Source organism: Tripterygium wilfordii, chromosome 2 (assembly GCF_013401445.1).
Source record: "Tripterygium wilfordii isolate XIE 37 chromosome 2, ASM1340144v1, whole genome shotgun sequence".
NCBI classification, from domain to species: Eukaryota; Viridiplantae; Streptophyta; class Magnoliopsida; order Celastrales; family Celastraceae; genus Tripterygium; species Tripterygium wilfordii.
In genome coordinates this window covers 6,882,006-7,151,549 of record NC_052233.1, presented here as the reverse complement: position 1 = coordinate 7,151,549, position 269,544 = coordinate 6,882,006, and the positions used below count along the sequence as shown (strand labels likewise).

Here is a 269,544-nt window from a genome sequence, read left to right as displayed (position 1 = left end):
CTATATATTCATGTTTCATATTTATATTCATTCATTCACACTTTCATCCTTCTAAGAGCCTTACTACATATATATATGTGTGTGTGTGTATGTAGATACCCGAATCTACAATCGTTGAATAGTCAACGTAATTTCTATGCAGGCCTTCTACAGCGGGATCCTGAGAAACAAAGCAAGGTTGAGATCGAAGGACTTGGGCACCAGTGGGGTACCTGCCAAAGAACCTCCGACGCTCAAGTCAGTAAATTGGAATTGGGTCGGTCAAAGCAAAGATATACGAATCATAAAATGTGAATGCTGATATGGAAATGATGGATGCAAAAAATGCCAGGTAGCTGTGAATGAACTGAGGGCTTAAGGAAGTGAAAGAGGGCGAGGGGTTTGAGTCTCTGAGAAAAAATGCGTCTCCTTGCTCCCGAGGGGGAGGGGGCCTTTTATAGTTGGGTAGTCAACCGACCAATACTGACATATTGGGTACAGTTCGCAGGCAGGTACGGGGAGGTGGTGTCGAGTGTCAGGACACGCGGCCTATTTTGGTTGGTTGAAGTCCGGAGTGTACAGTGGTCAGGCGGCTCGATGTCAGAAGGTGGCTGAAGGCCGTCTGATACGACATGCTAGGCTGTATGATTTGTCGGGGCCAGGTTCGACAGAGATCTCAGACGACCGTTACCTCAGGGGGCGGGGGTACGATAGAAGATAATGGTTTAGGTGCATGATCAACATGGTACGGGGTATATGCGTATGCAAATACATGTGAATATGATGCAAGACGCGTACCTGAGGTGTGAGTGGTTTTTGTCTCTTGACGATTAGTTACGTTAGACGTCTCCGGTTGAGGCGCTCCTTACTGAGCCGCTTAGGGCGCTCCTTACTGGGCCGCCTAGGGCGTTCCTTAATGGGCCGCCTGGGAAGCTCCTTAATGGACCGCCTGGGAAGCTTAATGTAGATGGGCTTGCGCGCCCTTTCATGGGCTGCCGAGGGCTCTGGATGTAGATGGGTGTTGACCGACCCACATTGCGTTGACCGTCGCCCAATATCGCTGGTTGAATCATCTGACGGTTTTTTGCCACTACAGTTTGTCCCCCACTCTCGGAGTTAGACGAAGTCTGACTGCGAGAGTAGTTCGCTGTTACTATTACGAGGTTTGTTCGAGTGGTTTTGCTAACATGGAATGTTGCTCAAGTGGTCATATTGGCCGACTTTCTTTGCTCAAGTGATCATGTTGACCGACTTGGATTGCTCAAGTGGTCGTGTTTGACCGACTTGGGTTTGCTCAAGTGATTGTATTAATCAACTTGGATTGCTCAAGTGGTCACGTTGACCGACTTGGATTGCTCAAGTGGTCGTGTTTGACCGACTCGGGTTGCTCAAGTGATTGTATTAATCAACTTGGATTGCTCAAGTGGTCTCGTTGACCGACTTGGATCGCTCAAGTGGTCGTGTTTGACCGACTTGGGTTTGCTCAAGTGATTGTATTAATCAACTTGGATTGCTCAAGTGGTCACGTTGACCGACTTGGATTGTTCAAGTGGCCTTGTGGACCGACTTGGTTTGTTCAAGTGGCGATGTCGACCGACTCGGTTGCTCAAGTGGCACTCTTGACCGACTTGGTTTGCTCAAGTGGCGCTGTTGACCGACTTGGTAACGGTATGTATCGAATGGTGTACGTTATGAAAGGATAGGCATTTAATGCATCGAGGGATCGTCTCTCGCGAATTGTCTGACGTGGCAAGCTGAGATTCGTGGTTTGTTGAAACGACGGGCTGGAAGAGGCGAGGATTTCGGGGGACGTGATTAATGGGCGCCGTTTCGTGAAACGGCGTGCCCCATCATGGGTTTTGTTTAAGACCGTTCTGCCCCTAGCTTTTTTAGTATAAATAGTGGGGTCCTCCTTAGTTTTACTTCATTCGTTTTAACCTTCACCTTTCCAGAGAGAGAAGGAGAGCGTTTTTAGAGAGAGAGGAAGTGTCTTTCCTTCGACTATCGCCAGCCGTAGTTTCCTTTGTTTTCCATGAAGACGAAGATGTTGGGGCACAAGAAGGGTTCGTCTGTCAAAGTTCGTGCGTCTTCAAAGGAGGGCGGTCAAGTTGAGGCGGGATCTACCGCCGAAGAAGTGGATATACTAGAGTCTCTAAGGATTCTTCCTTCGATCCTCAATCCTGAGTCGTCGGTGGATGCGGAGTTTCTATCGAATTTAAGATCGGCGGCCAAGATACCGGACACCATAAGGCTTCGAGCGCCCAAATCATATGAGAAAGTTGACACTGATCGTGGGACGGAGGTGTCCCTTTACGGGATAATGTTCAGGATCGGTTTTAATTTCCCAGTTCCGCCGTTGTTGGGGGGAATTCTAAGCGAGTTAGGCATATCGCTTGGTCAATTCATGCCAAATTCTCTGAGAGTGATCTTGGGCGTTCAACATCTGAGTAGGAAGTTTAGCATCGAATTTCGTGTAGGAGATTTCCTCTCGATATACGGTTTCAAAGAGCACAAGGACGAGAAGGGGCGGTGCATGGTCGTTACGCGGAGGAACGTTCCTCCTATCATATTGGACTATACTTCAAACGATCACGATACTTGGAAGACCGAGTACTTTTTTGCCCAAGGGGCGGCCATGTTCGGCGCCGAGAGTTTCCCGATGCGTTGGGTAAAACCTTCAAGTAAGTATGTTTATTTCGACGTCCAATGACCAAGTTTTACAGTATCCGACTCACATTTTGTTCGTTCTGTAGTCCCAAAGGATCCGCCGAGGAAGAAGGGTCAAGAGGATCGTCCTACTATGGCGGCCGAGAAGATGAGGAATCTTCCTGACCATGAGAGGAGTTTAAAGAATATCATGGCGGAGCTCGTGCCTGATGTTGAAAAGTTTCCCAAGATCGTTGGTAAGGGTCACGTCGAAATTAAATATGCGTTGCACATGTTTTGACTGTCCCTAAAATCGTGTTGTCTGTCAGGAGTCAAGAAGGCGTCGAAGGAAAGGGTGTTGAAGGCCAAAGTTACCGTCAATCAAGGGGCGCCACCACCTTGGGCGGCCGAGGTCGTCCCAGTACCAGGAGCTGACGAAGTGGTCGAGGTGGTTGATCTTCCTGAGCCGGTCGGGGCAACCAAGGTTGCTGAGCGAGTTACGGGTGAACGGGCGTCTAAGATAGATGAGGCGACCGAGGGGGAGATTTCGGTTGGGGAAGACGACGTCTACTTAACGGAGGGTTCTGCGCCACGAATAACTGTTGTAGCGTTGGAAGCGTCGAAGCATCCCCCACAGAAGTCGAAGAAGAAATCTGACGTCGGCAGAGGCCAAGCGTTGACTTCCCCCAAGGTGTTTAAGCCGTTCTATTCATTCAAGGAGTTAGCAAGGATGGCTCGATCGGAGGAGAGTGCGACGCAAGAAGGGATAGATTCAATTCCGGTTTATGAGGAGACTCCTGTGGCGGAGGACGTTGAGGGTATGGCCGCGTGGGCGGCCAAGATGAGGGCAGAGGCGATGGTTAGTGAGGAGGAGGAAGCGGCAATGAAGCGGAACATTTCGATGAGCGGTCCCGAGTTAGAGATTACGGAAGCGGATGCGGACGTGGACGAACAAGATGTTGATGAAAGGATTAAGCGGGCGATGGGGGAAGAGGACGAAAAGAGGAGAAAAGAAAGTCGGACGAAGAAAGGGTTAGATAGGGAAAAGGGTATAGTGGAGGATCAAGAGAAGGAAGCGAAGAAGAAGCGGAAGCGGGGATCCGAGGGTTATGTTAGGGCGAGCAAGAGGGCTCCCATTTTCAGAAGAATCGAATGCTCGTTTCCTGCGCTGGCATCGGCGCACGATCATCCCCCGATGCTTCCTACTGACACACGCCGCCTTCTTTTTCCCAGAGATAGGCAAATTTTTGAGCGAAAGGGCTTGGCTAGGGTGGTTCGTGAGTCAGTTCATGATTCTTTTAAGCTTCTGCAAAGTAGCCTCTTCGTCGAGGACGAAATAGCGCGGTTGCGGGCTGAGTTGGGCAAGTCTAGGGAAGAGGCGGAAGAATTGAAGATATCGGTCGATCAAGCCAATAGTCGGGCGGAAACAGCGGAGGCCACTCTTGCTTCGACCGCCACTAGCGTCGCACTGGAAATGGAGATGTTAAGAGCGGAGGTTGAGCGAGTTAGGGCGGACGAACAAAGCGCGAGGGTGAGTGAAGCCAGGATCGTAGAAGAATTGAAAATTGCTGATGAACAAATCCTTGCTTTAAAAAAGTATAAGTCTGAGATGGACGTTGCTCTAGAAGAGTACCAGGCGGCGAAAGACTTAGCAGATGAGATGCGGAAAAAGCTGACGAATCAGCTCTCGATTTCTGAAAGGGAGAGAATAGACGCCTTAGCAAATGTTCAGCGGGCAGAATCTGACTTAGCGGCTCTTAAGAGCAAAATGGCCAAGAAAACCAAGAAATGGCACAAGCGAAAGGCTAAACTTGACAGCAAACTTAAGGCGGCGGAGGCAGAAAGGTTGACGATCGAAGCTGATCATACTGAGAAGGTGAAGATTGTCGGGGGTGTGGCAGGTGCCTTGGCTCGTCTTGAAATGCTCAAGGATTATAGGGATGGACGGGAAGCAACTTGGGATTTGGCGGGCGAGATAGCTGATTTTGAAATTGTACTAAAGAAGTTCGGCCACTTGTACAAGCCCATTGGAGACGGCGAGGGGCTCAGCGAGGAGCCTGGAGAAGGTGCTGAAGAGGAAGAGGACGAGGTTGGTGTAGACGGAGGCGATGAAGGTGCTGATGACGGTAGGGATGATGAAAGAGTGGGCGATCAAGGCAAGCGCGGAGTTGGGGATCGGGATGATCCTAAGTAAATTTGTACTTTGCAATACTTCGATCCCTTGTACCTAGTAATTTTGATTGGCTCTCGGTTTCTATTACCAACTCTGCCAATTTCGTCGTGCGCCGTTGTTTGTTTTTGTTGAGCGTCGTTATCCCATATCTCCGTCATTTTCACGCCGCTGCCGCTTCTGTTGTGCGTTCTTCCGTGATTTTTATTGAGCGCCATTATCTTTTTATCGTACTGGCGGACGTCGTCGCCTTTAAACTTCGTTATTTTTGCGTTGGTGAGTGTCACTGTCTTTGAGCCTTGTTGCTTTCGTACCTGCGTTTCACATATAAAAGTGAGGGTTGGTCGACGGCGAACCGTCGACCCTCCGACGCTCAAGTCAGTACAATATTCAAAATGAAATTGGAAAGAATAAATAAAAAAAAAGAAATTTTGAGGAGAGTATTGATGAACGCCATCATCTTTGAGCTTTGTTACTTTCGTATTGATGAGCGCCGTTGTCTTTGAGCCTTGTTACTCTCGTCCCTGTGTTTCAAAGATAAACGTGAGGGTTGGTCGACGGCGAACCGTCGACCCTCCGACGCTCAAGTCAGTACAACGTTCAAAATGAAATTGGAATAAAAAATAAGCTAAGTTTGAGGAAGATAAATGTATATGTATTTTGAGGAGAGTACTGATGAACGCCATCATCTTTGAGCTTTGTTACTTTCGTATTGATGAGCGCCGTTGTCTTTGAGCCTTGTTACTCTCGTCCCTGTGTTTCAAAGATAAACGTGAGGGTTGGTCGACGGCGAACCGTCGACCCTCCGACGCTCAAGTCAGTACAACGTTCAAAATGAAATTGGAATAAAAAATAAGCTAAGTTTGAGGAAGATAAATGTATATGTACTATCCCCCCTTTTTTTTTTTTTTTTTTTTTTTTTTTTTTTTGGGCGTAAAACTTAAGAATGATAAAATTTCAGGTGGATGGCGTTCCAGCTGTTGGGAATGTTTCGGCCGTCCCTGTCTTGAAGTTTATAGGCACCGTGCCCTACAACTTTAGTAATCTGATATGGACCTTCCCAGTTTGGTCCCAATTTTCCGGCTCCAACTTCTTTTGTATTCTGAAACACTTTCCGAAGGACTCGATCCCCAACCTTGAACTCTCTGGTGCGGACGTGTTTGTTGAAGTGTTGGGCAACTCTGGTCTGATAAGCCGCCGTTCTGGTAAGCGCCGTTTCCCTTAATTCATCGATGGTGTCAAGTTGGCCATTCAATTGTTCCCAGTTAGTTTCTTCGTTCACCCATTGATATCTAGCGGAGGGCAATCCCGCTTCGACGGGAATGACTGCTTCGGAACCGTAAGCTAATGAGAAAGGGGTTTCTCCTGTCGGGGTCCTAGCCGTTGTTCTATACGACCACAGAACTCCGGGTAGTTCGTCCGCCCAAGCTCCCTTTGCTTGTTCTAGTCGTTTCTTCAAAGTGTTGATCAAAGTTTTGTTGGAGGCTTCAGCTTGCCCGTTTGACAGAGGGTGACGAGGTGTGGAGAAGAACAACTTAATCTTTAAGTTGGTGCAGAACCTCTTGAAGCCGTAACTGATAAATTGGGATCCGTTGTCGCATATTATCTCTTTTGGAATTCCGAACCTGCAGATTATGTTTTTCCACACGAATTGCTTGACTTCTGTATCTCTAACTCGTCTGAAGGCTTCGGCCTCTATCCATTTGGTGAAGTAATCAGTGAGTGCTAGGAAATATATGCGTTGACCAGATGCCGCTGGAAGGGGTCCGACGATGTCCATTCCCCATTTCATGAAAGGCCATGCAGACAAAGTTGGTGTGAGCTTTTCCGGCGGTTGATGCTGTATTTGAGCGAACCTTTGGCATTTATCACATTTTCGGACGTAATTTGTGGCGTCGGCTCTCATCGTTGGCCAATAGTAGCCCGCCGAGAGCGTGCGGTGTGTGAGGCTTCGACCACCGGAATGATTCCCACATTCTCCTTCATGTAGCTCGGCCAACACGTACTGAGCTTGCCTCGACGTCACGCACCTAAGTAATGGACCGGAATAAGATCGTTTGTAGAGCAACCCTCCGAACAAGGTGAATCTCGCGGCTTTCGACTTGAGACGTCGTGCTTCACTTCGGTCGTCAGGCAAAATCCCCCCTTGTATGTATCTAGCAATGGATATCATCCAATCATCACCGTTTTTGTTGGCCTCTGGTATGGCGGATTCTATCGCCATTGTCTCCTCAGGAGTCGAGTACTGCTTCCAAACTGACGGCCACTTCAAGTATACCACCGGGATTGGTTGGGGTTCCGTCGCCTGAATCGAGGACCCTAACTTTGCGAGTGCGTCTGCATGAGCGTTGTTCGCTCTTGGAATGAGCGTTAGCGAAAATTCGTCGAACTGCTTCTGTAATTCCTTGACTGCTTCGAGGTAGCTTGCCATCTTTGGATCCTTTGCTTGGTAGGATCCTTGCAACTGATTGACAATCAGCTGAGAATCCGAATGGACTGCTAGGTTCTTGATCCTCATGTCCTCTGCAAGTTGAAGGCCGGCGATCAAAGCTTCATACTCGGCTTCGTTGTTCGTCGCTCTAAATCCGCATCGTACGGATCTTTGGATGATACTCCCTTCCGGTGAAAGCAAGACTAAACCCAATCCGCTGCCTTTGACGCTGCTCGATCCGTCTACGTAGAGGGTCCACTTTCCCAAGATTGGCATGGCGATGCAGAGCAACTCCTTTTCAGCTTGATCTTGGATGGGCGGAGTGAAATCGGCGACGAAGTCCGCCAACACCTGAGATTTGATTGCTGTGCGAGGTTGATAAGTGATGTCGTGCTCGCTTAATTCGACCGCCCACTTCGTTAATCGTCCGGATAATTCGGGCTTGTGTAGTATACTCCTCATAGGGAATGTGGTTACTACCACGATGCTGTGGCTTTGGAAGTACGGTCTCAGCTTCCGGGCGGCTGTTACGAGGGCTAGCGCGAGCTTTTCCATCTGGCTGTATCTGGTCTCGGCGTCCAAGAGGCTTTTGCTCACGTAATATACGGGAAGTTGCCTCGATTCCTCTTCTCTGATTAACACTGCGCTGACGGCTGTTTCGGACACTGCGAGATAAACGTACAGCTGTTCGTTTTCTTTAGGCTTGGACAATAGTGGTGGTGAAGTCAAGTATTCTTTCAGCTGCTGCAGAGCCTTCTCGCAGTCGGCGGTCCATGCGAAGTCATTTGTTTTGCGAAGCGTTGTGAAGAACTGGTGGCATTTTTCGGATGACCTAGATACGAATCTGTTGAGCGCCGCCACCCTCCCCGTCAATTTCTGCACCTCTTTTACGCATTTTGGCGAAGGGAGGTCGAGGATTGCTCTGATTTGGTCGGGATTTGCTTCGATGCCTCGTTGAGTTACGATATAGCCCAGGAACTTCCCAGCGGTTACTCCGAATGAGCACTTGGTGGGATTCAGTTTCATGCCATATTTGATCAATAAGTCGAACGCCTGCTGTAAATGGTGCAAGTGTTGCTCAGCGACCAATGATTTGACTAACATGTCATCAATATATACTTCCATTGTGTCTCCTAGTAATCCGGCGAACATTCGGTTGACAAGTCGTTGGTATGTCGCGCCAGCATTTTTTAATCCGAAGGGCATTACTTTGTAACAAAAAATGCCCCTTTCTGTGACGAACGCGGTTTTTTCTTGATCATCGGGATGCATGAGGATCTGGTTATATCCGGAGAAGGCGTCCATGAAACTCAACAGTTCGTGGCCAGCCGTGGCGTCGACCATCATATCAATGTGAGGTAGGGGGAACGGATCTTTTGGGCAAGCTTTGTTGAGATCGGTAAAGTCTATGCAGACTCGCCATTTGCCGTTCTTCTTCTTCACTACCACCACGTTCGCCAACCAATCGGGATAATTCACTTCTCTGACGAAACCATTATCAATCAGGTGCTGAACTTCTTCGTTAATGATTCGATTTCTTTCAGGGGCGAACTTCCTCCGTTTCTGTTTGACCGGCGAGTGATCGGGGTCTACTCTTAAACGGTGCATGGCCACGTTTGGGTCGACTCCCGTCATATCAGCATGAGACCAAGCGAAGCAGTGTCGGTGCTGGGACAGAAAGGTGATCAATTTTCCTCGCAACTCGGGAGGCAAGCGGGCTCCAATTTGAACCTTCTGTTCGGGGAACTCCGGAGAGATCGAAACTTCGTCTAACTCCTCCACTTCGGGCGTATTTTGCCCGCCGGAGTCGGACGATTGCTGTAATTGCTATAACTGCTCTTTCTTCTTTTTGAGGCCATTCTGGTAACATTCTCTAGATGCCAATTGTTCACCGTAGATTTCTTTGATTCCGGCGGCCGTTGGGAATTTGACGACTTGATGATAAGTTGACGGGACTGCTTTCATCTCATGAATCCACGGACGCCCAAGGATTATGTTGAATGGTGAGTGACAATCAAGGACGAGGAACTTCGTTTGGCAATTGACCCCACCGGCATATACGGGCAATGCTATTTCGCCTTCGGTGAACTTTTGTTCTCCGCCGAATCTGATTAGGATCGTCGATCGTCGTACAACGTGATTTTCATCAATGTTCATCTTTTTAAGGGTGCTCAGCATCAAGACGTTCGCCGAACTGCCGTTGTCGATTAACACCCGTTTAATTATGCAATTTGCTACCTGAATGGAGATGACAAGGGCGTCGTGGTGTGGATCTAACAGATCGGTGGCTTCACTATCGGTAAACATGATCACCTGATCGGAAGGAGTCTTCGTCAGCCGTCCCTTCCTTGCGTCGGGATTAATGGCGGCTCTTGCACTTCTTTTGGCGGCCGAGTGAGAAATTCCACTAATCTCTGAACCCCCAATGATGACCGCAATAGTTTCAGTGGGCTCCGGTATACCGTCCTCTGCGGCCTTTTCCTTTCTTTTTGCTAAGAGAGCTTTTCCTCTTTCGGTCAGCAAGTCGTGCAAATGGCCGCGATTGACCAAATCGTTTACTTCGTAAAGTAAGGCCTTGCATTCGGTGGTTTTGTGCCCATGGACTTGATGAAAGCCGCACCATTTAGTGGTGTCTTTTTCTCTTCCGTCGGTGTTCTTTAACGGCCATTTCACTTTCTCTCCCATTTTTTTGAGTACAAGTACTGTCTCGTCATGTGCGATACTTAAGTTGTATTCGGGCGCATTTTCATAGTATTCTCGTCTGTTGAATCCCCTGTTGAACGGTCGGGAGTGGGCAGTGTTTCTTGGCGGTGGAGGCGCTGGTTGTTCTTCTCTTTTGCCGCGCTTCTCTCTATCATTGTTCGGTGGGGTCGGTCGCCGTCGGGCATCCTCTTCCCATCTGATTTGGATTGTTGCGCGGGCTAGAGCATCTTCCATGTTCTGACAATCATACTTCGCTATTTCTTCATACAATCCTCTGTCGACAAGTAGTCCATTTTTGAAGGCTCTAAACGCGGTCTCAGGATTACATCGAGGAATTGAGACTCTCTCTTTGTTGAAACGAGCTACGAAGTCTCTGGTTGATTCCTCACGGCGTTGGACGACTCTGAACAAGTCTTCTGAACATTTTTGAATTTTCTTGCTACTGGAGAAGTGCACAAGGAAGGTGTCCACTAACTGGGCGAATGAAGAGATATTGCCGTTGGGGAGACTAATGTACCATTGAAGAGCTGGCCCGGTCAATGTTGATCCGAATCCTTTGCACATGCACGCCTCTCGTAGATCTAATGGTATCGAAGTGGCGAACATTTTCTGTTTGTAGTGTGCCACGTGCTCCTCGGGATCTTCGGTTCCATCGTATAACTTCATAATTGGCGCGGCGAACCTTGGTGGAGCCTCCGTCATAGCAATCGAGGGAGAGAAAGGGGAGTCTGCAAAGCTACTTTGTGGCGTCTTTTCCGGCGATGCCACTACTCCTGGGACTTTGTTCATCCTGGATTCTAGTGTGGCGAGCCTTTGCGTCCATTCCTCAAGTGGTGCTCCCATACTCGAGGGATTGGAAGAGGGTGGAATGTAGGAAAATGCTGGGAACAATGGTGGCGTTCGTGGCCAGTTATGACCTTCGGGTTGGGCGCCGGTCGTCGGACTGGGATGGCCACCGATGGTATGCGTAGGTGGGTCATTTTGCCTTGAACTTTGTCCGGGGGTGAAATACCTGCTCAGGCCGGCGCTCAATGAGCGAGCATATTGGTTGGAGGTTCTTTCTGGTGTGCCTTGTTCGAGGGGTGGCATGGAGCGCACAGCACTCCTATCACGGATGGTCTGTTCGTTCAACTCCAAGAGCTTCGCATTTTCGGCCCTGACGGCGTTGTTTTCGGCTTCCAAGGCGGCCATCTTTATAGAATTTTCCCGGAGTTCCTCTCTGATGGACGTTAGTTGGGCCAGCACGTCGACCATAGGGTCCGATTCCGAGTGAGACATGGTGTTTCAAGATGGGTACGGTTGTGGTTTTCGGCTTTGCCAGGCGAAGAGCTGTAGAGGCCCCACGGTGGGCGCCAAATTGTAGATACCCGAATCTACAATCGTTGAATAGTCAACGTAATTTCTATGCAGGCCTTCTACAGCGGGATCCTGAGAAACAAAGCAAGGTTGAGATCGAAGGACTTGGGCACCAGTGGGGTACCTGCCAAAGAACCTCCGACGCTCAAGTCAGTAAATTGGAATTGGGTCGGTCAAAGCAAAGATATACGAATCATAAAATGTGAATGCTGATATGGAAATGATGGATGCAAAAAATGCCAGGTAGCTGTGAATGAACTGAGGGCTTAAGGAAGTGAAAGAGGGCGAGGGGTTTGAGTCTCTGAGAAAAAATGCGTCCCCTTGCTCCCGAGGGGGAGGGGGCCTTTTATAGTTGGGTAGTCAACCGACCAATACTGACATATTGGGTACAGTTCGCAGGCAGGTACGGGGTGGTGGTGTCGAGTGTCAGGACACGCGGCCTATTTTGGTTGGTTGAAGTCCGGAGTGTACAGTGGTCAGGCGGCTCGGTGTCAGAAGGTGGCTGAAGGCCGTCTGATACGACGTGCTAGGCTGTATGATTTGTCGGGGCCAGGTTCGACAGAGATCTCAGACGACCGTTACCTCAGGGGGCGGGGGTACGATGGAAGATAATGGTTTAGGTGCATGATCAACATGGTACGGGGTATATGCGTATGCAAATACATGTGAATATGATGCAAGACGCGTACCTGAGGTGTGAGTGGTTTTTGTCTCTTGACGATTAGTTACGTTAGACGTCTCCGGTTGAGGCGCTCCTTACTGAGCCGCTTAGGGCGCTCCTTACTGGGCCGCCTAGGGCGTTCCTTAATGGGCCGCCTGGGAAGCTCCTTAATGGACCGCCTGGGAAGCTTAATGTAGATGGGCTTGCGCGCCCTTTCATGGGCTGCCGAGGGCTCTGGATGTAGATGGGTGTTGACCGACCCACATTGCGTTGACCGTCGCCCAATATCGCTGGTTGAATCATCTGACGGTTTTTTGCCACTACAGTATATATATATATATATATATATATATATATATATAATATAGTTTTTACATCAATTTATCTCTACCGCCACTTCAATAGCCTGCACCGCCTGATAATGACTGAAGTAAAGACTGCAAATGTAGCAGCAGACAAAATGGTCACAATTGGCCAACATCTCATAGTTTTAAACCAATGACCTATTTTGAAACTCATTAAGGACCTTCGTAATACTAGACTGACCTAACCCACAAGGCTTCACATGTGTCTAACCTCGTGCCAGCACCTTTTCACCTTAACTAATTCTTCCACTCTGCAATTCTTGTTGCTTTTAATGACTTTTCATGCTTCACGTATTCCTTGTTTTGTTAACTGATTTTTTTCTTAATATCAATATTAATTATTTTTATCTTTCTGTATAATACTTTCAAATCAGTCATCTGCTATCTGATGTGTAAGATGTATGGTAAAAGGGTATTATGCTTCAGTAAAATAAACTTTTGTAATGGGCTAATGTGACAACTACCTGAAAATTTGGAATGATAAGCGATTTAATTATTACAGTATTAATGTTATGTAAAATTAGTATTTTCTAATTCAATATATAAAATGACAGTGCCTCAAGTAGTATGCTCCATCAAAACCCAATCAAAATTTCATTGACCCTCTACCTCAGCACTGGTCTGTTACAGCTTCCACAGCCCCAGATGCCTCTTTCTCCACCGTAAAAAGCCATTCATGTCATTGTTGCATGCGGAAGAATCCCATTCTAAGAATTTTATTGGTCTTGTAATGAAAAATATATATAGGGTTTTACATGTCACCTCTCCAACAAGCTCACCATTAGGTAGATTTTATTAGCCCAAGCACTTAATTATTTGTTGAGAGCTTTTTCTCTCTATGTTTTCGTTGGTTCCCATTCCGTGGATCATTTTTGACCCAGATAGTCAAGTGCTAGCCATCCGGCGAGGAAAAATTAGACCGCCGACGGAGATGTTTCGAAGGGTACTACTGTGTCCATAGCGGGAGCAATACTTGTAGAATTAATTAAGATGAACATTATTTGCATCCCGTTTTTTACTAAGTACACCCCATTATCCCTTTAAAAACACACTAGAGTAGGCTGATAGAAGATGTTGGACCATGAATTGGGATATAACACGTGTCCACCTCATGAACCTACAGCTCAGATTTAAAGATTAAACTAATGCAATGCCCGACAAATTTTTTAATTATTTGTCTCTACATATTTTAAGCTTTAAAGAAGATGTTGATAGAAAATCTTTCAATTACTTACTGACATGTATGTCCAATCTTTTTAGCATACAAAAGATTAACAACTTGCCATGAGTTATCAAAATTGTAATTGTAATATGAAATCTAGTTTGCTCAAAAACCTTTGTTCATCTTAACCTTTTACTATCCTATCCTAATATAAAATAAAGATAAAAACTTATCTTATTGTTTTCAGTAGCAGGAAATTAAGATAAAAATTCTTATTGTTTTCAGTAGCAGGAAATTAAGATAAAAATGATTTAGCTGGATGTATTATATTCTCCAATTCTTTGGAGGAATCATTAAACCGTCATGACTATATATATTGAATAAAACATTTACCAGTGATGTAGTAAGGAAGTCTTTAATATGTTGTGACATCAGGTATAATTGTATTTATATAATTTATTTGAAAATTTATTACCGTTCCACAACCATTTGTTAGAAATCATAAAAATGATACCATTTATCAGAAATGTCAACCATAATTATATATGCTAAATGAAGAAATGTTAAGTCAAATTAATGAAATATTAATTGATTCCAACATAACATATAGAAGTTAAAAAGAATATGATTTCCTCTTGCTCCACATTCTCCTCCCCTTGGCTGGAAACGAACAATCATCTTTCCTTTTCTGTCTCCTAACAAACATGGGTTAAGAGCTTTTAATTGTGATAATCTTTGATGATTAGGGATGGAGATACTTCAGCAGCATCTGCTGCTAGGGCTGCTTCTCCTACTGCAGCAAATAATCTTAGCCAAGCTAATGTTGTGTTTGGGACTTCTGAATCTCCTACGAGCTAGAAAGTTGAGGCATTCGATGAATTTGATCCACGTGGCCCTGTTATAGGTATTGAAAGTCCTCTATATGTGTGCATGGGTATACCACTCTGGGAATTGCACCATTCTATGGTCTTCTCATACTTTAATGACTGCACATCGTTTCTCTTCATTATATTTTACTTGTTGGATATGTCAGGATGTGCTTAAAAGAACTAGAATAAATTCTGAAAGATTATTTTGTCGGTATACATAGTGTTCTGAATTTCAACTACAATTTTATAGTTTCTAAATTTTGACTACTTAGTTGCTGTATGGGGGTTGGGGATGTGTATTCCCCTCTTTATTTTTTTATATTATATTTTCCTATTATGTAATTTTCTTTTTGGAGTCCATTAAATTAGGTGGGGGCTAGTTGCACCCCTAATTTTCCCATACACACCATTAAAAACACAAAAACCCTAGATTGCAAAACACCCCAAGTGCCAACCTCTTCTCATCCCCCCTTCCCCCCCTTTTCTTCCCTCTCCCTCTCCTATGACGCGAAGAGCACCATAACCCAATTCAAAGATAAAATCTTTTCACCGCTGCTGCACACGAAACTCCCTCACCAACCACCTCTGTATCTTCTTCTTCTATATCTCTATATACCAGAGCCCTTGTATGTTCTTGATTTAGGTGGTGTCCTCTCTTTAATGGAGAAATGGGCTCATAGCCTTCCCATGGTCCAACCCTTTTATGCCGTCAAGTGTAAACAATTGTCAAAAACTTCTGTGATTGGAGCAAATAAGTTGGATTTGAAGCAGCAGAAGCAAAATCTCTCTCTTTATGTGAGGCAGAGTTGCTTCAGGAACAACTAGTATAGAGATTCAGAGAGGGAGGATAAGCAGAGTGTGTTTACAAGAGAAGTTTGTGAGTGCAGTCTTCAACAGAGAGCTTTTAATTCATAGATTTAATCTACCAAGAGAGAACCTTTTGGCAAGAATTATACTTGGGGCGTTTTTGGTTTTTTTAGAAAAAACATGAAAAAGGGGTGTACTTAGAATCATGTGATTTTTATATGGGGTTTTCTAGAAAAGGGGTGGTGGATGGTGTGGTTGAAATAGTAAGGCAAAAAGCTTTTTTTCCTTTTAATGGGGAAGAACCTAATTCTATATATGTTCTTAGAGTTTGGGTTTCATCAGTTTCGTGCTCCAAAGTAACGTGGTATATGTGACATCTAAAGATTCCCGAGTCCTGGTATCTTTTTGATGTAGTGATTTTGTAATGGATGACCTTTGGTAATCAAATTCAGATTGTGCTTTCCAGATGTTGATAAATAGTCTGACATTGTTACTAGTCAATAATAACAAATGTGAACTCTTTACACGAATATAAATAGCTAATCCTGCTCCTTATTCCTCAAACAGCGCTGCTACTCCTATTGGCACAAACATTGCAGAAGTTGACTTACTTTGGTTCCCTTTCAGATTCATTCCCTCCAAACCCATTGACCATCTTGCCAGCTTCATTTATAGCCACTGAGAGAACTTCCAGTGCAGGGTGGGGCAGCGTCACTAGTCTTTTTGTTTCAATTTCAAACTTGAAGAGAAGGAATGATGGTGCAAAAAGCCAAAAACAACAAAGAAGGGTTGATTAGACACACCTTGTGTGGATTCGTGTCTCATTTTTGTCTTGCTTTTCTTAAAGAGTGTTCGGGCCAACAAAATTTATGAAGGTAAAAACGTTTGGGTGGAGACTGGAGACTCCTCCAATAAGGATCAAGGGTCCAACAATTTTCCCCAATTTCCCGAATTGGGGAAGGCTGTTATTTCTTAAATCTGGTCCGTCCAATTGATCTAAAGACCAAAATTAATGACACATCAACCATTTTCTCCCCATTTCCTTCCTCGTTGTCAATGACAACGGCGGCTGCCAAGTAACTCTTGCACCCATAATCTCAATGGCAAGTTCAAATAGGAGACCAAAATGTGTCATGGACCCATACACTTCCACTAAAAGAATCTATTAATGAAGCGAAAGGGTATCCATTATATAGTGTTTTACTAGGCATGTGGGATGCGTGACAAACCACCACGCTTCTGCATAGACATCCTCTCCGGCTACTTCCTACTTGAGGCTTTCACACAGTTAGGCCTTCCCCCCTTAGTACCCGTTTTCATGAGATGGGTAGATAGCCTTTTACGCAGTTCGGCCCGTAATATGATGAGCCAACACACATCCCCATGTGCAAAGATGGGCTTTTGCTAATGGGTCCATACACCTCCACTAAAAGAATATATTAGTGGAAGTAGAAGGTACCCATTTTACATTGTTTCACTAGGCCACATCTAAGCGATGGGGGATGCGTGAAAATATGCTATCACAAACCTAGATCGGCCGCTAAAGGCACTATGCCTCATTAAGATCTCAAATAGAAGGTAGCCAATATACTTAGCTTTTTTAGCTCATGTTTCTCTAATACCGGATTTTTGGGTTGTGCCTCCTCCATCTTCATAGTCGATGATGGTGGTGTGGACCCCTGGTTTGTTGCTGGTGTTGTGGGTGTCCAGTTTCTAGGATCGATCATTTTAGGGCAAGTTTTTTTTATTTGATTTGGAATTGAAAGGAAGATGATGTGGAATTATTGACTCGTTTTTGCATTTGTTGTATCTAATATCTTCTAATTTTTTTGTTATCGTCCAGACGGGTTCAGGTATCATCTGGACAGCTTGATCCGTCCAAACAAGCCTAGATGCTATCCAGAAAATTTGGACCGAGAAGAGTCAGAGGCATCTCTGTTTGGATAGCTATCTGGACACCTATCGGGATTCTACAATTGGCCTAGACTTGTTTCAATAGAAAATTTGTAGGGTTTTGTGAACCCAGACTACATAGGCATCGAAAATAGGGAGAACAAGAGAGAGAACTACACAAGGAAAAACACTTGAGAGAGAGTGAGGGGATGCAAGAGATATGGGAGAGAGCAGTTATTGGGATTCCAATTAGCTTGTGTGCGTTTGGGTTTGGGTTTGGGTTCTTATCTTTGTTGTTTTCTCCACTTGGATTCTTGTAGAAAGAACAAGATAACATTTAGAGTGAGTTTGTTCTCATTGTATTTGTGAGTCTCTTGATTTGTAACTTCTCCATATAATGAAATTGGTTCGCTGCTGTTAGTGGACGTATGCCTTTGTGTGCTGAACAACGTATATTCGGGGACATAGTTAGGATTTGGGTAAGAGGGGGCACTACGGGGTTTCGGGGGTAGTGCCCTCGAAATTTTTTTTACGCTATTTGTATGTCTTTTTTAATATCTAGTCCAATAAATATAACTTGATTTATAATATTATAGTCATTTTCATTGAATTATATATTATTTTATATTACCAAACGAATAAAAAAATTAAAAACATATTTTTAATCACTAATTTTAATAATTATGGGTTATCGTATCTCATCCAACATAGAATAATTATTCCAGTCATCCATTAGGGCTTGCTTGGATTGAAAAATGAAGAGTATGTTATAGTTAATGGAGGAAGAGTTAAGTGAGAGGGATTACCTTGACTTACCCTTACTTGGATTGAAGTTAGAGTGAATAAGAGTTAATAAGAGGTAAGAGATGTAAGTTACAAAAATACCCTTATTGAAGTTGAAATAAGTGAAAAAAAATATTATGAATGATTTAGGAAATAATAAACAAAGTTTTTTCTTACCTCACAAAACCCCGAAATTGAAGGATTACAAAATGTTGAGTTGAAGAGTTAAGTGAGAGGGAATTTCCCCCTTCTTTCACCCTACTTAACTCTCCCTCCTCCAATCTAAGCAAGGTGAAGTTAACCAGTTCCTCCTTAATTCTCTTCACTTAACTCTCCAAAACATTAATCGAAACAAATCCTTAAAGAGAATATATTATAAACAGACAACTATTAGAAATGGGACGCCCACACTTCAAATATATATCAACGAAACATCCCATGTCCAAACCTATATTCTTTATTTTGTTGTTTTTGTTCTGTTCTATATATTCAAATTTGATTCTTTTTTTAATAATTTGATATGTATTTCTATTCTAGAATATTAGAATTCTATAAATCAAAAATATATATTAAATAATCTTAAGTATAAAATATAAGAAATGAAAAACGAAAACTAAAATTTGACTACCTAATTAAGATATTCTTTATTCATAAAGAGAGAATTTTTTTAAAAATGCTAAATAATTTTAAATTTTCATTTTCGTCCATTTTTAAAAATTCTCAATTATATGGAAAAAAACAAAACAATAAGGCTGAGGAGGTTCAAACTCGGACCAAAGTAACAGATTAAAGACTTCTTACCACCAGACCATGTTTGAACGAAGTGTAGACTATTATATATAGTAAAATATTTTGAAAATCCAGGGGTTACGTGCCCCCTGAAGGACCTCCGTCCTTGCATATATCGTTTATGTCTTCAAGGGTAGAACTACAGAGGGACAAGGGGCTTGTGTCTCTTGGATTTTGAATTTTTTTTAAAAAAAATAAATTATATATATATATATATATGAATTCTCCTATAAATACACAAAGTAAGGATATAAAATAAATACATATGTTTTCATCATTGATTTAAGTGAAATGAATAGTGAAGTCCACTGTTTTGGATTCCACTTATTTTATATCCTTACTTTGTATATTTATAAGAGAATTCCTATATATATATATATATATATTAGTCTACATGAATTTTAGAAAAGTGCTTGATGGCATAGAGGTAGTGGAACTTTAAATTCTTCTTTTGCCTAAGTTTGTGAATTCCAGGAAGCAGCAACTCTGTTTTTGGTTCTTTTTATAATTATTTTGTTTTTTTTTTAAATCTCTCTTATCAATAAATTAATAATGTCTCTTGCCTAAGTTCGAATTTCAACAATTCTGTTTCTCTGTTTTTGGTTTTTTTATAATTATTTTGTTTTGGTTTTTTAAATCTCTCTTATCAATAAAGAATATCTCTTGCCTGAGTTCGAATCTCAACAATTCTGTTTTTGGTTTTTAATAATTATTTTGTTTTTTTAATCAAAATTCTCTGTTACCAATAAAGAATATTTTAATTAGGTATTCAAATTTCTTATATCTTATCCTTAAGACGATTTAATAAATATTTTATTAATACAAAGTATATCATATATTAAGTCCACACCATCTCGATCACAAAATGCTTTTGTTATTCACCTTTAGGCCACCATCCTCATATGAATTTCTAGCCACCATTCCCATATGAATTTCTGGCTTCGCTTCTATATGTCGTCTCTTTATTGTTTGGATTATTTGTTTTAGTCAATCAATTTGTTGTTTTGTCTTATAATAATGCCAAAATATGGACCTTACCATATGGGGTTCAAAGATGGTAGACCAAGATATTGACCTTATAACCAAAACATTCACATAGATGAAAATGGGGAAAACTCATAGTTGAACAACAAAGAGATTTTTTTTTCTTCTATTCATTGCACGTGAACTGAGCCCGTTTGGGGTAGGGTGGGGGTGGGGGGCGATTTTTTTCATTGCAATCTGTGCTAAAAAGTCAAAAGTAAAAAAGTAAAATAAATTATTTCCAAATCGTCAGATTAATCTGAAGCGTAGGGCCAATCTTTCATTTTTTTAATAATTTTTTTAAAAATGCGGGGCCCACTTGAGTATTAAAGTTTTAAATTTAGACTCATGTCGAATGTCTAAAAAACACCTTTGTTTAGGATAATATTCTGAACAAACATGTTTATAGGAGGTATAGACATTGAGATTGTAACGTAGGTTTTTAATCTTAAATATGTAAACAATATTAATTTGTGATATTTAAATTGAACTATGACCATTTGCATTTATTTATATTAAGTCATTTATTTGTTAATTTATCAAACAATACACAATTTATTTAATAACTTATAAACTATTAATAGTTTTTAGTTCACCCCCAACACTTCATATGTTATTACATAATTTTTTTTTTCTACAACTTTTAAATTAATATTAAAAATCAATGTAATCGCTCTATGAAATGTAGTCTTTGGTGAAGTATCATTAGTGGAGAGAGAAAGTGCGGGAGGGCACATGGGTGATGGGGCCTAACGCTAACATACTCAGCTTAGACTTTAGATTTTTTAAAAATCAGTTGGACATACCAGATTTAAAAAATACAAGGGACTGTTATTTTTAAGGAACCCATCTTTTGTCGGTAAAATGTCGCAGTTCATTGGCTAAGGGGAAAAGGTATGCACGTGTCCTCGTATGGTGGGCTCTTCATGGGAAGACCAAGACATTTCTACATCGCATCGCACTATCAGACCAATCACAATGATAATTTTTTATTTGGGATAACAAAATGGGTTGAAAGATCTGCTTTGTTGATGTGATAAGAACGATAAAATATATTGATATAATCATATAAATTTATTGACTTGATTTTTGTGTAATAAATATGAGATACAATATTGATTTAAAGTTAAAAATGTGAATGTGTGTGAGATATGGATTCCATTTTGGATCAACATGTGAACATTGCATGCTTCATGCAATCATGCCTTTCTGTTTAAACAATTAAAAAGAAGCCAATAAATATACTTTTGTTGGAGCATAAAATTTTTTTGATGAACCAAGAAAGTCACTTTTTTCTGCCATGCAAACAAATACATACCATTGTGAGCGTTCTCAGTCTCTCTCCATCGATAAAAGCTTTCACACGACGTGCTCTCTACTAACTCCGGACATCTGACTCCTCCTGCCCCAATGAAATCAAGCGGGTCAATCGGCGAGCACATGGTCGCTCGCTTATGTCTTCACTTGGCCACTTGACTAGGGCTCTCATTCTCATATTCTCGCTAGCCGCAGAGCCAACAGCGGCCGTGGTCTGCAAGCCCTAAACACCTCTACCCAGCTTCATTTTACCTCTCTTTTCACTACCAGGTACGCATACCTCGTTGTTGTTCGTCTTTTTATAGGATAAAATATCTTGTAATACCTTTTCTTTTCCTCCACTCATCGATTCTTAGGTCTAGTATATAATACTTGATTTATTGGTGACGACTGTTCCTCGGATTAAAATTCCGTGCTTTGATTGTCCAGATGCCGGAGTTGCTAACTTTTTTGGTTCGATTGATTTGGGTTTGAGGTTTTAAAAGTCTTCAATCAAGGATAGTAGGTGATATGGATTCGGGTTTCAATGGATTCCCCAATTCCATAAATGGCTTCAAATTCACTAATGGCGATATGGGTTCCCCCGATTCAGATCGGTACTCGAATCTTGTGAATGGGTTCAGTTTGAATTACCTTCCTTCTTTGGATCACAAGTTCATTTATGTCCCCATGATTTCGCCAGATAGCAATCCTGTTCCATCATTGAGCATGGAGGGAGAGTCTTCCTCTGATGACGGTGACTTCTCTGAAACCGTGTTTAAGTACATAAGCCAGATGCTTATGGAAGAGGACATGGAAGACAAGCCCCCCATGTTTCATGACCCGATAGCACTACAAGCTGCAGAGGAATGCCTCTATGATGTTCTTGTTGACAAGCACCCCCATTCCCAGGATAAATCCTTTTTTGATAATAAACAAATTGCTGAGAGCCCTTATGCTGGGCTTTACAATAGTTCCAGTGACTATAGTAGCAATACCAATTATAGTTCCTCTACTGGTGATCTGGTTTATCATCGTTGGAATGGGGATTTTTCTGGGGTATCCGAACCATCTTTGTTGCAAAAGCCACTGCTTCCTTCTGAATATGTTCCACAGTCTGCTGCTATGTCAAATCCACAACCAGGAGTCAACTCTTCCAGTAGACTTTCTAGTAATGGTGATGGGCTGGTATGCTGTTCTACGAATTTGCCTTTGGTTCCAAATTTGTTTGGCGAGGATGAATCAGTGTTGCAGTTTAAGAGAGGCATAGAGGAAGCTAGTAAGTTCCTTCCTAGAGGAAATAAACTGGTAATTGATATGGAGAATCCAAAATCGAGGGAAAATGCTCAGAATACTCTAATCAAGGTGGAGAGGGATGACACAGAGCATTCCCCCAATGGGTTCATAGGAAAGAAGAGTCATGAGCGGGAAGGTGAAGATTTTGAGGGAATAATAAGTTACAAGCAGTCTGCAGCCTCCTTGGATGAGGGTGAGCTGATTGAGATGTTTGACAAGGTATTGCTTGGTGTTTGTGAAAGAAAAGAGCCTTCTGTGTGTGTACATGATGAGGTCTCACAGAAGGGGGAAAGCAAGAACCTGCAGCAGAATGGGCGTACAAATGGATCTACTGGTGTGAAGACTAAGGCTAAGAAACAAGGTAAAAAAAAGGAAGTGGTGGATTTGAGGGCTCTCTTGATTCTATGTGCACAGGCTGTCTCTGCCAATGATCGTAGGACTGCTGGTGAACTCTTGAAACAGATAAGGCAGCACTCTTCTCCGTTTGGTGATGGCTCTCAAAGATTGGCTCATTGCTTTGCTAATGGCCTGGAAGCACGTTTGGATGGGATTGGAACACAGATGTATACTGCTCTGTCCTCAAAGAGAATGCCGGCTTCTGACATGCTGAATGCCTACAAACATTATATTTCAGTCTGCCCATTTAAAAAGATTGCAATTATTTTTGCCAACCATACTTTTATAAAATTAGCTGAGAAGGCCAATACACTTCATATTATAGATTTTGGCATCTTTTGTGGTTTCCAATGGCCTCCTCTTATCTATCGTCTCTCTAACAGACCTGGTGGGCCTCCCAAGCTACGCATCACAGGTATAGATCTTCCCCAGCCTGGATTTAGGCCAGCAGAAAGGGTTCAGGAAACAGGGAGACGTCTGGCTAAGTATTGTGAGCATTTCAAGGTACCATTTGAATACAATGCCATAGCACAGAAATGGGAGACTATTCGAGTTAATGATCTCAAGATTAGAAGTGGTGAGGTTCTTGCTGTAAATTGTCTGTTTAAATTCAGGACCCTACTTGATGAGACAGTTATAGTGAACAGTCCGAGAAATGCTGTTCTGAACTTAATTAGGAAGATAAATCCGGATATGTATATCCAGGCTATTGTCAATGGATGTTATAATGCCCCTTTCTTTGTAACTCGGTTCCGGGAGGCACTCTTTCATTTTTCATCGCTTTTTGATATGTTGGATAGAGTTAGCATTCCCAAAGACAATCAGATGAGGTTAATGTTCGAGAAAGAATTCTATGGGAAGGAGGTTATGAATGTCGTTGCATGTGAGGGCATGGAGAGGGTTGAGAGACCCGAGACTTACAAGCAGTGGCAAGTCCGAAACCTGAGAGCTGGATTCAAGCCATTGCCGCTTCAGTCTTATCTAAAGAATAAATTGAGGGGTAAGCTGGGGGAAGGCGGCTACCACAAAGATTTTATGGTTGATGAAGATGGTCACTGGGTGTTGCAGGGGTGGAAGGGCAGGATCATTTGTGCTTCCTCTGCTTGGGTCCCTGCATAGAACTGGAAAAGCTTGTTTCCCAGATTCACATCAAGAAGTGGGCAGGCATCACCTAGTTTCAATTAAGGTGGAGCCATTTATCTTAACAAGGTGGAAGTAGAATCACAGTAGTATATGCGGATGAGGCATCCTGACAGGCTGGCACTCTGGAACCTTTTTCCTTCATGACATGTTGAATATGATTATGCAAATTCCAAGCCATCTATCTCCATGATTTGAAGTACGAAATCTGGAGACGAACTAGCAGAAGGACGTCATTGGCAAGTTTCTTTTGCACCATCAGTTGTTTTTGAGGAGTGTACGTTGAGTCTGATATATATGTGATCTTTGGCCAGCTGGGACGTTTTATATGATGAACGTTCCCTGCCAAATATCTCATGTAAGCTAATCTATTGCAGTTTGTAGCTTCTTTTGATTAGTTTGTGCTTGTTGCCCTTAACTAGTTGATTATAACAACACCCCCGATGGTGCAGTGTCTGTATAGTGCTGTTGTGTTGCTTACCTTCTTGTTATTCCTGTTTCTTTCTTGTCACTGTATTGACAATGGTATGGTAGTGAAACACTCTCTGATCAACAGTTAATGTTCAGCTTATCTATATCTATTCATTAGTCAATTAGCAGTGGTCGTTGTTGAAAGTCAAAAGGGAAATGGAAATGTTGGATGAAAAGGTAAATAATACGACCTTGCAATAAGAGAGGAAGATTGAAGATGCAATATGCCAACAAATGTCAATTAGTCCAGTAATGGAGGTTCTTCAGAAAGTCAGTAATGGAGGTTGAATATCAGGAACAATCCATTGGTCTGTCATTTCTTTATGCATAATAGACATCATTAAGTTCCTAATTTATTCGAAGAAATCGCTAAAACATATCTCTTAATAATATAAAATGAAGAGGTGATGGTACTGTGATGCTTCCTGATTGTGTTACTTTACTTCTTTCCCAAAATTAGTTAAATAATTGGGGTTGTATGTCACTAGTGACAATGGCAATATTATCTAGGATTATGTTCAACAATTAAATATGTTGAGCTGTTGAGGTGGTGCAATAACATGTCTGAAGAAAAAAGTAAGCACTTTGCTGCATCATTTGCCAACAAAAACTAGCATAAATATTCTTATTATCAAAAGAAATGATATCAATCACTTATATATATATATATACACACACACAATATATATATATATATATATATATATATATATATATATATAAATAAATTTCTTGGGTAGAAGATTCTCTGAGTTGATGATGTTGATTCATGAATGGGAGATAATACTGATGATAAAGAACAGCTAGCCTGGCCATTAAATATTTCATTTGATTATAATAAGACGAGAGTCAAGAATTCAAGAACAGGTAACGACAATTGAAATTTAATTTGGCTAATTTAGTTTGGGGAGGCTTGCTTCCCAAGTTTCAATGAAGAAAGAAACACAGATATTGACAAAAACAGGAAGGAAGGAAGAAATGTCAAATGTAGACCAGAAAGGCTGGCTTGGTTCCAAATCCAGTTTAATACCATGAAATTAATCAACGTAAGAGGCTTGTCTTATCTGGGACCAACAACCACTCTCTAAGATTTGTACGAATCATTGTTTCTGCCTTAATTGCAAAAACAAACTAACAAACCCCATTCTCTAGCAATTCACATGAGGTTACCGCTGAGTCGTGGTTTCTGACTTTCTTCAGATATTGGACGAGTCACTTTTTTGACTCGGGATCCCACCGGGCGAGTCAAAAGGAACGATTGGTTTGGTGGATAGGATATAATTGAATGGTGTTGACAATAGTGCTCTCAGAGGATTAACAGCAGCCGTTGCAGTTTCTCAACAAGTCAAAGACCCATTTTTGTCCCTTAAAATCTTTCTGTGTTTCACTGCAGCTGAACCCTCTTCCAAGAAATTTCTCTCCAAAGTATCGGCGATATATATAAGAGACGTTGCCCACTCTTCACAAGCTTCAATCTTTGCTTTCATCTTCTCCGGTCAATAAAAGGGTACGCTTTATCTCTTACTGTTTCAACATCTCGACCTTCCTCCTCTGAGCTCTCCTTTCATGCTTACTTTGCCTTGTACTTCGATTCTTAATCTGTCTTTCAGGCTCAGCCATGTATGTGTAATAATCATGACCCTGTTGTCCATGTAGTTTGGATCTTCATATGTCATCTTCAATTCTGTAAATGGTCTTTTGTTTCAGTTGGGCATCTATCTGTTTGTTTCTGTAATCGTGTTTGGGGTTCCTGGGTCTGTGAACATGGCAATTTTAGCTTGAAAAGTACAGAGAACTCTGTTCTATTGTAACTTTCTGGAGTTTGTTTCGTTAGCCTTAGTTTCATAGATTACCATGGATCAAAGTTACACCGGATTTACAGATTCAATAGACCCTTTCAAAGCAGAAGACCAACCCAGCTTGGCCAATTCAGATCAATACTTGAATCTTGAAAATGGGTTTAAATTCACTGCTCCTTCGCCAGATTTCAGCTTTTTTGATGAAATCCCTTTCCCATCTCCAACCGACCTGGACCCTCATGATCCATCTATGTACTTTTCCGCCAATCAAGAGGGAGAATCTTCTCCTCCCCCTGCAAGCGCCGATGAAATCTTCCTTGATCTGTCAACTGGCTGGAGCCCAGAGGGAGAGTCTTCATCGCCTAGCGATGATAGCGACTCCTCAGATCCGGTTCTCAGGTATATAAGCCAGATGCTTATGGAAGAAAACATGGAGAAGAAGCCCTGCATGTTCTATGACCCATTGGCTCTACAAGCCACAGAGAAATCATTGTATGAAATGATTGGTGAACAATATCCCGCTTCACCCCATCAACCCCAAATTCATGCTGAGAGTCCAGATAGTAGTTCTTTTGGAAGTCTCAGTAATAGTTCTATCACTAGCCCATCCAATTTGTTTAGTTCTCAGTTGGTTGGTGAAATTGGAGAGTATAAACAGTCTTCTTTAGAAGCCTCTCTTCCTGGTGACTACTATTTACAGTCTGGTTCACAGCCCACTTCACAAATCTCTGTCAACATTCCGAATGACCTGACCAATGACAATGGACTCTCGACGTCTGAGTTGGTAGGAAGTATATTTGGTGATACAGAATCTATCCGGCAGTTTAACAAAGGGCTGGAGGAAGCCAGGAAGTTTCTTCCAATTCCTAACCAACTGGTTATTGATTTGGAGCGCAACAATTTGTCTACACTGCACAAGGAGGTGGTTCCAGGGGAGGTAGTTAAAGAAGAGAGAATTGAGAGGGGGGGCTCTCCTGATCGATGGAGAACTAGAAAGAACCATGGCCACGAGGATTTAGATTTAGATTTAGATGAGTGGAGGAGCAACAAGCAGTCGGCAGTCTATGTGGAAGAGACTGAATTGTCTGACTTGTTTGATAAGGTTTTGCTTGTTCCTATAGGAAGCAGTCAGCAAGAATGTTGTGAAGAATCACCTGTGCAGAACGAGACAAACAGGATATCGCAGACAAACAAGGAATTGAATGGATCTAGTGGCGGAAAATCTACTCGTGGTCGTGGTAGAAAAAACAGCAAGAAGAAGGAAACAGCAGATTTGAGGACTCTCCTGATTCTATGTGCTCAGGCTGTTTCCGTAAATGACTGCAGGACTGCTAATGAGCTTCTGAAGCAGATTAGGGAGAATTCTTCTCCTTCTGGTGATGGAACTCAAAGGTTGGCCCATTACTTTGCCAATGGCCTTGAGGCACGTATGCTGGGAAGCGACACTGGAGTTCACAATTTTTATGCTTCCCTAGTTTTCAATAAGAAGTTTACCGCTGCTGATATGTTGAAAGCTTACAAAACTTATCTTTCAGCAGTTCCGTTCAAGAAGCTTTCAATTGCTTTTGCGAACAAAATGATTTTGAAGGTGGCCAAGGATGCAACAACACTTCATATTGTAGATTTTGGGATCCTATATGGATTCCAGTGGCCGATGCTTATACAATTACTTTCAATGAGACCTGATGGGCCTCCCAAGCTACGGATTACCGGGATAGAGCTCCCTCAAGCTGGTTTCCGGCCAGCTGAAAGGATTGAGGAGACAGGACGTCGCTTGGCAAAGTACTGTGAACGGTTTAAAGTCCCATTTGAGTACAATCCCATAGCTTTGAAGAACTGGGAAACTATCCGAATTGAGGACCTTAATATTAAGAGCAATGAGGTGCTTGCTGTCAACTGTCTGTTTAGGTTTAAGAACCTATTTGATGAGACTGTGGAAGTAAATTGCCCTAGGGATGCTGTTTTGAATTTGATCAGGAAGATGAACCCGTGTATATTTGTCCATGGAATTGTCAATGGATCCTACAATGCTCCATTCTTTGTCACACGATTCCGTGAGGCCGTGTTCAACTTCTCTGCCCTGTTTGATATGTTTGATGCATGCTTACCCCGTGATGATCAACAGCGGTTTCTGTTGGAGAGAGAGTTTTATGGGCGGGAGGCTATGAACGTTATAGCACGTGAGGGCTTGGAGAGGGTGGAGAGACCTGAAACATACAAGCAATGGCATGTCCGGAATTCAAGGGCTGGGTTCAAGCCAATGCCGTTGGATCAGGAGCTGATGAAGAAACTTAGGAAAAAGTTGGAAGTGTATCACAAAGATTTTGTAATTGATGAAGACAGTCATTGGCTGCTGGAGGGATGGAAGGGCAGGATTGTCTATGCTGTTTCTTGCTGGGAAGCTGCATAGAATTCTTGATCTATGAGTTGGAATTGATAACTCCAACATCCATCTTGATGGGAGCGAGTATAACTTCAAAATCAGGTGAAGGTTTTGTTTCCTTTCGAATTTCATTTTTTTTTTCTCTGTTCACTCTCCAAAACTCACCGTTTATCCATGCTTCTTGTTGTTGGTTTACCCGAGTGACCTTGACTGCGTGAAGTGGCTAACTTTGGGAGTTTATTTTCAGATACTTTGCAAGAGGACATGCCTTCGGCTGAAGAACATGTCGATGTTAGAAAACATGGTTGTATGGAGTTGCTTTGCCAGAGTATATGTATGGTACAAGCTATAAGCCTTCTTATGTTGTAGAGGATGGAATCGCTTAGTTTTTTTATTTATTGTTTATTAGTTTCTTGCTGGTGGCATTGATAGAGTAATCCTTGCTCCTTAGATTTCATTGTAAATATGTCAATCCGATGCACCATTTTGTTAATATGTTGGATGACATATCTATAGAAATAAAATTTTGCAATTTCTAGTTTTAACACCCTTGTTTGATGGTTGATGATTATCTTTATTGGTCCCTTCTGTCCTTTTGTTCTGAGAGCAACTCCAATGACAAATATGTTTCAAACACTTCAAAAATTACCCATTTCCCTGTCTTAAAAAAATGAATTTGAATTATTCTCTCACATAAATAACACATGACAAGTATTTATTGAATGTATGGATTACTATTCATCCACTAAAAGCCTCTCCTTCCATCAAGTGTTCCTAAATACTTGTTTGGCGTGCCGGTGAGCTCAAATTCTGGGTCGCCACTGTGGTCAGGTCGGTTGGTGCTTTTCCGCCTTCGTTGATTTTTGTGATGTGGTGGTGTCTTTTATGGTTCTGTGATGCAGCCACTGTGACCGTCTGACCGATGCCATGCACAAGCATACACATAAAGCGCACATGCACAACAAACAGAGCACACAATCCTCACGCACAAAACAAGTGCTGGCTTGGAATTTGGTATAATTTTAAGATCAAGTAATGGAATTTATAATACTACAAACCTTTGAAGAAAAAAAAAACCTATTTTCTATTTTCCACATTTACAGTTCAAAATGAAATATCAACGTAGATGACGACGTCTCTCTCTCTAGCTTACACATAATGTGATAATGGAGTTATGACTGGTGTAGTAAGGAACTGGAAACTTATTAAATTACTGTAATTAAATTCCAGAAAGAGTTCAAGGAATGGTGAGGTCCTTTTCCTTTTGACTGGTGGTGTGAGGGAAACATCAGGTTGATCAAGGAGGGATGAATCTAATCATTCACAACATTGTGTTTTCTAATATTAGTGGGTCCTTTTGACTGATGAAAAGGATCAGCCTGGTAATTAATGCTAATGAATTAATATCTAAATCATGATTAGTTATAGCCCCCGTTTGGTGCACAATATTGGGCAACAATATATGCTACCTTTACAATTTTGAGACCATATATTGTGGTGGTCTACCAAACTACTGTTTTCGGATGCATATTCCTAGGCAATTTTAGAACCATATTATTGCCTTCCCAAAATTGTCCAATTTTAAACAATTTTGAGACCATTTTCTGTCAACATTATCGAAATACCCTTGTTTTTCAATGTTAAGTCAAAAACACCCTTTCATTCAGGATTTCGTGTTTGATTTCTCACGAACAAGTTTGGTTCTTGGGAATTTTGGTTATGGGGTCGCACTTGGAAGAGGAGTTGGAGTATGATAGTGATCCGAAGATGCAAAGCGTTCACTAGTCATCGTCAACCATGATCGTCGATGGCCTTCTCCGAGATGCTACGGTTCAATTCCCTCATCGGAGTCTACCCTCCTTGACACCCAAATCACTCTCATTGATACTTGTACTGAAGGAAAAACGTGGATGAGGTCAAGATGGCCCGTGCATTGAGTGGCGGGGTTTATTCATTTGATCCCAGCCCCTTGCAGGTTCTGGACAAGGTGGAGGGTTCGATAAATGGGTTTGGAGATGGTGTGGAGGTGGTGGCTGGAGGAGGTGATTATACAAATAAATGTATATTTTTTAAATATTAAGTTTCACATTAATAAACATATATTCCTTTTATTTTATTTTAATTTATTAAAATGTTTTTATAAATATTATAAATTTGTTTCAAATTTATTTTACTATTTATTTTAATATGGCACACCTTAAATGTATAATACCCTTGTACGTAATTTCCGTAACAATTTTAACAGTATATATGCTACCAGTAAAAGTACAACCAAACACCTACCAGCATTTCAACAACCATATATGCTACCATTTTTTACCAGCATAAATTGTGTACAATATATGCTACAATATATGCTACTGTCAAAATTGTCTACCAAACGGACCCATAGTAGGATGCTGTCTTTCTTGTTGGGAGCTACAAACAGATAATTTATTACGGCAAAAAGACACATTTCGTTCTTGAATTATTGATTGAGTTTTATTTTCGTCCCTTAACTCCTTTTTTTCTCTTTTTGATCCCCCAATTATGATAAAATACCCCAAACATCCTTGAATCATATCCGGCCACTGAAAAAGCTGATGTGGGATCCTAATTGACGTAAATTGTACAGAGTGGAATATATTTAGGAAGACACTAAGGAGAGAGAATACACGTGGACATATAAGAACAAAAAATCCTAAAATCCCTAAAATCTTTTCCACCTTCCCACTTCATCTCCATGGCAGTCGAAGCTCTCGTTGCATTGCAGACCTTCTCACAGAGCTCCTTCATCCCTTCATGACCACCTCCTCCTTCTCTGACCTCCTTGCATAACCCCTTTCTGGCGTTGACACTATCGACAATGATAAACAACATGCATTATCAAATCGTATTGCAGAAAAAGCTGGATCTATTGTTCCAAAATGAAGTCTATTCTTCCTCCTTCTCTGCCCCTCTCTCCACAAGCCTCTCTACTTCCTCTTACTTCGCTACTCGTCCTGGGTTAAGCCCAACTATGTTGTTGAATAGCTCAAATGTAAGATTTGGTTAATTTTCTATGATTGCTTTTGATGAGTTTAAAGATATTTATTAATATATTTCTCATTAATTGTGCTTTTTGTGCAGATTTCAACAGTTCATGATATGCAAGTGAATAAACAACATTCTTCTTGAAATTTCAGATTCTTGTTCCTTAAATTTACAGCTGAAAAGTAGTAGTTTGTGTGGAAATTAGAGTGGAGCCTGAATTTTGGTGAAAATTAGGGTTCTTGAGTTCAATTTGGGGGTTTGGGACTAAAAGCCTCAAATTTAAATACATTAGGAATATATCGTTCAAATTATGAATAGTTTGTCATATTGAATTTTTCCGATGTGCCACGTATGTATTTTTCAACGTCAATCTCATTTGAAGAGCGAAAGGGGTACTTTCCCATAGTTGGAGGATGAAAAAGGGAAAAATAAATAGTTTAGGCTTTAGGGACAAAAATGAAACCCGACTCATAATTGAGGGATAAAAAGTACCTTCTGCCTAATTTATTACCGGTAACTAATTACAATACATGCAGAAGAAATATGTAAGTCTTTTGAGAAACAGACAAAGAAGATATGGGAGTCAATGTCCAGGATTTAGCTAGCTCTTCTACAAGTTCTCTGGCTATGGCATATCATGTATGTAGTTCGAGAATGTTCAGTAAATTTGATGATTGATTTTCGATCTTTCCCAGCCGAAGAACTTTGAAAATCCAATCGCACATTACATTCTTCTCTTAACAGTGCAAGACCCCAAGTTTGAATACTGTAAAACAAGAGTAATTGTGATATCAAAATATTCATACTATTAGTCAGATGGAACAAAACAATGTAAATTCGCTGAACCCCTCCTCAATTCATCGTGGTTCGCCACAGGATTCAAACCGTGCACCGTGGGGAGAAATACACGAATGGTTGTGTTACAGCTTTCATGATAGACCAATTTTCTTGCATTCCCCCACACAGAGATAGAGACCAGACACAGACAGCACCTTTTCAAACATGGGACCAGTCATTTTGAGCAGTAGTCAGATGATGACAGGTAAAACCAGGGGAAAATCTGGGAAACTAGTGACTCTGCATGAATGCGTGCTATAGTTACTGTGCAACTAGTGGGAACACACAACCAATCATGATGAATATGCTATGACAGGTGACCCTACATACCACAAAAGACAAACAATAATCCAGATATTTGGATGAATTAGATTGGGTAGCCTGGATTGATGACATATTTCCACAAAAGTTTTTAATTTGGTCAATTTCTTGGGCATCAAGATTGTGGACAGGTCTCATCTACAACCAATGCATTCTCCAAAATCAAAAAGCAATATTAGTTTTTCTTCTTTGACTTCAAACCATTCTCAAACATATTATCATGTCTATGACTCTGAAATCTGAATATATTATTATATCAGTATAAGCAAGGGTTGTGTCATGGCGGCTCATTTTGGCTCTCTTTACTACTACTTTCTCTGAAGGTTCCTTACACAGTTACAGCGACTAAACTCCTGTATTTAACGAGGACCTCACCCCCTCACTGATTCTTCAATCTTCATGCTTGCTCTGTAATAAAACTTCAAAGAAAAAAAAATCACTGCTGCTTGTGAAAGACTGACTGAAGGTACTCTGTTTGCTTCTCTTCTTCCTTTTCTTTTCAGTATCTTGAATTACTTATTCGATCTGATTCTGTACTTCTGTCGAGCCCCTCCTTTTCAGTTATTGCCTTGTTTGACTCATCATCTTTGATTTAATTTCGCTTCTTTAGATCCTCTGCAACAACTTTAGGGTTTTGTCTTCAGGATCTGATTTCAGTAATATATGGGTTCCATTAACAATTTCATATTTGATCAAAGCTCAGTTCCCATGTGTTCAAGTCGTAATCTTGTTAATGGGTTCAAGTTCAAGAATGATGTCGTCGATCCTTATAATCTGCCTTCGATTCCGACCAATCCACTCAGTCCTAGTTCTGAATTAACGTCATTTTCCGATTCCATCTTGGAGGGAGATTCTTCGGACAACAGTGATGTCTCTAATAATGTTGTTATCAAGTACATAAGCGAGATTCTTCTGGAAGAAGATTTACAGGGGAAGACCTGTATGTTGCAGGATTGTTTGGCGCTTCAAGCTACTGAAAAATCTTTCTACGATGCCCTTGGACAGCAATACCCTCATTCTGTGACTCAATTTACTTCTCGTTGCAGTGACAATCTTGACAGCCCAGATGGGAATTCAAGCAGTATTGAAAGCAGTATCAGCTATGCTATTGCAAACAAATTTGAATCCTCTAATGTTCTATCTTCTCTCACTGACTCTCCTGAGAGCACTTTTATGAGGCCAGACATATTTAGTGAGGTGAAGTCCTTTGGTGATTCTTTCACTTTTGCTTCAAAGAGTAACTCATGGAAGCCTTTGATGGCCAACGAAGCAGTGATTCCGAGTGGAAGCAACATTTCTGAATCAAGGCGAAAAAATAATCATGACCGCGAGGACAGTGATTATTTAGAACAGGAGAGGAGTCACAAGCAGTCTGCGGTGTCTCTTGAAGAATCTGAACTAACTGATATATTTGATAAGGTATTGCTGTGTCAGAGTGAACCCAACAGGTCTGCACCCTCCGTTCTTCAAAGCTTATCTCAAGATGATGAAGGAAAAGGGAAGTTGCAGCAAACAAAAGGGTCTAGTGGTCGAACAAGGCGCTCGAAGAAACAAGGCAATGGCAAGGGAGTGGTGGACCTGTGGACTCTTCTCAACCAGTGTGCACAAGCTGTGGCTAGTTATGACCAAAGGAATGCAGCTGAGTTAATAAAGCAGATAAGGCAACATTCTTCTCATATAGGTGACGGAACCCAGAGAATGGCTCGTTACTTTGTCGACGGCCTTGAGGCACGCCTTTCGTTCACTGGTACACCATTGTATTCCCCCTTGTTGGGGAATAGAGTATCAGCCGCTGAAATCCTAAAAGCTTATAAGGTGTATGTGGAGGCTTGCCCCTTCCTAAGAATGTCGGATCTTTACGCTAACAGAGTGATTAAGAAACTGGCAGAGAGAGCATCAAAGCTACACATCATAGTTTTTGGCGTTGGCTATGGTTTTCAATGGCCTTGCCTTATCCAAGGTCTCTCAAAGAGGCATGGTGGACCTCCTAAGCTCTGCATTACCGGAATTGAGCTTCCCCAACCAGGTTTTAGGCCAGCAGAGAGGGTTGAAGAAACCGGGCGCCGCTTGAAGAAATACTGTGAGAGATTCAATGTCCCATTTGAATACAAGGTCATAGCACAGAAATGGGAGACGATCAAATACGAGGATCTAGAGATTGACAGCGATGAGATGATTGTTGTCAACTGTTTGTACCGGTTAAAGAACATACCTGATGACACCGTAGCAATGAATAGCCCGAGAGAGACTGTTCTGAAGTTGATTAAGAGAATTAATCCTGATATTTTCATCCATGGTGTTGCTAATGGGACATATAATTCTCCCTTCTTCATCACAAGGTTCCGCGAAGCACTCTTCCATTACTCTGCACTGTTTGATATGTTTGATGCCACCACACCTCAGGACAATCGTCAGAGAATGTTGTTTGAGAAAGAAATGTGGGGAAGGGATATCATGAATGTCATAGCATGTGAAGGCACTGAGAGAGTTGAAAGGCCAGAGACATACAAGCAGTGGCAAGTGAAGAATCTTAAGGCTGGCTTCAGACAGGTTCCATTAGATCAGGAGATCATGAAGGTAGTGAGGTCTAGGGTGAAATCAGAATATAACGAGGATTTTGTCGTCGACGAGGATGGTCAATGGATGCTGCAGGGATGGAAAGGGAGAATAATCTTTGCTCTTTCATGCTGGAAACCTGTTCAGGATTAACAGAACCACTACTTGGTTAACTATTAGTTATTGTGCTAGGAAGGCTTCTTTGTTTATTGTTTATGTATGGCAATATTAATGTAGTTTCTGGTTTGAGTATCACTTTTGCTTGACTGCATACATAGGTTTGATAATGGCTGTTACATTGCTGAAGGTCACACAAAAGCAATCATCTGAAACATGCATATGCAAAGAGCAAATGCACGGTGACACAGCATCTAAACCTCAAAACACTTGGCTGTTAGGCAAGCTTTCTTTAGACAACCAGGAAAGAGCTAATGCACAGTGACACAGCATCTAAACCTCAAATCACTTGTAACAAACATGAACAAAAACGCAGGCGATTACTCCAAAATTGTCGTTTGAATATAACAATGCACTATTGAACATAATGTACACGTTTCATTTGTCATGGGGAATTTGTCCAGTTTTGAAACAAATTTATTACTTCCAACATACAAACACACACCCTCAACAAAAACTAAGCAGGGATAACTTGTGGTTCAAGAGGTGAGGACCCATCGTCCTCCGCAGATCCACTCTCGGGGATCTGTAGACTCTCTTGATCTTCCTCATGAAACCCTTTCTTAAATCTATCGTAATTAGTGACTTCACTTGATTTAAATGGCCGCTCACCCAGTACTTTAACCAAGTCATCTTGATGAAGGACTTCCTTCTCAAGCAACAACTCAGCAATCTGAGCCACTTGCTCTTTGTGTTCCTCTACAAGCTGAACTGTACATTCATATGCCTTGCTTACCCATTCCCGTACTTCACTGTCAATGATCGCCCCAGTCTTACTGCTGTAGGGCTTAGACATTTCAAATGAGTCCTCCCTTTGAGGAAAAGAGAGGAGACCTACCTTTTCGCTAAACCCATACACTGCAACTTGGGCATATGTCATCTTTGTCACCTTCTCCAAGTCATTTTGGGCTCCGGTAGAGATTTTTCCCAGCAAAACCTGTAGACAGAAGATCCTGTGTCACTATAATTGTAGAGAATAAAAAGACCTGAAATTAGTTAACAAAATTTTTTTTCCTTCAAATTCCCTTTTTTGCTTTCCATTTCCAGTTCTGCCGGACCAAAGATGGTGGGGGAATGCTTACATTGATCTAATATTTTGGCTAAAACTTAAAGCACACCAACAACCGCCCAGCCCCCAACACAATATATATGTGCCAAGGACAACTTTTCTATTGATCTAAAGCAAGGAAGAACTAATAACTACCTGTTCAGCTGCTCGCCCACCAAGGGTCATGCAAGTCATATCAAATAACTGTTCCTTGGTCAAGAGAAGGTTTTCATTCGGAACATACTGAGCAAAGCCCAGAGCTGCGGTACCACGAGGAACAATTGTCACTTTCAACAGGGGCTCTGCATGTTCCAAAAACCAGCCGGTAACAGCATGACCAGATTCATGATAAGCAACAGTTTTGCGTTCCAGCTTGCTTATTACCTGCTTCACAAACAAATCATAAATTGCTTGTACGGGTCACTCGGATAAATAATTGAAGTGAAATAAAATATTCGATAATGACTCTTGTAAGGTTTGAAGGGAGAGCCTATTGCTCAGTAGTGGGGTTGTCTCACAACCACCTAGAGGTCAAGGGCTCAAAACTTGGAAAACAGCCTCTTGCATTAATGACCACGCACCATCTCTGACCAAGCGTCCACCACCAAAGCCTTGTGCCCAAGAGTTGTTTACCCTCTTTCTCTTCTTCCATTGTTTCAGAGCTTCAACTTTATGACACAATGAGTATGATTGGACACCAATTTGCGAGCTATCAATAAAATTACAGATATTTCAATAAATTACCTTGTTTTTCTTTTCCAGACCACCAATGATTCTATCTATAGCAGCCTCAAAGTGTTCCATTGTCACCTGTGATCCTTCACCCCTTGCAGCAATTAAAGCAGCTTCATTACAAACATTTGCAATGTCTGCTCCAGCAAATCCAGGAGTCAGCGCAGCAAGTCTTTGTGAGTAATGTGATGGCTCATGATCAAGTTTGAGCTTCTTCAAGTAGATCTGAAGTATCTGTTCACGGCCTTTAATGTCAGGTTTATCAATGGAGATTTGTCGATCAAAACGCCCAGGCCTCAACAAAGCTTTATCTAAAATGTCAGGCCTATTAGTGCCAGCAAGCACAATCACTCCTGAAGTTGTGCCAAAACCATCCATTTCTACCAGTAACTGATTAAGGGTACTCTCACGCTCATCATTCGCACCTGAGAACCCTCCACGGCCCCTCGCACGACCAATCGCATCAATCTCATCAATGAAAACTATACTGGGAGCACACTGTCTTGCTTCTTGAAACAAGTTCCTCACCCTAGATGGTCCAACACCAACAAACATCTCCATGAAATCTGAACCAGATATAGATAGAAAAGGCACACCAGACTCTCCAGCAGTCGCTTTTGCTAAAAGAGTCTTTCCTGTGCCAGGTGGCCCTACCAGTAAGGCACCTTTTGGAATCTTTGCTCCTAAGTCCTCATACTTCTTAGGGTGCTTGAGGAAATGCACGAACTCCATGATTTCTTGCTTTGCCTCATCACAGCCAGCAACATCCTTGAAATACACCTGGATTAATCAAAACAATTCCGTGGTTGTTGGTAAGGGACAAAACACAGAGAGAGGTAGAAAGAGAGGAGGAAAAGGGGGGATAGAATGGTGCAAGCAAGATTAGAAGGAAAAAAAAAGAAAAAAACAAAAAAAACAAAACAACCGGAACTGACCTTATTTTTAGAATTTTTATCCACTTTTGTTACATTGGCTTTTCCTATGTTGAATATTCCGCGGCCGCCCTTTACTCCACCGCCACCAACTCCTAATCCACCCTGCATTTTCCGCCCCATGAACATAAGAGCCCCCAAAAGCATGACAGTTGGTGCAAACCTCATTAGTTCCCGATACCAAAGCAATTCAGAGACATATGTGACAGGAACATAGTCATGAGGGTCTGTCCCTAATGCTTCCTGGGCATCCTCCAACTTCTCCTCAAAAGATTCAACACTTCCAATATTGAAGTAGCATTTATACTGAGCACCATGTCCCTTTGCTGAAGCACCAGTAGCAGGACCTTGGACCATGTCGTCACTTGTTTGATTGTGTGGACTACTCTTCACATACACTTTCGCAACTGATTTATTGGACACAACGATATGGTCCACTAAACCAGGTTCCAGAAGCTTATTTTTGAACTCCTGGAAGCTAATCTGTGAAGACATAGCAAACAGAAACTTTGAGAATGAAAACATATATTGCATAATTTTCTTAAAACAAATGCAGAAGGCAAAAAGATAAGAAACCATGCATCAACACTTGTACAGATTCCATTAGGATCAGTGTTGATTGTGTTCAGATGCCAGTCATTAATCTGATCAGTAATCAGTAATGCTATCAAGCAAAAGAAAAAATCACCAGTTAAAAGACTTAACGCATCAACCAGTGAAAACTCAAATAATTAGGCAAACAGTGAAACACTTTTATTCTTAAGCATTCCATAAAACGACAGGAAAGGCAGTAACACTCAACAAACTGAACCAGCACAAAAGGCCTACACTTTCAATGGATATCATCTACCACTTTATGTAATGGAGCTGGGCCTCTAGGGTCAAAGAAACTAAGCACACAAACAAAGTAATATCCTGAAACTATTAACAGTGATACACTTACCTGTTGTTCTTCACTTGGACCAAAAGGAGAGGAAGAGAAAAGCAGCAAAATGGCTAGTACTGGGAAGAGCAGGTTTTGAAGTTTCATGAAAACCTCCTGGAAATTGTTACGATCATCTGCATTTGAATCCTTCTCTGAAATTGGGATGAGAATTAACAATTAGAACAGTGAAAATTTTCAAGCATCATTTTCATTTTCTTTTTGAGGACTTGGCTGTTTCCTATCATAAATCCAAAAAGCACGCACAAGCGACCCCCAAAGAAAGAAAAGAAGAAAGGGAACAGGAAGTAAATTATCCAACGCCCATTGACTAGATATTTTCTCTTTACAACCAAAAATACTTATAGTACACATGAGTATTATGGGAAAGACTATAGAAACTCATGTATTTCACTTTGTCAGATTATAGACTTGGCATTCTCTGCCAAGTGCCAAGTTTTATTGGAATATACCTAAAAATGATGCAAGAACAGTTTTTTTTTACGTACTTTTTTCCATCACTCTGCTATAACAACATCTTCCAGTACTGGAAGAAATTATACTCCTTTGTCCACACATTGGAAGAGAGTATATATTCCGGGATAAGAACGCAATTCCAATTATTAAACCCTTGATTTTGCTCGATGATTCTCACTATCTCAGCAGTATCTCGTACCTTCAATGCCAACTTCAAGTAGTTTGTGTCCACCAAATACAACTCTATGATTCTGGCATTACCCTTTTTCCAATATGATAAAGCAAAAATGCAGCCAGGGTAGCCGCAACACAACATCCGAACAAGAGGTTTTCCATGAGGGTGGTTGGAAACCCATACATCCAAACTATAGGCAGAAATTTATGCTCTAAAGAGCACGAGAAAAAACTCCATAAAATTGGATTTAAAACTCTTACACATTGACCTTAAAACCATCAGACACATTTAACTTTCAGCCCTTACCGCATATATAATGCATTTACAACAATCAAGATAAATACCAACATGGCTGTTTCCCCCAATGGAAAAAGCGCTCTACAAAGGTTCCTTAGATCACCCATTTCTAGACACTCTAGGTTACTTGAAGCATCAAGAAAACTTTATGATTCTATATTTAACCAGAAGAATAAAAGTTGGAGAAAAATATAAAGAGATGTGAAGCAGCTATGAGAGCACTGACCTTTGGACTCAGACTTCTCCTCACTCCCCTTTGGGATTTCCTTTTTCTCCTTGGGATAGAAGTTTTCATAATCTGCAACCAGAAGCAAGAATGCATAAAGAAGAATCCAAATATTCAAATCACCCCCCTAAAGTGTCAACTAATCAAACGACCCAGTCTCAAAAATAATTGACAAATGCTTCCCATGCGACGCGTTGCATCCCAGTAGCTATTGCATTAAATTAGCCATTTCTTAGTCTACATATCGTTGGAAATTTTATAGCTTGCAAATTTTACTAATGAAAATATATGGTTCAAAACCATAAAGAAGCAGGTCTTAGCCTCTAAGGAGAGGTACAAGAAGGAAAACCCTCAAAAACTTGAAAAATGAACTTACTTTTCTTCTTGGGGGCCTCATTGGAGAAAAACCTGCGAATCCCGGGATGGGCAAGAACATAACGTAAATCCCATAAATTGGTTTTAGGAACAAACTCCCGGTGAGCTCCAATTGCGGCTATATATCCCCTCAGAAAACCTAATCGGCCACCAGGTGGATGATGAATTGCCCCAATAAGTGGCACTCCTGTAGCCGCGTCGCTAGATGCCGCCGATCTCACAACACCAACACCACGCAATACATTCTATCATCAAACACCATAAATCAGCCGAAAAAATAAAAGAAGATACAGCAGATATAATATCAGTCATTAAATAAAAACCCAAAATAAAAATTTATACCCTAGAACGAGAAGATCGCGAAACTGAATGGCCAATCCTGGAAAATATCACCATCTATCGATATATTAAATACATAAAACGTTGAAAAAAAAAAACAAAACACAGGTAGAGATGAAAACGAGGTAGAAGACGAGAGAGGGGGTAAACCGGGTTTTTGGATTAACGATTAGCAGTAGAGTAATACTAGGATGTGAGTTATCTCAGGTACGATTGCGAATACAGAGAGAGTCCATCTTAAGACGAAATGTCGCGCAAGATATTTCGGATTTTGTTGTTGTTGGGGGGGCGTGGACCGAATATTAACTTTGATTTATGATAAAAAAAAAAAACCTTGATTTACAAAATAAGGCCAGCAAAGACGAAGGGTTGGTGAGTTATAATCGTTAGATGATATGCTCTGTTTGGGTGGAGAGGTAGCTGTGATTTTCAACGTTATCTCAACAGTTCTGAAAAATAAGTTGTTTCAAAAATTGTGAAATAAGGCATTTGATGAAATCTGTACATGATGCTAGTTCATAAATTGAGATCATTATTCAATTTAATCTACACATACACTTATATACATAGAAATCATAAATTAATTATGCTACTGATTTTAAATTTTTTTCAACCAAGTGCTTAAGAGGCTAAGAGCACCTCCAGCAGATCTTCTTAACAGATTCCCTAAAATATAGTAAAATAAGTCAGTTTACAGTTTTACAGAATCACAATTCAACGGCACTCCACATCAGCTCCTCTAAGACAAGAATCTATTGGCATCATCTTAGCTATCCTTCAATTTGGTCTTGGTTTCAACCACATAGCTGGTTACAGGTACGCTACTGCATTTCAAGCAACGACTAACCACCAAAATCTTCCAGCAAGAAGGACAAGAGGAGTGAGACCCTAGTCAAGTGTCGATGCATTAGAGGTGGAAGGCGTGGCCTTATTGCGCCAGGAAGGTGAGCTTAGGTAAGACCACAATGGGCGTTGCACTGATGATGACCTGGTCAGTTCTACAACATTTGCAGTGGTTGGGGTTGTCAGCACTCCCAAATAAGCTTGATTTCAAATATTATTTTTGGTAGCGGTTAAGAGGGCGTTACCACTACCTTATTCGTGATGTTTGGTGAAGTGGTGCCGCAAAGCGAGATCACTCGGGGAACAAGAAACATAGCCCCATAATTGCCTAATTTAGTGTGTGGAAGGTGATGGCCCAAAGTATTTCGTCAAGTCATTAAAAAAAGTATTTCATCAAGTCTTAAAAAAAATGAACAGTCAAAAAGCTTTTAAGACCCAGGTGGTGCTAGCCAAAGAGATTCCACCGATCAAGTTAATAAAAAAGATTGCAAGATGTGTGCTAAGAATGCATGTGTGAAGGTTTTGACCGTAGTGGAAGGCTCGGTGAAGGATAGTGTTTGGGGATTGAAAGTCTGATTTGGACTAGGTATATAACCATTGTTTCAATGTGGGTTGCGAGAATTGGAGTTTAGGGTATTTGCAATAGTAATGGACTTACTTTCTTGAGGAAGAAGGCATGTATTTATAGGCAAGTAAAAAACGTTTAGGAGGTGACGCCAGTCATGTGAGAGAGAGTTTCGAGGCTGATTTGGGAGAAAGATGATTAACATAAAGTGTTTGTCAAGTGAAAGGTTCGATATGATTAGTTGGTAAATAGAGTATAATCTTGGAATTGGCCCTCATCCTCATAGATTGTATGGATGCAAATCTCAATGTAGGCTCAAGATACAGAGTGGGTTCAGGAGTCTTGGCTAAAAGGCCAATGGGTGATTGGTTAGCAAAAGGGATGTCCAAAAGTGTGGCTTAAAAAGAAATATGGACACAAGTTACAAGGTCGGCCTGAGATAGGACAATGTTGCCTAATGAATTAGGCGTAAGGCTTAAGGTTTGCCAGCAATTGATTTGTACACGAGGTCGAGCTGCAAGTATAGGTGACTACGAGGTCGGGGCAAAGATAATAGGTCAAGTTGTGATGTGAAAGGTGTGAGCTGTCTTAGGGCAATGGGCACATGCACGTGCATGTGTCATGATTCAAAAGAGAGGAAATCAAGCTATCATACCTGGCATGAGCATTGGGTTAGGGATGACAATTCTCACCCGACCCGATGAGAACCGCCCTGACTTGGGCGAGTTTTCTCCAATCCGACTTTAAGACGAGCGTGGATTGGGCAAAGAAACCCAATCCACATGAGGGGCGGGGCCGGATCTTCTTCCCACTCTATCCCGTAACCTGCGTCGACCAAAAATGTTTTTAAATTTACATATACATATACCTAAATTTTCTAGATTTCTTTTATAATATAGAGGCATATTTATACATAAAAGTATATATTAACTTGATATTGTTATTAAAGCCTAAGTCAAATTGAGTGAAAACACATTTATTAATTTAAGCATATAAAATTGGCTTTATGTTAAACCTTAAATCTTAAATCAAATTAATAATCACTCTTAAGTTTTTTGAAAGTTTAATTTTAATCAATATTAATAATCACCCTTAAGTTATTTAATTCTTGTAGAACATATTTATATGTAAAAGAGTATAATATGACCCTCTACTCGTAATTCAATTGAATTAATGCGGTTAAAAACTTATATAAAACCCTTAGTTAAATTGACTTAAATCAGTTTAATAATGATGAATGTAGGATCTCATATTGAATCCGAACTAGGGAAAATCGTTGTGTTACTCTTCTTCTCTTATTTTCTTTTTTGCTGCTGCTATACTTACTTGGATTCTTGATTTGCTTGATATTGATAACTTAGATAAATCATATACTACTAGTTTGCTTGAGTTGAGGAACTGAGGATCCCCTTCCATTACGAGAACAGTGTATGAAACAACCACATACAAATGTAACATTATAACTTGTATAAAAGTAATTGTCTGTCCTATCTTTTATTAACAGCACTAGGAGAGAAGAAATTCTCATCAGGCTTAACGTCGTCTTCTTTCTTGGTTTTCTCGTCTATCTGATCAGCTCTTTCCATCGTCCTTGGCAGATCCCCGACTCTCCTGATCTTCCTCATGAAACCCTAGCCTAAATCTATCGTAATTAGTGACTTCACTTGATTTAAATGGCCGTTCACCCAAAACTCTAACCAGGTCATCTTGATGAAGGACTTCCTTCTCCAGCAACAACTCAGCAATCTGAGCCACTTGCTCTTTGTGTTCCTTTACAAGCTGAACTGTACGTTCATATGCCTTGCTTACCCACTCTCGTACTTCACTATCAATGATCGCCCCAGTCTCACTACTGTAAGGCTTAGACGTTTCAAATGAGTCCTCCCTTTGAGGAAAAGAGAGAAGGCCTACCTTTTCGCTAAATCCATACAATGCAACTTGGGCATAAGTCATCTTTGTCACCTTCTCCAGGTCGTTTTGGGCTCCTGTAGAGATTTTCCCCAACAAAACCTGTAGGCAGAAGATCCTGCGTCACTATCATTATAGGAAATAAAAGACTTGAAATTAGTTAACCATTTTTTCCTTCAAATTCCCAGTTTGCTTTCCATTTCCAATTCTGCTGGATCAAAGATGGAGGGGAAAAGCTTATATTGATATAATATTTAGGCTAAAACTTAAAGCAAACCAACAACGGCCCTCAACACAATATACAAATATCAAGGACAACTTCTATTGATCAAAAGCAAGGAAGAACTAATAACTACCTGTTCAGCTGCTCGCCCACCAAGGGTCATGCAAGTCATATCAAATAGCTGTTCCTTGGTCAAGAGAAGATTTTCATTCGGAACATATTGAGCAAAGCCAAGAGCTGCGGTACCACGAGGAACAATTGTCACTTTCAACAGGGGTTCCGCATGTTCCAATAACCAGCCAGTAACAGCATGACCAGATTCATGATAAGTCACAGTCTTGCGTTCCAGCTTGCTTACTACCTGCGCCACAAACATATAAATTGCTTGCACGGGTCACTGGAATAAATAACTGAAGTGAAATAAAAATGTTTGCTAATGACTCTCTTGTAAGGTTGAAGGGAGAGCCGACTGCTCAGTAGTGGGGTTGTCTCACAACGAGGTCAAAGGCTCAAAACTTGGACAACAGCCTCTTCGCATTAATGCGAGGGTATAGAGTCCACCGCTGAAGCCTTGTGCCAGAGAGTTGTTTATCCTCTTTCTCATCTTCCACGGTTTCTGAGCTTCAACTTTATGACATAATGAGTATGACTGGACAGTGGACACCAATTTGCGGAAGTGACCATGGACCTATCAATAAAATTACAGATATATTTCAATGAATTACCTTGTTCTTCTTTTCCAGACCACCAATGATTCTATCTATAGCTGCTTCAAAGTGTTCCATTGTCACCTGTGATCCTTCACTCCTTGCGGCAATTAAAGCAGCTTCATTACAAACATTTGCAATGTCTGCACCAGCAAATCCAGGAGTCAGCGCTGCAAGTCTTTGTGAGTAATGCGATGGCTCATGATCAAGTTTGAGCTTCTTCGAGTAGACCTGAAGTATCTTTTCACGGCCTTTAATGTCAGGTTTATCAATGGAGATTAGGCGGTCAAAACGCCCAGGCCTCAACAGAGCTTTATCTAAAGTGTCAGGCCTATTAGTGCCAGCCAGCACAACTACTCCAGAAGTTGTACCAAAACCATCCATTTCTACCAGTAACTGATTAAGGGTACTCTCACGGTCATCATTCGCACCTGAGAAGCCTCCATGGCCCCTTGCACGACCAATTGCATCAATCTCGTCAATGAAAACCATACTGGGAGCACACTTTCTTGCTTCCTGAAACAAGTTCCTTACCCTTGATGGTCCAACACCAACAAAAATCTCCATGAAATCTGAACCAGATATAGATATAGAAAAGGCACACCAGACTCTCCAGCAGTTGCTTTTGCTAAAAGAGTCTTTCCTGTGCCAGGTGGCCCTACCAATAAGGCACTTTTGGAATCTTTGCTCCTAAGTCCTCATACTTCTTAGGGTTCTTTAGGAAATGCACGAACTCCATGATTTCTTGCTTCGCCTCATCACAGCCAGCAACATCCTTGAAATACACCTGGATTAATCCAAACAATTTCGTGGTCATTGGTAAGGGTCAAAATACTGACTGAGGAGAGAGAGAAAGGAGGGAGGGAGGGATAGAAAGGCGCAAGCAAGATAAGAAAAACAGGGAACTGACCTTATTTTTAGAATTTTTATCCACTTTTGTTACATGGGCTTTTCCTATGTTGAATATTCCGTGGCCACTCTTTCCTCCACCGCCACCAACTTGTAATCGATCCAGCATTCTCCAGAACACAGCCAGAAAGATCGATAAAATCGATAAAAATATTACGATCCACATCATTCCATTATACGAAAACAATTCAGAAACATATATAACCGGAACATAGTCATGAGGGTCTATCCCTAATGCTTTTTGGGTATCCTCCAACTTTTCCTCGAAAGATTCAACACTTCCAATATTGAAGGAGCATTTACACTCGGCTCCATGTCCCCTTGCAGAAGCATCAGTAGCAAGATCTTGGACCAAGTCATCACTTGTTTGATTATGTGGACTGCTCTTCACATACACTCATGCAACTGATTTATTGGAAACAAGGATATGGGCCACTAAACCAGGTTCCAGAAGCTTATTTTTGAACTCCTGGAAGCTCATCTGTGAAGACATAGCAAACAGAAACTTTGATAATTGAAAACCAATATTGTATAATTATTTTTAAAACAAATGCATAAGGCAAAAAAAAAAAGAAAACAATGCATCAACATTTGTACAGATTACATTAGGATTAGTGTTGATTGCGTTCAGATGCCAGTCATTAATCTGCTCAGTAATGCCATCAAGTGGAAGAAAAAATCACTAGTAAAAGACTTAGCGCATCAACCAGTGAAAATTCCAATAATTAGGTGAACGGTGGAACACTTTATTCTTAATCATTCCATAAAACGATAGAAAGGCAGCAACACTCAACAAACTGAACCAGCACAACAGGTCTACACGTGCAATGGATTTCATCTACCACTTTTTGTAATGGAGCTGATCCTCTATGGTCAAAGAAACTAAGCACACAAACACAGTGATATCCTGAAACTATTAACAGAGATACAGTGACACACTTACCAGTTCTTGTTGACGTTGACCAACATGAACGGTGAGAGCAAGCATAACGAGTAGTGCTGCAAGGAGCCATTCACAAAAGATAAGAACTGCCTTTGGATCCTTTTCTGAAATTGGGATGAGAATTAGTGATTAGAACACTGAAAAATTTCAAACCTCATTTCTATTTTCTTCTCCAGGACACGGCTGTTTCCTATCATAAATCCAAAAGGCATGCGCGAGCGATCACCAAAGAAAGAAAAAAAAAAAACAAAAGAGAACATGAAGTAAATCATGCATCCCTCATTGACCAGATATTTTCTCTTTCAAACCAAAAATACTTATAGAGTTATAGTACATGAGTATTATGGGGAAGACTATAGAAACTCATGGGTTTCACTAGGTAAGATTATAGACTTGGCATTCTCTGTTGAAATGTACCTAAAAATGGTGCAAGAAGAGTTTGTTTTTTCCATACTTTTTTTCCACCACTCTGCTATAACAATATCTTCCAGTACTGAAAGAAATTATACTCCTTTGTCAACACATAGGAAGAGAGTATATATTCCGGGATAAGAACGCACTGCCAATTGTTAAACCTTTCTTTATGCTCCATGATTCTCACTATCTCAGCAGTATCTTTGTACCTTCAATGCCAACTTCAACTAGTTTGTGTCCACGAAATACAACTCTATGATTCCGGCATTACCTCTCCCAATATAATAAAGCAAAATGCAGCCAGGGTAGCTGCAACACAACATCTGAACAAGAGGAATTCCATGAGGGTGGTTGGAAACCTACCACATCCAAACTATAGGTAGCAATTTATGCTCTCTAAAAGCACAGAAAAGACTCCAAAAAACCCTATTTAAAACTCTTCCACATAGAACTTTAAGCCATCAGAAACATTTAACTTCCAGCCATTATCACATATACAATGCATTTACAACAATCAAGACCAACATGACTGTTTTCCCCCAATGAAAAAAAATAGAGCTCTACAAAGGTTCCTTAGATCATCCATTTCTATATACTATGGGTTACTTGAAGCATCAAGAAAACTTCATGTTTCTATATTAAAACCCAGAAGAATAAAAGCTGGAGAAAAATATAAATCATGTGCAGCAGCTGTGAGAACACTGACCATTGGACTCAGACTTCTCCTCACTCCCCTTTGGAATTTCCTTCTTCTCCTTGGGATAGAAGTTTTCATCATCTGCAACCAGAAGCAAGAATGCATGAAGAAGAATCCAAATATTCAAATCAACAACCCCCCCCCCCCTAAAGTGTCAACTAATCATTCACAACAGACCCTAACTTTGAAACCACTTATCTTAATTGCTTACAAAACACAATATCACAGTAAAAAAAAAAGTTTCAACAAAAAATGGAACGTCAATAAACCTTCATCAAACGATCCAGTCTCAAAATTAATAGATAAATGCTTCCAAAGCCACGCATTGCATCCCAGTAGCTATTGCATTAAAGTAGCCATTTGTTAGTCTTCATATCATTAATAATTTTATAGCTTTCAAATTTTACGAACGAAAATATATGGTCCAAAACCATAAACAAGCCGCTCTTAACTTACTTTTCTTCTTGGGGGCTTCATTGGAGAAAAACCTTCTAATCCTGGGATGGGCAAGAACATAATGTAAATCCGATAAATTAGTTTTAGAAACAAACTCCCGGTGAGCTCCAATTGCAGCTATATATCCCCTCAGAAAACCTAACCCGCCACCGGGTGGATGATTAATTGTCCCAATAAGTGGCACTCCTGCAGCCGCGTCACTAGATGCCGCCGATCTTACACCACCAACACCACGTAATACATTCTACCATCAAACCCCATAAATCAACCGGCAAAATGACGAGAAGAGACAGTAGATAAAATATCAGTCATTAAATAAACCAAAAATAAAAATAAAAATAATATAAATTATACCATCGAACGAGAATATCGCGAAAATGAATGGTCAGTCCTGGAAAATATCATCATCTATCGATTTATCGAACACAAAGAGATTTTTTTTAAAGTTAATTACAATCTTAAATACATAAAAACGTTGGGAAAAAAAACACACACACAAGGGTAGAGATGAATGCGAGGTAGAACGTAGAAGACGAGAGAGCGGATAAACTGGCATGGGTTTTTGGATTAACCTCGCAGTACGCCAGTACAGTAGTAGGATGTTACTTCAGGTACGATTGCAGAGAGAGATTCCATCTTTAGATAAAATCATGCACTACTGCTTGTAAAAGAATCAAGTTTGAAGGATCACACAAATGCTTGATAAAGATCTCAAGAACATCCCAACAGACATCATAACAAAGGTCTCATTGAAAATCACACACATTCAATGAGTGCTACACACTGTTGAAATGCCTTTGAGATGATAAGTGATGGGATGTGTAGCAATTCTCATCATCCAATGGTTTGAGCTATTACTCGTAGCAATTGCAACCACAAAATGGAATGTAATTTGCTGATGAACCTATTTTTGTGGATGTATTTTAGTTGAACTTGGCTGTTTTGGCCATGGTGTTTGGAAACTATGGCGGCTTATATTGTTTTTGCAATTTATATTATGACCATCTTGTCATATTCGTAGTTCTGTTATTTTTGTTATTGATGTGTGTTGGTTTGGGCTTTTTATTTCCAGGCCATCATTATGGGCTGTGATAGTTGAAAGGGAACAATCTTAGGTCCTTAGTTACGCGAAGTGACAAAATATTCCAAAGTTAATGTTCGCTAATTTGTTTTTTTTTAAAATAGGAGAAGGTGATTCTAACACTGATCATCATAGTGATACACATTGTGCTTAGGGTCAGTTTGATAAGACCTTTTTAGTAGCATTTATACTACTTACCTCCCATCCAAACAGGTATTTTCGACACATAATTCAAGACAATTTTTAGCAGTATTTTCTACTACCTTTCACATGCTACTCTTGCTGGAACCATTTCAATAGCATTTCAGTAACCAAAGACGATATTATCCCCATGACTTTGATTTATTCCGATTATACCCTCAAATGTACACTTAAGTCATTATATAACATATCTATCATTTAATAAATCAAGGAATAGTGTTATATAAAATATCTCTCATTTAATAAATAAATTAAATGTTATTAAAACTTTAATAATTTATTAATTTATAATTGATTGAGTATCTTGAATTTATTTTAATTCATTATATAAATTATATATATTAATTTTTACAATTGAATACATGTATATTTGTCAATTACAACTAATATGCATAATACCCCTGCACGTAATTTATCATAATATGTTACACAGCAAAAATGTTACCAGTAAAAGTTCAATCAAACACTACACAGCATTCAAGCAGCATATCTGCTACTAAAATTGTCCTGCATTTCTGCTGCCACAATTTCTGCTGACATATCTGCTACTTCGCAAATGTTTTACCAAACTGACCCTTACGTCCAGCATTTCTGTTACCACTATTTCTACTGGCATATCTGCTACATTTAAAAAAGTTTGCCAAACTGGGCCTTATTATTACAATTAGTGGCTTGAGTGTTATTATTCGCTAATTGGTTGATTGGGAGCTAAGCTATTATTAATAATTTAATAATATGGTGATCTCCAACATAAGCAAGTGCGGGAACTAGTATTTTAGTCTCTAGCTAATCAACACAGTTCCCACTTTAATTAAATTATTATCCTTAATTAATTGATTGATTATCAGCTCGATTATTCCCTCGATCGCATTACGCCGATTGATCGGATTCCTTAGTAGTAAAATAATGTTTTAGCAAAAAGCAGGGCGCTTTCTGATGTGTCAATGCTTTACACGTATGGCACACGCGTTACGATGCTAATAATTATTGCTCCAATTCTTTGCTACAATCTTGATTACAATTTCATTTCCAAACAATGTTTATCATGTTTTATAATGTGTTATTATTTTGGTGTTTATAATTTTATAATATAGTAGATTTAAAAAAATAATTCTAAATTTTAAATCTCAAACCTTAAATATTAAAACCTAAATCCAATATCTTAAACTCTAAATTCTAAATGTAAGCGCTAATTCTTAAGTCTTAAACTCTATTATGTCATTTTTTTAAAAAAATCATAATTTAACATGATTTATGAGAGAATTATATCTAAAATTGGAACTAAGAATAGGAGCCCCTCACACCCGAGCCATTAGTTAGAATAGTAATGATTGTGTATATCACCCTAGTAACCATGTTCGAATCCTCCCTCTCCGTTGGAAAAAAAAAAGAAGAAGAAGAGAATAGGAGTCTTTCCTAACTCAATAATTACAATATCAATTGTTCCCCCATTGCTCCAAAAATGAAATTATGGTCTATTTGCGAGATTAATCTGAGAGAGAAATAAAGTGAAAAATTCCAAATCTTAACAAACTTCGATGGACATTTGTTGTTTTTTAAAACTAGTTAATATTGATAGATGATAGATAGACGGATAGATGGATTGCTACTTTGCTAGTTGCCACAAAGTGGACCACAAGACCCACTAAGTGAACTTGTTGACTAGCTTTCGTAATCACTACCAGGCTGACTTCAGCCAGCCCAACTGGCTGGGACTTGAATCGGATTCTGATTGATGATGTTATAATACACTTAGAAATAAATTATCATTTTTAAGTCATGTTTGACAGCTTAATTTGTAGAAGATGATAAGAGAGATGTGATGACTGATATATAAAGACATAAACTATATACATGTTGAATTACCCCCTACATATATATGAATAATTAATAGAAAGTGGGATAGCATATATCATGATCCATATAGATGGGTAATAGATATCATTATTATGACAACTTGACTTAAGTACTAATGGACTGCGCGATGCGAAAGTAGAGTTAAAGAAAAATCTCTCATCTTAATTTAATTTAACAAAAGCTCCATCTTTAGTGGAGTTTACAATCTTAAATAGTATGATCAAAACGAAATTCTAAGTAAACCTTAATTTAACAAAAGAAAATCTAGTTAAATAAAAAGACATAAACAAAATTCTAAAAAAAATCATTGGCCTTCCTCGAGGAACCCTATGACTTTTCTCGTGGAACTCTGTGACCTTCCTCGAGGAAGGACAATCTGTATTCAATGTCCAATCTTCCTCTCCACCCGCGTCATGAAGAGCACTCATTGTTTCATTAGGCTATCCATATAATTAAAAAGAATGGCATTATAAATAACGTATATATAGAGATGCTAGAGTCCCCTATATTATATATAACTAGGTCAACCGAAAATTAAGGGTAAGTGGAGGTTTAGATGATGAGAATGATTAAAGTGCATACGTTTGATATTTGATATCTATGTGGAGTCGGGATCCTTTTCAATTCTCTCGCACGATCCACATCAACTTATAAAATGATCTGTCAGATCTACTTTAATTTGTTTATACAATAGTGCCCACACACACACACATATATATATAGAAACAGCAGTAGTAGCAGTTCTTGTTTAGACACCTGTACATGGAAGTGGGCTACGTATAAACTCCCCCAGAATGCGATTCTTCAAAGATTAATTACTTCCTAAAACATATATATATATATATACATATATTCATAACCAACCATCCATTGCCAACCTCTCCAAACTCTCTCTCTCTCTCTATGTATATAGACCCATCTCTTCCTTCTTCAATCCTTACATTTAACTAGGGTTTTGATGTTTTCCTCAATAACTTTCCATACCTACAATATAAGGCGTGTATATATATGTGTGTGTGTGTGTAACACTCCCACTTAGTGGGTTGTCTTGGTTCATCTATGTACTAGCTAGCTATCTCAAAGGAAACTCTGCAAATTGAATGATTGAGTACTGGAGTCGGTATTTGCGGATGCGGCATCATCAAGATTCACAGGCTTTTGTGGGCCAATTATTTGAGTGAAAGGGCCTTCCATTTCATATATGGGAATCTTGATGATGCTGCATCAGCAAATATTTGACTAACTTCGCTTTTGATTTCCAAAGATCAAGACGGACAGATTGATGCTGTTGCTTGTCCATGAAATCGAGTTAAGTTCTTCTTCCTTGGCTTCAATTACTCTTGAAGATTAATAGAAATTGTTTGACTAATTACTTTTACTTCTCTCTTCTCTTCTTTTGTTGAATTATTATAGACATGCATCATAGATTCGGGGCTCTATGGAGATAATTTGAGAGCCTGTAATTCGTGAATCCTGACTGCTCAATTAATCCGTTGTCAACAAATACGCATACACTAGTCTATTCCAAATTTAGGTTCTTTTCTTGTTACAATTTCAAATTTCAAACCCGTGTAGAAAACCATTTCTCTTCCTCTCTACTCCAAATTGCTAGCCGCCATCATATTTCCATGCACTCAACGTGTCTCGACCACCATCTTTTCCGACCGAGGCGAGGCAAGGCAAGGATTTCTCGATCTCTAGAAAAAATTTGTGTCAAAAAACTGGTAATCTAAGCCTTGCTTCTTCTTTGTGATCCGTCCAACAACATTCTTGTGCACCGGATCGACTACAAAACTGGATTGTTTGATTATATTTATAAATTTTGGACTTTTAGAACTTGCTATCTATCTTTTGCAGAGTAGGGATCTACAAATTAGGGTTGAACTACTATTTTTCCAGGTGGTTGTTCATAATTTTGAGATTTTTCCATGAGAAAATTATCTCCTAGTTGTTGTTGATAATTTTGGGATTGTTGTTATGATATATCTTTTCTTGTCTAATATTTTGCAGATTATCAACAGAATGAAAAAATGGATGGAAGGTTGGAAGGTTAAAATTCTTTGGATAATCTGATGAATTGATTCTACAGAAAAAAAAAAAAAAAAACAGAAGAAGAATGTTAATGTCATTTTTTATTTTCTATTATTTTCAATTGAGTTGAGACTAATTGTGTCAGAAGACATTGATGTTTTGGTTTGTGTTTTTTTTTTTTAATTTCATTTTTTTTCTTTATTCTCATTTTACTGTTAAAAGGGACAAAATGCTAAAAAATGATGAGATAATGTCTTGTATTTACAATTTTCAATTTATTAGGATTGCAAAAAAATTCATAATATTGTGATTATTTTGATCAAATTATTAAACTCGTGATTCAATTTAAAGAGGATGTTAGAGATAAGATTCAATCAAACTTAAATTATGTTTGATCTGTTATCTTATCAATTAGTTAAGTAAGATAAGATTAAGTTTGTTTTATATTTATTTATATATTGTAAATTGTAAATCAAGTATGTATAATGAAATCTAACCTTAGGGCATTTCAAAGTGGATGCAGCTCTTCCTAAACTGAATCGATATAAACTCTTTTAAATCTCTCCTTTTAATGTCTTTCATTATTTTATTATTTATTTTTATCATCGTCAATCGAGAAGAAGTTATATGAAAAAGTTGCAAACAAAATCAACCACCAATTGCTAGACATGATTTTGAAGCTCATAAATCTTCTAAAAAATGCGCATGGGTCAACCAAATCTAGAAAATCTTAGATATGTCGTTGAGTATGGTGGATGACGAAGATGAATCGGTTGCTTTGAAAATATGCAATCCAAAATCATTGACGAAAGGGGTTGTCAGGACCCAAAAGTGATCTTCAACATTAGGAGGGAAGAAAAAAAATGTCCATTTGCGTTATCAAAATTTGAGAGGGAAATCCTAAATTTGGAGTGCACATATATCTGTGTCTTTATCGTCGAATTAAATGAGTGGTCAGGATTGACTAACTATAAACTCTCAAATTAGCCCCGAATTTGAAAGCCCTCAAATATGGATTTGGAGCTCTACAATTCCCTTCTAATAGTGAGGAGAAATTGTCTAACAAGTAACAAGTTTAAAAATGTAAAAACAAAATTATGTGGTACATCTCTCATACTATTAGATTAAAATTGTAAATTCTTTTCTTCAAAACAAAGCACGGAGCCCCCCTTCCTGCAAGTCTTATGGGTCATAAGGTAGGTCCCACGTCGGATTCACATTGTGTTTGAGTAGCCTGTTCCGGGGTTCATTGGTTCACCCACGTATTGTCACGGATCGTAAACAGTTAGTTGAGCCCACAACCACAACAATAAGTGGGTAAAGAGAAGTGGGCCCAAGCCCCAGAGCAAGTGGAACACAACACTTTAGCCCATCTTTGTTTGTACCCAACATATTGACCCACTGTTTTCGCCCAAGATTCCCATCTTTTTTACCTATTAAACCAATATATTACTGATCCTGGTAAATTAGTCAATTTCCAATTATGAAAATTAGACACAAGCCCACGTCAGATTTTGTCCATAGCTTTATTTTATTTTACTTTTAATACGGTTAGACCGCAATCACTATCCATCGAACCAGGGGCGGAACCACCCATACTCAAGGGAGGCGACAGCGTACTATTTTTTTAAAAAAATGATAAATTATATATACATATAAATAAGATTAAGTGAGTCACTCAATAAATGTCACCCCTTAACCCAATAAAAGATTAGTTACATAATGTTGGCATACCAAAAAACCAAACTAAAGGCCCAACTTAATAAATAAATTCAAAAGATGAATAATTCAACTAATGATGATGATATATGTTCCTTAACCCAATATAAGATTAATCACAAAGATTGAACTTTTGAAAAAGTAGAAAAAGATTTTGAAAAATAACGATGCATCTGTGGGGATTCATGAGAGTGATGGTCTTGCAAAGAAAATGGTTACGTACGACAAGTTATGATTTGTTTTATTTTCTTATCTATAGACTAATAACACTAGCATCAACTTTACGTGTGGCAACTGCAATCATATAGAAGACATTTTCATCTATGAAGATTATGAAGTAATGATCGCGAAATCGAATGGAAGATGAATGACTCAATGATTGTCTAGTTACATACATTAACAAATAAGTGTTTGATCGAATTCTGAATGATGTTATTATGCAATTTTACCAACACAAATAACTCGAAAACAAAAATTGTGATCGTTTTATTAAATTTATAAACATGATTTTTTTTTAAATCTTAATATTAACAAATGATTTATATATAACAAAAAAATAATTACGAAAGGCGTTGCCCCAAGACTCATGCACAAAAAATTCACCCTCCCTAATATACAATACTGGTTCCGCTCCTGCATCGAACCCGAGTACTAACTCACAAACTATACATGCCAGCATAATTTTTATTTTATTTGATTGTTGGCATCACTGGCCTGGTCCGATTGGGTCACCTCTGCACCTGAGCAGCGCACATGTCTACATGTGGGGACTCCCAATTGCCAACTGCTTATGTTCTCCAAGGACCTCCACAGCTCCACACCACATGATCGCGCAAGTACTTCGCTCACAAGCCCCGAAAAGAAAATAAAAAGGAAAATAAAAATACATTGTATATGTATATGTATATGTATTAACCACAACATACCACGTGATTTGATTTTGACCCATTCACATTATCTCTTTGACCAATCAAATCTGCACATGGTTTTATTATAATTAAGCATGAGTTCTACATAAATCCCCATGCAGTACTGTCACTCACCATCTTCTTCTATTATTATATATACATACATATATAGATTTTTTTTTTTATAATTTTGGGGATTTAAATGACTACCTGGTGCAGTGTAGCCACATCAGTCATGGCCTGTGCCGAACACATGCATCATTATGCGGGATTTGAGGCTCCGCAATTTTTAGAGTTCATAATTTACATTTAGTGGTGGAGAAAAAATCAAACAAAGTTTAAAAATGAAAAAAAAAAAAAATATGGTGTGATGTGACACACTTCCCAAACTTTTGGAATTAAATCATAGACTCAACAATTTTAAACGAATTGCGAAGTCTCGATCCGGCCATCCCATTATGTGTATCAACCTCTATGTATGTGGTCAATTACTAAAAATAGCTGTTTCTAATTTGTGCTTTTGATTCCAATTCAAATATTCTATTGGGGTCAAAATATTCCATGAAGGCCCGACTCGTTGCCAAAGACTTTACTCAACAGTATGGGATCGACTACGAAGAACTCAACGGTCGTCTCTTAAGCAACCTTAAAATTAATAAATTGATTTAGTACATAATATACCACATAGGCAACATATATATATGCATGATGACTGACGAGTTCGCCAGCATATATATATATATATATATATATATATATATATAGTTCCCCCAAATGAAATATTTTAAATTACCCTACTTTTAATTAATTTTTCAATTCTGATTTAAGTGGTTTGCATGTGCTGATTATATGTTTGCATGTGCATGTGAAGATGGAGTTCCAACGTATAATGAAATTAAATCTACAATAAAACCCACTATTATTAGCTGCCAGACCGAATTAACCGAGAAAACGAATCCAAAGATGAGAAGAGAAAGTATCAAGGTTTGAAACAAAACCATGAATAAATAAACAAATTGGTCAAGAATTCAGAATAAATAGTCCCATTAATAATATATGATAAATATCAGTCCACAATTTGTTGAAAATTGAGACTAAACTAAATCCAGTGTTTACACGGTTATATTCAGAACAAGTGTGTGAACTAGTTAGTTAGTAGACCGTTTAATGGGAACTATATATGGCCGATATCAACGATACAATCAATTACATATTATCCCAAAACTCTAAAAAAATTACAAAATTGGATGCTCATAGAACCTCCCCAACGAATTTAAGACCAATATCAAGGATATAATCAATTACATATTATCCCCAAAACTCTAAAAAAATTACAAAATTGGATGCTTATAGACTCCTCCCTCCCCCCAAAAAAAGAATTTAAGACCAATATCAAGGATATAATCAATTACATATTATCCCAAAACTCTAAAAAATTATAAAGTTGGATGCTCATAAAACCCCCAAAGAATTTAAACACAAGAACCCAAATGGGGACCCATGGTAAGAACGGGCATATGGGTATGGAAAAACAATTTAAACAATTCTCTCTCTCTCTCTCTCTCTCTCTCTATAATACATAAAACGTACGACAACATTGTCTCCAATCAATAAATGAATGATAAAATAGAGATCTCCAATACAAACCTTGACCCATCATGACCTCATCAATCATTCCCAATTCCCACATTATCAATTTCTTTATTCATTAATCCAATTCCAAAAACTCAATGAGATCAATCAAGACACCAGAAGGATACCAGCAATTGAGATCTCAATTATTCCAATTATTGATGTGTAAGCACAAAAATTAATGTGCACACTAAATCCTGTGCATACATTTCAACAACTGGAATCTCAAAAGCTGAGATCTTTATCTTTTTTATCAAGACACTAAATAATATATCAGTTATCCCAATTGTTGAGGTGCATGCACATGATTTAATGTGTCGATGGAGTCGATCCCATACACATTAAATCCTATGCATATATCTCAATAACCGGGGGATTTTATCTTTTTCGTCAAGACACTAAATAACACACCGTTCAATATCAGTAGTCACTTAAACCATCTCTCCACTGTATATATAAACAGCAAATAGTCCCCGCAGCTTCCCTTCTTGAATCAATTAAACCAACTCTCTTTCTCTTTCCCTCTCCTGTCAGACAAATACATTGATTTAGATGGATGAGAAGTGGAAGTCATCCAAGAGCTCATCATCAAAGACTCCATTCTTCTCTCGTAGTTTCTCAACAAAGAGCGTATCATCAAAGGATCCTCTGTTGCGAAGTTCTTCCGTCAAGAGCCCTGCTTCTCCCTCAAAGTCTGCTCTTCCCAGAAGTTATTCTCAAAAGAACTCTTCAATCGGCCGCAAGTGTAGTAGCCTTGCTAAGGAACAGAAAGCCAGGTTTTATATCATGAGAAGATGTGTTGCCATGCTTGTTTGCTGGCACAAGCATGGTGACTCTTGATACATATATAACACAAATTTCCTTACTTTTTTGCTCTTCTATTTGTTGGGTCTTGTGGGTTTGGTTTCAATCCACGAATCTTCTGCAAATCAGATCAAGAATAGATTCATAGTCCCAGAGTTTTGTTCATCATCTTCTTCTCCATTCTTGGAACCAATGTAATTAAATGAATTGAGATCATTACAGTTGAAAGAGTTTTCAATCTATATAAATGTGTGTGATCGTCAGATCTCAAGATATATAATTTCCTCTGTTCTAGCTATTTTTGGTGGAAAGTTGTGGGAGTACAAAATCATGTACAATTATTGGGATTTCACATGTTTGTTTTCTTCTTCTTCTTGTCTTGATGCGCAGAGATGCGTTGGGATGTTGGAACACAGGAAAATGTGGTGGTATTGGTAATGAGACATGAGTAGTAATTGGATCTGTATTGGGAATGCAAATCATTACCTTGTTTGATAAAAAGTACTCTAGTATGGGAGCTACTCAATCCAATAATTAATCCATTCTATCCTATCTTCACTCAATGAACTTAGTATATATGAACTAGTGTAGGATTCATATTCCATCTTGAAATTTCTTCCTTTGTTTTTCCTTAAAATTCACCCAAAAAATTTTATCCTACCAAAAAAAAATAATCCAAAACCACCACTTGTTATTATTATTATTTTTTTGACTGTTCTCCCCACATTTTTGGTGCGGACGATTTGCCTTACTAGCTGATCAATTAGCATAAGTGAGGGACATACAGTGTGTTGCATATGTGACATTCTGTGGTTGTATTTGCTGTGTTTGTGATGTGGTCGAAAATGAACCATTACGACTAAACCAACCTTTAGCCAAGAACACCAATATTATAATTTTCCAGATTGAGAGAAAACCTTTCAAAGTTTTGATTAATTTCTTCAAAGCATCAAGATCATGAGCCTTAGTTGGCTACAAGTCTAAACCCTAAATGGAAGGAAAAAACGCAAAACGTTAAATTACGAAATTATCCAAAAATACTAAAATGCCCATTTGAGTTGTGCAATTCTGAGCTCATGACTTTTCGATCATACTAATCGATTTGCTTGTAACTAATTTGAAACACTAGTTCTACATCAGTTAGTTTGTAGTGTAGGATTCATATTCCATCTTGAAATTTCTTCCTCTGTTTTTCCTTAAAATTCACCCAAAAACTATAAACTGTTTTTTCCCCTCCTCCACAAGCAGTGAATGATAGAGAGAGATCAATCCTCCGAGTATATCAGTATTTATCAACCAATAAAATCCTTGAAACTATATATATATATATATATGTTGCGAATAATATGGATTTAGGGTGGCTAACAAATAAAGAAAATGAAAAACTCACAATACAAAGGATTTGATATTGGACTTCAAACCAATGGCAATCAATGCCTTTGTTTCCATACGTGTTGGTCATGGCAACACATCTCAATCAACAATGCCAAAGTGAATTTCTCTTCCCCACATTATTAGTTCTCAAGCCATTTTTTCAACAATATATATTAAAAAAAGTTCAGAACTTAAGAGAGGGAGAAAAGTAAAAAATGGTGTTCATGGAAACAAAAACAGCAGTCAACGATCAACACATTGGATAATCTGGTGGTGGAGGTGGCACCTTCTGATCAGGCAGTTCTCCATCCAAAACAATCCATACCATCATCAAACCCCAACTCGCATGGGCTTCAAAATGGCAGTGCATTAGCCAAGCTCCTGTTCCATACATTGGCAATTTGACATACATAAGTACTTTTAATTGTGTTATTAAGCATAAGAATTCAATAGAAACAAAGGAAAATCTTACTATGGATGCATACATCTAGGTATTGTCCGCTTTGGAGGTACAACACGGTTTTCCTACCCTCCCCCACTTCTGGAACTCATAACCTCATTAATTTGGGAGAGTAGTACCCAAGTTGCCATATAGTTTAGTTGGTCAATTGGGTACTCACTATGAGGTGAGATTATTTTCTTATAAAGCCGCAAGGGGCGGGTAGAAAATCCGCAAGAGTACCCAGAGCGGACAATACATAATGCAAAAATATGCGTCCACACTTTACAAAATGCTAGCTAGCTATAATGATTACCTGGATTATCCGCGATAAAACGAAGCGCCACCCAACCACCACTAGGCACCCCAGCAGTGTTCCTTGCAGGAGGATCAACAAGGTTGAAATTGAGAGGATCCGTCTTAGGATCAAAATTACCAAATCCTTGACCAACAACAAAGAAATTGTAGCCGTGGAGATGGAGAGGATGACTTTCAGGACCCAAAATGCTAATGTCCTGCACTATTAGCTCCACACTTGTGTTAAACGGTACCACTGACACTCTAGTACCACTATCCACAAGTGTGTTATTTGGTGGATTCCCAGTGTAGTCGAATGGATGTAAAGGAAAATCCGGAAAATCACCAGTAAACACTCCAGCATCATATAGTTTGTTATAATGAGCTTGGAGAATTGCTACACTGGGGGTGACAAAAGAAATGTTATTCACAGAAGCTGCAAATTTTCTGTCAATACTTCCTCCTAAACATGTCTGGTTTTTGGGGCACGGAGTGGTTCCTAGTCCTACTGTGTAGAAGAATTTTTTGTCTATGGTTTGAGGCACGCAGGCAGGGTACTCTGTATTGGCTAAACTGCGAAATCTGGAAGCAAAGCTCGCGACGTAATCGGAGGCATTGGTCAATGGGAGAGTTGGTTCAAAGATTGTATGATGTTTTGATTTTTTCAGCAAGGGATTGTGATTGTGATTGTGATTGTGATGGTATTCAAGAATTCCAGCAACAGTGGTGTTGTCAAAGGTTCCTGCGCCAGTGAAATAAGGTCTAGCCAAGATATAGAATTGGGCATTGGGGGCTTTAGGTTTGGTCCTGAGAAGAACATTTGTGGTTTGTCCTGCTCCAATGTGTAAGACTTCAGATTCAAAGGGTTGGACATAACTTGCATCAGCTTCTACGGTAGTCAAAGTGTGGTTTGCTACGCTGAAGAAGAAATCATCATTCATTGCAGCATTGATCAATCGAAGGAGATACGTTTTCCCTGGCTTCACCCTCAGCTTGAATGTCCCTGCACCTGCAATGCACCAAATTTACAACAAAAGTTATTAATTAATCAGTTCACTTTGGATCACGTCCAACGCAGCAGTTGGGATAAATAGCAGCGGGGCCGGTATTTGTGAAGTACGTACCTCGTGAACAATTATATAATGGGCCAGGTAGGCCATTGATGGTGAAGGCCTCGGAGACATTTGGGCCTCCTCCATTATGTAATGACTCGCTAATAATGGCTTCAGTATCACCATTGAACCACTCTCCTGTGTTTGATTCAGTCAATGTTTTAGTCATCTTTGCATAGGAAAGAAAATAAAAATGAATGCGGGGTGTGAGTCTTAAAAAAAAAATTACCTAATAGCATTGGGATTTCCTTATAGGGCTTGGGAAATGGGTATGGAACATTGGGCTTAGGGAGGATAATAATGGGCCCATAGACAGTGGCTCTAAGCCACGAAATGTGGGCGTGCCAGAATAGAGTCCCTCGTTGGTCCGTGATAGTATAGTTGTACGCATAGCTTTGGCCCGTTTGGATTGGACACTGAGTCACATATGCCGGCCCATCTGCCCATGGATTCCGAAGCTGTCTAATTCCATGCCTGTTTTTTTTTTTTTAATCATTAAAAATATCAAACAGACATATATAATTTACTTTTACCAATTATTTTGAACAACCCTAGTACGTGCGTACCAATGAACGGTGACGTTTTGATTGGGAACGTTATTGACCACCTTGACTACAACACGATCACCATCTCGAGCAACAATACGCGGCCCTGGGAACTCTCCGTTGACTGTGACCATTGATTTTGTATGACACAGCCGAGTAACATTCTTCAACACTATCTGCAAACCAGAATTTGGATTCAAACCTCAAACTGAATTTCAATTCATACAAATACACGAATCTTATTACGAATAGACAGACACACAATGCTTACATTGAACTTGTAGTGCCTTGTAACCCCTGTATACTCTGCATGGGCCACTTCATGAAAGGCACAGAGACTACTCACAGCAAGGAAAAATGCCACCAGTGATAGAGAAGCCATGGCAAAATGTCAGTTTAGAGAGGAGTGTTTGGTTGATAATTAGGTGATTAGATGTTCAAATACGTGTGAAATAGAGACATATATAATCGACTTTTCATTTTGTAGTACAAAAAAAATGGATTTAATCTGTGCATTCTATTTCTCGTACTATATTATACAAGATCTACTGGTCGCCAACGAAATCAGATTTCCAGGCTTGCAATGGAATGAATATCTGGAAATCAGATTTTCCATGATTCCATTATGTTTGGAGCTTTGTTTTGTCTTTACTAACTCCAGATTTTGTAAATCATCTAGTAATGGATCTTGTTAGATTTTCTCTGGATGCGATTGTAATTAATGCATAATATTAAAGAGGAAATCAGAGGAGAGTGTGTATGATTCATTACAAACTAATCGTACATATAGCAAGAAGATACAATGGAATAGAGACTGAATTTAAAGAAAGAGAGCTGCCCCTTCAATCCCAAATCATTACAACTGCTATGACTCCAACACCAGCAAGTACAGCGAGGAATTTGAAGAATGGAGTGTCGAAATAACAATTCCTCTCTGGTTTAAACCCTTTGGCGATAAGATGGTTAATGGCAACATAGATGAAAACCCCACAAGCGATTCCCATGGAGATGGCGTAGAGCCAGTCGGCTACTCGTCCTTGAGTTGTGGCATCAATGGCAATGCCAATCCCAACTCCAATAGGGCTTGAGATGGCAAAGGCAAAAGAGTATATCACAGTTACTAGAAATGGCCTCTTTGGTATCATCCTCAGAAGTGCAATTCCCATCGCTATGGCTGCAAAGATTTTGTGCAATGATATTGTCCACAGATTCCTCCATGCCTCGGCTTTCGAAGCTGAATCACATAAAAACACATTTGTGAGGGAGACAATACCATAATTCTGACTAGCAACTCAAGAACTATGCAAGATAAACAATTTGTTGACACACAAAATCACAGCTAACATGAAAAAGACTTTCTACCTGAAACTCCAACAGCAATCCCCTCAAAAACAGAATGAAAACACAAAGCCAGAATGAGAAGTATGGTGTCTCCAAAAGAAGTGGTCTTCAAGAAAACAGGGTTGACATCAGTTTTCTCCGCTTTCGCTTGCTCCTCCTCGGCTTCTCTTCCTTCCTCAACTTCAACCCTAATTTCCCTTTCACTACTTCTTGTGAGATGGGCAATGATGCAGTCACCAAGCATCGTGAGAAGATAACCTGCCGAGGCTAACATGAAAGCGAACGGATACGTTTTGGTCGTGAGATCGCCAAAAGTCCCATTTGAATCGCTCAAGAAATGCATAAGCGATGTGCCCAGAAAAACACCACCAGCAAACTGTGTTCCCAAGAGAAGAAAACTCTCGTTCCATCGACAAAAGTACGGAGAGACGCCACCAGCAAAGGTAGTGACAAGCATGATGATCAAACACCATACTTTCACAAGAATTAGGCCATCTGAATGCAAATCAACATGCTCATCACTACCTTCATCGTGGTCATCGCCTCCATGGCCATTGATCAAGGAGAGTTGCAGGAACAGAAGGGAAAGAAGCAGAGACGTTGACTTAAGAGCTCTGGAGGATGTAACAGAGGCCATGGATATGGCAGATCAAGCTTGTTCCACCAGTGTTGATTAGTTATTTTCGTTATCCATAGAATAACAAGCAATTAAATACAAGCCGGTGAAGTCTCCAATCTCCAGTTTGTAGAATTGTAGTACAGTTTTGACTTTCGATGATCGTAGTATTTGTACTACACACCAATTGATCCAGTCAAAACTCAAAAGCTGTCAACAACTGGACTTGGGCCAGCTTCTCCTTGTAATCTTGTATCGCATAATTTGCACATGCCGGCTCAGAAACGTAGACTAGTTGTGCCCAAAACTCAGGCAAAGCACTAAGACCAACTCCCGAGCTTAGCATCATCCGCCATAAACCAACTGAGCTATTGCTCGGTCCGTGGTTTGTTGCCACAACTTATTCTATGAACTTAATATGAAAGCAATGACGTCCTATATTATTCACTAAATATCTGCACCAGTCACCAGATAATATTTTCAAAACAACACAAAGTTGGATGACACTGGAAGACGAAGATTCTAATTCAGAATAAATAAGGGTTAAAATGTCAAGTGAGACTGAAAACTTTTCTCTCATTGATTTTGCGTTCGAATGAACACCAATTCCAGAAGTTTTTAATTTTTACAGATGAAATTAAAGTAAATGTAACATTTCAATTCAAATGTCGATATGATAATCTATATGATAATCTATACCGTAATTCTTACACACACTAGGAAGTCACTAGACCACGTCCGATCCATCTGATTCACTCTCTCTACTTTCCTCCCATCCAGACCCCATCTGAAATTTACACACAGGGCATGTGCCTTGTTGCCGCAGCCATGGATAGATGCAGTTGGTATGAAACTGGAAGAGGAAATCAAACCAAACGATACAATAAATTAACATGCTTATTGGAAAATCAAACGTCCATGAAACGGACTTTTAACAGAGGGTAAAAGACAAACCTGATGTAAACACGGCAAGCTACAAACAAGCTCGCCCTGATTAACTTGCTCGAGGCAGATAGTGCATGTCAATTCATTTTCTAAACTTTTCATGCTACCTTCTGACATTGGAGAATCTTTCTTTGCCTGTAACATAAACGGAGTCAAGATTTATATAAGCCATTTACAGAAGACAAATAGATGATGATGATAATCGTGACATCGCCTCATCAGCAGAGTCCATCTACAATACATTTTCTCATCTATCATGCAATAAAACGTACTGATATTTAAAATACCTCAGCTGGTGCTAAAGAAGATGATGCATGCAGCAGTGATGAGGCAGAACTGTTGACAGAAACAAAATTATATAAAATCGATGTCAAGGTCCAGAAGATTAATATGCAAAACCACATAGATTATAAATCATAGCACTACAAATTACCTCTCTGTGGCAGCAACCTTGTACTTGTGAACAGGTAAGGCATTTATCTCTTCCTCACTCATTGAAGTAGCTGTGGAGGGATTATCGGAGTCAAGTGCTCTTAGGGCATCATAATCTGGAAAGAGAATTTGAAAAAAAAAAACAAAGTATTTGTCACAAAAATACACAAGCCAGAACCGTAGAACCAGTTGTTTTTGCCTTTACCACCTGTAACTGCATCTTCAAGAGAAGATCAGAACTTCTATACCACTCTACATACAACTCAAATGGAACACCATACCTAGGTCATCAAATTCACGGTCAAGAAGGGCAAGTTGAAGCCTTAGTCCTTGTAACCTTCCCCTTGTTGCTAAAGCTATTGAAGGTGGCATGTGCAAGCGCAATTCTGTATGACGACCGAATAAGCCACTCGTTGCTACTCCATGAGCTTGAGCTGGAGCCTGAAGACGTTGGCAAGTTGCATACATCCTCAAGCTGGTTGCCATCAAAAACACACCAAAAACTAACCAAAGCTGCATACATAGTTCCACAAGAATACCTCTTCAATTGCTAACTTTATAAGATGCCTAGCAGCATGTCCATGTGAGATGTTCAGAGAGCACATACCAGAAAGTTTGGTGACATCTGATGAGAGCTCAAAATCATGAACAGCAGAAGAACTGCAGAATGAAAACAATCAATGTACTAGTTGAAAAGGCACAAAATAATGTGACAAGGAATTGGCAAACATATAGACATGGGACATTACCAGTGAGAAAAAATGCCAGTGAGTTGGTATTAACTGGCCGAGGTGCATGAATGCGCTGATAGGAAGGGGGCCAAAATCAGTATGAAAAAAAGTGTCCAGTTGCATAGTCTATAAATTCAATATGGCCGAGATAAAAGTTCACCAAAACATACCACCATTGGTCGCTCAGAAATAAATCCAGAAAACCCGCTCTCAATATCTCCTCTAGTCCCTCGAAAAAGGAAACTCATTGGAAGAAAGTTTGTGGAGCGTAACCTAATCTAAACAGAATTAAGTGTTGGTGCCGTGCCACTCCTCCCAGCTGTCCTGAAACCTTAAAACCTGTAAAAAAGTTCAAAGAATAAAGTTACTACTGAAGCTGGAAATAGCATTTCCAAATCCCAAATAACTAGATCTAGTGCATATAATCAGTTTGCCAGCTAAACTCCAGGATCTGATGGAGCATGCACTGATTTGATACGATATTATTCCTGAAAGCTGCTAAAAAGAACATATTTTTACAAAGTGAACCCACTGTTTGAAGAAAATCTTGTATAATTACTAATCTTTGGCACTGAAATTGATTATAGCAAGATGCCTGTGCCACATTCACATGTAACTGCAACCAAATTAATACAAATGCCATAACTTAGACTTGCAGACAAGATCAAAACCACTCTTACCAACTATTGAGGCACCGACAATCCCAAGCTAAATACACCAACTGCCGACCTTAATATATTCAGCTATAACACAAAATTCACGCTTGGAATTGTAAGGCCACTGACCGCACAGCACAAGAAATCCTAGCCAATCAAGACCCCCAATTAATCCCAATTTCGCGCGGAAATATCAAAGTAAATAGAAAATAAAAGGATAATTACCCACAAATATTCATCGACAAAAATGAATCTAAAGTAAGATCACGAATACAGAGAAGTACTCGTGCTCTAGCAGCGGCAGCAACATCAATAAAAAGAAAACCAGATATAGATGTTAAGAGACGCAGTAAAGAAGCAAGGTTTTTGAGGCAATAATCAATATGTGTCCACGAACAAAGAAAGGACTTACAGAAACAGAGAGAGCGAATCAGTCGATCGAATCAAGCCGCCACAACGGAGACACCCAGATCGAAGTTGGACAACGAGATTTGGAAGTGAAAGTGAAAACTGTTGCTTATGTTTGTCTGAAAACGCTTTCAATGGTGGGTGATGGTATTGAGACCAGAGTGTCTGCATTAACTTCAAGAATGCTCTAGAGTCTGACACGTAACCCTTCCTTAAAATCTGGAGTAGCTGCCACGAGGCTACCGCAAACTGATCCAGACAGTATCCACCTTATACCAATAATAAAGATTATATGCCTTCTTAATTACTTAATTAATAAATAATTAATCCATGATAAGTGATAACGAACAGAGTTTGAAGGTAGGCAAAGAATTCATACGCCAGTTTAGCGTCCATTATGATTCAGGCTGAGTTAAACTGATGTGCTTAATATTTAATACAACTAGTTGTGCTCACATGAGAACTTTTTAGTATGGGTCCAAAATAAGCAAGTGAGAATATCACTTTGTTACTTGGATAGTGCTCTACACATTTTCAAAGTTGCTACCTTTCCATTTCTCCACATATGAGCTAACTATGTTTTTTCTTTTTCTATCCCATAATGTCAAAAATCCACACCTCTTATCCAACCAATTATATTGTTCGATGTGGGTGTATCGATTTCCGTAGATACGTTAGATCCACACGGCTTTGTTCTTCGTAGGCTTAATAAGTGGGTCAAGCCCAAGTCACTTAAGCCTAAGAAAAGGTATAATTGATTGTTAAGGGGTGGGGCTTGAGTTATAAACCACACATGGTTGAGTCTTTCAACCGATGTGGGACTAATTCTTTAATAGGTAATCCACAATTCGTTTAAAATTATAGAATGTATAATTCATTTAAACGGTTTATTTGACTATTTGATGCTAGATCATTACGTTGATTGAATGAAACTCAACAAAATATACTCGTAAAACGATTCAATAAAGTCAGTGACCAATTTATAACGTTTAGAATGTAAGTGATTAAGCTGTAACATGAACTATCTGTCAATTACCAAAAATAACATTTACTAATATAAACGAAATACGAAGGTTAAAAGAAGGAACCAAAAAGGAGAATATGTTTCTTTTGTTGAACTTTTTATGTACCAAAGAAAAAGACGACGCACAGTTAAATATGGCATATTTCTCTTGCCTACATTCATCATATGGAATGTAGTGAATAGCTATAGAATCACCAAAAGCATTTGAAAAGATCATCTAGGGAGTTCCTTTATCAAATTTTTTTTTTTTTTTCTGGTGGTATGTATTGCTATTGCTTTCAAGTTATTACATTTGCCCTCTATTTTTCATTCACTAACTTAGATTTGATTCGGTTAACTGATATAAATGTAGTTGAGGTAGTTGAGGTTGGGTTTGTTAAAGAGAGAAAAATGATCAATTTTTTCATGATATATTGGTTTTGTTTGAGAGTATGTTGTATTTTGATCTACCGTCATGGTCATGAGGTGAGGTGAGGTGAGTTTAGAAACTGTGGTGAGACGTGAGTTGTGCTGACAAAAAAGATACGATGCATCACATAAAAATTGTAGTTGAGATAATTTAACTAAAATTAAAATTACATGCACTGTCCCTGGTGTCAGTGGTGTGGTGTGGTGTGCGTTCAACTCTTTTATGGCAGCGAATCTATGGAGCTTACGTGTCACTCTCAGAAAATCTTCGTTCGCAAAACAAAAAAATCATTATCTTTTCTTTTTCATTATTTTTTGTTTACATCAGTCGGTTTTCTCTTCGTCAATTTACCTAATATTCAGGAATTTTGATTAAAAAAAACAGAAATAAGATACCCTGTTTTACTTTTACTACCAAGTAAACCCTAAGGGGTTCTTTCTTGTAAGAACGAATCGCCGCCGGATTGATCTCAACTTCACTTTATATAGTAGCTATGTATCACCTTATATAACCTTCTGGGTTTCGTCTCTTCTCTCTAAACACTTTCTCGGAAAACACCACCTTCCTTGTATAGTTAAGTTTTTGTCTCCGTTGCTGCTATCATGGTGTGCAAAATTGTTTATGTTGTTTCCGACATTGATTCAGAGGAAAGTCATTTATAGGTTCCATTGTTGTTTTGAGCTTGATCATTCTATTAGTTCTGTGCTTTCAGATTGAGAGAATGAAACGATTTTCACTTCTGGGTGATAAAGTTTTGATGTTTACGAGCTCAAATTGAGGATTTCTGTAGGATCTGGATTCAAGTTCTTCTAGGTTGAAAGAGTGCGACTTTTTGTTCTTCTAGGGTTTAGGGTTTGATTATTGATTCTGCGTGGTAATTACTTGTTGAGTTTTGAGAAGGGTTGTGATCAATCATGTTATCTGAATTGGGAAGGAGACCCATGATAGGTGGTAACGAGAGATCGTTTGGGGATGACTTGGAAAACGAGATAGGCCTTTTACTTCGTGAGCAGCGTCGGCAAGAGGCTGATGATCGCGAGCGCGAACTCAATTTGTATAGAAGTGGCTCTGCTCCTCCAACTGTGGAGGGCTCGCTGAGTGCAGTTGGAGGGTTGTTTGGAGGAATTGGCAGCCGTGGAGGTGGCAGCAGCAGTGGTGCTGCCTTTGCCGAATTTTCCAAAAATGGAAGCGGGTTTTCATCTGAGGAAGAACTTAGGTCTGATCCAGCTTATCTTTCATACTATTACTCAAATGTGAACTTGAACCCTAGGCTTCCTCCTCCCTTGCTTTCTAAGGAGGACTGGAGGTTTGCACAGAGAATGAAGGGAAGTGGTCCTACGTTGGGAGGGATAGGAGATAGTAGAAAAGTAACTAAGGCTGATAATGGCGGTGGTAGTATATCATCGTTTTCAATGCCGCCTGGTTTTGACTTGAGGAAATCTGATAGTAGTGAGGTTGAGCCAGAAAAAGTACATGAAACTGGTGAATGGGGTGGTGATGGGCTAATTGGTTTGCCTGGTTTAGGACTTGGGAGCAAACAGAAGAGCCTTGCTGAAATTTTTCAGGTGGTTTACTTGGACATCTTTCGTTTATTTTTATGTTTATTAGTACTGCTCAGCATTCATATTTATTATGGGGTGAATGAGTCTTATTTAAAATGTGGAAACCAGTTGAATTTTGTCCTGTCTGGTTCTTTCTTAAATTATTTTTAAGGTTTTGTCCATTCTGTCTACAGCTGGATTTTAAGTTTATGCTTGATTTTGAGTTTATGAGATGCTGCTGAATATTCTTATTCAAGGTATGGACAAGGTCATGTTTTTGTTCAAGAATATGCAAAGACTAGAAAAATGAAAGAAAAGAAATAGAAAGAAGGATCAGGTCCTGTTTAAGTGTTTCATAATTTGTACTATTTTTTTCTCAGTCCTGATTTGTGGATTTCAATTCATGTTAGAAGAAGTACTTTCAGAACAGCTTCAGTACTATGAAGAGTTTGCTGATGGAACCTCAAATTCCTTCCCTATATGGTAATTGTGAGCATTCAAAGCCAGCTTGAGAACAAGAGAAGAGAATGAATTAGGACCTTTCTTTATTCTTAAATTTAAGTGGCCTATTGGAATTCATCTGTCCATTCTTTAGAAGGCCTAGACATTTTACACTTCTTTCTGCCAAATCTCCTTTTTGAATGGAAAGCCAAAGAACAAGTAGTCCCTGGTTTCCATATCAGAGGTACAAAGGTAAAACCCCCTTATTTTCGTAGATCCTGCTACAGCAAATCCCAATCCGGTTTTCCCCTTTACAACATAGGGCACCCCGCCCAACGTCCCTAGTTGTTCCAACAAGTGATTAAGATGTTGACATATTACTAGAAGTGATGTTCAGGGATTTTGCACATACCTAACTATGGTCCATCCAGGTCTTCCATAGCGAGTCCCATATCCCTAAGGTGCAGGAGAATGCAGCTAGCACATAGCCCTTTTGTTTTATTTTCCTTCCATTCCATTTTAATAGGGTAGTAGTGTGAGGATCATGTTTACATGTTTTGAGGTTTGTGTTGACATCTTTTTTAGTACAAACGTTCACTTTTTATATGCTGTCACAGTTTCAGTCTAAGAGGGAAGTTACATAATGGTATGGACGATAATACTATGAAACGTACAAAGTAGCCCGAAAAGAAACTAAGAAAATTATAGGACAGACACGTTATAAAGCATATACTGAGTTATATAGTAAGTTAGATACTGAGTTATATAGAAAGTTAAATCATGTAAAATACATCAAAGATATAGATTAGAGTTTTGGTGAATGACGTAGAAATTAACGAGAAGTGGGGAAGTTACTTCAATAAGTTGCTTAATGGCGAAGATAGAGGGAACATCAAAGATCTCCATATCTTTGTTGAGAATGGGTATCCTTGGTACATAAGACATATTAGGGTGATTGAAATGAAAGAAATCTTAAGGAGAATGAGCGTAAAGCCATGAGACTTGATGGAATTCCAATTGAAGTGTGGAAATGCGTAGGAGATGTAGGTATAGTATGTCTAACTAAGCTATTTAATTATTAAATATCGTAGAATGCCTAATGATGGAGGAGAAGTACTATAGAACCTATATATAAGAATAAAGGTGATATCCAAAGTTGTAACAATTGTAGTGGCAACAAGCTTATGAGCCACATATTGAAATTTTGGGAACGAGTTGTGGTACAAAGATTGAGATCAATATCTGAAAATCAATTTGATTTTATACCGAGACGATGGGGGTAATATTTTTATTGAGGGGACTTTCAATCGGAGTTGATAAAAATATGTGGATTCTATAGGAGTTATGAAAGTATGATCTTAGATAGAAATGAATGGCACAAACGAATACACTTAATCGATCCCTATTGATTTTCTCAGACTCATGTAGCTGATCTCAAACTTTTTGGATAAAGGCTCGGATGATGATGATGATTAGTGAAGCACAATTTTGTTTATATTGTGCATTTTTTACTTATTGTTTGGGTTTCCTTTTGATGCAGGATGACTTGGGGCATGTACCGTCTGTGACAGGTCACCCTTCTCGCCCTGCTAGTCGTAATATATTCGAGGAAAATGTTGGAACTTTAGGGCCGGATGAAGCTGACTTATCTCATCTTCGCTGCGAATTAGCATCGGCAGATGCTTTACGATCTAGTGCAAATGGCCCACCTCCTTCATATACTTATGCCGCTGCCCTGGGATCCTCTCTATCAAGGAGCGCCACTCCGGATCCTCAGCTTGTAGCTAGGGCTCCTAGTCCTTGCCCCACACCTATTGGAGGGGGGAGAAGTGGCAATGCTGAAAAGAGGAGTGTCACTGGTTCAAATTCATTTAATGGTGTTTCATCTGGCATCAATGAATCCTCAGATTTGATAGCCGCTTTATCTGGTATGAACTTGTCAACAAATGGTGTGATTGGTGAAGAGAACCATTTTGCATCTCAGATTGCACAGGATCTTGATGGTCACCAGAATTTTCTGTTTGGTTTGGAAAGTGATGAGAATCAGGTTAAGCAACATACATACCTGAAGAAGTCTGAATCGGGGCATTTAAATATGTCGGTGGCTCCTCAATCAGTAAAGGGGACTTTCCGGAATTCAGGTAAGAGCAATTGTGGCGGGCCGGACCTTAACTCAACCTTGGTAGCCGATGAGCATAATGGAGTGCAAAGATCTCTTGTTCATTTTGGTAATTCATATCTGAAAGGATCACCTACTTCCCCTCTTAATGATGGAAGTGGCTTACCTAGTCAGTATCAGCATGTGGATGGTACAAATTCTTCATTCCAAAGCTATGGTTTAAGTGGATATTCCTTAAATCCACCATTGGCTTCCATGATGGCTGGCCAACTTGGCACTGGTAATCTTCCTCCATTGTTTGAAAACGCTGCTGCTGCATCAGCCATGGCAGTCCCTGGGATGGACTCTAGAGTGCTTGGAGGTGGTTTTACTCTGGGTTCAAATCTGGCATCTGAATCACAGAACCACGGTAGGGTGGGGAGTCCGATGGCAGGAAGTGCTCTTCAGGGACCGTTTGTTGATCCAATGTATCTGCAGTACTTGAGAACACCTGAGTTTGCCGCTGCCCAGCTTGCTGCTTTGAACGATTCCTCTATCGATAGGAACTATGGGGGTAATTCATACATGAATTTACTTGAACTCCAGAAAGCTTATCTTGGAGCTCTGGTATCACCTCAGACTCAGAGATCACAGTATGGTGTCCCATTGGGTGGCAAATCTGCCAGTTCCAACCACCATGGTTACTATGGAAATCAACCCTATGGCATGTCATATTCAGGAAGCCCCTTGGCAAATCCTATCATTCGAAACTCTCCAGTTGGTCCTCACAGTCCTATCAGGCACAATGATCTTAACATGCACTTTTCTCCTGGGATAAGGAACTTGGCTGGGGGCGTCATGGGACCCTGGCACTTGGATGGGGGTTTGAACATGCATGAAGGGTTTGCATCATCACTTCTGGAAGAGTTTAAGAGCAACAAAGCTAAATGCTTTGAACTTTCAGAAATTCCTGGTCATGTTGTCGAGTTCAGGTACATGATACTTAACCCCTGTGTTCGGCTCCTCCCTAATCCTACCATCTTAACTGATTTGTGCTATTTTACATCTTACTATGAGCAGTACCGATCAGTATGGTAGTCGATTCATCCAACAAAAACTTGAGACAGCCACAACGGAAGAGAAAAATATGGTTTATCAGGAAATCATGCCGCAAGCTCTTGCTTTGATGACTGATGTGTTTGGTAATTACGTAATTCAGAAGGTATTTAATGTTCTCCCATTGGAATATATGAGTTGTGTTTTCACGTAATTTCTTGGATTTATGAAAGTAACAGTCTTTGTTTTTATGCAGTTTTTTGAGCATGGACTTCCGTCCCAGAGAAGAGAACTAGCCGAGAAACTCTTTGGTCATGTTTGGACTCTTAGTCTTCAGATGTATGGTTGCCGTGTGATTCAGAAGGTACCATTAGTTTTCTTTAGGAATATGTTTTGATGTTGCATATTGTGTTACTTCTTTATATGACCAATTTTGATCCTTGGGATGAACATCCTTACTTTTAATTTCAAACTAACATGGGTTGGAGTAACAGCGATAAATTTGTTATGATACCTTTCTCTACGGTTTGTGAATTTTATAGGCAATATAAGATCTTTTTCTCCAAATTGCATAGTAATTTTAGACGATCAGCCATAAGAGAGAATAATTTTATTTTACGAATGATTTAGGGCAAGTATAGTCTCTCTCAAGATGGTTGAGTGTGCTTTAGTCATAGCACAAGCCATGCTTCATATGCCAAATATAAGGGGTTAGTATTATTGTCAAGATAATACCATTATGACTTCTTTGTTGCCGCTTCAAGTGGAGAAGCACTGTTTAAAGAACAGTGTAACAATATCATTTACTGTGGTTATTCCTCTCTGTTGTGAGTAGGAGGGCTTCTTTTGATGATGCAGTCTTAATGTGCTAAGGCTCAGCTAACTAAAATAAATTTTTTGTCTCTAATACGAAATTTCTTGAACAATTTGCCTATGTACACTGTCCAGGCTATTGAAGTTGTTGATTTAGACCAGAAGATTAAAATGGTGGAGGAGCTTGATGGTCATGTTTTGCGCTGTGTACGTGACCAGAATGGGAACCATGTTATCCAGAAGTGTATTGAACGTGTTCCTGAAGATAACATTCAATTTATTGTCATAACATTCTTTGACCAGGTTGTGAGCCTTTCCACACACCCATATGGGTGCCGTGTTATACAGGTAGGGAAACGTTTGGTTCTTAGTTTTCAAACTTTAAGGATGTGTACCGTATATATGTGAGGTTTACTATCTGTATATTTATCTTTAATTTCCATGATAGAGAATACTGGAACACTGCAAAGATCCGGGAACACAGAGTAAAGTTATGGATGAGATTTTAGGATCTGTTAGCATGTTGGCACAAGATCAGTATGGAAATTATGTTGTTCAGGTATGTAGATGGAAACTTATGGTATGTTTTCACATAACATACATGTTTATGATTATGTTAATGCACGTTCATGTTTTCTAGTATTTGCTTCAATTCAGTTTTTCAAGTAGATTACATTTTCTGTATTGTTCTCGTGGTATGCTTTAGATTACTGTATGCACACACTATGGTCTTCAATTTCAATGTTGGTTTTGACCACTGATCTAACACATTAATTCCTTAAAAAACCTTTAATTTACTCCCTCCGTCCCATTTTGCTTGTCATTCTTTCTATTTTGGGCTGTCCCAAACTAGTGTCACTTTTCTTCATTAATTAACAATTTTGTTGTTGTATTCCAAAATTATCTTTCTTACTTTAATTACCCTTGTTTCAAGAAAAACAAAGTTAAACACCATAAATAAGGGCAAATTTGGAATAACATGGTTATTTTGTGTAGTTGAATTGCATTAAATGATGTCTCCTTAAAAAGTTGGATTTTCAAAGGATGACGAACAAATTGGGACGGAGGGAGTAATTTCTTCTGCCTTCTTCTCACATTTAGTAGCAAACTTAGATCCCTGTCCACTAGACATGTTATAGTTATACCCACACCCTCTTTGCAAAGCAATAGCAAGGCCAATAAGCAGATGCAGATTCATGTTACTCTTACTAGCTTAACAGATTAGAATCCATTTGAATTGAATGATATGGAAACTTTCCCAAAGAACAGAACTTAATTCATTTTCAATCAAATGTTTGTTTGTTTGGGGTTCAATGGAGTAACATTAGGCTATTGTTATATAAGTAACTGCCAGGTTGATTTGAGTTCTATTGATCATGAAAGTGTTACAACAGGCATGTTTCCGGAAGGATGTGGTCTTAATGCTGTCTTTGTTCTATTTTTCAAGGAAGCAGAATTTTGCTTTGCTGAGCTGCATTTGGTTTTTTGCATCTTATTTTGCTCCAAGTATTTTGCGGGCATTTCGACTTGATAAGCTGTGTCATGATTTCTCTCCAGCCTTCTCCAATTCTTGCTGCAATTGACTTTTGCTTTTTTATTCAACAGCATGTTTTGGAGCATGGAAAGCCTCATGAACGCTCGGCTATTATCAAGGAATTAGCTGGTAGAATTGTCCAAATGAGTCAGCAGAAGTTTGCCTCAAATGTTGTGGAGAAATGTTTGACATTTGGTGATCCTAGTGAACGTCAGTTACTGGTTAATGAGATGCTTGGCACTACTGATGAAAATGAGCCTCTTCAGGTACGCCAAATTATTTACACTTCCATTTCAATCAAAATTTTGTACTAAAAAAAATGTAATTTAGAGTTTTGCTGTTGAATGAGATGCTTGCCACTATTGATGAAAATGAGCCTCTTCAGGTACTCATTTTTGTTACAGTTGTACAAACTGGCACAGGATTACACATCAATCAAAATATTGTATCAAAAAACTGTAATTTAGAAGTACTATTTTCATTATCAGTAGTAACTGTGACAGAGAAGACAAGTTCTTACAGGGCATTTGGTTGCTAATCTAATGAGGCGAGTGTGACGCGAGCGGGAGATGAACATTACCATGTTTGGTATGAAATGAAGAGTAAACATGAGTGTTAGAATTTTAATTGTACAATTTCCATATTACCCCATTTTTTGTACATAAAAATAAAAATAGAATAGATTAATTTAATGGTTGTAATTACTTATTAATAAAGGATATAATAGTCTTTTGAATATCAAAACTCATTCTCCCTTGTGGAGATTAGTCAATCTCATCATTTTGGTGAGCTTGACTAATCTCCATAAGGGGGGAATGAGGGTGGGATGAGTTTGGGATTTCACCCTCCCAAACTCAACCAAATAAGGGAATGGCTGATTCCCACCCTCATCTCGCCTCATTCCCTCCTCGAAATGCCATCCAAATGCCCCGTTAAACTCAACAAGTGTTGCTTGCTTTTGTGGCCATTAGAGGTGAGCACAGTGTAAATATGCATGAGACCAGATACCTATTCTGGTTACTTATTATCTCTCTGCTTATATATGTAGGCTATGATGAAAGATCAGTTTGCAAACTATGTTGTTCAAAAAGTGCTTGAGACTTGTGATGACCAACGACGGGAACTGATCCTTACGCGAATTAAGGTTCATTTAAATACATTGAAGAAATACACATATGGAAAGCATATTGTTGCCCGAGTAGAGAAACTGGTTGCTGCTGGAGGTACTCATTTCTGTACTAGTTGACAGTTTTGCATATGAACGTTGTGTATGCATCTGATAGATCATTAATGGGTTATAACTTATAACTCACCTAGTATATCCTAGGAGTAATGTTATCTCATTACACTTACCATTCAACCTTAATTTTTTTTTTGTTCTTCAAAAAACTGCATTTTAAATTGCTTTGCAGAAAGGAGAATTGCTGCTCAATCTCTACACTCCGCCTTGGTGGCATAGGAAAGAAAGGTGTTTGTACAGCTAACTGAGGCTGCTTTGAGCTTCCTCTCGTCTTTTTTCCTCCCCAGTATCTTAGAGTTATGCCTCTTCCTATCTTTTAAGACAGGTAAGAGTTGTTTGAAAATAAAGTTGTTGCTTGTACTGGAAACTGTACATTGTGTAGCTTAAGGTTTATACATAGATGAGATCGAGGCTGAGGTTCAGATGTTACCTGATTCCTATGCAGAGGAGATAAAATGACTGTACAAGTTCTAAGGCTGTAAAAATGAGTTGAGGTAGTTTATGTGTTTATGTGACTGTACAAATATGCCATGCGACGAGAGCTGTTAATGTTTAGGTGAGGGCAGAAATTTTCTCAATATTTATGGTAATTGACTTGCTTCATCTTTAAAGTACAATTTTTTACCCATATTTCGCTCTTATCGTTCGTTATATGTAGCAATGGTATTTGTTTTTCTTGCTCAGACCAACAGGAGGCTACTCCTTGTTTCACCATCATCCTTTTGATTTTTGGAAGAGTTGAATTCCCAGGCTAGCTGCTTCTATACTTTGCTTTCTCAAACTTCTCGCTCTCCCTCTTCTGTAAGAAATCTGTAATGGCCTGGTAGATAACACGCAGATCGTAGAAAGAACCCACAAAAAGTAGATAAAAGAATTGCAAATGCTGTATTACCCCAATAGTGAACTGAGAGACCAACAAAGGCAATGAAAGAGAGCAACTTGTATGATGTTTGCCGTGCCGTCATAGCTGGTACTAGATGGTATTCGCTAGGAATCCTCAACTGGGTCCGTAGCTGAAGGTGCGGATTCTTCTGGGGTGGCAGAGATTCTCCAAATCTGGTTGCGAAATTGGATGGTCCTTGTTCTATCAGGGAGAGGAACAGGTAAGGAGAGATTTGAGGTGATTGCTGTAGACAAATAGTGAGCACGAAGAGAAAAATTAGTAAGCTTTGGCTTGAAAATGGGTATGAGAGGTGGTGCAGATAGAGAGATTGATGTAGTAGTCATGGATCATACCACAATTTGTCCCCTGCAATGCTAAAACCTGCCTCAGTGAAGAAGATTGGGAATGGATGGGCAGGCCCTGCTAGAGGGATGAGACGGATGGCGAGGGTGGTGGCCGTGACGGAGAGAGAGGTGATAGCAATTGGCTTGCTAATGGATGAGAGGAGGGAAGCACGGGGTTTGTCTATTCGTGTGTATTCATCATTTTGTCTTTCCAAATTACAGAGACAGATTATGTTTGTTATGGAATCCGGATACTTTCGCAGATTTTGAAATCAGAAAACATCGAATTTCTGGTAGCTTCATATGAGGCTGATGCCCAGTTAGCGTATTTGTCTAGCATTGAGGCAAATAAAGGTGGAATAGCAGCTGTAATAACTGAGAATAGCAATTTGATGGCATATGGTTGCCAAGCTCTTACGGCTTCTGAAACTTTAGATTTAGACCATTAGGTGCTGATAGAGGTCAGCCATGCACCTGATAACTATGTTATTGATCAACATCATCAAAGTTTTTATCCCAAAAGTTTGGGATCGGCTACATAAGTTTATAAGAAAATCAATTAGAATTCACCACGTGTATTACGATATTTTCATTTAGACTCGTGTTCATATGTTTGGCAAAGTTAACCCTCCTCCTTTATCCGGGCTTGGGACCGACTGCAAGCCCAGGCGGAGTTACCTGATAACCCTATCATTATACTCATCGAAGTTGCCCATGTTTTTTTGCTTTGATTTGCATTACTTGCTAGTAGATTGTTTTCGAGATGAACTGGTTTGGCAATGGTGAAGAAATATTGGTACACAATGTGCTTGATTCTGTGACTTGTTCTCCTTCCTTCCAACACTTGCTTCTTCGATAAGGAATTGTTCATAGGTGAGTTTGCTTTTAAACTTATGAAGCTTTGTTTAGATGAAATCATCTGAGAATACAACCAAAGGATCGATAACACTCATAATTTAACTGCGCAATGTGCGTTAAATCCACTGCATATTATTCATTTAGATAGTCAGTATTTGTAGCATTTGTCATCAGTCCAATGCTCTTATAGAATTCGTTCGCAGATTTGTCATCAGTCCAATGTCTCCCTCTTCTCATCACCTGACAAACACTACTCGTGTCTTACAGATACCTTAATTAAGAATGGCAGGAACATCATTAGTCCAATCATAATTGACTTCAGTTATTCATATAAGTGTGCATTTTCCCAGTGCAATTTCTTTGTTACCCTTGACCAATCATAATTGGTTTCAGAGACATCCCTGATTCAGTAGCAAGTGCAATTGCTGAAACAATGCACACCAGCAATGAAAAATATTTTTTATTAAGTAAATATTATAATATTTTACAAGTGGGAATAATTGTATAAATTATATTTTTAAGTAAAACTAATAAAAATTGTTACCTAAAATAATTATTTTATTAAATAAAATGTGGGGTCCATGTTTAGATTCTTAAAAAAATTAATAAAAAGGTTAAGCATTAAAAATTGGGGGCCATGTTTGTTTTTTTTTTTAAAAATAAATAAATAAAAGGATTATGTATAAAAATTGGTTAAAAAAGAAAAAGACAATGAATTCGCTGTTAATAAGCTCCCTACGGGAGTTTATATTTTGGGACGGATCGTTGATTCCACTGCACCAAACATGCACAAAGAGAGAGACAAAAATGGTTTAGGCTTTTACAAATTGTGCCAATGGGAATGTAGCAAGCCTGGAGTGTCTCAGCCCATTTAAATACATAACTGCCTTTGAAAAGGCTTAATTTGCTAGCATCCCAACAATAAAAATGGTCATTAGATTCAAAGAAAATGTTATTTGTCCCAACATTTTTGGTCTCAAATCTTCCCAATTCCAAGTGGCATTGTCACTTAAGCTTGATGACAAGGAAAATATGTTGATATGGATGGACACATTTGAAATTTAAATTTATCCCTTCTCTCTCCATTCTTCTTTTGTTCAAAATTTGAAAATTAAGTACTCCCTCCATATTTTCTCACTTTCATTTTTTATTTTATGCACAATATTTTTTGGTCATATAAACTCACGATTACATTGTTTTTTTCTCACACAATCATGTTATAACATTGTTTTATTTTTTCAAACAGATCTGCGTTTACATTGTATTCAAAACAACGCCATTTTTAGAATAGGCAAATATAAGATGTAAATTGCTAAATTTCCATAACAATATAAATTGTCAAATTTCCACAACAATGTAAATTGCCAAAATTATCAAAATAATGTAATTTTCAGTGTTTGTCATATATAAGCTAGAGAAAAAATAATCTACAAATCAGTAATGAATAACAAGGTAAAATATATTGTGACAAAAACATATTCATTCAAATGAGTGTCAAACACATTATTACATTGTTTTCAATACAGTGCAACTTCCAAAATATTCCAAAAATAAATGAGAAAAACAAATTACATTGTTGCTGGAGGAGGAGGTGGCCAGAGACATTACTGGAGGTGATTGGATCTCGGATCGACGGATTACATTGTTTTCTTACAATGTATGTTGCACTGGGTTGCTGGATTCCGACAGCAATCTGGTCGAAAAATGGGTGGGTAAGGTGCGTCTCAATGTATGGAGTCCAAATATGTGATCGGTTGCCGGAGATGTCGTCGGAGGTGGCTGGATTGACATGATTTGTGTTGTGGTGACCTCCTCCTTTAAGTGCATTTTTCTGATTATATGAGCGGCGATGGGTGGTATGGACGATCGAAAAATGATCGTGGTGGCCGAGCGCTTCCGTTCAGTGAGCCGACAGCTCCTCTTGGTGGCCGGAAGGAGGAGTTCCGGTGAGTGACAGTGTTATGTCATGAGAGTGGGAGGGAGAAAAGGAGAGAGAAAGAGAAAAGAGAGAGAGAGAGATGAGAGTGTTTATATGGACAAAAAAGCTTAGGTGACATGTTGATGTAGATTGTCATATGAGATTGAGAACAATTGAGACCATTTTCATTGAGCTATTTAGCAGGATTGTAGATTCCACTAAGAAATTCAAAACCTAGTCTATTGAAGTGAGTATTAAGGAGAGAAATTCTCGTATGCACACTTTAAATGCGTTTGGGAAGATCTCTCAAGCTTAAGTGGTTCGACATCGGTTGATGTGGGAGCAACCACGTTTGTATTCGTTCGCTTGCGAGGGAGGACCGCCGCCGCCGTTTTTGGGGCACCCTGGTGGCTTAATAGGCCCAGATCGTTTACAAGGGTGAAGGTCTCCCGGCTTAATGTATTTCTTAGCCTCTGCGTGATTAACCATCATGACCATGCTAATTAGTGCCAAACACAATATCATTGACTTCATGTTGGATAGTCCCATTTCCTCCCAACCTTTGAGAACGAAAGATTATATATAGAGGCTGGTCAACCTTCCAAGGCCCTAAACATCGGTATAGCATGAATAACGATTAACGACTCGCGCATACGTCTATGTTGAGCTGCTAATCTTCACATAAACCACAATTGCAACAATCCATTAAACATGAAAGATCACTGATAATATTGACAAGCATCTCGCTTTATTGATAGAAGAAGAAGCCTGAAACTATTGTACAGCAGGTATCATGCAAACTTACTTAACGAAGAACACAGGCCGATTAACCATACTTGTTCAATATATACAAGAAGCTTGCTATGAAAATTTTCAAATTTTCGCTCACTTCAAGACTTTAGATTCAATTTCTTCCAAGCTCAAACCTTTAGTCTCTGGGACAGAGAACACAACAAACAAAAGTGACACCAAAGCAATAGCCCCGAAAAGGAGGAAGACATTCTGAGCGCCCAGCAATTCCTGCAACATTGACGTAGATTAATGCAGATGACTCTGCAACTGGAGAACCACAAACACGAAACACTAGCAGGACAGAAGACCAGCCATACAAGGGAAAGAGTGATAAGAATGGATACCTTCAATGGTGAGAAAGCAAAGGTCACAATGGCATTTGAACCGAAATTGGTGAGAACAGCAAGACTAATTCCTCTTCCTCGCGTTCGGAGGGGGAAAATTTCTGACACCATTAACCAACTAATTGGCCCAAAAGAGATCTGAAATACCATTTAGAGAACAGAATTGTCAAAATCAACCTTCCCCTTCATCCCATTACTGAACAAAACATGCCAACAGATTAGCTTATCAGACATGTCTCATTTTCTTGTTTTCTTATAGTTTTTACCATATCAGATCTGTGTATCATGCTTTAATACAGAATTTCGACAGATACAGCCATACAATAGATACTTGCCTGGTAGCAACCAACGTAGAGAAGCAGAGCAGCGACAGCAACAAAAGGCAAACCTCCAAGAAATTTGTAATAAGCAGAAAGCAAAAATAAGGAAACAACCTGCAGTGCATAGAAAGGAGAAACCACTTAATATTTTTCATCAACTAAAAGTGTCAAAAACATTTTTAAAAACAGAAAAACATTTGAAAGAAAATGCTCTAGGTGTAATAGTATGAATATATACAATCCCGCTAACACCCCCAATTAGCAAGGGTCTTCTTCCCAGATCATCGACTTTTAAGACAGCTATCCATGTCATCAGTAACTGCATGAGATCGGTCAGAGATGAATCAATTACTGCCAAACAGAATACTAATTAATATCGATCCAAAATTCAGATGCTATGAAATTTCAATCATGAAAATTTAATTTCATAAAATTATATAATGAGGTACCTTGAACAAACCAATGACAACTGAAACTCTGGTAGCATCAGCAGCAGCAGAGAATCCAGCACCCTTGTATAAGAAACAAACACGTTCATCGTCGTACAATATAATGGTATGAAGCATAGCTTTCAAATGTTTGTCTTAATCATCAGTTACCTGAAGGATTGCCCCAGCATAATATAGAACACTTGGTTGCCCAGTTATCTGTCAGAATCAGGTAGCAAGTCAGCAACATAGACCTCCCAGACTCTCTCAGTCATATGTTTATTGTTATGAAAGTACACAACGGTTGAGATTGATATTAAGAAATAACTCCTAGGAGGACCAAGGAATAAGCACCTGCTGAAAGAGAACCAAACCGCCACCAATTTTGAAAGCTTTTAAACTTGGCCCCTGAAACACCTCTAAGAAACTCCCCTCAGATTTCTGATCCGAATAAGCAGACCTTAAAGAGACCATGGTGTCCTCTATTTGCCTCTCAGACACTTTGTCACCGGGTGGCTGCCCCCTTAGTTTGCTCAAGGCAAAGATGGCCTGTTCTTTGTAATCTTGTATGGATCCTTTACCTCGAAATGCCCTAAGAAGTAGCCAGCGAGGGGAGGGTGGAAGAGTCCACATTCCTAGTCCCATAACCAATGCAATTGGGAAGCCGAATCCATACATGTAACGCCATCCCCCAACTGCTTCAATCTGGAAGCTTCCAACAAAATAACCCAACTGCATACAGACAACTCAGTCTAAGTTTATATCTCGAAAGAATGTGAACAGGATCAAGAAACTGTGGATTATCTCAATGGTACCAAAATTCCCAACACAATGAAGAGTTCCTTCAGAGATACTAAAGTTCCACGAATCTGAGATGGGCAAGTTTCAGCAATGTAAAGAGGAGCCCCATGCATAGCCTATCATATAACAAAAGATGCTAAGATTTTAATACAGGATAAAAGCATATTGCAATATCAGCCGACTATGCAGAAAATTTGATAGTAAGTATCCAGAAGCTCACCAAGCCTATACCAAGGCCATACAGCAGCCGGCCTACTAACAGAACACCAAGACCTGGAGCATAGGCTGTTGTCAGACCACCAAGCACATAGAGTACAGCAGCTGTGATGAGTTCCCGCCTCCTTCCTTCATGAGCCAACATATGAAATTGGATAAGAAACATTTACGAATATGCTCCATAATTGATCAGATATATTCCACGGATGATGTACCAAGAAAATCTGCAAATGCGAACGCAAGAAGAGAACCAAGAAGAGCTCCATATAAGGACCCACTAACCTACATTCAGGAAAAGGAAATCTAGTTACAGATTTATTGACACATTGTCAGCCATTGTTGGCAGAAAACAAGTTTCACATACCACAAGACCTAGCTGAACAGGAGAGAGGTTGAACCAAGTTGTGCCACTGAGATCAGGTGACTGCTCAATCATCAAATTAACAAATAACATTAGTGAACCAAAGATATCATCAAATATGATTGTCTGATAAAGTAATAAGAAAAGAACCCCTTCAGAGTCGGATTAACACCTGCAACGATATGGCAGCACCAGAGGTAGCACCTATGTCATACCCAAATAACAATCCTCCCAAAGCTGGAAAGAGAAACCTGAAAATCGCATGAATTACAGGACGCAAATGCAATAATTTTAAGCATCATTTAGAGAAGCAACAGGTTACAGACACATTGAAAGAAAAACTTCATTTAGTTAATATGATTTCCACCTTCATTTATTTTTTCACAACTCCATTAACATGAATTGGAAATTACTTGCAGAAATCTTTTGAAAATATTCAGCCATCCTTCTCAAAGTTTGAAATACGCATCAAATCAGCCCAAGAGAGGCCCAATCAAACGTCAGGATTCATCTTATCCTAAAACTTATATGAAGGTAACATTCGTATTATCATTGTAGCTTCATATAGAAACAAATCCTACAATTGCAACGGATGCTAAGCCCCACCAGAAGTGTTCAAACAATGAGCAGGAAAAAAGAATTCAAAATACCCACTAAATTGAAACAGAAAACAGATACCCACCGATCAAAATCTAGCAAACCACTAGTAAAAAAGTGTAAACAGGGATAATAACGCACGGGAGAATCACAGATGACCAAGAAAAAGGCTCCTGATATGTTGCGTCAGTTACAAGCGACTCTGCTTCCTCCCCCTCCGCGTACCCTCTTTGAGCTCCAACCTACACCAAAAAAGAGCCAGATAAGGAGAATTATCTCTTTGAAGAACAGCAAGGGAAGAAAATCAAATTGGTTTACCTTAAATTTGAGCTTTGATCGAGATAACAATGGCGTTGAAAAAATGAGAGCCTCGGCCTTGAAGTGGCGATTAAATCTTGAAAATTGGTCTTGATTACTGTAAAAGAAGAAGATGGACGATCGCGGCTTCTTCGTTCGGAAAAATGGAGGTTTTTCGGACACTGAGATCTTGAAGCGACTTTGAGTTGAGGCAGTGCAGGCCATGGAGATTGATGGCAGCAGAAACAGACGGTTGTGGGTTCCCGCCCGTTTCAGGTATTATCTCCGATAGTCTTGCTTTTTGTGGTCTACATTCTACCATCGTTTTTTGGATGACAGAGGCCCTAATTCAGAACATTCGAATGGGCCTCCAAGCTCAATCCTTGGACCACTAAGAAGTTGATCAATTAATGGGCTTACATATTTGATAGCCCAATGGGCCGTAAAGATCTAATGTAACAATGTATAGAAATACACATTGAAAATCTTGTTTTTTAATTCGTTAATATTTAATTTTAACCCGCCAACCAAATACTCAAGGCTCACAGATCAGAAAACCGATTACATTGTGCTGAAATAATTTATAATGAGTATATAACTAGGGAAAAATGTTTTTCATTGTTGTCCTTATTGTGATTCTTAGTGCTAATTCGGCCTAATAAATACGTGCCTCAACAAGGGGGCATAGTCGAAGATGCCTTTGTGTGTTGCCAACAAAATAGATGCCTCAATAGCTGATTGTTCAATGCTGGAGGGCAACAATGCAAAGGAGATAAGAACAAAAGAGTTTTTTTTGATGTTTTAAATACTGGTATCAGAATTATACCGGTTTCAAACGAGTATAACCGGTTCAACTGGTTTAGCGGTACAAAAATAAATAAATATATATAAATTACAGAGGAAATGATTAACAAAAAACCATGTTGCTTTAGTGATTAAGACTTATGATTTTCTATTTGATTGTCCAAGTTTAATTCTCACTAACTTCGAAAATTAGTCAAATTTTTATTTATATATAAACTAAAAGGTTAATTTTAGTTTTAAAAATATATAAAATTTAATTGTTTTTTGTGTAAATCAGTTTAACACCGATTCGATAAAATCGACCTGCTCAAATGTTTTTTTTTTCAATATTTAACTGTCACGGTTCAATCTGATATTTAAAATTAAATCGTGTAAGTGAAGAGTCCGATATCCAATTTAATCAGTTGAACCAGTAAATACCCACCGATATTTAAAATTTTGTTTAGTGGTTATAAAATGACAAGACATGGTTGTTTTTAATCAATGGAACCCTTACTAACCGATCTCCTTTGTTTTAGTTTCCAATGACCAAGTTTTTTAACTGACCTTTCCACGTCTTTCCTCTCTTTGCTTGTGCCCCTTTTAAATCTCTCTCTCTCTCTTTGTTTTGCCTGGCCGCCTTCATCTTGCAAAAGTCCTTTAAATTCTATTTCTGGGTTCCACACATAGTAAAGAAATGGAGGACATTGAGAACATCTTTCAAAGACAAGTGATAAAAGCCAAAAACAAGGCCAGAGTAGAGAAACCTCCCACCAGGCTACAAAGGCAAGCACCGGCTACTCTTCACCTTGATCATGTCACCACCACCATTAACTCTTTCTTAGCCCCTACGGCGATCCCCCTCCTATCGCCGCTCGTTGTATCCCCACCGCCATTGCCAGAGCAAGAAGAATTCATATTCCCTGCGAATGGTGATAGTGGAAAAACCACCCATGAAAACGTGGGTGCTCCGTTAACGATGGGGGGTGGGTGGCAACATCCGGCTGTCGCTGGATACATGGAGCCTTCAGCCATTTTTGCTTTCTTCCAGTCACAATGTGTGCTCGTGGATCAAGCAAGATGACGAATGTTCAAGTTTCTTCTTCATTTGCGTAATTGGTTTTGTTGATTTCATCACATAAAGTTGTCCGCCATTTCTCTGGTGATGTAAGTAACATCCAGGATAAGGCGGACTTTACCGTCTCCTTTATTTCCTTTTTGTGAGTATCAATATCATACAAGTACAGTAATTATGATGTCAATAACATGGGAGTATTGCATGTAATTTCCACACAGATCAATCAGAGAGAACCATTTTTACCAGGGATCACAATCCACTACCAGAAAACCGACAAATTCGGTCGCAAAATCAAGATATTCCGTCGCAGAATAATGTATGGAAAGATGTTTTTGATGATATTTCAAAAGAGGTCATCTGAAAATGATTTCAAAATATGAAAAGTTATCGAGAAGATCTGTAAATTAACTTTCAGTTATTACTTATCACAATTATATAAACTTATGATTTTTAAAATTATTTTTGTATTTTTGAAGGCATAATTAATAAATAACATAAAGAAATTTCCAGAGGCAAGCTTGGTTTTTGCCTACTCTGACTTAAATTCCTGCATCCGTGCCTGATTGTAACCTTCATTGACAACTCCCTGATAATTATATATCTTTATGGTCCAAAAAAACATACAAAAAGGGGTAAAAGTTGAAAGAGTTGGTTAATCATAACTCTCATTATCTTACCGCTATCTCTAAAATTAATTATCATATTATTTTGAAATTTTGATTATATTTTAGCATACTGTAGCTTAGTAATTTTTTTTAAAACGAGAAGATTTTGAGCATCTAACCGTATGACCCAATTATTTAATAATACTTCTGGGTAAGTATGATTTTAAGGACATATCCTCTTTTTTTTTTTGAAAGAAGAGGTCATAAACCTACGATGTATTGGAAGAGAACCAATACACAACCACTTGAAGTGGTGAATTTCTTTACTCGTAGGTAGATGAAAGTAACGAAAGGCATTGAAAAACAACAAACACTAACTAAGAACAAAAGCCCCAAGATAGAAGGGCCAGCGAACCAAAACAGGTAATAGTTAGCATATTAAAACTACAAATAATCACTGCCAAAACCCCTGAGAAGCCTCTACACGAACCGCATCTATCTTGTAACAGTGGAAGTCAGCTCTGGTGGAGTTTCATCAATCCAAGTATGAAAACAAGGGGATTCAAGGCCTCTTTTAGCCGAGAGATGAGCCGCCATGTTGGACTCCTTACAAACATGAAAAGCATCCCACAAGCAGAAAATGCAACAATAGAAGTTTGATCTCCTGAACCAAAGAACCCCAGTTCGACAGATTTTCAAAAGCTAGCTTCTCTTTTTTATAGCGTTGATCAACAGAAGACTATCTCCTTCTAATATTATATCATGAAAACTCATATCTTTAGCAAATTGTAAGGCAAAGAGGGCGGATGAAGTTTCTACCAATAAAGGATTAAGAGCGACATATCCCTTCCCCTGCAAAATCCATCTTGGGCCTGCTTTAGTGATTGGGCCTGACGAGCTGGATATCCCAGCCCAACTCGTGAGGGCCATATGGGCCAAGCAGTGTCGGGCTCATGGGTCGTCGACCCGTTTGCCATCTTTATTGGTAAGTATCATTTTAGCGACATTAGTTGAGGAACCTTTGACCGTTATTCAGGAAAATGGTTCGAGTCCCATTTTTTTGTAATTATCAACCAACATATACCTTCCCTGGTGTTATGTCGGTCATCTGAATGTCTTTCCCAATTTCCAAATACGAAGGCAATGAAAACGTCTGGTGTCTAATTTTCTTCGTAAGATAAAATTGGCCGTGTGGCAGAATTCCATTCGCTAATCATCTCCTACCTCTTCATTCAGATAAAATCCAGCTTGAAAATATCCTTTGTCGCATTGACATGGATGGCACAACTAAGATATTTCACATTCACATAGAACTGAAGGGGAGAGTTTACTTCCTTCCTCCCGATCTATCCGTCTTATCATCCATGGCTCCAGCTCTCACCTCCACTTCCTTTCTCCTGACATTCACCCCAAATTCCAGACAAGGCCTCAAGAAGCCAAGATTCACAGTGTTGGCCAAAACACCCTTCTCCGCATTTCAGCTTCGCAAAACAAAAGAGGAGCCATCGAAAGACGATAAAAGCAACAACAACGCGGCTCCTTTCAGTTTCAATTTTGGGAAGGTGCCCGATGTGAGATCTTTGATTCCAGTTGTAAGTAACCTTTCTTCAGGTTTGTCATTTGTAAATGATAGACGCAAAGACCCTGCCAATGTGTTTGTCGCTGGTGCTACAGGCCAGGCTAGTGTTCGCATTGTTCAAACACTGTTGCGTGAAGGTTTCAGTGTTAGGGCTGGTGTGCCTGATCTTGGTCAGGCCCAAGATTTGGCTCGTCTTGCTGCCCAGTACAAGGTCAGCTACCTTAGCCCTAAATCAATTTAGGTCATATTTCCATGAACTATCATTTAAAATTGTTACTCTATTTTAGTTATTATTGATTAGTTCTATATGGGTTGATTGAATAGAGAACCACAATTCCCATTTTCGTAGAAGCAATAGAGAAAATTGTGTCTCAGAATTTTATTGCTGGACTTACTAGCATTCACTTCAAATCATGTTGGTTTACCTACTACAAATAATCTCAAAAGAAGAATCAAAGTGCTTCAATGATGTTGAATCCTCGTTCCAAAATGCAGAATCGATTGCCAAAGCCATTGGTAATGCTAGCAAAGTTGTGGTCACAATTGGCCCTGCGGAAAATGGTCCTTCCTTTGAGGTCTCCCCATCAGATGCATTACAAGTTATCTAGGCAACCAACCTGGTTGAAGTAGGCCATGTCGCTGTAATCTATGATGGGAACACTGTGGCTGCATCGACTTACAATGTGCTGGATGGTATCTCATTATTCTTCAATGGCCTATTCTCGCAGTCTCGACAGCTGACTGTGACTGAGCTTCTTCAAGAACTTGTTAAAACTGATGTTAAATATACATTCAAAAAGATGAACTTGACCGATGATTTTTCACCAGAGAATAAATATAATGTTGTGGTGTCAGCAGAAGGAAATGATGGCTCATACGACTACAAAGTAACGTAATGTATGCAAGTTATTCCGTTCATTGATTCTTATTCAACTGCTAATTGCACAGGAGTATTTTCTTTGTCCTAATTTTTGTTTAAGTGCTTTGGTATGTACTGTCAGGTTGCAAAGTCTCACATAGCATCTCTGGTGGTGAACGTCTTCTCAAATACCGCAGTAGCAGAAAATAAGGTACACTAGTAAAAACCATATTTCTATTCATGCTAGCAAAGATTAAGTGCAGAGCTCTTAATAAATGAGATTAAGAGTAGTTGGTATATTCATCAAAAAATAGTAGTCGGCATATCTGAAAGAGATGCAGAGACTCAATTTTGCGTCAAAATTTTCACCATGACTGTGAAGTAACATGCGACAGTCAAACTCATGGCATAATGCTCAAATCTATAATGTCTATGTTGCAATTAAGCAATTTTATCACTGTGCCAAGACCTCAATAAAAGTCTTATATGCTTACATGTAATTATGAAATGAAATTCAAAGCGGTTTTCGACGTGATGTTGTTGATGAAACTTATGGTTGTGAATTAGGTGGTGCAAGTATCTTCAAATCCATCAGCTCCCTTGAGGTCTGTAGATGAGCTTTTTAGGTACTTGGTTCTCTTACTATATATGCATGATTTTATAGCTTTTAGCGTCTGTTATAATTTAAAGGTTAGCTAATTTGAGGAAACAGTAACTGCTCTAGTACAATTCCTGAGGATGGAAAAAGAAAAGCTTATGCAGATGCCCTTGCAAAGGCAAAAGCTGAGGAAGCTGCAAAGACGGCTGCTGATAAAGCTAGCGAAGCAGTTGCGAAGGCAAAGAAACTTGAAGATGAGGTGAAAAAGCTTTCAGAGGAAGAAGCTAGAGCTACTAGTCTAGCTGAAGAAGCTCAACAAAAGGCAGAGGCTGCAGGGAGTTTCGTGGAAAGCCTACTTAGTAAAGCAAAAGAGATGAGTTCCGGGTTTTCTTGGGAGAAAGTTGGTTCACAGATTGCAACTGTAGTTCAAAAAATGAACGATAAACCCAAAGTGCATATTGCCACTGTCTGGGGACAAGCCAAAGCTCGTTCACTGACCCCGAACAAAGTTGCTGTCCAACAATCAGCCCTAAAACTCAAGATGCCATCTTCCAAATTACCGGAGAAGCCAAAGCCAAAAGGTAAGGAAACAGAATCAAAAGCAAAGGCGAGAAAGGTGTTTGGTGGCCTGTTTCAGCAAGAAACCATATACGTTGATGATGACTGAAACAATAGTTCTTAAACCATGTCAAAGATGGACATAATATGAGGCAAGGCATGTAAGTTTGTTGCTGAAAGTACAACTTTGAGTTAACTTTTTAAAAATTATTTTTCTTATGAGAAGCTGTCCCAAGGTGTACAATTGAAGGTAAAGTTATTTTTAAGAACACTTGGCTGCTCAAGATGAAAATTGGAGAATGCAGCTACTATGACCGTTAAAGCCGATACAACATGTCATGTAAAAGCCAATGGAAGTAGTTAGTTGTAATTATGATTATCCCAAAACAAACTGAAACATCACATGGACCATCAACTAAGCAAAACAGAAACCAGCCTGTAGAAAAAATCAAACCCTCTTTAACGGTTTACTTTGTGAAGTTGTTTCTCTTCTTTCCTTTCAGGGAGAATTTCTTAAATCTCCAGTTTGTCATTAAATATTGCCTCAAAGGTTTGGCGTAATCGGGCATAAGGTGATGTCTAACTCCCATATGTTAGTATGGAGTTCGTATACTATTAGATACTGTTCTCTCAAATCATCTTTGCTGCCGATATTCTGTAATCATTGCGGGCTTCAAACACAAGTGGGATTCCTCTGAAATTTTAGAATCACAAACCAACGTTAGCCATTGAGTATTTGGGATTTCTGGTTCCATTAACAAATAGAAGAACAGAAGGAATACCCAGAGGATTAACAAATTCCTTCCGGAGCAGGGTATGCTCTGACCTTTCTTCTGGCAGAAGCTATGGCAAAACAGATGCTTGCATAACGAGATATCCAACATTGTTTTGGTGTGATCACGCGCAGTCCTGTGTTGCTGATCTGGGAGTTTCCTTGACTAAAGAGAAAGGGTTCCATCTGGTACTCATATTACTTAATTATTTATGCCTTAATCGAGTCCTAATGGATGATAAAATATAATTAACTGTAGCATTTGGACGAGCCAAAAAAATTAAATGTTATTATATTATCTGATGTTCCCCAAGTTCCTAACCATTTGTTTCATTTTACCGTGAAAGCCACAAGGAAAAAAAATTAATATTTACAAGTAAAACAAACGAAGTGGTCAAAATTGAGAACAGAGCAGAGTCAGCAACAACGATGGGGATGATGATAACAACATGCAACAATGAAAAAGTGAATTAAATAACCAACAAATTCATAAAGCAATTGACCACCAAATTTCAGAGTTTGTTCAATTTCAATTACATGAAAATAACTGATATTAATTAATTATGGTGTTAATTATTTCTTGCAGATTGATCTTCATGGGCTTCTCTCTGCACTCCCACAAGCAATCTCACTGCACCACCTCGATCTCTCGTAGAGTCTATCTTCCCCGCCATGAACCGTCACGATGCCTTAAACCATCTAATGGAAGCTGTGAGTGGCGATTCGTCGCGACTTCGACAACAAACAATTTGCTATGACATACAAAAGAACTGTCTTTATTTGTTTCACGGGGTTACTCTGCTCATATTTACGAGAAAGTCCAACCTTCAATTGTACTACAAATGCCTCTTCAAACATTTAGTTTATGAAAAAATAGGCCGAGGGAATAACATTATCCCATGCAACAAATAACGTCGAAACTGCTACGTGTGGTAGTTGAACTTGCGACCTCCTGCATTTGCGAGAAGTTACTACATACAACTTCACCATCTCAACCAAAATTTCTTTGTTAAAGGGAATAAGACGCTAACAAGTTGTGTTCAAATGTCTCCGTGAAGGTTACCAGCTTGTATCCATGATTCTTGTTGTCTTTGCAGCCAGGAGACGTGGGGGTGAAGCTATTTTTCTATTCTATAACCCTAATATTTCCTTACTAGCTCGGAAAAAATAGCTGTGAGGATGCTTTGTAAGTTTGTTGAAGTTTTTTCTTTTTTAACTCAACCATGCCTAAAGTTAATTAGTTAATGAAGCAACATATATGCATGGTCCGATTATATCTAATTTTAATTGGTTTATATTATTTTGTTTGTCAGCCTGGCACCAGAAAGAGAATGATGTGGCATTCGGGCATGTTGTAGGCAAGAATATCATGGAGATCAAGCCTGGGGATTGAGTGAAAGATGAATTAGTAGCCTAATTGTAACAAATTAGCCAAAAAGTTAATTTTGGAGGATCGAAAATTTTATGCTCTCATAAATTGTGATTAGAGACAATTTTTATCTGTACAGTCATAGTTCAAAAAAAAAAACAGTGATATGGATAGGAATCCCAAAAATTAGTATCCCAAATGTACAAAATATGTGCTACAAGAAAGATCCCCGTCCTTCACTAATAAGGGTTTGTCTGCTTTGTCCCATAGATTCGTCCTCCCAAACCCAGTCAATACTGGGCTCAAAAGGCCCTACCCAATAACCGATCCCCTGAAGGTTCAGCCCTTGGCCCAATCTTAGGAAAACCGGTTGTTGTTAGTTAGGGAGTTGGGCCTCCCTTATAGATAGCACTTCCTTACCACATCTAAACGATGTGGGATTGTACCATACTATCACGCTCCAAAATCCAACGCCCATGACGACTTCACTCTAGACCTCAGGACTCTGTCGTATTTGCCTAGGTAGCCTTCTCCGCTACGCGGCTTGGCCATGCGGGGATGGACGCCAACACACGCATAGATGGGTTGCTATGATACCATTTCGTACAAGAAAGATCATCCGCCTTCACTAATAGTAGTTTGTCCGCTTGGGCCCATGGCCCGCACAAATTTGTCCTTCCAAGCCTAACCCATATTGGATTCAGGAGGCGCAGTCCAACAATCGATCCCGTGAAGGCCTAGCCCTTGGCCCAACCTCATGAAAATCGGTTGTTGTTAGTTAGGGAATTGGGCCTCCATTATATATAGCACTTCCTTCCCACATCCCTTACCACCACGCTTCCTAAGCCGACACCCACGACGGCTTCACTGTAGACCTAAAGACTCCATCGTATTTGTCTAGGTAGCCCTCTTTGCTATGTCGCTCGGTCACATGGGGATGGACGCCCACACACGCATAGATGGATCGCTCCGATACCATTTGATACAAGAAAGATTGCCCTCCTTCACTAAAAATAATTTGTATGCTTTGGGCCCATGACTCGCACGAATTTGTCTTCCCAACCCATACTGGGCTCAAGAGGCACGATCCAACAAACGATCCCCTAAAGGCCAAGCCCTTGGCCCAACCTAAGGAAAACGATTACTTCGTTCCCACATCGCTTATCACCACACTTCCAAAGCCGACGCCCGCGACGGCTTCACTATAGACCTAAGGTTTCTGCCATATTTTTCTAGGTAGCCCTCTTCGTCACGTGGGGATGGACGCCCACACACTCTTAGTTGGGTCACTATTATACCATTTGGTACAAGAAAGATTGTCCTCTTTTACTAACAACAATTTGTCTTCTTTGGGCCCATTGTTCGCACGGATTTGACTTCCCAAACTTAACCTATACTGGGCTCAAGAGGCCCGGTCCAACAACCGATCCTCTGAAGGCCCATCCCTTAGTTAGAGAGTAGGGCCTCCCTCATATCTAGAATTTCCTTAGATGTGGGATTGTACCAATATGATGTGGGCCACTAGAAGTCCACTTAAGGCCAAGTACGAAGGAACCATTCGAAATCTCTCCCCTCACTTGCTGTAAGGGCAGAGAGAAGATACGGTGCTAGAGGGCTAGTCACATAATGAATGATTTACTTTATTTTCTACCTAAATACAAGGAGTCCGCACAAATCCACTCATTACTTGACACATCATATTTGGGATCTCTATCATTTTTGTTAGGATATGTCACACAATGATTTACTTTATTTCTCATGCTAGCCATTAGATAAAAGATATATGGCTTTTGTGATCATTAGACACAAACTATACCATTAATTTGCTCTTCACATGAGTATGTCCTATGTATAATTTACCAAATGCACTTCTTGGAGGCTGTTGATGACATGCTACACAACTAATGAATTTTTCAAAATTAATTTCTTGTGACAAATTAATTAAAACCCTATACATGAGTGCCATGTGTAAAGTTCAAGTCTCATCTCTCTCATCTTTAATCAAGTTAATAGTCTTTCATAAGTAACAAAAATTATAATCCTATCATGGTAAGATTTACAGTGTAAATTAAGTGAAAATGATTTAACTTATATAAATGTTAGAAAGACTCATTATTTTTGGTTAGTTAATCCCTTGAAGATCAAGTTTTTTCATGAAGAACTTCAAATAGGCTAACAATCAGTACTAATAGTGATTAATACTATAATCTTGATGCTTCAAATTGTCAACCAAAAGCAATAACATGCATGTTTGATATACAAGCTGGTAAGGTGTTCGATTACTCTGTTGAGCCATTTGAAACCCTAATGAAAATATGTGTGATGATTACAGTACAATGCAAAATGCATGGATTACCTTTAAAAGAACCAATTGATCGATATGATGAAACTGAAATAATAGTGTATACATACATACATATATATATGGAGCAAAAAGACCAAAAAAATATGCATGGTTGAAGAGAACAATTAATTAATTAGCCACAAGTTTCACTGCTAATATATATTTCTACGCAATGATCTTCAACTGATCAGCATATTAATTAGCTACAAGTTATAATGAACAGCTTATGTAAACCCTTTATTTCTCTAACAAGGACATAAGAAATAAATTACATCAATAAAATTATTTTTCTTGAATTGTATCTCAATATGCACTCAAGGAAGCTGAGAATTTCTGGGTTCTATGATAATTAGCCTTAAATTAAGCTTTATGTTGATGCAATTTGTCACAAAAGTTTAATCATTAGCAGAACACAAAGGATTAATATAGACTATATAGATTACACACAATATATAAAACTTGAAATGAAAATTTTGCATTATGAGAGTAGTACTGCATAATTTATCAACAATAATATTCGTACAATCACAATATGAAATTAAACAACAAAGTCAAATAATCAAATATTACAAAGACAAAAAAAAAAAATAAAAAATAGCATAATATATTGGAATTGAGTTCAAAAGAACTTTCTGGTACCCGTTGTTGATGAATCATCATGAGGAGGGTTTGGGTGAGGACCCAGCCTAAGCTCCAGGTCTAACTCCGAACTCTTGGAATCCTTGTCAAGTAGTTGACTAGTACCAGTGTTTGTCTTATCGTGTCCATGATGACTACTTGCGAGATTGGAGACAAACAAAGGCATATTTAGGAATTGTTGTCTGGTCGTGGCATCATCAGTTGCACCGCCACCAAGATTATTAGTCCAAGGCCAGTTGATCCTTTTACTTCTATCTTCGTTCTTATCGACTGACGATGGTGAAGAAGATTGCTTCATCTTGGCTTTGTCTTTGCGGTGAATGTTCATGTGGCCTCCAAGTGCCTGCGCATTTGAGAACCCTCTCTTGCAAAAAGTGCACTCATACGACCTAACAACAGCAACTTGACTTGCACCTCCACCTCTACTTGTTTGATCATCATCATCATCTGATGACGATGATGATGAAGTGATCAATGCTTGCTGCTTCTGCTTCGGATCTTCTGATGATGGATTTCTTGTCTGATCATTCTCCATATAGAATTAATGAAATAATACAAACAACAGTACAATATTTGATCAGATAGAGAGAGAGAGAGAGAGAGAGAGAGAGAATGGTCAACTGGGCTGGCAGTGAATAGGTTTTATATTGAGGGATCAGAAGGCCTGCTTCCTTCTAGACATAGACAAATGACAAAAATGACTTGTGCATATATATATAATTTTTTCAACATTTACTTTGGTAAGTCATAGGTTGATTGAAAATATCAGTTTACATGCCCTTCTTTTTTTATCAATACCAAAGTAATTAATTATAATTAACTTATATGTCTATGTATGCATGTACATATGTATGTATGTATACATGAATGATATTCTAGATGACACCGCATGCACTAAATTTTCATCCTAATTAGTACGTTAAAAATACCGAATGGTATGATTTCTGTGTTTAGTGTAGCAATACTAAGGGAAATAAACTCTAGCCTTATCAGGGGAAAAAAAAACAAAAAGGTTTTCGAGTATTGTCAATAAACGAATATGAGGCTCTACAATTCACCTCTTATGATTGAGAAAAAGTCAGACAAGTTTTAAAAATGAAAAATAAAAAATGTGGTGTGATGTGGCACACTTCCTAAACCATTGGATTTCGATTGTAAATTCCACAATTTTAAACGAATTGTGGAGCATCCAAATCCGTCAATAAACGACACATACTAGAAAAAATTAACAATGTTACATGTCATGAAATTATCTATAATAATTAAATATTATATAAAGCATTTAAGAAAAATCTAATATCCCCAAATGCTCAGAATAGTAAAATTTCCTATACTCAATTCATTACTCGCTTTAATGCATGCCTAATACCTCTAAAATATTTCTTTATTTGACGGACATGGTAAACAAGCCAGTTTATATACAACGAATTGAAAACATATTAATTTTATATACATATGTGTATGTATATAACAACTAAGTAGACCTTTGAATTCGAAAGAAAACAGCAAGAACTGCTCACAGTTTGCTTCAAGCTGGCGCCTGGGGGCTGGCAGTGGCAACTTACTCCTGTACACGCTATCTCGTGTCTATACCACGTGGAAGCTGATACTGATTAGTCGATCCGCAAATAAAATTCAAAGTCTGCATATGCAGTGCCAAGCTGCTTATGGGCCTCGAGGCCCATGGGTCATCCTAAAAGTTGTAATGCTTGTTTGCAACCCAACTACAATTTGGGGCAAATCACAGGGCCAAGCTGGTTATGGGCCTAATAGCCAATGGGTTACCCTAATGGGTCTACACGTTATACCCTAGGTCAACTACCCTTTAGGGCAAAATCAATGTGCCGAGATGGTAATGGGCCTCACTGGCCATAAGCCATCTTAAAACTTAAACGTAGCAAGTACTATTTAAAATTAATGGGCTTCCATCTAAACCCTCTCTCCGAAAATGCGGCAATGGGCCGTCAAACTCTGCATCTTCCTCGAATGTCTCACAGTCACAACATCTCCAATCATGTTCGAAATAGGATCAATTTTGAGACCCTCAAAAAGTGATCCCTAAAAGACCCCCATTTAATGTAGAGTGTTGGATGTAAAGTGGACCCTATATGTGTGTTTTTAATCCATAGTTATTTTAATATCACATAGATTTTGAGGATTTTTTGGAGTCAGATTTTGTGAGTCTCTAGCATCGTTCTACAAAATAACGGCCAGCAAAAATTATGCAAAAAAAATTCTTAAAAGTAATTTTACAATGACGATACTGGTGTCATTATTTTTTCTTTTTGCAAATTGTTTGTATTTTTTAATAATGACGCTACTGTGAACATCTTAGGGTTCTCAGATATTGCTTCTCTATGTGGATGATATGTTTTTTACGGATTTGGGGGAGAGCCGGTGCACTATTGCACCGGCTAATAGCCTGTTCAATTTTTCAACCAATGGATTAAGATCGACAGATCCGACCGTCTATAAATTATGGATCCAATTGTGGGGCCTTTCTCCTTCAATTCTCACTGCCTTCAACTCCTTTGTCCAACAAGTTATCTTCTTTGATGACAACAGAAGTGGATCTCTCAACTCCTTTGAATCTAAGGGCTTTTCCTGACAGTGTAAACAAATTTAAAGCAAAGAAAATCTTATCTCCACACTATTGCTTCCATCAATCCAAGATAACAAGATGAGGGTAGATTTGAAAAAGTGAGGAAAATCTAGTTCGAGATAAGGATTTGGGGTTTAGGTTAATCTGGTTCTAGAACTTCAAATTGAAGGTGATAGCTGACCCAAAATAGAGAAATAGATGAAATTCAAAACCCATAGCAGTAATCAAAGAAGCCCTAACAAACCCCACAACAAATAACACAAATTCGCAACAAACCCAAGTACAATAAGAAGAAGAGCATTCTCCACTCTAGTGCTTTCATCAATCGAAGATAACGAGAGTGATGAAGGTAGATTTGAAAGTTGAGGAAAATCTCGTTTGAGATGAGGTAGAGAAGAAAAAGTGAGGAGAGAGGAGTAGTAGAGAGAGTCAATTTTGTTCTAATCTCAAACTTCAAGAGTCAAGACCCAATTTTTTTGTCCTTTAACTTAAATCGTTTGATCTATATATGTTAATCCAACGGCTGAAAAATTGAACAGGTTATTAGCCAGTGCAATAGTGCACTGGCTCTCCCCCCAATCCGTTTTTTACAGGGGCGAGTGTTCAACTTGTTGATAGGTTCATCACCATTCCCAAGAAAAAAAGTTTGCTATTAAGGATCCCAGACCCTGTTTCATCATTTTTTGGGTATTGAAATCACTGGCACCATCTCAAGGTTACATCCTCAAGCTCGTTATGCTTTAACTATTTTAGAGAAAATCCACATGAGTGACTGTAAACCAATGAATACTCTAATTGAATCAAAAACAAAAGGGATCCAAAATAACACTACCATTGCCGACCCTAACTATTTCCATAGTATTGTTAGTGTTCTCCAATATCTAACACTTACCTGTCCTAATATATCATGGAGGTGTGTAGACCGGAACTTTAAGGTCAAACCATTAACCGAACCAACGGTTTCGCATATTATGAAATTGAAATAGTTCATAAACACCACAATCGATAATTATGATTAATTAGTGTAACCGATTTAGTTACCATCAGATTACGACTATGATGGTGCACAACTGCCAACAAATACTTATTATAAAGATTATGCTAGTATACAAGTCGAGGTAATTTTTTGAAAGGATCTGGGGTTCTCAAATTCGATGGTAATTACGGAATCTACAATTCTACAATCCTAACCGCTCATTTAATCCAACAATAGAGATGCAGCCATATGTGCATTGTAAATTTAGGTTTATTACAGGATATGATATCTATGTCAATTAGGATTTATTCTCCATTATTCTCTTTCCTATTGTATATACAATTGAATCTTGATAATTATGGGATGCACATCCTTAGGCTTAGATATAGGGATTGATGTAGAGATTGTAGGGATTGACGTAGAAATTGACCTTCATGTTTGTACATATATATTGTAATATACCCATGGTTTGAATAACACTTTCTATTCAACCACTTACTCTCTGTTCAATCACTTGCTCTCTGTTTCTTATGATGGTATCAGAGCGAGGTCATCTCATTGCCTAACTCCATTGTTTTAGCCTATTTTCTCTTCGTCACCATGGCACAAGAAGAACCTCAATCAACAAAATCTCAAAACTCCAACACCATTGCCAACAAGAATCTGAGTGTGGACCCAACGCATCCATATTATGTTCACCATTCAGACCACCCTGGTCTTATGCTCGTTCCCACAAGGCTAGATGGCACCAACTATCCATCATGGAGTAAATCTATGATTCATGCACTCACAGCAAAGAATAAGATTGGCTTCATCAACGGAACTATCAAACCTCCCTCAGCAACAGAGCAACCAACCGATTATAATCTATGGAACCAGTGCAATAGCATGATATTATCATGGTTTGCACATTCAATTGATCCTCACCTTTCAAAATCCGTGGTTCGTGCCAAGACCGTTCAACAAGTGTGGGAAGATTTCAAAGAACAGTTTTCTCAAAAGAATGCACCAACAATATATCAAATACAAAAGTCCATCGCTTCGCTGACACAAGGTTCAATGACGGTTGCCGATTATTATGCAAAACGCAAAGATCTTTGGGATGAATTGGATTCATATCAAACACCACCTACATGTGATCAGGCTCATCAACATGACAAACAAAAGGATGAAGATCGGATGATGCAGTTTCTCATGGGTCTCAACGACACCTTCAATGCTGTACGCAGCAATATTCTTATGATGACACCACTACCCAATGTTCGTCAAGCCTATTCACTTGTTGTTCAGGATGAAACACAACGTCAGCTGGGATCTGAACATACGGACAACTTCTCTATTGCCGCTACTGTGCAAGGTCGCTCTCATAATACCTCCAACCACTCAAAACGCTGCAATCATTGTAATCGGGATGGTCACACAATTGATGAATGTTGAACACTTAAATTTCACTGCAGCCACTGTGATAAGCGCGAACACACAAATGACCACTGCAAATTCAAGAATGGTACTTGGTTTCCCAACAATAGAGGAGGCCAACAAAACAGGCATTCCCAAGGGCAAAATCGTGGACCTAATAACAACCGATCCTATCAAGGACAACACTCCAAGAATTCGTGTGGTTTTCCTACTGCACATGCAGCAGACACTACCTCTTTCTCATCAAACCAATTCAACTTCCATGGTGAAAACCCGACTCTAGATCAACAACCTGCTTCGGCTAATCCCCTTCATGGTCTTTCTACAACCCAACTCCAACAACTGGCTCAAGTCTTTTCCATAATGAATTCAAATCACTCCTCGGGTAATAGCGATGCTTATGCAAAAGCCGCAGGTCTGTTTACTTCTTCTGTTGCCTCAATTAATTTTGTGTTTACCAAGCCATGGATTCTAGATAGTGGGGCCATTGATCACATTACACCTGACCTTACACTTTTCACCACTACAGAAAAATCATCCTTGCCTCTTGTCAATTTACCTACCGGTTCTTCTGCCCCTATAACGTCCACTGGAACCATACCATTTAATCCAGACATCACACTAAACAAAGTGTTATGTGTTCCTTCCTTTCATGTAAACTTAATGTCTGCTAGTAAAATCACCAATTCTCTCAATTGTTGTGTCATCTTATTCCCCACCTTTTGTGTTTTGCAGGACTTGGCTACGGGGAAGATGATTGGCAAGGGTGAACAGCGTGGTGGTCTCTATTACATGTCCCCGCTACCCAAAACACCTCTCTCAAATCAAGTTTCTCGTCCATCCAAGCTATGGCACATGCGACTTGGGCATCCATCACCTTCCCGCCTTAAATTAGTTTCCTCTTTATTGTCATCTAATAAAGTCTCTTTTGATCATAATTGTACTGTTTGTCCCATGGCCAAACAAACCAGACTACCTTTTCCTACAAGTTCAATATCAACTACTGCTCCCTTTGATTTAATACCTTGTGACATTTGGGGACCTCACAAAGTTCCCACACATTCAGGGGCACGTTTCTTTCTCACCATTGTCGATGATTTCACTCGTTGTACTTGGCTTTTTTTGATGCAACATAAATCGGACACCCAACAGCTTCTCAAATCCTTTTTTACTTTTGTCCAAGTTCAATTTCATGCTCAAATTAAAGCCATTCGAGTGGATAATGGATCTGAATTTTTTTCCGTGCGACATTTTTTCCAAACTAATGGAGTTGAATACCAGCGTACTTGCGTTTACACTCCACAACAAAATGGAGTTGTAGAGCGCAAACATCGCCATATTCTTACTGTTGCCCGTGCACTACTTTTCCAATCTCATTTACCTATCTTCTTTTGGGGTGAATGTGTCATGACTGCCGTTTACCTTATTAACCAGCTTCCATCCCCAATACTTTCTAACAAATCACCATTCCAATTACTATATAATCGTCCACCTTCTCTCGATCATTTGCGAGTTTTTGGTTGTCTTTGCTATGCAACTACCCTTCACCATCTTCATAAATTTGACCCCCGTGCCCATACATGTGTTTTTGTGGGCTATCCCACAGGCCAAAAAGGATACAAACTCTACAACCTGACAACCAAACAATTCCTTGTCAGTCGTGATGTCAAGTTTTGTGAGGACACTTTTCCTTTCAATACCATTTCGGACTCTTCCACTAACTCACCACCACAAGCCTCTTTACCTATTCATTCTCTTGCTAGTGACCCATTACTCGTAGACACCATACCCATTCCTACAGAAACACCATCACCTACCTCCTCTCCCTTACCTACTACAACACGTACATCTAACCCTTCTTCCTTACCAAACACGAGTATACCACCTCCAGAACCTACACCACCAACAACATCTGACACCATCTCCTCCATATCACCATCTTCTCCCACTTTAGATACCGAGAAAATCCTTCTACTCCCTCCTAATTTAGTACGCCTCATGTGCTTGTGTTTTCCTTTAGAACACGCATCGGGAAGTGGGTTGGCGTAGACCCAGTGCACGTGGTCCCTTGTGACCCGCACGTTCAAACCCCTCAATTCATGCACTTCTTCATTATTATTATTATTATTTTTTTTTTTCTTGCAAATGAAAAATTAGATATTAATTTGTACATTTTAGACAAATCTTTTTTGTGAATAACCTCAAACCAATTAATCGAATTATTATTTAATACGCAATAGTAATAGATGGAAGACTGCTAAAAATAAAATGATTCTTTTGTTATTTTGGTATTTAAGAATTTCAAAAGTGTGAGTCGGAAAAAATCTCTTAAAAATGGAGCAGTTAATCCCACAAATGATGTGGGCCTTACGGAGAAGAACCATCCAACTGGGCCTGCAATTTTTTTATGTCAATTTTTTTTAGTATAGCATTATATCTACTTTAGTTGTAACTCAAAAAAAAAAAAGTATTCGCAGACGCAAACACAATTATTTTCCATGGCCCACATTAGGGTGCCTTCCAATACATTTTTCTGATGCAACTGTTTTACGGATATTATTGTTTTTGTTTCAAGTATCCAAAATATTGAGATGAACGCACACGATTTTATTTGGATTATTTGAGATATGTGAAGACCAAGATTTTACATGTATCACATGCGTCAATCTCAACATTTAAAAATCCAGTGCGACAAAAATACAAAAATTTCTAACATTTTCGTTTATGATCATAGATCGTGGAATTTCATAATCTTTACAATCAAAAGCTCAAAGAACACTACACATGAGAAAAAACATACACGGATCCATGAAGATGAGACTTGATACTTCAATACTCATTTTCTCCCTCCTTTACCCTTAATTTTGATTGAACTTGAAGATGGAGTTGAGTTCTTAAAAATGGGTAGAGAGAGGACCGAGATATTGCTCAAGTATTTTTTTCTTTCTTTCCGTGATTCTCTTATGTCCATCAAACAAGAGAAGTTTCATTCCATTCAATAATTCTCTTCTCAAATTCATCTATGAGCGATTGCAAAATCGAATAAGAGATGAGTGGCTCAATGATTGTCTAGTTACACACATTAAGAAATAAGTGTTTGATCGAGTTCCCAATGATGTTATTATGCAATATTACTCAAACATGATAACTCGGAAATAATAATTGTAATAGTTTTATGAAATTTATGGATATGATTTTTATTTTTATCTTAATGTCACCCAAAAAAAAATTTCGGGGTCACCGCCCAAGAAATTTCACCCCCTAATATTCGATATTGATTCCGCCCCTGAATAGAATTGTTGTACATTAATAGGAATGTGACACACATTATGGTTTCTTCAAACCATAGATAAGTCACACGTCGTTGTTTACTAAATCAATAGATAGACAAAGTTGCATGAACCATAGGAATATAGGAGCATGACCTATGCAATCGCTATGTGATTATCCATTGTTCTTAATATGTTTTTGATATTTGAATCCAATTGTTAGGAATAACAAGGATTATTGTTGAAAACACTTTTGATATATCTAGGAATATAACATTAAATATGAAAGGGAAATCGATTGTCAATGATTGAATAGAGAATTGAGGATTAACAAATCAAGAGAGTTTAATTGGATAGGTGGTGGTGACATTAAGTGCCATAGTATTTGCATTATTGATTTCAATCCGTGTTTCACTTGTTAATTGCTTTTAAATTTACTTGTTTTAGTGTTAGTTTACAATCAAATCCAACTATTCGACTCTCCAAATAATGTAGGATTTAATTATAATTGGTACTTACTTAAATTGTCAATATATCCTGGTGAGAACTATAATTTACTCTTCACTCTATTACTTGTGGAATTTGTGCGGTTCACAACAGTTGCCATTCCCATCGAAATTCCTTAGCTATTCCCATGCCCATCGGAATTGCTTCTGTTAGTGGCAATGCCTTTATTCAATAACAGGTGCTGGGTTGGTTTCTCTTGTGTTTCTTGGATAAAAATTGGATCAATTATTAGGAGAAATGGCAATTGGGCATGTTACGCCTTCGACTAGAGACGAGGAGAAATGGCAAAAAGGAAGGGAAGAGAAAAATGTAGCAGGGGCAGAGAGGATGGGAAGAGAGGGCTCTGTTAAACATGGTTTGAAATTTGAATTTGTAACAACAAAATAAAGTTCTAAATTTGGAGTGTACACGTGGCTACAACTTTATTGTCAGATTAAATAAATGGTCTAGTTTACTTAAATATAAAATCGAAAATATTCGGTTTATCTAAAATCAAACCGAATAACTGAACTTCCACCCCTACCTGCTGCAGAGTGCTTCTATTGGGATTTTCTTATCCCGAATATGATTTGAACTTTTGTTTGAATTTTGAGTTCAACGATACCTCTCGATCTCGTAGTTTGAATTTAAATCCAAATCTTCATTTATTGACGAGAGGAAGTTTCTCTACAGCCATCCTCACGTATGGAAACTCTCCTGTAGTTCGTGCACTCCCATGTGTCATGTTGACTCAACATAAAATTTTTTCCACGGTAAACGATTCCCTTAACACGATTATACTTCTCTCTAGACATATTCAAATATTAAATAATATTATATACGGTCCAATCCGGTTAATAATTAGTTATAATTATATTAATCCGCTGATCGGACCGCATATACTTTGTTAGTGTTGGTTATTGGAACCGTTTCATCAAAAATGGTAAACTAACCGATTTAAATCGGACCGACTGACAAAGAAAATGAAAAAAAAAAAAAAAAGGAGTAAGAGAGAGTTTGCTTATTATAAATTTTTTTAAAAATGATGGCGTCAACCTCTCATGGCCATACGACCCATACCATAAAGTGTGTGTTTGGCATAGCAGTTGTGTTGATTTTCAACGTTAATTATTAAGCTGTGAAAAAACAAAACAGAGTTTAAAGATCTGAAATAAGCTTTGAGGTGTTTGATAAAGCTGTTAACTATTGTTAGCGGTTAAGTTGTGTAAAATATATTTTGTTTGTATTAATATTAATTTATAAGTATAATTTATCATGTAAAAATTATAATTACTTTAATTTAATATTTAAATATCCATTTAATAAGCATAATTATTAATTTATAAATATAATTATCAACTTATAAGTATAATTATTAATTTATCAATATTTAATATCAATATATAATATTTAATATCAAATTTTGGGACCCACAAAACATAAAAATTAAAAAAAATACAAATAATTCACTTTAAGGGAATTAAGGGATGGGACCCATACCTTTTTGGCATTGCTACCATCCCAAAATCAAAACTTGAGGGTGGGGCCACCCTCAAATTTGTTGTGTTTGGTGAGGCGGTACGGCTTTGGGAATCGGCCCACCAAACACTGCCTTGATACCACTACATGAACCGTTAAGATTCATTTGTTAGGGGGGCGAGTACACACAGACAGCAAGAATGGCTGGAAGCAGGGAAGACACTAGATGGTCTCTTCAAGGAATGACTGCTCTCGTCACCGGCGGAACTAAAGGACTCGGGTTCTTCTCCTCTTTCTTTCCTTTCAATGATTTTTCTCTTACTTTAATTTTGTTCCCGTTACCCTGAAATATTGACTCCAACTTTTGTCTTTCAAGGACTTTTGGAGTTACAAGGTTCGATCAGGGCCTTTTTGGTTTATTGTATGATATGTATTGCTATTTGCTACAAACTGGTACTAGGTTTGCAGTGGTGGAGGAATTGGCAAAACTAGGAGCAAGCGTCCATACATGTGCTCGAAATGAATCCCAGCTGAAGGAATGCTTAAGAGTGTGGGAGGGTAAGGGATTTCAAGTTACTGGTTCGGTTTGTGATTTAGCATCTCGACCTGAAAGAGAGAATCTAATGACTCAACTTTCCACTCTGTTTAATGGAAAACTTAACATACTGGTGAGTCTCACTCACATAAATGTAAACATAGCAAGATTTACAGAGTAATTCCTAATCTGTTTTTGGGTTTGTTTTGCCAAATCTTTGTGGATCTAGGTGAACAATGTTGGGACAAACATACGGAAGTCAACAGTGGAGTTCACAGCGGATGACTATTCATTCATGATGAGCACCAATCTTGAATCAGCTTACCATATATGCCAACTTGGCCATCCTCTTCTGAAAAGTTCAGGATCAGGGAGCATAGTTTTCATTTCTTCTGTTGCTGGTGTGGTGTCACTCAGTGTTGGATCTATATATGGAGCAACTAAAGGTGATATTTTCTTTTGTGAATCTAAAAATAGAGGCTGTAAGTTGATTGGTTTTTAATGTATTTGCAGGGGCAATGAACCAACTTGCAAAGAATTTGGCTTGTGAGTGGGCAAAGGATAATATAAGGGTTAACTCAGTTGCTCCCTGGTTCATCATCACTGAGCTCAACAAATCGGTAATATATATCCCTTCGATGTCTCATGTCTAGTAATACAAAAAAATAAAGTCCATTTAATTGGATGAACATCTCTGCTTTGCTTTGTTACGTTGTGCTTGCAGTATTTTGATGATGAAAAATTTGGAGCGGCCGTAATCTCTCGTACCCCCATGGGTCGCACTGGGGAACCGAAAGAAGTCTCTTCTTTGGTGGCATTTCTTTGCATGTCTGCAGCTTCGTACATAACTGGCCAGACTATTTGTGTGGATGGAGGGACAACTGTGAATGGCTTCTCATTCCCTTAGATTGTAAGACAATTCTAAGATCTACTACCCTGTGGTTTATCCATTTCTAGGAATGTAATGTTTATGGTTCCCGTAATGTTTATGATTTGGGAACGATCCATCTACTTGTTGTTTGGTTTGACGTTGTTGTCATTAATTCGTGGTTGATCTTGCTCTGTTTGTCTTTCATAAATTGTAAGGTGCTTAATGAGAGTGGATCTGCCAACCCTGATGCAATCGTCCAGCAAATGTGTCCAAATGAAGGAATAATGTGGCCCATATTATTTATCAAATAAAATTTTAAACTGATGTGTATTGTTTTTAATAAGAAGTTTGATGTATATATGTGTATATATGCCAATCACACATACAAAAGAAGACTAATCAGACATATGCTTGTCTATAAAAATACAATTCATTCATTCATGTAGCTTAACAGATACGAAGTGACACCCGAGCCACTTGTTGGAATGGTAAATATGATGTGTATCATATTGGTGACCAGAATTTCTATTCCACCACAATGCACGGGACAAAACTAAGTCAAGAGAATGATTGTTTCATGTCTTTAATTTTATTAATGTAACCAAAATTTATTCAATTAATTATATTAAGCCAAATCGTTTGTTTTTTTTTTTGAAAGGGTTATAACCCTGAACTTCATTGAAGAAGAAACTTCACAAACAAACATGCCTAGTGAACTCAACTGCTCACTAATAGCACGCACCCATTCTCCAAAGAATGACAAACAAAGACTAAGTACAGTCCATACAAAGACCAAGTTACCTAATAAATTGGGCAATTGAGGCCAAATAAAGTTCAAACGAAACAAAAATACCAACCAACAAACAAAAACTCGATTAGCCACGTAAGACCTAGCAATACCGAACACAATTACTCGTGTGAAATGAATCCGGGTTATGTGATTTAAGAATATATACACATGCTTGGTATTTTTAAATTAGTACGCCTCACGTGCTTGTGGTTTCTTTAGAGCAAGCATCGGGAAGTGGGTTGGCGTAGACCCAGTGCAATTGGTCCCTTGTGACCCGCACGTTCAAACCCCTCAATTCATGCACTTCTTCGTTATTATTATTTCTTTTTTTTCTTGCAAATAAAAAAATTAAATATTAATTTGTGCAATTTAGAAAAATCTTTTTTGTGAATAACCTCAAACCAATTAATCGAATTATTAATTAATACGCAATAGTAATAGATCGAAGACTACTAAAAATAAAATGATTCTTTTGTTATTTTGGTATTTAAGAATTTCAAAAGTGTGAGTCGGAAAAAATCACTTAAAAATGGAGCAGTTAACCCAACAACTGATGTGGGCCTTACTGAAGAACCAATCAACTGGGCCTGCAAATTTTTTTTATGTCAAGTTGGATCAAGTATTCGCAGACACAAACACAATTATTTTCCATGGCCGTTAGGGTGTCTTTCCAATACATTTTTCTGGTGCAACAGTTTTACGGATCTTATTATTTTGGTTTCAAATATTTCAAATACTGAAATAAACGCATATGATTTTATATGGATCATTTGAGGTATGTGAAGACCAGGATTTTATATGTATCATGTACGTCAATCTCAATATTTAGAAATCTCAGTGCCACAAAAACACTAGAATTTCTAACATTTTCGTTTATGACGCATGATAAAATTGAAAACTCCATTAATAGAAATGAGTATCACAAGAAACATATTCTAGTGCCTACATATTTGTGATAAAGTTATCAATGTATAATTCCGACCAATCGCGTAGCCATCAGCTTTTGCTTTTCCTACAATTTCAATTTATCACAATTTTGTGTTTTTGGCTCTGTTTGGTAGAGCGGAAAGATTGGATTTCAATGCTAGTGGAAATGCTGTAGAAAAAAAGCTGAGCTTAAAACTGTGAAATATATTGTGAGGTGTTTGGTGAACTAAAAATTAATGTTAGCGGAAATGCTGTTGAATTAAAGTATTATAATCCGTACAAAAAAAATTTATAATATTATATTTTATAATTTTGTTATTAAACTTAATCTAATAAATTTTTAAGCATAATTATTTTTATTAATAAAACTAATAAAATAATTATTTTATTAAATATAATGATTTTATAATATTTTTTTATTTTTATTAACCTTACATTTAGTTTAATAAATAAAATTTACTAATAAAATTAATGTTAAGTATAAAATTTAAATATTTTGATTAATAAAATATATTGTAATTATTAAATGTATTACTACTTTAAGTATACATTATTAAATATTTTTATATAAAAATTAAGATATTTATCTGTATTATAATTACTAATTTAAAAGTATAATTATTAATTTAAAAGTATATTTTATTTGTATTTTTAAATTTTAATTATTTTATTTCAATATTAAATTACTGTTATAATAATTATAAATGCATAAATATAATTAATTTATAATTTTTATTAAAATATAATTATATTTAAATCATTAAATAATAATACTTTATATAAAAAATGTAGGACCCATGAACAGATCCGTTGACGATTTTTGCCTGTTTGGCATGACGGAGCCACAACCAAACAGACAGTTTATTTCAATTCGAAGCCCCCAAAGTGTAATATTCCTCTTTCCAACTTTAAAAGCTAAAATAAGAGTCCCAAAGATCAGAATCGTAGGCATTTTTTTCTCTTCTGAAAGATTTTTTATTTTAAATATCAATTAATCATGCTGTGAAAGTAGGGGTATTAGCAAATGAGTCGTTTACTGAACGACAATCAGTCAATCACATTACATATAAAGGATCACTCATCCATTAGTTCATGGGTTCGACTCCTTCCTCTTCTCCAAATTTCTGTTTAAAAAAAGAAAAGAAAAAGAAAATAGGGGTATTAAAAAATCGTAGAAATTGAATCCACTGCTTAACAGGCGAATGGGTGAGTTATTTTCAAAAACTAGTTGCATGCTCGCGTTTCGCGCGATACATAATTAATTTGAAAATAAAAATTTTTGATAATTTTTCGATACTTTGTTACCATAATAAACAATAGAACTTGAATTATAGAAAATGGAGATAATTGTGAGATGAACAAATAACTACAATACCTTTTTCTCAATATGCTAAGAAATAATTTTCTAAGAGGGAGCAAAAAATTTGATGTATAAGGAAAAAATATGCTCGGCGTTTAACAATTCTTGATTGCCTGCTTTTCTCCAAAGTGGCAAATGTCATCAAGAACATGTGTATGGACAACATTCTATGCATAATAGTAAATGGAAAAATCATGAATCTCATTCCAAACTTGAGTACTCAGTAGTGTCAACAAAGCGAAAATATGTGTCCCCATTTATTCACGCGACTAAAAGGTAAAACTAAAAGGTTTTTAAAAGTGACAAAGTTTGAAGTGCAATTCACTTCACAAAGATTTTAATTATAATGCGAGTACATTCAATGGCAAGATAATAACACTGCTATATATAACATGATATTATTGAATTGTAACATATGGTTGATCACATGAGGCGGAAAAGACATGATGATTGAAAGCGTTTCTTAATACAACTTCAATTTAATTTTTTTACATGTGGTAAGAGTTTGAGCCATACAGAAGCAAATGTGGCAGCTTCTAAAACACTTTAGTATTTTGTAATACACTTATCTTAATTATATGATTATGATTATGATTGTTCAATTGCTTAGCCGTTACTTTTTATTATTTTACCTTTTTAAATCACTTTTTGTTGTTCCTATTAGTATTTATGCACATTTAATTGGTGCTTAGCCGTTACTTTTCATTATTTTACATCTTTTATCACTTTTTGTTGTACCTAATAGTATTTATGCACATTTAATTGGTTTTCATTGAAATAGCATTGATTTTCCAATAATTAACATTTTTAATATTATGTTTATTTAATTTTTTAACATCTTTAATATTATGTTTATTTAATTTTTAGTGGGTCTCTATTATTAGTATTGATGGTTTTCCCGATAAGCTTTTTACCCCTCTTTTAGCTATTCTCCACAATTCAAGAGGAGGCATCCTTGGGGCATCCATTTTATATATATAAACTAGTTGCATGCCCGCGCTTCGCGCGGCACATATTTTGATTGGAAAATAGAGATGTGTGAGAATTTTTCAATACTTTGTTGACATGAAGAGCAATAGAGTAGAGTTTTAATTGTAGAAAATAGAGATGATTGTGAGATGAAGATGAAGATAAAATATGTACAATACCTTTTTTTTAGTTTGCTAAGAAAAAAATTTCTAATAGGGTGTAAGAAATTTGATTCATAAGAAATAGGTATGTTAAGAGTTTATCAATTTTTATTTGTGTCGTTAGTATCTACAAAGTGTTATAGGTCACCAAAGCATGTTTATGAGACAATATTGTATGGTTAGTACAACATTCTCTATAAAGTGACATTCAATATCGAGAAATACAATGTAGTATAAGTAATATTTTTGAAATTATATTTTTAGAATAAGATTCTTAATATTTTTAGAATAAGATTTTTGAATTTATAATTTTGAAATGTTATGTATGACTAGTAGATTTATGCCTATAATCACTTTGACCTTCAACAACTCTTTGAATTCTATCATGCTTTCCTGTCACCACTTACATGTTCCAATACCAAATGGGCTGAATTTACTTACACATTAGAACAATATAGCGTGAGAAAAACCTCTCATATTGTGTATGTTGCAATCCAAACAGACTACTAAACCTGACCAAACTCTAAACTTGCACAATACATCAATTAAATACTACAAAAACACACAAAATACATCAAAAACACACAAAATGATAAAAACACACAAAAATTCTCACAAAATGATGATAATTAATGCTAAAAACATACAAAATGTTTTCAAACTAAATACTACAAAGGAATTTAATTAATTGAGTAATATCAAAAGACTCTTGTAATTAACAATACATGACCTTAGTGAAGCTGAAACAACATCAAACCACTTTTCCATGAACGAACGTAATATTTAGCAATTTTTGTTTGCGTTGTTTTAGTTGCATGACACATAATTAATTTGGAAAATAAAGATTTTTGGTAATTTTTCGATACTTTGTTATCATGATGAACAATAGAATTTGAATTATAGAAAATGGAGATAATTGTGAGATAAATAAATAATTATAATACATTTTTCTCAATATGATAAGAAATAATTTTTTAAAAGGGAGCGAAAAATTTGATGCATAAGGAAAAAATATACTCAGAGTTTAGCAATTCTTGTTTGCGTTGCTTTTTTTTCCAAAGTGACAAAAGTCACCAAGAACATGTGTATGGACAACATTCTATGCATAGTAGTAAATGGACAAATCATGAATTTCATTCTAAACCTGAGTACTCAGTAGTGTCAACAAAGCGAAAATATGTGTCCCCATTTATTCACGCAACTAAAAGGTAAAACTAAAAGGTTTTTAAAAGTGATCAAATTTGAAGTGCAATACACTTCACAAAGATTTTAATTATAATGTGAGTACATTCAGTAGCAAGATAATAGCACTGCTATATATAACATGACATTATTGAATTGTAACATATGATTGATCACATGAGGCGGAAAATGCGTGATGATTGAAAGCGTTTCTTAATACAACTTCAATTTAATTTAATTTTATTTTATTACATGTGGCAAGAGTTTGAGCCATACAGAAGCAGATGTGACAGCTTCTAAAGCATTTCAGTATTTTGTAATACACTTATCTTAGTTATATGATTATGATTATGATTGTTCAATTGTTTAGTCGTTACTTTTCATTATGTTACATTTTTTAATCACTTTTTGTTGTTCCTATTAGTATTTATGCACATTTGATTGGTACTTAGCCGTTATTTTTCATTATTTTACGTCTTTTATCACTTTTTGTTGTTCCTAATAGTATTATGCACATTTAATTGATTATCATTGAAATAACATTGATTTTCCCATAATTAACATCTTTAATATTATGTTTATTTAATTTTTGGTGGGTCTTTATTATTAGCATTGATGATTTCCCCATAATTAAGGGAAAGCATTTTACCCCTCTCTTTGGTATTCTCCACAATTCAAGGGGAAACATCCTTAAGGCCTCCATTATATATATATAAACTAGTTGCATGCTCGCGCTTCGCGCGACCCATAGTTAATTTGACAAATAAAGATTTTTGATAATTTTTTGATATTTTGTTAACATGATAAATGACAGAGCTTGAATTATAGAAAATGGAGATAATTGTGAGATGAACAAATAATTACAATACCTTTTAAAAGGTTTTAAAAGGTTTTTAAAAGTGACAAAGTTTGAAGTGCAACTTACTTCACAAAGAGTTAAATTGATGATTGACGATTGATTAATGCTGTCAAATTTTCCTTTTTTTCACTTTTTTTTGCTCTCTGGTTTTTCCTATGTTAAATTTAATTTTATTACAGCAAATTCCATGAATTGATCTCCTTTTGGTGCATGAATCGGGGAGGAGATAAGAAGATAATTATGAGATAAACTTGAGGTGGGAGAATCATAATGATAGAGAATTGATTTGGCTTTAATATTTTTTTAGAACCATGTTTTTCCCTTAGTTTTTTCCACGTGGCTCCTTGAATCACGCTAAGCAAACTTGTGGCTTTAGTTTTATATATATAGACTAGTTGCATGCCCGCGCTTCGCGCGGCACATATTTTAATTGGAAAATAGAGATGTGTGGAAGTTTTTCGATACTTTGTTAACATGAAGAGCAGTAGAGCTTTAATTGTAGAAAATAGAGATGATTGTGAGATGAAGATAAAATATGTACAATACTCGTTTTTTAATTTGCTAAGAAAAAATTTTTCTAATAGGGTGTAAGAAATTTGATGCATAAGGAATAAGTATGCTAAGAGTTTATCAATTTTTATTTGCGTCGCTAGTATCTACAAAGTGTTATAGGTCACCAAAGACATGTTTATGAGACAATATTGTATGGTTAGTACAACAATCTCTACAAAGTGACATTTAATATCGAGAAGTACAATGTAGCATAAGTAGTATTTTTGAAATGATATTTTTGGAATAAAATTCTTAATATTTTTAGAATAAGATTTTTGAATTTATATTTTTGAAATGTTATGTATGACTGGTAGATTTGTGCCTATAATCACTTTGACCTTCAACAACTCATTGAATTCTACCGTGATTTCCTGTCACCACTTACATGTTCCAATACCAAATGACCTGAATTTACTTACATATTAGAACAATACAGCATGAGAAAAGCCTCTCATGTTGTGTATGTTGCAATCCAAACAGACTACTAAACCTAACCAAACTCTAAATATGCACAATACATCAACTAAATACTACAAAAACACACAAAAATTCCCACAAAATGATGGTAATTAATGCCAAAAACACACAAAATGTTTTCAAACTAAATACTACAAATGAATTTCATTAATTGAGTAATATCAAAAGACTCTCATAATTAGCAATACATGACCTTTGAGAAACCAAAACAACATCAAATCACTCCTATGAAACATTAAATTCTCATACAATTCAATATAATTTTAAAATTATTTGAATACTATTAACTGTATGAGTGTGGTTGTGGGTCTTAAAGTGTATGAATGTGGTTGTGGGTATTAAAGTTTTGCAATATATTTATGTGTGTGGTTGTGGGTCTTAAAGTTTTCTAATATATTTTAAAATTTTCTTTTGTCTATATATGTTTTTTTGTAAAGACGTCCACGTGACACCATGAATTAAGGAAAAGCCTCGTGGATCCTCAGTTATATAGATTGATAGATTGATTGATGATTGATGATGATTGATAGATTGAAGAAATTCAAAGAACCAATAGATGATCGACCGAAGTAATGGATGAGAGAAGGGGTGTCTGTCGTGTAAATGAGGGAATGAACGGAGCATAGAGGTGTTTGGGTTGAACAATTGTTACTTTAGCAGGGCAGGTGGACACCAGAAAGAGTCAGAGAAGGAAGTACAGAGAGACATGGCTGGAAATAGCAGCAAGGATGGTAGATGGTCTCTTCAAGGAATGACTGCTCTCGTTACTGGCGGTAGCAGCGGAATTGGGTTCTTCCTTCTCTCTATTTGTTGCTGATGCTTTGAAGTTTCATCTTAATTTGTTGTCGTATTTTTTGACCCACAACTTCTGATTACCTGCAGGTTTGCAATAGTGGAGGAATTGGCAGGGCTTGGAGCAACTGTGCACACATGCTCTTATAATGAATCCCAGCTTAATGAATGCCTGCGCGAATGGGAAAGAAAGGGTTTTCCAGTGACTGGCTCAGTCTGTGATTTAAAATTTCGAGCCCAAAGAGAAGATCTAATGGCCTCTGTTTCGTCTCTGTTCAATGGAAAACTCAACATCCTTGTAAGTATCACTCTTCACACACAAGATTTGGTGATGAAAATTCCATTGACCCAGTTTTTCTTACTTCTTGTTCTTGATGGCACTAGATAAACAACGCGGGGACAGTATTATCGAAACCAACAACAGAATTCACAGCAGATGAATTCTCACATATCATGAACACCAATCTTGAATCTGGTTTCCACTTGTCCCAACTTGCCTATCCTCTTTTGAGAAATTCAGGAGGTGGGAGCATTGTTTTTATCGCTTCGGTTGCTGGTGTTGTCTCAGTAAGCGTTGGTAGTCCATATGGACTAACCAAAGGTGAATTTTCAATAATGGTTTTCATTATTGAATGCTGCTGTTCATATACAGAAGCTACGGATGATTAATAAGATTGATTGGGGTATTTGCAGGAGCATTGATCCAACTTGCAAAGAATTTGGCGTGCGAGTGGGCAAAAGACAATATCAGAATCAATGCTGTCGCTCCCTGGTTCATCATCACAGAGCTTACTAAAGCTGTAATTTTCATTTTCATCTTCATATATATATATATATAACTTGTTCTTTGCCTAATATATTGGTGTCATTTCAGATCTATATTGTTTTTTGTGTGTGTAGTATTTTGAAGACGAGAAGTTTAATGAGGCTGTTATCTCTCGAACTCCTATGGGACGCACAGGGGAGCCAAAGGAGGTGGCTTCGTTAGCGGCATTCTTATGTATGCCTGCAGCTTCATACATAACAGGACAGACTGTTTGCGTTGACGGAGGGATGTCTGTGAATGGCTTCTCATTTCCATAAATATATCATATGCTTCAGTAATCTTCAGCCTTTTTCCGTTCTCTTTGTTGTAATAAACTGATAAATCGAGATGTTTGTCCCTTCAATCTTCCAGAAATGGCTGAAACTTCATTATTATTACTTTTTTTAGTGACGGGGAATCCATCAAAAGCAGCACAACCTGGGTCGAAACTCAGTGCATAAATAACGTCAAATCGTATGAGTGTGATAGAATCTGCTACTTCCCATGCACATGTGCTTAAGAGATTCAAACACCTAACTTAACTATTTTAACCAACGATTTTTTTTCTCTCTAAAACTTAGTTGTTGATGAACTATCCAACTATAAACAATTGAACATTTTTCAGTAAGTTAAAACAATTGTTGTCGAGGATTTGTTGGTTCAAGGACATCAAAACCTCCCGGCCTGCCACTAAATAATTTTATAATCAAACAAAGATCATTTGATTAGGTTGCAATTATCACCATTGTTTATTACTTGTCTTCATAGTTTTCTTAAAATTTTGAACTGGAGAAAGGAATCTTATGGCCAGCAACATCTCTCAGTTTCCCTGTTTTCTCTAACCCAATCCAACTACTCCATGAAAAATAAAATAAACACCCATCGGTTATGACAAAAAAACAAAAACAATGGCCCTGATAGCATATTGTTGGGCTTGGCCCTCTAACCCTCTGCTTTTGTTATGTGCTTTAAAAAACAAGTCCAGAAAAAGCCCAAGGACTTCTGTGACCCATCACACTGATGCCGGCCCATTTGATTCCATAGTGGGCTAAGTCCAATTGCTGAGTAGCGGATTTTGTCGGTTTTTTATCCACCCATTTCAATACCCAGACCCGGACGAGGACGAATCTCTGACAGCTGAGTCGGCTGAGGGTTTTGAATCACTGCCGCGATGATTATCTCATTATCCAAGGCAAATCATTATTCTCCCGTCACCTCTTGAATAACTAGTTGGGCTGTTGCATGATAGGCTCCTTCAACCTAAACCTACTGCAATTGGAAAGACAGAGCAAAGGGAATTCGTAGAGGAAGAACAAAGAGGAACAACTTCATTAATTTCTCAAAACTGACTTTACGAGATGAGACCCAAGGCTAATATACAAAGTCCAAGGTGAATAACCGCCTCAACACATAGGCCCACAACTCATTTTGTAATAGAAACCCAATACACGTGACATAACCCAAGCCCAAACAGGTAAACTGACAATTACTAGAACAGTTACAACTCCACTAATTACGATTAACAGATTGACAATGAAAAAGACTTTATCAACCTTGACAAAGGCCAAAGGTTCTTATCAACTTCACCTCTCTTCAAATAATCCTTGTCCACAAGGAAATAGATCTTGCACCTACAAACTGTACTACAGACAAGAAACTCTGCAAGTGCAATAAAATCAGTTAGCAACATCTTCGTAGTAAACAACTTCACAGTTTGAATGTAGGAAATTTTTGAGTGAACTCTTCATAATCCTCCCAAGTGGCTTTTTCTTCAGAATGATATTGCCATTGTACCAGCAACTATGTTCCTGCTACATTACCTTTTCTGTAAACCCTCCTCTGTAAGATAGCTTTAGGAATTTGTTGAATTAATCCCGTCTGATACTTCTGGTAAGATGTCAAAAGGAGTGATAGAAGGTCCCAAACGCTTTTTCAAGTTACTCACATGGAATACTGGATGAATTTTTGAACTGGGAGGAAGTTTTAATCTATAAGCAGTTTTTCCAATTTTCTCAAGTACTTCATAAGGACCATAGTACTTGGGAAGAAGTTTATGAAATGAATGGCCAGTAAGTGATGGGTATTGGTAAGGGATCAACTTTATATACACCAAATCTCCAATATTGAAAACCCATTCAGACCTATGCTTGTCAGATTGTTGTTTCATTCTTTCTTGAGCAAGCAGTAGGTTATGCTTCAATAAAGCCAACATCTCATCTCTCAACCAGAGCTTTCTCTAAGACATCCAGTTTTGCAGAACCCAACTCATATGAACTAACAGTTGGTGGTGGATAACCATAGACCAACTCAAAAGGTATAGCTTGAGCTGCAGTGTGGGCTTCGATAAAGCCAACATCTCATCTCTCTCAACCAGAGCTTTCTCTAAGACATCCAGTTTTGCAGAACCCAACTCATATGAACTAACAGTTGGTGGTGGATAACCATAGACCAACTCAAAAGGTATAGCTTGAGCTGCAGTGTGGTAAGCAGTGTGGTAAGACCACTCAGCCTAAACCAGCCAGTTTAACCACTTCTTTGGCTGCATGCTGGCAAAACATCTGAGGTATGTTTCTAGACACCTATTTACTACTTCAGTTTGTCCATCTGATTAAGGATGGTATCCAGAAGACATGCATAATTTGGATCCTTGTATCTTAAAGAATTCAATCCAGAACTCACTAATAAAAACAGGATCTCTATCACTAACAATAGAGGCTAGCATGCCATGAAGTTTGAAGATATTCTCAATGAATAACTGGGCCACAATACTAGCTGAATAAGGATGAGCAAGAGGTATAAAATGATTGTACTTAGAAAGTCTATCTACCACCACTATAATCACTTATTTACCCTTGCAATTAGGTAGAGAAGTGATAAAATCCATGCTGATATCCATCCAACCTCTTATAGGAATTGGTAAGGGTTGTAATAGACCAGGAGGTGACACTGTCTCATATTTACTTTGTTGGCATACTGTACATTTCGCTACTAACAGCTTAATCTCCTTTTTCATACCTATCCAATAGAATACCTTTTTCAATCTATGATAGGTCTTTAATACCCCAGGATGTCCAGCAGTTGGTGTTGCATAAAATTTATGGAATAATTTTGACTTCCATGGTGAATCAGAACTCAGAACAATCCTATTATTATATTTAAGAAAACCATTGTCAAAGCTATACATAGATGAAACTCCATTGGCTACAGAATCCTTCAACTCTTGCAATTTAGCCAAAATCCAATCATCTTTCTCCAACTCCCTCCAGAGATTGTCTAACCACCCAAAGTAAGGGTAAGAAATAGCCAACAATTCACTCCTTGTATTACAATCTTCAAGAACCCTTGATAAAGCATCAACTACTATGTTGTCAACTCCTTTTTTTAATGGATTTCATAATCAAATCCTAAAAGCTTTGACACCCACTTCTGCTGGAAAGTAGTGTTAACCTTCTGATTAAGGAAGTATTTTAGGCTGCAATGATCTATCTTAATTATAAAGTGCCTCCCCTGCAGATAATGCTGCCACTTTTTTACAGCAGAGACAATTACAATAAGTTCCTTCTCATATGTAGATAAAGCCTTGCTTCTAGGGCCAAATGACTTACTAGAAAAAGCAACAGGCTTACCCTTCTATTGTAGCACAGTACCTATACCATTGCCAAAAGCATCACACTCTACTATGAATGGAATGTTAAAGTCTGGTAGTGCTAACACTTGAGAAGAAGTCATCACTTCTTTGAGTTTTTCAAAAGCAACAGTAGCATCATTAGTCCAAACAAACCCATTTTTCTTTGTCAATTGATACAAAGGTTGGCAAATTTTTCCATGACTAGGAACAAATTTTCTATAATAACCAGTTAAACCTAAAAATCCCCTTCACATTTTTGGGTATTGGTCAATCTATAACAACTTTAATCTTGGCAGGATCAGCAGCCACAACATCAGCAGAAACCACATGACCTAAGTACTCTACTCTGGTTTGACCAAATGCACATTTCTGTCTTTCAACCAGTAAACTATTCTTCAGTAAAATATCAAAAGTTCTCCTTAAATCCTCCAAATGCATTGTCCAAGACTCACTGTATACTAAAATGTCATCTAAAAACACCAAAACTGATTTCCTCAATAAGGGCTTAAAAATAATAAAATATCATTCATCAAACACTAAAAAGTAGCAGGAGCATTAGTAAGACCAAAAGGCATTAGCAAAAACTGATAATATCCCTTATGAGTCCTAAAAGCAATTTTTTCAATATCCTCATCACTCATTCTAATTTGGTGATAGCCAGACCTCAAATCTAAGTTTGAAAAATACCTAGATCCATGGAGCTCATCCAATCAATCATCAATCAATGGGATTGGATATTTATCCTGAATTGTCAATTGATTTAACTCTCTATAATCCATACACATTCTCCAAGTTCCCTCTTTCTTTTTAACTAGTAACACAGGAGAAGAAAAGGAACTATGGCTATCCCTAATGAAACCTGCCTGCAATAACTCCTTCATTGCTTTTTCTATTTCAGTTTTTTGCATTGGACCATAATGATAAGGCCTTTTGCTTGGTGGGTTTGAACTTGGTAGTAATGGTATCTTATGATCATATTTCCTTATTGGTGGAAGAGTAGATGGAGATTGAAATATAGAATCATATTTAGCTAATAATGCATCTAACTCCACTAGTTGATCTGAAGACAAAGCAAAGTTTTCTTGCTTAACCTCTCCTACTTCCTGAGAATAAAGCAACATTCCAATACTAGTATCATGTAAAACCTTCACAATCTGCTGTATAGAAACTTCCTCAACAAATGGTTTATTGTAATTCACACCCTTTAACTGAAAAGTTTTACCATCAACTGCAAATTCCATTGTCAATTCCTTGAAATCCCATAAAATTACGCTACCATCACTAAATTATGTCACTAATCCATCACTAAGTTTGACGGGATTTCACGCTAAAATTTGTCACGGAATTAGTGATGAAATATTTTAGTGACAAAAATTTCCATCACTAAATTCGTCCTAAATTGATCATTAATAACACCGTCACTAATTCCGTCACTAACAAAAAATATCAGTGACGGAATGAAATCCATCACTAATTTCCATGACAAAATTAACAGTTTCTTGTAGTGTAATATAATATCACAGCCTCCTAATGGCAACACATACAAGCTTGCCAAATGACTATACTGTCCCATAGTTAATGGAATAGACTTACAGCACCCCATGCTCTTCACTGTACGCCCATCAACAATCATTACTTCAAATTCAAAAGTGTTTTCCCAGTAACTACCCAAATGTTTGATGAATTTGGAACTAATGAAGTTATGAGTACTACCTGAATCCACTAAAACAATCACAGTTTGATTTTTAATCCATCCTTTAACCTTCATACTCTTTAGAGAAGGAATAGAGGCTATACCATAATAAGTTGTTGAACTTAATTCCATTCGATGGCAATCAGCTAATTCCAACTGTTGGCAGTCTACAGCTACAACCTCAGAATTATTCTCATTAATTGAATTATCATATTCCTCTTCCAAATCCACCTCCAATAACAACAACTGTTTTCTTGCACATTGGTGACCTCTAATATACTTTTCATCACAATAGAAGCAAAGTCCCCTTAGACCTCTTGTCCTGAAATTCCTCTGGAGTTATCTTTCTAGTAGGTTCCAAATTCTTTTGAGTAGTGAATGCTACAGGTTTATTAGCAGCAGGCACAATAGCAAGATTCTTATTAGCAGCAGGGACAAAAACAGTAGCAGGAAAAGTCTTAATAACAGGCTTTGCTCTCAAAAGGTTCAATTTAGAATCAATTTGCACAACAAGGGCAATTGCATCATAAACAGTATTAGGTTTAAGGAGTTTTACATCATGCCTGAGCTATTCCTTCAATCCACTCAAAAAACAACTTTTTAACTGAGTAGGACTGAGCCCAATTGTTCTAGTTGCCAAACGCCTGAACTCAGTAATGTAATCCTTCAGACTTCCCATTTGCTTCAATGTGAATAAAGACTCCGATCTATCCTCGAATTCTGATGGCCCAAATTCACGAACAAAAATTCTTGTAAATTCCTCCCAAACCGAAGTTGTTTGGAGACAATCAACCCAACGAAACCACTGTAGAACTTCTCCCTCCAAAATTAAAGGATACGATGACTACCTTTTGATTATCAGAAGTTTCAAAATAGGCAAAGTATTGTTCTGCTCGATATATCCAAACCAGCGGGTCATCTCCGTCATTGAAATGTGAAAACTTTAATTTCTGCCAAGCACTCCTCACTGGTTGCCCGGGTAAATAATGGCATAGATCTTGCTGTTCAACTCGTCGCAAATTTCGATTATTTCCCAACTCTGGATGAAAATCTTCTTCGAGTACAACAGGTGGAACCGGACCTTGAATTGGGAGATCAGCTTTTCTCATTTCTTTTTCCGCATGTATCTTAGCTTCAATCTGCGTTTCTATCAAAACCGGCAATTTTTCAAACTCATTGTGTACAAAAGTCTAGAATTTCTGAAAACTCTCCAATGCCAAAGCAAATTTCTCAATACTGGCTTCCGAAGTAAAAAGATGATTATCCATGGCGACTCTTGTGGTCTTGCGAGGCATGCACAGGTAGGGAAGTAAGACAATCACAGGTAGGGAACTGCTCCGATACCAAAATGATAGGCTTGGGCTCCTTCGACCTAAACCTACTGCAATTGGAAAGATAGAGCAAAGGGAATTCGTAGAGGAAGAACAAAGAAGAACGACTTCATTAATTTCTCAAAACTGACTTTACAAGATAAGACCCAGAAGAAAATTTTATCTACACACTACAAAAACACTATCTTTACATCATTTTTTGAACATGATAAGTTTACACCAAAAAATTATATGTCTACACACAAAATTATAGTGAAAAAACCAAATTACCCTTGTTTTATACAATATTAGAAATATTAGTGTTAAGTTTACACACACATTTAACCCACAATTCAATCTCCCCTCCCTTACCGATTTCATCACATCCAAACGTTTGCTCCTACTAATTCTACACAACAAAATCGAAGTCCATGTCCGACCAAGAAGTGTGTTAGAGCTTGTATGTCAAGTGTCAACTACATGTTCTCATGATAGGAAGTAATTTCTCCACTGCATTAGGCAAGTTTTCCAACAGTTCAATGAATGAAGAAGAGATCTCAAGAAAATAGAAAGAGTTGTCTTTGAGGTGTGTACAATAACATCATGGAACTGAGTGAACGAGTGAAATTGCATAATTCTCTTGTAGTAGAATCCGATACCGAGAATAAAAAGAATGAAAAATGAAGAAGAAGCGGGTCGCACAAAAAAAAAGGAACACAAAACACAATTATGCAGTTTTCCATTCAGTCATAAATTAGGTTTCTAGGGCACAAAACTCTTTTGCAGTAAATCTACTTTAGCATGGCAATTGCAATTATGATAATGGTTAATATGTCATTGTATATACGGATATTTATGTAAACTATAAAAAAATTAAAAAACGATGTAAAGTGTTTTTATGGTGTGTAGATAAAATTTCCCAATATACAAAGCCCAAGGTGAATAACCGCCTCAACACATAGGCACACAACCCATTTCGTAACAAAAACCCAGTACACGTGACATAACCCAAGCCCAAACATGTAAACTGACAATTACTAAAACATTACAACTCCACTAATTACGATTAATAGATTGACAATGAAAAAGACTTTATCAACCTTGACACCGCCGGACAATTGTCGAACGAGTTCGACTCAACCAGTCTACCCGGGTAACAAAAACTAAAACAGAAAATGTACACACAGATTGCAACTTAGATCTACAGCAAGGATCTTGACTTCCCCTTCAACAAAAGAGATTGAACTCTCTCTCAAATTTGAAAATCTCGTCACTAAAAATCTGAATATATGTAGCCTGAGCACACCAGAAACGCCAACGATCCAAGATCCGTGACAGATGAAGGAGATCGAAATTTGGAGAAGAGAAACTCTGCAAAATCCTTATTCAACACAAAACATAAACTTAACAAAATTAAACAAATCTAGGTTATCATACCAATGGGAGGAGGAGAAGAGATGGGCGAGAGAAAAAGGGGGAAAAGAGAGGTAGTGGAGGAGTAGGCAGTGGAGAGGAGGGAAGCTGGGAGAAGATGGGAAAGGAGGAGAGAAATGGTGGGGGAGGGGAAATTTTTCAGAAAAAAGTATTAGATTACATATTAATTTGTGAAATTTAGACAAATCTTTTTGGTGAATAAAGGCAATTAATCGAATATTATTTAATACGCAATAGTAACAGATCGAAGACTCCTAAAAATAAAATGATTCTTCAGCTCATAAATAAAATATTCCTCGAAATTTTTACTCTCATTAAACCATTTATATCTCATATGTATTGAGATTCCGATTTATAGATCTCTTGGTTCTAAAAATCCAAATAAAAAGGTCCAACCATTTCTTCTGTAACTCTTTCTAAAATTTGTGCCAAAGGAGATGGCTTTGTTAGTGGCATTCTTACGTATGCGGTATGCCTACAGCTACATATCATACATAACAGGACAGACTGTTTGCGTTGAAGGAGGGACCTTAAAAAGAAAGAATTTAAGAAATGTTTGTCCCTTCAATCTTCCAGAAATGGCTGAAACTTCATTATTATTATTATTATTATTTTAGTGATTGGGAATCCATCGAAAGCAGCACAGCCTGAGCCGAAGTGTGTAAATAACGTCAAATCGCATTGGTGTGTGTTAGAACTTGCTACCTTCCACGCACATGTGATCGGAGATTCAAACTCCTAACTTAATTATTTAAACCAACGATTTTTTTTTTCTCTAAAACTTCGTTATTGATGAACTATCCAGCTATAAACAATTGAACATTTTTCAGATAAGTTAAAACAATTGTTGTCGAGGATTTGTTGGTTCAAGGACATCAAAACCTGCCGGCCTGCCACTAAATAATTTTATAATCAAACAGACATTATTTGATTAGGTTGCAATTATCACCATTGTTTATTACTTGTCTTCATAGTTTTCTTAAAATTTTGAACTGGAGAAAGGAATCTTATGGCCTCCAACATCTCTCAATTTCCCTATTACCCTTTTTATACAAAATTATAATGAAAAGATCAAATTACCCTTATTTTAACAATATTAGAACTATTAGTGTTAAGTTTACACACACATTTAACCCACAATTCAATCTCTCCTCCCTTACCGATTTCATCATATCCAGACGTTTGCTCCTACTAATTCTACACAACAGAATCGAAGTCCATGTCCAACCAAGAGGTGGGTTAGAGCTTGTATGTCAAGTGTCAACTACATGTTCTCATGATGGGAAGTAATTTCTCCTTTGCATTAGGCAAGTTTTCCAACAGTTCAATGAATGAAGAAGAGATCTCTAGAAAATAGAAAGAGTTGTCTTTGAGGTGTGTACAATATGATAGGAACCTATATGTAAATAAATGTTTGTTTACCCAACTGTTAAGTATTCTGTTAAACTTAACAGAATATGAGTTTCGGAGCTAACGTCCGTTAGTTGAGTCGGTTCTCCCTGTTGTTACAAGAAGTAGTTCAACTTTGTAACAACTAGTCTGGTGAATGAATGATATGAAATGAAGATGATTTCTTCTCTATGTGTCTTCTTTGTCTTCTTCCTCTGTAAACCTTTCTTTTACCATCGTTAGGTTAAGTTTGAAAGAGGTTTAACACAATAACATCATGGAACCGAGTGAACGAGTGAAATTGCATAATTCTCTTGTATTAGAATCCAATACCGAGAATAAAAAGAATGAAAAATAAAGAAGAAGCAGGTCGCACAAAAAAAGGAATACAAAACACAATTATGCAGTTTTCCAGTCAGTCATAAATTAGGTTTCTAGGGCACAAAACTCTTTTGCAATAAATCTACTTTAACATGGCAATTGCAATTTTGATAAGGGTTAATATGTCATTGTATATAGAGATATTTATGTAAATAATAAAAAATTAAAAAAAAATTGTGTAAAGATAGTGTTTTTGTGGTATGTAAATAAAATTTATCAATATACAAAGCCCAAGGTAAATATCCGCCTCAACACATAGGCCCACAACCTATTTCGTAACAAAAACCCAATACACGTGACATAACCCAAGCCCAAACATGTAAACTGACAGTTATTAAAACATTACAACTCCACTAATTACGATTAACAGATTGACAATGAAAAAGACTTTGGATTCGTTTGGTAAACAATTTTGACAGTAGCATATATGGTTGCTGAAATGTTTATAGGTGTTTTGTTGTACTTTTACTGGTAGCATATTTGCTGTTCAAATTGTTGTGTAAATTATGTGTAGGGGTAATATACATTTTAATAATAAAACATAATAATTAAAGATTTGTATTTAATTTTAATTAAATAATTTAATTAATTAACTAATGAACATAACAAATAATATTAAATATTATTAATTTAATTTAATTAATTAACTACTCCCTCCGTCCCATTTCTATAGTCTATTATACTATTTTTGGAAGTCCCAAATAATAGTCCACTTGCTTTAAATTAAGTCGTTGTTTTACTATTATACCCTCATTTAATACACTTTTTTCTCACCACAATTTTCTAATTACCTTAAATCTTGCAAATAGCATTAAAGATGGTTTGAAAAGTGTATCACATTTAATGAGGGTATATTAAGAAAAGAACGAACTTTAAACTAAATTAACCATACTTTCTTAATCTGTGTGTAAATAATTATCGGACTACAGAAATGCAACGGAGGGAGTAATGAACAAAATAAAAATTTATTAAATATTATTTAATAATTTAATTAATTAACTAATCACGCGTACGAACTTCAACTACACGAATCATATGTGTTGACCTAAATGAGATAACGCTTAAAACTGAGGGTATTTGGGTCATGTCCAATATTGTTCAAATTGGAACAATAAGAGAAAGACAATAATATTGTTGAAAATTGTTGGAAGGCAATATATTATTGTTCAATATTGCTTGCCAAACTGGCTCTTTATCAACCTTGACAAAAGCCAAAGGTTCTTATCACTGCACCTGTAGTAGGTTAAGCGGGATTGATCATATACGCGATTGCGAAAGACTTGTGCAATTGGTGAGAAATCATTCTTTTGTATCAAAAAATTATTCTTCGTATACTTTTCAAAATAATTGTGCACCTGTCAATTCGTCGTCGTTAAAGATGTGTTAAGAGTTCAACTGATGGTATCGTTTGAATCATTTGTTAGGGTTTCAGAGGCACACAATTGGGGAAAGCTAGAAATGGCTGGAAATATGGAGGACACAAGATGGTCTCTTCGCGGAATGACTGCTCTAGTCACCGGTGGAACAAAAGGAATCGGGTTTTGATTCTTTCTTCTCTACCAATTTTCTATTTCCGTTTTCAGCATAATAATTGCCATCTGATTTTGTGTGACTGTCTATAAACTATCTCCAGTTTTGCAATAGTGGAGGAATTGGCAGGACTGGGCGCAAGCGTGCATACATGTTCTCGAAATGAAGCAGAGCTTGAAAAATGCTTACGAGAATGGGAGAGCAAGGGTTGTCGAGTCACTGGTTCAGTCTGTGATTTAACATCTCGAACCCAACGAGAAACTCTAGTCACCAAAGTTTCATCTTTGTTCAATGGAAAACTTAACATCCTGGTACGTTTCAATAATATTTGTTTGGTACTTTGTACTGTAAATTCAAAATATTATTGTGGGTTTTATCCTCTTCTGTATTTTCTTCCTATTGTGTTTATTTTTCTTGCAATGAGGAGATTGTGTTTATTTTTCTTGCGATGAGGAGGGTCATGGTGTACCAAATGCGAGCCTTTTCTTTCTTTATAATTTGGAGCTAAACTAACCTTTTTGAGGATTTCGTACATGATTTTTGGGTTCTAGATAAACAATGTTGCGAGGGTGATATGGAAGTCAACGGTAGAGCTCACAGCAGATGATTTCTCATCTATGATGAGCACCAATGTTGAATCCGCTTATCACATGTGCCAACTTACACATCCTCTTCTCAAATGTTCAGGAAGAGCAAACATTGTTTTTATATCTTCTGTTGCTGGTGTATTAGCTGTATATGTTTCTGGATCTGGATCCATATATTCTGCAACTAAAGGTGATTTCCTCATAAATTAGCTCTATTTTTCTTGGATTTTTATTAATAATTGAGTGGTGCCCATGGAGTCTGTTGTCTGATGATTTTAATCTACTTGCAGGAGCAGTGAACCAACTTACAAAGAATTTGGCATGTGAGTGGGCGAAGGACAATATAAGAGTTAACGCTGTTGCACCCTGGTTCATTCGTACAGAGCTCGTCAAAACTGTAAAATCCTCTCTTCTTTATGAATGCTATGCTACTTTAGTAAATTTTATTGAGTAATAAATGGACTGAAGCAGTGGAGGATAAAAGTGTTCAATCTAATCTTAATTTTCAGTATTGATTGCCCGCAGTTGAAAATAGAGAGCAATGGATACCTTTCTTTTTGTCTGCATAAATGTTATGCTTATGTGTTGCTTAAGGCCAGTATATATTATTACATTTTTGGAATCACTAACGGTTTCTTGACGGATAAAATCTGTTTTCTTCATGTTTTCATTGGATTTGTTACTTCAAATAGTCGCATTTCATTTGGTTAATCCATTTATGATTCGTTATTGTTTGTCGTAGATTTGGAATTTAGATAATGCATCTTCTCTTACGTAGTTGTATGTTTCTTATAAGATTAAAGCTTGAATCGACGAGTATAATTTCCCTCGCTGAAGATAAAGTTGGTTCTCTTTCTTTGACACCTGCAGTTACTTGATGATAAAAAACTAGAGGAGGCTGTTATCTCTCGAACTCCAATGGGTCGTGCTGGAGAGCCCGAAGAAGTCTCTTCTTTAGTTGCATTCCTATGTCTACCTGCAGCATCTTACATGACTGGACAAACTATTTGTGTCGATGGAGGGACAACCGTAAATGGGTTCTCATTCCCATAAACACTGGCCTCAAGATACCTCGGAGGCATACCACATCTAGGATCTCCTTTTATTACTGCTTCCCTAAACCCATAAATATTATCAGCTAAAACCAACGGACATTGAAAAATATCCATAATCATTAGTCTGTGGGTTGGGTGTTGTGTTGTGTCGGATAAACCATTACAACCGACTTTTATGATATATAATTATCTATTAGTTGTATAAATTAATAAATGTGCCATAGCTTATAAAATACGACGTATTTGCTTAGCATGCCCAAGAATAAATACATATAATATTATAGATCGATTTTTGAGTATTTTGACAGCATCTACTTACTCACCCATCTCTACATGAGTCGGTGAAATTATTACCTGTCATAGCGTGAAGGGAATCTGCACCTCCAATTCTCTCCTGGCTATGCTTTTCATTGATGGCACTAACTTAAAAAATCAGAGCCCAGGTGCGAGGTTGGTGATCATTAGGCCCATTTCTCATAAGTGATGTCATTTGTTTAAAAAAAAATTAAGTAGTTTAAAAAAAATTAAGGAGAGAGATTTGAAGAGGATTGGGATAAGATGTCATTAAAGGGAGCGATTTGGAAAGAATTAGAGGGAAAATTTCCTTCCATTCCCTTCTCTTTCCTTCTCCCCAAATTCCTTCATCCAAACACACTATTAATCTAGGTTTTAATTTTTTTGAAATTTAAAAAATTGTCATGTCAAATCCCATGTGACATACCATCTAAACATATACACTTAAGAATGTTTGTGTATGTATGACTAATAATGGAACCCATTTGTTGGCATCTGCTTTTGGTGGAGTCCACCACACATCTTGTACCGAATGAAGCTGCTTATTATTCCAAATTTCTTTTTTAGTCTTATTTTAATTTTGTCACGGAAGTGCGGAACAACGCCAACCTCTCTCGACTTTCGCTCCGCCGGCTATCCTTTTAGGTTTTTCTTTATCGGAAAGAAAGGCAGCCAATAAAAAAATGTTGGGAGAAGTAACGATTTGGCATCTGTACTTTCAAAAATGGGTCAACTAAGCCCTTGTACTTATTTTTGTGTCAAAGAAGCCCTCCTATTTTGGACAGTGGACCACGTTAGCCCTTCTGTCCCATTTTCCGTTAAAACATGCTGACATGGCATAAAATGTGTTGACATGGATATAATTAGTTGACATGGCTTTAGGTTAAATAAAAATAAAAAATAGGTGTAAAATTAAACCTTTTTTACAAAATAAGAAACAAAGAGTGCACCATTCCTCTTCTTCGTACAAGAACCCTAGAAACACAGATTGCGCCATTCCTCTTCTTCGTTCTTCGTTCTTCGTTCTTCTTGCTTCTTCTTCGTTCTTCTTCGGTCAACCAGTTGCAAAGGTCTCAACTCTCACTTTTCCAGGTATGATTCTTCTCTCATCTCTCACTTTTGTGTTTCGAATTTCGATCTTGCTTTGAAATATGATGATGGGTTTGAATGATATCTTCTTTTAAGCTATCTTTCCATGCTTGTTCTTGCTTAGATTTCACTTAATGAGGGAGACCCATTCAAAATCGAAAAATATGAACCCTAATTTTAGGGATTTCGGGGATTTCAATTTTTTGTTGATTCTGGGTTTTGATTTTCAATTGATTTTGTTGTATAGGGATTGAAATGGTGAAAAAAACCAGAGCTATTAGAAGGAAAAAGCAAATTTCAGCGCATGAAGAATTTTTTCTCAATGCTAGTAGTGATGGTAGCAGTGATTCAGAAAATGAAGAATTACTCCCTGAAGATAATTCTTCAGAGGATGATGAAGAAGTTCTGGAAGCGAGAGAGAAGGTGAAAAATTACTGTAGAGGATGGAAATCAGTGGCTTTACTAAATGAAAGTGACAAAGATGATATTACCATAGGAGCTGCTGCTACTGAGGATGTTACTGCAGATACAGGGGATGCTGAAACAGGTGATGTTGAAATGGATGGTAGTGATGTTGAATTGGATGCTGCCGATGCTGAACTGGATACTGGTGGTGAGTCAGATGGTCCATGCAGTGATTATTTCAATTCATCTGATCCTGGTAGCTATAGAGATAGCACTGATGAAGACATTGAATTAAGAGATGATGCAGTCCGAAAGAATAGCAGATTCCCAAGATTCAAACAGTATATAGGTATCCCCAGCTTTGAACTCAGTATGTTGTTTGATAGCAATGAAGTATTCAAAGAATTTGTTACGACCTATGCAATAAAGACTAGGCATGACATACGTTTCACCAAGAATGAACCTAGTAGGTGTAGAGCAAAATGTTTTGGAGGGGTTGACTATCCATTGCATATTTTTGCATCTTATAACAAAGACATAGATGGTTTCCAAATTAAGACTTATGTTGCTGAACACACTTGTGAGCCTAAAAGGGGTTTGAAGAGGTTAACCACTAAGTTTTTGGTGTCTAAGTTTTATGACTTAGTTGCGGCACACCCTGATATTAAGATTAGATACTTGAAGCCCTTTATGGAGAAGATTTTGGGGTTAGATGTGAATCTGACTCGATGCAAAAGGGTTAAGAAGACTATCTTAGCAGATTTGGCAGGGAATTGTATCAAGGAGTATGGAAAGCTTAGGGATTATGCTGAGGAGCTTGTGCATTCTAATCCTGGTACCACTGTTCATATGCTTACTGATAGGGAGAATGAAAATGAAAAACCAGCATTTAAAGCCTTCTACTGTTGTTTCAAGAGTTGTAAAGAAGGTGTGGTCTAAATGGTTGTAGACCGGTGTTGGGAGTAGATGGTTGTTTTTTGAAGGGCTTGGTTAAAGGAGAGTTGCTCACAGCAATTGGAAGGGATGGGAATAACCAAATGTTCCCAGTTGCTTGGGCTGTTGTTCTAGTGGAGAACACAGAAACTTGGACTTGGTTTTTGAACTTGTTGAAGCATGACCTAGGTTCTGCTGAGGGTGAAGGCTGGACGTTGATAAGTGACAGGCAAAAGGTATGTACGCAATTTGCTAATGTACTTTTATTAATAATACCTTGCTGTCTAACAATACTAATAATACTTTGCTTTTGGATGTAGGGCTTGGTTGGTGCTGTTGCGGATACATGGTGGAAAGCTGAACATAGATTCTGCTGTCGTCATTTATATGCAAATTGGTGCAAAACTTATTCAGGAAGGCAGTTGAAGAACCTATTCTGGGCTCTTGCCAAATGTACTAACAAATCTGACTTTGAGTTGAAGTACAAAGAGCTTGAAAAAGTTCATCCTGCTGCTGCCAAGGATTTGTTGCTTTGTCGATCCTAAGTATTGGTGCAAAGCATACTTTAGTCCATTCTCGAGATGTGACTCATGTGACAACAACCTGTGTGAAGCTTTTAATGGCACTATTGTGGAAGCAAGAAACAAATCCATCATATCTATGCTGGAAGATATAAGGAGAGCAGTGATGCGAAGAATTAGAGACAAACGAGTTGCTTTATCTACATGGAAAAATGACTTTGGTCCACTAATACAAAAAAAGTTGCAGAATAATGTGAAGGAAAGTCATATGTGGATGTCTGAATGGAATGGAGGAGGTAGTTATGAAGTGAAGTGTGGGAGAAGTCAGTACGTGGTTCGATTACGTGAGGGGACATGCTCATGTGGGGCATGGGAACTTTCTGGAATCCCATGTGCCTATGCTGCCCGAGCAATTCATGACAATGGTGATAAGGTAGAAGAATACATCAATCTTTGGTACAAGACGACTACTTATTTGAGGGCATATTCTAAACCACTTGAGCCAATCAGAGGGGAGGATATGTGGCCAAGAAGTGAGCAAGAAGGTGTGGTTCGTCCTAAATTGAGGAAAATGCCTGGGAGACCAAAGAAGAAAAGAAGAAGAGAATTTCATTAGAATATTGTAAAAACCAAATTGACCAGGGAAGGAAGGAAAATGACTTGTCATGTGTATAGTGGTAAGGGCCATAATGCAAGAAGCAAGACATGTCCAGGTAGGAGTACTTCAAGTAGCCAAGTCAGTGACCTAACTGCGGCACATACACCAAGTCAGTGTGCATTTGCCTCAAATCCAGCTCCTACAAGGGCTATTGCCAGCAGCACTGTGCATCAAGGAAGTGGCAATACTGCCAGCAGGCCTGTGCATCAAGGAAGTGCCATTAATTTTGTGTCAGCAAGTGCAGTTGCAAGCTTTGTTGCAGGTCAAAATAATCGATGGACAATCCAGCAGCTCAATGGCAGCCACAAAAGACAGGTACATTAGCCCTTTTCACAAAGAGTGCAGGCCTAAGACAAAACCAAAGAAAAGAACATTGCTAACTGGATATTGACTGTTTTATCAATCCGGAAACCGGTCGATCAATTCTAAATGTAAATGTTCAACCATCAATTAACGTATATAGTATGCATCTGTAACTTTAATAATGAAATAACATCTATTTTTTGTTTATTTTGCAGCCTGGAACATCTATGTCAAGGGTTATTGATTGTGGAAGTCAGAATACGAAATCGAAGAATAATTCTTCCAAAGAACAAGGCGATGGTGGCTCTTAGATAGGGACTGAATATTTTCACTATGGATTTCATGTTTAAACTTTTAAGATGTGTTATGTTAAACTTGTATTGAGACTTATCGATATCAGGCTATCCTATGTGTGTTATTTCTTGTTATGTTGAATTATAATTGAAGGACTTTGTGCGTTATGTGTTATTTGATAGGTTTACTTTTTTTGATCTGGATTACAGGACATTTTGGAACTGATTGAAACAAAGGGTTGAATTGACCCATTTTTTACAACTATAAGGGCTTAGTTGACCCATTTATGAAAGTATAAGGGCATCAATATATCGATTTCATAAAGTAACAAATTTAAGCACGTAGAAATTTAATGCCATGTGTCATCGATTAATTGGTCAATGACACGTTGGAAATACACGTGGAATATTAAATGATTACAAAAATGACATGTCATTGACTAACTGCCATGTCAGCACATTTTAACGGAAATGGGACAGAAGGGCTAACGTGGTCCACTGTCCAAAGTAGGAGGGCTTCTTTGACACGAAAATAAATACAGAGGTTTAATTGATCCATTTTGAAAAGTACGGGGGCCAAATCGTTACTTCTCCCAAAAATGTTTAATCGTCAAAGTCAAGGTAAGGTAATAATTGTTCTTCACTATGATCTACTACATCTTGAATCATTTTGACGCGAGCGACCGAGGCAGACTCAGAGAGAGAAATGGCCGGAATTAGCATCGATCGTAGATGGTCTCTTCAAGGAATGACCGCTCTTGCCACCGGTGGTACCAGTGGAATCGGGTTCTTCCCCTCTCTCTACGCTTTTTAAAATTCCCTCTTTTGTTCATTCTTTCAATTCTTCTATATAACTTTTGTTGATTTTCGTTGATATTTGTTTAATCAATCGATCCAAATTGTTAATTACTAGGCTTGCAGTGGTGGAGGAATTGGCGGGACTGGGAGCAACCGTGCATACGTGCTCTTTTAATGAATCCCAGCTAAATGAATGCTTACGTCATTGGGAAAGCAAGGGTTTCCAAATCACAGGTTCTTTCTGTGATTTAACATCTCGAACCCAAAGAGAAGAGCTAATGGCCACTGTCTCCTCTCTGTTCAATGGCAAACTCAACATTCTTGTGAGTCTTACCCACTACAGCTTTATTTATTCAGATGATCCACTGGTTACTCACCTATATATGTATTCATTCATCTATCACTAGACTATCAATTGATTCACGGATCATTGCATATTCAAAACACTGAATAGTTTTTATTAAATTGTCCAATATAGACTAGCAATGGTGGGATGCTACTACAACTGGGCTTGACTTTTTTTTTGTTCTTTTTTCTTTTTTTCTTTTCCCCAATGTGGTTCTAGATAAACAATGTGGGTACGGGGTTGGTGAAACCAGCTACAGAGTTCACAGCCGATGATTTCTCTTTTATGATGAGCACCAATGTTGAATCTGGTTTCCATTTGTCCCAACTTGCCCATCCTCTTTTGAAAAATTCTGGAGCAGGAAGCATTGTTTTCATGTCCTCTGTTGCTGGTGTAGTGTCGCTAGATGTTGGGACTCTTTATGGATTGACCAAAGGTGACTATTCCCTTTTAAAATCTTGTTTCTTTATCTGCGTTGGAACATAATAATGGGGCCAAAATGGCTATAATCATTTATGTGTAATCTATTTCCACAGGAGCCTTAATCCAACTTACAAAGAATTTGGCATGCGAGTGGGCAAAAGATAATATAAGGGTTAATGCTGTTGCGCCCTGGTTCGTCAAGACAGAGCTTACCAAACCTGTAACTTCATTTTCCATTTCTGATAAATATATATACATTGTGGGTTGTGCCTTAACTGTCAATATGTGTAACTTGTTCTTCCTTGATGTGTTGGCTTTTATTAGATTTTTGAAGACAACAAATTATTGGAGGCCATTAACTCTCGAAATCCTATGGGGCGCACCGGCGAGCCAAAGGAGGTCTCTTCTGTAGTGGCGTTCCTATGCATGCCTGCAGCATCATACATAACTGGACAAACTGTTTGCGTCGATGGTGGGTTGACAGTAAATGGCTTCGCTTTTCCATGAAGATCATGTCACTGGTATCAAAAAACCTTCAGTCCTATTTCCCTCCTTAAGACTATATGTTTAAACTCTGTGTTATCTACAAATAAAAGAAAAGGGAAAAAAAAAAGTTTTAGTAAGTCCTGTTTAATTTTATAATCAAACAGACATCATTTGCAATTATCACCATTGTTTATTACTTGTCTTCATAGTTTTCTTAACATTTTGAAGTGGAGAAGGGAATCTTATGGCCTGCAACATCACTCAGTTTCCCTGTTTTCTAACCCAATCCAACTACCCCATGAAAAATAAAATAAACACCCAACTACAAAACTACTTATATAGGATGTTATAGGATTGCATATTGTTGGGCTTGGCCCTTTACTTCTCTGCTTTTGTTTGGGAAAAATTTAGTCAAACCCTTAAGTTTACTAAACACACCCCTTATTAGGGGGACCCCATAGAATTTAAATTTTTTATAAATATATAAAAAGTACACTAAATCTGCAATATTTTCCTAGTACACCCCAAGCTATAAAAACAGAGTAAAAACAGGGGTAGAGGGTAATCTCACAACTTTTTCCATTAATCTTGATCAATTTGATTCCAATGAAGTAATCGGCAGTCACATTCACCACACTCAATAAAGAGCCTCATCAGAAAACCTCAAGGAGAGAAATGATGTCTGCATATATGTTTGAAAGAAAAAAGAGGAGAGGAAGAGAAGTGGGGTGTTAGGAGAAAAAGAAACAAGAGTAAGAATATCACACCCACATAAACAGAAGCACATAGAAGGGACTAACATTAAAACTAAGACTTCAACTACATAGCTACAAAATGAGTGCATTGGAAGCATGGTGTAGCTCATCAAGTCAAGGCCTTACGTGCAGCAGTGATGCAAGATCTAGAACGAGCAAGCTTTGAGAGATATGCAAGATCTAGAAGAAGCTTTGAGAAATCTTATTGTTGCAATCTTGCTGGGGGATGAGTAGCACTCAGTGATGCAAGATCTAGAAGTAAAAGCTTGCCATGATTGAGAGATCCGGAAGTCTGAGGTTTGCGATGACACCATTAGATGTTGGCTCAGCCTTCAAGCGGTGGAATCTGAGGCTGTTGCTTGGTGTCCTCGGCGCGCCACTTGCACCTGTTCACATTTGCAACGGCGACCCTCTGCGCCTCATGTCAGCATCAAAGCACAGGTAGAGACCTCGTAGAAGAACTTTGTTTTCGAAGCATATGGGTATGAACCATGGGGTGTTATGAAGGGAGCACTAAAAAACAAAGAGTCAACGCAACGCGAAGTCAACTTAAGTCCGGCTGTGATTAAAATTTTCCTTTGATATGTGCTTTAAAAAAAAGGTCCAGGAAAAGCCCAAGCACTTCTGTGACCCATCACACTGCTGCCGGCCCGTTAGGTCCCATAGTGGGCTAAGTCCTTTAAAAAACAAGTCCAGGAAAAGCCCAAGCACTTCTGTGACCCATCGCACTTCTGCCGGCCCGTTCGGTTCCATAGTGGGCTAAGTCCAATTGTTAAGCGGCGGAATTTGTCGGGTTTTATCCACCCATTTCAATACCCGGACCCGCACGTATCTCTGACAGCTGAGTGGGCCGAGGGTTTTCAATGGCGGCAGATTATCCGAGGCAAGCCATTGTTCTCCCGTCACCTCTGGAATGGCTAGTTGGGCCGCCGCAGCTGTAGTAGGATAAGCGGGATTGATCATATAAGCGATTGCGAAAGACGTGTGCAATTGGTGAGAAATCCTTGGCAACGACTTTATAGCGGTACAGTATTCTTTAAAATCAAGATTCATCCCCCCAGAAGGAGAAAAATGTGGACTAAAAGTTCCTCACAATAAAATTATGGGTGCATCTAAATACACACTGTTTTATGCACTGATTTCAAGCCTCTCGATTAGACATTTGACTTGTCACCTCACTCTTCACCAGTACGACTCTATACCCTTTTTATTCTCTCTTTTCTACTAAATATAATCATGACACCACACACACACACACAACTCTGTATAATATTTTGTCACTTTTACCCCCTCGTTGACTTCCTTACTATCATTTTTCTTGGTTGACATTTTGACTCTACACCTTTTTTTTCTCTTTTTTTGTTTTGTTTTGTTTTGTTTTGTATTTTTAAATTTTTTCGATCAATCAAATATTATTAGGTGTTTATATTTTTTTTGGTACACTAATTCAAACCATTTTTTCATGCTAAAAAAATCTTTATTTTTCATGTATTAAAGCACTCACGTCATAGTCTATTAATAAATACTCTATTTAAGCACAATATTATTTATTACATTTCTAATCTTCTACCACAATAGTTTCAGGGGGAAACCTATAACGAATATACTGCATATATGCATCAAGTTGTCCCATATACGATAAAACACATGCAGCTGCGCACTCATACCTGAAGTAATTTCACTGAGGTATAATGATAGGCATCGGGTAACCCTAGCTAAAGAAAACTGGATGTAGTGATTATTATTAACATGTTCGATAGCAATAACAACATGTTGATACTGCGGTGGAGGAGTTGATCGCATTGATAAACATGTGAAGTTCTGTGCAGAACTAAGAACGTGTAATATGACATTGTACCTCGAAGCAATCAAAAGACTCATGTTTGATATTGTCATTCAGTGCTGAACTGGTGCTGCTCTATCTAATTTAAATAAGTTCAATGAGTTGTGAACACCCAATACACGCTCTTCACTACCAAACATTGCAGCATGCTTGTGTATATTTAACAATTACCTATCCATATCATAGTTACAAAAAGAAAATGCAGATACAAAGCGCTACAGTGACAAAATTACTCCTCAATTTGAACTAATTATTAGTCATAGAACAACCAATATCGCAGATGAAAATAATGTACACGCTGACCTCCTTGAAACGGTTTGTCAATAGAGGGTGTGGCTTGACTGTGCCGCGTGGATAGTTTTTTGTATTTTTATTAAAGAAAATTCTGATATTCTACTTAACTAGTTAAATTGGATTCCCCTGTTAGTTGGTTTATTTCCTTTTATTAAAAAAAAACCTCATTACAGGTTGTACAGTTTGGTTATTTTAATTTTCTATTTCTCTGTCAAGATAACAGTATTGAACATACATGAAATAATAAGCTCAATGTAATTTTGATTAATAAGATACAATCATGGACCGAAAACATTCTTACCACTTAAAAAAAAAAAAAAGGCACATTTCATGAATATCTTGTGGTACCCAATCTTAACAGAAGTGTGGAAAATTAAGATGAAAATGTTGGGGGTATTTGCGATGACTTGGCCTTTGCAAATCAACACATTAATTTAATGATGGAATTTGCATACCTCACACACAAACTCACTTGTCACTTTCAAACTGGGTTGTGTGTGTATAGAAGAATATAAACATATATTTGTTTTTTCAGAAACCTATAATTATTTTGTAGTATCAATTATTCTACTTTTTTCCTATAATTTTGTTTTTTTTCGGGTGATGTGTGAATAATCATTGAGCAGTGCATATGATGTGTGAATAATCATTGAAAAATGTAAGGAAAAAAACTCAATTTCCATAGAATCTACACGAAGGGAGGGATTAGGATTTGGATTTGCAGAATCTTCATGGGTGGATGTTCCTTGTATTTACATTTTCATTACAATTGTTCGTCTTTTTTACTTTAATAATATACATATATATATATATATATATATATTTGAGTCTGTGTGGGTAATTAGTTGGTTGGGGTCACACGAATGAGGGGATGGCTGGCATGTTTTTATGTCTATTCACTGATATTCAATGCTACAGATTTATTATATATATATATATATATATATATATATATATATATATATAATGTGTTGTTGTCTAATCAGTGTTGTCTAATCACTGTGTGTACTAATTAAAAAGTGTGTATATTTAGCAATTACCTAAAATTATTCCTCTTATTCTTTTTTAAATAATTTATAATTAAGCGCCAGTCAATTCGGGGTAGTTAAAGATATGTTAGAGTTCGACTGTAGGTATAGCGTGAATCATTTGTTAGGGTTTCAGAGCACCCAATTGGGCAAACCGAGAAATGGCTGGAAATATGGAGGATACAAGATGGTCTCTTCGCGGAATGACTGCTCTGGTCCCCGGTGGAACAAAAGGAATCGGGTTTCTCATCTATTTCTCTGTCTATTTTTCGATTTATTTTCTGTTTTCAGCATCAAAACTGCCATCTGATTTTGTGTGATTATCTATAAACTGTCACCAGATGTGCAATAGTGGAGGAATTGGCAGGATTGGGCGCAAGCGTGCATACATGTTCTCGAAATGAAGCAGAGCTTGACAAATGCTTAGGAGAATGGGAGAGCAAGGGTTTTCGAGTCACAGGTTCAGTCTGTGATGTAACATCTCGAACCCAAAGAGAAACTCTAATCACCAAAGTTTCATCTTTGTTCAATGGAAAACTTGACATCCTGGTATGTCTCACTCACAAATATTCCAAAAACAATTTAGAATTTCGTTAAAATTGTTGTATCTACCCTGAGTTAATCATTTTTGTTTGATACTTGGTAATGTAAATTCAAAAGATTATTGTTTGGTATTTTCTTACTATTGTGTTTATTTTTCTTGCAATGAGGAGTGTCATGGTGTACCACATGCGAGCCTTTTCTTTCTTTATAATTTGGACCTAAACTAACCTTTTTTGAGGATTTCGTCTATGATTTTTTTTTTCGGTTCTAGATAAACAATGTCGCGACGACGATATGGAAGCCAACTGTAGAGTTCACAGCAGATGATTTCTCATCTATGATGAGCACCAATGTTGAATCCCCTTATCACATGTGCCAACTTACACATCCTCTTCTCAAATGTTCAGGAAGAGCAAGCATTGTTTTTATATCTTCTGTTGCTGGTGTATTAGCTGTATATATTTCTGGATCTGGATCCATATATTCCGCAACTAAAGGTGATTCCCTCATAAACTAGCTCTATTTTTCTTGGATTTTAATAATTGAGTGGTGCCCATGGAGTCTGTCTTCTGAAACTTTTAATCTACTTGCAGGAGCAGTGAACCAACTTACAAAGAATTTGGCATGTGAGTGGGCGAAGGACAATATAAGAGTTAATGCTGTTGCTCCCTGGTTCATTCGTACAGAGCTCGTCGACAAAACTGTAAAATCCTCTCTTCTTTATGCATGCTATGCTACTTTAGTAAATTTTATTGAGTAATAAATGGACTGAAGCAGTAGAGGATAAAATTTTCAATCTAATTATCTTAATTTTCAGTATTGCTCGGCCACAGTTGAAAATAGAGGGGCAATGAATACCTTTCATTTTCTCTGCATAAATGTTATGCTTATGTGCTGCTTAAGGCTAGTATATATGATTACATTTTTGGAATCAGCAATGGTTTCTTGACAAATAAAATCTGTTTTCTTCGTGTATTCGTTGAACTTCTTACTTCAAATAGTCGCTTTTGATTTGATTAATCCTTTTATGATTTGTTATTGTTTGTCGTAGATTTGAAATTTAGATAACGCATCTTCTCTTACGTAGTTGTATGTTTCTTATAAGATTAAAGCTTGAATCAACAAGTACAATTTTCCTAGCTGAAGATAAAAAAGTTGGTTCTCGATGCTGAAAAAGAATCTTCAGTGCACATAATTCTAATTCTATCGTTTCTCTTTCTTTGACGCCTGCAGTTATTTGGTGATGAAAAAGTAGTGGAGGCTATAATCTCTCGAACTCCAATGGGTCGCGCTGGAGAGCCCAAAGAAGTCTCTTCTTTAGTTGCATTCCTATGTCTACCTGCAGCATCTTATATGACTGGACAAACTATTTGTGTCGATGGAGGGGCAACCGTAAATGGCTTCTCATTCCCATAAACATTGGCCTCAAGGTACATTGAGGCATACCACATCTAGGGATCACCTTTAGATGCTCATATCTGTATGTGTGGGTGGATCTATATCTGCCAAGGACTAATTTCCAGCATAACATTTGTGCAATGATTCCCTTATGCCTGTCTGTCGCATCGCCTTAACTTGTGTTAGCATGTCTATTTGTGATGGCGAAATGGAGGGATTGTTCCATCCCATGTTTGTGCCATGTAAAATATTGTGTGTTTTGGCCAAGGGACTAAAATAATTTAATGAATGAAGATAAGTCTCCCACCTCCTTCTCTGAAACCCATAATCTGTCTGTTATAGTGCTATGGGAATTGGGATAGAAACTCCAACTCTTCGCTATAATTCTCTTCAAATTCATGTTAATTCTCCACCTTTGAAAGTATGAAAAGTAATAGTATTATATCGTATATTAGGGTTAATGAAAATTTTGTCGCGTAACTAGTGCACAATGTGTTCGCCTCTAGTTGACATCGTTCGATATGTTGTAGAAAATAAAGTAACAAATAGAGAGACAAAGGGAGGATCTAGCATATCTTAAAGCTCATATAGCAACTAGCAAGTTATTCATTTGATAAACTAGCAAGTAGCAAGGCTTAACTCACGCCTTACATTTGATTTCTTTAGAATTTGAGATTGGTTAGGGCACAGAATGGTTGGGTTACAGGGTGGGCAAAAACAAGGCCAAATGGCTTATCAGGATGGGCAAGAGTTGGATTACAGAGCGGGCAAAAGGCTTGGCTAGAACCCCAAAAATTTTTTGAGGGTGGGCAGCTCCAAGCAAGTTTGCCCCTGCTCACGACCTACTTGTGCTAAGAGTTGTCACAATCAAGTTCACCATATCAACCAACAATACATTATTACCTAAATCCAAAACACTAAAAGTTAAATATTAATCTTATTTTGCTAAGTAACTAAATCTTAAACCCTAAACACTAATATGATATTTTCAAAGAAAAAACATGATTTGGATTTTGGAGGAATTGTAACTCAAATTGTAGACCCTCCTATGTCATGGGAATCTATACCTCAAATTCATTTTAGGCTATGTTTTTGAGTGATGGAATGACACCAACTAAAAAACCAAAGCGAAATCAAGGGCCAATTTGGTATAGCATTTGTAAAGTAGCAGATATGTCAGTAGAAATGGTGATAGCAAAAATGCTGGATAATTTTAGTAGCAGATATGCTGCCTAAATGCTGGGTAGGTGTTTGATTGAACTTTTATTATTAACATTTGTGTTGTGTAGCATATTGTGATTTATTTAGGTGCATGAGTATTTTGTATATTAATTGTATACGTTCTATCCAAACATACAAATTAATTTATAAAATTAATATAATAAATTTAACTAAATTCAAGATAATAATACTTTATCAATTTAAATAAATTTAATAAATTTATTTATTTAATGAGAAGAATTTTAATAACAATATTTCTTCATAAGTGGAACAAATTTCACTTGCACATTTTGTCTTAACATGAAGGGTATAATAGGAATTAAGTGAAATTAATGGGGACAAATGAGTCATAAACGATGAAATGCTGATAGAATGATTTAAAATAGTAGCATTAAAAAAGTAACCTAAAATGTTACAAAAAAGTCCCCCGAATTACGGGCCCGAAATTATTGTTTGGCTGTCACCCAACATTTATACTAGCAAGTAGTATAAATACTGATAAAAAAACTCATCCAAACGGAGTCCAAGCTAGAAGGGAGTTAGATTCAAATAAGTCCTACCACTACCAGCTCGCGTTATTATCTGTTTGGCATCTGGTTTTTGGCGGAGCCCACCACAGATATCTTATTCGGAATAAAAAAAGGTATTTATTTTTCCAAATTTCTTTTTTGATCTTATTTTAATTTTGTCACGGCACGACGCCAACCTCTCTTGACTGACTATCACTCCACTTGCTTTGCCTTATCATCAAGTCAAGGCAATGATTGTTCTTCACTATGATCCACTCCGTTTTGAATCATTTTGAAGCGAGCGACGGAGGCAGAGCCAGAGCCAGAGCCAGAGCCAGAGCCAGAGCCAGAAATGGCCGGAAATAGCATCGATCGTAGATGGTCTCTTCAAGGAATGACAGCTCTTGTCACCGGTGGTACCAGTGGAATCGGGTTCTTCCCCTCTCTCTACTCTACGCTCTTTAAAATCCCTCCTTTTGTTCATTCTTTCAATTCTTCTATATAACTTCTGTTGATATTTGTTTAATCAATCGATCCAAACTGTTAATTACCAGGCTTGCAGTGGTGGAGGAATTTGCGGGACTGGGAGCAACCGTGCACACATGCTCTTTTAATGAATCCCAGCTAAATGAATGCTTACGTCATTGGGAAAGCAAGGGTTTCCAAGTAACTGGTTCTTTCTGTGATTTAACATCTCGAACCCAAAGAGAAGAGCTAATGGCCACTGTCTCCTCTCTGTTCCATGGAAATGTTGAAACCTTAAAACCCAATCTATGCTTTCCAAGCCAAACTTGCGTAAGACAGGGAAAATTGGTGAGAATAACTTCTCAGTTTTTTGTATTGATTAATTGACAACCACTCCCCTGCTATGCACGGGTATATATATATGTTTGACAACCCAAACCAACTCCTTCTACTAGTAGAATTAGACTAATAAACTATTCCTAACATGCAGCCTTATTTCTGGCTGTTATTGACAAGAAAGGAAACTATATATTTTCTTACTATAATAGAAATAGGGAATTCCAGATGAACTATAGGAAACATCACTCTTCCTGAAGGAAGTCTTCTTCAGCCGTGCCTTCCATGTTAACTTCGGATTCCACTTGTTGGCCTTCGGGTCCATGAATTGCTTGACTTGTCTGAGCTTGACCCATCTTCAACCTATGTCGACGAGCCCGATTATACGCATTCTTGAGTTTGCGACCTTGGTCTTCATCATTCCCGTCCCCTTCAAGAGTTTCTTTGTCCCCAAAGACAAAATCTGGAAACTGCAGCTTCATCATAGCCAGGTCCTCCCACGTAGCATCTTCTTCTTCCAAAGTTGCCCAATGAATCAAAACTTCCCATCGAAATCTATTACCCCGCTTGACCTGCCTATGTTCCATCACTCGAAAAGGCTGCAAAACGACATTACCTTCCTGATCAATTTCGGGAAGCACAGGAGCACTCACTTGTGACTCACCAAGTCGTCGCTTTAATTGAGAAACATGAAAAACAGGATGAATATGTGCCTCTGATGGCAACTCCAACTTGTAAGCCACCTCTCCAATTCTTTGTAATATTTGATACGGCCCATAATAACGACTACTTAACTTGTACAAAGCCTTTTGAGATAATGACTTCTGTCGATGGGGTTGAATCCGCAAATAAACCCAATCTCCTACCTCAAAATTTTCTTCTCTACGTTTTTGGTCTTGATAAGTCTTCATCCGATTGTTAGACTTTACCAAGTTATCTTTAAGTTCTTTAAGAAGCGCATCTCTCTCCATAAGCTCCCTATCAACCTCTCCATTTGGGGAAGATCCCTCCTGATAGCTTACTAAAGTAGGTGGAGTTCGGCCATATAAGTATTCAAATGGAGTTCTTTTGGTTGATGCATGAAACGTGGTATTGTACCAATATTCTGCCCATGCCAAGTAGTCTTCCCACTTTTTTGGATTCTGATGAGCTAATGCCCGCAGATATTGCTCCAAAGTCCTATTAGTAACTTCAGTCTGACCATCTGATTGCGGATGATAAGCGGAACTCATTGACAACTTAGTCCCTTGTAATCGAAACAACTCTCCCCAAAAGTTACTTAAGAATATTCGATCTCGATCAGATACTATTGACCGCGGTACTCCATGCAATTTCACTACGTTAACCATAAATAGTTGAGCCACCGACTTCGCCGTGTATGGATGTACCAATGGAATGAAATGCGCGTATTTGGTTAGTCGATCAACTACCACCAGAATGCCATCATACCGATTGGACCGCGGAAGTCCTTCAATAAAATCCATTGAAACATCCTCCCATATCCTCTTTGGAATTGGCAAAGGCAGAAGTAACCCACTTGGTCGTCGAGAATCAGCCTTAATTCTCTGGCAAACATCACATTCCGACACATATTTGTGCACATCTTGCTTCATTCCTGGCCAATAAAAGACATTGGCTATGCGAACCCAAGTACGATACACTCTTGAATGCCCTCCAATGACAGAATCATGGAAGTGGCTTAACAACCTGGTCCGAAGACCACCACCCATCGGAACAACCACCCGTTCTTTGTAGTAAATTAAATCCTTTTTGACTTCATAATCTAATGCCTCTTCTTGCCTAGAAGCCACCTTTTGCCGTATTTCAATGCATAAAGGACAAGATTTAGATTGATCTCTAATCTCCTGCCATATATCCCAATTAGGACCGGATATGGCACAAAGGACTGATCTATCATTCCTCCTAGAAAGGGCGTCTGCAACTTGGTTTTCTCGCCCCGATCGATAAACAATTTCAAACTCAAAACCCAACAATTTAGCAACAAATTTCTGCTGTTCTGGAGTGATAATTCGTTGCTCCAAAAGGTGCCGTAATGGTTGTTGATCGGTGACAATCAAAAATTTCTTCCCCAACAGGTACGGTCTCCATAAGCGCACCGCTTCAATGATTGCTAACATTTCTTTTGCGTAAACCGACCAATTTTTTTTCTTTGGTCCCAAGGCCTTACTAAGGTAAGCTATAGGCCGACCCTTTTGAGTTAGCACCGCACCAATTCCGTAGTCACTGGCATCGGTATGAACCTCAAAGGATTCATTGAAGTCAGGCATGGACAAAACGGGTGTTGAGGACACCGCTTTCTTGAGGTTCTCGAATGCCTTTCTCCTTCTGTAGTCCAATTAAACCCCCCTTTCTTGAGCATATCAGTAAGTGGTTTAGCAATTATTCCATAATGTTCCACGAACTTCCGATAATAACCCGTAAGACCCAAAAATCCTCGCAAAGCTGAAAGAGTCTGCGGTTTAGGCCATGACTTCATTGCTTCAATTTTTCGTTGATCCACTTGCACACCCCTTGGGGTAATTATATGACCCAAGTACTCCACCTCTTGTTGAGCAAACGTGCACTTAGACGGCTTGATATAAAACTTGTGCTTCGACAAAATTTCGAACACAATGCGAAGATGTGACAGATGGTCTTCCCATGACTTTGAATAAACAAGGATATCATCAAAAAATACTAATATGAATTCCCTCAAGTGTAATCTGAAAATTGAGTTCATTGCAAACTGAAACGTAGAAGGAGCATTACATAGACCGAAAGGCATTACCAGGTATTCGTAGTGACCATGATGGGTAGGAAAAGCCGTCTTGTGAATATCCTTGTCATGCACTCTAATCTGGTGGTAGCCAGCCCGAAGATCCAACTTGGTAAAATAATTTGATCCTCCCAACTCATCTAGCATGTCATCAATGGTTGGAATCGGAAACCGATCCTTAATAGTTGCCTTATTGAGGCCTCGATAGTCATTGCAAAACCTCCAAGTACCATCCTTCTTCTTAACCAATAATACTGGTGACGAGAATGGACTGCTGCTTGGCCGAATGAGTCCTTTACTAATCATCTCATCTACTTGTTTTTCAATTTCATTCTTTTGAAAGTGAGCATATCGGTAAGGAGCGACATTAACCGGCTGTGACTCATCAGTCAAAGAAATTTTATGATCAAATATTCTTTTAGGTGGTAAAGTGCTAGGTTCGGTCAACAAGTGTGCGAACTCTTCTAGTAGAATCTGGAGGTCTTTGTTTATGATCGGTACTACCTCATTGGATTCTGGGTAATTCTGATTGCACTCCTCCTGAATGGAAAATAATTGAGCACCTCCCTTCCAATTACGTTCCAAAGAGCTAACCTCAATATGTTCCACCGATTTGGAGTTTTGCATGGCCAACGTGACCCAACTACCCTTCCATTCAAACTCCATAGTCATTCTATTATAATCTGAAACCACCTTGCCTAACCCCTCCAACCACTGTACTCCCAAGACGACATCAAGACCAACAAGCAACAATATATATAGATCAACGCATACGTGAATGTCTTGTATCCGAATCTGAATGTTCCGACATATTCCCTTGCTAGTCAGTTGTTCTCCGTTAGCCACCCTCACATTGAATGATTCGGTCAGACTAATAGGCAGGTTTAATTTTTTTGCTAAGTCCTCACTAATAAAGTTATGTGACGATCCATTGTCAATGAGAACCATTATCGGACGATTATGAATCCATGCATGTAACCTCATGGTACGAGTTCCTTTAATACTCGCGATCGCGTGAAGCGAAATTGACGGATCATGAGGCTTGGTTGATTTTTCATCTTCTATGTCTTCATCTGGGTCTGCTTGCCCTCAGTTTGAGTCACTTGGTTCGATGAGGAATATTTGTGGGATCTGACACTTATGACCTGGAACAAACTTCTCGTTACAGTTGAAACACAACCCTTTCTCCCTTCTCTTTTGCATCTCGTCCCATGATAATTTTTTTACTCTCGATGGTAAGTTTTTAGCCGATGTAACTGCTGTTTTATAAACAGCTCCTTCGGTACTAGGAGTGCCCGACCGTCTGGGCTCTACTTTACTGCCCCTTCTCACGTCTGCGAGATGGTCATTCTCCATTCGTGCTACTTCAAACGCCTTTTTGACTGTGCGAGGTTTATTGGCCCGTACTTCTTTAGCCAACTCCGATTTCAAGCCCCCGATGAAGGTACCGATGAGTGCCTTCTCAGGCCACCCATGCACCATATTAGCTCTCTTCTCAAACTCCTTTAGGTACTCGTTCAATTCACCTGTTTGTTTAACCCTTGATAGCTCCTCATCTGGATCTACATAATTTGTTGGGCCAAAACGAGATAAGATTTCTGTCTCAAAATTCTTCCAACGAATTTGTTTTTTCTTTTTACAATATATACGTTCAATCCATTGCCACCATAAGTTTGCTTCTCCTTCCAAATAAAACGCTGCATAATCAACCCACTCGTGCTTTGGAACCTCTTGATATTTAAAGAATTGTTGAGCTCTACTAAGCCAAGAGATCGGCTCATCACCTTTAAAAATTGGAAAATTCATTCGAGGCTTGCGGTTATCCGTGGATCTTCTTCTTCCGGTGACCTCCTCCTCGTCCGAGGACGTCTTCTCATAGGAACCCGTAACTGATTCCGAACTGCTATTGTCATTGACGGACGCACAGTCGGATGTAATTTCCTTGTTGTTGCGTGGCCATCTCCTGTCCTTCTTCTTGACCAGCAATTCCTTCAGTTCAGTCAATTGTTGCTGCATCTCTTGATTGCTTAATTGAACCGCCTGAAGATTAGCTTCCAAGGTTTCGAAGCGTTCCTTGTTAAAACCCATGACAAGTTCTCTCAATGAAAGCACCAATGTTGAAACCTTAAAACCCAATCTATGCTTTCCAAGCCAAACTTGCGTAAGACAGGGAAAATTGGTGAGAATAACTTCTCAGTTTTTTGTATTGATTAATTGACAACCACTCCCCTGCTATGCACGGGTATATATATATGTTTGACAACCCAAACCAACTCCTTCTACTAGTAGAATTAGACTAATAAACTATTCCTAACGTGCAGCCTTATTTCTGGCTGTTATTGACAAGAAAGGAAACTATATATTTTCTTATTATAATAGAAATAGGTAATTCCAGATGAACTATAGGAAACATCACTCTTCCTGAAGGAAGTCTTCTTCAGCCGTGCCTTCCATGTTAACTTCGGATTCCACTTGTTGGCCTTCGGGTCCATGAATTGCTTGACTTGTCTAGGCTTGACCCATCTTCAACCTATGTCGACGAGCCCGATTATACGCATTCTTGAGTTTGCGACCTTGGTCTTCATCAGGAAAGCTCAACATTCTTGTGAGTCTTACCCACTACAGCTTTATTTATTCAGATGACCCACTGGTTACTCACCTATATATGTATTCATTCATCTATCACTACACTATCAATTGATTCACGGATCATTGCATATTCATAACACAGAATAGTTTATATAAAATTGTCCGATATAGACTAGCAATGGCGGCATGCTACTACAATTGGGCTTGACTTTTTTTTTCCCCCCCGATGTGGTTCTAGATAAACAATGTGGGTACGGGGTTGGTGAAACTGTTAGGAATTCAGAAACTCAAGAACTCAAACACAAACTGGAGAAATGACTCTCTTATTGAATGAAACTGAATTTGGCTGTTTAATAGCCTTACAAAGATAACATTGCAGCCCACGTATTACATCACCTAGTTACGTGGTAAAGTGCTAGAGGAAATATTCAAAGCAACTAACCTACTACCCTAACATGTAGGGATTTATTTAACAGAAACAAGACCCTAACAGAAACCCTGAAAGCAAGTAGACACTTCTCATCAATCCCTCCCTTAAACTAACTGTTAATCAACAATTAGTTTACGTCAGGAATTTGACAAACTCCCAGCTGCTCTCGAAGTTTCAGAAACACCTCCAACTTAAGTGGTTTGGTCATCAAATCTGCTACTTGATCTTGAGTGCCGCAATGAACAAGTTCTACAGCTCCTTCTTTAGTGAGTTCACGCAAGAAGTGAAAACGCACATCAATGTGCTTGCTCCGCCCATGCATGACTGGATTCTTTGCAAGCTTAATAGTTGAACTGTTATCACATAGTATTGTGGTAGAACCATTTTGAGAGTGTCCTAACCTCTCCAAAACCCTTCTCATCTAAACAACTTGGCATGCACAACCAGCTGCAGCTACAAACTCAGCTTCGGTTGTTGACAGTGCAACAATCGGTTGCTTCTTTGAAGACCATGAGACTGCTCCAGAACTTAGCAAGAAAACATATCCAGATGTACTCTTCCTATCCTCCACATCACCAGCATAGTCACTATCTGTGTATGCAAGAAGCTCTTGATTCCCTCCTTTCTTATAAAAAATTCCAAAACCAACAGTACCTTTCAAATACCTTAGAGCCCTCTTTGCTGCTTGCATATGCAATTCCGTTGGCTGAGCCATGAAACGACTGATGAGACTTACAGTGAACATTAAATCTGGTCGGGATGCAGTAAGATACATCAAGCTGCCTACCACTTGTTTATAGAAAGTTGCATCAACCTTGGTCCCACCTTCATCTTTGGAAATTTTACAGCCAGGAACAATTGGACTATTCACAGAATTACTTCCCTCCATTCCAAACCTTTTCAATACATCTAATGCATACTTCTTCTGACATATGTAAATACCATCAGTTCTTTGTAACACTTCAATACCAAGAAAGAACCTCATCCTTCCCAAATCAGTCATGTCAAACTCCCTCATCATAGAACTCTTGAAGTCATGCATCATAGAATCATCATCTCCGGTAAAAATAAGATCGTCAACATAAACACTAACAATCAAAATCTTACCTTCTTTGTTTGACTTAACAAACAATGTTTGCTCGCTATGACATCTCTGAAAGCCCTCCTTAACAAAATGAGCTTCTATGCGACTAAACCAAGCTCGTGGAGCTTGTTTAAGTCCATACAATGCCTTCCTCAACTTGTACACCTTGTGCTCACTACCTTGCTGCTCATATCCCCTTGGTTGCTCCACATATACCTCGTCACTCAACTCTCCATGAAGAAAGGCTGACTTCACATCAAGTTGGTAGAGTTTCCAGCTTCTCTGTGCAGCAAGAGCAATAATCATACGAACAGTGTCCATTCTTGCTACAGGGGCAAATACTTCTGTGTGTCCATGTTGTTGAGAATACCCCTTAGCAACTAAACGAGCCTTGTACTTGTCCACTTCCCCATTCTCATTTAGTTTAGTCTTGTATATCCACTTGACCCCTATCTTTTTTGCTCCGACTGGTAGATCAGTCAATTCCCACGTTTCATTCTTCTCAATGGCTTTTATCTCTGCATCCATGGCTAGTCTCCACTTAGAACTCTTCACTGCTTCCTCAAAGTACAAAGGATCTGCGGAAGCAAACAATGCAATATTCACTTCATTTTCTTCTTCCGAAAAACCCTCCCCACTTACATAGTCTCTCATCCAGATTGGAGGTTCTCTAACTCTTTCCTCTCTTGGATTAGGCACATCTTCTACACTGTCTGAACTTTGAGAGGCATTTGGAGAGATATGCTCTTTTCTGTCTTCATCACCTCCTTCACTTGTTGCTTCATCAACCTCGCTCACATTTCCATTGCTGTCATCATCACCCCAATCTAGAGTTGCCACCAGCTGCTCCTCATAACTTTTGTCCCAATCCCACTGCTTCTCTTCCTCAAATATGACATCTCTACTAACTACAATTCTTTTCAAAACTGGATCATAGAGTCTATAGGCCTTAGACTCTTCACTGATGCCCAACAAAACACAAGCAAAACTTTTATTTTCCAACTTGGTTCTTCTCTCATCCGGCACATGAACATGCGACACACATCCAAATACTCTGAAATGTTCCACAGATGGCTTAAATCCACTCCAAGCCTCTTCAGGAGTGACATTCTTCACAGCTAGGGTTGGAGATCGGTTTAGAACATACACAGTCCAGTTGACAGCTTCTGGCCAAAAACTTTTGGGAATCTTCTTCTCCGAGAGCATACTCCTCACCATGTTCATGACAGTCCTATTTTTCCTCTCTGCAACTCCGTTTTGTTGAGGAGTATAGGCTGCAGTCAGCTGTCTTTTAATCCCATTCATCTTACAAAATTCATTAAACTCCTCTGAATTAAACTCTCCTCCTCTGTCAGTACGCAAACATTTGATAAATAGACCAGTCTCTTTCTCCACACTTTTCTTAAAGTATTTGAAGGAAGTAAAAGCTTCTGACTTCTCAATTAGAAAATAAACCCAAGCCTTTCTACTAAAATCATCAATAAAGCACACAAAGTACCTTTTTTTGCTGTTGGAAGTGGGAGTGATTGGGCCACAAATATCAGCATGAACAAGCTCTAACCTTTGAGTTGCTCTCCAGGTGCTCTTCTTTGGTATGGAATCTCTGTGTTGCTTTCCTATTATGCAATCAGTGCACACAACTGTTGAAGTAGGAAGCTGAGGCAAGCCATGTACCATCTTTTTGAATTGTAGGGTCCTCAAACCCTTGTGACTGAGATGTGCATACCTGCGATGCCAGAGATGTGAGAGATCATGTGTGGTGGTGTGGAAGCATGCATCTTTCATTTGAGCAGAATTGGCTATCAAAACGAACATTCGATTGGCAGTCATCTCTGTTTGAATGATTAATCCTCTCTCTGGATGATAGATTCTACATCTTCCTGATTGAATTAAAATTGCTAGCCCTCTCTCTTGCAGCTGCCCTATGCTTAAGAGATTGTTCTTCAACTCTGGTACGTAGAAAACTTCTGTAACAACATGGTTGAAACCATTTACTTGCAGCCTCACATTGCCCTTCCCAAGCACTGTCATTTTTGTATTGTTTCCCAATTTCACTAACTGTCTGAACCCTTCATTGATCTCACAGAACATGGATTTATCCCCGCACATATGATTGCTACAGCCTGAGTCCAAAAACCAGGCATCTTCTCTTTTGGCTCCACGCATCTCTACATATGACATTAAAAGCATTTCTTCTTCCTCATCTAGCTCTACATAGTTTGCTTCTTTGTCCCATGTTGGACACTCATATTGAAAATGTCCCAATTTGTGACATTTGTAGCATTCAACAATGGTTTTGTTGAAGGCTTGATGTCCTCTGCCTCTGCCTCTTCCTCTATAAGTACCTCTACCCCGACCTCTTCCTCCAAATTTGTTCTCATGAGTCACCTTCAAGGCTTGTTCTTCTCCAATGTTCTTTTGGAATTTTTGTTCATGCACAATCAATGAGCTTTGTAGTTCATCAATTGAAAGCTCATCTATATCCTTTGATTCCTCAATTGAACAAACTATATAATTGAATTTGTCAGTTAAGGAACGAAGGATTTTCTCCACCACTGTCACATCCTTCATCTGCTCCCCATGCACTCTCATTTTGTTTGCTACAGTCATAACCCTAGAAAAATAATCATTGACATTCTCACCAGACTTCATCTCTAGGGTTTCGAATTCTTTTCGGAGAGCTTGGAGAATAGAGCGCTTCACTCTTGCATTGCCCTCGTATTTCTTCTTCATAGACTCCCAAATCTGCTTTGAAGTATTCTTCTCGAGAATGGTCTCCAGTATGGTTCGATCAATTGCCTGAAATAAATAGTTCTTCACTTTCAGGTCCTTCAATTTCAACTCTTCGAGCCTCTTTTGCTGCGCCTCAGTCCCAGCAGCTCCAGCTTCTAGCTCAGTGTATCCGGTTTCCACCAGGTTCCAATACTCCTTGGAACGCAAGAAATTCTCCATCAACATTGACCAATGGTCGTAATGACCATCGAACCGGGGAATTGCAGGCTGCACAAAATTCCCTTCACTTGTCATCTTCCTCTCTATGATAAGTCACTCAAAAAAAACTGCAGTTTTTTTTTTTTCTTCAGGCCCAGTGGGGCCTCCGATACCAGATTGTTAGGAATTCAGAAACTCAAGAACTCAAACACAAACTGGAGAAATGACTCTCTTATTGAATGAAACTGAATTTGGCTGTTTAATAGCCTTACAAAGATAACATTGCAGCCCACATATTACATCACCTAGTTACGTGGTAAAGTGCTAGAGGAAATATTCAAAGCAACTAACCTACTACCCTAACATGTAGGGATTTATTTAACAGAAACAAGACCCTAACAGAAACCCTGAAAGCAAGTAGACACTTCTCATCAGAAACCAGCTATAGAGTTCACAGCCGATGATTTCTCTTTTATGACGAGCACCAATGTTGAATCTGGTTTCCATTTGTCCCAACTTGCCCAACCTCTTTTGAAAAATTCTGGAGCAGGAAGCATTGTTTTCATGTCCTCTGTTGCTGGTGTAGTGTCGCTAGATGTTGGGGCTCTTTATGGATTGACCAAAGGTGACTATTCCCTTTTAAAATCTTGTTTCTTTATCTGCGTTGGAACACAATGGGTTTGATTAATTGAATGTTGAGGACATAAAAGCTATAAATTTTTTTTGTGTGTAACCTATTTCCACAGGAGCCTTAATCCAACTTACAAAGAATTTGGCATGCGAGTGGGCAAAAGACAATATAAGGGTTAATGCTGTTGCGCTCTGGTTCGTCAAGACAGAGCTTACCAAACCTGTAACTTCATTTTCCATTTCTGATAAATATATATACATTGTGGGTTGTGCCTTAACTGTCAATATGTGTAACTCGTTCTTCCTTGATGTGGTTGCTTTTATTAGATTTTTGAAGACAACAAATCATTGGAGGCTATTAACTCTCGAACTCCTATGGGGCGCATCGGCGAGCCAAAGGAGGTCTCTTCTGTAGTGGCATTCCTATGCATGCCTGCAGCATCATACATAACTGGACAAACTGTTTGCGTCGATGGTGGGCTGACAGTGAATGGCTTTGCTTTTCCATGAAGATCATGTCACTGGTATCAAAAAAGCCTCAATCCTATTTCCCTCTGTAAGACTATATATGTTTAAACTATGTTATCTACAAATAAAAGAGAGAAGGGAAAAAAACTGGATACCCATGAAGTAACAAAAATAAACTTGTTATTTGATACTTAAAATCTTCCTTTCCATGCTTATAATATTTGGCTTATTATAACCTCAATGAGTCTGTCATCTCTTGCACTCCCATGAGGCTGAGCCAAAGGATGCTTCTTTCTATGTGGCAGACCTGTTAAAATGAATAGACAATTCTTAGTTCCCATAAAATGATCTTGAAACTGAAAGATCCTGCGCTTGAGGTTGATTCCCTTGGCTTTCTTTTTTTGTTTCTGATAATACAGATGAGGTTTCCTAATCCAAAACCCATCATTAGCCTGACTGGAGCCCGAACAGAGGAACAAGCTTCCTCATTTAACTTGAACTCCTTTAGTTGATAGTGATGTAGATAGAACTTGTGGGAACCACTCCAACAGTTGCACTAAGAACTTAGAAAACAAAACAAAAGGAAAAAAGGCAACCAGAGGAAAAGTACCAGCCGAGTGGTTTATATCAAAAGCCCAAGTCCACTAAAAATCTCACATTAATCTGACATAATCTAGCAGAACGATTTATATCAAAGCTCAACTTCTTTCATATTCAAAATGTCGCCTAAGAACTAATGATGAAGATTTATGAATTTTAAATCCGTACAAAGAGCAGATAGGGTTAGATTGAGAATTGCAACAAAAATTTGCTAACTAAACGCTTAATAGAATCAGTAGGACACTGCAGATCCCCCACTCGAGAGCAAATGCAATGGTAAAATTTCGTTGGGCCAACAAAAATCAATACTGAATCCCACCTCTATTACACAAAAAGTTAAGTCAAACACGTCTCTCAATACAATCAAATTAGCAAAACATGTATCTCAATACAGTCACATCAGTAAAACACAAATTCTCTTACATTATCCCTTCCCACCCAACATGAAGGTCAATAATATTTCATGTCTCCATGTCCATAACAAAACTACTTCAAAACACAAAATCTCAATACAGTCACATCAATAAAACATGTCTCTCAATACAGTAACATCAATAAAACACGTCTTACAATACTGCAACATCAACAAAACATAAAATCTCATACATTTTTATTGACCCAATAAAATTTTATCATTGATTGTTTGAGAAGGACATGTGATGGGATATATGCTTAATTATAATTGATATAATAGTTGTGATATGCTATTTGGGTCTGCCTGGTAGTTAAATACCATAACCTAATCATCAAATAAGAATATAAGATAGTGGTTACCCTGCCTTGTACACATAAAATAGAATCTCTGACCTTGATTTCGGACAATCTTTAATGAATGACTCGTTTATAATTATGGTTTCTCAGCTGTAAAGTAATGTACCAAACTCAATGGTCAATTCATAACCTAATTAATATAAGAAAAGCAGTACTCATAATTAATGGGAAATCCAATTGAATAGACACATATCTATCTCTCCAAGCGTGCGTGCATGCATCACAGCTAGCTAGCTAGCTAGTTACGTGTGATGTTGATAAATCCGAATTTGTGCCAAATTCCTTACAAAGTACCGAACCAAAACATTGTCAATTAAGGTGGTTGAATACTTGAATACTGCTTTCATGTTCGTCGAATTCGACCTGGTAAATTAGTCAAGACATACGTGGCCAAAATGCTGTTCTGAGTTGGAAATTAAACCTTGTAGACTTCTTGTATACAAAGTCGTCGACCTCCTTATATTCCACAGCACCTCCATGACTCAGAGCAACCACAATGATGTGGTTTTGTTGGAGTCAACAAAATGCATCGAAGTATATGTTTTATTGATGTATTTGGGTATTTTGATGATATGGTTGGGACAATAAAATGTGTTGACTTGCATTTTAATGTAATAGAGGTGGGACTCAGCATAGATTTTTGTGTAATTATGAGTGTGATAGTTGAGAAGGGTCCCAAATATGATAAAAAGAAGTCAACATATGGACAAAGCAAGTTTCATGTCACCCCACTTGACCCAGCAAAAATAAGCCAATAAAATGTCACTGTTGTACCCATTTGTTCACCCATGCCCAAACAAATTCCCCTTTTTCTCCATCTATTCCTCAACAAATTGTCACTACTGCAGTTGCTCTCATCGCCTCTGGTTTCGCTGTTCAGACAATGTGTCCTCTTTTCTCGCCTGAGTGGCATGGGTGTAGTGGCTCTACAGACACTACAAATTTTTAAAAGAATATTATAAATATGTTTTGATCGGATTTACGAGTTCAATGAATTAATTTTTTATTTTAAATAAAAATTAAAATGAGCATTGAAAAAAAAAAAATTATATATATATGAAATTCTGCACCATTTGAATATAAACTGTTAGAAAGAAATGAAATCGTTTATTCTCAATTGTATATATGCTCCAATTCACACGACATCGTTTCGCTGCAGTCTTCAAATGTCTTCTTCGTCGATGTTTTTACTCAACGACAACGTTTTATCTCTTATTCCTTTTGACCGTTGATGAATAGACTTCCCCATTTTTCAAAATATTTTTTAGTTCAAACAAGGACAATTAGTCATCTTCTTTTTCCGACTTGTATCTATATATTTTTGATAAAATATTTAAGCATACTTTTTAGTCTGTACTGTTCAACTTGCCATAATGAATGAAAGCTTGATTCCTTCTTTCTCTGCCACTATCTACTAAAATATTTCATCGTATCGAAACTAGGTTTCCAAAATTTTACAATGGGTTACAGCAAGTTCAACAAAAAGAGGATCAAATTTCAATCCCTTCCAATTCAAACCAACACTTTGTTCCACGAAGGATATTGATAGTCGATAGATCCTTCGTGACCCTTCTTCTTTTGACACTATGGTGCACTGAGGTGTCACATATTTTGATAACTGTTTCCGAACTGTTATGTGCACATATTTATGGTAATTTATTATAGCATTATATATGTATACTCATATATGTATTGTTAGTTTGTTGTTGTGCGGTGTTATGATTGTTATTCGTTAGTTTTACCTCATTTTTCAGTAGATTTAATCTACGTATTAGAATATTCTCGTGTTGATATTTATTCACTTTGAGATATGTGTCATAGTTATCCAAACTCTTTTCTAATACCTACTCATATTGAGTTTTTTTCTAACCCTTTTCCTTTATTCTCACTTTCAGGTGAGTTCGATAAGAGTGATCAGTATCCTACGATATAGCATATGATGAATCCCGAATACTTGATGCCTGGAGTTGTTGGGTAGTAGATTAGGGTTTAATTTTTAGTTTCCACGTTCTTTTTTTTTTTTGAAATTCCGTTAACGACTTTATTTGTTTTTGTCTTAAATGTTGCTAGTAATTCTTGTGAATGAATATATGGTTTTGATGTTAGTTTAGTCTTTTCGTCGACTTCTATTGAGACGAGGCGTACGTCACTCTTAACACTCTCGACCATATTCACTATGCATGACGCCCCTAACACTCCCTCAGTCATGTTCATTGCAATGCGACGCCCTTAACACTAGCTCGACCATATTCACTCTACACAACACTCCCCAAAGCACTCTACACAACACTCAGCACAACGTTTATGATAATCTGATCACTCTATTATCTTTGTCTTTTGTACTCTGTCTATCCTCACAATACTGACTTAATCAATGGAGATTCATTGGCCAACATCCCCGATGTCAAAGACTTTTCGACTGACTCTTTTTTTTTACAGGTTGGTTGGCTCCTACCAACAAATTATTGTTTATAAATTTTCACTCATAAATCCGATGAAAAAAGAGTTTAGAAAAGGAAATTCAGTCAGTCTCAAACAGCCCCTAGAGACACCCCTTCTCCGCCCACGTATCCATTAATACCGTCAACTTTGCACTTCTCCAAGTCCTTACCCCCTTCCATGATGAGAGAAAACATCAGCCCCCACGTGTCAAGGCTAGCTTCAGATCACCGATTTTCCTGCGGCTTGGTTCGTAAAATTGTCTTTTGGTTGCTTCTCTGGGTTTTCCTCGAATTCCGAACAGACAGACGAAGCATCGCCTAAATTCAAAACCAAAACAAACGGCCGAAAGCGTAAACCATGGGTTGAACACAAACTTCAACGTAAAATACCTTTTTTCGGGCATTAATTACGTGGCACGACAGCTGTTCCTTGTGTCACTTTCATCGCATCAGTCATGAGTCATATGATAGAACTTTGTACTATTGCTAGCCAGCGACATTTTCCACGTGTAAAGCCAATTCTTATATAAAGCTTTGAGATTCATGTGTCGGTCCCCACTTCACCTCTGTCGAATGTCACACGTTGGCTAATTGTCTTAGGCCACGTATGAGTACAATCTACCTTGTCGATTATGTTGGTGGCCTACCATAAAAGTTAATTGAAGATATTTATTAAAATTTGGATAGTAAGCCTAAACTACCGTTTCGTCATTTTGGTTGCGGTGATTAGGCACTTGTTCCTACACTTTTTTTGCTTTTTTGTTTTTGGCTTTTTGCAAGAGTTCTCCTCGGACCTTAGCGTAGGGATGAAAAAATAAATTTGTTATAGATGAGATAATATCACGTATTTACGAAATATTTACACGTTTGAAATCTAACATGATTAATTTTGGATTTACTTTATTGATCAAATTTGAATTGGTTTAAATCCATACAAGTAAACCGAATAGTAATCTAATCCATGTCAGGCTTCGTACAAGTAAACCGAACAAGATTTTTGTTTTTAAATCCGGACTCGGTTTTAAACCAAACAAAATTTTTATGTTTGAACCCAAATTTCCAACATATAACTTATGTCCAAACTTGATTTAATTTGGATCGGACAAATTTAATCATTTGAATTGAACAGAGTTATGTCACATCTATCTTAGTGTCTAATGTGCATATTATTATACACCTTTTTGTTTATGTTTTTAGGCTGAATTGACGTTTTGTGATCGGATTTTGCATAAATTATATTTTTTTGTGCTTTTTCAGCTTCTTACGCTCAACAGTTGCTCAATCCACGCTCAAGCATAGATGTCACAATATTGACCAACAGCTAGCGTTCAACAGAAGCTCAACAGGCGTTCAATAGCTGCTCGACAAAATAAAATCCGGGAATTAGAAGTTTGACTTGTTTTAGGAGTTTCCTTTGAGGTTTACGTGCTTCATTATTATTGAAGGAAACCTTAGGAGGTGGGGGAGAGATTCATCTCTTGGAGAGGAGGAGGGGATCTTTCATCAATTTTTCTGCAATTGTGTTGGCTTTTCTTAACCCTTATGGAATCGATTTCTTTGCTTTGTTTGTTTGAATCTAGCATGAGGAACTAATCCTCCTACTAGGGGAATGATGTAGCCACTCTATTATGCTCAAGGATTTTGGTTTGATTGTTAATTCATTCATGCTTTGTTGAGTGTTAATTGCTATACTTGAATGATATTTGAATCTTGATGATTGATCACCATTAGGATTTGATTACTTTGATGCAAATTGTAGTAGACGTCATGCTCAATTTGATATTAGTTTCTTGCAATTCAACACCATAACTGCCTAGACATAGACGCCATATGCTAGGATTTATGTGATCATGTTAAAGGTTACCATTGATTCGAATGCATCCTTGTTTGTTAAACTAATCTAGACGTCATAGCTAGTTGCAAAGTAAGGATAAACGTAGTAAGTTAGACGTCATGACTATTACATGAATTAGGGGACCTGATCTTCAACAAGTATGACTGAATTGGTAGTTAACAACCAAGATAATTGAATATAATCGAGATAGTGAAATCGAACCCCTAGTACTTTTACCACATTGATTTTTCATTCAACTTTTGATTTGTTGCTTGCGACATAATTGGAAATTTTTTTATTTTAACATTACTCTTAATTTTTAAAACTTCGTGTTCACAAAATTTTTGATCTCGTTAGTCGGTAATTCTTTTTTAGTGAACATTGGAATTAAGTTAAACTAATACTCAGTCCTTATGGATACGACACTCGTTTTGCCAATCTATGCTGTTATTGATTTGTGCGCTTGTGAGTATTATTTGAGTTTGGGATCGCTATAATTTTAGTGGTTCGAAATCTCACATCAGTGTCTAATAATTCATTTATAAATTTACAGTGCTTGATATTGTTTGTTTGGGAGAATATCAATAAGGCCAAGGCATCTGGGTTGATTTGTGGGGACGAGTTATGGACCTTGCGCGGCTTGTAATAAAAGAAGAACTGCTAGCTACCTAAAGAGAAATGAGAGGTGTCGAAACAATTGTGGCGTACCAAAAGACGAACAACAACCTAGGACGATGAGATTTTACCTGAACTTTCCCTTGCAAGGGTCAAAGCAGCATATTTCTATAGTGATGGTGGCGATGCAGTTGCAAGATCTTCAGTAACGGTGGTGATGGATCTTCGACAATGGTGGTGATTAAGAATACCGGACGGAGTATGTCGTCGACGACACTTGCTCACCAAATTGAGTATTTAGGGTTTCAGGGATGGAAAAACATAGTTGGGCTTGAAAAATGACTTTGGGGTGTTTTGAGGGTGGGTTTTTTTTATGAGAAATTGGGGTAGCTTAATAAGTCGTGGAGTGTAAATAGTCCTATTCATCTTAGTGTTTAATAATTCATTTATAAATTTATAGTGCCTAGTGAGTTAATAAAATAATTAAAAAAATTCCTATACATGAAAGTATGAAACGTGTCTGGCGGAAAACAACGAATGGCGGGAGGGGAGGACAGTTGATTTGGACACTCGTCCTAAAATGCTGAAACATACCATATGTTCTAATTACACGTCAACGACATAAACAGTGTGGATCCCACCAGAGAAACAATACGTAGTCTAATTTGATTGGGCCACAATACCCATGATCTGAGGAAAAAAGTTGGGACTTCTCTCTATGAGATAACTGAATTTCCAATTTCACCCTTCAAAGATGTAGACCACTCACCAACTTTGAAAAAAAAAAAACACAGCGGTTTAAAAATTCGACGAACCACGCGTGTCAGGAAAGGAAACTCCTGTCAATGATGTGTTGAACGCCTATTGGAACACGTCGCCTAATAAAATAACACGTGGTGCTAGTTCCAGCGGATACGTGGTTTACGATGTTAGATCCAACGGCTTAAAGAGGCTTTGATTTTATGTTTTAGGCAGACCAAGCAACTGCGTCACCAACACACAATACCTGACCGGACAGCCATTGATGAAGATATATGAATGCTCCTCCGCCCTATTCTTTATTTTAATTTATTGGTTCTGTTTTTCTTCATCTGTTTCGTTTTCATAACTACTGGTACTGGGTTGAATTCAAATTCATATAAGCATTTCATAAAACCGGATTGCAGTCAAATAAAGGAGGATTTGTTGTACTCTTCTAATGACGGAGATATGCTGCGGAATGATGAGTGAGAACGACGCTTCAGCACCTCGTGAGCCGACCTCAAGAGCGGCGAGGCGACGGAGAATGGAGATCAGACGGCTCAAATTCGTTTCTGGATTGCCTCTGCCGGAACCGGAAGATTCCCAACAAAAACGGAAGAAACAAGAGGCTTCATTGTCCCGCGAATGTGACAACGCTGTAGCGAACAATGCCTCAGAGGAAGAAGAGGTTCTGGTCAAGACGGAAAATAGAAAGTCCAGTAGTTCAAAAATCTCTGTTCTAGGCGTCTCTTTGTTGCCTACGGTTTCATCCTCATCACGGGTGGACGATCCAGAGTTTAACCCCAGATACGGCGTCGCATCAGTATGTGGGCGGCGTAGAGATATGGAGGATCTGGTGGCTATCCATCCTTCTTTGTGTCGCGCAGACCGCGAAACCGGCACAGAATACCACTATTTTGGCGTTTACGACGGCCACGGCTGCTCTCATGTACGTTTCTGTAGTTCCACTACTTCATTGAATTATTAGCTTTTTTTTAGAGTTTTGAAACTTTTTTATCCCTCAATAGACTGAAAAGTGAAAGGGCGTTCTTTCACAGGTCGCGGCGAGGTGTAAAGAGCGGTTGCATGAGCTGGTGAAGGAGGAGGTGGAGACTAAAGGACACATGTCACCGAAAGAGTGGGAAAGTGCAATGGAGCTAAGCTTCAGGCGCATGGACAAAGAGGCAGTTGCTGGGGATTCAAACGTTGTTGGTGCGAATTGCAGGTGCGAGCTTCAAACGCCAATGTGTGATGCGGTAGGATCCACCGCTGTTGTCTCAATTGTGACTCCTGAAAAGATAATTGTTGCCAACTGCGGTGATTCTAGGGCCGTCTTGTGTCGCAATGGCAAGCCCGTCCCCCTCTCGTCAGATCACAAGGTCGGAGCCGCGAAATGAACTACTTTTTTCAATCTCTTTTGACTTCTGTAATCTCATTTGGTTTTATGGGTTTGTTAAATAGCCGGATCGCCCGGACGAGCTCGACCGGATCCAAGCTGCGGGTGGTCGGGTCATATACTGGGACGGCGCGCGTGTTCTCGGTGTACTTGCCATGTCCAGAGCCATAGGTAAAAGGAACTGACTTGTAATATTAAAAAAAAAGGAAAAAAAGAATTCCTGGTTGGAATGTACAGCTTCATGTGTATCTACTCTTGTTATTTCACAGGTGATAACTACTTGAAACCCTATGTGAGTTGTGAGCCGGAGGTGACGATGACAGATCGGAAGGCGGAGGACGACTGCCTGATACTTGCGAGTGACGGGCTTTGGGACGTTGTATCTAATGAGATGGCTTGTGGGGTGGTGAGTATGTGCCTTCGTGCAAAAAACTGTGCATCCCCTTGCTCGGCGTCGGGGAGTGGTGATAGTGGAGAGGTGGTGGTGGATGGAAAGGTTTCGGACAAGGCATGCGCGGATGCTTCGATGTTGTTGACGAAGCTGGCGCTCGCCAGGCACAGCACTGACAACGTCAGCGTTGTGGTGGTGGATCTCAGGAGGGACCGACGCCTGGGCTCTTGACGTTCTCTTTTTGGTTTATTGTGTATGATAATTACATTGTAATGGCTTAAAACTGAGAAAGATGGGGCCTTCACGGAATTAAAAACGGGCTTTCTCCGAGGAAATATGAAATCAGGAAGTATTTGTTTATTTGAAGATGGGACTCAATAGTAGAACTGTAATTGAAAACCTCAAAACATTCCCTACTGAAGATAAGCAACAACACCACCAGATTTTGACGTTAAATCAAATAACTTAGCAGAAAATATAAACCGCTAATGTCCAGCATAACAAGTGAGTCCGTGAGTGTCACTAAAGACATACAGAACAAGGAAATTTTAAAGAAAATGCGACGGCAACATTGTTAATGTAGGGCACAAATTGTTGAAAGAGAGCTTTCCACCAATTCCACACTACTACATGCTAGAACATGAACAGTAACTGAGCACAAAAAAATGCAGTCACACAGAAAATGTGGCAGGGATTGAATATGTGTCTCTGCGATGCCCTTGAATCAAGAAACCCCATTTTCTGATTCCAAGTTGCTCCGTTATTACATTTGCTTGCTCCCATCTTCAACTCCACTAGTCTTTTAAGGCCTTTAATTTTCTGTAACCCTTATCAGTACCAAATATCCTGACAAAAACAGAAAATAACAGAAAACCACAAAACTACTGTCAGCATTCAAGAAGTTACTTTCGCTATTAAAGCATAATACAATATTCACCTTTTTTGTGAGAAAAAAAAATAAGTGTATCCTTAGCCAATACAAATTGTTATAAAATAATGCAATGAGACTTCACATATGAATGTCGTCCAAACCACCTAGTGCAAGTGTCAGCAGTGACCTCAGGAAAACCACAATGTAAGGGTTAAAGATATCTGCATTACTTGCAATGACTGTAATCCTATAAGCTTATCTTTTAATCTCTTCTCTCACGTGATCGTGTAATGGAAAAGACAGTCCTTGAGCCATCTTCTGCCACAATAAGGATAGGGATAAATTCATAAAATCCATCTACCCCACCCAAACCTTACACTGGGCCAAGTCCTTTCCCATGTGAGGAAAATGTCAAGTATAATGGAACGTGAAAAAAAAAAGGATGAACAAGGAAAGAAGACAAACTAGGGTGCTTAAATGACATAAATTGAATTGGAATTAAATACTTGCTTTTGTTCTATGCAAGAAATATGCTAGGGGTCAAGCAAATGGGAGCCAAGAACTCACCAGTCCATGTAAGTAAAAGTAGATGAGTAATTGCCAGATTTTGTGTAGAGCAAACGATGATGATAGTCATGAAAATCAGCGCTGAAAAATACACAAAATGAATAAGGGGAAAAAACCATCAAAATGAACAAAATTTATGCAAAAGAAGAAGACGACACTCACCCTCCATAGAGTGGTATAAAATTTGAGAGGCTCCATGGGAAATGATAACCACAATGTGCCTCAACTGTCTCCAAGACTCTAAGTACCATCCACAGCCACAGAGTTATCAGATGGGGACCCGTTATGGCAGGACCAATAATGGTTGCAAAGCCAAGGAACAGAATCTCGGCAGGATGAGCATATTCAGACGTAAGCCCAAAAGGTGTAGCATATCTGTACAGTGTACATGTAATAAATACACTTAAAACTCCATGCAAAACAGAACTGCACACACCTTGCTCAGAAATTCACGTCTGTAAAAATCACTTCAAAATCTCACTTACTCATGGTGGACACTGTGCACATGCTTGTATAGCCATTTTGTGTGCAGAACACGATGTCCCCAGTAGAATACAAAGTCTTCAAGAATAAAATAGAATATTATCTGCGATAGAACTACATTCCTGCATAACCAAAAACAGACTCCTATCAACTGTTCTTTATGAAGTATTTAAAAAGTAGGGGAAGCAAACCATTGGATCATGATAATTATGGCATGAAACATGATGGTGTCTAAATAAAAAAGCTTAGTGCATAAAGAACCTGAAAATACCAGGACGGCAATGGAAGACTGCTACGCATGCCCATGTACTTGAAGACGGGATAGGAAAATATCATGACAGGTAAATTGACACCGAAATGATACAATAGTAAGCGAGTGATACATTTTTCTTGAGCAGCAGAACTGTTGTTTTTTATCTGCAAAGAGCCCAAAATAGGAGAAAAATGAGAAAGGATAATGGCCTCAACTTATTCGTAAATTGTGCCTTGGACTTGATTGCAAGCATAAAGTTTCACTTTAATTACACTGAAAACTGGCTTGGAGGGGAACAGATAGCAGGTAAGCTTACTAAGAAAGGAAAAAAGTAAAGATATTAACCACGAAATATGTGCAACACATTTTCCTTTCTCTCCTTTCCTCTTGAGGATAGGAGAGGTCTTTATAACCATACATAAAGTCCATGAGGAGAAAGTGGAAGCATCTTTCATTTCAAGGGGGTAGTTTTGATGATCAGATCTGTAGTTACATATTTGAGGCTTGAAGAACAACTTTTCAGGGAAATGCAATAATGGTATACATAAAAGGCTGCATCCACATAAAATGAATACGAGTCCCCGCAGAGCAAGTCAACAAAAAGCCAAAACGGTGACCACAAGGTAAATTTAACAAAGATGAGTTGAAAAGAGCCAAGCTAACTTATAAATGAAAACTGCATGCAATGAGAACATGCAACCACGGAATAATAAGCACATTAAAGAAAAGAAATTCCTTCTACATTAAAAAATTAAATGTGATAATTTAAAGAAAAAATTATCAGCCAAACAAAAATCCTAAGAGAAGTAACAATTTAAAATTAAATGTGATTAAAGTTGAAAAAACAATGATAGTTCGAAACAAAACAAAAAAAAGAAAAGAAAAAGAAAGCGAATAAAAGAGTTCAACCTGAATCTTGTACTTGCTCAGCCATCCTACCCTTTCAAAATATATAAATGGAAGTCCAGATAAGAAGAAGACACTCTCATGAAGAAAGAAACTTCCTAGACATGCCAATTGAAAGTCACTGAAATGTGTAGTCAGATACTGCATATGAAGAGAGAAAGAATCAGAAAATAATAATACTTCTGTAAAAATTAGGACAATCAAAAGTGTGAACGGGAATTTCCCAACCAAACTAGTTCCATGAATCGCTGCTCCTGAACATAAGAATCATCCAACAGTAAAAAATGCTTTAAGATCTCGTACATCAAAAAAAGGATTATGAACTTGAATCCATTGCAGAACAAATCAATTAATGTCAATTAACAGCCTTAGGACCAGGTTTCAGGCTGCTGTCCATAAACCCAATAATTATTCACTGACTGCCAGTAGAACTCAAGATATCATAAGTACACTTGGTGAAACAAATTGATTCATAAACCTCGACTTTCCTTTTCCAACAATTCCATTTCAATGATATCCAGCCCAAGAACATCAATTTCAGCAAAGAGCTAAGACTTCCTCATTAGTGGTTTGAAAAGAAAAATTTAGAATACAAGCAGTACAGGACAAAAAAGTGCTTTCCCTTCCCTTCTCCTCCCTCAACCATAAAAAAGGAAGAAGAAACAGGTGAAGTGACACGCATATAGTAGGTAGCTTAGCCTTGAAGCTAGGTACAGAGTTTCTCAAATGCCAACACGAGAATTGAGTGACCTAGTTAGTTGATTGGAAATTATAGTATGTGCCAAACTGCCAATACATTTTTCACGTCTTTCTAATGATAAGACTCAAAAATCCTCCCTAGGTAAAAGGAAGTGGTATGGTGCAGCTGATGTCACTCATATACTTACATAACATAAAGGGCAGAATCTGAAAAATGAAAAACAAAGATCTATAGCCAAATTTCAAGTGACAGATATCCCAGAAAAAATGAATCAATTGAAATGTTCAAAATCTTCACGAACAAGCAATGTTTATATACTATTTCTCAAACACCTTGAGACAATTTTAATAACCTTAACTACTTAAGTATCTGAGACAGACGAAGATTTAGAATGTATTCCATACATTAACCTAATCTTGATGGACAGGCCACTAATACATGATCTGATAATCGTTAGCCAAACGAATCACAAAGTTACCAATCAGAAAACAATGTTTCGGCGCATAGAGAAACAACTATATAGACAGAGAATCAAGGAAATTCTTCACACCATCGCTTGCAAAGTAAATTGAAACAGTAATGCGGCGCTAGTGTCACTATCCGCAGTAGAAATCAAACATCAGAATCAGAATCTCACAAATAACAACAACAATAACAAATCTAGAAAAAAAAAATAATAACAAACACACGTCAGAACCAGGAAATGATCAAATCTAACGCCAAACGAAAATTTCGTAAGAGCCAATAAGTCCATTCAATTCAATTGTCGAAGTAAGGAGGGTGAAGTAGCAGGAGCAGTACCAGCCAGCCAGATTCGATGATTGAAGCCATGGAAGGCTGTGACTGGAGGTCGATCTCGGAGCAAACAATGTGAATATGTGATTATCCTGATAAGGGAAGAGAGAGGAGAGGAGAGGAAGAGGTGAAATTAATGGAGCAAAAGCCAAAAACCAAGAGCATGAGAGATTGAGAGGAGCCAGACTGTCGAGGGAATCTTTGTTGTTTGGGCTCTATTTAACTTTTACACGCACGAGGAGTCTCTTGAATTGGTTTTTGGCTACTAGCCGATTAGTAGCAAAGTTTGGAAAACTGGATCGATTATCGAACCGGAAAAATCTTTGATTCATGATTCAAAGGTTTATCGGGATTCAAATCGGGTTCAAATCGTATTCAATGTAATGAATATATATCTACATTATAAGCATATAATATATAAGAAAACTTTTATAAAATACCTTATATTCAAACAAAGTGTCATTTTAAACAAAGAAAGTCACACAGCCTAGCCTAGTGGTTAGAGCATTTTTTTAACGAATAAAGAGGTCACCAAACTGGTTCAAAACCGGACAATTCTGACCTATTCAACCGATGAACCATCTGGTTCAATTGAAAAAATCCCGATTCATAAATTATCGGTTCTGACACATAATTGAACCGGACAAATGGCCGATCACCGGTTGGACCTGTCCGACTAACCGGTCCGGTTTTCAAAACCTTGATTAGTAATGGGGGTGGCGATCAGGGGAAGGGCGGGCTCCTCTTTAATTTTGGAAAATGGTCCCATTGGAGTAGGGTGACAAAATTCTATCTGGTTCGGATAATACAATTTGTCCATCGCGGATTAAATCAAATTTAAACATAAGTTATATATTCGAAATTCGGGTTCAAATACAAAATTTTTATCTAGTTTAAAATCAATCAATGTTCATAGATTCAGATATACGGATTTCCAAATATTGTATTGGATATTGAATTGTTTAAAAAACAACTTTTGAGTAACTTCAGTAGTGAAATCGGTCCTTACATCTAAAGTGAACATTTTTTGAATGATGAAGAAATTTATTGGAGGACAGAGACCAACTCGGGTATTTTTTGTATCATTGAGTAGAAGCCAGAACTTTTATATCCTACATCATCCAATCAGAGAACCTCAAACCTTAGCATCTTTCCCTCCTCAACAAGCCCTGCATGGCTACAGGCACCCAAACACTATCGAACGAAATTGGACTTGGCGAGACTCCATATTTCTTCAAAAACTCGAATAGCTTCTTCTCCAAAACCATGAATTCCATAACTCGAAATCAAGAAATTGTACGAAACAGCATCTCTCCTCCTATCCGTCTTATCAAAAAACCGTTGCCCCTGCTCAAGCTTATCACTTCTTGCATTTGCATTCTTAGCATAGCACTCCAAGAAACCACGTTTCTCCCTATCATTGCTTTGAACAGATGATTTGCATATGACACAACCAAACCTTGCATACATATCCAACAAAGTATATAGTTTCCTCAACAGAGATGCTCTCGCATCAGTAAAGACATAGCCTCACATATCTCCAAAACGATGTTAGATGATTAGTTTTTAGAACCTTAACCAATACAACTCAGTAGGAAACAAGAGGATTTTGGCACAGGAGGATTCCCATAATTTTGGCACAAATCCAACGTTGTGAGCATACAATCAACCTACAGGCAAGACAAAATCCAGACCCCAAGATCACTAAACCATAACAAGAACTTCATCAGTAACAGCACTAAACAAAAAATGGGATGGAAAAACAAAAAAACGAAGTCCACTCCATTTTAGGAAACAATCTATGTACAAGAAACCAATCAAAAAAATGCCTCTCAATCCAAACATTTCCTCAATTCCTAACCCCGAGATGGGGAAAAAATTACAAAGTTGCTTGAATGTTTTGTTTTGCTTCAAGGTAGCCTGGATAACATCTTAACAAGAATAAATACAAGTGCCTCCTAATTGAAAACAAAAGCTAAGGATCGATGCTCCAGGTACTTACTATACAACAGGAAAAGCAAAAGCAAGTACAAGGAAACCATGCTTATCAAAAAAAAAAACACGTACAAGGAAACCGTGTAATCCCATGTAATAAAAAAACTAGTCAACAACTTGACTAAACTGTCGCTGTAGGATCATTTATCACACCCAGAAAGTCGTCCTTAATGGTACCGATGCAGAACTGCAAAAGGAGCCAAAATGCTAAGCATCATTCAAAAGCTAAACTATACTGACCATAAATTTGTATCATGAACGATAATCATCCAACAAAGTATAAAGAATTTAAATGCACAACAAGCATAGATATCATGAATGAATGAATTATATAATCCGTCCAACCCCTAAAATATTTGCCACGACGGTGAGGATACAACCACTGAATCAGTGGGCAGTGGTGCTCCGATCCATGGCATGCATGCTAGACCAATCTTAGTGGGAAAGCTTTGACAGACTCCTTTTAGTGATTCCGAGCTCTGCTAAACGGTATGGTTTGGTGAATGAGTAATCTAGTGTTCATGCATATTTTGAAATAGTTTTCTAAAGAATTGACCAGGAGTGCCTCCACTATGTTGTTACTAGAAAGCACCAAAGCACCACAATTTTTGGTTTTGGGGCTCCCAAATCAATTCCCTCTACAATCTGGAATCATGTTTTCTCAAACTAGACAAGCTAGTTTGAAACAGGAGTCAGGAGGTTCCTTACGGGTAGCCAAAGACCCAATATTTAAACACCAAGCGAAGGCATGCGCCCTATGCTACTTCAACATCAGATACGCCATTTCTTTACAAAATAACAAAATATTCACAAATGGGTAGCCCACCTTAAAGAAAATTGCCAAACAACTAATGAAAATGTGTGGTTATTCAATAAGTTTTTATTTCAAGTTGTCTTGCAAGAAAATTTCCCCAATATATTCTACACAATCACAGAACAAAAGAAAAGGAAAGAAGAAAACAAATATGATGACAAACAAAAAAGAAGGATGAGTTCGGAACTTAACACACAAAAACGACATAGATTTAAAACATACAATTTCTGTAGCATCTACTCGGGTGCCAATAATCTTTAAACGTACTTCACTGTCCTTCTGAATTTTAACCTGGAGAAAGAAAGAGAAACGAATTCTATTGAAGAGCTTGAATCTAGAAAATCCTTACATTACTTCACTTGAGAATAAAATGGATTGTGAAGCATACAGATCCATCAGAAGTTGTATAATTGGGCGTATCTCCTGGCTGGAACTCCATGTCATCCGGTATCAACTAAGACACACCATATGGAAAAAGATAATCATAGTCAAAGCATTTGACTGTATCCAATACAGCAGGGAAACAAGAAATCTTCAACAAATCAGTAAAATACTAAAATAGTATGAATTACAGAAAATGAAAAAGTATTATTTTGGCTTATTAGTAATTACAGCTTCACAAATGTGTTATCCACAATAAACATGTAAACTGATGTGTGATTCCCCTTCAAAAGAATATTATTGATATGCATGAATCCCGTTCAGAGAGGTAAATAGTAAATACTAATAATTATGTATAGCACTGACCATCTCATATAAAACCCTCGATCCAAATAAACAAAGATTTTTTAGAGGATCAAGAGATAGAACAAAGGATCATAGTTAACTAACACTACTAGAGACCCCCATGAGGGCCCAAAGACTTACATGGTTTGAAACAAAAATTTGCACAGGCCCAGCTTCAGCAAAGAATCCCATCTGCAAGAATCCCAAACAAAGATCTTACGCAAATGCCAAAATCACAAATAGGCCAACTATAGCCATAGTATTGAGCGAAATACTTGGAACAGCAAAAAAGACCCACCAACCTTGTTCACCATGGTAACAACAGCTTCTAATATCTCCCCTTTAAATGGCCTGAAGACAACACACTGGTACTTCACAGGAAAACTCACAAACCCTGTTCCATCGCGAATCAATCCTTGTCCGACTTTCTCTATACCAGTTATTGCGACCACAAACCCATGTCGTCCACTGAAGAAACATAATGATTTTATCCTTCAGTGTCTTGCAGCTAACTTTATCTTCATCACTTTGAAACACTCTACCCTCTATTCCCTTCTCATTAAAATCAAGAAAAACATAGACAAGGATAAAAATTTCAAGCGCTTTGGCATCCCATGAGTCCAAACCCTAGTTTCGCAGTGAATCATTTGGGATGATCTAATGGAAATCGCAATGCAATTTCAAACTCGAGCCAAACAGATGCAGAACCTCATATACTTCTAATTCGTAGTTTCAACATACATGCTAGACCCAACACATCAAAATTCGTATAATACGCCAAAATTTCTCCTATTATCTTACAAACATGCTCTAGCAAAATTAGGGCTTTCAGGATATCCAAATTTTTGTGATCAAAATTTTTTACTTTGCCGCAACTAAACCGAAGACAAGCATAAGGTATGGGACTTCAAACCTTCTAATGGCGAAGGCGCACATATATATATACATACATGCAAATTAAAATTAAAAAAAGAATAGAAAAGAAAAGCAGTAACCTGCAGGTGCCCTCTACATCTTTCATGAGCTTGGTCACGATGTTTTCGCGGAGATTACGGCCAAAGTGACGAGGGTGCAATTGCATGTTTCGTTCCAATACTATGTGGAAAAACATCTTCTTCCCTTTATTTTCTCCCTCTCTTTTCTCTGTTTCTCTATGAAGTCTGAAACTGGAGGAATGATTCTGGCTAGTGAAACCGAACTGAAATCATAATATAGTGGATGATTACTTATATGGGCCGGATCTTGGCTTCAGAAAGCACTTGCGAGAATAATAAATGGCCCAAAATCATGGGCCGGTTTGGTTTTATTCGGGCCTGGGCTCTAGTTCTGACCCTTTAGTTAGAAAAAGCCTTTTTGTTTCTGCTTTCGGTTCTTTGCTACAAAATAAGCCAAAAAATGGGCTAGGCCGGTTTATGGTTTATCCAATCCGGGCCTGGTCTTTTATTTGTGAAAAACTTTAATCATACCTCAATGTTTATTAAGCGTAACCATAAAATCTTATATTTTTATAAATACGTCGAAAGTATTAAAAAACTTGAGACATTTTAAGCGTAACCCACGTGAAGGTGGTGGGGTTTGAGTAGGAGGAGGATAACTGGGAGTGGGTGGAGGGGTAGTCGTAAGAAGGCGGAGGATACCCACGTGAAGGTGGTGGGGTTTGAGTTGGAGGAGAATAACTGGGAGTGGGTGACGGCTATGTAAGATGGCGGAGGATACCCACATGAAGGTGGTGGGGTTTGAGTAGGAGGATAACTGGGAGTGGGTGGAGGGTACCTCGAGATGGCGGAGGATACCCACCTGAAGGTGGTGGGCATTTTTGCGACGGTGGGGAATGTTTGTTGTGGTGGGAGTTTAGTGTCACCGGCCTCTCATCATCTTGAGCAATTGCGTTGCTTTTGATTACAGCAACAAGAAGAAAAATGCAGAAACACAAGGCAAGTTTCTTCATTTTGTGCCCAAGTAAGTAGCAAGATCGAACGTCCAAGTTAGGAGAGTTTAAATAGAGTCCTTACTCACTGGCATTGTGGCATGCACGGACTGATAAATGCTTTTCGGTGTAGATTTAATTTGGACCAAGCACATGAACATTGTGCGCATTAGCTAAGAGTTTGGAACTTAATACACAACAAAACCTACATAGATTTCAACACATACAATTTCTGTAGCATCTACTCGGGTGCCAATAATCTTCAATCGTACTTCACTGTCCTTCTATATTTTAACCTGGAGAAAGAAAGAGAAACAAATTCTATCAAACAGCTTGAATCTAGAAAATCCTAAAATTATTTCACCTGAGAATAAAATGGATTGCGAAGCATGCAGATCCATCAGAAGTTGTATAATTCGACGTGGTTGGAACTCCATGTCATCCGGTATCAACTAACCATATGGATGTGAATAAGTATACCAATAATTAAATAGTATGAATTACAAAAAATGAAAAAGTATTATTTTGGCTTATCAATGCTTCACAAATGTGTTATCCACAATAAACATGTGAAAAGACTCACAAACCTTGTTCACCATGCTAACAACAGCTTCTAAGATCTCCCCTTTCAATGGCCTGAAGACAACACACTGGTGCTTCACAGGAAATCTCACAAACCCTGTTCCATCACGAATCAATCCTTGTCCAACTTTCTCTATACCAGTTATTGCGACCACAAGCCCATGTCCTCCACTGAAGAAACATAAAGATTTTACCATTCAGTGTCGATCTTGGAGCTAATTTTATCTTCATCACTTCGAAACATGCACTCTACCCTCTATTCCCTTCTAATTGAAATCAAGAGAGAAAGGATAAAAATTTTCAAGTGCTTCAGCGTCCCATGAGTCCAAATCCTTGCTTCGTCTAATGGAAATCGCAATGCAATTTCAAACTCGTGCAAACATAGATGCAGAACCTTATATACTTCTAATTCGTAGTTTCAACTGTTGGGAAATTAGTCCCGGATTCTCCTTAACAGGGATATCAACATGATATATAGTAGAGAAATTGAAACTGAGAAAAACAACACAAGAATATACATGGAAAAAGCCCCAAGACCGGAAGAAAAAACCACGGCTATGTCTCCGAAGCTACTGCTTTGTTAAGAGGGATTCAGGTGGCGAATGATCTTGGATATCAGGATTTTTACACATTGTCTCGGCTATGCGTTCTCATTCTTATGATTTGGCGAGTTTTGGGCCTTTTATCATGGCTACAAAACAACTATGGTCTGATACAGCAGGGTATGGGTGTTGTCATGTTAACAGATCGAGTGGCTAATGGGGCAGCTCATCCTCTTGCTAGGATGGCTAATTAGTTTGATAACTGTAAGCTGTGGTTGGAGTGTTACCTTCCAAGTATATATGTCTCCATTGATTCTTAGGGAGCCTGTAAGCTCCTAATTTGATTTTTTTGAATTGAATTTCTTCCTATCAAAAAAAAAAAAAAAACATGCGAACCTATGTTTTCATTATTGATTTGGAACATGTGAAACCTAAAGTAGTGGGTTCCACTTGTCAATTAAGCATCCACACCTTTAAAAGTGGTTCGCATTGTTGATATATAAATCACTAACAACTCTTCTCGGAAGCCGTAAGAGATCCCAAAACAATAACATTGTTTTTTTTTTCTACATTAACAATATAATTGTGTCAATTGCATGTATAATGCTAATATTTTTTAAATTTATTGACAAAATAAGTAAATGTGAATCTAATGTTAAAAAGTAACATTATAATGATATCATTGCATATGGGTATAATGCTAAATTTTTTATTTTTAATGTCATTGTATGACACAGGTAAACATAAATAAATTAAAGAATAACAAAATTTGAAGAAAATAAATCAAAATATTTGATTGACATTGGTACTGTATATAACAATGTCAATCAAATATTTAGTTCTTTCACATACTGTTTAGCTAGATTCGTTCTTTCACTTGCTTCTTTTTCTTATCTATTCTCTCTATTAGATATGTTCTTTCTCATTCACTATGATTAACACTTCATCATATCATCACATTTGTACACACATTTCTTCTGCCTCACCTTTCTCCTTCACCAATCCTCTCGATCTGAATCTTTTTTTCACTTCAATTTCTCACTCTCTCTACGTCTTTCTTAAGCTGCATGATGGGTCTCTCGTTATATATGTCAACAACAAATTACCAGCATCACTTCTCGAAAGCCTTAACAATCTCTATTATGGTTACAATTTTCCCGCGAGGAAAAGAGCAAAAAAAAAAAATGTAGGAGTTTTAGAAGAAGAGGGAAGAGGAAAAGGACAAAAATAAAACTATATATTTTTTAACTCTTTTATTAAATTTTAAAAAATAAAACCGGACTTAAAATGTGGTGGACTCTCGTTGATATTCTCATGTAGCCCGACCCTAAACTTTTGGTACAAAAATTTTGATGGAGAAAATCGGACTTAAAAGGGAAAAAAATAATAATAGAGAACTTATATGTCCAACAAATGTGTAAATGGTATGGCATTTTCCATAGACAAAATTATTTTGTTCTATGTTTTCTTTTTCTAAGGCGTGTTTGATTTAAGTTTTTCAATTTTCATTTCTTAGAAAATGATGTCCAGTTTTCTAGAAAAAATGAAAAATGTGAGTTTAATTTTGATAAATAAGATTAATTTAAAATGTAATCGATTCATTATGATAAGCATATTCCTTACTGAACTTTGGATTCAATAATGTATCAGTCGTAGAAAAGAAAGTTTTGATTGCTAATTACTAGAGCTTCATTCCTTAAACGATATAGGATTAACACAAACATTACACACTTGTGGTTGTGGACACTGGACATAGAAGATAGAAAGAACGTATAGGACAGCAATTACAGTGTGCCCTCACAAAGGATGACATACATATATTTATTCCACTGAGTTGTTGCGGACAAGTAACACTCGATCAAACTCATGGTTCAACCCATTGCATATGGCGGCGGATACTTGGAGGGTGGCGGGTATTTGGAAGGCGGAGGGTAACCGTGAGAAGGTGGTGGGGTTTGAGTAGGAGGAGGATACCTGGGAGTAGGTGGAGGGTAACCGTGAGATGGTGGAGGATAACCATGTGAAGGTGGTGGGGTTTGAGTTGGTGGAGGATACGTGGGAGTGGGTGGAGGGTAACCGTGAGATGGCGGAGGATACCCATGACCTGACGGTGGTGGGGTTTGAGTAGGAGGAGGATACTTGGGAGTAGGTGGAGGGTAACCGTGAGATGGAGGAGGATACCCACCTGAAGGTGGTGGGGTTTGAGTTGGTGGAGGATACCTAGGAGTAGGTGGAGGGTGTTCGTGAGATGGAGGAGGGTAGCCGTGAGAAGGTGGTGGAGATTGAGTAGGAGGAGGGTGCCTAGGAGTGGGCGGAGGATATCCACGAGAAGGCGGTGGGGTTTGAGTTGGTGGAGGATACCTAGGAGTGGGGGGAGGGTACTTGGGAGACGGTGGTGCTTTTATTGGTGGTGGAAGACGGCCACGCGGGGGTGGTTTTTTTGAAGGTGGTGGGTAAGAGGGTGGTGCTTTTGTAGGTGGAGTATAACCACCATGAGAAGGTGGCGGATACTTGTGAGACGGTGGTGCTTTTGTAGGTGGGCTTTTGGAGCGTGGAGGATGAGAAGGTGGGCTTTTTGTGGGTGGTGGGTGCTTATGAGAAGGTGGCGGATACTTGTGAGACGGTGGTGCTTTTGTAGGTGGGCTTTTGGAGGGTGGAGGATGAGAAGGTGGGCTTTTTGTGGGTGGCGGGTGCTTATGAGAGGGTGGTTCTTTTGTAGGCGGGCTTTTGGAAGGTGGAGTATAACCACCATGAGAAGGAGGTGGGTACTTATGAGACGGTGGTGCTTTTGTAGGTGGAGTATAGCCACCATGGGAAGGCGGCGGGTACTTATGAGAGGGTGGTGCTTTTGAAGGTGGGCTTATGTACGGTGGAGTATGACCACCATGAGATGGTGGTGGATGCTTGTGAGAGGGTGGTGCTTTCGTAGGTGGGCTTATTGTGGGTGGGGTATAACCACCATGAGATGGGGGTGGATACTTATGTGACTCTAGCCTCTCATCATCTTGAGCATTTGCGTTGCTTTTAATTACTGCAACCAGAAGAAAAATGCAGAAACACAAGGCAAGTTTCTTCATTCTTGCTCAACTTAGTAGCAAGATCGACCAAGTTAGGAGTTTAAATAGAGTCCTTACTCACTGGCATTGTGGCATACAAAGTATGGTAAATGATTTTCGGTGTATATTTGGACCAAGCACATGAACATTGTGTGCATTAGCTTCCACGTTTGATTCTCAGACCTCACTTCTAAGAGCTGGCAGCTCTGTTTACGTAAGAAGTAACTGAATATACAATATAGTATAGATCTTGGATTTAGCGCTATGCAACAATTGACATTTAGAAAGAAAAAACAAAGCCAAACGGTGGAGGAATATAAGGGTGGCTATACACCGATGCCCTTAGTCAAAAGAGCAGCGCAGACCTGCGTATATAATGACATACCTGTATGGCTGTATGTATTGCCACCCCGACAGATTAGAAACGAAAATAAAACATTTAAAAGCAAATATTGACATTGCAAATCTGGTGAATAGGAGATCTTCCATTGTCGCCCATATTGTACATGGGCATTCATCTACAAGAACAAAAATGCATTTTGCATCGTTACCATAATTTTGCTGACAGAACTTTAGTTATAAAGAATAAACTCTGTGGCCTGTATCAATGCCCATAAGAACAGGTCAGCTCCAAACCAAGTTAGATTGTTGATCCTCTAGAACAAAATAATGTCTCAAAAATAAGTCAAAACTATTGAAAACATACAAATTACAGGATTGGGGACGCTGAATCTTGCGGAGCTTTCAAGCAAGTGCTTTCGCTCGGCTTGAATTTGAAAGAGCTTCAACACCACCACAGCTTTATCTTCAATTGGTTTCCTTTAGATCACAAATGGAAAGAAACTCTGCAAAAGAGTTTTCAACTTCAATGGAACATACGAACATTTTTTAAACTTGATGATCATAAAAATACATGAACCAGTTCAGAAACAGCCTATTGCAGAGTTGATATCCTGAGCCAATAAAGAAAACATGTGATGCAACCAAAAAAGAGGTTCAAATGGCCACCTCAACATCGCTGAATATAATCTATTAATCTAATGAGATAATGAAAGTAAATTCAAGGACAGCCTTAATACAGAGACCAACAAAACCCCTATCAGAACGTCTCCTTTGGTTGCATGGACGAAGCAAAAGATGATTGCTTCCCAAGGGATGCTACAAGGACCACAATGCAAGGAATATTATGAGCATAGCTTAGTAGCAGTTGTCTGTTGCTACAGAAAGGAACATTGGAGATATAACACCTTTGATGGAAAGAAATGGCAAGGACAGATGGCATTAGCCACGTTGATGCCAGCAATGGAGGTCAATTTAATTATACCAAAAAATTCTGAATGGCTCTTGAAGCATAGATATGAAAGATAAGGGTACAAAAAACAACACAGAGGATTTCCAAATTGCCAATGTAACCCCCATTAAAAGCAACAATGTAGCATTTGCTTCACCCTATCTCCTTTCTCAAGATCAACGACTCTAACCAAATGATCCAATCAAGCAAACCCAAAACTGTCCAAGCCAAGTTCAAATTTGTAACCCAAGTCACTAATTTTGATACTTCCACTCTCTAATCAAATCTATGTCGATTGCTGTCAAAATTCAAGTTCAAGCAGCTTCAATGCAGTAAACGGAATTTCTAAAGACATAATTGAACTTATTAAAAAAACTCACGTCAACACAAAATGATTAAGCAAAACCTGCCATAAATAAGATAGAAGTGTATCAACCTTTCCAAAACAATCAGAAGTAAAAAATTGATTATGGACTTTCTGTTATCTCAAAAAATCAATATTAGCATGAAACTTACATTGGCTATCGCGACAATTGATATAGCAATCATAATATCTTTTTTCACGTGAACTTGAACTTTTTATCTACTGCAGGCTTAAGAATCTGGAAAGAGCACATTAAGCTTTCATCAACGCTCATCATTGCACCGGCATTATCAAATTCACCACAGTAGTTTGGGGCCGAAAATATCGTAACAAGCTGTCTGTCGGCAAAGAATTCATATCCATCCTCTACGACCTGGAAGGTGAGCACCATGGTTCACATCTTGAGTCAAAAAGAAAAATGAACAAAGAACTAAGCATCTCTTACCTGATGGGCACGACAAACAAGGTCCATATCATTCTTCATTAAAAAATCAGACACCCTATCTGGCCCATAAGTGTATGAGACTCCCCTGTCATTCATTCCCCAGCCTTTGATTTCCCTAGCAGGATCCGACCAAAGTAAATCACAAAGCAAACCGGAATCGGGAACATCAGTCGGGCGAGATAAGTTCCTAATATTGTCCAAATTTTCTAAGTCTGGGGAAAGGCCTCCATGCATGCACAATATTTTCTCATCTATTACTGCCGCCACAGGAAGACAGTTGAAACAATCAGTAAAGGTTTTCCAAAGTCTTACATTGAACCGGCGCTTACATTCATCATAAAATCCATAAATCCGATTTATGGAAGCACATTCATGGTTTCCTCTAAGAAGGAAGAAGTTCTCAGGGTATTTTATTTTATAAGCAAGCAGAAGGCATATTGTTTCCAAACTTTGCTTGCCACGGTCCACATAGTCCCCTAAGAACAAATAATTAGCTACAGGAGGAAATCCCCCGTATTCAAAGAGCCTCAAAAGATCAGAATACTGCCCATGAATGTCACCTACCCAAAAAATGAGGAAAAAACTACTAAGGTCAATAAACACTTGGAAGGGCAGTGATGCGAAAGAAATATACAGCAACTCATTAATACAAACTTGACATAACAGACTAAAATCAACAAATATAACTTAGATCTCCTCTTGGAATGGCCCTCATAACCTCTTTCTTCCCCAAGACTTCCCCAAGACCGTCAAAATCTTCTCAAAGCCTCGTTGTATCTAAGAATCACCCTGTGCTATAAATTTTCCATCCAAACTCTTGAATTATTGCTTCCCATTTTAAACGACGAGATGATAAAAGCACCAACTTTAAAAACCAAGATAATATGGATAACAAAAACCCAGTCAACGACACCTCTCTCATTGCCAACCAATCGCAAAATAAATTCTACACAGAAAAATAAACTTGCCCAGAACTAATATATGATCAAGAAAATCCTTAAAAGCCCTAAATTTGATATCTATCACTCGTAACCCTAAGCAATAAAAATCCACCAATATGCACACATTTAATAACAAAATATCACAAAAAAGGCGTAAACCAAAGCGTACCACAGATTTTTATGGGGGCTTCAAGCTCAAGAAGATTGGGTTGTCGAAGGAATATCACTCTGGATACAGTGCAGAGCTGTCGGATCTCACCTTCCATGAGCTGCACCTGTTTTCCCGACCTCCCGAGCCTATGCTCCAATAATCTCCTGATAATATCGTCCAATACAGCGGGGTCAATGGCAGCTGGCTCCTGCCCTTGCTGCGCCATCTTACACGGAAAACCCAAAAGACGATATCTTTTCCCAAATCTGTCTAACCAGTTATTCAAAGACAACAACTTCAAGAAGCTTGCTGTGCGGCTTTCGAAATGGGTTTGTGGGCTCGGACTTTGGAGGATGAGAGACAACGCGAGTTGCCGGAGTTGGTCCGTTTTCCAGACTTTTTAGTTATTATTTATAACTAGGGGTTATGCCAGCGCTTTGCGCGGTGTGTAATTTTACTTTTAAATTATATTATAGTATAAATATAGTGTACGTATTCAATTTTCATGATGGAAGCATATGGAGAATGAGAGATAGCCTAGTTGGTCAAGCTGTCTATCCAAGAACTTGAGGTCCAGGGTTATATTGAGGTCTTGGGTTCTATTCTCACCAGGGGGTTTGGGATTTGGGTAGTTTTTCATCCGCTGTGGTGGCCTTCATGCCCCTCGGGCTTGACTTAACGTGTGTGTGGCCTGTATGCCTTAAAAAAAAAATTGATGGAAGCATATGCAATTATAATTATTTAGATTGTTTTTTTCTTTTGGTTCTAAAAAAATTGTACCCATGGAAAACAACCAAATGGAGGTTAGATTAGTCTGAAAAAAATTCCCAAATTATTTTCCACATGTGACAATATCGTTCTAGTGATTTTTTTGAGTTATAAACTTTGGTAGAGGTCTTTTAGCTCAGATCATCATTGTGAATAAACGATATGCATGAGGTTTGAGGTTTGGATTATGGGTCCTTTCGATTAATTGTCCCTCACTTTCTCCCAATTTTCTATCATGAAAATTGACAAACTTCTAACCGTTTGTGAAGTGCAGAAGAAGCACACAAGGTTTGAGACAATGCGTGGTGCAGGTTGTCTGAACTTTTTGCTAGAGCCTTTGATACATCTTCTGGTGCACAATCGCTGCACCTGTAAAGGTTATAACTTCCTATGTTAAGAGTCGAGGTGAGTATAATTATTCTCTAACTGATTGAAACATATTGTAATTTTGGGAAAACTAAAGGGGCACGCAATTGACAAAGATAGAAGGGGCACCTAACCAGCTACAGATCTTAGTGCTTGAAGAAGCACAAATGCAGGAGAGGGGAAGACCCTAATCGCCCATGGAATAATTTACAAACCAAGAAAATCTTTGGCTCTATAAAATACTAAAAAAGTGAAAAGTTTATACTGTCTTTATAAATCTGTTGTGGATTTTCCCCGTAATATCTTGCAGCCATGTTGTGCCTACTAATATCCAAAGACATGTCCAGTGATTGCACCGGGCATGATAAAGCTCCTATAAACACAGAAAATAGCTCTAACCCAGACTTATGGATTCAAAATTATCAAAATAAAAGGTCATGTAATTGTAAACCTACAATCAGTGCCAAAATCGATACTGGAGCCTAGATGTGATGAACATGTCAATTTGCTTCACGTCAACAGTAGAAAACAATACCTTCGATGCTTCCCTTACATTCATTACATTAGACAAAATTCAGACAATGTAAAATGTAATTTGACCAATTAAAACCAAGAGAGAGTTACCTCTTTTTCATGACAGTAGTCGCGAGCACAATGAATTTTGCCTATAATCAGCTTGTAAAATAATCAAAATCGCATGGTGTTTGTAACTTACTGCCTGCCACTGAAAGAGAACCCAAAAACCGCCAAGAAAAAGAAAACAATATAGAATGATTAAGTTTGTAATATACTAATATGAGGAGAGAATTACCGTGATAAACACACAACATGATCAATCAATAATGTTATTGATTTTTTTTTGTGGAGTTGGTAAGAAAACATGAATAAGCAATCCCATATCACCTTCTCTTCATCCTAACCTGCAAGCGTTCATGGTATAAAGCTTTGAAAAAAACACACCCAAATAACAGGAATAAGAACAGGATGGAAGCATAAACCAAATAGCAGAAAATCGTTAACCAAGGAAGACATGATTTTGAACCGTTAATATAATCATTTATAAGTATACATATGAAATATAAATACACAAATAAATAGAACGAACATAACATGATCAATCAATAAAAGAATTCAGGAGCCCTCATTGGAATCAAACCTAAATTACTCACCGGGCAGTAAGATCGTATGGTTTTCTATCCATGGCTTTGCCGCGAACACAGACTCCCTCGCTAGCAATGTCCTCAATTGGGATATAAATGGATGCAACGGTTTCAGACAAAGGGAATACAAGCCGTTAAGCGTGGAGTACTGCAAAAGCAGGAGAGTGGAGAAGAAACATGAAAGAAATAAACAGGGGAATAGAAGAGTGTGAACGGCAGCCAAGAAGCCCTAACTGCAATTTGATCTTATTTAATTTTTTTATTAAAAACAATAATAAATAGAGACGTTTTTTATGTATAAGTGTATAACTTGTAATTTATTTGATTTAATTTAATCTTTATTATAATTTGACGTGGCAATCATAGAGTTAGTTTTGGTGCTGATGTGGCAACACCAAAAGCATTTCCTTATTCAGTAATCATATTATGTATATGATATGATATGATATGATATATTTTTATTTTTCATTTTCCGTGTATACGAGAATGAGATATGATTCTGGGCATATTAATACAATTATTGACCATCCATAGTTTATGGTTTGGTTTACGTTCGGGCTGGCCTGAGCATGGGGCTTGCATTTGTATGGGCCGGGCTAAGAATGGGCTTTCATTTAAATGGGCTTTGACAGTATATAATTTAAATGGGCAGTTGTTTCAAGTAACAAGTCAAATAGCTATGAATATGGAAGTTCATTCCTATAATGTTGAAACCCATTTGTTTCACTTTGTGCGTTCCTTACTCAAAGTTCAACCACCATTCTAACCAATTGATCCAGTCAAGCTAACCTAGAACCGCCCAGGACAAATTCAAATGTTGTAATTCAAGCAAATAATTGTAATTCTTTTACTATCAAATCAGATCTCTCTCTATAGCTGTCCTCAGCCTGGTTGATAGCAGGATAAATAATTCCAAAACAAATAGGTAGAACTTGATGAGATGCTTCACATCAACACAGAGAGTAGCAAAAAAACCCACCATGTATAAGAGGGAAAAACATCAATCTTTTCAAAATCAAAGAAGAAAGTTGATTATGGACGTTGTGTTATATCTAATGAGAAATTATATTCCAGTATGAGTGGCACAAGTTTCACAAGTAAGAGCAATAGCATGAAACTTACAACATCCACAATCGTTACAACAATCATCCTATCTTTGTCACATGAATCTGAACTTTTTATCAGCTGGCATAAGTATCTGGAAAGAGCACATTAAGCTTTCGTCGACACTCATCATTACGCCAGCATTATCAAATTCGCCACAGTAGTTTGGTGCAGAAAATATTGTGACAAGCTGTCTGTCGGCAAAGAATTCATACCCATCCTCGACAACCTGGAAGGTAAATCAGCTTGGTTCATTTTCGAATCATGAATAAAAATGAACAAAGAAGCAAGCATAACTAACCTGATGTGCGCGACAAACAAGGTCCATATCGTTCTTCATTAAAAATTCAGACACCTTATCTGGCCCAAATGTGTACGAGACTCCCCGGTCGTTCATTCCCCAGCCTTTGATTTCCCTAGCAGGATCCGACCAAAGTAAATCACAAAGCAAACCAGAATCCGGAACATCCGTCGGCCGAGATAAGTTCCTAATTTGATCCAAATTTTCTAAGTCAGGGGAAAGGCCTCCATGCATGCACAATATTTTCTCATCTATTAGTGCAGCAACAGGAAGACAGTTGAAACAATCAGTAAAGGTTTTCCAAAGTCTTACATTGAACCGGCGTTTACATTCATCATAAAATCCATAAATCCGATTGATGGAAGCAGATTCATGGTTTCCTCTTAGAAGGAAGAAGTTCTCAGGGTATTTGATTTTATACGCAAGCAGAAGGCATATTGTTTCCAAACTTTGCTTGCCACGGTCCACATAATCCCCTAAGAACAAATAATTGGCTTCGGGAGGAAATCCCCCATATTCAAAAAGCCTCAAAAGATCAGAATATTGCCCATGAATGTCACCTACCCAAGAACACAGAGGAAAAACCACTAAGGTCAATAAACGCTTGAAAGGGGGGCGATGAAAACTAAATATACAGATACTGAATAATATCAACATGACTTAACAGTGTAAAATCTACAAAATACAACTTAGATACTCTTTCCAGAATGACCCTTATCGGGTCGATTGTACTACTTCATGATTAGTACGCTGACCAAATATCTTGATACTGAGCTATGAGCGATAGCAAAATATATAACATTGGGGTATGGCTTACTGAGCTCATAAACTGGTGAATCAATTCATTGGAATGAGAAAGTTGGGTCTAGCTGATTCCAGAGTTCACCAATGATAAATAGGTAAGAACTAAGAAACTAAGAATGAGAGGACCTAAAAGAGGCTAAGCTTTAATATTATTTAAAACAAATGAATTTCTCATTTTCTCTTAGAGAAGGAGATAGTGTTACCACAGGAAAATATAGATAAAGATACAAACAGGGACGACGGAAAACATCACATATCAAAAAGCTCTGGAAACCACCCTTGAAATGGACCCACCACAAGAATCAAGCTTGCTTGAAAGTTCTGTGCTGAGGTAAATTAAATCCTGCTTTCATATTCTTTTAATAGACAAGATGAGGTATTGAAATTCAGTAAGAATACACTACCCACAACATAAGAAGTTCAATAACAAAAATATTTTTCTGAATGGAAATAAAGAAAATATAAACCATACATGGGAACGCCCACTAAAATCCTAATCAAACGCAACATTAGAACTAATATCAAAATAGACCAAAGACCTTTGTTCTGCAGAACTCAGGTACCAAGAGAAGTATTGATACAAAGTAACTTCAACTAGCCAGGTTAGAGAGTAGGAATACAACTACCATAAAAAAAAGACCTAGAATTTAAGTTTCAGAACATGATCTCAATTCTCAACTATTTGCCAAAGCCTCTTTGAAGGCCAGAATCATCCCACACTATAATTTCTCCAGCCAAACTCCTGTATTCTATCTTCCCATTGAACTGAGATGATAAAAGCACGAACTTTCAAAAAATATATACAAAATGAGTAACAAACAACGGCATCTCCCTCACTGTCATTCAATGGCAAACCAGATTCTCCATGCCTAAATAAACTTGCCTAAAACCATTATATCATCAAGAATATCCTTAAAACCAAACCCTCAACGCCCTACATTTCATATCTATCAATAACTTGAAGCAAATTTGAAGAAAGGCATATAACAAAGCGTACCGCAGATCTTGATGGGGGCTTCGAGCTCAAGAAGATTTGGTTGTTGAAGGAATATCTCTCTGGATACAGTACAAAGCTGGCGGATCTCACCCTCCATGAGCTTCACCTGCTTCCCCGACTTCCCTTGCCTATGCCCCAATAATCTCCTGATAATATCGTCCAATACTGCTGGATCCATGGCAGCAGGTTTCTGCCCTTGCTGCTGCGCCATCCTAAACCCAAACCTCAAAAAAGACGAAATCTTTTCTCAAAAACCTATCCAATCTTTGTTCAAGGACCACTCAACAGCAAAAGGCCTGCTGTGTTTTTCAAATTATAATTTTCTTTTTTTGTCATTTTATTAAATGAGAATTAATTAATTAATTAATATATAAAACAAAATAAGGAAGATAGTCGGTGTAAACGGTAAAGGATATGCAGTGACTGCAACTCTGATGCGCCGTTTGGAAACGTGGCGTTCAGAAAACCCTTAGATTACGACGACGGTCCAGATATGCAATTGCGGAACTTTCATTGCTGAAAATGGTAAGTGTAGTGGAGCCGGGTCCGATGACTCCTATGATTCGCTGCGTGTCCAGTTCGTCGTTGTACAAAAAGCCAATTTACGTGTCAAGTTTTGATAGGTCCGTGTTTCTACTCTTGGTATTAATCTGTTTTATTAGTTTTTCCACTTCATTTTCCTTTATCATAATATTCCAATAAAAACATATTTTTAAAAGAAAATATTTGAGACTCTCAATTTATAACTCCTATTTTACTCTCAATTCATGTGAAATGTCGTTAAATGGGTCTACCATGTGTATTTATGATCAATGACTATCACACATATCATATCATAATCATATTAGGGGTAAAATTACTAAAATGAGTATTATAAATCGAAGGTTTGTAGTATTATTACGCAAAGGTTGAAGCACATGAATATTGAATTGAAGAATAAATCCTATAATTTCTAGCAGTGAAGTGGGCTTGCAACAAATTAAAAGATGGAGTTCATCTAAGATGCATATAGATCTTCCAACAACAAGCCCACGAAATAATTCAATGGACTATATCAGTTTAGTGTGCTTTATTATTATTATTATTATTATGGAAGGGGATGAGATTTGAATTCGGAGTTCAAGAGACGACATATATATGATTCAACTAGTCAATTCAGTTATTCGGATTCGTATGATTGTGTCTTTCAAAAAAAGAAGAAGAAGATAATCGTGCAGTCCACTCAGCTAGAAAAATCATCATAACACAAATTTGTGTTCTCAACAAATAAACATAATCTTAGTTCCTAGGTTCTAGGTATTTGTAAATTGTACATATATATAACAGTCTTCGTTGCAGGGACGTTTTTCTCTCTTATTAAACTTACAGTAATAAATATGGGGCTATTAAAGAATCATTTTAAATTAATGAATTTTAATGAGGACGGCCATTCTCCGGCTCTCCGCCTTACAGAACCAGACAAATCTGCCTTTGGCAATCCCACGGGAGCAATAGTAAAAAAAAGGGAATATCTTTAATGTTTGTGATCAAGCCCTCTTGGTCTTGTACGCTCGATCTTTGCCGGGAAATATCCAAGTATTTCATATATTTTTGTTGGCATTAATGGCAGTCTCTGAGGTTTCGGAGGAGAAGCGAACAAATATGGAAAGCTCGTAAAGCACTTCATTTCTTTCCATTTCTTGAGATACCCTGCTTTGTGTGACCTATCCTCATTTATAATCCGTCCCATTTGTTCAACATGATGAATCGATAAGTCAGAAACCCACCAGCTCCTCCATCGTTCTTCTTCTTTTATGAACTGGGTTTTCAGGTATACTGATGATGCCCTTGTAATATCAATTTATGCCTGGGTATGCCTTTGAACTTTTTTTTTATGATGTTTTGGATCATTTTATTTGTTTGTATTTATTAAGGTTTTGATTGATTCACATATTTGGGTTGTGCATTTTGCATCTATTGGTGTTCTTTTTCCTTGTTCTATTCAAAGTTTAAACCTCTGTGAAAACAGATTCAGTTGTATCATGGTTGCTTGATAATCATCTTGCGCCTAATTTCAATTGATAAACCAGCCCAATAATTGTTTTCGGCTTTTGTGCTTGGTTGATTTTATACTTACTGAATACCTCTATATTGTTGTATAATCAGTGTGCCCTTTTGATCCAATTAAAGATCGATAATTAGTAACTTTGTATAGTTTTATGGAGTGGAAATAGGTTGATTTCTTATGATTGTTCAAATGACATGTTAAACCATTAACCCCCGTCTTGTTACTGAAGGACGTAATCATTTTGCTCTACTGTTGAATTGCTGTAGTTCTTTTCAATTGATGATATAGGGAGTTGGAGAATATGAGTTGATTGAAAAGGTTAGGCCGCAAAGAGTTACTAAGGCAGTTGGTTCCTACCCAGAGTGAAAGATTGCCTCTATTATCTATTAGTGACATTGAGGGGAGCTGTGAAACAGTTCTCTGGGACACTCTACCGGTAGTGACAGGGTATGACTTGTGGGAAGCCACCTTTGGTTGTCCGGTTAGTTGTGTAGGTCTAAGAAGTGTTTTATCATTGAAATGAGAAGATCCTTAGTTGAATTCTTAGTTTGCTCTCTACAGTTGTGTTGCAAGTTTAATATTGTTTAAGCTGACAGATATTTTCTATAACCATAGTTACTCCCACTTAAGGGCTTTGTTTGTTTAAGAAATATATTCGGCTTATGTATTGTCCTCTAATATTGTTTCCTCGAATCACGTCATCATTTGCCTTAATTTGGTTCCAAACTTCAAGATCATTCACCCTTTAAAATGATCAATTGCTGCCAAAGTTTTGTTTTCAGTCAGAGTTCAAGCTTTTGATCTTTTCCTGTTAAATATATAGAAAAAAATCAGTCTAGAAGGGCCAAAAATTTGTCTTAATAGTTGGTAGCTAGGAAGCACGGACACTCCTAAAATGGTGGCGTGTCCGTGTCGGACACTTCTCGGACACCGACACGCCTCGGACACGTGTCCAAGCTGTGTCCTGTTTTTTCTTAATTTTTTTGAAGATGGAGTGATGGACACGGCTTGGACACTTCCCGGACACGGCAATAGACAATATACAAGTTACACAGAGTTTGTAAGGTTTGAATCACAAGTCTGGAATCTTCCTTATCAACACCACCCTCAAATGGAAGTATACAGAAATTATACTATACTAACATACTTAGATTTAATTTTAAGACACTAATTTCAATATCATACAGAGTTAGTAGTTGTAATGCATTACATGTTTTTGTTATCTTAAAGAGAATCCATATATATGTGTGTGTGTGTCTATATATATGTATGTATGTATGTATGTATGTATGCGTGTCCTTGCCGTGTCCTACAAATTTTGAAATTGCCGTGTCGGAGTGTCCGTGTCGTGTCGTGTCCGTGTCCGTGCTTCCTAGGTTGGCAGGTATGAACTCTTGGAGTTTTAGCATTGACCAATGTCTAAGCCGTTTTTGTTTGAACTTGATCAAACAGTTGTATTCTTGTTTTAGTTGATATATTAATACATTGCTCCATGTTATAGTTGTTTTACCAATGACTTCATGTTTTCACAAAAACAGGGAAAATAAGAGAGGAAAAGGAAACAGCCATTTGATTGTCCAAACAGATGGTGCTTGAGGAAGTCTCTAGTTTGATATCAGCAAGCCAGCAGGATACTGAAATGCTAATGGTACCCGTGGCAAGTGATGTCCATCTGGCACCGTCCCAATCACCTTGTAGTTCTGCCTGTGCCTTCAGCAGCGCAGGAAATACCACTTTGGAGTCAGAACAGCGATCTGAGTCAGCAACGAAACTGTCTGTCCTCGTAATCTTCTATCTAATAGTTATGATAGTAGAGATTGTTGGTGGCCTAAAAGCCAACAGCCTTGCAGTGATCACAGATGCTGTGCACTTGCTTACTGATGTTGCTGGATTCTCCATCTCTCTGTTCGCGGTCTGGGCTTCAGGTTGGGAGGCAACATCTGACCAATCTTTTGGATATAGCCGTCTTGAAGTTTTTGGCGCCTTTATATCAGTGCAGCTCATATGGCTCATTTCTGGAAGCTTAATATATGAAGCGGTTAACAGGATTCTTCATAAACATTCTGAGGTGAACGGGGCACTGATGTTTTCGGTTGCAGCATTTGGATTTTTCATTAACTTAATCATGGTTAGTTGGCTGGGTCACAACCATGCTCATCACGCTTGTGTAGACAAAGATCACAACCACGCTCATCATGATCACAACCACGCTCATCATGCTTGTGTGGACGAAGATCACAACCATGTTCACAATCATGAAGACGAGCTATATGCAAAAGATGAAGTAGAGAATGCTAAGCTGGTGTCTAGTCCTCCAGCAGAATCAAAAATACTAAACATAAATCTCGAGGGGGCTTACTTGCATGTCATAACTGATCTGATTCAGTCAATTGGGGTGATGATCGCGGGAGTCGTTATATGGGCTAAACCAAATTGGTTAGTGGTTGATCTAATCTGCACACTTGTTTTCTCTGTTCTTTCTTTGAGTGCAACCCTACCCATGCTTAGAAATATATTTTGTATACTGATGGAGAGGACACCTTCCGAGATCGATGTTGCTAGCCTGGAAAGTGGTTTGAAGAGTATTAAGGGAGTTAGAAATATTCATGACCTGCATGTTTGGGCGATAACAGCTGGAAAGTATGTGTTGTCTTGCCATTTGGTAGCTGAGCCCGGAGTTAGCTCTAATGAAGTACTGTGCAAGGTTAGAGACTATTGTGAAACAACATACAGAATTCGTCACATTACTGTACAAGTTGAACAATAGTTTTCATGTTTTTATTTTTCCGCAACATCAAGATGGCATTTCTATGTAATAAAGCAGTTTACTCTTTTTCCTACTTCTTTCCAATGTGTATATTGTTTCTCTGTTACAATTGTAGGATGTGCATATTATTGCTTGGTGACAATTGTAGACTGATGGAATCTCATGGCTAACCCTAAGACCAGAAGAATTGCCACCTCTTCGATCTTTTTTTTTTTTGGGTAAGTAAGTAGGGTAGGGGATTCGAATTTGAATACCACCAAGTCGAGTATATGTCTTAACTACCTCTAGCTAAGGGGTGGTTTCGATCATCAGTTTACATTTAGTCGAGTATTACATCCGTTTGATATTGTTGCGGATGTTTTGACTATCTCTTATCCCCCATAGTTTAGATAAACACCTTTTGTACTTCCTGGTGTGCTTTCTCTACTGCCTATGCAAATTCAACAGTATATTTCCTGCTCTTTTATCTGCACTTTTCACAGCACCCAATATTTATACTGTATCAAGACAGTTCATTCTTATTCCAAATGACCTAGTCAGTGAGCATTTTTAATGAGAGAACCCAATTGAAGTCTCGCAAAGAATATTATAGCAGAAGGAAGCGAGAATTCAGTATGAGATATGTAAGATAGAACCCTGCTTCTTGTTTTTGAGAAATTATGTTTTGCTCCACTCCAGCATTACAACAATCAGTCAGTAGGCGGTTGTGAAACAACATTCAGTAAATCAAGCAGTTGCAAAGAAAGAAAAAGTACTTTGTTTCCACTTTCACAAGCTCCTTCATCACAACTCATTGAAGTTAAAAGTATTCTACAGGACTCTCTTTCACCAAAAAAATGAAAAGGAAAAAATAATATAGAGAAGAAGACAACTTGCTCGCATATCTTTTGTGTCCCTCAAATATTTTCTACTACAAGTTAAGTAGAACAGCAACTTCTTTTGTTTGTGTTTCCTGAATCAGCAATATTAATGGAGGTTCCTTGACCAGGAAGTGTGTTACTGGCAGCTGCTTCTTGGGCTGCTAATGCCTTTTTGCTGATGATGTTGTAGATCTCTGCTAGTATGGTTTGGAACGCCTTCTCAACATTGGTAGCTTCGAGTGCTGATGTCTCGAGAAACGAAAGAGCCTCCTTCTCAGCCAAGGTATGCCCATCCTCCTCTGAAACAGCTCTGAGATGTTTAAGATCAGACTTATTTCCAGCCATCATGATGACAATGTTAGAATCTGCATGGTCCCTCAATTCTCGAAGCCACCTTAGGACATTGTCAAAGGTTTGCCTCTTAGTTATGTCATACACAAGGAATGCACCGACTGCCCCTCTATAGTAAGCACTGGTAATAGCTCGATACCTCTCCTGACCAGCAGTGTCCCAAATCTGTGCCTTAACTGTCTTTCCCTCCACCTGTATCAAAAAAACCACACATTAGCTGCACTGGCACTAACATTAAACACCAGAAGCAGAGTGACTTTCAAGCCCGGTAGATAACTAAGCAACAAAAAAACAAATATCCCACTCAGATACATCTGAAAGATTCTTCCAGTATTTTCATGAAGAAACACACAAGCATACAATCATACAAGCATCTTTAACACTACACACTGAAGCAGGATGACATTCAAACCCTGTAGATTCCTAGCAATAAACAGCAAGCATACCACTCACTCAGTAATAAACATCTGACAGTTTCTTCCAGAAATATTATCAAGAAATATACAAGCACCCATCGATGATCAGACAATCTTGTAGCTGTACAAAGTATTTACAGCCAGATCTACAATAACCCCTCATATTGATTCAAAATGCTGAATCACCCATCTCCTCCTTAGCCAATTATATACAATTTTCCCAACAATAGACTACATTTAAAGAGACAAGAAATGTTTCAACACAAAACGACTATCCCAGATAAGTAAGAAACTAAACATCTTATCAGAAGACTAATGAGAGAAAAATTATAAACTTAAAGCAATTAATTGAGATACTTATACAACTCATATTTCCAATCTAGAAAGAGAAACCAGAAAGCTCAATCGCTGATTTTACATGAGAGAATCGATCAGAGGAACTCCCATCTTTTAGCATAGAAAGCTGAGTATAGGATGATAAAAAAAGCACATGAGCAGAGGTTTTCAACCACCCAAAAAAATTCAACCAACTTTAACACAGACAATCTTCCAACACCAAATAATCACATATCAAAAGTAAATAATTGAATATTGACCATCTTGGAGTTGCTAAATCAGTAAATATTTCTTAAAGTGATGACCAAGGAACCATAATGAATAGAAAACATGGTTAGCGATAGAAATGAACATCCTAAACATAGAACCGAATCAAAACTAAACGCTTCATTGACTCAGACCAAACAAAGCAAACTTCACCAAACAGATCGACGGCCAAAAGGGACGCTAAAACAAATGAAATCAATTGATCAAAAGTGCTCACCTGAAGAGTTCTAGTTGCGAACTCGACACCTATAGTTGATTTGGACTCCAAACAGAACTCATTCCTGGTGAACCTGGACAAGATATTAGATTTTCCGACCCCAGAGTCCCCGATCAAAACGATCTTGAACAGATAATCGTATTCGTGATCTACCCTATTCGCCATCTATCTACCTCCACCTCCCCTCTCCGATCTCTCAGACCTGTCAAAAATCCAAAAAAACACACAAAAACATACATCACATGCACACAAACATATTAAAAAAAACATACATCTATGCATAGATCTGCAGAAGACCAGGCTTACCAGGGGAAGGAGACTCTCTGTGGGGGGTTTTGCTGCGGAAATGCTTCGTTCCAATGGAGGGATTGTTGGGAAGCACGGTGTGGACAAAAGATTGCTGTTTGAAACAGCCAATAAATAAATGTAGGATTTTTTGGGTCAGAGTGGTGCATGTCGTGTTGAAACGGCGTCGTGACAAAATAGTGATGGTAAAGTGTGAGATGGCAACTGACAGTGGCAGGCTGGCAGTGAATGTTCAGTGATTGCCACGCTCCCCGTATTCGTATTGGGATTCTCTTTATTCGGTATAATAGTGTACAGCTACGATGTGGACGGAGCCAGAAATGCAAAGTTGATGAACCCATTTAAAAAATGCCACGTCAGCTAGCAATATATACGATATAGCTTATTTTTCAGCCAGATGTGAGTCCTACCATAAATATGTGGCCTCAATTTGTTGTGATTTATTATAATCATTAGATTTTGTGTTCACACTTTTGATCACATACGAAAATGTATATTGGAAGGCTTGGGATCCTGTTGTTTGATCAATGGTGTATCATTGATAATAGATTGATTATATTCCTATAAAAAAAGATTATATTCTCTTGCGTGTTAATCAATTTGTTTAAAAGTGGTGACATACTAATGATAGGAAGGAACAAATTATGAGCCGCTCAATTATTAAATTTCGATGATGCCGGCACTAACAACACAGTTGTAATTGTAATTTGGTTGGGCAACATGGTGGGTGGAAACTGAATAAGGCCATTTGAGATGGATAATAGTGTAATTGTTGCAACTCAAATTCATTGCTAATAATTAATTGCACAAAAATGGATGGGCCCAAACCTAACTACGTAAGGTAGACAAGTGGGCTGTATTTCAACCAACGTTAGAACTGGATGTCTGGAATATGACGACTGGGCCATTACGTGCGGGTTGCCGACCCAAAAGAAAAGAGGGCCTCTGCGCACCCAAATATGAACTGGATTGCACAAACACCCAAAACGGAAATTGATGGGCACCGACGTATTTGAACCTTAGAACAAACTCAACAGAGTATGAGAAATGGGCATTCCCAGCCAGGTCCCGGTTAGCAGTTCCACAAGAAGGTCCACCCAGTACCCACCCACCCCACCCAGGGTTATTTGTTTCGACTTTCAACGCTGCAATCTCGCCCTATAATTACCAAATCGAAATCACAAGAAAATGAGAAAAGAAGAGATAGTGAAAACATTGAGCGGGTCAATCTCTTATTGGGTCAATTGTCTCTTCTTGTTCAAACGGCACTGCATTGTACTTATATCCAAATACTAATTATTTATTATTCATGCCTTTTCCATCTCTGTAGCCCGTTGCTCTAGTACCTCATTTATAGCTCAATAAAAGTCTTATAGCCATTCAATTTCTTTTTAATTTTTAATGAATACAATTGAAAGTTTGCTATAGTTATTCTTCTCTTCAATCTTCTTCCGAGTAAATGTTATTTTTGATCACTGATAAATAGATTTTGTTATAACTCAGTCCCTTACGTTTCAAATGTTTTAAATTGATCATTAACTTTACTGAGTCGTTTCATGATAAGATTTTTTAGTTGTCTGATTAGTCAATACGTTGACGTAGCATAAAAAATAAAAAAAATATCATTTTGCACATAGAAATTACATATGACACGATTACATCAACTAACAGACTTTGAGAACTTCCAATAATATAACAAATAAGTCCTTGACAAAATGGAAGTGTAACAAAATAGTCTATATGACACCTAATTATCATTCCATAATTGAAATACGCTTCCATCTCAGGTTTATAAGCATAACAAAACTTGTGATGGCTGTAGAAAGTGTAAAAAACTGGCGTGCTTTCGGTGTTGTTAGAGCAAGACCAACAGTTCAATCATCGTGGACACCACCATTAGAGGGAAGAGTAAAATGGAATGTTGATGGATCCTCTTTAGGAAAGCCGGGAAGAGCAGGAATTGGGGGGTACTGCGTGATGAAGAAGGTAATGTCCTGTGTTTATTCTCTTGCTCGATAGGAATTGAAGATTCAAATGTAGCAGAGTTAGCAGCAGTTCATAAAGCACTGGAACTTTCACTCTCATCTCCTCTTTCACGGTTGCATGGAATCGATTTAGAGACAGATTCGATGAATGCTCTTAAGTGGGTTACAAACCAATGTGATCCCCCATGGAAGCTTGCTCAACTGTCCAACTCTATGCATCTGATCATGCTGCAGATCCACAACTTGATGTTTACACATATATTAAGATTTAAGGGGTGGCAACGAGGTGGCAGACGCACTAGCTAAGGATGGATGCTTAAGGACAGTTGATATGGTTTTATGGTTCTAGATTTTTTCTAATTATCTAGTGAATTAACTTTATAGGTATTGTTTCAGATTTCAATGTTTTCTTTGTGCTTCTTTGCTTTTGTTCTGACTTTTTCCTTGAAGGCCTTTAGGATTGTAGTACTAGCTTTTTTTGTTTCTGTTTGTTTTGATTTTTCTTCATGTACTACTAAGGTTTTCCTCCGCCATAAGCGAGGGCTCGTGAAATATATGTGTGGCTAAGCAGTTTTATCAAAAAAAAAAAAAACAAAACTTGTGATACCAAAATCATCCTTTCCAAACAGAACATTCATCCTTCAAACAAAACATATTCAAACATCCACAGAACAGAGAACCTAAACATATTAAATCTTTATTTCAAACAAAAATACCAGATAGATTCAAGCATTCTTTGAAGCGCGAATGCTAGATTCTTGGGTTGCATTGAGGATGGATATGTATCTAGAAATTGAAGTGACAGCTTGTAGTGTTTTTGTAGTTGTTGCTCGCTTGGCATCCATCTTCGACCTCGTTTGAGCTCCACCTCCACTAGCAACACTCGTCCTAACTGCGGCGGCTCCAACATATGTCATTGTCTGTGTTATAGTAGAGGTTTCAGCTGGCGCTCCAACAATATGCTACAAGTTAAATTTTAAATAGTCTACATAATGTATAGTAGAAGCACAAAAATATAGTAGCCATGATACCTGATTAGTTGGTCTACCACAAGTTCTTTTATTATGTCATTCTTTTCTACACTTTGTGCACCTTAACTTAGAATACATTCGAAGCTTGCTCTTAGTCTCCGACTCATTGTGCTCGAATATTCTTTTCTTCTTTGATCTCCCAATAATAACCTTTGTAGTAGGTGGGAGGACCACATCACCAGTCACACGTGGCCATAAACTGGATCTGCTAGTAGGCAAAACATTATGTTGGTACACTCGTAAGATTGTCTCCCTTTTAAATGTTGAGTGAACAAATTCTTCTGGATCCTTGTGGAGCCATCTAATTGCTGCGATGGCATGACTAATAAAATTTGATCAAGATGTTTGATTAAAATGTTTCATGTCACAGTTGGAATTAAACTTTGAATTAACTTTCTTATGCATCCTACCTCCATTTTCATTATTTAGTAGAGTCCAAACTTTCTAATTCATCAAATTCGTAAACCATCTTAAATTCTGGATCATCATCATATGTGCCTAGACTAGAATTGTCATCTTCATCCTCTCCACTATCCCTATTCTTATTAGTTTGGTCACCTCCATCATCTGCATTTTGAGCTCTATCATCGCTTTCATGATCTCTATCCTCCACACCCTCCTCCCCTCATCAACATCCTCACAAGTTTGTGGTCCCTTTTTTACAACCCTATCACTTTTTTCTCCATTTTGTCCAACAAAATTTCTTTTGTCCTCTAAACTGCTCATGTATTCATCAAACAATTCCTCAAATGAATCCTCATACACATCATCAACATCATTACTTATATCAAGAACAACAATCACAAGGTTTTTTTTTTCCCTTTTTCATATTTCATTATTAACAAAATACCTATAATAATATATAGACGATAAAATCACAGACATATATGCCATAAAATATATATACAAACGGTTGGGGAAAAGTGAAACATGTGGGGATAACACATCACACCGAAACCACGAGCAGATACACAGATAAACAAAAACCATAAAATATTCTATAAAACCATAAACAAAACGAAAATGAGAGTGGGTGGGAGAAAATGAGAGACGAGAGATAAAGGGGCAAAGAGAAGAGAGAGAGAGAATGGATGTTTATGTTGGGAACAATATCAACACACAGAGAGTAAGCAAAAAATAGAAATCGAAAGAACAAGACATCAAGCCGGGTCACCGCGCACAAAACATTCTCCATAATAAAATCCCAAGAGTTTATATAGAGACAAAAATGAGGATGTCGAATCTATGTGGCATGCCACATGGGGTTGGGAAAAATTGAGACCATTTTCATTGGGCTATTTAGCAGGATTGATCTATCAGTGACCTAAAGTAACATTTTCTCATCTTCTTCCTCTCCTTCTTTCTTCATCTCTACAAAATATGTTGAACATACAATTTATAAGACAATAACATATAAGAAATTATTCAATGATCCTAACACACCATGTCATCTGTTGATATGGTGTATTAAAACTAGTAAGATAGTGTCAATTCATGAGTAGTTGGTGGTAATGCATAGGTAGTTGAGAATGATATAAATAGTTCACAATTCAAATTTAAAAATGTATCAATCGCCACGTTTTTTCTTTCCTTTTTTAAAACTTGCTTTTTGTGATGATTTCTTTATTTTTGAAAAACTTTCATTTTTCCTCCTCACTTTCATTTTTTTTCTTGATGCCAACTAGAATCAATTTTTTCTTGAAATAAAAAATAAATAATCAAAATAAAATCTAACCAAACATAAATGAAACTGTGGTTGAAACAATAACCATTACAAAATTGCTTGTAAATCTTTCATGATGATTCTTGCTCTTACTCTCTTCAAACGGTAGGAAAATAAAACAATCGTAGAGATTCGGAAACGATTCATTAGATATTGTGGAACTGATGTTTTTACCCTGAAAACAATTGGAGAGACTTGATGACCGGTAAAAGCAACAAAAGATCTCTGCAACATTGACATGAAGCTCCGATACCGTAATATAAAACATAATTGATATAAATGAATAATAAATAATAAAATAGACAAAACAATAATAGATAAAGTGGTGGAGAGATTTACATCCAATGTGAAAGCCCTCGACGTTAATAGATTTTGATGCTTCACATCAACGTTATATGTGTGTCAAGACTATTGAATAATATCTCAATAAAATATCTCATCCAATTCGCATCAAAGCGCATTCTCCTTGTGATAAACATTTTGGATAATTAGAAAATTTTGTGTGGTGGAAACACTTAGCGTCTTTTGAGTCACTGACTTTACGATCAAGAATTTAAGACAATGTACCCCACTTACCAACTACTTGACAAACACTATACATTATATGTAGATGACGAAAACACAAACAAACCTCACAAATAGAAAAATCTTAGATTCAAATCATCAATCATGCATTTCGTTCTAGTGCATGGAGCAGGGCATGGAGCTTGGTGCTGGTATAAGGTCCGCGCTATCCTGGAAGCAGCCGGCCATACGGTCACATGTCTCGACCTCAAGAGCGCCGGCATCGACCCAACAGATCCCAACACAATATCCAGTTTTGATGAGTACGATCAGCCTCTCCATGACTTCCTCTCTAATTTGCCTGACAATGAAAAGGTAGTTATTTAACCCTTAGATCTAGTTAGCTAATTTTACTTGATGAGAATTATTAATAATAATCAGTTTGGTTTGTTATTAGGTCTCGTTGGTGGGGCACAGCCAATCAGGCGCAAACGTTACGAATGCCATATTCACTTTTCCAGAGAAGATTCATGTCGCCATTTATCTTGCAGCTAACATGATGAGACATGTGTATGGGAAAGCTAATGAAGAAGTCGATGCCAAAATTGTATGTTATGCTATCTATACCTATACATACACACAGATATATACGTATATTCTTCTCATTTTGGTCGTCATTTTGGAACAGAAAGAATCGTTTAATTTGGGGAATAAATATGAATTCCACTTTTCTCCGGAAAGCAATAGTATTATCCCCACTAGCATTAGAGTGAAAGAAGACCGCCGTCGCCATTTTCTCTACAATATGAGCCCAGAAGAGGTTAATTAATTATATTTACTGAATCTATTCTTGTATTTTACTTGGCAAGATTTAGAATCAACCTTTAATTTTCATTTTAACTGTGTGTGTGTGTGTCTATATATATATATGATGATGATGATCAGGATTATGTTTTGGCTACAATGCTGCTGAAATGGTCACCAGTAAGAGTGGCAAAAATCTCAAACGGAGAAGACGTTGTGCCACGTGTATATATCAAGACACTGAAGGATCATATGGCAGAGCCTTCGCTCCAAGACTTATTTATAGCGATCTGGCCTCCATCTCAAGTTTATGAAATTGAGAGTGACCACAGCGCTTTCTTCTCCCAACCCGATCAGCTCTCTGCCCTTCTTATCAAAGCAGCCAATTCAATCTCTGCATAATTACTGCGTGAGATTTGCTTAATTTCTTCATCTGAGAAAACATGGTGGTACCTACGACTGAGACTTCATCTGTTTTATATTTTTTTACAGATTTACCGTGGTGGAGGAAGGATGACATAGGATGTTTCCAAGTCAAAGCCAAGATGTTGGAGTTTCTTTCTTAATTAAATAAATCGTTTCATGAATCTTTGTCACTTCTTGTTTGAAATGACCTCGTTAAACATTATGTACCTTGAATTTTCAGCACACCATTGAATTTTCAGCAGACCATTGAATTTTCACTTATTGCAGAGTGTGTGGTAAGATTTTTACCATTAAATCTAAATGATCATTGCATATCAAGTGGTGGACCAGGACATCCAAAATCTTCCAAAGAAGGAGCCAAAGATGCGGTGTTTCGTGGATGGAATTGTAGTGGTTGTCATTCTTTGGAGAATCAACGTTTGGAGTTCTCTTTAACTCCTGCGCTTCTCTTTCTTTTTCTTCCCTCTCTGCCCTCACATCTAAGTTATGGGACTGTCTTAAAAGTTAATAGTTTGATATTCTCCGAGATGAATTTGAGAGAGGACTGAAATTAAGATATAGCTGTTCCACTTCTTTGTCAGCTCTCACAATTGTATTAAGGATAATGCTAGAGACCCCCAAAATATAACGCCTAAATCTATGTGACATTAAAATAATCATTGATTAAAAATAAATCTGTAGGACCCACTTCATATCCAACACTCCACATTAAATTGAGTTCTTTTGGGGTCACTTTTTGAGGTCTCAAGCATTATCCTTGTATTAATTTACTAAGATTGCAATATCTTCTTTAGTGTGTCTTATACAGTGGGTGTGTTTGGAGGGGTAAAAAATACTTTTAGTCCCTCACAGATGACCTGTGTAACAACTCAGCCCCTCCCGTTCCAAACGTAACAAATAGGTCATCGGTCTTTGTGGACTGTAACTCGGTCAGATTTTTGAGAAATCCGGTCAGTCAATTTGCTGACCTGTCACGTTGACCTAACAGAAACCGTCAAAATGTGGTGACGTGTAACGTTACCGTGACGGTTATATGACGTGGAGTAAGAGCTGGTGGGAGATTGGGGCGGGAGACTAAAATTTCCCATAAAAATTTTTAGGTTAAATGTTCAGGCTCTAACATAACCTAACCCTAAACACTTGTTCTTGAAGCTTTGTCTCTCTGTGTCTCTGGATCCATCGATTTTGAAGTTGAGCAAAGGTTGAAGAACACTGATCGATCGATACAACCAGTTCATGTAAGTATTTCGACCTCGACAACCCTAGCCAAAACACTTTAGGGTTTTGTTTGTCTTTCTTGGGATCGTCTCATTCAAAGGCAAGCCTATAATAAGCATGCTAAAGGATCTAAGAGATGAAGCAATGTCAAGACATGTAATTATTAGAGAGAAAATGGAGAGATGTAGAACAACAGTGGTTCCAACATGTCATTCAAAACTAAAAATTGAGACAAAAAGAGCACTTCATGGCGTGCACAATGGTTAGAGGATTCAGAACATTCTATCTTTCAGGTGATATGTAGGCCTGAACAATATGTGGTTAATGTGAAGAATGCAACATGCACCTGTAGAGTGTGTGATCTTACTGGAATCCCTTGTTGCCATACCATTGTAGCATTTGGATTTCTGCATAAAGATCCTGAAGACTTTGTCCATCCAGCTTTAAAGAAGGAAACAATACTAAAGGTATATGGACACAATGTCATGCCTACCAGTGGATCCACTTTGTGGCCTAGGGTGACTGGTGATGTGGTTCTCCCACCAAAAGCGAAGGTTGTGATTGGGAGAGCAAAGAAAAAATGAAGACTAGAGCATGATGAGCCAAAGACAACGAGCAAGCTGTGAAGGAGGTATCCAAAACTAAAGTGTACAAAATGTGGAAATGAAGGGCATAATAGAAGGACTTGTGGCAGACAACAGAATCAGGTAGGGTAGTATGATGTAGATGTAATATCTTAAATCTATCAACTATTAACTATAATGCAGTCACAAACTATTTATTGTCTTACAGAATAATGCTGGAGTTGGAACATCTGCCTCTGCTGCTATTACTGGAGGTGGCAGCTCTGCCTCTGCTAGAAGAATTCATACTGCTGGAACAACTGCTCCAGTTAGGTCAAAGATGGCAGTGAGAAGATCCACAACTACTGATACCTTGAGAGCTGCAACCTTAGGTTCAAGATACGCATCCATGCTCAAAGGAACGCAAGAATCAACCAATCGTGGTTCGAGGGACGCTTGAAACTGTGTCTTGATGACTTTGAGTATGTTAGTAAGAACTACTAAGTTGTTTTTGTGAGATTTTGGGTATTCCTACCTGTAAACTCTATTGATGGATGAATGTTTTAGCTGACTTATTAATTTAGTATTTATGGAATGCTGCTAATATTAATTATAAGTGATTGTTTTGATACATTGTTTATTTGTCAGTGACTATTTAGTCACACTTTTGAAAGATATAACCAACATGTTGGTTGGTCTGTCAGCTCGGCAATTCACATTAATTCCACGTGGGAAATTTCAATTAAAAAAGGGTTAGGTTTGACTTTTTTGTGACAGCTCAACAAATTGACTGACCAGATTTCTAAAAAATCTGATCAAGTTATAGTCCACAAAGACCAATGACCTATTTGTTATGTTTGAAATGTAAGGGACTGAGTTGTTACACAGATCATCTATGAGAGACTAAAAGTATCCTTTACCCGCATTTGGAGTGTGACTTACGACTTAAAAGAAGTACCGTGTCTTGAGTCAACTCATCCCACTAGGTTAGTGGGAGAGTCAGTCAATCCATTAATTGATTTCCTTCAATTTGTATTAAAAAATGTCTTAACATTTATTTGGTAAATTAGTCTTGATTTTGAAAAATGGTGTGTATGTAATGTAATATGCATTGGTTGTGTCGATTTTCTGCGTATAAGGGTTTGTACTTTGTATAAGTGGTGGGATTTTATTTTTGGGGATTTTAGAAGCGGAGAGGTTTGGTGGGAATATTAAATGGGGTTCACAAATTAGATCTCCAACATGTCTCTGAACATGAATTCATCAAAAATTAGTTAATGTCAAATAAAAAAATATTCAAAAGAAATTTATAAGTTACAACTTAGAGAGAGTGAATTTACCACACTCATGTTCTTCCAAATATTAAACTACACCACACATCACCCCACCACAATTGTTTTTGGTGATGCGCCATACATTTTTTGTCATCGAAACTTTCCTCGTCTTACCACAGGTTTAAGAATTCACGTCATGGCCAAACATACCCGGTAATCTTAGCCAAGCTAATGCTTGAGGTTGCATGATCATGCAACAGTCTTTGGGTAAATTCGAAATTAGGCAAATGGGCAAGAATATGTGGGGGCCGGAGCGGTTATCATCCACCTAACATTGATTTCCAAACAGAACAAAATAATGCTTGAGATTGAAACATTGATTTTCTCTGGGACCAAAGAGAACATTTCATTGGATATTTTCAAATACGCAAAAGCTACTAGACTTCGAACCCTGTTTGTTACAGGGGACATAGAAAAGCATATGCATGTCTTATCACCCACATAAATTGTTAAACATCTTGATATTTTATCCTATTTTTCATTTGCTTTGATGGATAACATGCGTACATCCCCTTTTATGAAAGAATTTGGAGTCAATTATTTGAAGGTTTGAGTGGGAAATCAACCTTATCTTCACGTGGGCTCGGGAGCTTTATTCAGATTTCTTCAACTCTCTCCCCCCTCAAATGTCTTCTTCAAAATCGTATCCGATAGTCTCACTCATAGGAAGGGCCATAGGCCAGGACTTCTGAAAAGGCTTGACGATATGGGTTTATACTTTATTGAGCGAAGAGGATGATTCATGAATATGGAGTCGTTCCTGTGACTCCACCCACAATGAGAGGCTGAAATTATATGTGATGATGGCACATGGGCTGCACTGTACTGTTACTGTGGATTCATTATAAATCCTCTATGAGACAGTTTGGATTTTATCATCAGAGACTGTAATCTTCACTTGTACTAGCTCTATTTCTGCTCTGTTTTCCTCCTCTGCAAATCTTAATATCTGTTTCTGTCAACTGGGTTTTTCTTGGTAGGTATCTGGTCAAAAAGAAAGTTCAGTTGTTATTTTGGGAAGGTATTGGTTTTGTTTGTTTGGCACCTTGGCCACCCAGAAAAGGGATTGAAAAAAAAGACGAGTATGGAAGGCAATGATCAAGTGGGTTCTTCCTCCTCATTCACTGCTGATCTTTTTGGCACCAAGGAGCCAACATCATCTTCAAAGGGGACTTTCGCGTCTTTGTTCCCACCTGCATCAGTGGTATTCTCTTGTATTGCTTCAATACTTGTTTGCTACACTTGTTATGGATGCTCTTTGTATGCTAATCATAATCACTTGAGTTATCAGAGCATTACTTTACTATATAAGCGAAAAAGGTTCTATTCTTGCTCTTAACCATATTTATTTTGATGAGTTTCCAACCAATCCTTTGTGATGTAGAATATAACTGATAAAAAGAAGAAGAAAAAGCGTATATCCCTAGTTCTTTACTTAAACTGGAACTTCAGGGCTTTAGGAATATGAGATTTGGTCACAAATTTGAAAAGATTAGAGAGAGTATCTTAGCTAATCTTTATTGACTTTCAGGTTTTAGGAAGGAAATCATCAAGCTCTGAAATCATAGGATCTTGGGAGAAACAGTCCTCAGTAAATCAAAGGTGGATTAACAACCAAGGTAATATAGGGTCCAAGTCCTAACCCAACTTGGTAGTATAACTAATAAAAAGTTGATCACCTCATATGTGAATATTTGACAAATATCAGGTACTGAGGGTGCAAACTGTAACATACCCAACAAGGGAAGGAGTTCTATTTTTCAGGAAGAAAAAGCAGAACCATGTCACTTAAGTTCATCTCTGTACTATGGTGGGCAAGACAACTATTATTACTCACCAAGTAACCAATCCAATGGATCATACCCAATAGTAAGTCTGGATCAGTTGAATATGAACATAAATCAATGATCTAACATGAAAGTAATGTTGCTAATGTGAGTTTCTAATGAATCAGATCAAGAAAGATGCAGGAGAAGGTGATTCTAATGGAAACAGTCCAAACGATGCCTCTAGAGGAAATTGGTGGCAAGGTACCAGACTACCAGTTTTGCAGATATAAGGAATAGATGCCCCATGAAGCAGTAGTGTAGAGTGGGACTATGAAGTGATGTTGAAACTTATTGTTTGCACTTCTGCAGGTTCTCTTTATTATTAGGACCTTCAAGTCACATATGGATTCTTCATCTATTTTTTTGAGGTAAGTTCTTAGTTGCGAAATCAATACACAGAAGTTGATGGGTCCTTAATTTCTTTACTGCAGGTTATCTTCTGAGCTTGGTTGTTTGATGACTATAGTCTGTTTCCTATCTAATGTTTTTCAGGGATTCATGAAGCTTATAGGGTAACAAGATGTAGAATATAATTAAGTAGCTAACAAGCATATAGCTTCAGGGGATCTGTAATGGCTCTTCCCAGCAGAAAATCAGTGTGATATGATCTTATTTGATAAGTACTTTAGTTATGACCTAGGAGTTGTGCAACACTTCTCCACAGTTTCCACTCTGAACTGGTTTAAAATGTATAGAACGTTTAAATATTGTTTTGTTATGCTTTTGTAAGCCGTAAGGCTGTCAATGGTTCATAGTCTATTGCTTTTTTTGCTACTTTGAAGCTCCATTACCTACATCTCATGGCATTACTCAGCTAATACGATTCACAATTTGATACAATCAACCAAAAAACTATGACTTAATTATTCCATCGCTAAGATTCATCCAGTCAAAGTAACGAAGACTCTAAGAGCTCCAAATTGAAGTAGAAGTATAATAATACTATTCTCCAAAGCTAACAGAAAAGAAAGAAGCAACTTTCAATGGTAAGAAACCAACAAAGTAATCCACTAAAAGCATATTCGAGGATCTCATGATCAAGCCATACTGTGCTTCACTTTTTACGTTTTAGTGGAAGCCCAAAATCCCAAAAGAAAAAAACAGAACAGGGGGATAAAAAGGCAGGGAAGATGAGTGCAGCAATAGGAAATAAGTAAGAAAATTTACCTTCTTAATATAGATCCATGGGGAAATCAGCACAGCTTGCTCCAAATCCTTCAATTTTCTAGAAATCAGGATTGAAATGGGGCAGCTTGGCTCTATCACATTTTCCTCAACAAAAAGCAGCATGTCAGAAACTTCCATCCATCAACTTGTTTTTTCCCTGTAAATGCACAACAAATTAGATTACAAGTTCCGCTGCTTAAAAATTATCTCGTTCTTTATAGTCAGGCCTCCTGTTATCTCACTATTCTGACTCCAAACTGTTTCAGACAAGGCTCGGATGATGATGATGAGAAGGAGCCAAAGGATAGTCCTGTAGAGTCTTGCCATTGGAGCTTGGTCCTGTGACCCCAGGACAACAACATAAGCCCTGAGATTCCTATATCTAGCACTCCAAGAACCACCCCCAGCTATCAAGATGGTGATACTTTTGCAAAACATGCCATTTTCCATGGACATTTGCTTAAGAGTCATTATCTTCCAGTCATTCCCAAGACCAATGATTTGCTTTCTGCAATGCCAAACCTATGCTTAAATTCCTTTCACAGTTTCTCTTTGCAACTTTTGGCTTAAAATGTCCTCGTCTGCACAATTTGAGAATAACATGTATTTGTTCTTCAGGGAATAGAGACTTATCACGGTAACTAATAACAACAACCAGAACATAAACTTTAGTTATAAAAGCAGAAAATAGCTCACCAAAGAACACGGCTTGAGCAGCAACGGAATCTGTTGACTTCACAAATCATACCCATATAAATATAATAGAAGAAGCACAAATCAAACAAGTCATGAGATCATCAATTCCAGCAATTGATTACTCCGTCATCTACCACATTATACACCTAAAATACAAAATCATATATTGATAAACATGGTATTTACATAAAATTATAATTCAACAGACACCTACATTCCAATATGAAAGACCTAAATATGCCCAGGCTTTAGGGTTTAGGGGGATTGAAATAGAAATGCTTAGCAATTTCCCTATGTCATTATCCATGAAATTCAATACAGTAACAAATGGCAATATGAACGACTGGTTCACATCATCATACAAACAATTAACCACATATCAACAAAACTTACTGGAAAAAAGCAAAAAGCACAAGTAAAACATAGATAACGAGTGCCAAAGGTACCAAAACCACCAAAGGACCAACTGCAGCAAAAGTATGCAGACTGCCACAGGCTAAAGTCCCCAACTTGATCTGCACCAAGTCCACCAAAGCCAGCATCAAGAACCCGCACCCGGCAACGGACCCGATCGCAGACGCCAGGATCCCGAACCGCAAAGCAGAGACGTTAACGTGGACCAGGGTGACACTTTCCACCGTCGCCTCAATTCCATTGTTGGCGTGCATTGTCTTGATGTTGATGGCTTGTTTGAGGGCTAAGGCAATAAGGCTGGAGAAGAGGAAGGAGCTGAAGGAGTAAACGTGGAAGGCGACAAGTCCCTCAGCGATGTCGGTCCTGGCGATGCAGGCGGCATACGAGGGGGAGGTGGGGTCCAAGAGGGAGGTGATAGGATATGATGTGAGGCCAAGGAAGAGAGCTAATGTGAATAGTGAGTTGACATTAACGATGCCGTCTAAGGCCATTATGTGGATTCTCGTGGTGGCTGACGCTCGCCCTGACATGCCAGACATCTGTCCTCCGGCAATGGCGGTGGCGGATGCGGGAGCTGAAGCAGAGTGAAAAGAACATTTTGCTTGTGTCTTGAAAACCCATATCTTGCTTTTGCGTTGCAATAACGAAGGAGTGGCGTTGAAGAGAAGAAAAGGTGCTGTTAATCAGAATTGAAGGTAGCGTGTCTTTCATGGAAAATGTGAAACTTTGAGGGATAGGAAAATAAATAAACGAAGTTAAAGTGAATGAAAGTGATGGGGTTGAATACGGGAAAATAAAGAAGTGACGGACTGAAAATAAAGAAAATAAGTGAAATCGAAGGATCTTAAGTAAAAAGTAAATAGTTTTGAAAGTTGACCTGCTTTACAGGGGTGTCGGGGGTTTGGTGTAATTTACTTTACAGCATACCCTACTTTAATAAATATAAATCGTTAAAGATTTTTTTAAAAATAAAATAAAATTATAAATGAGTTTTGATCATGTTTAAGAGTCTAACGGTATTATTTTGTCCCAAACAAAAATCAAATTCATCCCAAAATTGACATAGGATGTTTCGGGTCTATATTCAACGGTTCACAATTTTCATATTTTTTCATGTTCAATTTGATTTTTGTTTGGGACAAAAAAATACCGTTAGACACGTAATCCCAATGAAAAATATCTATAATTTCTAAAAATAAAAAAATTTAATAATGGCCTTAGAGCCATTACAACGGGACATGTGGTAAAAAATTTACAACAGGTCCCAGCCACCCCTTTATAGGCGGCAATATTGAACACTACAGTACGACTTGCTTGGCCAAAATCGCGACTAATGTAGTCAAATAAATTTTATTTACATCACATAAATTATTAAGTTTACACAATCTATTTAAACTCTATGAGTTTACATACATATTTTATAAATTTATACCAAATATTTTATGAATAACCTAAACTATCATTCACTTTCAAAATTGTGATTAACAAGTATTAGTTTACACAAAAGTATGTAGAAGAGTTCACCATAACATTCAAGCAAGTGATTTGAATGAAATCTAAGAGCAAAATCTGGGATGCAAGGAAAGTCGCAGTATTTTCTCATTTCAATGTGTGTTGCCTCGATTTGGTTAATACAGATCGAGTAACTTATTGCAATATAGGCTTCCTCTATTTAGAATAAAAGGTTCGTCAAGGCCATGGTTAATATCACAAAGGTGAAGCTCGGCTGGGATTTTTTTCTGTGTAGCATACCGTATTCCAGAGTTTTCTCCAAGTGTGCAATATATAATGGAAATATGCATGGGTATAATCAAATAAGAAAACCATGGTATTTGGATCCAGATGAGATCATCATCAACAGGGAGGGGTGGTGGGTATATAGGGCAGGTGATGAGAGACAGAAAAGGTAGGACCTTTAACGTGAGTGGAAGGAGAGGGAGGAAGTTCTTGGTGCAGTGGGTATGGAGTCCTGTTCTTAAAGCTTGTGTACTTGGACGAATGCTCTTAATTAATTTTAATTTTTTTTTATGAGATTCTATGCTTTTGAATCATACATCCATCTACTATAGAAATGTCCACCGGCTACAAAATATTTTTTCAATAAAATCAATCTTGCAAATTTTAGGTGTGTAATTTTTTTTTGAAGAGAATAGGTGTGTAAATTTATAGATTTTTAATTCAATATTTAAATACTATTTAATATTTATTTTCAATGAAGGGTACATCAGTCCAAAAGGATATATATATGTAAATAAAAAATAGTTTAAACTTATATTTTGTGGTGTAAATAAAATTTCTCATACAGTAATGTTTTGTTTATTTGATGTCAAAATAAACTAATTTATAAAACCGAAATCTTGTTTTTGCGTTGCAAGAGTGAAAGAGTTGTGCTCAAGAGAATAAATGCTTTATTTATTTACTCTCAAAATAAATTAATTTATAAAACCGATATCTTGCTTTTACAATTCCCGTTGCAAAAGCGTAAGAGTGGTGCTCAAGAGAAGAAAATGTGCTGTTAATCAGAATTGAAGGTGGGTAGCGTCTATTTTATGGAAAATACGAAACTTTCAGAGAAGAAAATAAATAAATGAAGTTAAGTGAGTGAAAGTAAAGGGGTTCAATCCGAAAAAATGAAAAACTGAAGGAGTCGAAACAAATAAAATAAGACATCATAAGTAAAAAGTAAAATAGATTGGTTGGCTCGCCTAATAAAGATCTCAATCGTTGTTATTCCAATTATTCAGGCTAACGAATTGGACAAAAAAAATCCAAATGAATTTGTGAACTTCACATGTTTCACACCATGAACATGAAATTATATATGTAAAAGTCAATCGTTGGGATAATTGAGATATCATACCAATTATTCCCTATTATAACTGAAGACTCACCACTATACTGTAGCGACCTGCTTGGCCAACGCAGCGACTAGTCGAAAAGAACCTGCTAGTTACTCGTTACGCAACAGATGAGATCAACATGAGTGGAAAATTCTCTCTAGGTAGATTGGCAATCCACAGATCTGAAAATAAGGTGGCGAAGTTCAATATGGATTGCCCAAGCCACCGAAATAAAGCTGGAAAACTGAAAACTGCTTGGAACAATCCACAGATGATGTAATCACGCACGTCACGTACTGAGAATTGAACAGACGTGAACTTCCTTATTTAAAGACAGCAATTGAAGAGAGAAATAGCATTCAACTTCAAGGTTTTCTATCAGTAAACAATGGCGGAAGAGGTGAAGCTTTTCGGCTTCTGGTCAAGCCCTTATAGCCGTAGAGTAGAAGTAGCCCTGAAACTAAAAGGGATACAATATGAGTACATAGAAGAAGACCTCTTCAACAAGAGTCCTCTGCTTCTCCAATATAATCGCATCAACCAAAAAGTTCCTGTCCTCCTCCATAATGGAAAACCGATTTCTGAGTCGCGTATCATTCTCGAGTACATCGATGAAACCTGGAAAAACAATCCCATTTTGCCTCAAGACCCTTACGAAAGAGCAACGGCGCGCTTTTGGGGTGAGGTTATAGATGACAAGGTAAATGGAAATCCAGTCCCAAACCCACCTTTTACCACTATTGTTCTTTTTATTGGCCTTCTAATTAATTACGTTCTTGTTTGTAGATTCTGATGGGTGCATGGAAGGCTGTGAGAAGTGAAAATGAGGAACAGAAGCAGGCCATCGAAGAACTTCATCGGTCTCTAAAATTGCTTGAGAAAGAGTTAGATGAGAAGGATTTCTTTGGAGGTGACAGAGTTGGATATGTAGACATTGTGGCATTTGTTATAGCACATTGGCTTTGGGCATTCCAAGAGGCTGCAGAAGTAGAGTTGATCGCAGAAGAGAAGTTTCCCGTCTTATGCAAATGGAGTAGGAAGCTCCTTGAGATCCAAGTAGTCGATGAGTGCCATCCACCAAGAGGAAAACATGTTGATTATTACAGAGTCAAAATAGAGGCTACGAAATTAAGTTCAAAATAAACCACAAATTTTCTGTACTCCTGTAGGTTTCTTTTTCCCTTATGGTCGAGACTCGAAGTATTTTGCTTGAATAAAAGCTTTGTTTCTTATTTAATCTCAAGCATTGTCGAGGTTTCTTTAGCATAATATGGTACTAATACCTTGTCTAGTGTAATGGTTTTCTGTCTTGTTTATAATCCAACATTCTGGTTTGATCCAGTTTGAGGAGTGTATGGGCCAAAATCTGCACGCGTCTTAAAAACATACAGCAAGGCCCATGGCTTATACAGCTGAGTCCAACAGACCCACAATCTGGACAGTAGTAAACTCAGCAAGGATCATATGGTAGACCTACAGCCCATCAGTCGGTTTACAGACTCATGGCCCAAGAAGCTCTTCCATAGGCCCACGGATTAATCATCAACCGATCCAACACAGGCTTACGGCCCAGAAAGCTCATTCACAAGCCTACGATCTATCAGAGGCCCAAAGCCTGTCTAGTTTAGCACCCACGTGCGACTGGCATGTCATGTCCAGAGGCTTATAAATACATGAGGTCCTGCCATATTAAAGGAATTCGATTTTCAAGGTACCTAACGACTCTCTCTCTAAACACCGTGTATTCTCTCACTATGATCTCTCAACCATCATATTGGAACAAACTCAAGTCACAAGTCACGCATTAAAAAAAGAAGGGTATGCGTTATATACATGTGGATTGACTCAAAACTCATGAGCTATAACTTTAGAGTTAAGATGAGCCACCATCCACTTGTGTCCAAAAACCCATTTTAGGCCCATGTAATATGGGTTTACACCCAATCTAATTTCTCAAAGTTGCAAAATAGCAATTTTAAGAAGAAATAATTAATCTAAAAGACAAAAATTAATAGGCAAAATAAAAAAAAACACAAAATAAATAGTTAATCTAAAAGCTAAAAACTAAAAAGGGAAAAAAAAGAAGAGAAGAGAATATTTGGCCCAAGCCACTAGTTGAAGTGGTAAAGATGTTGTGTATCATCCTGGTAACCAAGATTCAAATCCCCCTTCCCCAAATCTAAAAAAAAAAACTTAATTTAAAAGGCTAAAATCATTAGGCAAACTAAAAAATAAAATAAAAAAATAGAAAATGAATAGTTAATCTAAAAGGTAAAAACTAATATGCAAAATAAAAAATAGAAAATAAACTAAAAACACAAGAAGAATAGTTAATCTAAAAGATTAAAAACCAATAGGAAATTTTTTTAAAAAAAAAACTTAATTTAAAAGGCTAAATATTATTAGGCAAAATTAAAAATAAAAAATGAAAATAAATAGCTAATCTAAAAGTTAAAAACTAATATGCAAAATAAAAAATAAATTAAAAACACAAGAAGAATAGTTAATCTAAAAGATTAAAAACTAATAGGTAAAATTTAAATAAAAAAACACAAAAAATATAAGTTAGCTTGCCGCCAACAACTATAGAACTAGGGCTCAACATCGGGTCGGGTCGGGACGGCTCGACTTTTTCATCCATGGGCCTGGGCCCAAGCCCGATATTGATCATCGAGCTTTGGGCTGGGCCTAATTGGGAAATTGTAGCCTAAGCCCGGCCTGGGCCCATAAAACACGGGCCGGGCCAGGGCTTTGAGTATTGTTTTAAATTTTTTTGGTTTTTTTTTTTTTTACTGTTTTTAAAAAGATATATGTGTGTGCTATGGAGATATATGTATATATAAATGTGTGATATGTATAGACATGCAGAACCTATATACACACACACACATATACACACGCAAAACATATATACACACACATAACATATATATATATACACACAAACACATACATATATGTACATATACATGCAAAACATTGACCGGGCTTTGGGCTCGGGTTTGGGCAGGGCCCGGCCCCAGAAATGGAGCCCAGACCTGCCCAAGATATCGGGCCGGGCCTAGATCCGCGGATCAAATGATGACCCCTATATAGAACTCGACAGGCTTGGTAAGTTAACAAGTGACGTAGCCATCAGACCAACTTGGATGTTAAAATTAAATGTGTGAACCAAAATATATGTCTAGTAAATTTTTTTGTCAAAATGGGCACACGCCCCCTTGGTACCAGTGTAGCTCCATTCCTGACACACCCAAGGCACAAGTCCCTCATTGAAAAAAAAGGGTATGTGTGTGGTTCTATATACATCTGGATTGATAGGTATGATAATACCTATTGTTTTTGATAGAAATCTCCCCCTCTTAGGCTTCCTTTTGATAAATAATGAGTGTGTTTATGTGTTGCTTTGTATTTTGATAGGTTAATTGTGGATTGGAACAAAAAAAGTGGCAAAAAAGGGCTGAATTGAGCAAGTCTGGAGAAAGAACAAGTGCTCAGACCGTTCTAGGCGAATTTTAGTCACGCCTAGGCATCATCATGTTGCGCCCAGTCCAGGAGCAAGAGATTTTTTTTGGGTGAAGAGGAAGGCCTAGGCACACTCCTAGGCGCACCAATTGAACGCCCCCAAAAGCTTATGACCGCCCAGTCCAGAGGCATTGATGTTTTGCAGATCAAGGGAAAATGGCATTGCGCCTAAAGGTCCGCCTAGGCTAGGTTTGCCTAGGCGTGAATTCAACAAGCCTAGGCGCCCAAAAACAGCTTTTAGGCTATCTTTAATTTGCGATTTGTCCTAGCCGTAAAGGGAGGAGACACTTCGAACAGACTTTGTGGAGAGCGGAAACAAAGGGGAAATGTGATTCTTGGAGTTAGGAGGAGAGATTCTTTAGCCCAACTTTGATCTTCTCAACTTATTGGGTTTATTCATGCTTTTTTCATCTCCCTCCTTGTGTTTTTCTCTCATTATGTGTAGCTAAACCCTTTTTGTACCAAGGCTAGAATGAAGCCTTGGGTTGAATGATTTGTATTTGACTTTGATTCACATAATAATAGCTATAAATATGGTGTTTCTGTGCTTGATTGCAAGTTCTTCATACTCCTTGTGTTTGATCACCACTTAGGGTTTGAATGAAATTGTTTGTTGAATCTACTTAGATGGTAAAATGTCAAGTAGGTTATGCTTCTTGAAACCCATGATTACGAATGTGTCTCCCTTTAATTAGGTGACAATTTGTATGAATCCTTACCTCCATAGAACTTCACTAATTCCTATGCATGTTTAGACCAAAAGTATGGCTAAAATGTGTTAGGAACATCCAACCTAGACCAATGAGATGGCTAGTAATCGATTTAATTGATTTTAGGGAGATTTAACCTAGGTGCGCTAGTACCGACCTAGGTACAGGTTCGTTATTCCTGGATTGCTATTTGTGTATGTGAATTGGTATTGTTTGCAAATCGGTGACCTTTGATTGATTCCGAAGCCTTGGTGCTTCTTTCTCATCTTGAATCTCACTCCATTTCATCTAGCTTGTTTAGTGATAAATTGCATTATCATCATTTGCATTATTGTTCAGAAAATAAAATACCAAAAAATCTTAATTTCTTGTTGTCTTTAGTTTAAGTTGAATCCAAATCAAAGCTTGAGTGCAACTTTACTTTGCTTGCACTAGTTACATATATTCACAACGATTATTTTGGATCACTTATACACTGTCCCTGTGGATATGAACTCTGCCTGCCAATTGTGCTATTCCACAATTAATGCACTAGCTAGTAGGAGAAATTAGAACTCAACATGGATGGACCAAAACTCATGAGTGATAGCTTTGAGTTAAGATGGATCACCATCCACATGTGTCCAAAAACTCATTTTAGATCCATCTAACGTGGGCTTATCCCCAATCCAATTTTCAACATCCCGGCCGACACCACACAACCATCAAGCTTTTAAGATCTTTTTTGTGATATTTGCAGATCGTTGGTGGCCTCATACGACATCCTAGTGATCGTAGATTCTCCCATCTACAAGGAGTGCAATAGCCAATATAAGTCTAGCTTTTGCTGTCGGCTACAAGTACACATATGTTACCATATGTCGACCATATTGTTTAGCTAAACCGCACTTTGATAAATCAGTGTACTCTACACTAATTGATTAGTCTAACTAATGCTTGTCTCTTCACCCTCTAAATTTATAATGTCAACCTTCCTATAGCTATAAAAGACACCTATAATCCAAGGCTGTAAGCATCAATTTTCCAAAGAATTCATAAATGGCTGAAGAAGTATTGAAGTTATTTGGTATGTGGGCAAGCCCCTTTAGCAGAAGAATAGAGTTAGCTCTCAAACTGAAGGGAATACAATACAAGTACATAGAAGAATACCTGTCCAACAAGAGTCTTTTGCTCTTAAAATATAATCCTGTTCACAAGCAAATCCCTGTGCTTGTACACAATGGAAAACCAATAGCAGAGTCACTCATGATTCTCCTATACATTGAGGAGACCTGGAAAACCAATCCACTTTTGCCCGAAGATCCTTAAGACCTATCCATGGTGCGTTTATGGTCTAACTTCATAGATGATAAGGTACTGACTATCCTTTCAACAAGTTTAATTGTGTTTTAACACATTATAACCTAAGCTTGCACATTCAATTCCAGAAAACAGACTCTTCACCAGCTTGAAAATGTAAGCTGGATTTTTTCTTGTGTAGCTTTTGCAAACAATACGGAAGGCTTGTGCGGGAAAAAAGGAAGAACAAGAGAAGGCATGTGAGGAAGTTTATCAACAACTTAAGATGCTTGAGAATGAACTTAAAGGGAATGATTTCTTTGGAGGTAACACTGTTGGTTACCTAGACATCATCGCCATTATGATAGCTTTCTGGTTAGAAGTAGTGCAAGAAGCTGCTGAGTTGGAGTTGATCAACGAAGAGAAGTTCCCAATCATACTCAAATGGAGTAGGAACCTCGGCGCAATAGAGGCTGCCAATGAATGTCGACCTCCAAGAGAGAAACTTGTAGATGTTTATAGAGCTAAAATAGAAGCAACAAAACTGGCTTCCAAGTAAACAAGAAATTATTGTGTAGTCTGCAGCATTAGATTATATATGTTAAGGTGCTTTTATGAATAATAACTTTCCTATTTGGGTTCTGTTGCAATAGGAAAGCCTGTTTCTGCAAAGACTTTAGAGAGAGTGTTTGTGAGCCGGTTATGTGATGCAATGGCGATTACATGTTTAAGAACTGCTATCTGTTGCGGTAAAAGGTTGTGTTTTGGTCAGTTTGGTGTATAGTAAAATAGTACTTTGTATAAAAGAATTACTGAAAATGGCAAAACGTAATTAATGTATTTTTATACAATGTTTATAAATTTTGTATTTTCATAAAACTCATTCTCATATGAGTTCATACTATTTAGACCTTCCTTGGATTAATTAAAACACATTTTTCTCTCATCTCACTAACCCCTCAAATTGGGGTTGATAGCTCTATAAGTATATAACTTTTATACCTCTCTTTCTTAGCTTGTTGCGTTTTTATTTAGTTAAACTTGAATGTTTTATGTCACTTTTGTTTAGTTTTCAATAATTAGACTCTTAAGAAAGATCTGGACCCTGACAGACATCTGGACCCAATTAATGGTTTCTATCCATTTAACAAGTGAAAGTGCTAGAACGAAAGAATTATTGGGGGCAGTTCAAGATGAACCAATGTGCAAGCCTTATATTTTCTAAAAGCTCTGAATATCTAGTTTATGTAGAATTTTACTGTTCGTCAATCAAAGTTCAAATGAAGGAGAAATAGAATATTTTGTAAAGATTATGTAGTACCGTTGCTCAAGCGACTTTTTACATCAAGCAAATTGTCGATTGAGCGACTGAATGTTGAGAAGATGAATGACACCCAAAGCCTACCCCCTCGAGCATCTTTTCAAGCGCTCGAGCGACTCTGATACTGAGATACCGTTGAAAGCACCAGAGACCTAGTCGCTCGAGCTACTCTCCAAGCGTTCAAGTGACTTTCCCCATATCACGATTTTTTAGCGCATAATTGAAGGAAAATTTACTAAAAACAAATGGGTCCAAGCAAAAACAACAAGATCTTGCAAGGAAAAGAAGGAGATCTCTTGGGTTTTTCTTCTCCCTTTCTATATATTTATGGGTTTTTATTCCTTTGATTGCTTGATTCTCTTGATATGAGTGGTTAGATTTCCATATCTAGGTTTCTAATGTAATCTCACTTTGATGATTAAAAAAATTTGATTTCGCTATTTCTTTAATTATGTTCTATTCTATGTTGAGTATTTATTTGATTTCGCTATTTCTTTATTTATATTCTATGTTGAGTATTTAATGTCGTACTTGCTACTTTTGGATGCAATTGCATGATTAACATTCGACTGATTTGATGCCTAAAATAAGAGCAAAAGGAGATATCTAGGGGTAGCTTCTAACCATAGATACCATTGGTTGCATGAATCATATAGATATAGGGACATGACATCGGTGATGGTTATATGGTTATTCACAAATCTTAATGAGTTTTTTTTTTTGAAAAACCAGGATGAAGTTCTTGGAATGGCATTCATAATAACTTGCAAGTAGTCACACTTACACATGATAAGACTCATGTTAAAAGAGTCACCACACAATGCGAAGACAAGTCTTCAAAGGAAAGGAAAGGAAACTGATGCGCATATTATTATACACCTTTTTGCTTATGTTTTTAGGTTGAATTGACGTTTTGTTTATCGAAATAAGATCGGATTTTGCATAAATTATATTTTTTTTATGCTTTTTCAGCTCCTTACGCTCAACAGCTGCTCAACCTATGCTCGAGCGTAGATGTCACAATATTGGCCAACAGCTAGCGCTCAACAGGAGTTCAACAGCTGCTCGACAAAATAAAATTCGAGAATTAGAAGTTTGACTAGTTTTAGGAGTTTTCTTTGAGGTTTACGTGTTTATTATTGTTGAAGGAAATCATAGGAGGTTGGGGAGAGTTTAAAACATATATAAATACCTCATTACAAGTCGAGAAGGGGAGATCTTTTTGGAGGTTGACGACAAAGAAAGAAGAAGAAGGGATTTCGACAATCGGGTTCCATCATTCTTGTGTTTCTTTCCTAGATTTCCATGGATTCTATTAATTTTGCTTTCTTGTGTGAATCTAGCATGAGGAACTAAACCTTTTGCTAGGGGGATGATGTAGCCTCTTTGATTGTGCTTAATGATATTGGTTTGATCAATTTTTGGATTTCTTTATGTTATGTCAAGTGTTGATTGTTGTGCTTAATTGATGATTGAACCGTGATGCTTAGCTACCATCTAGGTTTGATTGTTCTGATGCAATTCGTAGTAGATGCCATACTCGGATTAGGAATAGCTTCTTGCAATTTAACACCATGACTGCCTAGACATAGACACCATATGTTAGGATTCATGTGATCGCTACATAAGTTGTCATAGATCTAATTGCATTCTTGTTTGTTAAACTAGTCTAGACGCCATGGATAGTTGTAAATTAAGAATAGACGTAGTAAGTTAGACGCCATGACTACTATATGAATTAGGGGACTTGGTCTTTGACATACATAAATGAATTGATAATAGACAACTAAAGGATTTAAGTGCAATAAAATGGTGAAATCGGAACCCTAGTATTTTCGACAATTTGATCTTCCATAAAACCCTCTGATTTGTTCTTTGTAATTCTTCTCATAATTTTTGACTTTCTTTCTCATAATAAACTATCAATAATTTTTGTCTTCTTATTCAGTGATATTTTTAGTGAATTTTGGAATTATGATAGATTAATACTCAATCCTCGTGGATTCGACACTTGTATTTGTTAAGCAATACTGCTATTGATTCGTGCACTTGCGAGTATAAACTGAGTTTTGAATCGCTATAATTTTAGTGGTTCGGAATCTCACATCAAAAACCCATACGAAAACGTAGATCAGAACACCATTAAAAACTGTCGCCAAAGATCAAAGCGTTACACATGGGCCATGAAACTTTGATCCCTAAGAATCACTGTCATAAGAAAATCTATGCCATCTTCTATCCACAGACACGAACTATCCTTCTTTAAAGCCTCCTTGGCCAAGCAGTGAGTGGTAGCATTACCATTTCGACACACCTGTGAGAATTGATGTAGAGTAAAGCCACTTAAGCGTCTCTTTATTTCCTTAATAATGAAACTCCACCCAGCTAAATGTTCTTCATCAGACTTCAACTCTTGAATGATTATTAGGAGTCACCTTCTAATATAATGTTTTTGAATCCCAAATCAATGGCAAAATCAACTGCTACTTAATGGGTCTTCATTACACTTGAATTCGAATGTTACGAATAACAAGGCTTAGTGGTGAAGATATTCTCAGTATAACTAGGAATGAAGTATCGAACAGGTTAGCAAAATCGATTATCAACATGAATAGTAATTAAGTTTAGCAAACCAAAAGAGTTGAATAGAATAGGTGATGATGAAGTTAGATACCCTAGTGTCTACATAAGTTGATTTCCTTCGTTGTGTTTGCAACTTTACTTTCTAGTTTCTATATGCATTAAATTAGTTGTTTTAGATTCAAAATCCCAAAACTATCTAATTGTTCAAATAGAGTGTAGGATTAATCACAATTGGTATTCAACATAGTTCAATCAATTTTCATGAAACGATACTTTACTCATACACTTTATTACTTGTTCGATTTGTGCACTTACAATATTTTCACAACATGTGTGAGTTTGAGAGTTAAGTGAGGGAGAAAATCTCTCCTATAAATCAAGTAAGGTAAAATTATTAATCTTTTATTAACCCTCTTCACTTAATTCTCTGAAACACCGATACAAGCAGGGTTGGTCAGTGATTCATGACATAACCAAAATATCGAACCAATAAAATGGAAATTTTCATATAGTTGATGTGTCAATTATATACATATAATTGTACATCCTTTTACATAAAATATTGCATTGTTTAGAGTAGTTTTGGAATTAATTTTGCCTAAGGAGTTGTTAATTGCACATTTCAGGTGTCGGGGCACTTATGGAAGAAAAGGAGTTGAATGGACAGAAAAGGACCGAATTTGGAGACAGAGCAAAAATCCGATCGATCGACCCATAGTCCGATCGATCGGCCCATAGTCCGATCGATGGGACAACTTTGAGCTGGAGAGACTCGAGAGAAAATCCGATCGATCGGTGTCCATGTCCGATCGATTGGTCAGTCCCAGCTCACGATGTGAAGATCTCTAAATGCCCGAAATTACCCTCAAATCATGTGGGTCCAATTCAAAACGACACAGACTTGTTAGAAAAAATGACTTTAGGGTTTTTGGGAGTATAAAAACATAGTTTTTTTTTAGGGTTTGGGGGACTTTTGGGAGGAAAAACCTAGGGTTCTTGCACATCTCTCAAGAGCAACCATTGGAGCTTGAGCAAGGGGATCCAAGGGTTTCTCTTTATTTCTTCCTTGTTCTTGTATTTAATGACTGCTATTTTGGGTGTTGATCTGTATTTTTTGGTTATGAGGAACTAATTCTCAATCTAGGGGTCCTAATGGAACCCCTCTTTGAAGATTGAATGAAATTGATTTATTGTTCTTGAATCTCCATTTTTATTGTTGATTCTCTTTGGATGTGATTATTGCTTTCAAATGCTTGATCACCATTTAGATGATTTTGTGCCTAGGTTGAGACCTGAAGGATATGCCTAGGGTTGCAAGAATCCATAGAGAACATAGGCTACATGAACCATAGGAATATAAGTTTATGACTTATGCAATCGTTAAATGATTTCCACGGCTCTTAACGAGTTTTTGATATATTAATCCGAGTGTTAGGAATAACATGAATTTATATTGAAAATACTTTCGGTGTATCTAGGAATAGAACATTGAATAAGTGGGAAAATCGATTGTCAACAATTAAATGGAGAATTGGGAATTAATGAATTAATAAAGTTCAATTGGATAAGAGGTGGTGATATTAGGAACCCTAGTGTTTAATTCTCTTGAAAACTTACTTCTTTGTTTGTTGCTCAGTTATTTAATCAAATTTCCATTTAGTGTGTGATTTCTTAATTACTTGTTTAGCCGTAGATAAAATACATCCAACAATTTGCCTTTCCATTTTAGTGTGATAATTACTTGGATTGATATTGAATTGAAATTGCCAATACATCTTCGTGGGAACGATACTCTATTCACTCTTTCTTTCTTTATTACTTGTGCGATTTGTGCGCTTGCGAATATTTCACATTAATAGTACATCAGCTATCTCATTATTCTCATCAAGCTTCAAATAGATTTCAAAAACAGTACTTGTATATATTCCTTTACCATCATAAAGTAATGCACTTTCAGATCCACTACCTTTGAGCATAAGATATGAATAACCTAGTCAAATCCTTAATGATGTAGAGCATGTAATATATGATCGATCACATCCTTTTGCATTACAAAGAGACAAGAAAAGACAATCAGTCCATACAAATTTACACTAATTATTAGCCCGTAAAATGCTTAGTGACACGTCAAACGTCAACTCTTTCTTTAAATCTTGGCTTGCAAAAACAAAAGATATCAAATCAGAGTTCCTCTGCAATTAGTGTTGGATTTTCATCAACATTTTGGTGTTAAAGGACTGAAGAATCTGAGCAGGTGTTAAACAATCCGGAAGGATGGGTGTGCTGTCCAGATGGTTGGTGCAAAAACAGCTACAGCGGGACAGAAAAAGGCATAATTGTCCAGATAGCTAACGGATTGGAACAGTTTTAATGCTACGAAAGAGTCATGGTTGCGACAAAACTCATTTTTCAAGTTGGTTTCTAGTTAGAAACGTGATTTATATCATATTTGTAACCACAAACATCTTGGGAAGGGACTCCTAGGTAAAATTAAACTAGGAGATTTTGTACTACTATAAATATTAGTGGTTTATTAGTATTTTTGGTAGAGAGAAATCAAAGGGCCGTGTTCGGTGAGCATTGAGAGAGTAAAGGGAAAAAACTTTATGGTATATCTCTCGGGTTTTGCCTAAGTTTCTTGATAAGAGTCTCAAAATGTAGAGGGTTAGAGATATAGGTTAGATTAGGGCTTATGATAATCTCTTTGGAGTTTTCCACGTAAATTCTTATATTGATATTGTTGCACTGTCCTATTTCAAAGTTCTCTTTGTTCGTGTGATATTTCTGCAAAAGAATATCGTGGGTCTAATTTCCCGACAATTAGATCAAAAAATAATGATTTTATGACACTTTGAAAAAATTCCATCGTGGAAACGGTCAATTGAGAATGTATGAGCTTAAGGGCAACGTACGACTTAACGAATAATGCTTAATTTCTGGTTATTCAATGTAAATAATGATTAATTTTCTTCATCCACTGCCAGTAATTAAACTATACATTTCACCCTTGCTTGTCAAGAAATGCATGCATATTTATGCTTTCTCTGTAACAGACGCCAAATGCTAACAAAACTGGATAAACCAATTGTACTAATGAACCCAAAAAAGTGAAAGCTATTTGGCATGTGGGCAACCCCATTAGCCGAAGAGTAGAACTATCAGTACTGACACTGGAAGGAACGCAATACGAGTACTGTGGTGGCTATATATACTTTTTTAAACCATCTTTTGTCTCCATATTTATGCTAGTGTTTTATTTATTTATTTATTTTTTTGTGCAATTCATGAGAACACCACGGAAGGCTTATGTGGGCGCAAAGGAAGACGAGCAGAACTGCGAAGAAGGGTTTCAGCTACTAAAGATGCTTGAGAATGAGCTCAATGGTAAAGATTTCTTTTGTGGTGAAACAATTGGGTTTGTGGACATTGTGGGATTTGATCACTGAAGAGGAGTCCTCATTTCCCAACCTTCCTCAAATGGTGTAGAAAGTTCAACGAAATTGATGTTAATCATCGGGCTTCAGACCAGGCCTGATTAGGAAAATGTAGACCAAACCCGGCCCGGGCCCATAAAACTCAGGTCAGGCCCAGGTCCAAGCTTCGATATTAATCATAGGGCTTCAGACCGGGCCTGATTAGGAAAATGTAGACCAAGCCCGGCCCGGGCCCATAAAACTCAGGTCAGGCCCGGGCCTTGAGTATTGTTTCAAATTTTTTTGACTGTTTTTTTTTACTGTTTTTAAAAAGATATATATGTGTGCTATGTAGATATATATGTGTGATATGTATAAACATGCAGAACCTATATATACACATGCAGAACATATATATATATATATATATATATATACAGAAATTCTCCTATGTGGACCAAAAGTGTGGACCAAGTTTGTGGACTTGTTTTTCAACCATAGATGTGGTGAGTCCCATAATAAATGTGTGGCCCCCACTTATGTTGTGATTGATTACAACCATTGGATTTTGGTCCACAAACTTGGTCCACACTTTTTGGTCCACATAGGAGAATTCCTATATATATATATATATATATATATATATAAACACAGACATATATATAAATATACATGCAGAACATTGACCGAGCTTCGGGATCGGGTTCGGACCTGGCCCGGCCCAAGAAATGGAGCCCAGGCCCAAGACATAGGGCAGGGCCTAGGCCCGCGGGCCAAATGGTGACCCCTATATAAAAGTCGCCAGGCTTGGTAAGTTAACAAGTGAAGCAGCCATCAGACCAACTTGGATGTTAAAATTAAGTGTGTGAACTAAAATATATGTCTAGTAAATTTTTTTGTCAAAATGGGCACACGCCCTTTTGGTACCAGTATAGCTCCGTTCCTAACACACCCAAGCCACAAGTCCCTCATTGGAAAAAAGGGTATGTGTGTGGTTCTATATACATCTGGATTGATAGGTATGATAATACCTATTGTTTTTGATATAAATCTATCCCTCTTAGGCTTCCTTTTGATAAATAATGAGTGTGTTTATGTGTTGCTTTGTATTTTGATAGGTTAATTGTGGATTGGAACAAAAAGTGGCAAAAAAGGGCTGAATTGAGCAAGTCTGGAGAAAGAACAAGTGCTCAGGCCATTCTGGGCGGATTTTAGTCACGCCTAGGCATCATCATGTTGCACCCAGTCCAGGAGCAAGAGATTCTTTTTTGGGTGAAGAGGTAGGCCTAGGTCCACCAATTGAACGCGCCCAGAAGCTTCTGACCGCCCAGTCCAGAGGCATTGATGTTTTGCAGATCAAGGGAAAATGGCATTGCGCCCAAAGGTCCGCCTAGGCTAAGTTTGCCTAGATGTGAATTCAACACGCCTAGGCGCCCAAAAATAGCTTTTAGGCCAGCTTTCATTCGCGACTTGCCCTAGCCGTGAAGGGAGGAGACACTTCGAACAGACTTTGTGGAGAGCGGAAACAAGGGGAAATGTGATTCTTGGAGCTAGGAGGAGAGATTCTTCAGCCTAACTTGGATCTTCTCAACTAATTATTGGGTTTATTCATGCTTTTCTCATCTCCCTCCTTGTGTTTTTCTCTCATTATGTGTAGCTAAACCCTTTTTGTACCAAGGCTAGGATGAAGCCTTGAGTTGAATGATTTGTATTTGACTTTGATTCACATATATAATAGCTTATTAATGGGTATAAATCTTATGTTTCTGTGCTTGATTGCAAGTTCTTCATACTCCTTGTGTTTGATCACCACTTAGGGTTTGAATGAAATTGTTTGTTGAATCTACTTAGATGGTAAAATGTCAAGTAGGTTATGCTTCTTAAAACCCATGATTATGAATGTATGTCTCCCTTTAATTAGGTGACAATTTGTATGAATCCTTATCTCCATGGAACTTCGTTAATTCCTATGCATATTTAGACCAATAGGATGGCTAAAATGTGTTAGGAACATCCAACCTAGACCAATGAGATGGCTAGTAATTGATTTTAGGGAGATTTGACCTAGGTGCGCTAGTACCGACCTAAGTACAGGTTCGTTACTAGTTTAAGTTGAAACCAAACCAAAGCTTGAGTGGAACTTTACTTTGCTTGCACTAGTTACATATATTCACAACTATTATTTTGGATCACTTATACACTATCCCTATGGATATGAACTCTGCCTGCCAATTGTGCTATTCCACTATTAGTGCACTTGTTAGTTGGAGAAATTAGAACTCAACATGGATTAGAACTCAACATGGATGGACTAAAACTCATGAGTGATAGCTTTGAGTTAAGATGGATCACCATCCACATATGTCCAAAAACTCATCTTAGATCCATCTAATGTCGGCTTATCCCCAATCCAATTTTTCAACATCCCGTCCGACACCACACAACCATCAAGCTTTTAAGATCTTTTCTGTGATATTTACAGATCGTTGGTGGCCTCGTACGACATCCCAATGATCATAGATTCTCCCATCTACAAGGAGTGCAATAGCCAATATAAGTCTAGATTTTGCTGTCAGCTACAAGTACACATATGTTACCATATATGGATCATATTGTTTAGCTAAACCGCACTTTGATAAATCAGTGTACTCTACGCTGATTGATTAGTCTAACTAATGCTTGTCTCTTCACCCTCTAAATTTATAATGTCAGCCTTCCTATAGCTATAAAAGACACCTATAATCCAAGGCTGTAAGCATCAATTTTCCAAAGAATTCATGAATGGCTGAAGAAGTACTGAAGTTATTTGGTATATGGGCAAGCCCCTTTAGCAGAAGAATATAGTTAGCTCTCAAACTGAAGGGAATACAATACGAGTACATAGAAGAAGACCTGTCCAACAAGAGTCTTTTGCTCTTAAAATATAATCCTGTTCACAAGCAAATCCTTGTGCTTGTACACAATGGAAAACCAATAGCGGAGTCACTCGTGCTTCTCCAATACATCGAGGAGACCTGGAAAACCAATCCGCTTTTGCCTGAAGATCCTTACAACCGAGCCATGGCTCGTTTCTGGTCTAACTTCATAGATGATAAGGTATTGAATATCTTTTCAACAAGTTTAATTGTGTTTTGACTCATTATAACCTAAGCTTGCACGTTCAATTCCAGAAAACAGACTTTTCACCAGCTTGAAAATGTAAGCTGGATTTTTTCTTGTGCAGCTTTGCAAACAATACGGAAGGCTTGTGCGAGAAAAAAGGAGGAACAACAGAAGGCATGTGAGGAAGTTTATTAGCAACTTAAGATGCTTGAGAATAAACTCAAAGGGAAGGATTTCTTTGGAGGTAACACTGTTGGTTACCTAGACATCGGCGCCATTATGATAGCTTTCTGTTTAGAAGTAGTGCAAGAAGCTGTTGGGTTGGAGTTGATCAATGAAGAGAAGTTCCCAATCTTACTCAAATGGAGTAGGAACCTCGGCGCAATAGAGGCTGTCAATAAATGTCGACCTCCAAGAGAGAAACTTGTAGATGTTTATAGAGCTAAAATAGAAGCAACAAAATTGGCTCCCTAGTAAACAAGAAATTATTGTGTAGTCTGCAGCATTAGATTATATATGTTAAGGTGCTTTTATGAATAATAACTTTCCTATTTAGGTTCTGTTGCAATAAGAAAGCCTGTTTCTGCAAAGACTTTGGAGAGAGTGTTTGTGATCCAGTTATGTGATGCAATGGTGATTAGATGTTTAAGAACTGCTATCTGTTGCAGTAAAAAGGTTGTGTTTTGGTCAATTTGGTGTATGGTAAAATAGTACTTTGTATAAAAGAATTATTGAAAATGGCAAAACGAAATTAATGTGCATTTATATTTTTATACAATGTTTATAAATCTTGTATTTTCATAAAACTCACTCTCATATGACTTCATAGTATTTAGACCTTCCTCGGATTAAAAAAAGAAGATTAAGTGAAATTAAGTGAGGGTGAGTAAAGTAGAGTTAAGTGATACTAATCCTGTTTGGGAAATATGTAGAGTTAATGAGAGTTGAGAAAAAAAAAACCTTTTGAAGTGAAATGAGTGAAAAAAATTTATGGACAATTTATGAATAACAAACACATTTTTCTCTCATCTCACTAACTCGTCAAATTGGGGGTTGATAGCTCTATAAGTATATAACTTTTATACCTCTCTTTCTTAGATAGTTGCATTGTTATTTAGTTAAACTCGAATGTTTTATGTCACTTTTCTTTAGTTTTCAATAATCAGACTCTTAAGAGATATCTGGACCTTGAGAGACATTTGGACCCAATTAATGGTTTCTAGCCATTTAACAAGTGAAAGTGCTAGAATGAAAGAATTATTGGGGGTCAGTTCAAGATGAACCAATGTGCAAGCCTTATATTTTCTAAACGCTTTGAATGTCTAGTTTTTGTATAATTTTACGGTTCGTCAATCGAAGTTCAAATCAAGGAGAAATAGAATACTTCGTAAAGATTATGTAGTATAGTCGCTCAAGCGACTTTATACGTCAAGCAAATTGTCGATTGAACGACTGAATGCTGAGAAGATGAATGACACCCAAAGCCTACTCGCTTGAGCATCTTTTCAAGCATTCGAGCGACTTTGATATTGAGATACCGTTGAAAGCACCAGAGACCTTGTCGCTCAAGCTACTCTCCAAGCGCTCAAGTGACTTTCCCCATATCATTATTTTTTAGCGCATAATTGAAGGAAAATTGACTAAAAACAAATGGGCCCAAGCAAAAACATCAAGATCTTGCAAGGGAAAAGAAGGAGATCTCCTGGGTTTGTCTTCTCCCTTTCTCTATATTTATGGGTTTTTATTCCTTTGATTGCATGTATTTTCTTGATATGAGTGGTTAGATTTCCATATCTAGGTTTCTAATGTAATCTCACTTTGATGATTCAAAAAATTTGATTTCACTATTTCTTTATTTATATTCTATGTTAAGTATTTATTTGATTTTGCTATTTCTTTATTTGTATTCTATGTTGAGTATTTAATGTCGTACTTGCTACTTTTGGATGCAATTGCATGATTAACATTCGACTGATTTGATGCCTAGAATGAGAGCTAAAGGAGATTTCTAGGGGTAGCTTCTAACCATAGATACCATTGGTTGCATGAATCATATAGATATAGGGACATGACATTTGTGATCGTTATATGGTTATTCACAACTCTTAATGAGTTTTTTTTTTGAAAAACCAGGATGAAGTTCCTGGAATGACATTCATAATAACTTGCAAGTAGTCACACTTACACATGGTAAGACTCATGTTAAAAGAGTCACCACACAATACGAAAACAAGTCTTTGAAGGAAAGGAAAGAAAACCTATAAGAAAAGGTAGATCGGAACACCAAAAAAAACTGTCGCCAAAGATCAAAGCCTTACACATGGGTCATGAAACTTTGATCCCTAAGAATCACTGCCATAAGAAAATCTATGCCATCTTCTATCCATAGACACAAACTATCATGCTTTAAAGCCTCCTTAATTGGCCAAGCGGTGAGCGGTAGCATTACCATTTCGACGCATGTGTGAGAATTGATGCAGAGTAAAGCCACTTAAGTGTCTCTTTATTTCCTTAATAATGAAACTCCTCCTAACTAAATGTTCTTCATCAGACTTCAACTCTTGAATGATTATTAGGAGTCACCTTCTAATATATTGTTTTTGAAGCCTTAATCAATGGCAAAATCAACTGCTACTTAATGGGTCTTCATTACACTTGAATTCGAATGTTATGAATAACAAGGCTTAGTGGTGAAGATATTCTCAATATAACCAGGAATGAAGTATCGAACAGATTAGAGAAATCAATTATCAACATGAGTAGTAATTAAGTTTAGTAACTTTACTTTCTAGTTTTTATATGCATTAAATTAGTTGTTTTAGATTCAAAATCCCAAAACTATCTGATTGTTCAAATAGAGTGTAGGATTAATCACAATTGGTATTCAACATAATTTAATCAATTTTCATGAAACGATACTTTACTCATACACTTTATTACTTGTTCGATTTGCGCACTTACAATATTTTCACAACATGTGTGAGTTTGAGAGTTAAGTGAGGGAGAAAGTTTCTCCCTCCCTTGACCCCACTTAAATGTCTCTCCTATAAATCAAGTAAGGTAAAATTATTAATCTTTTATTAACCCTCTTCACTTAATTCTCTGAAACATCGATACAAGCAGCGTTGGTCAATGATTCATGACATAACCAAAATATCGAACCAATAAAATGGAAATTTTCATATAGTACAGCAGCTATCTCATCAAGCTTCAAATAGATTTCAAAAACAGTACTTGTATATATTTCTTTACCATCATAAAGTAATGCACTTTCAGATCCACTATCTTTGAGCATAAGATATGAATAACCTAGTCCAATCCTTAATGATGTAGAGCATGTTATATATGATCGATCACATCCTCTTGCATTACAAAGAGACAAGAAAAGACAATCAGTCCATTCAAATTCACACTAATTATTAGCCTGTAAAATGCTTAGCGACACCTCAAACGTCAACTCTTACTTTAAATCTTGGTTTGCAAAAACAAAAGATATCAAATCAGAGATCATCTGTAATTAGTGTTGGATTTTCATCAAAATTTTGGTGTTGTTAAAGGACTTAAGAATCTGAGCAGGTGTTAAACCATCCGGAAGGCTGGGTGTGTTGTCTGGATGGCTGGTGAAAAAACAACTATAGCTGGACAGAAAAAGGTATAACTGTCCAGATAGCTAACGGACTGGAGCAATTTTGGAATAGTTTTAATGCTACGAAAGAGTTCCGGTTGCGACAAAACTCATTTTTCAAGTTGGTTTCTAATTAGAAACGTGATTTATATCATATTTGTAACTACAAACATCTTGGGGTGGGACTTCTCGGTAGGATTAAACTAGGAGATTTTGTACTACTATAAATACTAGTGGTTTATTAGTGTTTTTGGTAGATAAAAAATCAAGGGCCCATGTGTGGTGAGCATTGAGAGAGTAAAGGGGGAAAACTTTGTGATAAATCTCTTGGGTTTTGCCTAGATTTCTTGGTGAGAGACTCAAAATGTAGAGGGTTAGAGATATAAGCCGGATTGGGGCTTATGATAATCTCTTTCGAGTTTTGCACGTAAATTCTTGTATTGAGATTGTTGCACTTTCCTATTTCAATGTTCTCTTTGTAGAGCATTATTGTTCAGAAAATAAAATACCAAAAACATCTAAATTTCTTGTTGTCTTTAGTTTAAGTTGAAACCAAATCAAAGCTTGAGTGGAACTTTACTTTGCTTGCACTAGTTACATATATTCACAACTATTATTTTGGATCACTTATACACTGTCCCTGTGGAAACGAACTCTGCCTGCCAATTGTGCTATTCCACGATTAGTGCACTTGCTAGTAGGAGAAATTAGAACTCAACATGGATGGACCAAAACTCATGAGTGATAGCTTTGAGTTAAGATGGACCACCATCCACATGTGTCCAAAAACTCATTTTAGATCCATCTAATGTGAGCTTATCCCCAATCCAATTTTTCAACATCCCGATCGACACCACACAGCCAACAAGCTTTTAAGATCTTTTCTGTGATATTTGCATATCGTTGGTGGCCTCGTACGACACCCCAGTGATCGTAGATTCTCCCATCTACAAGGAGTGCAATAGCCAATATAAGTCTAGATTTTGCTGTCGGCAACAAGTACACATATGTTACCATATGTCGACCATATTGTTTAGCTAAACCGCACTTTGATAAATCAGTGTACTGTACATTGATTGATTAGTCTAACTAATGCTTGTCTCTTCACCCTCTAAATTTATAATGTCAGCCTTCCTATAGCTATAAAAGACACCTATAATCCAAGGCCGTAGGCATCAATTTTCCAAAGAATTCATAAATGGCTGAAGAAGTACTGAAGTTATTTGGTATGTGGGCAAGCCCCTTTAGCAGAAGAATAGAGTTAGCTCTCAAACTGAAGGGAATACAATACGAGTACATAGAAGAAGACCTGTCCAACAAGAGTCTTTTGCTTTTAAAATATAATCCTGTTCACAAGCAAATCCCTGTGCTTGTACACAATGGAAAACCAATAGCAGAGTCACTCGTGATTCTTCAATACATCGAGGAGACCTGGAAAACCAATCCGCTTTTGCCTGAAGATCCTTACGACCGAGCCATGGCGCGTTTCTGGTCTAACTTCATAGATGATAAGGTACTGAATATCCTTTCAACAAGTTTAATTGTGTTTTGACATATTATAAACCTAAGCTTACACATTCAATTCCAGAAAACAGTTTCTCTCTTCACCAACGCAAAAAATGTAAGCTGGATTTTTCTTGTACAGCTTTTGCAAACAATACAGAAGGCTTGTGTGGGAAAAAAAGAGGAACAAGAGAAGGCATGTGAGGAAGTTTATGAGCAACTTAAGATGCTTGAGAATGAACTCAAAGGGAAGGATTTCTTTGGAGGTAACACTGTTGGTTACCTAGACATCGTCGCCATTATGATAGCTTTCTGGTTAGAAGTAGTGCAAGAAGCTGCTGGGTTGGAGTTGATCAATGAAGAGAAGTTCCCAATTTTACTCAAATGGAGTAGGAACCTCGGCGCAATAGAGGCTGCCAATGAATGTCGACCTCCAAGAGAGAAACTTGTAGATGTTTATAGAGCTAAAATAGAAGCAACAAAATTGGCTTCCAAGTAAACAAGAAATTATTGTGTAGTCTGCAGCATTAGATTATATATGTTAAGGTGCTTTTATGAATAATAACTTTCCTATTTAGGTTTTGTTGCAATAGGAAAGCCTGTTTCTGCAAAGACTTTAGAGAGAGTGTTTGTGATCCAGTTATGTGATGCAATGGCGATTAGATATTTAAGAACTGCTATCTGTTGCGGTAAAAGGTTGTGTTTTGGTCAATTTGGTATATAGTAAAATAGTACTTTGTATAAAAGAATTACTGAAAATGGCAAAACGTAATTAATGTTTTTATACAATGTTTATAAATCTTTGTATTTTCATAAAACTCATTCTCATATGACTTCATAGTATTTAGACCTTCCTTGGAATAAAAAAAGAAGTTTAAGTGAAATTAAGTGAGGGTGACTAAAGTAGAGTTAAGTGACGAGACAGGATATATACTAATCCTGTTTGGGAAATATGTAGAGTTAATGAGAGTCGAGAAGAGTTGAGAAATAAAAAAAAAAAACCTCTTAAAGTCGAAATGAGTTAAAAAAATTTATGAATAACAAACACATTTTTCTCTCATCTCACTAGCCCCTCAAATTGGGGGTTGATAGCTCTATAAGTATATAACTTTTATACCTGTCTTTCTTAGCTTGTTGCGTTTTATTTAGCTAAACTCGAATGTTTTATGTCACTTTTGTTTAGTTTTCAATAATCAGACTCTCGAGAGATATCTGGACCTTGAGAGATATCTGGACCCAATTAATGGTTTCTAGCCATTTAACAAGTGCAAGAACGAAAGAATTATTGGGGGCAGTTTAGGATGAACCAATGTGCAAGCCTTATATTTTCTAAAAGCTCTGAATTTTACGGTTCGTCAATCGAAGTTCAAATGAAGAAGAAATAGAATATTTCGTAAAGATTATGTAGTATAGTCGCTCAAGCTACTTTTTATGTCAAGCAAATTGTCGATTGAGCAACTGAATGCTGAGAAGATGAATGACACCCAAAACCTACTCGCTCGAGCATCTTTTCAAGCGCTTGAGCGACTCTGATACTGAGATACCATTGAAAGCACCAGAGACCTAGTCGCTCGAGCTACTCTCCAAGCGCTCAAGTGACGTTCCCCATATCACTATTTTTTAGCGCGTATTTGAAGGAAAATTGACTAAAAACAAATGGGCTCAAGCAAAAGCAACAAGATCTTGCAAGGAAAAAGAATGAGATCTCTTGGGTTTTTCTTCTCCCTTTCTCTATATTTATGGGGTTTTATTCCTTCGATTGCATGTGTTCTCTTGATATGAGTGGTTAGATTTCTATGTCTAGGTTTCTAATGTAATCTCACTTTGATGATTCAAAAAATTTAATTTCACTATTTCTTTATTTATATTCTATGCTGAGTATTTATTTGATTTTGCTATTTCTTTATTTATATTCTATGTTGAGTATTTAATGTCGTACTTACTACTTTTGGATGCAATTGCATGATTAACATTCGAATGATTTGATGCCTAGAATGAGAGCAAAAGGAGATTTCTAGGGGTAGCTTCTTACCATAGATATATTTGTGATCGTTATATGGTTATTCACAAATCTTAATGAGCCTTTTTTTTTTTTGAAAAACCATAATGAAATTCCTAGAATGGCATTCATAATAACTTGCAAGTAGTCACACTTACACATGGTAAGACTCATGTTACAAAGAGTCACCACACAATACGAAGACAAGCCTTCGAAGGAAAGGAAAGAAAACCCATAAGAAAACGTAGATCGGAACACCAAAAAAAACTGCCGCCTAATATCAAAGCCTTACACATGGGTCATGAAACTTTACTTTCTAGTTTTTATATGCATTAAATTAGTTGTTTTAGATTCAAAATCCTAAAACTAGCTTTTCCATTGTTCAAATAGAGTGTAGGATTAGTCACAATTGGAATTGAACATAATACAATCAATTTTCGTTGAACGATACTTTACTTATACACTATATTACTTGTTCGATTTGTGCACTTACAATATTTTCACAACATGTGTGAATTTGAGAGTTAAATGAGGGATAAAGTTATTAATCTTTTAAAAATCAAGTAAGGTAAAATTATTAATCTTTTATTAACCATCTTCACTTAATTCTCTGAAACACCAATACAAGCAGCGGTTAGTGATTCATGACATAACCAAAATATCGAACCAATAAAATGAAATTTTCATATAGTACAACATCTATCTCATCAAGCTTCAAATAGATTTCAAAAACAATACTTGTATATATTCCTTTACCATCTTGAAGTAATGCACTTTCAGATCCACTATCTTTGAGCATAAGATATGACTAACCTAGTCAAATCCTTAATGATGTAGAGCATATTATATATAATCGATCACATCCTCTTGCATTACAAAGAGACAAGAAAAGACAATCAGCCCATACAAATTCACACTTATTAGCCCGTAAAATGCTTAGCGGCACGTCAAACGTCTTCTCTTTCTTTAAATCTTGGTTTGCAAAAACAAAAGATATCAAATCAGAGATCCTCTGCAATTAGTGTTGGATTTTCATCATAATTTTGGTGTTAAAGGACTAAAGAATCTGAGCAGGCCAGTGTTAAACCATCTGGAAGGTTGGGTGTGCTATCCGGATGGCTGGTGCAAAAACAACTATATCGGGACAGAAAAATGCATAATTGTCCAAATAGCTAACGGACTGGAGCAGTTTGGAACAGTTTTAATGCTACGAAAGAGTCCGCGTTGAGACAAAACTCATTTTTCAAGTTGGTTTCTAATTAGAAACGTGATTTATATCATATTTGTAACCGCAAACATCTCGGGGAGAAACTCCTAGGTAGAATTAAATTAAGAGATTTTGTACTACTATAAATACTAGTGGTTTTTTAGTATTTTTGGTAGAAAGAAATCAAAGGGCCGTGTGCGGTGAGCATTGAGAGAGTAAAGGGGGAAAACTTTGTGGTATATCTCTCGGGTTTTTGCCTAGGTTTCTTGGTGAGAGACTCAAAATGTAGAGGGTTAGAGATATAGGCCGGATTAGGACTTATGATAATCTCTTTAGAGTTTTTCAAATAAATTCTTGTATTGAGATTGTTGCACTTTCCTATTTCAATATTCTCTTTGTTAGTGTGATATTTTTGCAAAAGAATATCGTGGGTCTAATTTCCCAACAATTAAATCCAAAAGTAATGATTTTATGACACTGAAAAAATTCCATTGAGGAAACGGTCAATTGAGAATGTATGAGCTTAAGGGCAACGACTTAACGAATAATGCTTAATTTTCTTCATCCACTGCAAGTAAACTATACATTTCACCCTTGCTTGTCAAGAAATGCATGCATATTTATGCTTTCTCTGTAACAGACGACAAATCCTAACAAATCTGGATAAACCAATTGTACTAATGAACCCAAAAAAGTGAAAGCCATTCGGCATGTGGGCAACCCCATTAGCCGAAGAGTTAGAACTATCACTGAAACTGGAAGGAATGCAATACGAGTACAGTGGTGGATATATATACTTTTTTAAGCTATCTTTTGTCTCCATATTTATGCTAGTATTTTTTTTTTGGGTCCAATTCATGAGAACACCACGGAACTGAAGGCTTATGTGGGCACAAAGGAAGACAAGAGCAGAGCTGCGAAGAAGGGTTTCAGCTACTAAAGATGCTTGAGAATGAGCTCAATGGTAAAGATTTCTTTTGTGGTGAAACAATTGGGGTTGCGGACATTGTGGGATTTTCCCTAGCTGTAATTCGCTTGGTGTAGTGAAAGGAGCTCTTGGGGTGGATTTGATCACTGAAGAGGAGTCCTCATTTCCCAACCTTCCTCAAATTAATGGGTGTAGGAAGTTCAACGAAATTGATGTTGTCAATGAATGCCGTCCTCCACTAGAGAAGCATATTGAATACTTGATTGAAGCCTTTTATATCCTTTTTGGTTCTATGAAAGTGGGTGCTTTAATAATTCAGATAGAGTTTCCTAAATGCGTGGAATCTAATCCATACTCAGTGGAGCAGGTGTTGCTATTTATAGAGAGATTTAAATGACGTAAGCCTTGCCAATGGCATGTAGAGCGCAATTCTCAAGGTTGACTTTCGAGGTAAGAGGTTACAGCAAATTTGACTTGGAAGGAAATTTGACATTGCAGCCCTCCATCATGGAAAGAAGAGGTGAAAGGCTCGAGATCGGATGTAGGCTTGTCTGGTGCAGAGCATGTTAGGAGTCGAATCGATTTTACTTGCTCTATGAGGTTTGATTGGTTTGTTTACTTATTTGAGTGTTGTTTTCCATATTTTTAAAGACATAATTAATAAAAAAATTTGGAGGACACTGTCTCCGAACCCCACAAAGACTTTTCTCACGATAAATATTTTTGAATATTTTTTATTATATAATTTTTTTTATAAATGTGACTTCATATGCTCAAGAGGCTAAGTCTATCCCTCTACATAATTAATAAAGTTATGGGTCTGTCATATCTGTTGATGAGTCGTGGGGTTGCATGAGCTAAGAATTTGGGGGCTTCACAATTCGTTTCAAATTGTAACGTCTATAATTTGAATTCAATGATTTAGGAGGTGTGTCACATTATATTACCTTTATGTTTTTTTTAATTTTTAAAACGTGTATGACTTTTCTCCATCGTTAAATATGAATTGTAAATTTTAAGAATTTACGGAGCCCCCAAATCCATGAGGTGAAGAGCTCGACCAGCTAAATTAGTACAAAGCTCGGTCCTATTTTTTGGCCACCACCCTAACCATACCGAGGACCAATTTGTTTGGATAGTTTCATGATCTCTAATCCAACGAAAACGTGATCTTTAACCCAAATATGGTTTGGGTAATTCTAGTATCTTCTGGTTTGAAACCTCCTCTAGTGTTCTGTGGATAAACAAACTAAGAGGTGCGTTCACAATTCATATGGGCCTTTTGTTTAGTTTGGGCCCATCGATGTGGCCTTCTTCATATAGAATTAAAATCATGATTTAATAGGTTTTGGGTGGAATTGGAGCACCCCAACGTGACAGTACAAAATGCAAAATTTAGAAATTATGTCCTCTTGATTGCTGCATATCTCTATGGGGTTAAGTTCAAATATGTCACTAAAAGATAGGTTAGTTTGTAATTAGTCCACCCAAATATAAATTTTTCGAATTAATTGGGTCACTCAATGTTTGAAATTTAAGCAATTAGATCATCATGGCCCAATTTCAAAAAATTGTTTGTCGAAATTTACTGACATGTCAAGCAAGTGCCAAGGTGGACGCGATGACGTGGATTTTTTAGTTTGGTTCACTTGTTTTTAGCCAAGGTTGTAAGAATCGGACATGTCATCAAATCGAAAAATTTACTGGTCCATGGTTCAAAAGTTCAACCGGGAATCAGATCGGAGTCAAACCGGTTGAGCATAATAAATATATATTAGTACATATAATAATTTAAAATGCAGACTTCAAACCAAGGATGCCACCATATCATTCACATAACACATTCACACTCACCATAGGCCCTCCTAATTCTTACTGTGCTCCAATGCTAGAGCTCCGAAGGCTTTCAAACCCGACTCTAGCATTTTTGTTGCCCAATACACCATGAAGGCTACCAGTTCATGTTGGAATCTATGTCTAATTAATTAATTACCTCTAAGTTCTATGTTTATGTATAAGTTATTCCACATTTTTTTTAAATACATGTCGGCAGATGACTGGGTAAAAAGTGCCATATGGCTCTTCGACGATGCCACGTGACACTCTGACAACCAAGTGGCATTTTCCAATGATTGAGTGACCTGCCGTGAGAAATTTTTTACCCATGAGTGATCGAGCGGAGAAATTTGAAAATACGATGACCCCTTGCTGTTCTGACGTAGAAATATTGTAAAAGCTAATTCTTGAATAAAGTAATAATAAATGTCAAGACCATAACTCACATCGATCTGGCATGACCAACCGAGTGTCTTATAAGTAAAGCTCAGACCCTAAGTAATAAGTGTCAAATTATAGGTGCTGGAATCTATAATTTTTGAAAAGTAGATGTGGGCCACCAACAATCTTCAAAATATAAATAGGTGACAGCCGCATAATGTTTGGCTGACGTATTGCGGAAGTACAGATTGATTTGCTAGTTCACGATTAAGCCAACATAACTTGAAATCCACTAAGGAAGTTTGGAATCCATCAAGAAAATTGAGAGAAATATCAAAAATAATATCAATTCATTCAATCTCTACCTTTGGCGAAACAGCTACAACCTTATAAATACCAAAAATAAGAAAACCTAATAAAATTAAAAGACTAATTTAACTATAATTCCTATTAACTACTAAAACTCCTAATAATTCTATAACAAATACACTTCTAATAAGTAAAGAAAAATAATAAATCTCTCCTAATTAATAAAAAATTACTAATCTTGTCTTACATCAGTCTCTTCCACTTGAAAATAACTCGCTCTCGAGTTACGGTTCGGATGAAAAGAATTGTCGCGAAAGAGAAACTCATGTAGATCCAATCCTTCGAAGTCTTCAAAACATATGGATCGATAGGTTGGTTTCGTGCAACATCACGAACGTCGTACCCATTGATTAATTGATTTCGGCTGACATTGAGCTAATTAAGCAAACCTCGAATCTTTTTCAACGCCTCCCAAAAATCATTAACCCCTCGTCCAACGACTATAAGACTTCTTCCTCCTTTGTTGTTGGACATCTTGAGAGGTGAACTCCTGCTCCCAAGGTTGTCAAAATCCCAATTTAAATCGTAAGATCATACGATCTTAGATCAACAAAACGATCTGGATCGATTCAAAATCACAAAATTGATAAGATCCTACAATCTTATTGTCCAATCTTACTGATTTTACGATCTTGCCGATTTTACCTTTATTGGGCTTATGGACTTATGAGCTTAGGGATTGGACAAAAAAAATACCTTAAATCTAATTATAACTACAAGATTACCATTGCAAAAGTTGTTTTGAGTCTTTTTACCACATTAAACATTTTCGTAGTAGGCTAGTATAAACTAAATCTCTCTTTCCTAACTTAAGTCATGAGAATTATCAAGGGCTAAAATGGAAAGGTAAAAATAGGCGGACAAGCAACTTATGTATATAATATATTAAAAAGATACCCCAACAATAAGTCTTTATGCAAGAGATGATTCATTCTTTGAGTTATTTTTTTTACAAAATCATATTTTTAATTTTTACATAATCATATTTTTACTTTTTATTCACGTACGCTAAATCAGTGTTATTTTTTTAATAATCATATTTTATTTTTTTATTACTTATAGAATATTATATTATGTTAATTACTTATATAAAAATAAGTTTTTTATATTTTTATATTTTGTAAAATCTTACGATTTTACGATTCAATCTTGCTGGCCTTCTATCGATATTATGTAAGATCCCGATTTTGACAACCTTGCCTATTCCGATACCAACTGACGAGGTGTAGAAGTACGGATCGATTGACTAGTTCATGACTAAGCCAACATAATTTGCAATCCATAAAGAAAGCTTGAAATCCACCAAGGAAATTGAGAGACTAATTTAATTCATCAATCTCTACTTTTTTGCCAAAAAGACTACAGCCCTATAAATACCAAAAATAAGGAAACCTAATAAAATTAAAAGACCTTAGTCACGTACATACTGCATATTGATAAGGTGGGCTTTATTTACACGTCAGTTTTTACCAATTACACCTCAGTATATCTACACTCCATTAAAATTGAAAACAAATTAACCACACCCCAAATAACCAAAAAGGGACACATTTATTAAATACACTCCAATGATAAAAAAAAAAACATGGCAAACAATGATTTTTTTTTAAGTAATTTTCCACCTACTAGCACAATGTACATGACCGATATTTTATTAATTTTCCACCCACAGTTGTCTTAAACCTCAATGTAGGTAATGATTTTTATGGAAAAGATCACCGCCAGCCTACACCTTGAAGCCTTCAGCCATGCCCGGACCACGAAAAGATTTTGAGGACGTTATGTTAGCTTTGTCAAAGCTAGTTTTGAAAACTTGTGGCAAACCAACTCTATAAGGAAGAAAACAGAGGCTCTATACCTAGAAAAACATATTGCCAAAGGTAAATTTATCAAAGTTGTGGTGTAATTGGTAAAAACTGGAGTGTAAATAAATCAAAGTTGTGGTGTAATTGATAAAAACTGGAGTGTAAATAAAGTTTACCTATTCATGATGATGGGTTTTATTATGTGTTCATAATAAAATACCAGACTATTCCAACCCAATTAGGTGGCAATTAATTCTAAGGGCAGCAAATTTCAGTCGCATTAATTTGGGTTCGTTTGAAGTTTGAACCTACAACTATCCATAAAGAAAACATTAATCTTTTTTTTTTCAAAAGGTTTTAGACCAAATATATATTTCATGTACCCACCAAATGAGTAATAGAAATGGAGGTCAACATGCACTTGGGTCACCATTAACGTGGAATAAAAAAAAACTTTAACAAAGCATTAATAAAAGAAAGATAGAGCTGTTCCAACCCTATAGCATGGCTACTTATAGAATATCAATATATCAATATTCATTCACAACTCCAACTTACTCCTTAACCTGAACAATCTACATTATTGAGCTACGGGTGTCTTAAGTCACACATGCATTTCTTGTATTGAGAGGGCTAATTTGACTAAAGAATGGGCAGCCCTATTAGCTGTACGCCGCACATGAACAATACTCCAACTTGAAAAACTTTGTAATAGTCTCCAGATCTCCATAATCACAGGTCCACACACTAACAGGTTATTCCCCCTCCTCGTATTGCTAAAGAAAACATTAATCTTATGAACGAGCAATATACATACGAATTTAAACCATGATTTAACATTGTTGAGATGGAATTGAAGCTTCAACCTTTTTTTTTAAAATTTTTTGAAACTAGGGAGGGGGAATTCGAATTTTTGTCATCAAAGTCATACACACCATTCTTACCACTCTAATTAGTGGCTCGGTGTATTGAAGCCTCAACTTGGCCGTACAAAATCCAAAATTTGGAAATTAATTCTATACTTTTTAAAAATTCTCAAAAAAAAATAAATATTAACAATATTGTCCGTTTGAAGTTTAATAGTACTTGAACCTAAGAAAAAGGACTTGTGATAGTAAGGGAGTATGGCTTTTGTTATAAACCATATTCCTTGGGTTTACCCAAGTGATATGGGATTAAACAAGTCTTGACATAAAGGCATTGCCCTTGCCGCTTGTAGCCGACCTATGATTCCTGTCATGTTGATTGTTGAATCATCATATTTAAAGAACACTCTCTTCTTCAATGAATCAGAAAATGCGAAAAAGTCCATGAGATCAAACATGTTGAATCATCATCTTTAAAGAAATTTTCAAACCAAATAGGAACTTTTTACTTTTACGACATGAACATCATAATTAGCACCCAAAACATAAATATTTGATTAAGCATGTATGACATATGAAAAGTTGATTATTTCCAGAGATGGATTATTCATCAATTAACAAGTCATTGGAGGAAGATCGGACTGAAAAGTTTTGTGAGGAGGAGTAGTGTCTGATTTCTTGAAAATCCCACTCCCAAAAAGCAAGAACCCCACAGTATGACCGACCACGGCGGCTAAGAACACACCACCATTGAAAGACATGACAGCCAACATCAGCAGCAGAGAAACACCAACCCTCAAAGCGTGCATCACGGTCTGAACCAACCCGGCCGCGACATGGTTCGTACCGGCCTTGATTAACTGGCAGTGAGAGAGCCACTCGACAATAATACCCAAAAAAAAGACGACTATCAAGGACACAGCGTACATGTTAGAACTGTGTCCAGGCCATCCTTTGAACAGTACCTCGACATTCTTCCCCCAAAAGAAGGTCATGCGCATCATCATGTGCTGGTGCGGCGGCATAAAGTGACCCATCGGTGGTGGTGCACCCATATCCATACCCATACCCATACCCATATCACCCATGCCATGATCATGCATTCCATCCATGGCTCTCTTTCCCTCTCTCTCTAACAGGAAGTGTTGTTGGTGGTCTTGTGTTGGCAACAATTGAGGAGGGTTGTGTTGATAAAGGAGAGTGTTGCGGATTTTTTAGAGAGACTGATCGTACATTTTCCACGACTAGTAAAATGTAGTACAAGTTAACGTTTTGCTAGGTTACACTGCAGTATAGAAACTGTGCCGGCCAAATCGGACATATATAATACTACCAATTTTCCTATTTTAGAGTGTGTTTTAAAAAAATAAAATTCTCTTTCACCTAACAGATCACCAAAAATCCAAGATAATAAAGGAGCCACTAAAGAAGGGATCTCTTGGATTACAGAAGCAATAAATTAATTTGCTTGATTCACTCTCTTTATATTACAGATTTACTTTCCCAAACTATGCTGAGTTTCTTGCTAATACCTTTTTTTTTTTTTTTAAACAATATGAGACTAACCACAAGGCCCAAGCCCAACATCATGATTAGGTGGATAATATCTAAAAGGTCAAAGCAAAAGGCTCATTCAACTCGAGGAACAAAACCCATTAAGCTCAGTATAGGACAATCGATGCTGTCAACTGTTAAGTGTTAGATCGCGTGCTTATTTAAGAAGCTTACAGGACTGCAAAAAACCCATTTGGCACCACCATGCGTGTACAAATGACTGAGAGGGGTGCAAATGATTAAAGAAACTTTGGGCAGTATGATTTAAAGAAAAACCCAGGCCCATGTTGTCTTTCTAATTCTATGTTTATCTTTTGCCTTTATAATTTATATATGGAAACGGGGCAATATATATCAACCACGTAGCCCTTCCAAATCCAGGGACAAATCATTAATACAGCTATGAGCTACCTATGGTGGTCATAAACATGAGAAATGAAAAAGTATCATACCTTCCATTCTCTTCTTTCCCTTCCCCGAAATCCCTCAATCCAACACAGTTAAAGTTATAACTATAGAGACCACTGGTCAAAAGCCATAATCTTCAGTCTAATATCATCAAGTCACGTGTATACTCTACTTCTACTGCGCTATCTACAAAAGCTATCACTGTTCTACTGTTGTATCTACAACGGCTCCCTACAGCCTGTGCTACCTCTTTTCTCTCAAAGGTTACCGTTGCCTTAACGGACCAATATGTATTGTGTATATATATTTAGTTGTTGTATGTCTTGCAAACTAATTGAATGAAAGTTCTCAATTCAAACAATCTCAACTCTTGCACTTTTATGGTATCGAAGCAGGTTCAAAACCAAAACTCCAATCTTAATACTTCAAATACCTCCATGACTACTATAACAGCAGGAAGCAATGGGGATGATCTCGTTACTATTCAAATAGCAAATGAGAAGCCAATTATAGCCATCAACGCTAGTTCCCAATTGGCTGTGAAGCTCAAAACCACAAATTTTTCTGCTTGGAGGCTCCAATTTGTAACTGTTCTTCGAGGTTACAAACTCTTGGGCTATGTGGATGGAAGTTTTTCATGTCCACCCAACTCTGACTCTATTGGCAAAGATCATTGGATTTGTCAAGATAGTTTATTGGTGAATGCAATAGTGGCTTCTCTTCATGAAACTACTCTTCCACTTCTCGGACAAGTCTCCACAAGCAAGGAAACCTGGACAAAATTGCATAGTATATTTGCAAATAAGTCCCGATCTCGGATAGTCCAGTTGAAGCAACAGCTGGTAACTATTCTACGTGGTAACAAAAAGGTTGAAGATTATCTCAATGAAGTTAAGCAGATAGCAGATGAGTTAGCTCTAACTGGTCACCCTGTTGAAGAAGAGGACCTGGTCATTTTTATACTGAATGGTCTAGGGCCTGAATACAAAGGCACGGTCGACTCAGTCAATGGGAGAGAGAATCTCATTTCTTATGAATCACTCAGATCACTACTTTTAAGTCAAGAAGCATATCAACAAAGGCTTGAGCAAACTCAGACCCAACTTCTAGCTGCTGCAAACTTTGCTCAAAAGCAACACACCCAACCCTTACGCTTTCATGGAAACTCTCAATCTTATAGAGGCTATCATCAAAGGGGTGGCAACTACAGGCCAAACAACTCTCAATCCAATTCACACCCTCAGTCCTTTGCTCCAAATCAATTTCAATCTCACTCTGGCTACTCACACAATGGAGGGAACCGGCAGAGACCCAGAATCTACTGTCAGATATGTGATAAATCGGGTCATTCAGCTAAAACATGTCGAAGACTTAAAGCCTTTGCAGCCTACATCACACCATCTGCTAACTATGCCTCAAGCTCCCATGGTTCTCAATCTACAACAACATTCAGCCATGGCTAGTTGATTCTGGGGCTAGTCATCACATGACAGCTGACCTTGGTAATCTGACTCTCAACTCCGAGTATGATGGCACCGATGAGGTTAAAATTGGCGACGGCTCAGGTTTGCGCATAACACATCAAGGCACCTGCCATATGCACACACCAAATACTAAATTTACACTTGATAATACACTATGTGTCCCTAGTCTCAGGAAAAATTTACTTTCTGTTCATCAATTTACCAAAACAAATCGCACCTTTATAGAATTTCACCCTGATTGTTTTGTTGTTAAGGATTTGAAGTCGAGAGCTATGCTGGCTCGGGGTCTATACGTTGAAGGAGTCTACCAATTTGGTCCAATACAATCCAAGGAGGCTTTTGTAGCTCAAAAATCAAGCATGGATGTTTGGCACAAACGTTTGGGTCATCCAAACAAAGTGCTTTTATCTTCTTTAGTTAAAAATGCAAATTTGAGTCCTGTAGTTTCGACTTCCAGTTAGTCCTTATCTTGCAATTCTTCTGACATTAATAAAATCCACAACGGTGGAACTATATTCACCCCTCTTTTTATTTGTTTCACCCCTAGTCTATGAAATGATCTCATATTTTATCCTTTTTTATATTATATTATATTGAAAAGCTGAGCAAAAGCTTAGCTCATTGAAAGTCACGGTTGACTGCTTACTAAACCTTCAAACAAAGTGCACAGTCAACAACGTTCTCTCTCTAAAGTCTCTCAAACCCTGCCTTTTTAAAAACCCTTCACATAATGCTCCTAATGCTTGTCCAATTTTCTCTGTTTCTATCTCTGTCTCAACCATGGAAGCTCTGTACTTACTCAAGTTCTGGAGACCTACCACCAACAGTCACAAAGAGAACTGCCAAAATTACTAATCATCTGGTGAGAACAGAGAGCATGATGAGTATGATTCGTTTTTTGAATTAGAGTTCATGCTCCTGATTTTGACACCACCATTACCAACAACAAGACAACCACCACGGCCAGTAACAATGACGACTACAACAACGACAACGATGACCCAGAAAGTGATTGACTCTAACCAAGAACCACTCGAGAATTCATCCATTAAAACGGAGCTCCCACAGTAGACGCTGTTCGTGTCTTCGACTGAAACAATTTCCAAAAGAAAAATCCTTCCCGTTGAACCCATTAACAAGACCCAATCTTCTTCCATTTCATTGTTAAAATCAGCTCCTAAGCTACGAGTCTTCATGTTCAAGAATCCCAAGATGGCCTCACCTAAAACGGAGAGAAAAAAAGAAAAAGCCTTTTGGTCTCGTTGAAAGTAAAATAAAAAATCAATGGCTAAATCTGAGTCAAATTTAGTAGTCTGTAAAATATTGTCTTTTAGGTTGTCATGTCAATAAGGGTTTAAGTAGCAAAAATAGGGGTGTGAATAGCAAGCAGTACCCAATCCACAAATTTCCTTTTAGCACCTCTACAGTTACTAGCCATGCTCCTCTACAAGTTCTTTATTCTGATGCGTGGAGACCCACCCCCATGACTTCCATCTTAGGCCACAAATATCATGTACTTTTTGTTGATCATTATACAAGATATACTTGGATTTTTCCTTTAGTTCACAAGTCTGATGTGTTGTCTGTTTTCTTACAGTTTCAATGACTTGTGGAACGCCAACTCAATACAAAAATCAAGACACTATATACTGATAATGGCGGCGAATACATCAAAATGCAACATACACTCAATCAACTTGGATGCAATCTCCCTCATACACCCCACAGCACGTTGGTCTTGCTGAGCGCAAACATCGGCATGTTGTTGAAACCGGCAAAACCTTACTCACCCAAGCCAATCTACCTTCTACATTTTGGACCTTTGCTTTCGAAACTGCAGTTTATTTGATGAACCGATTGTTTAAAATTACGCATTTTTGGATGTCTTTATTACCCTTGGCTGAAACCTTACACTACCAACAAGTTGGAACCAAAGTCTTCTCCTTGCATTTTTCTTGGATATTCAACCTCTCAGAGCTCCTTTAAATGTTATGATCCCAGCACTGGTAAATTATATTTGTCCCGCCATGTCCTTTTTCGCGAACATCTTTGTCCAGGTATACAACCTCCTAATGAGCCGTCAACTCAATCTACTGAACCTTCCCCATCTCCCAATAGTAGCCTACCTCCAATATTTACTCCTACCCTCTCACCACCCACTCCTGCACGTACAAACTCTCTTTTGACCCCTACTAACTCCACTTCTACCCCAAGTCCCACTACTGCCAACTCTCCTTTGCCCTCCACTGCCCCTAATTCTGACCCATGTTCTAACACCTCATCTATCCCATCATGTACTGTCTCCCTACCTACCACTACCCCACCTCCTCAAAACACCTCTGAGCCATCTCAAACTACAACTCGAAAACACTCTATGGTTACTAGGTCTATGAACAACATTTACAAACCCAAGTCTCTCAATCATAGTACCCTTCATCCTGTTCCAGCAACCTTCGAACCCACAGTGTCTGCCAAGCACTCAAGTCTCCCCACTGGTTTCAGGCTATGGACGCAGAACTGAATGCACTTCGTCAGCACTCTACTTGGAAACTCGTACCTCCCAATCCTCTTCACAAGCCCATCGGATCCAAATGGATCTTTCGCATCAAATGCAATCCCGATGGTTCCATTCAGCACTATAAAGCCAGACTCATTGCTCAGGGTTATCTCCAATGACTGGGTGTTGATTATAGTCAAACATTTAGTCCAGTGATTAAATCAACCACTATTCGATTGGTTCTTTCTATTGCAGTCATGCACAACTGGCCATTGAAATAACTGGATGTCAACAATGCTTTCTTGCATGGGTCATTAAGTGAAACGGTGTTCATGAAACAACCTCCTGGTTTCGTCGATCCACAAAAACCTAAGCATATCTGTCTCCTTCAATGGTCCATCTACGGGCTTAAACAGGCTCCCGGGGCCTGGTTCACTGCCCTTCGTTATGCACTTCTCCAACTGGGATTTATGAACTCCAAAGCTGACACTTCTTAAATTATTTACAACTCTGGTTCTATTATAGCCTATGTCCTAGTCTATGTAGATGATCTTATTCTAACTGGTTCTCATCTTGCATTTATTCACAGAATCACTCGTGATCTGGCTACGGGCTTAAACAGGCTCCCGGGGCCTGGTTCATTGCCCTTCGTTATGCACTTCTCCAACTGGGATTTATGAACTCCAAAGCTGACACTTCTTAAATTATTTACAACTCTGGTTCTATTATAGCCTATGTCCTAGTCTATGTAGATGATCTTATTCTAACTGGTTCTCATCTTGCATTTATTCACAGAATCACTCGTGATCTGGCTACCAAGTTCTCACTCAAGGATCTTGGGGATCTCTCATACTTCCTTGGCATAGAAGTTGTCCGAACCTCAGATCAACTTTTTCTTTGTCAACAGAAGTATGTCCGGGAATTGCTGAATTGTGCTGCCATGCTAGGGTCAAAGCTGTTGACACACCTCTGCCATCCTCATTCAATCTCTCGATCCTCCACGGAGACTGAGTATCGCTCTCTCGCTGCTACAGCATCCGAAGTTGTTTGGATAACTCACTTGTTGCGTGAACTGCGCTTGAATCTCCCTCAGCCGCCAATTCTTTTGTGTGACAATCTTGGCGCTACCCATCTTAGTCTCAATCCTGTCATGCATTCCAGAATGAAACACATTGCAATTGATCTTCATTTCCTACGTGATCTTATTCAGAAAAGGATTCTGACAGTTCGACATCTCTCCACTGTGCATCAATTAGCTGATATACTCACTAAATCTCTTCCTCATCCGCGTTTTCTTCAATTGCGTGACAAGATCAGTCTCTTAGATGGCACCTTGATCTTGCGGGGGCGTATAGAGACCACTGGTCAAAAGCCATAATCTTCAGTCTAATATCATCAAGTCATGTGTATACTCTACTTCTACTGTGATGTCTACAAAGGCTAACACTGTTCTACTATTGTATCTACAACGGCTCCCTGTAGCCTCTGCTACCTCTTTTCTCTCAAAGGTTACCGTTGCCTTACGGACCAATATGTATTGTGTATATATATTTAGTTGTTGTATGTCTTGCAAACTAATTGAATGAAAGTTCTCAATTCAAACAATCTCAACTCTTGCACTTTTAGTAACAATAGTAAACTCAGCTTCATATTCATTTTTTACAACTTTCATTTTTTAATTGATTGCTTTATTGAATACATGTTTGTAGGGACAAATATAAAAATAAATTTTATGATCATGTTGATTATGATTGCATTGATCAGACTGAATTAGTGAATTTTGGATTGTTGAGGCGGAGGTGGAGAATACATTTCTTGCTACAAGACACTAATTTTTTGTGATTGAATAAATTCCGTCCCAAAATTGATTGAAAATTTATGCTCTTTTGCGAATGAATTTTTCGTCACAAGAATTTTTATCGCAAAATCCATCACAGATTGTGGCGCATATTATCGCCAAAATTAGCAATGGGAAAAAAATCCATCACTAATTTAGTAACATAATTTTGTTTCTGACACTAATTTAGTGACATAAATTGAATTCCGTCGCTAAATTTATAACTGAATTATGTGGCAATTAGAGATGGAAAATTCCGTCACTAATATGTGACAAATTGAAATATTTTATTTTCGATTTATTATTTTGCGTAGGCACTTCCGTTGCAAAAAATTTTAATGCATATTTTTACGATGAGGGTTTTCGTAATGGATTTTTTCATCACAAATTCCGTCACAAAACCTGTGTGCGATGAATTTTTTTTCGCAAATTAACTGTTTTCTTGTCTAGACAAAGATGATTTAGAGGGAATGCTTTATGACGATGCAGAAGATCTAACAATTGCGACTAACACCCAATGTTCACAACGGGATACGAGCATTGAACATTATATTTTAAAATTTTACTTCATTGTTTATTTGTTATTACATTTATCAGAGTATAATTTGCAACTTTTTTAATGAAGCTTTTTATATTACAATGTCGTTATTGATTGTGAGGCTTTGACCTAGACATCATTTGATAACGATGGCGAAAGCGAGCAATTGAATATTGGCATCAATATAAAGGATTATGGTGGTAGTGCTTGAATTTGATTTGGAAATTATGTTGGTCACTTGATTGTGATTTTATTGTACTACTTCGTGAACTTGAACTTTATATGGAGATGATGTTTTTCAATTGATTGTGATTTTATTGTACTACTTTTGTTTTTAGATTTGTACTATTTTTGTTGAACTTGAACTTGATTTAAAGATTTTAGACCATATGAATTATTGTTAATTTTTCAATGGAGGTATGTTAATTATGTATTTCTATATTATTGTGAGTGTTATGAAATATGAAATTTATTTAAATGTTATTTATATTAAATTAATATATATTTTAAAAAATAATGATGTTGAATCCGGCTTGAATCTGGTTTGCCCCATCCCGTACCCACCAAGGCAGGTAATTCCCGGCTATTTACCCATCCCCGCCAACATTAATATTAAATGTAAAAATTAATAAATTTAAGAAAAAAACTGAACGTATGGGTATGACAAACACAATTTTAATCTAACAATCATCCAAAAGAACAAGATCGAATAAAGCGCGGTGAATTAGAAATTTTAATATAATTAATATATGTATATATATATATATAAACAAGCTATAAAAATTATTTGTGGTATACACGTAATTAATAATATAGGGGTACGGGGTGGGTTGGATTTCGACAAACTCATCCCCACACCAGCCTCGGTTATTTTTCCATAAATAATACTCGTACTCGATCATTTAATTAACGGGGCGTATCCATCTGAGTTGGGACGGATTATGTGGGTATGGGTATTTTTGACATCCCATATTAGGCCCAGGGTATTTTTAGTAGTAGAAAGTAATTCAAATTTGAATGAATGATTCTTAGTCATCTGATTGTGTGTGTGCGCGTGTGTACGTGTTCGCAGGCAATCAGTCTTTAGCACTGTTAGGGCACTTGCACTAGTAAATTATTGTTGGGTCAACAAAGATATTGTGTTTTGTTGATGTGACTGTATTGGAAAATGTGTTACCATGCTAGTTAAAAACCTAATAGTAATACACAACTTATCAATAAAAATTGCAAAATATAGAAAAAAAAAGTACGTAGAATAAATGTGGCTACTAATATGGGTAATTCCAGCAAATCCTTTTCCACTAATATGTATGGAAGGCCGTTAATTAGTATCAAAATACTTGTGCACACACAAATGCTCTCTATCAAGGCATGGTCCTTGCCGTTATTTAGAGAATGCATGATTGTAGCCAACTTAGTCATGTCGAATCATCGAGTTTTAATTAAAGAACACTATGCTCTTCAAGACGTACTTGGAGGTAAATATGTATACATAGTCGTATCCAAGTAGTGTACGCAATCAATAAGTTTATAGTAGTAGGCAATAATTCAAATTTGAATGATTGATTCTGAATCGTCTGATTGTGTGTGTGTATGTATATATATATGCTTTCGCAGGCAATCCGTCTAAATATAGAAACAGCATCTAGAATCTAGCTACTAATTAGAATAAATTTCCAGTATGTTTGTACTTAAATATGAAGATTTTTCATGTGACTAATTAGGGTTTTAGAATGTGTTTGGATTGAGAGATTTGAAGAGAATGGAAAGGGAGTTTCCTTCCGATTCTCTTGTTTTGATAGTTTATTAAAAAATTAAGTAACGGAATTTGAGGGGATTTGTGACGAAGTTTTCATTAAATTTTTGTCAAAATTCTTTCCTCCCAAAATGAAGTCATTTATAGGTAGTGGATGGATGACTAATTAAGTTATTAATAAGTTAAAAACTTAATTTACCCTTACACACAATAATACTTGAACATTAAAAATAAGGATAAATAAGTAGATTAAAAATTCTCTTATTTGGATATTTTATTAAAAAAATTAAAGGGACAACTTTGAAGAGAATTTAGGGGAATATTTCATTAAACTTTTATCAAAATACTTCCTGCAAAAAAATGGGGTCATTTGAAAGGAGAGTATGACTAATTAAGTTGTTTATAAGTTAAAAAACTCATTTTACCCTTATGTATAATATTTTAACATAAAAATAAGGATAAATTAGTAATTCTTTCTTTTTTTTTATCTATCCAACCACGGGAGAGAAAAAAATATTCTACCTTCCCTTCTTTTCCTCTCCTAGCCTTCTCTTCCATTCTCTCCCCTCCAAATCCCTCAATCCTTTGGATTGAGGGATTTGAGGGGAAGGGAAGAGAAATGACATTTTCTTCTAATTCCCTTGTTTGGATAGTTTATAAAAAATTAAGGAGAGGGACTTGAAGGGACTTGGAGGGAATATTTCATTAAATTTTTGTCAAAATTCTTCCTCTCCAAAATGGAGTCATTTGGAGGGAAGAATGACTAATTAAGTTATTTATATGTTAAAAACCTATTTTATCCTTGTAACATAACACTTTAACATAAAATAAAAATAAGGATAAATTAGTAAATTAAACTAATTTTTGTTTCTTCTTTTTTTTATCTATCCAAACGTGGGAGAGGGACAAGTATCATTCCTTCCATTCTCTCTCCTTCTCTTCTCTTACCTTCGAATCCCTCAATCCAAACATACTCTTAATCTCTACTCGAGAATTTTGTTTGTTTATTCGTAGCTGATAATTCGTTCACACTGATTTATCATTATTTATTTATTTCTTGATGTAAGGTTATAAAAAATACCTCATTTATTTTTCAGTTAACAATTTAACCGGTCCATTTGGGAGTGTTGGTTCTCCTCCAATGATGCAATGATGTAATACGAATTCGTTAACAAAAATGTTTGATGCGACATTAAAGATATTGTGGAGAGATAAGGGTAAAATTGAATATTTTTATTAATATCAATTTATTTTTATAAGGATATAAATTAAATAATAAAATTAAATGGAGGCAAAATTGGAATTTTATTTTTTTGTATTTTGTCGGCCAAAACCGGTGTATCTGGTGGGTGGGGCAAACAATGTATTCTCCCTGTGTGAGAACTAAGAACCAGACAAATACATAAACAAACATCATAATTAACACCCAAAAGCATAAATGATTAAGCATGTGTAACGTATGAAAAGTTGATTAATTCCTAGAAACAGAGATGAATTATTCATCCATCAACAAGTCATTGGAGAGAGATCAGAATGAGAAGTTTTGTGAGGAGTAGCAGCGTCGGATTTCTTGAAAATCCCACTCCCAAAAAGCAAGAAGCCCACAGTATGACCGACCACGGCGGCTAAGAACACACCAACATTGAAAGACATGATAGCCAACATCAGCAACAGAGAAACACCAACCCTCAAAGTATGCATAACATTCTTAACCAGCCCGGCCGCGACATGGTTTGTACCGGCCTTAATTAACTGGCAGTGAGAGAACCACTCAACAATAATAGCCAAAACAAAGACCACTATCAAGGACAGCGCGTACATGCCAGAACTGTGTCCAGGCCATCCATGGAACAGTACCTCTGCATTCTTCCCCCAAAAGAAGGTCATGTGACTCATCTCCATATCCATACCCATACCCATATCACCCATACCATGATCATGCATTCCATCCATGGCTCTCTTTTCCCTCTCCCTCTCTTTAGTTTTTCTCTCTCTACTTGGAAGTGTGTTAGTGGTGTTGTGGTGGAAACAAGTGAGGAGGGGGTTCGTAAAGGAGGGTGTTGCGGGTTTTTTAGGAAGATTGGTCGTACATTTTCTACTGGCAGAAAAATGTAGTACAAGTTAACGTTTTGCTAGGTCACGGTACACTGCAATATAGAAATTGTGCCAAATAGGCAAAATAGGAGGAATTGTATAGTACAAATTTTCCTATTTTTAGAGTGTGCTTAAAAACTTCTTATTCTGATTAGAGAGAATAACTGTGAAAAGTTACTTCATCGGTGTATGTAACTTTTGGATTTGAACCTTCCCTAGTAAGTTCTATCAGATTCACTCAGCTAACTAGTGAACATGATGTCTTGAACTGTTCAGCTTTTTGTGTGAACCAAGACAATAAGAATCACACAGTTTCTTTTTGACTAATTCTTCATTCTCAAGGTTGTGTTCATTTTGGCCCCGAACTCATCCTGATTTGAATGAGTACTACTCTAGAGAATCTAGTCTTTATCAATTCTCGTAGAAGTGGCCTCATTTCACACTCATATAGGTAATTCTTATAAAGAGCATCCTACAATACCTCACTTGAATATTTTCAAGTTATAAGCATCATTAAAAGCTTTGTTGAATATGAGTTCGCTGCACGCATAACTATTTCATCATAAAAATGGAGAGGGAGTATTTAACTCTTTAGAACTCCTCCTGAGTCAACACACGATTTACTTGTCCATTTGAACATAGATCTTGGGATCTCCAGTCAATTAGGTAGGGTTGTCATCATGATAACTCTTTAAGATTAGGCTTTAGCCCCAATCCCCTCGATGATTTCTCAACTTGCTTTCTTGGTAAGCCTTTTGTAAACGGATTTGTAATGTTATCTTTTAACTTTACATAGTCAAAAAAGATAGCCCCATTAGAGAACAGTTGTCCCACGGCATTGTGTCTTCGACAAATGTGTGGAGACTTGTTGTTGTACATTGCACTCTACTTTGCATATCCAATGAAAAAGCAGACAATAGTCTTAGGTCCTATTTTGACATTCTTAGGGGGAGGAATCGCCACTTTGGCTAGACACCCCACATTTTCACTTATTTGTTGGACGGTCTCCTGTCATTTCATAACTCACATGGTATTTTATCCAATTCATTGTGAGGTATTTTTATTCAGAAAATAATTAGTTGATAAATTGTTTATTAACACTGTTTTGTTGAGGTGTATAAGGAACAATGGTGTGATGGACTATGCTATGCTCAGAACATAATTCATCAAATGGTGAATCATATTCCCGACCTCTATCACTCCTTATCCCTTTGATATTCTTACTAAGTTGATTTTCAATCTCATTGTTGAAAAGTTTAAGAACTTTCAGGATCTCATCTTTACTTCTCAGCAAGTATATGTAAATTTGTATATATACCAATAATAATATTTGTTTTTTTTAATGTGTTAGTGAGTTTTGATTCTGAATTTTGTTTAAAACACTTGCTTGGTCTGATAAGGCTTGCTGTCACACCATTAGAAGATCTACATTTGTGATATGTTTCCAGCTATAAATAATTAAATACTATGTTGTTAGTATTAAGCAATTGTTACACGTGTGTAGAATAAATCGGCTCAAAGCTCGGCCCGTAAGTCCGAATTATCTAGATCAAGCCTGACGTGGACTGTCATTTTTGTTTCTAGCCCGACCGAAAATTCAAAATGTTCAATTCATACTTCGACCCTAAATTTCTGGGTCCGACCCGGACGAACCGGCTCAATGCGAGGCCTACCTGTAGCACAAGCAAAAACTAGTTCTTGATTGCGTCGTGAGCCATTATAGGCCCTTTCTGTTTAAGAGGCCCCATATAAACTGGTTAAATGGGCATGAAACCAATTAATGAATGAAGGGGATTAAAGAGAACACTAATCTTATGAAGGAGCACTAGACATATAGAATTTAAACCATGATTTATTATATCGTCTATTTAGTACAATGGAAAGATTGATTTTCAATGTTAGCGGAAAAACTGTGGAAAAAAGAATTAAGCTTAAAGCCGTGAAATATACTATAAGATCTTTAACATGCTAAAAACTTATGCTAGCGAAAAAATTATTGATTAAACATATTATAATATGGAAAATTATATATGTCCTAACAAATTTGCATCCCAACAATACACCAGTTTATGTGGCATACTATTTGTCATGTCAGAATAACATTAATTTAAAAGAAAATTTTATATTTCCCTAAAGGCCCTCTCCTTCCTCTCTCCTCTCTCTTCTCCCTTCTCTTACCTTCTCTCTCCACTGAACCGAATTCGTCTCCTCCACCATTCTCTCCTCTTTCTTCTCACGCAATATATTCACTCTCCCATTAATTCCCTCCCTCCGATTCCCTCCCTCCAACACTTCTCCTGCTTTCAAGATTTGATAAAAATCATTATAGACAGACGGTGAGGATCTCAAGACCAACACCAAAAGGTCCAAAGAAGCCGAGAGGGTGAAATTGTTGTTGCACCTTGATATTCCCAAAATACCCCCACTAATGGGAGAAGGCCACGTGGCAGAATAAGTTCCGGTGAGGACAATACGGGTGACGTACCGAAGGGTACACTTCGGTACTCGACCGAAGTGTATACTTCTGCACTATCAGACCGAAGACCACACTTCAATAACCGTACTACAGAAGCATGTATGCACGAAGTCCAACTGATAAAGAGTCCTCATAGGACGCCAATTCTAGACAGAGTCTTACTCCCCTTTGGAAAGGGATACAGATGGAATTTATCATCCGAGAAACCCTCTAGAAAACCAATGAGAGAGAGTCTGACTCCTACTACAACTCAAACACTTCAAACTCATATAAAAGGGGAACCTCTGCCCTCAGGTAAGAAATCTAACTCCTGCACTCTAAAATACTTACTGAGCAAGAGGCAACGCTCGAAGCAACGAGCCATCCTCCCAAGTTTAGTACTGTACTGACTTGAGCGTCGAAGAGGTCCCCCCGAGTACACCCTCGGGGCCCTACCGAAGCTTACGTTCGCTTCTTGTGCAGGAAGGAAGGAAGAGATCACGTACCAGCGAAGGAGAAATTAGTTATTCCAGCTCAGTCTGACTTGGCTGATTTGTCTGATAGGGCAGACCTGTTTTAGACATCATCAGTTTGGCGCCGTCTGTGGGAAGGAAGTACACTTCCCTAAAGAAACTCACAATGGTCAAATTGAGAAAGAATGTCGCTTCTACTTCAGAAACAAGCCGTCGAGTTGATGACCCTAATGCTCCCGACCGGGGGCAGGGTGAACACCCCCATCATGAGGAGGTAGAACACCAGGAGGATGTTGCTGACCGAACCAACCAGCATAACCAGGACGCTGGACCGTCCCAAGTACCTTGCACTCAGGAACAATTCCAACAACTTTCCCAGCAGGTGCAAATGTTGACCGAACTAATCATGAACCAACAGACACAAGTGAACCAAGAAATCCCGCACAATGAGGAGGTGCGAAGTTCACACTCAGGTAGGTCTAGAGAACCAAGCCGAAGGGTGAATCCCGATGGTACCATTGGAGAAAGTACTAGAAGGGGAACTACCTACAATGAAGATGTCGGTCGACACCTAGATGAGATGAACAAGAAGATTGCAGCACTACAAGGAGTGTCCCCAATGGAGGGAGTGTGGGACAGTACGTTGACCCCTTTAGCTCCTGAAATACTTGAAGCTGAAATGCCGCGTCACCTTATTGTTCCAAAGCTGGAGAAGTATGAAGGGTTAACTGACCCCTGTGATCATATCCAGGGTTTCAAATCAATGATGGAGTGTCGGGGGGCAAATGCCCTGATAATGTGTAAGATATTCCCATCAACCCTTTTTGGACCAGCAAGAACTTGGTTCAATCGATTACCGAGACACAGTGTGACTAGTTTTGGAGACTTGTCCGAGAAACTTGCGCTTCACTTCTCCGCCGCACGAAGGACGGCAAAGACAAGTTTGGATCTGATGAATCTTGACCATGAGCATGGAGAATCACTTCGATCATTTCTTGCAAGGTTCAATAGAGCATGCTTGGAAATCCCACATGTCCAGGTAGAAGTAGCTATTTCGGCCCTGGTAAGGACAGTAAGGGATGAAGCGTATGTACGCTCATTAACGAAAAAACGCCCGAAGACTATGGGAGAACTCTACGCTAGGGGAGATAAGTTCATGCAGTCAGAGGACATGATGAAAATTTCTCAGTTCTCTTCTTCCTCGGCCCCTGCCAAAAAAGGCTCGAGCGCCCTGGGAAAGACGGAGAAAGACTTACCCCCTCCAAGCAAGAAGCAAGGAAGAGTAGAAGGAAAGAATGACAAAAAGAAGGATGATCAATCTAGTAGGAAGACTGACCAGGGTCCAGTCCCTCGGTATAGTTCCTATACTCCTCTTAATAATTCATTGCATAATATCCTTCTTGAAATAAGTAACAGGGATATACTGAAGTGGCCTAAGAAAATGAGGGCCCCGGCAGAAAAGCGTACTTCAGATAAGTATTGCCTGTTCCATAGGGATCATGGTCATGACACTGAAGAATGTAGGCATCTCAAGGATGAGATTGAAGGCCTCATAAGGCGAGGCTACCTGAAGCAGTTCACTTCAGATAGAGAAGAAAAGAGAAGAAGAACCGATGGTGATGATAGGGATAACGACCGAAGGAGACAAAGAAGAAGGGATAGGTCTCCTCGTCACCAAAGGGGGACTGCTGGGACAATCGGAGTTATTGTAGGAGGTCTGGCCGCAGGAGGAGAGAGCTCCTCCGCTAGAAGGGCTTATGCTCGAATAAATGAAGTAAGTAAGGAAAGAAAGAAGCCGAGAAGGGATGAAGAAAAAATTATTTTCTCAGAAAAAGATGCTGAAGGTATCCAGGATCCACATGATGATGCCCTAGTGATAGAAGCAGTCATCGCAAATTTCACAGTGAAAAAGGTTCTGGTGGATAATGGAAGTGCAGCAGATATCTTGTTCTATCACGCCTTCAAAGAGATGAAGATCTCAGAAGAAAAATTGAAGAACTTTTCGGTTCCTTTATATGGGTTCGCAGGGGAATCCATAGTTCCCAAGGGAGTCATATCCCTACCTGTTACTCTGGGAACCTATCCAAGGACGGTTATGCATATGATCGATCTTCTTGTAGTAGATGTTCAATCCCCTTACAATGCCATCATTGGCAGACCATTGCTGCACAAGGTTCGGGCGGTGGTCTCTACTTACCACCTCAAAATGAAGTTTCCAACTTCTAATGGGGTAGGAGAAGTGAGTGGGGATCAGAAGTTAGCTCGAATGATGTACTATACGGACTTGAAGGACAAGAAGAAGACCTCCATATCAGTTGGAAGCTTAGATGTTCGGGAAGAAGAGAAGATACTGAAGTCAACACCGGTTGAAGCACTTCTTCCAATAACTGTGGAGAAAGGAACTGAAAAGAAGTTATTTCTAGGGTCTCTGTTAAATAATAAGTTAGCTGAGGAGGTAACCAAGCTCCTCCTCTCTAACATAAAGAACTTCGCATGGAGTGCGCATGAGATGCCAGGAATTAGTAGGGAAGTCATCTCCCACAGTTTGAGCATCATACCGGGGACTAAACCGGTCAAACAGAAAAAGCGTAACTTCGCCCTAGAAAGACAAGCTGCTATCAAGGAAGAAGTGGGGAAGTTACTTGAAGCCGGTTTCATCCGAGAGGTGCGGTATCCAGATTGGTTGGCCAATGTGGTCATGGTAAAGAAGGCAAATGGAAAGTGGCGTATGTGCGTTGACTTCACGGATCTAAACAAAGCTTGTCCTAAGGACTGCTATCCTCTTCCTAAGATTGATCAATTAGTGGATGCAACTTCAGGCCACGAACTCCTTAGCTTCTTGGATGCTTATTCGGGGTACCACCAGATCAAGATGAACCCAAGAGATGAGGAGAGCACCTCATTCATAACTCCAGAAGGGACATATTGCTATAAGGTTATGCCCTTCGGACTTAAGAATGCTGGTGCCACTTATCAAAGGTTGATAAACCATGTCTTTGCTGATCAGATAGGAAAATCAGTAGAAGCATATGTAGATGATATGGTCGTGAAGAGTAGAAGGGCGGAAGATCATCCTTCAGATCTTCAAAAAGTGTTTAACACTTTAGATAAGTTTCAAATGAAGTTGAACCCAGACAAATGCGCTTTTGGAGTAAGCTCAGGAAAATTCTTGGGCTTCCTTGTCACTAGTAGAGGAATCGAAGCAAACCCAGAGAAGGTTGAAGCCATTCTTCAGATGGAACCTCCGAAGTCTCCGAAAGAGGTTCAGAGATTAACGGGAAGAGCAGCGGCACTTGGGAGATTCCTTGCTAGGTCGGGTGATAAGTGTAGACCCTTCTTCCAGGCCTTAAAAAAGGCCAAGGAATTTCAATGGACTGAAGAGTGTCAGAAGGCATTTGAGGGTTTAAAGGAATACCTCGGACATCCTCCTCTACTAACATGTCCAAAAGATGGAGAGGTATTGTACTTGTACCTTGCTACGACAGATCAAGCAGTAAGTGCAGTCCTTATCCGGGAAGAAGATAAAATACAGAAGCCAGTATATTATGTCAGTAAGGTCTTAATAGATGCTGAGACTCGTTATACTGAAGCAGAGAAGTTTGCTTTAGCCTTGGTCACTGCTGCTCGAAAATTAAGGCCTTACTTTCAAGCTCATACTGTGGTAGTTCTGACTGATCAACCATTGAAGAACATACTTCAGAAGCCGGATACATCAGGCAGATTGATAAAGTGGTCCATTGAGCTGAGTGAGTTTGACATTCAATACAAGCCAAGACAGGCGATTAAGGCTCAAGCCTTAGCCGATTTTGTTGTAGAATGTTTTCGACCAACCATGATAACACCGACCGAAGAGGACTACCCAAAATGGAACCTTTTCGTTGATGGTTCTTCTAATCAAGAGGGTAGCGGAGCTGGAGTACTCCTCTTCGGTCCGGGGGGCATATGTATTGAACATGCACTTCATTTTCACTTCAAAGCGTCAAATAATGAAGCAGAATATGAAGCAGTACTAGCTGGATTGAGACTTGCTGCCGAACTTGAAATTAAAAATTTGTTGATCAACAGCGACTCTCAGCTAGTGACTGAACAAATGAAGGGAGACTATGAGGCGAGAGGCTCAAACATGGTCAAGTACTTAGCTGCGGTCAAGAAATTATTGGCCAAGATTCCCAAGGTAGAGATTAATCGAATACCTAGGGAGGAAAATGCAAAAGCAGATGTCCTTGCACGATTAGCTTCAGCCTGTTCAGCCAAAGGGCCTACTTCGGTCAGAATTGAAGTACTTCCTCAACCAAGTATTTCAGCTGAACTAGAAGTTGTTCCGGTTGAAGCTGAACCAAGCTGGAAGGACCCGATCAGAGAATTCTTACTTGAAGGGAAACTTCCTGAAGACAGGAATGAAGCAAGGAGTCTCCGGAAAAGGGCAGCAAGATATACTCTGATTGATGGAGAATTATACAGAAGATCCTTCACACTTCCATACCTGCGATGTTTGGCGCCCAGAGAGGCCGATTATGCCCTAAGGGAAGTGCATGAAGGAATTTGTGGAAGTCACATAGGGGGAAGAACATTAAGTTATCAGGTGCTACGTTGTGGATACTACTGGCCTACAATGGTGTCAGACGCCAAAAAGCTTGTTCAAAAGTGTGATAAGTGTCAAAGGCATTCCCACGTACCCCACCTTCCTCCTAGTCAGATGGTGCCCATTCAGAGTCCATGTCCATTTGCTCAGTGGGGTATGGATCTTCTTGGACCATTCCCACCAGCATCGGGTCAAAGGACATATCTGATAGTAGCCGTGGACTACTTCACTAAGTGGGTAGAAGTGGAGCCACTTGCCACTATTTCTGAGAATAAGGTAATAGACTTCATCTGGAGAACCATTGTCTGTAGATATGGGATACCAAGAGCCCTTATTGTTGATAACGGTAGACAATTTGTTGGAGGAAAGATGAAGAAGTTATGTGAAGAATTGGGGGTTGATCTCAGAGTCACTTCGGTCAGTCACCCACAAGCTAATGGGCAAGCCGAAGTGACAAACCGAGTGATCCTCCAAGGTTTGAAAACCAGACTGGATAGTGCCAAAGGAAGATGGGTGGAAGAACTACCGAGTGTGCTATGGTCCTACCGAACAACAGCACGGACTTCTACTGGAGAAACACCCTTCTCCCTGGCATTTGGCTCTGAAGCAATCCCATCTACAAGGATCATTAACTTAAATATCCAAGAGAATAATGAAGCACTTCTGAATAATTTAGACTTGGTGGAGGAAGTTAGAGAAGAGGCTCGAATCAGAACTGCTGCGTACAAGCAGAGGACGGCCCGGTATTACAACCGAAGGGTCAAAGAAAGAAAGTTCAACCCAGGGGACCTTGTCTTAAGAAAGAAGAAGGCCGCAGGACAACACCCCGGAAAATTAGGGGAGACGTGGGATGGACCTTTCAAAGTAATTGAAGCATTCAAGGAAGGAACCTACAGGATTGAAGACCCAGAAAACCCTGGGAAGAAGATGCGTCCTTGGAATGCTGATAATTTACGCAGATATTTTGTTTAGTTGAACAAAAAATTTTCAATAAGTTGTTACTAGTTAATCAGCTTAATAAAACAACAGTTCAGAAGTTGTTGCATAATCTCTTCATCCCAAAATAAGACCCTTCGGTCCAAACAAGACCTTCGGTCCAAACAGGCCCTTCGGCCCAAAACTTAGAAAAATTTTCTAAGTCTCAAAATTAGGCCACTTCGGCCCTTAGACCCTTCGGTCCAAACAAGACCTTCGGTCCAAATAAGACCCTTCGGTCCAAACAGGCCCTTCGGCCCAAAACTTAGAAAAATTTTCTAAGTCTCAAAATTAGGCCACTTCGGCCCTTAGACCCTTCGGTCCAAACAAGACCTTCGGTCCAAATAAGACCCTTCGGTCCAAACAGGCCCTTCGGCCCAAAACTTAGAAAAATTTTCTAAGTCTCAAAATTAGGCCACTTCGGCCCTTAGACCCTTCGGTCCAAACAAGACCTTCGGTCCAAATAAGACCCTTCGGTCCAAACAGGCCCTTCGGCCCAAAACTTAGAAAAATTTTCTAAGTCTCAAAATTAGGCCACTTCGGCCCTTAGACCCTTCGGTCCAAACAAGACCTTCGGTCCAAATAAGACCCTTCGGTCCAAACAGGCCCTTCGGCCCAAAACTTAGAAAAATTTTCTAAGTCTCAAAATTAGGCCACTTCGGCCCTTAGACCCCTCGGTCCAAACAAGACCTTCGGTCCAAATAAGACCCTTCGGTCCAAACAGGCCCTTCGGCCCAAAACTTAGAAAAATTTTCTAAGTCTCAAAATTAGGCCACTTCGGCCCTTAGACCCTTCGGTCCAAACAAGACCTTCGGTCCAAACAGGCCCTTCGGCCCAAAACTTAGAAAAATTTCCTAAGTCTCAAAATTAGACCACTTCGGCCCTTAGACCCTTCAGTCAAATCAGGTACTTCGATCTTGAAGTGTATGCTTCATCCGAAGCCAACCCTTCGACCACGACAAGTACTTCACGCGCGAAGTACACTTCAAGCATCTTCAACCGAAGTAAGGTCAAAAAAAAAAAAAAAAAAAAAAAAAAAAAAAAAAGAATACAATTCAAGCATTCACAACAAAGTAGAGCGAACTGAATATGGAAAGAGAAAGATATCATTACCAAAAGATACTTAACCGTTCATACAAAAAAAAAAAAAAAAAAAATATTGAAGTTAAATGTCTTCGGTTGAAGGTGGCAGCTCCGTCTCTGAAGGTTCATGCAGGGTAGCTTCTGGCAAGATCGGTTCAGGAGGATTTGGTGGAGGAATACCCTCTGGCGTAAAGGGATGAACTTCGCCAAGCTCGGCCGAGTGAATGGGAGAATCACCTTCGGTAGGGATGACATGAGGGGGATCTTCATCCGAAGTGACTACGGTAAGATCAACAGTGGAAGGATGTTCATCCCCATCCTCGAAATCTTCTTCAGAATTCTCGTCATCTTCAGCCTGTCGACGAACTTCTTCCTCAGCCCTAGCAAGTTCAGCATATATGTCCTCCTTGGACTCCTCCAGTCCGTCCTTTCCAACCAAAACCGGGCAAAGCTTATCAAGAACACTTGGATCTTGCCCAGCCTCAATTAGAGCCTTCCTGGCCATTTTGAAGGCACCACGACCACCGAAGTAGCCTTCTTGACGAAGAGTTAACTTGAACTCCTCAGAGGTTTTGAACTCTTGAACCCCCAGGGCCTTGCCTTCGGCAATAGCCTTCACTCGTTCAGCTTCAGCAGCTTGGGAAAGCCTAGTGACCTCAGCCTCCAGCCGGGATTTTTCCTTACGGTATTTGAGCTCCTTGGCGTTAGCAGCATTTAGAGCTTCGGTCCTCTCCGTCAGTTCGGCCCGAAATGTCTCTAGCTCGGCTTCAGCTTTCGCCTTCGCCATGGCAGCTGCTTCGGCCCTTTCAATTGCTGCCGTTTCATTGTGAGCCATGTTCGCTATGCCTCCAGGAAGTGTAGCAAGAACAGAGACAACCTACATAGGCATAATGAACTTCAGTACTTCGGGACCAATTTCATCTGTAAAAATACCAAGTCAAAAAAGGAGAACCGAAGTTAAATAAAATTATTATACCTTCATAGCTGCAACGTTCAGCTCTGACACCTTGTCTGACAAAGCAAGCGCTTCGTATCGACTGAAGTCAGCCGGAGTTGGAGCCTTCGCAACCATCCTACCCGCAATGGTTGGGTTATTGGCAGAATCACTCACCAGAACATCCCAGTTCGGGGTATGAACAGTGAGATCTTCAATATCCATCCTTCGTGGAGGTTGGGTCACTGGAAGAGGGATGTTGACATAATCTGAAGTCCGAGAGGGGTTCGAGCTCAGTTGAGTCACCCTGACCGAACTGTGAACAGTTGTGGGAGCGTTGAGCACGTTGGCTGCAGCAGAAGTCTCTCCCGTTGTATTCTTCCTCGAACGCTTCGGGTTCGGCTTCCTCCTGTTTCCCTTACCAATGCCGTGCTTCTTGCCTTTCGAAGCCCCAGCGCTGAACATGTTGACGTAGTCCTCCATGCTCGCCATATCTGCACAAGGGATGACCGAACATGTTAATCAAGAAGTAATATAGACAAGTGAATTTCTCTAAGTCTAAAAAGACCAACCGAAGCACACCTCTCTGAAGAATGACCGAAGAGTAGGTATACGTAGAGTCAATCTTACTGAAAGATAGGTTGACCGAAGGGTTGGGAGGAAGGTAGGATTTTAGTCGGTCCAGTAAATCCCTATCTGTCTCATGCCTTAGCTCGCGAGGGTTATTGAAATGAAAGATGTGTGGAATGCCGAACTCAGTTCGAAAAGGGAGGTGTTCTCCAGGTTGAAGGGGCGCCTTCACAAAGAAGTAACCCTTCTTCCAATCCCTGATTGAAGCCTGATAACGAGGAGACTCAATGGGTGGCCGAAACTGGAAGTAGTATAGACCGACCTCCCTACCATGGCGACTTAATCTGAGAACGTGTTGGATGATAAAAGAATTGAAGGGTATAGTATATTTGACACAAAGGTTAAGAACGGTATTAAGGAAGAGCCAGGAGTTCGGGGCTAGAAGTGCGGGACAAATATTGAAGATACGGAAAAAACTTGTCAATGCAGGAGGATATGGAATCCTTGCACCGTATTTTATGGAATGGAGCGAGACGGCGAATTCCCCTTCCTTTGGATGAAGGGGGTGTTCGTCTGAAGGTATACGACGGCATGCCCAGGGGATACCGAAGTCCCTCTTGATATTTGACACCCCATGATCATCCAATCCTGAACCGGATAAACATGTCGGTTCGGAATCGACCTCGTCTCCCCCCGCTTGTTGATTTGGGGGAAGCTCACTTCGATCAGCAACTTCGGGATAATCTGACCGAAGTACTGAAGCCTCGTTAAGGCCGGGCGTAGGATTTTCGGGATAAGAGAACTGAAGGACTGAAGCCTCGTTAAGGCCGGGGGTAGGAGAATCGATGATATTCACTTCAGAGTCAGACGCAGTCCGTTCACTCGAAGTAGAGGAAGAGGACGCGTCCCCCGAAGAGGAAGATGAAGTGGAGGAACTTAGAGACATAATAAAAACAAAAGCAATAGAAGGAAGTAAAGACTGACCTTATGGTATGGAAACTGAGAGAAGTAGAGATTGAAGTATGTTCGGTTTTGCAAAGGAAGGCTTCGGTCGGTCAGTCAGATTAAACGCTCTAAATAGTAAAAATGAGGCGAATAAAAATCGAAGAGAACTGCAGGCCACCTATTTATATCGGAGGAAGATCTGATCTAACGGTGCGTAGGTTGAGACGCTCTGCATCCTTCGATCTTGTCCGCAAAGATGAACCGTCGAACAAACATTATTACACTCATACTCAGTTCATCATTAAGATACCTCGGTACGAGTGTGGGGGGCAACTGATATTCCCAAAATACCCCCACTAATGGGAGAAGGCCACGTGGCAGAATAAGTTCCGGTGAGGACAATACGGGTGACGTACCGAAGGGTACACTTCGGTACTCGACCGAAGTGTATACTTCTGCACTATCAGACCGAAGACCACACTTCAATAACCGTACTACAGAAGCATGTATGCACGAAGTCCAACTGATAAAGAGTCCTCATAGGACGCCAATTCTAGACAGAGTCTTACTCCCCTTTGGAAAGGGATACAGATGGAATTTATCATCCGAGAAACCCTCTAGAAAACCAATGAGAGAGAGTCTGACTCCTACTACAACTCAAACACTTCAAACTCATATAAAAGGGGAACCTCTGCCCTCAGGTAAGAAATCTAACTCCTGCACTCTAAAATACTTACTGAGCAAGAGGCAACGCTCGAAGCAACGAGCCATCCTCCCAAGTTTAGTACTGTACTGACTTGAGCGTCGGAGAGGTCCCCCCGAGTACACCCTCGGGGCCCTACCGAAGCTTACGTTCGCTTCTTGTGCAGGAAGGAAGGAAGAGATCACGTACCAGCGAAGGAGAAATTAGTTATTCCAGCTCAGTCTGACTTGGCTGATTTGTCTGATAGGGCAGACCTGTTTTAGACATCATCACACCTACTGGAGTCACTGATTGGTTTTACAACAACGGGGACTCCTAGCTCATTCTCGTCCAATTCGTCGATGTCGGTAACGGTGCCAATAAGCTCGATCAGAACATAGGAGTAAGAATTAACAGAAATAGACACTGAAATCCCTAATTTTTTGTGATTAATTTATCTCGTTTTGTGTTTAATTTCAGAAATTCTACCTTGCTGGAAGCCCACAACAGGAATTACAAGGACAGAGGGAGCTCCAAAGCCAGAGCTAGAGTCAGAGACAATGTCAATGCAGTCGCAGCTCAAGAGGCAACCGACAAGACAACGCCGGAAGCGTACTCAGCGGCTTCGAGGAGCGAATTTTGGCCGAGGCATTCAACATCGATACCAACCTAACCCAGTTTGTTTTTTGTAAAGCCTACTTTTGCTTTTACAGAGTGTAGTAAACAAGTAAGGGTAGTGATACACATTTCAGCAAAAACAATGTTATTATAATTTGAGTAATTCAAAAATAATATAATTACAGTAAAAAATAATGTAATTATAGTTTTATAATGGAAAACAATGTAATTAATAAAATTAAGAATATGTGTAACTCAAAATAATATAATTAAAGACGGTTTAACTCAAAAACAATGTAATTACACTAGCTGGTAATTACATTGTATTTCAATGTTCCAGATTCTTATTACATTGTTTGCAAAAATAATGTAATTAAAAATGGCTTGATAAAACATGCCGACAATGTATCTTATTGGAAAAAGTTTTATATGTTGATTCTGAATATATAATTTTTTTTCGAAATCTAACATATATTTTGAGCAATAAAATGTTTTGAATTTTCGTTCGGTAAAAGAAAAGGTAAAAGTAAAAATCAATGATGATGTCAGCATCGATAGTAAAATAAATTACACTAAGAAAAAGGGTATTTTTATCCCAAAAAGTTGACAAATGATCTACTTTCCATGTCACATAGTGGCATGTCATTGCCACATAGATTGAGATATTTTTGGGACACTTTTTGCTAGGATGTGTAGTGCTCCCGTTATAGTATTAGGTTTTATTATTTTTATATTAAATTTGTTACTAAATTTAATATAATAAATATAATTTTTATTAAAATTAATATTAGGTATAAATTATTAAATATTTTTATATCAAAATTAAAATGATTATTTTAAAATATTAATAATCATATAAATTATTTTTTAATTAAAAAATGGTAACTTGAATAATAATATACATTAAATTAATAAAAATATAAAATAAATGAATGTTAAGTCGAACGATAAAATAAAAAAAAATGTTAAAGCAAACTTGTAATGATTTGTGAAACAAAGTCAAAGCATGGGTCCAATCTGTTTTTAAAATGAAAATTTTTTTTAAAAAAAAGACTTTATCAGCTATCATGTGGGACCTACATGAAATTTTGGAAAAAAATAAAATGAGTGACAAACGCCATCCCAGATAAGGCGGATAGCATTGGGATGGAATTGCATCCCTCAAAGTGACAGTACAAAATGCAAAATTTTGGAAATTAATTCCTCCTCTTGATTGGTACATATCTGTACGTTTGGATCAGCATAGAGTCTCCATATATGCAAACTGTACTACATTCTTCTTTTTCAAATTTCTATCAAGACTTG

At 38.1% G+C, this 269,544-nt stretch overlaps 32 protein-coding genes, 3 long non-coding RNA genes and 5 pseudogenes across 48 annotated transcripts; 23 read left to right on the top strand and 17 right to left on the bottom strand.

Annotated features, from left to right (window-relative positions):
* Positions 1-9,053: 9,053 nt before the first annotated feature.
* On the bottom strand, positions 9,054-11,207 carry LOC120010676. The gene has a single exon (XM_038861471.1). The coding sequence runs from the start codon at positions 11,205-11,207 to the stop codon at positions 9,054-9,056; it is 2,154 nt and encodes a 717-aa protein (XP_038717399.1).
* Positions 11,208-20,926: 9,719 nt separating this feature from the next.
* On the top strand, positions 20,927-24,355 carry LOC120014538 (scarecrow-like protein 33). 2 transcript variants are annotated; one of them, XM_038866519.1, is made up of 2 exons: positions 20,927-21,224; positions 21,384-24,355. In XM_038866519.1, exon 2 carries the CDS (start codon positions 21,465-21,467, stop codon positions 23,742-23,744), a length of 2,280 nt encoding a protein of 759 aa, XP_038722447.1. In that variant the 5' UTR covers positions 20,927-21,224; positions 21,384-21,464; the 3' UTR covers positions 23,745-24,355. The 2 variants fall into 2 exon arrangements, with proteins under 2 accessions (XP_038722447.1, XP_038722453.1); XM_038866525.1 differs by having other exon boundaries at positions 21,311-24,355.
* A 1,185-nt stretch (positions 24,356-25,540) lies between these two features.
* LOC120012758 (scarecrow-like protein 34) lies at positions 25,541-28,981 on the top strand. The gene is made up of 2 exons (XM_038864237.1): positions 25,541-28,520; positions 28,666-28,981. Exon 1 carries the CDS (start codon positions 26,091-26,093, stop codon positions 28,443-28,445), a length of 2,355 nt encoding a protein of 784 aa, XP_038720165.1. The 5' UTR covers positions 25,541-26,090; the 3' UTR covers positions 28,446-28,520; positions 28,666-28,981.
* A 3,915-nt stretch (positions 28,982-32,896) lies between these two features.
* LOC120015331 (scarecrow-like protein 14) lies at positions 32,897-35,399 on the top strand. The gene is made up of 2 exons (XM_038867712.1): positions 32,897-33,054; positions 33,199-35,399. Exon 2 carries the CDS (start codon positions 33,252-33,254, stop codon positions 35,295-35,297), a length of 2,046 nt encoding a protein of 681 aa, XP_038723640.1. The 5' UTR covers positions 32,897-33,054; positions 33,199-33,251; the 3' UTR covers positions 35,298-35,399.
* A 242-nt stretch (positions 35,400-35,641) lies between these two features.
* Positions 35,642-41,173, bottom strand: LOC120015317 (ATP-dependent zinc metalloprotease FTSH 10, mitochondrial-like). 2 transcript variants are annotated; one of them, XM_038867700.1, is made up of 9 exons: positions 40,995-41,170; positions 40,848-40,884; positions 40,507-40,750; positions 40,131-40,202; positions 38,977-39,110; positions 38,037-38,516; positions 37,114-37,881; positions 36,526-36,753; positions 35,642-36,258 (listed from the first exon to the last, which is right to left on the bottom strand). In XM_038867700.1, the coding sequence occupies exons 5-9, from the start codon at positions 39,061-39,063 to the stop codon at positions 35,779-35,781; spliced, it is 2,043 nt and encodes a 680-aa protein (XP_038723628.1). In that variant the 5' UTR covers positions 39,064-39,110; positions 40,131-40,202; positions 40,507-40,750; positions 40,848-40,884; positions 40,995-41,170; the 3' UTR covers positions 35,642-35,778. The 2 variants fall into 2 exon arrangements, with proteins under 2 accessions (XP_038723628.1, XP_038723620.1); XM_038867692.1 differs by having other exon boundaries at positions 40,848-41,173.
* Positions 41,174-43,718: 2,545 nt separating this feature from the next.
* LOC120010667 lies at positions 43,719-48,917 on the bottom strand (annotated as a pseudogene).
* Positions 48,918-58,447: 9,530 nt separating this feature from the next.
* On the top strand, positions 58,448-58,949 carry LOC120015420. The gene has a single exon (XM_038867848.1). The coding sequence runs from the start codon at positions 58,491-58,493 to the stop codon at positions 58,776-58,778; it is 288 nt and encodes a 95-aa protein (XP_038723776.1). The 5' UTR covers positions 58,448-58,490; the 3' UTR covers positions 58,779-58,949.
* Positions 58,950-60,332: 1,383 nt separating this feature from the next.
* Positions 60,333-64,859, bottom strand: LOC120015401 (laccase-17-like). The gene is made up of 8 exons (XM_038867820.1): positions 63,872-64,859; positions 63,641-63,743; positions 62,781-62,847; positions 62,531-62,685; positions 62,194-62,438; positions 61,977-62,102; positions 60,872-61,855; positions 60,333-60,497 (listed from the first exon to the last, which is right to left on the bottom strand). Exons 1-8 carry the CDS (start codon positions 64,485-64,487, stop codon positions 60,367-60,369), a joined length of 2,427 nt encoding a protein of 808 aa, XP_038723748.1. The 5' UTR covers positions 64,488-64,859; the 3' UTR covers positions 60,333-60,366.
* A 150-nt stretch (positions 64,860-65,009) lies between these two features.
* Positions 65,010-67,892, bottom strand: LOC120015407 (E3 ubiquitin-protein ligase SDIR1-like). 2 transcript variants are annotated; one of them, XM_038867832.1, is made up of 10 exons: positions 67,643-67,892; positions 67,255-67,377; positions 66,745-66,913; positions 66,593-66,647; positions 66,451-66,503; positions 66,125-66,356; positions 65,845-65,959; positions 65,699-65,747; positions 65,421-65,546; positions 65,010-65,319 (listed from the first exon to the last, which is right to left on the bottom strand). In XM_038867832.1, exons 3-10 carry the CDS (start codon positions 66,820-66,822, stop codon positions 65,194-65,196), a joined length of 834 nt encoding a protein of 277 aa, XP_038723760.1. In that variant the 5' UTR covers positions 66,823-66,913; positions 67,255-67,377; positions 67,643-67,892; the 3' UTR covers positions 65,010-65,193. The 2 variants fall into 2 exon arrangements, with proteins under 2 accessions (XP_038723760.1, XP_038723766.1); XM_038867838.1 differs by lacking the exon at positions 67,255-67,377.
* A 1,597-nt stretch (positions 67,893-69,489) lies between these two features.
* On the top strand, positions 69,490-78,422 carry LOC120005578 (pumilio homolog 2-like). The gene is made up of 9 exons (XM_038855296.1): positions 69,490-70,636; positions 72,594-74,143; positions 74,232-74,373; positions 74,464-74,571; positions 75,156-75,368; positions 75,469-75,579; positions 76,626-76,820; positions 77,603-77,777; positions 77,967-78,422. The coding sequence occupies exons 1-9, from the start codon at positions 69,986-69,988 to the stop codon at positions 78,011-78,013; spliced, it is 3,192 nt and encodes a 1,063-aa protein (XP_038711224.1). The 5' UTR covers positions 69,490-69,985; the 3' UTR covers positions 78,014-78,422.
* Positions 78,423-78,545: 123 nt separating this feature from the next.
* On the bottom strand, positions 78,546-79,021 carry LOC120010658. The gene is made up of 2 exons (XM_038861453.1): positions 78,797-79,021; positions 78,546-78,698 (listed from the first exon to the last, which is right to left on the bottom strand). The coding sequence occupies exons 1-2, from the start codon at positions 79,019-79,021 to the stop codon at positions 78,546-78,548; spliced, it is 378 nt and encodes a 125-aa protein (XP_038717381.1).
* A 3,481-nt stretch (positions 79,022-82,502) lies between these two features.
* On the bottom strand, positions 82,503-86,261 carry LOC120005581 (D-xylose-proton symporter-like 3, chloroplastic). The gene is made up of 14 exons (XM_038855310.1): positions 85,975-86,261; positions 85,798-85,898; positions 85,232-85,310; positions 85,063-85,122; positions 84,914-84,980; positions 84,703-84,827; positions 84,497-84,598; positions 84,036-84,413; positions 83,853-83,900; positions 83,703-83,765; positions 83,492-83,572; positions 83,269-83,367; positions 82,934-83,071; positions 82,503-82,817 (listed from the first exon to the last, which is right to left on the bottom strand). Exons 1-14 carry the CDS (start codon positions 86,176-86,178, stop codon positions 82,683-82,685), a joined length of 1,680 nt encoding a protein of 559 aa, XP_038711238.1. The 5' UTR covers positions 86,179-86,261; the 3' UTR covers positions 82,503-82,682.
* Positions 86,177-87,820, top strand: LOC120010648. The gene is made up of 2 exons (XM_038861443.1): positions 86,177-86,229; positions 87,427-87,820. Exons 1-2 carry the CDS (start codon positions 86,177-86,179, stop codon positions 87,818-87,820), a joined length of 447 nt encoding a protein of 148 aa, XP_038717371.1.
* A 1,715-nt stretch (positions 87,821-89,535) lies between these two features.
* Positions 89,536-92,229, top strand: LOC120011764 (annotated as a pseudogene).
* Positions 92,230-97,117: 4,888 nt separating this feature from the next.
* Positions 97,118-97,672, bottom strand: LOC120010637 (transcriptional regulator TAC1-like). The gene has a single exon (XM_038861431.1). The coding sequence runs from the start codon at positions 97,670-97,672 to the stop codon at positions 97,118-97,120; it is 555 nt and encodes a 184-aa protein (XP_038717359.1).
* Positions 97,673-107,435: 9,763 nt separating this feature from the next.
* LOC120006496 (tropinone reductase homolog At2g29170-like) lies at positions 107,436-109,019 on the top strand. The gene is made up of 5 exons (XM_038856556.1): positions 107,436-107,648; positions 107,829-108,036; positions 108,133-108,349; positions 108,417-108,523; positions 108,628-109,019. Exons 1-5 carry the CDS (start codon positions 107,569-107,571, stop codon positions 108,808-108,810), a joined length of 795 nt encoding a protein of 264 aa, XP_038712484.1. The 5' UTR covers positions 107,436-107,568; the 3' UTR covers positions 108,811-109,019.
* A 7,576-nt stretch (positions 109,020-116,595) lies between these two features.
* Positions 116,596-118,043, top strand: LOC120006489 (tropinone reductase homolog At2g29330-like). The gene is made up of 5 exons (XM_038856545.1): positions 116,596-116,840; positions 116,934-117,141; positions 117,228-117,444; positions 117,537-117,643; positions 117,744-118,043. The coding sequence occupies exons 1-5, from the start codon at positions 116,758-116,760 to the stop codon at positions 117,924-117,926; spliced, it is 798 nt and encodes a 265-aa protein (XP_038712473.1). The 5' UTR covers positions 116,596-116,757; the 3' UTR covers positions 117,927-118,043.
* A 10,694-nt stretch (positions 118,044-128,737) lies between these two features.
* LOC120015286 (tropinone reductase homolog At5g06060-like) lies at positions 128,738-130,866 on the top strand. 2 transcript variants are annotated; one of them, XM_038867645.1, is made up of 6 exons: positions 128,738-128,774; positions 128,908-129,021; positions 129,117-129,324; positions 129,565-129,790; positions 129,891-129,997; positions 130,471-130,861. In XM_038867645.1, the coding sequence occupies exons 2-6, from the start codon at positions 128,942-128,944 to the stop codon at positions 130,651-130,653; spliced, it is 804 nt and encodes a 267-aa protein (XP_038723573.1). In that variant the 5' UTR covers positions 128,738-128,774; positions 128,908-128,941; the 3' UTR covers positions 130,654-130,861. The 2 variants fall into 2 exon arrangements, with proteins under 2 accessions (XP_038723573.1, XP_038723580.1); XM_038867652.1 differs by lacking the exon at positions 128,738-128,774 and having other exon boundaries at positions 128,968-129,022; positions 129,113-129,324; positions 130,471-130,866.
* Positions 130,867-135,776: 4,910 nt separating this feature from the next.
* Positions 135,777-137,384, top strand: LOC120015273 (tropinone reductase homolog At2g29330-like). Of its 2 annotated transcripts, none has more exons than XM_038867624.1 (5): positions 135,777-135,937; positions 136,065-136,272; positions 136,515-136,731; positions 136,832-136,938; positions 137,043-137,384. In XM_038867624.1, the coding sequence occupies exons 1-5, from the start codon at positions 135,858-135,860 to the stop codon at positions 137,223-137,225; spliced, it is 795 nt and encodes a 264-aa protein (XP_038723552.1). In that variant the 5' UTR covers positions 135,777-135,857; the 3' UTR covers positions 137,226-137,384. The 2 variants fall into 2 exon arrangements, with proteins under 2 accessions (XP_038723552.1, XP_038723560.1); XM_038867632.1 differs by having other exon boundaries at positions 135,884-135,938; positions 136,061-136,272.
* Positions 137,276-138,960, bottom strand: LOC120015300. The gene is made up of 2 exons (XR_005471743.1): positions 138,086-138,960; positions 137,276-137,886 (listed from the first exon to the last, which is right to left on the bottom strand). It is a non-coding gene; the product is annotated as an uncharacterized LOC120015300 (long non-coding RNA).
* A 2,244-nt stretch (positions 138,961-141,204) lies between these two features.
* On the top strand, positions 141,205-143,386 carry LOC120007577 (tropinone reductase homolog At5g06060-like). Of its 3 annotated transcripts, XR_005470194.1 has the most exons (6): positions 141,205-141,365; positions 141,466-141,673; positions 141,939-142,164; positions 142,261-142,370; positions 142,901-143,148; positions 143,181-143,386. XR_005470194.1 is itself a non-coding variant. In XM_038857899.1 (5 exons), exons 1-5 carry the CDS (start codon positions 141,286-141,288, stop codon positions 143,081-143,083), a joined length of 807 nt encoding a protein of 268 aa, XP_038713827.1. In that variant the 5' UTR covers positions 141,205-141,285; the 3' UTR covers positions 143,084-143,386. The 3 variants fall into 3 exon arrangements, 2 of the variants coding, with proteins under 2 accessions (XP_038713827.1, XP_038713841.1); XM_038857899.1 differs by having other exon boundaries at positions 142,901-143,386; XM_038857913.1 differs by having other exon boundaries at positions 141,312-141,366; positions 141,462-141,673; positions 142,901-143,386.
* A 1,613-nt stretch (positions 143,387-144,999) lies between these two features.
* LOC120007565 (tropinone reductase homolog At2g29330-like) lies at positions 145,000-156,745 on the top strand. Of its 2 annotated transcripts, none has more exons than XM_038857886.1 (6): positions 145,000-145,227; positions 145,350-145,608; positions 151,200-151,229; positions 155,845-156,031; positions 156,153-156,259; positions 156,364-156,745. In XM_038857886.1, exons 1-6 carry the CDS (start codon positions 145,148-145,150, stop codon positions 156,544-156,546), a joined length of 846 nt encoding a protein of 281 aa, XP_038713814.1. In that variant the 5' UTR covers positions 145,000-145,147; the 3' UTR covers positions 156,547-156,745. The 2 variants fall into 2 exon arrangements, with proteins under 2 accessions (XP_038713814.1, XP_038713807.1); XM_038857879.1 differs by having other exon boundaries at positions 151,200-151,225; positions 155,841-156,031; positions 156,364-156,739.
* A 6,992-nt stretch (positions 156,746-163,737) lies between these two features.
* Positions 163,738-165,659, top strand: LOC120015752 (probable protein phosphatase 2C 24). Its single transcript, XM_038868303.1, has 4 exons — positions 163,738-164,455; positions 164,565-164,885; positions 164,968-165,073; positions 165,172-165,659. Exons 1-4 carry the CDS (start codon positions 163,964-163,966, stop codon positions 165,522-165,524), a joined length of 1,272 nt encoding a protein of 423 aa, XP_038724231.1. The 5' UTR covers positions 163,738-163,963; the 3' UTR covers positions 165,525-165,659.
* An 82-nt stretch (positions 165,660-165,741) lies between these two features.
* Positions 165,742-170,085, bottom strand: LOC120015759 (methylsterol monooxygenase 2-2-like). The gene is made up of 7 exons (XM_038868311.1): positions 169,875-170,085; positions 168,377-168,514; positions 167,486-167,631; positions 167,217-167,336; positions 166,894-167,106; positions 166,732-166,812; positions 165,742-166,139 (listed from the first exon to the last, which is right to left on the bottom strand). Exons 1-7 carry the CDS (start codon positions 169,902-169,904, stop codon positions 166,088-166,090), a joined length of 780 nt encoding a protein of 259 aa, XP_038724239.1. The 5' UTR covers positions 169,905-170,085; the 3' UTR covers positions 165,742-166,087.
* Positions 170,086-171,694: 1,609 nt separating this feature from the next.
* Positions 171,695-174,582, bottom strand: LOC120014104 (DNA-directed RNA polymerase II subunit RPB7-like). Its single transcript, XM_038866029.1, has 6 exons — positions 174,399-174,582; positions 173,706-173,871; positions 173,545-173,595; positions 173,066-173,131; positions 172,900-172,968; positions 171,695-172,050 (listed from the first exon to the last, which is right to left on the bottom strand). Exons 1-6 carry the CDS (start codon positions 174,512-174,514, stop codon positions 171,985-171,987), a joined length of 534 nt encoding a protein of 177 aa, XP_038721957.1. The 5' UTR covers positions 174,515-174,582; the 3' UTR covers positions 171,695-171,984.
* Positions 174,583-179,975: 5,393 nt separating this feature from the next.
* Positions 179,976-183,089, bottom strand: LOC120014089 (serine/threonine-protein phosphatase PP1 isozyme 2-like). Of its 2 annotated transcripts, none has more exons than XM_038866016.1 (4): positions 182,721-183,089; positions 181,611-182,170; positions 181,318-181,538; positions 179,976-180,355 (listed from the first exon to the last, which is right to left on the bottom strand). In XM_038866016.1, the coding sequence occupies exons 1-3, from the start codon at positions 182,926-182,928 to the stop codon at positions 181,362-181,364; spliced, it is 945 nt and encodes a 314-aa protein (XP_038721944.1). In that variant the 5' UTR covers positions 182,929-183,089; the 3' UTR covers positions 179,976-180,355; positions 181,318-181,361. The 2 variants fall into 2 exon arrangements, with proteins under 2 accessions (XP_038721944.1, XP_038721948.1); XM_038866020.1 differs by having other exon boundaries at positions 181,611-181,867.
* Positions 183,090-185,979: 2,890 nt separating this feature from the next.
* On the bottom strand, positions 185,980-188,507 carry LOC120008935 (annotated as a pseudogene).
* Positions 188,508-189,633: 1,126 nt separating this feature from the next.
* Positions 189,634-193,089, top strand: LOC120008922 (metal tolerance protein B). Of its 2 annotated transcripts, none has more exons than XM_038859307.1 (2): positions 189,634-190,012; positions 191,788-193,089. In XM_038859307.1, the coding sequence occupies exon 2, from the start codon at positions 191,835-191,837 to the stop codon at positions 193,014-193,016; it is 1,182 nt and encodes a 393-aa protein (XP_038715235.1). In that variant the 5' UTR covers positions 189,634-190,012; positions 191,788-191,834; the 3' UTR covers positions 193,017-193,089. The 2 variants fall into 2 exon arrangements, with proteins under 2 accessions (XP_038715235.1, XP_038715243.1); XM_038859315.1 differs by having other exon boundaries at positions 189,634-190,052.
* Positions 193,090-193,749: 660 nt separating this feature from the next.
* Positions 193,750-195,928, bottom strand: LOC120008941 (ras-related protein Rab2BV). Its single transcript, XM_038859335.1, has 3 exons — positions 195,770-195,928; positions 195,464-195,665; positions 193,750-194,419 (listed from the first exon to the last, which is right to left on the bottom strand). Exons 2-3 carry the CDS (start codon positions 195,626-195,628, stop codon positions 193,934-193,936), a joined length of 651 nt encoding a protein of 216 aa, XP_038715263.1. The 5' UTR covers positions 195,629-195,665; positions 195,770-195,928; the 3' UTR covers positions 193,750-193,933.
* A 5,202-nt stretch (positions 195,929-201,130) lies between these two features.
* Positions 201,131-202,796, top strand: LOC120012176 (methylesterase 18). The gene is made up of 5 exons (XM_038863484.1): positions 201,131-201,387; positions 201,470-201,619; positions 201,701-201,832; positions 201,958-202,225; positions 202,309-202,796. Exons 1-4 carry the CDS (start codon positions 201,178-201,180, stop codon positions 202,216-202,218), a joined length of 753 nt encoding a protein of 250 aa, XP_038719412.1. The 5' UTR covers positions 201,131-201,177; the 3' UTR covers positions 202,219-202,225; positions 202,309-202,796.
* A 776-nt stretch (positions 202,797-203,572) lies between these two features.
* On the top strand, positions 203,573-204,654 carry LOC120005945. Its single transcript, XR_005469932.1, has 2 exons — positions 203,573-204,167; positions 204,253-204,654. It is a non-coding gene; the product is annotated as an uncharacterized LOC120005945 (long non-coding RNA).
* Positions 204,655-205,650: 996 nt separating this feature from the next.
* LOC120005522 lies at positions 205,651-207,999 on the top strand. 3 transcript variants are annotated; one of them, XM_038855214.1, is made up of 7 exons: positions 205,654-206,244; positions 206,335-206,561; positions 206,889-206,976; positions 207,066-207,226; positions 207,312-207,387; positions 207,496-207,554; positions 207,679-207,999. In XM_038855214.1, exons 2-6 carry the CDS (start codon positions 206,442-206,444, stop codon positions 207,510-207,512), a joined length of 462 nt encoding a protein of 153 aa, XP_038711142.1. In that variant the 5' UTR covers positions 205,654-206,244; positions 206,335-206,441; the 3' UTR covers positions 207,513-207,554; positions 207,679-207,999. The 3 variants fall into 3 exon arrangements, with proteins under 3 accessions (XP_038711123.1, XP_038711142.1, XP_038711132.1); XM_038855204.1 differs by having other exon boundaries at positions 205,655-206,244; positions 206,338-206,561; XM_038855195.1 differs by having other exon boundaries at positions 205,651-206,561; positions 207,496-207,999.
* On the bottom strand, positions 207,696-210,114 carry LOC120005511. 2 transcript variants are annotated; one of them, XM_038855179.1, is made up of 2 exons: positions 209,050-210,114; positions 207,696-208,934 (listed from the first exon to the last, which is right to left on the bottom strand). In XM_038855179.1, the coding sequence occupies exon 1, from the start codon at positions 210,000-210,002 to the stop codon at positions 209,439-209,441; it is 564 nt and encodes a 187-aa protein (XP_038711107.1). In that variant the 5' UTR covers positions 210,003-210,114; the 3' UTR covers positions 207,696-208,934; positions 209,050-209,438. The 2 variants fall into 2 exon arrangements, with proteins under 2 accessions (XP_038711107.1, XP_038711115.1); XM_038855187.1 differs by having other exon boundaries at positions 207,696-208,510.
* A 2,541-nt stretch (positions 210,115-212,655) lies between these two features.
* LOC119979792 (glutathione S-transferase U7-like) lies at positions 212,656-213,546 on the top strand. The gene is made up of 2 exons (XM_038822425.1): positions 212,656-213,003; positions 213,090-213,546. Exons 1-2 carry the CDS (start codon positions 212,692-212,694, stop codon positions 213,444-213,446), a joined length of 669 nt encoding a protein of 222 aa, XP_038678353.1. The 5' UTR covers positions 212,656-212,691; the 3' UTR covers positions 213,447-213,546.
* Positions 213,547-217,576: 4,030 nt separating this feature from the next.
* LOC119979798 lies at positions 217,577-218,375 on the top strand (annotated as a pseudogene).
* Positions 218,376-227,914: 9,539 nt separating this feature from the next.
* On the top strand, positions 227,915-228,709 carry LOC120010624 (annotated as a pseudogene).
* A 4,349-nt stretch (positions 228,710-233,058) lies between these two features.
* On the top strand, positions 233,059-233,862 carry LOC119982523 (glutathione S-transferase U8-like). The gene is made up of 2 exons (XM_038825961.1): positions 233,059-233,373; positions 233,506-233,862. The coding sequence occupies exons 1-2, from the start codon at positions 233,059-233,061 to the stop codon at positions 233,860-233,862; spliced, it is 672 nt and encodes a 223-aa protein (XP_038681889.1).
* A 9,366-nt stretch (positions 233,863-243,228) lies between these two features.
* Positions 243,229-243,931, bottom strand: LOC119980550 (copper transporter 6-like). The gene has a single exon (XM_038823293.1). It carries the CDS (start codon positions 243,864-243,866, stop codon positions 243,369-243,371), a length of 498 nt encoding a protein of 165 aa, XP_038679221.1. The 5' UTR covers positions 243,867-243,931; the 3' UTR covers positions 243,229-243,368.
* A 10,183-nt stretch (positions 243,932-254,114) lies between these two features.
* LOC120016801 (copper transporter 1-like) lies at positions 254,115-254,890 on the bottom strand. Its single transcript, XM_038869725.1, has one exon. It carries the CDS (start codon positions 254,779-254,781, stop codon positions 254,335-254,337), a length of 447 nt encoding a protein of 148 aa, XP_038725653.1. The 5' UTR covers positions 254,782-254,890; the 3' UTR covers positions 254,115-254,334.
* A 13,024-nt stretch (positions 254,891-267,914) lies between these two features.
* Positions 267,915-268,431, top strand: LOC120009178. The gene is made up of 2 exons (XR_005470620.1): positions 267,915-268,024; positions 268,102-268,431. It is a non-coding gene; the product is annotated as an uncharacterized LOC120009178 (long non-coding RNA).
* The last annotated feature ends 1,113 nt before the right edge of the window (positions 268,432-269,544 follow it).

Bases quoted from the DNA above. Each gene is read 5' to 3' on its own strand.
- LOC120010676 (XM_038861471.1), bottom strand. From the start codon at position 11,207: ATGTCTCACTCGGAATCGGACCCTATGGTCGACGTGCTGGCCCAACTA.
- LOC120014538 (XM_038866519.1), top strand. From the start codon at position 21,465: ATGGATTCGGGTTTCAATGGATTCCCCAATTCCATAAATGGCTTCAAA.
- LOC120012758 (XM_038864237.1), top strand. From the start codon at position 26,091: ATGGATCAAAGTTACACCGGATTTACAGATTCAATAGACCCTTTCAAA.
- LOC120015331 (XM_038867712.1), top strand. From the start codon at position 33,252: ATGGGTTCCATTAACAATTTCATATTTGATCAAAGCTCAGTTCCCATG.
- LOC120015317 (XM_038867692.1), bottom strand. From the start codon at position 40,901: ATGGTGATATTTTCCAGGATTGGCCATTCAGTTTCGCGATCTTCTCGT. The intron at 40,203-40,506 runs GTAAGTTCATTT...TTCTGGTTGCAG, and splicing joins TGAGGCCCCCAAGAAGAAAA to ATTATGAAAACTTCTATCCC. The intron at 39,111-40,130 runs GTCAGTGCTCTC...TCCCAATTTCAG, and splicing joins GGAGAAGTCTGAGTCCAAAG to AGAAGGATTCAAATGCAGAT.
- LOC120015420 (XM_038867848.1), top strand. From the start codon at position 58,491: ATGGATGAGAAGTGGAAGTCATCCAAGAGCTCATCATCAAAGACTCCA.
- LOC120015401 (XM_038867820.1), bottom strand. From the start codon at position 64,487: ATGGCCTCTGTTACATCCTCCAGAGCTCTTAAGTCAACGTCTCTGCTT. The intron at 62,848-63,640 runs GCCATTTCTAGT...TGCTGTGAGTAG, and splicing joins CTGAGGATGATACCAAAGAG to TCTCTGTGCCTTTCATGAAG. The intron at 62,686-62,780 runs GTAAGCATTGTG...TCTGGTTTGCAG, and splicing joins CAAGGCACTACAAGTTCAAT to ATAGTGTTGAAGAATGTTAC.
- LOC120015407 (XM_038867832.1), bottom strand. From the start codon at position 66,822: ATGAGTTTCCTTTTTCGAGGGACTAGAGGAGATATTGAGAGCGGGTTT. The intron at 66,648-66,744 runs GTATGTTTTGGT...CCTTCCTATCAG, and splicing joins TTTCTGAGCGACCAATGGTG to CGCATTCATGCACCTCGGCC. The intron at 65,320-65,420 runs GTTTGTCTTTTA...TTCCTCTTCCAG, and splicing joins GCTTGCCGTGTTTACATCAG to TTTCATACCAACTGCATCTA.
- LOC120005578 (XM_038855296.1), top strand. From the start codon at position 69,986: ATGTTATCTGAATTGGGAAGGAGACCCATGATAGGTGGTAACGAGAGA. The intron at 74,374-74,463 runs GTATTTAATGTT...GTTTTTATGCAG, and splicing joins GTAATTACGTAATTCAGAAG to TTTTTTGAGCATGGACTTCC. The intron at 75,369-75,468 runs GTAGGGAAACGT...TTTCCATGATAG, and splicing joins ATGGGTGCCGTGTTATACAG to AGAATACTGGAACACTGCAA.
- LOC120010658 (XM_038861453.1), bottom strand. From the start codon at position 79,021: ATGACTACTACATCAATCTCTCTATCTGCACCACCTCTCATACCCATT. The intron at 78,699-78,796 runs GTTGAGGATTCC...TTGGTCTCTCAG, and splicing joins CACCTTCAGCTACGGACCCA to TTCACTATTGGGGTAATACA.
- LOC120010648 (XM_038861443.1), top strand. From the start codon at position 86,177: ATGGAGATTGATGGCAGCAGAAACAGACGGTTGTGGGTTCCCGCCCGT. The intron at 86,230-87,426 runs GTATTATCTCCG...TTCCACACATAG, and splicing joins TGGGTTCCCGCCCGTTTCAG to TAAAGAAATGGAGGACATTG.
- LOC120005581 (XM_038855310.1), bottom strand. From the start codon at position 86,178: ATGGCCTGCACTGCCTCAACTCAAAGTCGCTTCAAGATCTCAGTGTCC. The intron at 83,573-83,702 runs GTACCTCATTAT...GATCTCATGCAG, and splicing joins TTGTCATTGGTTTGTTCAAG to TTACTGATGACATGGATAGC. The intron at 82,818-82,933 runs GTATCCATTCTT...TCAATGTTGCAG, and splicing joins TTGCTTTCTCACCATTGAAG to GAATTGCTGGGCGCTCAGAA.
- LOC120010637 (XM_038861431.1), bottom strand. From the start codon at position 97,672: ATGGAGAATGATCAGACAAGAAATCCATCATCAGAAGATCCGAAGCAG.
- LOC120006496 (XM_038856556.1), top strand. From the start codon at position 107,569: ATGGCTGGAAGCAGGGAAGACACTAGATGGTCTCTTCAAGGAATGACT. The intron at 107,649-107,828 runs GTTCTTCTCCTC...AACTGGTACTAG, and splicing joins GGCGGAACTAAAGGACTCGG to GTTTGCAGTGGTGGAGGAAT. The intron at 108,037-108,132 runs GTGAGTCTCACT...TTGTGGATCTAG, and splicing joins ATGGAAAACTTAACATACTG to GTGAACAATGTTGGGACAAA.
- LOC120006489 (XM_038856545.1), top strand. From the start codon at position 116,758: ATGGCTGGAAATAGCAGCAAGGATGGTAGATGGTCTCTTCAAGGAATG. The intron at 117,142-117,227 runs GTAAGTATCACT...TGATGGCACTAG, and splicing joins ATGGAAAACTCAACATCCTT to ATAAACAACGCGGGGACAGT. The intron at 117,644-117,743 runs GTAATTTTCATT...TTGTGTGTGTAG, and splicing joins TCACAGAGCTTACTAAAGCT to TATTTTGAAGACGAGAAGTT.
- LOC120015286 (XM_038867645.1), top strand. From the start codon at position 128,942: ATGGCTGGAAATATGGAGGACACAAGATGGTCTCTTCGCGGAATGACT. The intron at 129,022-129,116 runs GTTTTGATTCTT...AACTATCTCCAG, and splicing joins GGTGGAACAAAAGGAATCGG to TTTTGCAATAGTGGAGGAAT. The intron at 129,791-129,890 runs GTGATTTCCTCA...ATCTACTTGCAG, and splicing joins CATATATTCTGCAACTAAAG to GAGCAGTGAACCAACTTACA.
- LOC120015273 (XM_038867624.1), top strand. From the start codon at position 135,858: ATGGCCGGAATTAGCATCGATCGTAGATGGTCTCTTCAAGGAATGACC. The intron at 136,273-136,514 runs GTGAGTCTTACC...ATGTGGTTCTAG, and splicing joins ATGGCAAACTCAACATTCTT to ATAAACAATGTGGGTACGGG. The intron at 136,732-136,831 runs GTGACTATTCCC...CTATTTCCACAG, and splicing joins TCTTTATGGATTGACCAAAG to GAGCCTTAATCCAACTTACA.
- LOC120007577 (XM_038857899.1), top strand. From the start codon at position 141,286: ATGGCTGGAAATATGGAGGATACAAGATGGTCTCTTCGCGGAATGACT. The intron at 141,366-141,465 runs GTTTCTCATCTA...AACTGTCACCAG, and splicing joins GGTGGAACAAAAGGAATCGG to ATGTGCAATAGTGGAGGAAT. The intron at 142,165-142,260 runs GTGATTCCCTCA...ATCTACTTGCAG, and splicing joins CATATATTCCGCAACTAAAG to GAGCAGTGAACCAACTTACA.
- LOC120007565 (XM_038857886.1), top strand. From the start codon at position 145,148: ATGGCCGGAAATAGCATCGATCGTAGATGGTCTCTTCAAGGAATGACA. The intron at 145,609-151,199 runs GTGAGAATAACT...ATGTGGTTCTAG, and splicing joins GCGTAAGACAGGGAAAATTG to ATAAACAATGTGGGTACGGG. The intron at 156,260-156,363 runs GTAACTTCATTT...TGCTTTTATTAG, and splicing joins AGACAGAGCTTACCAAACCT to ATTTTTGAAGACAACAAATC.
- LOC120015752 (XM_038868303.1), top strand. From the start codon at position 163,964: ATGACGGAGATATGCTGCGGAATGATGAGTGAGAACGACGCTTCAGCA. The intron at 164,886-164,967 runs GTCGGAGCCGCG...TTTGTTAAATAG, and splicing joins CCCTCTCGTCAGATCACAAG to CCGGATCGCCCGGACGAGCT. The intron at 165,074-165,171 runs GTAAAAGGAACT...GTTATTTCACAG, and splicing joins TGCCATGTCCAGAGCCATAG to GTGATAACTACTTGAAACCC.
- LOC120015759 (XM_038868311.1), bottom strand. From the start codon at position 169,904: ATGGCTTCAATCATCGAATCTGGCTGGCTG. The intron at 168,515-169,874 runs GTACTGCTCCTG...CTTCATATGCAG, and splicing joins TCATCGAATCTGGCTGGCTG to TATCTGACTACACATTTCAG. The intron at 167,632-168,376 runs GTTGAACTCTTT...GGCTCTTTGCAG, and splicing joins TGAGCAAGTACAAGATTCAG to ATAAAAAACAACAGTTCTGC.
- LOC120014104 (XM_038866029.1), bottom strand. From the start codon at position 174,514: ATGTTTTTCCACATAGTATTGGAACGAAACATGCAATTGCACCCTCGT. The intron at 173,872-174,398 runs GTTACTGCTTTT...ATGTTTCTTCAG, and splicing joins GATGTAGAGGGCACCTGCAG to TGGACGACATGGGTTTGTGG. The intron at 173,132-173,544 runs GTAAGTCTTTGG...GGTGTGTCTTAG, and splicing joins AAATTTTTGTTTCAAACCAT to TTGATACCGGATGACATGGA.
- LOC120014089 (XM_038866016.1), bottom strand. From the start codon at position 182,928: ATGGCGCAGCAAGGGCAGGAGCCAGCTGCCATTGACCCCGCTGTATTG. The intron at 182,171-182,720 runs GTACGCTTTGGT...TTTTTTGGGTAG, and splicing joins AGCCCCCATAAAAATCTGTG to GTGACATTCATGGGCAGTAT. The intron at 181,539-181,610 runs GTAAGAGATGCT...CTCACCTTCCAG, and splicing joins TTGTTTGTCGTGCCCATCAG to GTCGTAGAGGATGGATATGA.
- LOC120008922 (XM_038859307.1), top strand. From the start codon at position 191,835: ATGGTGCTTGAGGAAGTCTCTAGTTTGATATCAGCAAGCCAGCAGGAT.
- LOC120008941 (XM_038859335.1), bottom strand. From the start codon at position 195,628: ATGGCGAATAGGGTAGATCACGAATACGATTATCTGTTCAAGATCGTT. The intron at 194,420-195,463 runs GTGAGCACTTTT...TTTTTGATACAG, and splicing joins TCGCAACTAGAACTCTTCAG to GTGGAGGGAAAGACAGTTAA.
- LOC120012176 (XM_038863484.1), top strand. From the start codon at position 201,178: ATGCATTTCGTTCTAGTGCATGGAGCAGGGCATGGAGCTTGGTGCTGG. The intron at 201,388-201,469 runs GTAGTTATTTAA...GTTTGTTATTAG, and splicing joins ATTTGCCTGACAATGAAAAG to GTCTCGTTGGTGGGGCACAG. The intron at 201,833-201,957 runs GTTAATTAATTA...GATGATGATCAG, and splicing joins ACAATATGAGCCCAGAAGAG to GATTATGTTTTGGCTACAAT.
- LOC120005522 (XM_038855195.1), top strand. From the start codon at position 206,442: ATGGAAGGCAATGATCAAGTGGGTTCTTCCTCCTCATTCACTGCTGAT. The intron at 206,977-207,065 runs GTAATATAGGGT...GACAAATATCAG, and splicing joins AAGGTGGATTAACAACCAAG to GTACTGAGGGTGCAAACTGT. The intron at 207,227-207,311 runs GTAAGTCTGGAT...CTAATGAATCAG, and splicing joins CCAATGGATCATACCCAATA to ATCAAGAAAGATGCAGGAGA.
- LOC120005511 (XM_038855179.1), bottom strand. From the start codon at position 210,002: ATGTCTGGCATGTCAGGGCGAGCGTCAGCCACCACGAGAATCCACATA.
- LOC119979792 (XM_038822425.1), top strand. From the start codon at position 212,692: ATGGCGGAAGAGGTGAAGCTTTTCGGCTTCTGGTCAAGCCCTTATAGC. The intron at 213,004-213,089 runs GTAAATGGAAAT...TCTTGTTTGTAG, and splicing joins GTGAGGTTATAGATGACAAG to ATTCTGATGGGTGCATGGAA.
- LOC119982523 (XM_038825961.1), top strand. From the start codon at position 233,059: ATGGCTGAAGAAGTACTGAAGTTATTTGGTATGTGGGCAAGCCCCTTT. The intron at 233,374-233,505 runs GTACTGAATATC...TTTCTTGTACAG, and splicing joins CTAACTTCATAGATGATAAG to CTTTTGCAAACAATACAGAA.
- LOC119980550 (XM_038823293.1), bottom strand. From the start codon at position 243,866: ATGGATGGAATGCATGATCATGGCATGGGTGATATGGGTATGGGTATG.
- LOC120016801 (XM_038869725.1), bottom strand. From the start codon at position 254,781: ATGGATGGAATGCATGATCATGGTATGGGTGATATGGGTATGGGTATG.